Source organism: Falco biarmicus, chromosome Z (assembly GCF_023638135.1).
Source record: "Falco biarmicus isolate bFalBia1 chromosome Z, bFalBia1.pri, whole genome shotgun sequence".
In the NCBI taxonomy this organism is placed as follows: Eukaryota; Metazoa; Chordata; class Aves; order Falconiformes; family Falconidae; genus Falco; species Falco biarmicus.
Window position 1 is genome coordinate 51,807,842 of NC_079311.1, and position 288,358 is coordinate 52,096,199.

Below are 288,358 nucleotides of genomic sequence, written 5' to 3' on the forward strand. Positions count from 1 at the left end.
AAAGCCAACTATGTGGGGATGGGTTGGGAGTGCAAACAGACAAGGAATCAGTCATGCTCCTTAGGGTTTAGTTTTCAGGCAGGGGTATGGTCACTGTGCCCAGCTGGAGTGACCTAGATTCAAGCTGCCTCCCACCTCGGAGCTGTATTGCTAAGCCCTGACACCAAGTTTCATCCCTCACCCCCTCCTCTCTGATTTTACAAGATCGACATTGGTCCCCAGGTTTCCAGTCTCATACTGTAGCATGAGCCTCCTTGCCTGCTTGCACATCTTCTTTCTCATGACCTGATCCTGCAAAAGAACTTGCTGTTCTCCCTGCTGCAGAGACAATCATTGCTCCTTGCTTTTCTTCTCCTTCTAGAAACCTCTGTCATCTGCAATGCAGCCCGTTCTGCTGGAACCAGCTGCTCCTCACAAATGGATGAAGTGAAGATTTATTATCATCAGAACATGTGGAAATTAGAAAATGGACTAATGGAAACCATTAATGTCCTCCTCTCAACAATCAGATGAATGGTAGATCAATGCAGTATATTAATAGATTGGATAGTTTTTAAGGCGATATAAACATTAAGTCTCAGATATTAGATGGGAAGAAAGTAAGAAAGAAAGGACAGAACTTCATTATATCTATGAAAAATACAAAATATCATTTTTAATACATATTTCCTGTCCAGCATTTTGATATCTTTGAAGAGATAATATTGAAAACTGCTTTGCATCCTCCCATAATACCACCTAACTTTGATATGAAACAGTCTACCTCCTTACAAAGCAAACCTTATTGCAACCCTGTAACAATGAATAAATCTTATGTTTTGTATTCTACGGGTAAAACAATAATAATAATAGTCATAGTCTGCAGACAATAATTGTTACTTCTTTTAATATCAATGGCTCTTTTGTTTGCAGTATGTGCTTAACATTGTAAAAAGGAATGATTAAATATGATTGATACAACAGTTGCAGTACCCACACACATTCTACATAAACCTCAAAGGTAAACCTCAAAGAAGAGAAAAAAAGAACTCTAAAGGAAAATTACTGCAAAGTACTTTATGCTAACCTAGCATCATGCATAAAAATAAAATAATGTCTATTAGTGAATGATTCTTAAACTTGAGGGACTAATTAAGTCTTTAATGTGGTCACATGTTTTGGAAAATATTAGAAGACTTAGGATCCAAGAAACTGCTTCTCAAATAAAACTTTGTGAGGGTCAGTCCACCCACATCTTCAGGACTCAGTTTTAATCAAAATTCCTCAATAAATTCTCATTGAATTGCTTTGTGTCATTACCTGTGGGAGCATTTATGGATGCAGATGATGATTTGAACTACCACAAATCCCATAAATGAGAGGTCAGAAAGGTTAGATCATGGCAGTTCAGTGAAGAAATGAAAACAAACCATAAATTACCTCCAGCAGAAGGACAGCATGTTCAGCCAGACGTCACAGGTTTTGTTTTTCAATTGCTAACAGCCCTCTGACACCCTATCACAGTGCTTGGTTTTAACAGCTTGTAATAGGTCACTCCAATCAGGAGAGTTCAGGACTCACTTGTACATATTCAACATGCCAAGCTATAGCTGGGTAACTGAGGGAGTACTAATTCATTTTAATGGGTTGAATAAATCAAAAAGCATTGCTGATTTTTTTTAAGTTGTAACTAGTAAAGAAAAATGTGAATATTGCTGGTTCACTTAACTTAGAATGGGGTGTTGACAAAGAGTGGTTAAAATAGTTTTGTATGCTGGTGTTCTTAGTGCACACAGAAAAAAAACAAGGTAGTGAATTTTAGAAGTTGTTTCTTGTTATTGGGGAGTTTACAGAGAAATACAGTAGGGAAGGACCCTGTCTAAAAGATTCAATGTCACACATTATGATGGGTATGAATTTATTTCATAGTAAGGTTGGAAGCTATAAGTGCTTCCATTGCTGTTAAATTACACTTCAGCATAGCTAAGTGCGTCATTAAAATCATGTATTACTGACATGGGCAATATTTATTTAATTTAATTTTATGGCACATATTTCAAGCAGGACAAGAAGAAATACCATCTTACCTGCCCCATGGTCAGGAAGTTTATGAGCATTGTCAAACAGACTCAGAATCAAGAAACTGTACCCATTAACACCAAAACCACTGGCATTATGGGACTTTTTGTTTTAAGAGAGGGTAAGCAGAGGACAGAAAAGACATGGAGCTCTCTGTCCATAGAAAGGGTGGTGACATCAAGAATGGAGGGGAGAACTCAAAAAGTGCAACAGCGATCCTGGAATGTGTGAGTTCTGGTCTGTAGAGGAGCCTAATTCTGGTTCAAGCAGAACAAAAGCTTGAAAGAGGAATGAAAAAAATGAAGAATTAAAAAAGTATGTAGTGAAAAGCAGAGATGATGAAAGGTGTACTGAATGCCTCAAGAGGTTAAAATCCCGCCTTTCATCTCCATGTCCTTTGCTCAAATCCAGCTTGAGACAATTGTGACAAAAAAATATATATTGCCGTATGATGTTGGTCCAGCTGCCTCACCAACAACATGAGATGGTGGTTACTATCAAGTTGCTGTCAGATAGATGCCACTGCAGCCATCATTAAACAGTTGGTGCTTGCAGGCTGGCTGCCTTACAGAGGAATGAAAGACCTGAATGATTTGAGTAAAGAGAGAAAGATAACAGCTGAGAGTGGTTCCTCCAGTGGAGGTTGGGGTATAGTTGTTGAGCAGGGCTGCGATAACTTGCAGCACTGCCTGTGCTCGTAGCTGTTCCCTGAACAGAGGACTTCAGTTTCGAGGGCTGTCAAAATGCCAATTTTGGCAGTGGTTAAAAATAAAAAAAAAGGCAAAGTGGATCACTGAACATAATCACAAAGGAATGGGGAGCTGGACTTATTTTGGAAATTAAATGAGCACGGTGAGACCTAGCTAAGAAATGCTGCTGTGTGCAGCTTTGACGGCAAGGAGAAAATGGCGCTGAACTGCTAATGTGGCTGGAGGACATGCTGAACACTAGGATATGTGCCATAAGACAGATCTGTGACAATTACATGTGACCATAAGGCAGCACTGGCTTCTTGCTGTCAGACCCAGATGTCCAAATGTGTTTTGTGCATGTTTGTTGCCTTTTTAAAAAATGTAATAAATGGTTAATGTAAAAAAAAAAAAAAAAGAGCACAATTATCCATCCCTGACCTGAATTCTGTAAGCAAAAATAAGAGATGAAGGAATATTACTGAGGGGAATGAGATCCAGAAGGAAAAATTATGGACTAGTGCCAGTAACTCTCATATAAGAACCAGCTTAAAATCTGGAGGTTAAAAAGGACCAGCCTAACAGCAATTCAGTCGGAATTTGTTACACACATGTAAGTTTTGGGCTTAAGTTGACAAGAAAAGATGCGTTGACACAGGTTAGAGGAACTGAAATAACAGTGTTGGTTGTGTTCCATGTCTTTAGTTAGGCATGTGAGGACAAATCTGTAAAGGTATGCAGGTACCTGAGGAATCTGACAAGGGCATTAAACCTCTCCAAAACTCACAAAGGCCAAACCCATACAAATTAATTAGATGCTGACACCCACTTGCCTCTAATTTTGCTAAAGAGAGGTGCCTAGATATTTCCAAGGATCTGGGGCTATGTTTCTATCTGCATCTGTGGCTGCCTAAACATCTTGGAAAACCTGGTCTCCACCAGCTAACTTCTGTGTGCATTTATCAGCTTGCACCCCCAGATCCTACTCACATGTCTGGAACTAATTTGCCTTCTGCAAGTGAAGAACTTTTTCACATGACTGTTTGCTCCGTTTGCATAGTACTGGGGCTAAACTGCCTCTCCAAATCATCTCTTCATCTGCTTACCTCCTCTTCCCCTTATGCCTCTGCCCCGTGGGGACGCGGGAGGGAGCAGTGTGCAGTGTTGCAGTGCCTTGCCCACAGGAAAGGACATATGCTTTTTCTGCATACCAAGCTGTACCATGTTCTCAGGAGCAGCAGGGTGCTGCTGAAGAAAAACGCCTTGGGAAAAGGGGCAGGCAGGGTCCTGGCAGAGCTTGCCTGATACTGGGGCTGGCCCCCAGGCCCTTGCTGCTAGAGAGAGACAGAAGAGGTAAGTTTCTCCCGGCTTTTTCAGATTCTTCCATGGTAAAGGGCAATCTGAATCCTTGCACTGAACCCTTGAGCAGCTTTTCCCTAACATTATGAACTGGAGATCACAAAACAAGACACAGCAATGCAGGTCGCTTAATCCAGATGGCTAGCACAGTGCTCACCAGTCACAGCTTCATATGACTTAGTGCAAAGAATAGGGGGCTTTTATGTTATGAGAATAAAGGATTCTTTCAGCCATATTTCTATGATTTACACTATCAAAATACCAACAAAATGCCTCCTCTTGTTCCTTTGATGTATACTGTGTTTCTGAGGTTTACCGTGCTCATGCCAGAGAACCTCATCAAAAACAAAGAAAAGGCAGCCAAATTAAACTCATTATTAGCTCCACATTTTTTCTCATGTGTGTGTGTCTGTGTGTTTAGGTATGTATAAAGTGCATGCATACACCATGTGGATGTCTACGCATTTTCCATACAGTAGAAAGAACTGGAATTCTGTAATGCTACTGAGGTGCGTAAGTTATTTGCTTTCTAGATATCACCAGTTGTGTAAAAACCTGCCAGTTTGGAGAAGTCTGCGAACTCAGTCCTTCTGAAAAATACTGTAGACTAAGAATCATAGTTTTTTCATGCCAATGAAAAATCGCTTTTCATCAAGCGCTGGTGTAAGCTCCCTTTTTGCTCCTGCAAGATGAACAGCTTTGGGTAAATCGAATGACCCACTTACCCATAAGCTCCATCAGAAACTGCAAAAGGCCAGTCTACCACATCCTGAACACTTCATGTCACTCTCCTTGCTCTCTGAGTATCTTACACTTTCAAAGCTGATGCTAAGGCTTCTGGTGCTCCAGGTAAACCATCAAATATCTGTGCTTACCGCAGGAACCCAGATAAAAATGGTCATGGATTGCTTTGCTGCTCCTCCTGTTCTGCTGCCCTGGAGATATAACAGTTCCTGCAGATTCAGAAATTATTTGGTTCTAGCCTGTTTTAAACATAGCTTTTATGTTTGAGGAGAACGATGAAAAGAGGAAGAAGAAAGAAGATGGTTCAAAAACAGTTACAAAGACCTAGACAGTGACACAGTGCCTTAGGGAGTTGGAGACAAGCACCTTGTGGAGCTGGTTGCCCATTCTGATGTAAGTCAAGGCCACTTTTGTTTTCCTGTCACCCTGAAAGCCTCTGGAAAGTTGCTTCCATGTAACAATTTATCTTGCCTCGCTGAATACAGCTACAGCTTTCTTTTCCAGTTAGCCGCCTGCCACTGGGCAGACCCTGTAAAGTGCTGGCTGCTCACCCACTGAGGTAGGAGGGTATTTCTGCTTTGTTGTACTAGATCACTTGCTAGGCCAGGTGGCATGTGATGCTTGCAGATTGCAGAGCCTAGCACTGAGCAGGTAACAGTAAAAAAATAAGTCCTGTTTTCTTGCCCTACTCCTAGATCCTACACACCACTAGGCATTAAAAACACCATAAAACCAAGCAGTTCCCTATTGTAGCTGAGGCCCTTCGGTACAAAACCTGATGTTTTTAAAACTGTTATACATATCAGCTGTCATCAACAAAGGCTGAGAGGAAAGCAGGCACACTGTGATTTACAGTGAAATCGGCATTTCTTTCAATACCCGAAATAGATGTTGACTGAGATATCATCTGTCTCTTTCTTAGCTGCCAAAAATTATAATACATTGCTAACTACAGTATGGATGCAGACCGAGATTTATTAAGTTGAACAGAGCCATGCTATTCATTCACTATGTGGATCTGTGGACAGTTCTATTCCTCTAATTATGAATCTGCTCACCAGGAGGCAGCTGTTCGCATTGTCTCACCTGCAAGTCTCAAACCGTGTGGGCCTTTTTGGTGCATGCTGGGACAGTGCAGCTGGTACACAACAGATGGCATGAGGGAGTCCCTAGTCAGAGGATGCATATGTGCTCAGCCCCAGAGTCAAATCCGCGTTGTTTTAAACCAGGGAGTTGCCAGGCAGAGCCCATGAACGTGTCTGTAAGGTGCCAAGAGAAACTAGAGTAGAGCTACTGACTAAGTTTTCTATTTTTGCCGCAGCCTAAGGGATGCTGTAGCTTAATGGGCTGTGCTGGCTCATTAGAGCTTTGCTTTAATTTTTGTCTTGTTCATTGTAGCTAAAGGTATCAAAACAATTAAGCACCGAGGGACAGCACAGTGGGCAGCTCTTAGCTCTTGGCTATTTTACAATATCCAGGAGGGAACCTCAGGAGGAAGCTGAAGGGTGGTAATGAAATCTGGAACATACCATGCCTTGCTTGCAAAGAAGTGCCTAAATACAGGTATTTCATGCGCAAAGAGAACCAAAGCCATTAAAAATTTGAAATATACTTAAAAACAGAAACCCAGGTGACTGTATGTAACCGGGAAACAGGTACTAGTTTTAAGCAAACCTCGGCCTTGTTTAATAGAAGCACATCTGGACTTTAAAAGTCAGCACAGGTGTTCACATTGTAATTGCACAAATCTATCCTGCTGCCCCATGTCATGCCCTGGAAAAGTTTGAAGTCAGCTCTGAGATAGCTGTACTATTAATACAGCTGTTGCTAATTGATCACGTGTTGGTCATGAAGTACTGAATTTAGAGGTAGGGCATTGCCTCTGTTTTCTCTTGTGGCTCTTTGTCATATTTCATTTCAGAAAGATATTCTTATTAATTAGTGGTTTACAGTTTTATGGGTTCCTCTGACTTCATAAGATGGGCCAGGGTTTTATCCTAGCACAGCAATATCTGCCGTGATCATAATTTTATTCCAGGGCTTGGCAAAATTATACTCACTGATTTTTAGAGAAGTTTTGAAAATTCTCTGCCTGTGTTTTGATCATTTTAGGGGCTAAGCTGCAAAATATGACAGAAGGAGAAAAACATCTTTAAGAGCAAAATTTTTTTGTAGTAAGACAGCATGTTGGGAAATCATAGGCAGGAGGAGTTATGATTTATGTGTTGAAGATTATTAAACAGTCCTGAAAATTAATGAAGTATAAACACATTAAATAAGGTTCAGTGATGAGCAGTGAAGCTGATAATGGAACTAATCTAGCTTGGTTTAAGATGAAAACTATCTGAACCATTACTAGGTACCTGGGAAAGAAAAGTGTCCAGCTATTAGTATCGTTCGGACAAGAACAAAACAGGTATTAATGGGGAATACAGGAAACCAAATATCTGAAGGGTAGAAATGAAGGACTGGTGGCTGTTGTAGTCAGAAAGATACCTGCGTGCTGCCAAAGACTCTAACCTGAGATACTAGGATGATATTCGGGGGGGTGGGGGGTGGGGTGGGGGGGGGTGGGGATTAAAAAAACCGACAGTAGTGATGTATGGATTTTCTGTGGATCTTTTAGTAAGGTGACTGGAGAATGAGGAGTTTTAAATGATAATCTAAATGTCAGGATCTCAATGTTAGTTAGGACTTTGCAAATTTTAAGTGTTTATTTTCCTTTTGAGGTTTTGCTTGTTTCAGGGGTGGGTGTTTTTTTTTTTTTCTTTAACTTTCAGCTCCTGAGCTAGAGTTCTGATTACAGCATATTTCTCAAAGTATCCTGTGCAGGTGGCATACTTGGAATGGAGCCGATTTAATAACTGAAGGATTTAAGTCAGATTTAGTAGAGATAAAAATAAGGATAAATTAAGCTGGTTATGTTTCCTTCCTGCCTTTATCTGTGTGACACCTCACTACAGCTAAAATTATGGAGGAATGAGACATTTCAGACGAGAATAAAGCAGCCAAGAGATATAAACATCAGTGAGGAGGGAACTATTTTATTTTAAAAAGCCTGCTCTTTTCAAACCTGTCCTCCCTGCTGAGAAGGAAGGCAAGGTGAGGGAAAGGTTTCCCGCTGAATTTAGAGATAGCAGAATCAGCCTGGCATAGTAAAACAAAAATTCTTCTCAGAGGAGTGAAAGTCAGCATGAAACTAAGAGGGAGTATACAAAATCAGATGATGTTTGAAGATAATGAAATACATTTTACGGCTGGGAGAAGATAGGGGCAGGATGAGGAGTTCTGTTTACATGAGAAGTTTCATGCATCTGGGGAATGCCTGACAGGCACAGAGTACAAAAAAAGGACTGTTTTAGCCATGGAGACCTCATTGTGAGGCTTTGAAAGCATGGCAGAATTTTGAAAAGGACGGAAGCCTAAGTCAGAACCAAATTTAGGTTATCCAGCACAGTTATCATCCCAGTGACAAATGTGAGAACTAAGCAAGCACAAATACAATGGAAGGTATTTAAATTTGGATGGGTTTGAAAACAAATGCTTGATGAGGTTCATAAATGTCAAATGAACAGATGGAGCTGAGAATGAAACCAGCAGGGAGATAAGGCAGAGATTGCTGTGAGCAGGGGTGGAAGACAGGAAACTCCAGTCGGTGGGCTACGGGGTGAGAATGAGGAACCAGGGACTGCCAAGATAAGAGCTGAGACAAAGGCGGATATGGATGGTCCTCAGGCTGCAAGGAAAAGCAGAGGTCAGCACACTCAGTCATGGAAAGCAAGACCCCTGCTTGCAAATCCTGGAACCAGAGAGAGGGGTCGGGAGCAGGGCAGCCAAGGGAATGTGCTCAGAGCCAGGGTGCTCTGAGTTTCCCTACAGATCCATTTGGTGGCCTGCATGCAGGACCATACCCTGGCACTGCCACGTTTTGTCACCAGCTTGGGGAGGTCCATATGTCCCTAACCTGGAAGACAAGAGCACTCTTGCTGGGCTGTGCTTGGATCTAGGGCCTCATGCAGTACAGCAGTGTCATGGGCCCCAGAGCCATGTTGTGCCAGAGGCAGGAGAATAAACAAACCTACACATTATTTTCCTGATGAAGTGAAGTTCTTTTTTAAAAAAAGAAGTAGCAACTTTTTTCCTTTCATGTCATGTGCTCCCCATGTTCCTTATGCCCATTATGAGGGTCTCCTGAGATTCAGCTTAAACTTTACACTATCTACCATAAAAAAGTAGGCTAATGAGTACACGTGCAATGCAAGGAGCTACTGCTGTAGAGTCCTCCTAAGCAAATAAATCTTCACTGAGCTGCCTCATAATCCTAATGTGCAGCCTGCATTGACAATGCTCTCCAACAACTGTGCACAAGGGGAGTGTGCTGCAGGCCAGGAGGACTATAGGGGCTGGACATCTGTAATCTCCTTTCATGTAAATTGCGGCAGGTTTGGCTGAATGGCAGAGCTCAGAGGGCTGTGATCAGCAGCACAGTCTGGCCGGAGGCCTGTAGCCATGGTGCTCCCCAGGGGTCAGCACTGGGTCCAGTCCTGTTCAATTCATCCACCAGTGACCTGGATGAAGGGACAGACTGTCCCCTCAGCATGGTTGCTGATGACACAAAACTGGGAGGAGTGGCTGGCACACCAGTAGGCTGTGCTGCTGTTCAGCGAGACCTGGACAGGCTGGAGAGCTGGATGGAGAGGAACTTTATGTAACAAAGGCAAGTGTAGGGTCCTGCACCTGGGGAGCAGAACGACCCCCCGCACACCAGCACGGGCTGGGGCTGACCTGCTGGGAGGCAGCTCTGCGGGAAAGGGCCTGGGAGTCCTGGAGGACAGCAAGCTGCCCCTGAGCCAGCAGCGGGGCCTGGTGGCCAAGAAGGCCAGCGGGATCCTGGGGTGTGTTAGGAGTGTGTCCAAAGGTCAAGGGAGGTGATCATCCCCCCTACTCTGCCCTGGTGAGGCCTCACCTGGAGTGCTGGCTCCAGTTCTGGGCTCCCCAGTTCAAGGGAGACAGGGAACTGCTGGAGAGGGTTCAGTGGAGGGTTATGAAGGTGATGAGGGTACTGCAGCATCTTCCTTGTGAGGAAGGGCTGAGAGAGCTGGGCCTGTTTAGCCTGGAGAAGAGAAGGCTGGGGGATCTTACCAATGTCTACAAATATCTTAAGGGTGAGTGTCAAGAGGCCAGGGTCAGGCTCCTTTCAGTGGTGCCCAGTGACAGGACAAGAGGCAACAGGCACAAAATGCAACACAGGAGGTTCCAACCAAATATGAGGAATAACTTTTTTCCTTTGAGGGTGACAGCACTAGAACAGGCTGGCAAGAGAGGCTGTGGAGTCTCCTTCTGTGGAGACATTCAAGACCTGCCTGGACGTGACTGTGCAACCTGCCCTACATGAACCTGCTTTAGCAGGGGGTTGAACTAGATGATCTCCAGAGGTCCCTTCCAACCCTGACCATTCTGTCATTCTGTGACTGTGATTTAATGCGACATTCAGTGGCTCTCAAAACTAGTCTGCATGCAGTTTGGTATACGTTACCAAATATACGCTGACTCCTCTTACAGCATCTAACATTAGTTTTTTGCCCATGCATTTATTTATTTTGCAAACAGAAACATAAAATTTTCTAATGGTATTTCTTGGTAGGTTTGTTGATTTGTTTTTACAGTCTGACTGATCACAGCACAAAAAAAAAATGAAATGAGACTGCTGTTCCCAAGCCTCACCTTTAAAAGAGCCTTGTCAAATTTAAAATACTTACTCATCTTAATCTTAATTATTTTTACTTTATTCCTGTTTCCTGCCTTACCACCAAATTGTTTGAAAACAATGTGGATAAAGAATAAGATTATCCCTTTTTATTTTAGGTTGCTTCGCAAGTTAGAATATGCCGAACATAGACAGTTTTTTGCTGTCCTTGGGTACTATTTAGGAAAGTGTACTAGCTTCTCAGGTAGTTTGTGAACTGCAATGTTATGCTTACTGTGTTTTGGAGACCAGCCAAATGTAATCTGTATATAGTAAAAATTCTATGTACATCAAAACTCAATGGGTAAGAAATGTGATTTCACTTTGACTAATGCTTTCCTTTCATATAGTTATAATATTAAAGTATTGCACTCAAAACAACATATTTTCCTTTCTTTTTCCTTTATTTTTTTTTAACATGATATTGCAACTGTGACAAAGCGTCTCTATTTTCCATTCCACACACAAAGTAGGGGCAAACAGAAAATGCAAAATGTGCTTGATGACTCCAAACACTTTTGTCTTGACACTGACTAACTATGGCACAGGCATTTGTCTTTTAAGAAGTAATGTATTTACGCTTCTGTGCTGTTCTAGCATAATCACCTTACATAGTGAAGAAAAAAAAATGACTCTAAGTAAAAAAATATGTTCTATAAGAATAAATTTATTTTTTGCAGCCAGATAAAGGCTCCCCCAGATATCCTTGCATGAAGGTTGCTCCAGAGTTTTTATTTCACTACAAATGGTTTTAGTCCAATATTCCACCTTCTTTACACTCATTTAAAACTGAATCAGAATTCAAATAAGGATTAACCACCTACAGAGCCTGGCACGGCAATAGAAGTACTCACTAACCTTTTTCCTACATGTTATTAGCTGAGGGAATTTAGGTTAAAGAGTTTCATTAAGAAAATATATTTTTTAATTCTTGATTGCCTGTGGGCTTTTTCCTTTCTTCTCAGCAGCTGAAAGTTTCCACACATCATTGTGGCCCAGAGTAATCTTTATTCATTAAATATTTCAGATAGTGAATAACAGTCATCCTCACAAGCAAGTGGAGAAGTCACTCAGCAAGACAAATAAATTTTGATTTGCTGAATTGGACTCCAGTACTGGGAAAGAAAAAGGAGTAATTTCTTGTCTATCTGTCTCTCACCTTTAGTCATTCATTCAAAACAGTTAAAATTGGACAAAGGCAACAAATATTTACAGACATTTATGATGTTTGTCTTCATATTTAAAGATAGCATTTTTTTCCATTATTTTGAGCGGAATAGAGAAAAGATTAATTTCTGAGTTATCAAACATGGAATTTAATGGACTGAAATAACAGTGATTTCTATTCCAGTCTAATTTTCAGATGTTAACATGTTAATGGATGGCTAAATCTAGGATGCTCCAAGCAGCACTAATGCAACTACACAAAATTACTATTACTAAGTTTAAAAAGGCATATCCAATTGTCGATTTTAGCCAGGTTATTCAACTTTCATACCTGCATATCCGCACATACAACATTAGTAATGAGATTACAGAGGTAACTATCTATATGTATGTAAGTATTTTCAGTAGATTTTGGAGCTGTAGTTGCAAAGTATTATGACATTGCCTGAAAATGTTATGGTGAAAAGGATGGTCTGACAAACTGCTTTATTCAAGCTAATAGCAGAAGTCCCACTGGTTTTTAATAAAGCAAGAATTTTACCTTTGAGACAAGTGCAATGCATTTTTCCCTCAAACTGCAAGGAAACCGTGGTAGTACTCTATGTTACTAAACTGTTCACCTGAATCTAGTCATCCAGGGAGGTTAAGAAAGCACCAATGAGAGCATTGGCCTCCAGCATTGTGAATCAAGACCCCAACAATTGCTGTCTGCATGGATGTGCTAGCGCAGGTTGAGCAGTAACTCTGCAGTAGGACAAGATGAAGGTGATGGGATCATTAAAATGGGAGTTTGTCAGAGCTTTACTGTCCTGGTTTATTGTATTACCCATGCCTTTCAATAGAATTGTGTTGTCATACTATATAATTACTTACTTAGGTTTATTAGAGTGAACTTGTGAGTTTTAACCACAACTGAAATTAGGGGTTTGGCCAATTCACAAGAAGCTTCCTCCCCTTGCTGTAATAGAGCTGCATTTTTAAATCTTGTCTCTGCTCTATATTGTCTAGGTTTCTGCCTTCATTATTGTGCCTTTACAGCTAATTCCCAGGAAGGGTGTATATAATGTAGAGACAGAGGTCTTCAAACACCAGTACGAACTGTATGCACTGTGACTAGTTCCACTGAAATCATGCAGATAGGATGACACTAAGTTTTGGCAGGATTGGAGCTGTAAATTATACCAATGGGCATGCTGAAGAGGACATTCTGTTACTAGATCCTCTTTCCTACTTTTGTCTACTAGGCAGCATGGTACAAGAAAAAAAATTGTATCTCAGCTGGAAAACTAGTTTTAGAAAATAATTCTTTCAATAGATGACAGCCCATTTTATTAAGAAGACCTCATCTTTCAAGATAATTGTTTTCCTAGCTCTGAATTTCTTGTCTGAATACCTCATTTGCAAAAACATAATGTTCTCTCATTTAAAAAAAACCCAAAAATCCCATACCCCACCAAAACTAATTTCCTTAATTTTCTTTTGGCCAGACTGCTACATTTCTATAGAATTACATCCAGTCCAGAGAACAAACTATGCAGCAGGGTTTTTTCCCAGCCATTCACAGGTTTTATGTCCTAGAATAAAACTTTCTTTTGTGCAATGAGCCCGCTTGAGACCCTATCATACTTTACCTTCCACGTAATACTTCTTGGGTGAGTGATCAAATGGTAAAATGGTGTTCAGCAGCATTGTGATAATTCGCAAGTTGTCCTAGAGAGATCTTGCTCGCACCAGGAAGTCAAAGAAACGTCATCATTCATCCCCTGAGATATGAAAGCTTTATCTCCTGCTTCAAGAACAAGTGCTGCATCATTGTGACAGAGAAGGCCAACACTCTTCTCCAGTATCCATGGGCTTTTTACATATTTTTTGTTTTTAGCACTTTCAAACAATTCAGTGTTTGGTCATTGTGGATGTTCTGACTGAGATTACTGCAGGAAGCTACAAATTTTAAGCAAGTATCACCAAGTAACAAAAAAGACAGATCTCTAAATGTGAAATCTTTTCTGTGGTGGTGGGACACAGCTGCCCTTGTCACATTCAGCAGTGACCATGTGGTAAAACATGGAGGCTCTACATGCAAGAATGGCACCACCTCTGTTTAAACATGAATATTAAATACAGCACTGTTTCTTCTGCAAAGTTAGGTCAGTGTGAGGGTTACTTTCAGCAGTACTTCCCATCTGCACTGTTTGCTGGCCAGTGGCATGGGTATTGACTACCAGGTGTGGAGTCCCTTTCTGTTACCTACTCAAAGCTGAGTTAGACATGAGCAATCCTACAGTATGACTAGCAAGGCAGGTGAAAGTGGGTCATGAGCACTGCACCATGTGTGGGACCATGCTAGAAACCATTCAGACACACAGGCTCAAGACTGTGTGCTACTTGGTAAGCCCAGGTTTTCGGCCCTGCACTAACATGAGGAATTGAGAAGATGGATTGAGCTAGCTTTAACTTGCCTCGGTGCAATGTCTGTACACCTGAAAAAAGCTTAACAGGACAATTGGAACCTCACATTGCTAAAGTTACAAAGGTCCAACTACAGGCTGTCAGGTAAAGTTCAGGACAAGAATTACACACAGGAACAATCTGGGAAAAACTTTCTGGGAAAAACTTTCACAAAAAATCATATGATTGCAGGGATTTTATGAATGGCTAAAATAAGAAATTTGCTAGTCAGATGTTTTTCTATAAGTTATTTGCTTGTTTCTATTTAGTGTTAGAAAACTGGTCAGTCCCACACTTGCCTTCCAAGCTCATGTTGTATTATGCACCTGCAAACAGACTGCAAATGATCGGCTAGTTAGAGAGACAGATGGAGCACAAGGCTTTTTGTCTTTTTCCTTTTTTCTGGTTGTTTTCTGTTGTTGGTGTTTTTTTGGTTTTTTTGGTGGTTTTTTTTTTTGTGTTAAGAGAAAAGGTATCCAAATTAAGTCTTCAAATTACCGTGACCAACTCATGTACGCTATTTGCATGACTTGGTAACACTTTTGCACATTTCAGGAAATTCATTTGCCTTTTAAAGTTGAGGATGTAGTGTTCAAGTGAAGTGCCTACCCCTCAGCTCAGTAGGTGCTTGATGGGGCTGAACAGCTGCACTGGCTTGAAAAGAGATACTACTGTGCATTCCACATTATGGTCCTGTGAGCAAGAACTGACTGCTGCCAGCCAGCATGGCTCTCCACATTCACTGCTGGTAAGTATCCTCAAGTTGAGAAAGTGATGCTGCTGAGCATTTGCCTCTGACTTGCTTTCCCCCATGGTGATATGTCTTTATGGACAAACCTTCTGTTCTGTAGTTATCATCTTGGAGATAGGAGGAGTGTAAGGGGCGCTGTTATGGGTGATATAGTTGGAAGACAAAGTGCTGACCTCTGATGCTTCACCACTAGCTGGGTCCTTTTCTCTGGCTGCAATCCCTTCATGACACCCCTGGCTAGGCAGCGTTAAATACTTACTATTTAGTCCACACTGCAGCCTATTGAGAAAGAGAAGGACATTGTTCTGCAAGTGTTGACTCATAATGAGTGCCAAATACAACAGTGCTATCCACAAAAAAAATAACGCTATATTCAAGTGCACACCACGTATTTTTCCTGAAATAAAGCATTGTATTTTAACTAGGCAGGAGGCTTCTATCTGATGACCAATGTTGGCTTCTTGCTTTGCTGGCTGGCAGGTGTGGGTAGCCCTGTGGAAGCAGCATAATCAGCCCCTGTAGAGGAAAGAGTCATTCACACCACTCAGCAGCAATCTCTCCTGCCAATTAAGGAGACTTGTGGATGAAATCCAAGGGGAATTGCAACCTGTTTGCCTTGGCTGGGAGAATGAAGGCTCTGGTTTGTGCAGGTGGGGCTGCAGGCAGGGAGAAAAAGAAAGCTGTTTGCAAACAGCTCCCTTTTGGGAGACGCAGATGAACTGGAGGCTATTTTAAGATTAAAACAAAATTGGAATTCTGAAATGACAAGGCAAATTTTTTAACATTTCATCTCTTGCTAAGCTAGCAGGCACCTGAAGTACAATACAGTATTTTTAAAGGCTCGTTCCCCCATTAGGGTATGTAAAGTGAAACATCACTGAGAATTTGTGCACCGTTTATTCACTCTTGGTCACAAAGACATGGCTTTGAAATTCACATCATGCACAGTTTTGGCCAAATGCAACAACAAGGGGGACTGGCAAACAGTGAAATGGGTATCTTCTGTGGGAGTAGATGGAAGGAACAGACAGAAGCCCCAAAAGACTTAGGCTGCAGCAGCCTGCCCACTATACTTTCTGCTGTCAGACAGGGGCAAGTGAAGTGTCATTTAGCGATTTTAAGTGTATGCATGGGATATCAGCTGGAAAAGCTGCCAATACTTTGGCTGTCCGAACCTCAAGGGGGGCAAGATTTATTATGGATTTGAGGGTTTCAGAGGTAGTACCTTCAGTCCAGCTCTTATGCTGCTCAGTGGCAGAGGTGCTGTGGTTCTTCTTGGGTAACATCTGGGGCTGAGTTACAAACCACTAGATAGAGAAGGAAGACGACCCTGTCTAAAATCAGAAACCTTATCTCTCCTTCTCCTTTGCAGAGCTTGGATTAGTCAGAGCAGGGAGGCTATGTTGTAGTGCATATCTGTGATAGATCAATAATCATTAATATGTTATATTTTACGTAAATTTGAGGTTTGAGATGGTGAACTCACAGCAGCCTCACAAAAACAGGCATGAGCATGACCATTTTTGCATGAACTGAGTTTTTAGCTTTAAAACACTGTAGGTAAGGCTCAGTTGTCATGAGTCACTGGACCCACCCACGCCTTCCTTTATGCACAGCCTGACATCAAACTACCCTCTCTTATAGCTAGTAAAAATCAGTGGAAGAAAGTATGGTGAAATGGTCCTTAACCAACACCAAGATGTTCTGTTGCTCAGTACTAACATTTCTATGGGTCTATGAATGAAGAAGGAAAGGATATTTATTACCTGTTAGCAGTTCTGCAGAAGTAACACCAAGATAACATTTTAGGTCCTTCTCTAAACAGATCTATCTGATCATATTAAATTTTAAGGGAAGCTGAAGAAAACATCCTTCTTAGGAACTGTGGGGCACAGAATATCCATAGAACGCTCAAAATGAATTTGGCCAAATTGTTTTGCAGTTCTGTGTCTTCCAGAGGAACTTTGCATTTGCCATCCTTGCAAAAGGAGCTCCCCCTTCTAGCGATCTCCATCCATTTGGCTATTGCACTGTGATCTCAGAAATCCTTTACTTTTCATGGTGAGGCGTGGAAGGATAAAAATAAAATTTTAAAGAGTAAACCATACTTGTATATCTCTGTTGCCTCCAGGCATTGGCAAAATTAGGTCTTAAGTTGCATTTCTACAGTAGCATCTCTTGATAATACAGCTTGTATTTCTGCAGTTAAAAAACAGGATGTCCTGATGCAGGACCCCTAGAAGCTCTCCGGACTGCTCGAGGATGTGCCTGTACACAGGAATACTACATTGTGAACATGGCATGGAGTCAGTTCCTCAAAAATTCCTAACGCTGGTCTTTAAATGCTTTTCACTGTCCTCTTCCTCCACATCTCCATCCTCAAGTATGTGATGACTAGCAGGACTTTTTTTTTTTTTTTTTTTTTTTTTTGGCCATTGTTGTGCAATGCTAATTACAGGATTATCCTGACCACTCCAGGACATGTAGCCAGCTGGTCTCGCTTCTGAGTGCGGGTAATAAACACCATGCACATTTCCTGTTTCCTGATCTCACACTGAGCATATTTATATTTACATAGATTTGATGGTTGATTTCAACATTTATCACTGTTTCCCAGATCATTTCCGGCTTTCCTTCTCCCCAGAGCACACTCCTTCATGAATTGTATCAAAGTAAAGTACATTTCTGGGTGGTGAACATTTGTTTCCGGACAGGTAACACCCAGCAGAAGCAGATAACTCCAAAGAGTTGATGTTTCAGCATGCAGATATTTTTGCAGCACCTCTAAATCCCCCAACACAGCTCCTGTACATCCTACTAAAGCCGGCAAAAAAACAAACCAACCACTTTGCCAGCTGGTATGGATCAAACTTTTCCTCACTCTTCATTTTACTTTGAGCTATGTACCATACGGCAGTTGGTGGTGTGCCTAAATATAAAGGAAGAAAAGAGCTGAATCCAAACAGTGAAGTTACATCTAGATCCTCATCTTTGCCTATGCACTATTATTTCCAGTGCTTCATCCAATCTTATTTCCTGTCTAGCACATATGCGATGGCTTTTTGTTGCATATAGGATAATGCCTTTGGCATTAGCAGACACACAGAAGTTTTATTTTATTGAAAACTTTATTGTTATAAGCTCTGCATGTTATTTGCTGGGTTTTTTGTTGTCCTTGGTTGGGACAGGCTTTTTTAATAACTCTTCAAGCTTGAGATACTCATTTTTTACCTTGCCTTAACCAGATCCTTATATTTAAAATATAGTTGTTTTTTAAAATAACCCAGTGTTTCTGTTAAAAAATCTTGGTATTTGCAGAAGATGACATTTTGATGACAGTAAAAACTGAAGTTTTCTTTTTCCCCAGTAAACTGTTCTAGCATGGATGGGAGCCAGATCTGCACAAATCTACTCGTCTGCATTGACCTGTTCCTGGAGGCACAGCTCTTAGAAAGAACTCCTTCCTCATACCTTGCTTGCTTTTGTTTTGGACTCAGCTTAGATAGTCAACAGAGGTGACGTTTACAAATGTTTTTTATCTCTGAGAACTGAGAAAACACAATTTCATAAAGGTCACTGATGTAACTTTTATACAATACTGTATGTTGATTTCAATAATTTGAAATGCTTACCTCCATATGAAGGACTTTTTAGGCCATCAGTTTTCTCAAACCCTTACGTTAACTCTCAGCCAACCTCCTGCTCTTCCGAACAAAAGATCCTTTGTATTTATGTAACTCTTAACATTTCTGTCCAAAAATTACAAAAGTAGTATCCCCAAGTTTTAGTGGCAAGTTTTCAAGGAGTGATGTAGTGGGTTTACCTCATGGTGCTTATTAAATTTCATGAGTCATATGACTAAATGTCCTCACAAAATTAATTTAAAGTTTAAGGAACAGTCAGTTAAACCAACAGACATGGATCTAGAGCAAAGAAAAATTACCCTTGCTGGAGGGGGACCAGACTAGGGTATATTTAAGCGAACTGGACATGCACAAGTTCCTGGGACCTCATAGGATGCATCTGCGAGTGCTGAGAGTCACTGTGAAATCACTCTTTGTTATCTCTGAAAGGTCACGGTGATCAGGGGAGATCCCTGATGGCTGTAAGACAGCAAGTATCACTCCTGTCTTCAACAATGGCAAGAAAGAGGACCTTGGGAACTACAGGCTGGTCGGCCTCACCTCAACCCCTGGGAAGGCTGTGGAGTAAATAATTCTGAAAATGATTTCCTAACACATTGAGGACAAGAAGGGGATTGGAAGAAGTAAGTATAGATTTATAAGGGAAGATTATGTCTGACCATTCTCATAGTCTTCTGTAATGAGACAACTGGCTTGATGGATGAGGGGCAAGAAGTAGATGTTGTTTAGTTTGATTCAGCAAGACTTTTGCACTGTCTTCCATAACATTGTTACAGACAAGCTGATGAGGTATGGGCTAGGTAAGTGCACAGTGAGGTGGACTGAAAACTCTGAAAACAACTAGGCTCAAAGGGTTGCGAGCAGCAGCACAAAGTCCAGCTAGAGGCCAGTCACTACTGGTATACCCCAGGGATCAACACAGAGTCAAACACTTTAACACCTTCTTTCATGACCTGAATGATGTGAAAGAGTGCATCACCAGCAAATTTGCTGATGACATAAAACCAAGAGGAGTGGCTATTACATCAGCTGGCTGCGTGACCATTCAGAAGGACCTAGACACACTGGAGAAATGGGATGACAGGAACTCCATGAAATTCAACAAAGGAAAATGTAAAGGCTGTACACAATGAAGAATAACTCCGTGCACCACCACAAACTGGGGGCTGACTGGCCAGAAAGCAGCTTTGCAGAAGAAGCACAGGGAGGTCCTGGTGGACACCAAGCTGATCGCAGGCCAGATATGTGCTCTTCCCATGGAGAAGTCCAACAGTGCCTGGGACTGCATTAGGAGTGCTGCCAGCAGGTTGAGCTATGTGGGCCTTTCCCTCCACTCAGCACTGGTGAGGCCACACCTGGAATGTTGTGTTCAGCGCTGGCCTCTCCGGTACAGGAGAGACATGGAAGTACTGGAGAGTGGGTCCAGTAAAGGGTGAAGGTACTGAAGCATCTGCCATACATCTGGGACTGCTGAGACTATTTAGCCTGGGGAAGACTCAAGGGGATTTTATCTATGTGTATAATGCCTGATGGGACAACTGAAGAAGGTGGAGACAGACTCTTGTCTGTTGTGCTCAGTGACAGGATGAGAAGGAACGGGTACAAACTGAAATGCAGTAAATACTGTTTAACCATAAGATTTTTAAAATTTTATTTATTTATTTATTTTATTGCAAGGGGGGGAGAAACACTGGAGCAGAGCCCAGAGGGGCTGTGGAGACTCCACAAACCCAGACATAACCAAACCCAACCGGACATGTGCCTAAGCAAACTGCTCTAAGCAGAGGTGGGACTAGGCAATCTCTAGAGATGCTGGCCAGCCTCACCCACACTGTGATTCTGTGACTAAGACAACTAAATCCAATAAAAGAGAAATTTTCTTTATGTTTCTAATAAATAAAAGAGATGGAGCTTAAGGGGTATAGTAGCTGTTTGAAAATAAGATACACAAGAGATGGCATTCTTCTTCTATTTTGCAAGTTGTTCCTGGTCAGGTTAATTTCAGTGAGATAGGGGGCAGTGAGTAAATCAACTCAAAATGTTGACAGCTCCTTATTGCATTTGTGAAAAATGTTTCATTCCATGGAGAGCCTTACTTCTTATGGCTTTGAAGTTCTTCATTTGAGACCAAAAGATAAGATACTACATGCAAAACAGAAGAGATATTGTATATCTTCTTAGTGACTCTTCCCAAAATGTTCATTGAACATTTTAAAAAACTAGATTACATGATTCTGGTAGATTACAGCTGGGTTACTGCCAGCAAGTTACACACTCCAAGAAAGGTGAAAATCTTCCCAAACTACAGTGAAATTAATGCTGCCAAAACTGGGTTGAATACTTTCCAAAAGTATTTCCAAATAAAACTCCTCCATTACTCACTTTGGTGCCAATAAACAGGTCAACTTTAAACCTTGGAACTTTAAGTGCGGTGAAAGCCAAGAGCTCATTTGCTACATTTTCATGACAAGCAGGATTTTTCTCCTTTTCCGTTTGAGTTATTAGAGGACACTTTCTATATTAAGAAACAAGTTGCTTGTCCTGCTTTACTTATCAACCTTGTTGTGATCTTACATAGAACAGAACTAAGATTAATTCTTTTCATAATTAAATTGGTGAAAATAAAGGGTGATAATTTTGATCTATACCATGGAAACTGAGGAAATTATATCTTTTTCATTTGGAAATTTATTGTGAGTGCATAGCATCTAGCTATCCTTTTATGCATTTTTTCTTTTAATTTTTTTTTAATAAGTTGGTCTAATGATTAAATGTTTAGTAAATTAATTCATGATACTGCCTGTATCGAATCCAACTTGTCAGGCTCTTGTGTGTATAATTATGTAATTAGAACATCCTAGAGAGTAAATGCAACAATAAAATATAATAGTGTAAATACAAATGAAATAATTAGGAAAAAGTACCCAGTTATGCATGTAATTATTTTCCTTTTTAACATTCATTATAGTTTATAAATTTAGATCTTTCATGGGCCTTTGATCTCTAGCAGAACACTCTGTGCCAGATTTTGCTTTTGTGTTTGTTAGTCTAGTGACTGTTGCACAGCTACATCAGTGATATACTTGGACCCCTATGGGACCCCTTTGGGGATGTGGCGGGCAGTTGACTTTATACAGTCAAACGCATTCAGCCGTGACATTTCCAGGTATGCAACACAGCCACATTATACAATGTCATATATATTTGTATATGGTATCTATAGGTGTTTATGGTATCTGCTGCAGATCAACAGGCTTCTTATTGAGAGTTCTGTACACAGGGGTTGATTTTAACTTTCCACTTCAATCTGTGTTTACATATTGTTTTCAATAAGCAATCTCTAGAAAGGCATTTTAATGGTAAAAACTGTGAGATTTTGAAGACAAAAAAGAGGAAGGCAGAAGAGAGGAGACTGAACTGATTTGGCTCCACAAAGGGAATTGAAATGGAGAAAAGGCCTTCACAGAACAAAACAATTCTGTACAATCTCAAAACACTTTGGAGAAAAGGCTGATGGAAGACTGAGAAGAAAAATAATTCACCACAATTTAGGAGGGGAAAAACAAAGCAGAATCAGAAAAACAGATATTTGGAACAGTAGGAAAAGTAGGATGAAGGAGAATGTCCTTAATAAAACTAATTGTAAATACAAATTGAATAAAAATGTCAGAGAAATAGCTAAAGGAAAGACAAAGGAAAAAAACCTAGACAACCAAAATCAAGGATTAAGCTTTTTATAACATACATACATACAGCCTGCTATTGATTTACAAAATTACCACAGAGAAAAAGCTCTGTTCTTTGGATTCCAGCAGTGCAGTGAACCTGCTAGAGACATCTGAGATATGTATCTGAATTATGATCTTAAATACAGCAAGGTTTTTTAAAGTTTTCCTTCTAGCTACTATACTCTTACTATATGTTATGGATGAACTGGGATTTTAGATATACCACTACAAAAGGGAAAAAAACCCTGAAGTATCTCTGCTTCTTCCTGCCCCTTACCCCTAGAAAGTGCTGGTACAGCTTTTTGAAAGGCTAAGATGAAATCTTATAAGGCAGTTTACTGACTCACTTTAATTATGCCACAAAAGAAAACTCTCTGTGTCTTGGAGATGGAGGAAAAAAGGGTAAGGCGGCAAGAGTGCTGTGCTGCAGTGCTGTGCTGCAGTAGCATTTGGGGTCTCAGGCAGCGTCAGCAGAGGGTATCCCCCAAGAGCATCAACCCCCCCAACAACATCAACCCCCCTACATGGCGCCACCTGTGCACTGTGTTGCTGCTCCATCTCTGCACCCATGCCTGGTTTGGCACATTGCTGCTCTCCTTTCCGCTACCTAGGCTCTGACCCAGAAATCCCCATCCTGACAGCAGAAAGGGATCAATCCTTTCAGCTCCTGGGATAGCTCCCACCACTTGCCCTGTCCGAAACTCTTGTGGAAGCCTGCTCCTTGCAGCCCAGCTAGGCATTATCAAAAGGACAAGTTCCCAGTCTGTGGTAGGATGTCTGGTGCCAGGAACACTGTAAAGCATCTGGAGGGCAAAGGCACATGGCCGTAGGAGGAGGCAATGGGAGCAGGGTCAGGAGGAGGTGCACATGGGGCGGGCACGGTGTGGGAGATGTTAGCCATGAGAGAAGGGCCAGGGAGAGGAATTTTCTGTGCTCACAGTACCTTGCTCTAATAAGTGCAGTGCTGTCATTCGGCACAAATATTTTTGTATCTGTTTCTTGTGACAGTTTTCTGCTGCTTTTATATGCATGTTTTGATGGGATATACGACAGTGTTCTAGGGGCCTCATGGCCTTACTCATTTATTGCTACAACTAGCTAAGGATTTACAGGTAAACACAAAAACTTTTATTTTGGTTTGGTTTGGGTTTTTTTTTTCAATATCTTAAAAGTCTTCCCCAAATAATTGAACTTGCTATTTCAAAATATACCAGTGGACTGATTTACCCTTCACAGAAAGATTTTTCTAACTTTCCCTCCAATGATGCTGCCCCTGTTGGCGGTGTCTAAGTGGCTGCCTCTGACAACACTAACAGTGTTGTATGTAGCTTGTGCCCATGGAAGTGTGTGGGCAATGGAAGTAGCTTCTCAGATCTTTCTTTACCATCTTTACCATCCACTCTGCCTTGTGAATTTTTCTTCACAGCCCCAAGCCAAAAGAGGACAAAAATATGTGCTTGTTCCCTGCATTGCTCATGGAAAAATCTGAAGTGAAGCAATTAATTAAAAATAAAATTATTTTTATTATTAGTGCTCTCACAGACAGTTCTAACTATAGTATAGCTTTAATGGAAAGATCATTCAGCTATGCCGTAAATTTCCACATACAGACAAGCACTGAAAATGAGAAGCCAAGATATAAAAAGGATAGCTATCCCTGCAAACCCTTTGTGTTGCTCTAGCATCTGTCCTGGGCGTACCAGCCAGCAGAGATCTCTAGAGGCTGCTCATGGCTTCATCCGCCTGCGCATTGGCATCCATCATGCAGGAGATGCATCTAAATACTCCACCATCTGTGGGACAGCCATTTGCTCCCATGGTTCGTACATGAAAGTCCCACAGCTTTCCCATTTCTGGACCATATGCTGCTCTCATTTATATCCCATGGATTTGGAACGGAGGCATAATGTAAATGGGAAAACCTAGTTATCAGGATTTGCTGTTTAATTTATGCAAAACTGGGGCACTGTCATTCTGCAAATCATATGGTACACATTTTAGGAATCCATCATTTACATGAAGATGGGTGTGTCCTGAAAAGTAGTATGTGTATGAAGACACACATCTGAATCTCAGAATTCAGACCCAGATTTCTCTTGCCACCTCATCTCCAGGCTCTATGATATTTGCTTCTCACTTTCAGGTTAGATTGTTGCAGACACAATGAAAAAATGTGCATCTGGGCTAGGTTTCCAAATGCCTTCAATATTTAGTTGCATCTGCGGTTTTCAGTCAGCCATTCTCTATTTAAAAAAAAACCCTTTCTTCAAAATTCTATGAAGACTCTTCTGTCTTTTAAAAGTACATTTTTGCCCAATTAAACCTGTGACTAATCTGGTCCCTTGAAAGTTATATACTTTATTAATTCTTTTTGTAAATTAAAATATGAGTTGGCTATGCTATGGACATGAACTCTTTAATCTGTGTTTCAATTCTAATGATGTGGATTTTTTTATTTTATTTTTAATTTTTTAAGTTTGCCTTATGGGTCTGGCAAGCACCAGCAGTCAAACTCATCATATTGCTTCCATCAATGCACACTCATGCAAACCTATTACTTACATGACACGTACTTTCAGTATGTTTGATTCCAAGTATTTAGAAGTATTGTGAGCCTTTTGTTGATGCCAAGCTGTTGGGGCCATGGCAGTGTGGTCCTGAGAGCACCCAGCACCAAACAGTGTGAGAGCAAACTGAACTTTGACTAAGTTAACCTTGCTCATCCTTGTGTGAGCCGGTCTTTATTAGCTGGGCACCTGGTACTGTCCAGAAAAAGGAGTGGAGGAGGCTGGCTGAAAAGGCAGACTTCTCATTGCATTTGCTACTGATTTGCAAATGTGGCCATGGCAGTGTGGTCCTGAGAGCACCCAGCACCAAACAGTGTGAGAGCAAACTGAACTTTGACTAAGTTAACCTTGCTCATCCTTGTGTGAGCCGGTCTTTATTAGCTGGGCACCTGGTACTGTCCAGAAAAAGGAGTGGAGGAGGCTGGCTGAAAAGGCAGACTTCTCATTGCATTTGCTACTGATTTGCAAATGTGCTTTTATCAGATTATGTGTTTTTTTTCTGTTTCCCTGACTGAAAGCCAGGTGGATAATTCTCCAAACAGTTGTGGGCTAGGAGTTGGGTGCCTAAATGCTTTGTGGATTTGAACTTCAGTGCCTTCCTCCTGGCACCATGAGGGCTTTGCCTCTGCCAGAAGCCACTGTACCACTGAGGCAAACCATTGAAAAACCGCTGGTGGCACCAGAGGGCTTGTTTATTTCTGTTGCTGTGAAGAGCTTTATTTGGGCAGGTTGCTTTTCATGTCCCATTTGTGGGTGTCTCTCATAACTCTCACTGCTGAAGATCCCCTTCAGTAAAAGGAGGTTCAGCAGTCTTCCAAAGGTATTAAAAAAAGGAGTCAAGAGTGGCTGCTTTCCTTACGCCTGCCCAGTTCACCTTTACTTTTTGGAACACAACCATGCAATATAGAGAGCAGGGGAACATAACTACCCGCTTGAACTTAGTCTTTGAGTAAGCTAGCAGTGCTTCATATCTCATTAAGTTATGTCAAGCATTCATTACAAAGCTATAGGAATTTGAGCATCTTGCTCTCTCATGGCAGTGCAGAATTAGTATGTTGGCGCACAATTGGTACTTGCTGAGTCCTGGGAAGACAAAGCCAGGATGAAGGAGGGTTTAGCCAAGTTGCATATGTTGTTAAGTGACGCCACCATCTGGTGAGCTACCATTTTTCACGGCAGATTGTCATGAGACCCTCCACCAGCTGAGCAGTCATTCCAAAGGTTATGGTGTGAGCACAGCTCACCTGCGTTTGGACAGATGCCCCTCTAGGGACCAGGGTGAGGACAGTTTTTCAGGGTCAGTCAAGGTTGTGAAGGAAAGCAGGCACTTCAGCAATGAGCAGAGATGTGTGACAGTGAGATCCTAGCTGGGTATGCACTTTGTGATTTCCCTACTGGGGTGAATTTTGTGACCTACTGGTGAGGCCAAGACACCTAAGGGTTTTTAAAGCACCGAAAGCTCTTGCAGATGCAGTAAGCATGAAGATCTTATATGGTGAAGGCATGACAAAGTGAACACTCAGGCAGGAAATATTGGCAAAGTCTGAATGATTATGCAGCTTGGCAATTCAAGACAGGCACTCTCCTATCACTTTTTAAAATTATTTTTAAGTTTAAGTAAAATATAATAGCACTTCATTAAATACAACCCTCTCTCTCAGAAAGTCTGTACTTGCTATGTTTTATTATATAAAATTTATTTTCTGTCTGATGGTTACAAACCTTCATCTCTCTTTTCAACTTTTTTTACTGAGGGGACCAAGTATCCCTTGCATTTTGTCAAAGTATCAATGACTAATTTTAGATGTTTAGCTCTTCAGAGAGAAATATGTGTAAAGTTTTTCTCTCTTTCATAGTGACGAGCACTCCTCATGTAGTACCTATTGCTGTGTGACAGAGAGAAGTACTGGAGAAACAGGCGACAGGCTTTGCAGTGTTAAATATTACTTTCCATTTGCCTACAGGGGTCTGTTGATTTTAAAAGGCTAGTCCATCCCTTAATAAAGAATATCTATTCTTCTCCATCTTTGATCCTAACCACATTTCCCAGGCTGTATATTAACTACAGTCTCCCGAGTGCCTGATTTGATGTATCTGGTCAGAGAATTTAGTATCGCTGAAACATGTTCATCCCAAGCTCTGTAACCACCTTCCTGTACTGGATATTATGTACTTCATACATCTTAATGCCAGCTGTCTGGTAATAATCAGTAATCTGGGACTGATTATTGACTTTCAGGAGAACTGTGGAGATTGTAAATAATACAGTCTGTTAAGTTTGACAAAGAGATGTTAAACTTTCTACGATTCATGAAGCTAAGAAGGATTTTAGTCAAGAACAGACCTGTTCCTTATTACCTTGGCATCTTTAGAGAACAGCCTGCACACAAATGACAAATTATTAATGAAAGATTCCACCTCATTGTAGAAAACCCATATTTGTGCACAGCCAAGACTCAGATAACAGGAGTCAGAGGGAGGAGACAGGAGCCTGTGTCTTGGTGAAATTCCTCCATTTCAATCCACTCTGATCTGCATTCCACCTTGAGGGTTCTTATATGAGTTTCTAAAATCCTAAAGAAGTAGAGCCATTTGTGCATAATGACTTTGTTGTAACTTGATAGTAGTATGTCCAAGTTTCTTTAAAATGTGTCGTTTAATAGTCATTTTTTTCTTCTCTCTGCTTCTCCTTCTTAGTTTTCAGGTAAACACCTCAACCGATTTCATTCTGCATGATGGCCATGGACTTTGGGTTTTGGAGTGAGTTTTCTGTTCCTCTGTCAATAGTTAATGACATTGCTAACACATCAATCATCATGAAGAATCTAATTTTGTGTTCTGCTTTAGGGGTAAGAAGTATCATCACTATTGCAGGCTAAAATAAATAATCACAGCTTTGGCATATGAAAACTTAAAATAAGAAAGAACACCATCATCAGCTATTTTACTTTTTAATGTGATTAGAAATCTACCAATTCAACTTATTTGGTTCCACCAACTTAACCACCTATATAAGACACCATACACAAGCATATTTGTGGAACAAAAGATAGGTGTGTATACGAGTATAACAGGAATGTGAAATATGTATGTGGGGTTCAAACTAAAGAAAATTCTTTCTGCTTAGCTTGGATCTCATCATTTGCGTGAATAAAATTTCTTTGAAAATTCCTCCCTGAGACAAAACAGGACTTAATCAAGCCTCTTGTAGCATTTGTCGTTTTAACCTCCAGTTTGTAAACATTTTGCTATCTTCACATGTCAAAGTTGCAGGAGAGCAGATAGCTGTCAGAGCGGTTCAAATCCAGAGACAGAAGCCAGGCCTTTGTATTTCCAGTCTTGTGTCCTGTGGATCAATTTGTCATCTATGCAAGAACAGCTGAAGAATCGAGAAAAGCATATCCACTGTACATGGAGGAGCAGAGTGAGAAGCCTGTCACAGCCACACTTTAAGTGCAAGTGCTCTTCTCAACAGTCATCCCAAGGTGCCTCAAAACAAACATGAAAATGATACAGAAGTCCCACAGCAGGACAGTTAAAAACATATACATTAAAAATAACCAAACTGACACAAGAATGAGAAGTACATTACAACACTGCTCAATTAATATTCCTCAGTAGGGATGAAGGCTAGCACCAGCATGGAAATGAGATGCTGCACTACCCCTTTGGCTTTCTTGTCTTAGGGTCAGTCTACATGGGGGTTCACATCCTGACTCTGCCCCAGAGTGCTCTACCAGGGAGACCCAGGCACCCACCATGCTCCCCCCACCTCCCCACATCTCCTCTCCCTTATATCCAGGGCAAGGAAATGTCAGCATGCTCACAGGAACGTAACGAAGCAAGCAACATCCAGGTGCCTGGAAGTCTGCTTAGCTGTGACTCTCATTTCCTTGGGCTTATTTCAGAATCTCTGTGGAGGATGGTGAGGATAAGCATCTTGAATGTAATAGGAAAATGTCAGAGACATAAAAGTAAGCTGGAATTTGACATAGTGTGAGTTAGTATCTACTGTTTCTTATCAGTGACCAGTTTGCCTAGGTGGCATTTGAAGGCCTTGGAAAAGGATCATCTGTTTGTGGCAGCCAAAGCAGCTGACTGAGAAGGTACATCTCATTTTTGATTCTTTATTTTGATGGATGCTACTGATCTGTTTTGGCCTGAGGTAAGCAAAACAAAGGTGTGTTAAGGATTCAGTGTTCAGAGTATTGACACTTAATAATGTTTGCATCCAGGATCCAGGCTTTTTTAAACAGCACAGTCATGTATCATCAAATGTGTGTGCATCGTTTACCGAGGAAAAGACACTTGTGGTGTGTGGTATGTTGTTGTAGCTATTAGACTATCAGAACTGGTGGGGTGAGTATAATACATTGCCCCAAATACAGATTTGTAGTTATATTGGTGCTACTCATGGCGCTAGTTTTGCAGCTCTTTGGGATTCCTTCAGGATAGGGGTTAATCAGGATTTCAACCCAAGGAGCAAGATATTAGAAAGAGAATAAAAGGAGGTGAAACAGTATGACAGTACCGTAGGAAAATAAACCTTCCAGACCAGAGCTGATAAATGTGAGTTTGCTATGCCCCTGTGCAGAGGTATGAGGTAGCAATAGCTCTGCACTTGTTAAGGCTATTGTCATGCTATTCCTACCTCCTCTTTACTTTGAGGGTTAACCAATTCCAAGGTCTCTGCCTATTGACTACCTCAAGCTTTATTCAAACTTCATGTCCTTGAAATTCAAGAGAAACATTTTGTGATATAGACTTAATGGAACATCAGTTGCAGTCCTCTCAGCTCTGGACTTGTCCTGGAAAGGTCAGAGAAAACTACAGTTATCTTTCGTAAACTGTAGTTGTCCCTTTGGATGGATTCATAATCCCAGGTTCTGGTTGGAAGAAGCCAAATCCCAATACCTACTTCTGCAAGTGCTACGAATTCTTTAATGTATGAACAAGTGGTTTTGGAAAGAAAATGGAATATTAGAGCTCCTGTTCAGCAAGTAAAGAAGATGCCTAGAAAATACTTTTGACATTTTTAGCACTGAAAATCTCTTCAAGCTCTTGACACTATAAATGAATCCATTTAAAAAGTACAGACTCAAACATTTCAAAAACTGTCAGACTGTTTAACGATATATTAACTTTCATCACTATACTTTCATTTGTCTGCACCAGTCAATATGAAGAATATACTCCGCTGTAATGTAGTTTAGTTCCATGATTGTACTGACATCTACTGGCATAGTAATACTTTTAACTATTAGGTGTGATATATGAGGTAAAAAAATAACAAGCTTGTTAGTTGTGGTATAAGAAAACATCGCTCCCTGCAAGTACTTATTTTACTTTTCTTTTTGCATTAAAACAACCAACTATACTATTGTGCTCACATTTTGCTAATAATGGAATACATCTTCAGGAGTGGCATTTTCATCATAATGAAAAATACGATCACCAGGGTTGCAATTTGAGTATTTTGGCTGGTGTTTTTGTTGGTTGGTGTATCAACAAATTTTAGTTGGTTTTTTAGCACTCCCTAGTCATGCTTTGAAAGGGACTGGGGATGCTACAGGCTAAAGTGGTCCTAAAGAAAAGTCATTGCAATGACATACAAGAGATAGAAAAATTTAATGGTAGGCACAAGTTTTCCGAGTCAAAGTTTAAATATTATGTCAGAGCTGCTGTGTTATCACTCTGACAGCACAGACGCCCTGCAACACAGTCTTTGCATGAGAATAGAAAAGCACCCAATTCTCCTGCAATCGCCTCTGACTGAAGTTATTTTGACACTTCTTGGAGGAGTTTTTAATTTATAGCTGGCCAAGCATGTCATGAAATGGAATGCAATCCCATTAGAAATGAACAAGCTAAAAGGCTGATGGCCGGGAAACAGTACACGGGAATTATTGCTCATCATAAATCATGAGTTTAAAACACAAGAAGACACACAAACCATAACTTTTAAATGTAATAAAACTTCCAACAGAATGTGCCCTCAGCCATTTAACACAAGCAGGAGGTTATGTGAGCCTTTTTTCAAACATCAGTCTGTAACATTCTAATAGATAACTTTTAGATGTTTTTCCTCAAAACCTGAGGAAGAAAAAGTATGCTAAATACCACCTTTTAAATAATGTTTCATTGCTACATTTCAAGCCACATTTCATGGGAAGTCCAACATTGGGAACGTTATCTTGGTTGAGTTCCCTGGTTGCCGAGCAAGATTTTTATTGTGACTAGAGGAGGGGGACACAACGGGTACTACGCCAGTTCAGAAATGGAAAAAGACTAAGAAATGAGATCCCCTGAAATGTAATAAGGCATTTTTATGCCTTGTCATTCAAAGGATCTTTGAAATGGTTTGTGGAATAGCCCATTTAATTACAAAAGTTGCAGTGTATGTATAGCAGCTGTTGTTTGATTTCTGTCTATGCTCATCATTAAATCTATTAACAATATGAGCAAAACACCAACATAACACATTATAGGACTGTGCTACGTTGAATGGAGCAACCCTTGAAATGGTTGATTTACGTTTTACCTGTAGTCTGACAGCAACTACAGTTTTACACACTTCTTAGTGCTTAAACCACGCATCATGGTCTAACTTCAGGCGGCAACAAAGTACCACACAACTGCTCACTCCCTCCTCCCCGCACACCCCGTCTCCACCACCGGTGGGATGAGGAGGAGAATTGGAAAAAAAATTGTCGGTTCAGATAAGAACAAATTAATAACTGAAATAAAATACAATAACAACAATTGTAAAGTAAAGGAGAAAGAGAGTGGAATAAAACACAAGGGGAAAAAACCCCAAAACGGTGGTGCACAACACAATTGCTCACCACCTGTTGACTCATGCCCAGCCAGTCCCCAGGCAGCAATCAGCAGGCCCCAGCCAACATCCCCCCCCCCCCCGCCCCAAGTTTATATACTGAACATGACATTCTATAGTACGGAATATCCCTTTGGCTAGTTCAGGTCCGCTGTCCTGGCTCTGCTCCCTCCCAGCTTCTTGTGCACTTGCTCTCTGGCAGACCATGGGAAACTGAAAAGTCCATGACTTAGAGTAAGCACTACTTAGCAAAAACTGTAACATCCATGTGTTATCAACATTATTCTCATACTAAATCATTGTACCGGCTACTAAGAAGAAAATTAACTCTATCCCAGCTGAAACCAGGACACTGCAGTCAGACAGGAACTACATTTTTACACATTTCTTACATGTGATTATATTTTTTATCTCAGGTTTTGGACTTCATCAAAACAGTAAGATATTTCAAAGTTTTAGATGGAGGAGCAGTAGGCCTGACAAGTGATTAAACACTTAATTTGGGAAGGTGAAAATACTGACAGATGTCTTGATTACCTGTAACTTTGGATGATGAGGATATCTTATACATGTGAACATATATTCTTTGTAAATTAAACATCACAATTACATTAGATAAATTCTTTTATGCTTCAGTCATTATGAGGATACATGACCCACTACAGTTTGCTCAAACTGCTGATAATAAACCTCTTAAATGCTTTCCCTTTACTTACTGACATGTAGTTTTCTAGAACTACAACAAATCACAAGTAATCTGGCCCAATCTAACTATTTTGTCATGACATGATCTCAGTGTGGCATTAAAGCAAGACTTTAGGAATATTAACTAATTTATAATAAATGGTTATTACTTTTAAAATATTTAAGACTATTGAAAAGATATTTAAAAGACTAATTTATTGTTACTATAGATAGTAATAATATGACAAGCAGCTTTTAGTTGGAGCCCTATAACTAAGTATTGCACAAATATTAATTAAAAAGCATAGTTCTTTGGCAGTGTTAATTTATGAGAATTACATTATTTTTATATTTTTCAATACAAAATAGTACTTGAATATCATTTAAGAATTCCTAAGGCTGTGGTAATGGAAAATCTAAACTGACATGCAGGGCTGCAAATAATGGATTTATTTAAGATACTACAGAAGTGCTGCTGTAACTTAAAAACCTGAATATTTGACAATGATAATTTAGCACTCCTGAACAAGCTTAGAGCTTACCTTTTATCTTCCAGCTGTGAGAATAATGTGATAGAACTTGCTCTTTTAAAAAGAAGACAAAGGTGGGGATACTAGTAAGTTGTTACAGATGGTTTTAGAAAATATTTGTATGATTAGATATCATATTTAAATGCCTATATGACTAAATTTTCCATCATTTGCCGTACATATGGTAAAATTTTGCCACCAATGGTCAAATCTACAACTTTATGCCATTAGGCTAGACACCTACCTTTGAAGGACTGTTGCTAAACCCAACAAGGGTTCCAGCATAAACTTGTCAATTCACCGAAGCTGTAACCATGAAAGTGACTTCAGGCAAGCCAGCCTGACTTCCTCTGTAGTCAGGGGCACCACAGTTTAGATCTGTCAGAGCAGGTTCAGAGGGGGGCCACAAAATTGATCAGAGGGCTGGAACCTCTCCTGTGAAGACAGGCTGAGAGATTTGCAGTTTTTGAGCCTGGAGAATTCTCTTATTGCAGCCTTCTACTACTTAAAGTTGGGTTTATAAGAAAGATGTAGAGAGTCTTTTTACTGGGGCCTGTAGACAGGACAAGGGACAACTGTTCAAACTGAAAGAGGTTCAGTTTAGATTGGACGTAAGGAAGAAATTATTTATGATGAGGATGGTAAGACACTGGAACAAGTTGCCCAGGGAATTCGTGAATGCTCGCATCATTGGAAATATTCAAGGCCAGGTTGGATGGGGCTTTGAGCAACCTGGTCTAATGAAAGGTGTCCCTACCCATGGTAGGTGATATGGACTAGATGACCTTCAAAGTTCTCTTCCAAACAAAACCATTCCACAATTCTATGACTTTACCTAGTATACCTATTTTAATAGAATATACTTCCAGTTAGCTACTGCACTTCTTCCAGTAAGGCATCCAGGCACCCAGTAAGGCATTCAGGGACCCTCTTGACTGTTTCTAGAAAAGAGTATGAGAAAATTATGATCATATTTTTCTCTGTCTCATTGTTTTTAATGTCTTCATATTTAAGTCTCTAATAGGTTTTCTTCCATATTTTTTTCTTAAATTTTTATTGATCACATGTAAACTTCTGTCCTGTGGCAAGAAGCTCCACATGTTGCACAAAGAATCATTCCCTTCTGCTTTAATAAGTAACTTATAATTTAATCTGAGTTCTCTTAATACTTGCAGTGGAAAAGACAATGAACTTTTTTTTTGCATTTTCCCTTTTTCTCCCATTTTCTGCTCTACAGCGTCCCTCAATCAATGTTAGCTTTCTGTACCCAAGGACTGTAGCAGCTATTATGGTATCTGTTGGGCAAAAATGTTTGATGTTGCATCAGTCAACTAATAGGTACATCTTCAATTTAAATCATTTTCACTATAAACATTTTTTTTATTTTTGTAAAACAGTGATAGTATGTTAATTGTCTGCATGCACTGTGGATTGTTCATTACCTGTAGTGTATATTTGATAATCATGTGTGTCTACATGATGCAACCACAATGGTACCAGGAGCAGAATGGTTACATTAGCTCAGTGTCCACCTAGCTAAAACACCCTGTTGCCCAGAACTAATTAGCTGAGTCAAGGTCCTGTACTAATGTGGATCTAGTGTTTCTGGTACCTAAGCCATCTCTGAACACCTGAAACTGGGTTGCCTATCTGCACAGCAGTGCATCATGCCACACAGGCATATCTGAAGTGCTAGGTAGCAACAAGAAGCCAGCACTAGTCCCAGCAGCAGCTTGAACCACCCTAGGGACCATTTCTGCAGAGAAATTATGAGGGACCTGATGCCTTTCTTGCTTTATGAGCTTGTAACAGGTTCACCAAGTTGCAGTGACTGATACGCAATTACACTACATGCCTCTCTTCATCTGACACTTGTAAATATAGTCCTTAAATTTCTCTTAGTTTCTCTTGTGTGTTCAACTGATTTATTTACAATTTTGAAAAGAAATTAAGAAACCCTCTTTTGAGCCATCTGCCAAATTAATTTGAAGTATAAATCTCTTTTGTTGATTCTCTCCAAGCTTCTATGCTGAAAGTCTATCAGGTTTATGATTTCACTCATTGGAGAAATGCTTATTGAGTTTTAACAGATGTTCAAATTACTTAATTTCCCGGGTTTGCAATTCCCCCTGGTCTTAATGGCTGTCTTCAGTACCTCTAGGTTACAAGGCATTTATGTTCCCACAGAACATTTGATTTCTCAAATCTCCCATCAAGGTTGAGAAATCACTTATCCCCTGCCATGCTTGTAAGGAAAATACCCTTGTGAGCAATGCATGACTGTCACCGCTGTACTTGGTACACACTCCCCTCTCAGACTGCTGATGCTTATGGCTTAATGAAAGCTTGAAGCAGCTGAAAGTCGGAAGGCGAAACTGGTATATATTTTTTTTTCTCAAAACTGTTTATAACTGGGTGTAAACATACTGTTCCTGAATGAAGTTACAAAGGCAATTTAAGTCTTAGCACACTATTCAAAAGATAAATTTGCCTGGTTAAAGTATTTCAAACATTTCCTTTAAAATTCATATAAAAGGATTCAAATAAAGTTACTCCAAAGTTGAGAGCATTATACAGAGTAAAAGACCTGTTTGGATGCTTTCCTGAGACAAAAAGTAGAAGGTAATGAATCTGGAGCTGGATCTGAAGGAAACGTGCTTAGTCCAACTTGGTATACGCTTTTAAATACATTAGATGCTACTCCTTGCTATGCCTTTCAGGGCCTTGGTTGAAGTACTGAAATATGGGCAGAAAGCATTTGTTGTCTTAATAAAATGATGCTGGGCCAAAAGCTGCCTTAACAAAGAAGAACATAGACAAATCTCTCCCCCTCCTTAGACTGAGGCATCTCCTATCATGTGAAGTTTATGAATCATGAAGTTCTTGGGCCAGCTGATACCTGAAACAAAAGCCTGCTCCTTTTCATGCAGAATACAGATGTCCACATGTACACAGAGTAGTTTGGTGGGCAGATTCCCCACCTGGAGTGTAGCAGACACTGATTCAGTTTTCATTCCTCCCTTTGTTTGGACTGAGGGGTCTCTTGATCTACCATCACATTCCTGGATTGAGCTAAGTTAAAGACTTGTTTTTAAATGCCAATAATGCCATGTTTTAATTTATGAGGACTGTGAGATAGAACACTGTCTGTGTCAAATGCAGGGACTGTGCCCAGCTCAGCATACCATTCGCTAGAATAGTCTAGGTTATTTTTGCAAGAAATGTGAGTTTAAAACCCTTCCAACAGGGTTTTCAATTAATTTGTCTGAGTGTCAAATTATTCTTTAAAAATGGTGAAGAAGTAGGATGCCCTTTGGTCATTGTGGTACCGGTGCAGGAAAGTTTCTAACCGAGAAGTCTGGGTACAGACCTCAAAATCAGGTAGAAAAATGTCTGGTTTATGAATTCCAGCAGGGCTTACCTGAGAGTAGACCAAAAGCATATCAGGAAACAAAGATGGAGTCATCTGGGTAAATTCAATGTCACAAACATAATGCTGACAGATCTCAAGTTGTGTAGACCCAGACAGCAGACTTGGATGGGGCTGTGTTGCGTGTAATGACAGTGGTAGCTTATACATATCTGGAAAAAGGCTCTTTGATCTCTTCAGCTTGAGTAAATTCTCTAAGAACTATTTCTCTGTTTCTGAGGATAGTTTCAATATCCAGGTCCAACATTTATTTTGCTAAAAAGGAATGGGCAGTGGCAGTATTAGGAAAAGCATCTGAAGAAGACATCTGCAGTGCAGATGACCTTGCAAGCATAGATTTCTGAAGGCACCAGCAACGTTCCTGCAATGCAGTCCACATGAGTTGTCATTCATTAGGTTCCAGAAAAGGAGAACACACAGAGTAACCTGGGAGAGGGAAGGAGAAACACTGCTTGTAGCCCTATGAGTAGGATGATGGTTTCTGCGCTGTGGGGCAGGGGGCTGTATGCAAACTAGTGGTCTAAGTTTGGATACAGGTACTTCCAGCTAGTTTAGGCAAAGAGCAGTCCTAAAAACTACACAGATTTTCCTCCTGCCACCAGCTTCCCTCCTGTCTCTCTTGTCAAGTCTTCCCTATTGAAAAGCACTCAAGGAGGTGTAGAACCATGTCTCTTGCTGTCTGCAGCAGCTCCTTTCGGCTGTTAAAAGCAGCATTTTACAAACCAGATGTGCATTTTGGATCTTCTTAATGTTCAAGAATGTCTGTGTATGTTAAGGCAATACAAGGTTATAAGATATAATAAGCTTAATAATTTTATGTCGTTTACCTTTCATGTTTCAGAAGCTGCCTGGGCATTTAGAGTTCTGTTATTCAAAGCTCAAGTTCTCATTGATACAGACATGAGACAGAAAGCATAGGAGGGAAAGGGTGATTTTTCTTTAGTTGGGTTTAGTTTATTTTCTGAAATGATATTAGTATTCTTCATTTGTCCTGCATACAAATTAGATTCAGAGTTCAAATATTAACAGCAGCTTTAAAATTCATCACTTTGCAGTTGTTAAATCCATTTCCTCTTGGTTTGTCCCCTTGGCAACAAAAATTAAAAGGCAATCGTGTGATGAAAAAAATAACGCAGCTCATCTGAGCCTGTCTTTGCATAACACATTTTGAGATTCTGACTGGTTGTAGACTTGATGTTTGCTCAATCCAAAAAACTGGAGGAAGTTTATGAGTGCCTTGAGGTCCTGTCCTGTGCTCTGCACACTGCATGAAACCTTAAAAGGCTGGGGAAAAAATGGCGACTTTGTGAATGACAGTGGCGACACCAGCTAGCTAGAAACTAAACTGTTTTCTGCAAAGTTCTAAGTACAGATGGGCAACCATTTTACTCCTGAAAGTGAGGAGTTCATCTTACTACAGTTGCGTGGCTTTACATGGAATATCTGTTCCTATTCTTACAATGGAAGATTCTGGCACTTACTGAATAGCTAAGGGCATATTTCCACATTTAATATCAAGGTGTTTAAGAGCTTTTCATGGAAATATCACTGTGAGAAGGAACCCTTATCTAAAAGTGCACTGTAATAGAAAGAAAGGATTTACTGAATTAGCTTCCAGCTTTACCACAGCTTTTTTAAAGTTGGTGAGAGTGCAGTTGAACTAAATTTATAATCACTTCATTTGCTAAAGATGTTTTTGCTTAGTACTAAATTCCTATGAATGAAATTCCTAAGAATGAAGTAAAATGGACCTTTCAGTTATCATATACTTGCAGAACTGGGCTTATTCCAGAAACACCAACCTTTTAAGTATTTTAGTCAGTTCAAACCTTTTTCCTCATGGTGGTTTTCAGTTTTTCTTAGTACTTTCTTGGTGGTGTGTAGGAACAGTGAAGTCCTTTGCAGTGGCTGAGCACGTACAGTGGAAGGCAAGTCCATCAGCAATCAAAGCACATTGTAAAGATTTTTACATCAGTGAACCTGCCTGAGACCTTAAAAACTTGTCCAGTTACAGACATGCTCATTCAGAGCTGGGCCAACAGTCTGTAGCACAAAGCACCAGAAGCTTCCTCCTTTCATCCAGTTCACTGAATAGGAGGTATTCTCAATATGGGAAATGGTCCCCCTACTCGTCCTGTTTTTACAGGTGCTGATCTTGCTAGACAAATAGCATTGGTATAGGATAACAGGGATAATGGCTAATAAAGATTTTTTCCTGGGTAGCCTCTTCAAGAGATCAGAGCTATTCCTTCAGATATGTCACCTGCCATCCACAAATGACTGGGTGGATGCGAATGAGCAATACGTAGTTTTCAAGTTCCTAGGCAGAGGGACATGTACTTGGCATGTTTGGAATTTAGACTCAAAATCTCCATACTGACACCAACACCAACACTGTGTTGGTAATACCTAGTCTGTAATAATCAGATATTCAAATCAGCTATGTATTAATGGTATTAATTGCAGTTGATAATACCAGTAATATGCACAGCCTTAGTCCTAAACCAAAGCACAGCTACAACATAAGTAAGGTGCAAGAGGACACATGTACATTTGGGCCTCTTTTCTACACTTAAAATTGAGAGAGATCACACAGAGCCATGTGGAAACAGCCCTTTTGGAAGAGCATCTGTGGAAGGTCATAAAGGATGGCTGTTTGCAAGACCTCTGTCCACACAATGACTTGGCAAAGCGATCTGTAACTATTCATTGCCCTTTCAAACACACTACAGCTCTGAAGCTGGTCCTTGTCTGGGGCTGGGAGATAGCATTTTGATGGTCCAATAGGTAGGGAACTGTTTATCCGAAATGGGTAATATCATGACTGTTTTGGGGAACAAAAGGCTGCAAATGCAGAGCTGTATTTCCCCAAAGTTTTTAACTCTGAAACACACCGAAACCAGAAGCACCCCTCCAGTTTCACAGTTTGGATCAGAAGGAAAGAATTGAAGAATGATGTGTATTCTTAAATCTGCATCATACACTGTATAGGGCAGGATCTCAGACACACTGAGTAGCTAAACAGTGTATACAGAGGAAAATACGAGCTATTTGGACAGTGATAAACTGCAGAGCCATATGACAAGTTGATCTAGCAGTATGTCTGCTCTGCTTTACTTCAGTTTCACCAACTCATCTTCAAGAGGATTTGTTCTGAAACTAAATCAACCTGCCAGAGAAATATTTCCCTTCCCTCCTATAAATATGGCTCCCTCCCATCTAATGTACTGCAGTTTACCTGGCTTTAAAACTGGTTAATTACAAGGCATTTGTTCACATAAATTTATATCTCTGTTCTGATATTCTAACACTTAGGGAAGAGGTGATACCATTTTCAATACGTAATGTTAACATGATCAGCTGCATACAAACTCCTGACCTCGTCAGGTCAGTTCCTCCCATTCTGATTTTTTTAAAACTCAAGGAAATCTCATGGAGGACCTAACAATTTTTCTAACACAAAATCTATTAATGAGATATTGTCTCGCCTTTTCAACACTGGAACAACTGTTGCATTGACAAGTACCCCAGATCATATGTTGCTCTGGACTGTGTCCCTTGAGGCACTTCCGAAAAGTCAATTAGATCATCTGAGAGTGGGGGTCTATCAAATATGTGGCCACCTTTGGCAAAACACAACATTTGGGGAAAAAAAAAAAAAAAAAAGCCTTAATCTGACGAGACCAGACTCTCCTTGTAGATATTAAGTGTCTGTAAAATCTACAATAAGGTTAATAATCTTTGTCACTTATTTGGCTTCACATCTCTGCTATGGGCAAGGCCTGTGGTTTTAAACAATCCTGTTTGTGTGTAAATAAATGCCCTTTTAATTTGCTATAATTTCAAGTATTTTGTTTTGTAGTTACAAATAATTAACATACCTTTTATGATTTTTTTTAACCTTACGGGGCATACTTTCTCTTCTATGCACATGTGTAACCTCCAATAGCAATACTAACAGTTATGAAGTATGTCCCCAGGAGAGGCAATTTCCCTAAAAAGCTTTAAAATGTAAATCTATGCACCATTCTTGCCAACATGTATGCTCCAGTAAGTGAGATAATATTCTGTACTTGCCAGCATAATAATCCAAAAATTGAATAAATTCCAAGCACCAAAGTTAAGAGAAAGTTCCTAATTTAAACTCTGCATAACAACATGCATGGTGTTACCTCCAACTGCATAGGTACTTATTGCCATATGACTTTTGAAGCGTAACTTCTATGTTGAGGTGATGGAGAAGAGTGTTGTATTTAATTTGATTGTATGCTTTTGCATACATAGTATACATACACATAGTATAAATTCTGAAAAATGCAGTACAAAACTATTGTATTCTAAAGAGCTCCACGAAAAAGAAAGATAGCAATTCAGCCTTATTTGGATAGATAAGGACAGAATGCATAACCACATACTTAGCATATTTAGATTAGCAGCTATAGCAATTACGATCATAGTTACCTTTGATGTCAGATTGGTTTTCTACAGTTTAATTCCATTTATGCAACGGATTACTCTTGGTTTACACATCTGGGAATAACATTTGATCTACGTTCATTGCCATTTTCTAACAAGGCAGATTGTTATTAGTTGAGTTTAACCTAAAATTTGAGTAAATGCTCTGCTGAAAAGTGTAATATTGTGTCAGTGCATGCGTAAATACACATGAATATACATTTAAAAATGATGCTGTAATACTGAAGAGTAAGGCTATAAAAGCAGAAATGTATTAAATTTTCAATTAAGGTAGAGTTTATGAAAAGGGTTTACTGGTCTCTTTTTATGTTTTATTCTAGTTTAGAGATGGAAATGTTCAAGCATAAATATAAAATATATAAATATTTCTGAGTCCTTCCTCTCAGAATTCTTCTAGGTCCCTAAAATATATATCCTACCCATTCTGCAGTGGTGCATGCAACACCAACGCCCATACCAAAATATAATACCCAGAGTGATGAAACAATTTCTGTTATAAATACAACTTTTTTTTTTTTTTTTGGTTAGGAAATAAATTGACACATGCCGTAAATGTTGTCAAATGTGTTTCATAAGCAATATCCTTCTCACAGTGAAGTCAATGTTTGTGACTCAGAGCAGGATCAGACTCTCGCTCCCATTGCACTTGTGAGATCCTGTTCCCATTACTATTTTAAAAGACTGCATTCCCAACAGTGGTCTGATGAATGATTTAATAGACACGCAGCCTTGTTTTTGGTGCCCCTGTTATTTCTGTAGACTTTTTACTCTGAGTTTACTTCTTCATGTTTTCTAATAAATCTAAGCAGTACTTTATTATTAATTGGTGCTATTTTACCAGCAGTATGTAAATCAGGAAGACAGACATCTCATCCAATATTGATACTTACACCATGAGTATATTGTAAATTGGCTTGAGAAATTAAATATTACTGGAGATTAATACTGGAGAACATAAAATGTTGGGGTTTTTTTCACTTCCCCTTCATCTTCTCCTTAAGAATCCTTTCTGACAGAATATTATATCATGGCTTTTGTGGTCATAATGGTCTTTTGAAGAAAGTTTATGTTTTAAAAAAAGTGCTTGCAGTTCTTACTTAAAATCACATGGAGAAATGTATGTAGATATGTAATTTATTTTTTTAGTTTGTAAACATGTTTAGACTTGAAATACAGAGTAGATTGGCTTTCCTCAAATTTTAAGGACATTTTAAGGGCAGCGTCTCGCAAAATTATACAACATTGAAGGCCACACTACTCACACTAACAAAGCCATCACACAGCTTAAACATTATGTGTCACTGTGCATCACTTAACCCATCCTGGGGAATCCTTAATACTTTTGAGACCCTCTTTTTCTGGGAAGAGGATGGAGAAGTAACATGGTTTCCTCACTGTGGAATCAGTGAAATGATTATCTTTTTAATAACTACTTTATAACGTGTCTGGCAAAGAAATGAGTAAATACTAATTGCTTATGTCTTTCTAGTTATCTTTCTAAACCTGTTAGCAGGTATACCCCCAAGACCACTAAGGTACTCCAACCCCTAACAGTTTGCTTTGCTATTGCCTAGATCTGTGCCTGCATAGCTCTTCATCAGAGTCATCAGGTACCATATACGAGAGCTCATGCGATGCTAATTCCCCTTACAGATGTGCTGTATGTTTACTTTGTGGGTACAGCTGTGTTAGCATAATTATACGCATGCAAATATTTTCAATACAGGCAATGTCTAAGGTAGTGTCATGTCTTGAACTTCTGTAGGTATAATCTAGTTAATATATACATCAAGGGACTAGACAAAATCTGGATATAATTGAAAATGCATTTCTACTTAATAATAGCAGTTTGCATGTTAAAAAAGTATCTGAAAGGTACATCCCATATAAACACAAATTGCACTGGAAAGAACTATTACACAGTGATGTTTTTCTACATGAGGAGCAAAATACCATTTAGCCTAATTTTGACCGGCTTTTAGCTCCAAATGAACTTACTAGAGTCACCATACTTTATTTCAGTAGAGTGCCACAGTTAAAGCCAGAGCAATAGAGAAAAGAACAATAGCTGTCTGGTTTTGCACTTACCTAATATACTGTGGCTTATTTAGTGAACAAAGATACATGCCAACAGTACTTTATTTTTAAGATTTTGTTCTGGATTCAATAAAGGCTCATGTAACACAGAAAGCCGCTGGGACAGTTTATAGAGCATTGAATGTCCTAGCTATAGCAAACAAAGCCTCTAGATTTGATTTAAAAAAGCAGTATGTTCACCAGCATACACTGGATTGAACAACGTAGCCTGTGAATAAAATCTTGGAAATTATTTTTCCTAAGTTAAGAAGCAGAAGAATGATTGTTATACAGGGGTAATTACATGCGTATTTTAATATACAGCAGAGGAAAAAGGTAGCTAATCATTTGGAGTTCTTCAGTCTGCCAACTGTAATAAGCAAGAGATTGTTTGGAGGGCCAACTTTTTTCAGAAGTTAACCTTCCAAATAAAAAAAAATAAAATACAAAAAGATGTATTTCTTAAAAGTTACATGATGCATGTTCTTCTTGTGAAAGTGTGTGTACCAGGACTGCATTTATCGATCCTTTCAAACAAACAGGGCAGTATTCCATTCTATCTCCAAAACAGTAACTTTGTTTGTGGGACAAAACAACTACCCCAAACAACTACCACTTGAATAGGGTTCTAATCCATTTGGAGAAAGAACCAAACCAAGTCAGAAGGCAAGCAGAGGAAGCTCACATCGCTGGCGTGCCCAGCCGAACAGCCCGGAACATTTCCCCTGTGCGGGGTGTCACCTCAGGGCAGCTGCCCGAGCATCATCTACAACAGAGTTGTCCCCTGGCAAGGAGAAGGGGACACTGTGATCCTGCTGACGTTTGCTGGGTGAAGCAAAGTTAAAAAACAGCAAAATACTTCCACCTTCTGAAGAACTTTTTTTTTTATTATTTTTTATTTTTTATGGTCATTGCAAACACTCCGTGTTATAATCTCAAGATGTGCATACGTGAAAGGTACGCGGCATCTTTGCTTTTAGGTAAGAGACTTAACTACCTGGTGCTTAGGAGCAAAGCCCCGTTCATGTTCATCACCCCTACGCCCTCGGTCATCATTTTGCCTAACGTCACCGTGGGCTGTAGGTTTTCTTTTAAACATTTCCAGGCGTCTCCCACCCTCTTCCGCTGCAGTGCAGGCGCCCCTTGCCGGGGCAGGAGGGCCGGCGGCCGGCCGGCGGGGCAGCCCCGCCGCAGGAGGCACGGCACCCCCGGCAGAGGCGGCCCGCCGCTGCCGCCCTCACCTCACGGGCAAACCGCCTGCCTCGGAGGCCGGGGAGGCAAAGCCAGGGCGGCCCAGCTCCTCGGCGTCCTCCCCGGCGAGGCGTGCGCTCCGCCGCCCAGCCCCTCCGCCGCCGTGCCTGCAGCCGGGGAGAGAGAAACTTCGCTGGAAGAGCTGCGAGCCGCCGCGCCGCGGCGGGGAGGGCGCGGGCCGGGGAAGCCCCCAAACGTGCCCCCCCTCGACACCTCCGCCCCCCGCTGCCGGGATGCGGCTGCAGCCCCGCCCGCCCCAGCCAGCCCCGGGGGGCGCCGCTCCCGGAGACCCACCGCGGGGGGGTCCGCGCCCGGGCCGGGCCGGGGGGGCTGCGGGGCAGGATTAGGTTTCAGACCGCCGGGGCGTGCCTGAGCGCGCTTCCCCCGCGGCGCGACTCGGCGCCGTTACTTGGGGGCGAGAAGGACGAAGGCGGAGAGCGGGGCCGGGCAGGGAGACCCGCCGAGCTGCCGGGGTAAGCGGGGCGCTGGGCCGTGCCGGGCGGCGGAGCAGGGTGAGCCCGCCCGTCGTCTGCCGGGGGCGCGGGCAGGGCGGGGAGGGACCCACCGTGTCGCCGGAGTTGTGAGCGGCCTTTCGAAACGTATTTATCGCGCGAAGTTTTGTTTATTACTGTTCTGTTGATGCGCCGCGTTTTGCCGGGGCCGGGGGGAGAGCGGGTGGAGGAGAGAGTCCGGGGAGCCACGGGGGGGGCTGAGCTTGTTGCTGCCGCCCCCCGCCCCCCCCCCCCCCCCCCCCCCCGGGCCAGACTGCCGGCGAGCGGCGGGGAGCGGCGCTGGGGGCCGGGCCGCGGCTCCGGCCTGCGGCAGGCGGGCGGTCCGTGGAGGCCTGGCGGGGAGCCGTCCTCACGTAAACAAAAGCCGAGCTCCTCTCGGCTGCTGCGGGGAGCGCTGCTGTGCTCGCCCTCTCTCCACAGCTTTTCTCGTTGTAAACTCAGCGGGAGTGTGCCGTGCCCGGGGGGGGGTCGCCTCACCTGCTGCCGCCACTGAGCGGCCGCGGCCCGGGGAGGGGGTGTCCAGGGCGCGGCGGCCCTCGCCCAGCGCTTGGCGGTGGGCGGTGTTGAGGCTCGCAGGAAGCCGGAGCCGGCCCAGAGGCCCGGGCAAGACCGGCGGTTTCCTCCGCCGCGGGCGTGCTGGCTCCCGGCGGAGCGGCGGACCTCGGGCGCCGGTACCTGTTGCCGTGCCGGTGTTGGTGCTTCCCGCAGGTCCGGGCCCCGCTGTGGCTCTCCAGCATCCCCCCCGGGACCGCATGTAAACGTGACCGGTTTGGCGGAGTGGAAGTGGGGGGGCGAGGCGCAGTCCCGAGTTGTGTGCTTTGGTGGGTCTGGGTGCGAAAAGTAAGAGTCTGCTTTTTGGGATGGCTTGTTGTTTCTTGCGTGGTGTCATCCCCTGCTGCCCGTACCTCACTGCGTTACTGGAAGGAGCAATTGGAAGGAACAACGTTAAAGAAAAGCTCTCGCGAAGCCAACTGTTTGAACTCTGTGTACCACATTTAACAGATTAGATTTGCCATTTGGCTGAACAGGGTTACATTGTTTTGTTTTGGTTTTTTTTTCTTTTGTTTTTTTAAGCACTGCCTCATGCTTTTATCTTTTTCCTTCTTAACACATGGAGATGATTTTGTTAGTGTAAGCTGTTGAAGAGAAAACGTCCTTACTGGCTTTGGTGCCAGAAAGGGTAGCAGGAGTCTCTTGCCGGAGCAGAGCAGTGATTTACTGTAATCAAGCTGACAGGTCTGAATTCTGGTCTTGCAGGAGTCTGTTGTGTAATGCCTTGTTGTTTCCCTGTCGGCACTATGTTTTCCAAGGTAACAGGAGCGTGCTGGGAGGAAAATAAATTGGGAAAAGGGAAAGTGGTAAAATGTATTTTGTGGAAATGTTGTTTGATGCATCTATGTAAGTGAAAAGCAATGGAACATTAGAAGAAAAGAAGGCAGAATCAAAGTGTCTAATGGCACATCCACCTTAATGGCAACATTTTTTATAACAGAGAACATCACATTTTTTTTTCTTTTCAAAATCATTACTATTTTTAATATACATGCTTTTTATCTTTCTGTATCTTGTGAACAGTAACATGCATGTAACATTTACTGATTAGCTCTGGTGTTTCAAATGGCTTCCTTTGGCTTTCAGGAAGCTTTTCCATCAGGAACAGGATACATTCTCCCCTCTCTTCACACAAAAGTGCACTAGGAAAGTTAGATTGGTATCAGCACTAGTGAAAAAGACCTGCATGCTAATGCATGATCTTTATATTACATCTGGCTCTGTTCCCTCTGAAGACTTAACAGACAATGCCCATACAACTTCTCAGTCACACAGATTGCTGCAAATGGTTTTGCTTTAGTAGGTAACACTTTAATCAGTGCATTGAGAATGATTATAAAGACCTTCTGAATTGTGTGCTGCATGTTTCACGTAAGAAAATTTAAAATTCTGTGGAGTTATTCAGTAGATTTTCTAATTTGAGCATTCTTCTGAAGCAGTTTAAGCTAATGCAATGCCGTGCTGGCAGTATACTGTATCATCATTGGTAAGGACACCTCTGTTTCACTCATGGAATTCCCAACAAGCCAATATATAAATATGCCATTTTTGCCAAGACAGTACTGGGAATTTTTTTGCTTTCGAAGAAAGACCCCATCCTTGCATACGAGACCCTGCACGGTAGCTGTTACACGCTGTAATGCTCTCCTGCATTACTCTCCTGTTACTATCACAATATACAAGGAGAAGTTTGTGTTTTCAGTTTGTAAGGAAAATGGCGACTCTTCATTGAAGCTTACTGGCAGCTGTTCAGTGGGGCTCCTTAGTCATTCATTTATGTATGCTGTTCTCACCTCTGTGAAGATTCTAGTATAAGAGGTGCAACTGTTGTAGGAATTGTGCTTCATCAGGTTTTACTGAATTGAATGAATATCATTTTCAATATCAATTGATATCAATTATCAATTGCTTATGCTGAAAACAAAGAAGAAATATTAACCGTGCCTGGGTTTCGTACATGAATTCAGTATATGTAATGTTGCATATATTCTGCATATACTAAAAAGTTGCTTTTCAGTTTCTGAAGCTAATACTGTATTTCAAAAGTTAGAGGAAAGTGATTCCAATTAATCTCAATTTAAAATATTCAGTGATTTTATTTTATTTTTTTTTAAACAGATGATGTTAGTTTCCTTAACTGAAAAAAAACCCCCAAAACCAAAAAACCCCACCAGAAGAATTTCCTCTTCGGTGTTGTTGTTTTTGCAATACTCTTTACAAATTACTTTTGAATACCCTGTGTCACACATTTATCAGTATGTGAAAGCGTTAAGTATAATTTAGGCTCATTTCCCAGTTGCAATTATAACTTGCTCATCAGCTAACATGGGTCTTAGTCTCATATAGGGCTCCTTACAGTGTTACAGAAGATTATTAATTAAACACAGCAGATTGCTTGTTCATCGAAAAGCATTGTAAGTTTCCTTCATGTGTGGTGTGTACAGAAGCTTAGAAATAGTTGAATGTTCAAAATTCTGTTTTCGTAGTTGTTTCAAAATAGATAATCCTGTTCAGCTCTACCACAGTTCTTTCACATACAGAGCACTACTATAATCTTTTAACATCTTTTTGATGCATTCAGTATTCTTCTAAATTTCAGGCTAGTAACGTCACTTCTCAAACAAAACTGCTTATAGTCTTAATATAGGCTGTGCATTAGTTCCTGAACTGCCTTTTTATTTCTGTTTTGAGTGCTTCAGAACAATTTTCATTAGCATAGGTCTTAAATATAAATGTCAGGCATCTTGTGCTTGCCTGTTACATTCCAGGTAGTCAATGGAAATCTGCTTTGTTCCTTGTGAACAGTGCATGGTAATTTTGTTTGTATTAAGTCCTTGATTTGAATTAGTTCTCTCTTCTGTTAGCCAGAAGCATGCAGTCTGGGGTCTTTTGGCTGATGAAACCAAGTGGTTGATGTTAATTTGGCAAGCTCACGTCCTGTCAGTAAAACAGTAGGCTAGCCTCTTTTCCCCTTCTCTCTTCCTTTCCACTTGTTTTTGTTCATCCTCCTTTCCCTGTTGGTGTCTGCTCTCCTGCATTTACTTCCATGCCCTTTCCCACTATGTTTAAGCATGTGTGTTTCTTTCATTACAATAGTGAAGGCTATACCAGTCAGGCTACAGTTGTCAAGTCCTTGTAATATTGCTCATAATCCTGGAAAGTGCTGTATGCAACGGCAAAATTGCCTTTGTGACAGTAGAAGAATACATAGAAAAATGTGAGGTCTTTCAGTTCACCATGAATGGTTTCCGCTGCCTTTCTGTTGACAAGACCGCCCCCAAAGATGCTGGGGATCACCTTTATTTCCTTCCCGGGGATAGCAGCCAGCATGCAGGAGGTAACTGAGTGCAATGGAAGAGCTTCTGGAAATTGCAGGCAAAGCAGAAGGTTTAACAGTGATTAGTATCTTCCACTTCCTCTGCGGTTTGATGTCCATTCCCACGCCAGGCAGTGCTAGCACAACATGCCTGTCTGAGTGATGGACAGAAACTAGGGGAGGGAAATGATATGGGATAGAAATCAAGTACAAAAGGATATCTCTAACTCAGCCAAATCCAGGCCCAGGTGTTGAAATTTAGATTAGAAGATTTGAAATACTCTTTTTAGCAGCTATAGAATGCATGTTGTGATTACCATGCTGCTTAATTGAAATAATTTAATTTTAGTCTTGAGCAACTCCTAGCCAAAGTTTGAGCCTAGAGATCACTCTTAAGATAGGCATTTCCTCTGTATCCTCAGACCCCATCAAGTAATGCAGGAGCTACAGAGCAAAGCCCGTTACTGTGTTTTCTATCTTTGGCATTGCATATTTGCTAATCCAGTGCTATGAGCATTAGTTTCCAGGGTATTACCTGAAATGGCTTTGTGAAATAGTAGCTGGACTACCTGTTAGTCAATCAGAGTAAGTTTCCTTGTAGAAATTACATGATCAGATGTGAAAGAGTAGTCACTGGAAGTGGGTCATCTTTCCGTTTCCATGAATCTTTTGGCTGTTTAGCTAAATGGCTTGGATGGTGCAGGGGAAAGGAAGTGATCAACATAAATTTCATGTCTGATTTTTAAAATTCTGAGACCTGTGGATTTTAGTGTTTTAGGTGTGGGCACAAAGAAACCAGAGCTGCAGCACGGCAACTATTTTTTGGGAACTGACCTTATAGAAGAAGGGCAGGATAAAGTGGAGAAATGTGCATATACCATGTTTGTTTGTTAGCATAGGAAGTGTCACATTTCAGAAGTGCAAGTTTGGAAGGAATTGTATTTAACTTCTGTGCATGCTTAGTAGACGATGGCGTGTGTCTCACCATTTACCTGTCTAAAATGACTTGTTTTCTACTTTCCTGTTATAAAACAGGAGGAAAAAGAAAAGATGCCTTTTTTTTTTTTTTAGCCACATCTTTCACATACCTGTGCCTTTAAAAACTTTAAAGTTAATTTAACTTGCTATTCATTTAGTAGTGTTTCTTCAAGTTGCTAATAAAAATGACTAACACAGTTGGTCTATATTCTTATTACTGTGTGATTAATGAACTTCGACACTGAAATGCAAAAATAGTTAAATCTACTTTAGGCTAAGCTAGTAAGCTCTTTGTGGCGTGACCAGTATTTGTATGATGTATAGAAGGGCTTGTTCTGGCTTCAAACTGCTGTGATACAGGCTGCCTGGAGTTAGCAAAATGAGAGAATCAGAACTAAACTTCCCATTTGTGCATCTAGAAGTCTGTGATGAAATTATAAAAATAGTCACTATAGCAAATGATAGGCTTATGCCTTTCAACAAATAATCATTCATGCCTCCATACTTCTCCCCAGCACATTATTGTTAGAATACCTGGAAGCAAGCTGGTTTAAAGGCCAGGAGTTGCAGCTGTAGTGGTTGTTGATGGTTATGGGTATGTCTCTGTGGTGCGTTTTGGACAGATGTGTGCTTGCTTTGCCTGTACTTCAGCTATGTTAATGCGCCCCTGAGCTGGTGCTGACAGATCCCACTTGTTAGCATGGATGTGGCACAGCAGGAGTACAGTCACGTGGCTTTTCGCCATTTCAGAGTGCAGGCAGAGCGAACAGAGGTCATCTTGGACTGCAACATGTAGAAATGCTGGTGTGTCTCAGTGCCTTGCATCTGCATCAGAGGAAGTGTCCTGAAGGAAAACATCCTGACTGCAGTTTTGTTCTTGCTCCCACTTAGTGCTGCAGTTGATGAAAGCTTTAAGCTGATGAGCTGAGGAGGATTTTCCTGCTAATATAAATACAAAATAAGGAAAATTAATCTGAGAGTTAAAAATGGATTTGCTGACGTTAGGGTAGCTCTAGAGCAGTGTTCCTACCTCTGAAGCATGAGGTAAATAGAAAGTATATAATGAGTGTCTTAACAGAGCTAAGGAATTAGTTTCATTGCAAATTAGGTAGCATCATCATTTATAGAGTATGTTTAGGACTCGTGTCTGCTTTTAGAAAGCTTCCGTTACAAATCATCAGAGTTTGTACCTGTGTGATTGCATGAAGACAGTGGTGACCTTGTCCATTCTGTCACTTGTAAAACATGCCTTTCGCAGGACACCAAGAATGCGGCTTTAGGCAAGTTTAATCATAATGTAAAGCAATATTAAGCTGCTCCAAAAGATACGTACTTTTTACAGCTGCATCTGTTCTTGAGTTCTCAGGGAGCTAAAGCAGAAGAACAATAACCCTGTATTTTCCCTTATTAATTTCCTCAGAAGGTGGGTATTGAATGTACGGTGCTGTGTGCTTGTGTGTATAGTACTGTGATAAACAGGATCATGGCACTGAAATGACTGAAAAATACTCCACATCCTTTTTTTTTGCACAGTTTTCTGGTTGCATTGACAACACAGCCCCGAGAGTAGCTATAGAGGAAGAACTGGAACAGTGAAACAGGAAAGAACTGCTTTGGTTGGCATTGCCACTGAGAAAAACAATTTTGAACATCACTTAAATACCTCTATTTGTAAATAGGGGCTCTGGATAGAAGATGTGACAGTAGTTTGTTAATCTAGAAGGAAAAACTATAAGCTATTAAGGTTTGGAGAAGCCATCTTCCTTCATAATGTATAAATAATCTCATCCAGACTTTCCCCATGTAAAATAGACTTTTTTTTGTCTTGTTTTTGAAGAGTGTCAAAGTGAAAACACAAGATACTGAGTTTGGTTTTCAGACCTGGTAATAATGTGCTGGGATTTGCCATGCCAAGTGAGAAAACAAATTCATAAAGGCTTATTTTTATTTATTACTGAAACGTGTAATTTGGATCATGCAGTAAGGTTACTTTGACAAAGTCAGATTCAAAGGATTTGAATGTTTGTCCCTAAGTAGTATGTTGTACTAGAAAGAATGATTAGTGATTCTATACTGATGTATTGGCAAATTCAAATGCAATACTGTAAACTGATATGAAGCCCCAGGCATACTGAATCTAGAGAAGCCTTGGAGATGGAACATGAAACCATTCTAAACCCACTTGATGTGGGTTTTCTGCACAAACTGCAAATGATACGTGCTTGTCAAACTGTTTATCCTGGCTTCTGTTCCTTGTAAGTGAATCTATGTTAACAGCTGGTTGTTTTTTTTTTTTATTGCGAGGATTAATTAATGCTGGTCCTGCTTAGGTTCTATAACTAATGGTCTTGTTGAATTTTAGTTAGGCTCTCTTACCCAGAGATCTGTCAGCACCATTCCTTTCCCTATTTTTCAAGAAAAAAACCTTTTCCCTGAGTGTGTCAGGATCACTGCTCACCAGATTCAAGTCAGGATGCTGTACTGAAGTGCTTTCCTATTATCAAGAAAACAAAGGCACCGTTGTGAAAGATAAGATGATAAAATGCAGAGCTTAGTTCATACACCTGCAATGATATTTGAACTCCTCAGCTATCCATCTCTGTCAAACATACTCCGTCACTACAAATTCCTGAGAAATTGCAGACACACTGTTGAAAAAGAAAATAACCCCCAAAAAGTAACAAAAAGGAATAACAAAGCAATTTCAGAATTCCTTTTTCCCAGTGGACGATTTCCAGCCTGGAAACCCACGCTGGCAAAAGACCTGCCATCATCCAGATCTGATCAGTTCCAGTAGGCACCAATAGTGGAGGCTGTAGTGGGAGGGTCCTGCAGAGCTGTGTAGCATGAGGACTTGTGACTTACGTGACTTTTCTTTTTAAAAGGTGACTTTAAAAAATATGCTATGGCTCATGCACCTGAAATTGTTAACACAGAGCTTGAAAATGATCCCTCAGGGGATGTTTTTTATGATTCACTGGAAAGGAAAGCAATGAAACTGTGTAAAGTATCAGTAACAGCTATGATTCATAGCTTCTGATTAAAGCATTGCAGGAAGGCATGTTGTGCAACAGCATGCAGACAGCAGCTTTGATATGGAAATGAAAAAATATTACAAAGTATATTCCTAAAAAAAATTTCAGGCAGGTTTGAAGCTCCGAAGTGACTTAGGATATGGTCACTGTTGAGGTTACATTAATTATCCAAGGAGATGCAGTTTTTGTGGATTGTTATTTTGCAGGGCTGTTTCTTCTTGTTAGACGTCAAGCTTTTTTCTTCTTCAGAGCTTAGTGTTTCTATAAATGTGACCCTTTTCCCTTTCTGTTCTTTTTCAGAGAAATACTGTATTTCTTACCATTATTGGAATACAAGCTGAGAAGCAGAAAACATGTTGGAAACAATTGGTAATTTTTTTTTTTATTTGTATCACTATATTTTTGTGGCAAAATGAAGTGTGCATGATAGATTTAGGGCATTGGTACATACTGCTAAAGAGAGGTTCTGTAAGAAATACCTGCTGTGCTTAGAAATACATGATGTATTTGTGTTTTTGTATTTTGTATTTGCAAACAAAAGAGGCACCATCATTTGTTCAGCATACTTAATTTTGAGCCTGTTGTCTTGATTTCATTGTTTTAATCTTTACAAAAATTAAAAGAAGTTTGTATGAAAAAGACAAATGTTTTCTGTTATGGCTGGTTTTGTCACTACTTACTTAAGTAGTCTGTAGCCACAGGTCCTGTAACTGAATTTTAATGGAGGCTTTTTCACTTCTGTAACCTAGTTCTTGATGGACAAAAATGTAATTTTTGTTGGCTTCAGTTTTGTGCTCTGCCTCTGACTTCCTGATTGATTGTCATAGAAACATAGAATCATTTAGGTTGGAAAGGACCTTGGAGATCAAGTCCAACTTCTAACCTAGGGTTGCCAAGTCCACCACTAAACCATGTCACTAAGCGCTGCATCTATGCATTTTTTAAACATTTCCAGGGATGGTGATTCCATGACCTCCCTGGGCAGACTGTTCCAATGTTTGAAAGATGTGTTTGGGCTGGGGTTTTTGTCCAGAATGGAACCATTCAAGTCCTCTGTGGTTTGAACAGTAGAGAAGGATACATTTAAACCTGTTATCTGCTTGTATGAGGCTGTTTCTAAACTGCTACTGACTAGGAATGATTATTGCTACAGATACATATCGGGCCCTTCAGGCCATGGAGCGCTTACAGGCAAAACTTCGGGATCGAGGTGACATTGCAAATGAAGAGAAACTGAGCTTATTAAAATCAGTGCTGCAGAGTCCTCTCTTTAACCAAATTCTCAACCTTCAGACTTCTGTTCAACAACTGAGAGATCAGGTAGGAAAAACACCCTCCGAAGTGTAAGAGGAAAAATTGTCAAGAAGGTGCAAAAATGTGTGTGTCTTTGTATGTTGAATGGTGAAATCAAATAGCCTAAATTAAATGTCTCATACAAAGCTTCAGGGTGCTGGGGGGAACATACCCGTGGACTTTTCTGTGCTTTGTTAAGGGCCATAGTTTTTTATGTGGGTTTTACATATATGCATGTTGCTTGCAATGTGCATGGTAGGGGAATGGTGATACTGGGTGGGGAGTTAACATAAGGCTTTCTGTCTCTGTTCTTAAAAAGAAACACGTTTTGTATGAGGTCTTAGAATTGTTTTCCTAGGAGCCTTTTATTTCTCTCGTGTGTCTTACCCTATTACAATGAGAATATATGAGGGAAGCTGTGGAATGTTGATTTCAGAAGGACATGAAGATCTTTTTCTTTTTGGTATAGGAATAAAAGATCAAAGAGAAGCAAGAGCTCCTACCTCCTTTTTCCTTAGTCAGGACTTTATGTAGAAGTACTACTTTTCTGCATGTCTTCAGTGAGGAGGAGAAAAAGGGCAGCAAGTCTACTTTATTGACTTGATTATTTATTGCTATAATTTAATTTCTTTGTCAGCAGAGTAAGAACTTGAAGAATTTAAAAAGTAGTCCAGTAACTGAATTAGGACTAACATGTGTATCTGGTTTTGCAAATACTTGTTCCTGTGACTTCTGCAAGATGGGCGACTTTGTGGCTGGTATGCAGTAATGCTGAAGTGGGAAGATGCAGCCCTTGTACGCTGACCTTATGGTCACTGTGGAGCCACATCTCTGACTGGTGTGCAGTGGTCTCTTGACTGGTGTGCAGCTGGTGAGGAGTCCTCACAATTTTGATGCCACTTCAGTTGTGTGACAAAACAGTCTCACCCTTTATTACTTCTTGTGGATCATCTTGATGCCATTTTGCAGAGACAAGAAATAAGTTAGAATGGTGTCTACAGTGCTATACATGACCATGTTTTTCAGAGTTCGCATGTTTAGTGTTTAGAGATATGATGATAATAAAGTGATTTTAAAAAGTCTAGGAAGAAAAAAAGCTGTTCTGAGGGTTTGGTTGCTTTGCTGTTTGAAAAGAAGAATTTAGCAGTGACATCTAGAAATTATGTGAATGATGTAGTGATGACTTGGGGAACGTGTAATGTGAATGAGTGTGCCTGAAGCATGAATGGGAATTCAGTGAAAAGGCAAATTAAATTTTCACTTTGAGACATTAGCTGTGAGGTTAAAGGATGTCACCTAAAGGTTAAATACAGTCACATAAATTAGTAGTATTAAGAAGCTGATACTACAGGTGGGCAATTTCAGATGTGTATTTTTTAAAAAGCAAATAATTTTACTTTCTGCCCTAACCCTGCGGGTTTATCTGTGAGGTAACTTTAGTGATCTGTGCATGTTCATGATGCAAGCATCCCAGCAAAAGTAGGTCAGAAAGTGAGACCTACTTATGGGCCTGTAGGCCTTAATAAATTTGAGGGTAGGAAGTGTCTTGGGGCACTGTATCTGGAAGTGTCTTGGTTTAACCCCAGCTGGCAACGAAGCACCACACAGCCACTCGCTCACCACCTGCTCTCCCTCAGTGGAATGGGATAGGAAAATCAGTAAAAAGATAAAATCTGTGGGTTGAGATAAGTGCAGTTTAACAGGTAAAGCAAAAGCCGCACATGCAAGCGAAGCAAAATGAGGAATTCATTCACCACTTCCCATGGGCAGGCAGGTGTTCAGCCATCCCCAGGAAAGCCGGGCTCCATCATGTTTAATGGTTACTTGGGAAAACAAATGCCATCCTTCCAAATGTCCTCCCCCTCCTTCTTCCCCCAAGTTTATATACTGAGCATGATGTTCTATGGTATGGAATATCCCTCTGGCTAGTTTGGGTCAGCTGTCCTGGCTCTGCTCCCTCCCAGCTTTTTCTTGTGCACTTGCTCACTAGCAGAGTGTGGGAAACTGAAAAGTCCTTGATTTAGACCAAGCACTATGTAGCTACATATAAGACATCCGTGTGTTCAACATCATTCTCACAGTAAATCCAAACCATAGCACTGTACCAGCTACTAAGAAAAAAACCCCAAATACCTCTATCCCAGGAAAAACCAAGACAGGAAGGCACAGAAATGACAGGCAAGAGCCCTGTCTTCTATTTGTGCAGTGAGTCTGGAAAGTGAGCTGGCAAATCCTGTAAACATCTGTCATGTTTCCCTAGCAAAAAATAGGATGCAAATACACAGTTTTAGCAGACAGACATGCCTTGCATTCCATTGAAAGTTGCTACTATTTTTTACAGTCTAAAATAGTGGACTTCCTTTTCTTTTTTTCTCCCTGAGGATAACTGATCTTTTAAGCACCAAAAGAAGATTTGAGAAAGTGTGTGTTTCTCCGTGCATGGAGGTGTTTCATATTTGCTGTCCTATTTTATTAAAGCTTCTGCATGTTAATTGGAAATTGATCTACTTCATTGTTGACATGTGCTTCAGAAGAGCCTCTTGAGTTTGCATTTGTGTTATGTGCAGTGGTGTGGGCCGAGTGCTGTGTTGCTTCATCTGGGTGTTGGTGAGGCTAACTAAAGTCAGCAAAGCTGATGTTTTGGTGCTTATTTGTCGGTGCTTTAAAAGGTTTTTTTAATTAATTGAGCAAGCAGGTTTTGTTTGCAGTGCATATATGTCATTGTGAAGTGAGGAACCGGAGTGGGAAAAGTCTGGACACAGCAAAGGTATGATTTTTTGAGAATTACTGTCCTGACTTCACTAGTCACTTGAGTTGAGGAGCACTGAAGGAACCATTTTTTTTCCCCGGCCTTTTCAAGTGTTTATTGTCCTGATGAAGAGCAGTCTCCTTGTTAGAAGATAAAGGAGTGACAGAAAAGAAAAAACTGGGACATTGTGATGTTTTGAACTTTTCAGTAATATTTTATTTTCTTTATAAAATATTTTAAAGAAAATACCAGACCATGCTGGCAGTTCTCTCCAGCTTCTCTTCCTTTCCTTTGTCTCTCCTTGTCTACCTCTTCCTCTTCTCCTTCTCCCGTCTCCGCTCCAGTCAGGGCTCTGCCAGAAAAAAACACCCTTCCCTTGGCAGGGCTACATTCCTCAGATGTTTTTTTTGCTTGAGAGTTTGACCATATTTTTTCATTCTCAATGCAGTCAGTAGTGAGAAAGAGTTCCCTTGCGGTGCAGCATATACTGGGTTCTATGGGATAGCTGGGTGTGAGGGTGGAAGAGGATTTAGGGAAGAAGTGGAGAAACTGTCTTTTCATATTGCCTGTGGACACTTGCTTAACTCTGTGGCTTGCTGTACTAGAGGAGGCCTTTAAGTCCTATCCTGACCCCCCTTTCTGCAACAGTGCTGTTTGCTCTGTGCTTCGAAACAAAATGCTTATAAGAAATGCTAATGTGGGACCTGCTTCACCACCCTGAGGATGGAGACAACAGGGAGCAGCCAGCAGGGTGGTGCCGGAGCAGTGTGGATGCCAGTGCCAGTGCCTGTTCCTGGGGAGCCTGGGGCTTTTGCTGTGGGGGAGGCAGTGTGCCTGCGGGGATTGCTGGGCAGGGCAGGACACCTGCAACTCTGTCCTTGCTGCTGCCTCTCTGGAGGCCTCGCACAGCGGCTGGCTTGTGCTTCCTTGCTTCCAGTGCGATTGCTGTTGCAGCCAACATTTTTGTTACTTGGAGCACCTGCAGCAAGCTGAAGTGCTGCCCTGTGCTTCTGTGTGGTCTCCAAGGGCTGGGACTCAGTGGCTGGAGTGCAGAACCGCCAAAAGTGCAAAAGTTTGCTCTTGTCCAAGTTGAGATCTAGCAATGCGGATTATGTTACTTTAAGTTTTGATGCACCGCAGACATGGCTTGGGTAACTTTTTTTTGTTAAAAAAGTATTTTGAGGAACTGCATGTAGGCACTATTTGATTGCATTTAATGTCTGTCTGTGTGACTGTAACGTAAGTTTTATCATACTTGGTGACATTTGTGAGATTTTCTTTTTGTCTTATGCCAAAATATGACCACATTGCAGATGTTACATACAGTAAGGAGAAAGCCAACCAAGGAAAATTAGCATAAGCCAAATGATAAAAAAAGCAATATTCTTCCATATGGTACTTAAAAAATCAGAGTGCTATAAAGCTACTTCTTGAAGTATGGTGATTTTACTACTGCAAAGTAGTGCAGTCTGTATGTTACGAAAAATATTTAATGCAACCATAAGAGTATTGTCTTTCCAAGATTTTCACTTGTGGTTTATTGCTCCCCCTGGAATCACAGAGTGATCAGGTTGGAAGGGACCTCTTGGAGATCAGCTAGGTCAGCCCCCTACTAAAGGAGGTTCTCCTGGAGCAAGCTGCACAGAATCGCGTCCAGACAGGTTTTGAATGTCTTCATAGAAGGATACATCACAACCTTTGTGGGCAGCCAGTTCCAGTGCTCACCCTTAAGATATTTGTAGACATTGGTAAGATCCCCCAGCCTTCTCTTCTCCAGGCTAAACAGGCCCAGCTCTCTCAGCCCTTCCTCACAAGGAAGATGCTGCAGTACCCTCATCACCTTCATAACCCTCCACTGAACCCTCTCCAGCAGTTCCCTGTCTCCCTTGAACTGGGGAGCCCAGAACTGGAGCCAGCACTCCAGGTGAGGCCTCACCAGGGCAGAGTAGGGGGGATGATCACCTCCCTTGACCTTTGGACACACTCCTAACACACCCCAGGATCCCGCTGGCCTTCTTGGCCACCAGGCCCCGCTGCTGGCTCAGGGGCAGCTTGCTGTCCTTCAGGACTCCCAGGCCCTTTCCCGCAGAGCTGCCTCCCAGCCCGTGCTGGTATGCGGGGGGTCGTTCTGCTCCCCAGGTGCAGGACCCTACACTTGCCTTTGTTGAACTTTATTAATAAGTTCCACTGTGCCCAACTCTCCAGCCTGTCCAGGTCTTGCTGAACAGCAGCACAGCCTACTGGTGTACCAGCCACTCCTCCCAGTTTTGTGTCATCAGCAACCATGCTGAGGGGACAGTCTGTCCCTTCATCCAGGTCACTGGTGGATGAATTGAACAAGGCTATGACCCTGTACCTATCCCTGGGGAGCACTGCTAGCTACAGGCCTCAAGCTGGACTGTGCCACTGATCACAGCCCTCTGAGCTCTGCCATCCTGCCACTTCTCAGTCCATATCACTTCTCATCTAGTCCATGCTTCCTGAATTTACATGTGAGGATGTGTACGGGAGACAGTGTCAGAAGGTTTGCTGAAGTCAAGGCAGACAACATCCACAGCTCCCCCCTTGTCTATCCAGCTAGTCATTCCATCACAGAACTTACTCAGGCTGTTCAGACATGATTTCCCCTTGGTGAATCCATGTTGACTACTCCTGGTAACATTCTTTTCCTTCAAGTGCTTTGAGATGGCCTCCAGGATGAGCTGTTCCATCCCCTTTCCAGGGGTGGAGGTGAGGCTGACTGGCCTGTAGTTTCCTGGGTCCTCCTTCTCGTCCTTTTTGAAGACTGGAGTGACATTGGCTTTCCTCCTCAGGCACCTCTCCTGCCCTCCATGACCTTTCAAAGGTGATGGAGAGCGGCTTAGCAATAACATCTGCCAGCTTCCTCAGCACTTGGGGGTGCATCTCATCAGCACATATGGATTTGTGGGTGTCAGGTTTGCTTAAGTGATGGCTGATGTGATCCTTCTTGACCAAGGGAAAGTCATCCTTTCTCCAGACTTTTCTCTTACCTCCAGGGTCTGGGAAGTTGGAGGGCCAGCCTTGGTAGTGATGACTGAAGTGAAAAAGTCATGCAGTAACTCCACCTGCTCTGTGTCATTTGTCACCAGGGCACCCACCTCGTTCAACAGCAGGCCCACATTTTCCGTAGTCATCCTTTTCCTGCTGATGTACTTGAAGAAGCCCTTCTTGTCCTTAACCTTCCTTACCAGATTTAAATCCAAACGGACCTTAGCCTTCCTTGTTGCTTATACTGGACCTACACCTCTGTGCTTAGCAAGAATATACACCAGTTCTTCCCAACTTTTACATGCTATAAGCCTGTATTTGGGGGGGGACAGGGAAAAGTATGGTTGTCAGGTTTTTGCTTGTAATTTGTCTGTGGATTCTGAACTTCTACCTTTAGGGTAATTATAAATGTGATTATAAAACAGAGATGTTTTTAAGGGGTGTGTGTGTGCGCGTTTCCAGAGAGGAGACATTCTAAAATCCTATGCATACACGAAACTTCATTCTGTTAACAGTTTGACATTTTTTTTAAGGTTTCATTTTCTTCTTGAACTTTCACAAGTCAGCTGCCACTGTATATGAAGTAGGCTTACCGTGTCAAGCAGTTCCTCCACTGAAGGTGTTAGCTGTGTTTGTTTAAAAAAGGTGTGATGAAAATGAGGTGTTTCTATCAATTGGTGTTGAAGAGGTGGTGTTCGATACCGCATTGTGGCTGTGCTGTAACAACAGTTTTACTGAAGATTTGAGGTGAAGCTTTGTAAAGTTCTGGTTAAACTGGTGTGGATTGGAGGGTGATTTTTGTCTTTTACTGCATGTTTAGTATGCAGCACTTCTTTTCAGTGATATTTCAACCATCACACAAATAAAAACCATCCTGTGTCTTTAGAATGATGCAGTTAATAATTAGTTTTGGAAAATGTCTTAGAAAAACATAAAAATCTTCCATCTCCTGGTTTGGAGGGCAGAAGAAATGGGACAGGCCAGTCAATTCCTAAATGTTTGCAGTGGTGTCCCAGCTCATGCAAGCATGCAGAAAGCATGAAATGTCAGATTGAGAAGGTGGGCACTATATTGCTAGTTTGAACAGGATTCTGTCAATGAAAACAAACAATGCTAAACCAAAATAGGAGGTGTTACTGGTGCTGGTGCTACTTCTGTTTTAGCGTGGGGATGTATGAGTTTTCTACCAGAGAGAGAAACATAAATCCCTGAGGAGACTGTCATATCTTAATTGAAGAACTTAAAACTTGCCTAAAGAAGAAAGTGGTGATACTGGGCACATGTTCAGCTGCAAGTTAATTTGTCCATCGTGGCTAGCCTGCATTCACAAACAGTGAAATGAACTGCCTAAAGCAAGCCTCTGTTAAGCAGTACTAGCAGAACGTATACAGAACATAGTATGGGATGAACACAGAGCTCCTCTGCATACTGAAGGTTGTACTGTACGGGGTATTGAGTGGTGCAAGAAGTTTTTCAGATTCAGAGAAGGTATATAATTCAATTAATTATAAGGGCAATATGTCATACTCAGTAACCATTTATTTCTGATGTGTAGCTCCATTTTTTTCTTTGCTGTTTGTGCATACAAGAAAGTGTTTTATTGTATATTAGAGAAAAACAATATCATGATGAAAACACCATTTTTATCATTCATACTAATCTAAAAATATTGTATTTTAGGATTATTGTGGCTTGGTTGATCTACATTTTGTGCACTGAATGATTTTTCCAGTGTTGCAACTTGCTCCCTATGTGTTTTTGTGTAAAGGAGTGTTGTAGATACAGCAAAACATTGACTTTTTATCCAGAGGGAGATTTCACAGACTGGGATTGTCTCTGGGTTAGCAGTCTGCACACCATGTGGTAGCATGGAAAAAAATGTAAAGTGAAATTTGTGAAGGAAGATGGAAGGGAAATAGAGGGTGAGGTGGGCACAGCAACAGTTTCTCAGCTACAGTCAGTTTCTGTGCCTTAAAATTCTGTTTCTATCCTTTTTTGCCTACATGGCTTGTTCTTTGAAAAGCAGAAGGCTTTCTGGCTTTCTGTATGTAGCCTCAGATTTTGCTCTTAGCATTATTGTAGGATTTTCCTTCTTCTTTTCACGTTTTTGTCTTAGAAGATGACTGCACACTTCATTCGAAGTGGGGGAATTCACACACAGTTGAGTTTTACAGGGCGATCAGTAATACTGGTGACTCTTCCCCTTCTGCCATCCTGAAGATGAAACCTCAGGAAGCTCCTGCCACATTAAAAGGGTCCCATGACAGAGTAATGCTATGCTTAGAATGGTGCTAAATGAAATTGAAGGCATTTCAGGTTTTTCTCTAGGTTTAGTCTTGTTGACTGGAGTCATTACTGCTTTCAGCTGCTGCGGCGGCTTGCATACTTAGTTTGAGGTTACCACTCCAGAGGCTGCACTGAAGAGGTTGTGTGAGCTCTCACTAATCTATATGCAGAAAAAACAGTAGGTTTTGCTTATAGTACCCTGTTGCTTGTTTAGGGTAATCTTGCTGGCTTTGCCTGAGCAGGTGATGAATTCTCTAGTGACTCCTTTCAGCAAGTGAGCTCTGAGGATGGTAACCTTCAGCAGGAAGGGCAGTTTGGTGCTGTTTTCTACAATAAGCAGTGCAAATTAGAAGATGAATGTATACATGTTACTTAGGAACATTTGTGATACCAGACGCATATACTATGGCCTTTGAGTATGCATCAGAAGTAGTTTGGATTTATATCATTTAGGCTGCTTCATCTTGCTGTAGAAATGTAAGAATGTTTTAAAACAGAAACAATGCAAGACTGGCTAGGTACAGTAGTATTAGTTATTCTTGCAAATTACAGTTTGACCCATGACAATTTTTTGTGGAAAGGAATGTGACAGCAGGATGCGTAAGAAGATTTGAAGGTAGGAGAACAAGAAGTGAAGCACTTTAATTGACCAAGTTCAATGATATACTTTTATACATTGAAATGGATGACATTGGGAAGGTGGAAGTGAATTAACCTATTATATGGAGTCAAGCACATACGAAACACAGTATGACATAGACTTACTAGTTTCAAATCCATGCATATAATGTAAGGGGAAATCTTGTGTTCATGGAAAGGGCAGAATTTGATTATGTCTCTGGGTGTTGCTACATGTAATGAACTGTGAAACTAGGCTTATCTATGTGTGCCTTACAGGCTTGCTGAAATGACTGTATGTGATAAAGAAAGTGCATGTGTGCACATATTAGGCATTATGATTCGTCTGAAACATAACACAAGTGATACCTCATACATATGGACAACAGAGTGTAAACACTGTAAGATAGAAATCACCGAGTTCCAAACATCCTGGTTTTCCTCTTTCCAGTTTTTTATGGCAGACCAGGCTAGGTGCTGTTGAGGACTTTTCTTTCCAGTGCTGTCTTGTGGTATTTTTTGTGTAACTTAAGGGTCTTCCCAGCCATAGGTGTTCAAGAAATGACATTCATTCTCTTGTATTTTCCTAAAGCACGCGGATGAGAAGGAATTGTGTGATGGAGAACGGTACTGATATTGTAATGACTGGATGGTTGGGAGAATCATGTGATAAACCTAGTGGAAGTAGTGTGCTTAAACAGTTGAGACTGGTGCAGTAGACATTTTAGAATACATTGACAGTTTTGAAATTTTTGTTGATACTTGCAGTTTAAAAATAAGGCTTCAGTGAAGGGGAATCCCAGTCTTTTGTATTGTGGTGGGGAATGCTAGAAAATTTGTGCTGTAAAACTATAAGAAGTATTTGAGGCTGCGATATTGTGGTCCTAAATTGTGGTTAGTGTGCCAGGCAAGTATAAAACAGGTCAACGTAGGGTAAACCAGTGCCTGTTGACAGTCAACAGGCAAGTGGGACAACAGCCATATGAGGGCTTCTGCTGAATTCACCTGAGCTTTGTACCACCACCAGCCATTCGTTAGAATGGTTGGCAGACATCTGCTTGAAAATAATTTTTTTAGTATGGCTGGGCGAAGTGAAGAAGTCTCTTACTTTGTTTTCTCCTCTAAGAGAAGTATATTGTCAAGGTTGTCAGTGTAAGGGTAGGACACTGGTTTTTGGATCAGCCTGGTGATTGTAGACTTGTTCAGTAATTTTGTGTTTAATTCTAGCTCATGTAGAGAGTCGCATTGGCAGCTGTAGTGCATAGTAATGCAGAAACCCTGACAGGTGAGATTTGCTCCCTGTGTAGCTGGTGAGACTTCTTTCTTTTTTCCATCAAAATACACTTTGCTTTAAAACTACTAGTACAGTAGGGAAAGCTTAGTCGTATTTGTTTACGTCTACCATTCTGTTGGAGTACTTCAGGCTGCTATGCTGATATGAACAAAAAGAATTCTAGACAGATTATGGAAAATAATTTAGGTTATTCTCATCAGTTTCTTTAATGTTTGATAATTCACGACTTTACATGAGTTGTAAGTATTAAAAGATAATTTCCCTTCTAAAAATTATGTTTTTAAAATTGCAAATGGGGATTTCAGATATTTTTAACAAGCAATTGACCTGTTTTGGTGCTCTTGGATAGGGAAGAGATGCCATGTTAGAGTCTGACGAGTGGCTGGGGGAGTGGGAGGACAGCCCTCCCGTTGGGTCATGAGATTTGGAAAGGATCCCCCTGCTTTCTGAACTCCTTCTCAGAGAGGAGTCTAGTTGTGGCTAGATGCAATCCTAGTCTCAGATTTGGTCAGCGGTTTTGAGTCTAAAGGATTATGTGTACAGCCTCTTACTAGAGTTAACCTTTACTTGTCAGAGCCCAGTTTAAGGACTTTCACTGAAACAGTTTTGCAAAGTTGAAAAAATAGAAATTATTTAGAGATGATTTATTAGGGTGACAGATATAACAAGATTGGAATTGACATTGATAAATACACTTTCTGCAAAACTCAAGGGCTTTTGTTAGTGATATTGTCCCGGGTAACATCCAATGTAGTTGGAGCCGCAAGTCTTACCAAAGAGACGTCCCTTCCTGGGGAGAGAGAGATCCAGGCCCCTTGACCTGTCCTGTAGTTAAGAGTTCTCATTGTTGGAAAAAAAAAAAAAAAGATACTAAAATGCCAGATCTTATACTTGGGGCAAGGTGGGACTAAGTCAGTTACTGTGCGCTGATTGGCCCTTAACAAGGTGTCAGTTTGGGAAGGTCGTCTGGGTGCGATGGTTCAGCATGGAGCGGGAGGGTTCAGTACAGGTAGAGATTCACTGTCACAGATGTGCGAGGGTCTTCCTGGCCTTCACTGAAGCAGCACCAGGCTGTGAGGACCCCACTTCACCCTGGATATCACTCAGTTGCTTTGCTTGTTAGACTTTGTTCGTTATCTTGTTTTGCAAGAGAGACATGCTGCTCAAGCCAATTTCCTGACTCCATTTTAAGCTGAATACAGTGTTCATTGTTGTGTCAGGAGGGGTGGTGTGGGTGGCATGGGGCAGGGCACACCACCACAGGAGGTTTCTGCTCTGTCTATAAATCTATGTTGACATCAATCTTTTACAGGTAAATATTACACCTTCCATACATTCCACTGGTGAATTCCCCCAGCTTCTCCATCATGGGGTGAATTTGGGGTCCTTGCCCCATAATGAGTCGTATTTGTTGGCTCAGCAGAATGGCAGCTCAGCTAAAGTGCTAGAAGCATCAATGAGATCTGTTACACCTCAGATTAATGGGAAGTCCTCAAGTGATGACTTTGAGCAGCTGATCAGAAATATGTCCCAGGTAAGCATGTTGCCTCGTAACCATGAAATGTGGGTCCCTAATGATCTGGAAGATTGAAATGCTTGTATTTTTATTTAAAAGCAATTGGGTTATTAAGCAAACCGGAGCTCACTTGCTATATAAACTAAAAATAACCTTTTAATTTGAGCAACAGTCGGTAAGTGAGAAAACAGTTGGAAAAGTAGCCTTGACATTATCACTGCTGAGTTACTACTGTCCGTAGCTGGGCAGTGTGCCTCTTGCAGATCAGCATGCCATTATCTTTCCATGCTGCTATATCTGTGCATGAGGGAGATGCTTTGTCAGAGCATGCTCTTGTATGCATAACTAATGAAAGCTAGTTCTGTGACTTGCTTGGAAATAAGATGGAAAATTCCTTTTTGGCCTGGCTACTCATTGTTCTGTAGTCTTAGCTGCTTTCCCGTGGTAGGCAAAAATGGTGTACAAGTCCCTTCAGTGGCTGGAGCTGAGAATGGCCAGGCATATATTCTAGCATTTTTCTAATTAACCTGTAATAGAGCCAGGTAGAAGAAGTGTTCTGCTGTTCTGAAAAGCCTTTTGCACAGTCCTGTTTTCTGTCTTGCTGAAATCCATCCTCTTTTTCTAGTTCTGCTTGAGAGTTTGTCTGTGCCCTCTAAAATTTTATAGACACATATCGTAGTTCAGTCTCTGCTAAGTCTAAACTCTGTATATTTAGTTGTTGTTTCCTGATTTCCTCTCCTGGGCTGTAATAATCTTTATTTCTCAGACCTTTCGTAATTGTCACTTTCCTGTGTGATAGCAAGAAGTTTGAACTGAACAACTGTTCCAGTTGTTACAGCCTTGTCCAGCTGTAGCTGTCAAATTAGGAAATTATTCCCAAGTTGTTCACCACATTCGTTAATACTGCTTTTCAACATTTTAAACATTTGTACCCTTTTTTTCCTTCTACTGAACAGGGTCGGCTTGTTGAGACTATTGAGCTTGTTAAACCTATAAGTGGTGGTCTGGGCTTCAGTGTCGTGGGACTCAAGAGCGAAAACAGGGGTGAACTAGGAATATTTGTGCAAGAAATCCAGGAAGGAAGTGTGGCACATAGGTAAGATTGCTACTGGAATATTTTACTGTATCAAGTGCTAATATGGCACTGCAATTTGGTTGTGTTATTGCTGTTTTTGTGGTACAAGGGCACATTTCTCTGGCATTCTAAGCCATACATCGTAGTAGATTTAAAATTACTGATCACTACAGTTTATGTAATGTTGGAACAGGGCAGTGTATGATCTGTTCCGAATTTCTAGAAACTACAGATGTAGTTCCTCTGTGGTTTGTTTATAGTATCACCTTTCCAACAGGGAAAACGGGAAAGTTACTCTTCTCTGCCATGGGTTTTGAAGCTGAAATATAGATTTTGCCATCCTTGAATGCAGTGAAAAACAGTTTGGTGCAAAAACCCCAGTTGTAGCTAGCAGCGCTGTTTGTTAGGTAGGGTTCCATTGAGCAAGTGTGAAACCTAGCTTTTAAGTCAAGCAAGTCTTTAAGAGTTGTTGAACTCTTAAAGAGATACTTAGTTGATATTACCAGAAACTCAGCAGTGACAACAGCTTGCTCTAAGTATGCTTTAGACTTTAATTCTGATTCCAGAAATAGTGTTGAGAGAAATGGGTTTCTGCTGTAAGAACAGCCCAAGGGAGCAAATTAATGCAGTAGTGAATGGCAGCAGCACTGGTTCACTGCAGAATGGTGGAGTGTATCACTCTGTGTGGATTTGCTGATCAGCATCCCTGCCAGAGCTGGTTTGTGGTGCACTCTGTATGTTGTGTGGGATGTCTGAGTCATCTCACTGCTCTTTCTCACTGTGCTGTAGGGAGAAAATTTCTGATTATTTGTGGTCTGAACACTGTCCTTTAACAGAGGGCAGAGCGTGGCCTACAGAGTTAATTCAGTTATGAAAAGTGGCATGCTCTATTCATGACAATATTTTTTAACCTGCCTAGATTTCACTTTTCCACTTCTTTTTTCTTCCCCTTCAAGATGTGTTCACTTTTACTTTTCTTATTCCATGGAGTTGAGACATATCTTTACTGAATCAGGCAGGGCCTGATTCCCTGGCAAGAAGAGAAAAAATTAAACAACTATTACAGGGCTCATAAATCAGAAAAGCCCTGGCAGTAATGAGTCTTTGAGAGCACTCTGAAAAACAGTTCAAATTCAAAAGCACAGAAATTATGGGTTGAAGCTAAATAGCATTTTTCCTGAATACTGTTGGGTACCTTGGCTTCTACATTGTAGGTGCTTACAAAAGCTGGTGTAATAGGCATCCTTCGTTTTGTTACTGCCCTTTGATTTCAAAGCATTGCCACTTTGGGATGTTGAAGACAAGACTCCAGAGTTTTTGCTGGTTTGTTGCAGAAGCAATAGAAGTGGTAGAGGAGGCAGAGGGTAACTCATCTGTGTATGCTTTGTACATTTCCTTTGAAGTAGGTCTGAGGAAGGGCTTGGTGTGTAATTTAACAGTAATGCTTCCTTTGTCAGAAAGTGAAGAGTTACTTTTTAATTTGTTCAGGGCTTTCCCCCCCCTCATTTAACAGGGGTCCGTTTTATCATTTTCTTTCTGTTTCTGTCTCTGCCTTTGCTTCTTTTTTCTTCCCCAGCCCCACTCACCACCCCCGCCCCCCCGCCCCCTGGCCCCCCTTGGTTTTTTGCAAAACAAAATTTGTTTCCGTAACATCTTGATGAAAGTGTGTTCCACTCCATGGTTTGATGAATATTCAGAAGGAGCACACTGAACAAAGTGGAGCACTTGGTCTGTTAAGCAGGAGGCTCAAAGTCAAGGATAAACATAAGTTCCCAGGCTATGGCTGGGAGTGACTGAGATCTAATATGCTTAGTCTTGCATGGGGGTACAGGGAGAAGAAAGCTGGCTGGGGGGTAGTAGCCGGGGAGAGTGGCAGCGGGATTAGCTTCAAAGGAAACGATCACCAGGATGCCGCATCAGCTCCTTTCAGCAAAACTGCAGGGAGAGATTAAAAAGTGGGGGGAATAGAGACCAGGTTATTAAAAAAAACTGGAAAATTGTCAAAATACTGTAATTTCTGTGGCAACACTTCTTTGGTTTTTCTTTTTTCTTTATTTTGTCATCCACCTTCCCTGTTTACACATGCGTGACAGAGATGGAAAGCTGAAGGAAGCAGATCAAATCCTTGCTATTAACGGACAAGCCCTTGATCAGACAATTACACATCAACAGGCTATCAGCATCCTACAGAAAGCAAAAGATAATGTCCAGCTAGTTGTGGCCAGGGGCACTTTCCCTCAGCTCATCAGTCCTGTAGTTTCCCGGTCTCCATCTGCTGCTAGCACAGTTTCAGCCCATTCCAACCCGGTGAGTAAACCCCAAACATCTATGTGTTTAGTTCTGGGCATGTAAATGCTTAGTGCATCCAGTATTTTGAGACTTTTAATTGTAACTTGTATGTACATTTCCTTCACATTTCTTGAGGTTTTTCTTCTTTTTGTCTTTGTCATAGCTTTTCCCCATAAGAGTGGAAAATACTCAGATTTGCCTGGGGGGATCTTGATCTTGGACATATTCCTTCTTCCTGTCTGCCAAATTCTGTGTATACACCCATGCAAACTCATGAAGCTTTATGTTGAGGTTGCAGTAAACAGGATCTTTTTTCTCTTTGCCTTCTGCTTGGGCAAACAAAAGTGTTATAGATGTTGCTGTATGGTCTGCACCACCAGCTGGATGGGTGCTTCTCTGTTTGTTTCTCTGTCATCTGTCAGCAGTGGGGCTCAGTGGGGGAATTGCCAAATGCCTTGTGTAAGGACATACTTCAGGACACCCAGAAAACAGCTGTGCTACCTTTCATTTCTTTTGAAAGCTTTTGCAATCCATGTGTAGAGAACATAGCTCAGAAACATGGTAATACTAACTGCACTTTCCCTTCCTGGTGTCTTACTCATGTAAGGGCTTACCCTGGGATGAAGTGGCCTCTCTTTGGTTTCTGTGGGTTTTGCTATTTAGTTGCCTGTGGCTCTTCTTTAAGAGAGTCAATAATAGGGAGTATATAGAGCAATCAGTCTGGAAAAAGCAGCTATTCTAGTGTTTATTTTAATAATTAGTGTAAAACCTTTGGTGAAGAAATTTCAGAATTATTTTTTTCTTCTGTGTGCAGGAGTAAAGCTGATTGACCTAACTTTCCCTGTCAGCACATAGGAGAGGCTCACTCTCTTTCAGTATTCTTGTGACACACTTCTTTCTTTATGTGATTGCTTCCGTATTCTCTGAACAGCTTCCCTTGCTTGTAAGAATGTTCCTTTCAAACCTGCCATGGCTCCTTCCTGTTTTTATCCATGCCTTTCCCAGTCCTTGTGTTCCCTTTGCCTTCAGCTGCTGGGGGAAAGCAGCTTATCTGGAGCTGTCCTTTTTCCTTCAGGCTTTGCTTGATCATTGTTAGTTTATGTTAAGACTGCAGATTCCCAAACAGGTACTATAAGGCTTTGAATTTGCAGTACCTTAATTATTCCAAAATCAGGTCTTGTTTTCAGGATCCTACCTGATGGAGCACCAGCTGTAACTTTAAATTTTGGATGAGTTTATGATGTGGTTTGTTCTTCAGGAGAAACAATACCAGAAGCTTCCAGTCATCCCTTCACTACCACCCCACACAAACAAGCTAGCATTTGTCTTTTTCAGAGCAGTTTTACTCCTGTCAGAACATGAAGCCTGCCATCACAGCTACTTCATTCCAGCGCTGTTTACATCAGACAACCCAGATATCTTTGTTTGTTACACAGGGGACAATTCTGCTAATGGCTACCTCGCAATACCTGGTGCTGCTTTTGGCCTTAATCTCTGAACTGGGTTTATGCTTTCTCCTGTGCTTTGTTATAGTGGCTGATGTGAACATGCACTTACCTGAAGATTTCAATTTCCAGACCTGTGAGATTTCCTAGCAGTAGTATTTTTCTCACTGACTGCAAAGGGACATGGAGATGGACAGTCCTAGGTTGCTGCTTAAATTAATTCAGCAAGTGCTTGAAAGTTGTGACCCACTACCCAGCTCTGTTTTGTACCTGAGAAATCCAAACTGTCATGGAACGAGCGTTTTAGTGCTTAAATATTATGTAATCTTACCCTTAGTAGTAATTGTTAGAAAGGTCCCATATTTCCACCTTCTACCCACCTTCCCTTATTCAAACACATACCCAAGAAATAAAAGAGAATCTATTTTGCAAGTATGTCCTTATTTCAATCGTTTGCAAGCTCATATTTATTCCTTTTAGGTTCACTGGCAGCACGTGGAGACCATTGAGTTGGTGAACGATGGCTCAGGTCTGGGATTTGGGATAGTGGGAGGGAAGTCAACTGGAGTGATTGTTAAAACCATCCTCCCAGGAGGGGTGGCTGATCAGGTAAATTCAACCTACTCTTCTGTTTACCTTTCAGTAAGGTGTGAAGTTACTGTTTTATAATCATACTAAATATTTTCTCCTCACGAGTGTAAAAAAGAGAGAGCAAGTGGTGAAATTTATCCTCAGTAAAGGTGTGTTTAGTGCAGGGGACCTGTGCATTTGAATGTAAAAGCTGGATTAGGCTCTAAATCACATTTTCAAACCTATTACATGATACATGTTTGCTGTGGATGCATTTAGACTCCTAATTCTTTCATGAATATACTGGTTATAATCCACGGATGAGGGAACACACCAAACACTTATCTGCTGTGTCTGGACAGCTAAGAAGAGCATCTGCTTCTCTCTGCTGGGCTTACTGAAGCTTGGAGCAGGCATGTGGCTTCATGCCTCTGCTTCAGGACACAGGCTCTGCTCCTTCCGGAAGGGCTCATGCAAATTTAATTTTACAATCATGGCTCATTTCAAGCTTGTACATTGGACAAGTATCTGGGGCAGTGTTAATGATGGTTGGGGATTGAACAGGCACAGAGACTGGTCAGTCTCCTAAGCACAGAAGTGGTGGTCGCCAGATAACAGGGCTGCAGTAAGGGAGAAATGTGTTTTATTTTGAAGTCATATTTAATCCTGAGGACCAGTTTTTAAATACAAGTGCAAAACTGAAGATTATGGCGTCTTTTGGAAGTGTGTTTGGAAATGAAACCTGAAGTTCTGTAATTTACATGCACTTGTGAAATAGCAGTAGGTAGTAACCATAACTATATGCATTTTTTTTCTGTGTTTGGGTGACTGACTGATTCATAAAGGATGCCCTGGATATTTCTGTGGAAATTCCTAGTAAAATTAGTGTGCCATTCTCCATATTATCAAGATACTGACTTGGCACCCAAAAAAATACACCTGGTTCATATGTCTCAGAAGTGACTAAAGCTATGTGGTGTTTTCCTAATTGTATGTATGTGGGAGGAATGGCAGGATGTTAATAGATTTCTTTTTTCCTTATTATTCTTCCTCCAGCATGGGAGATTGTGTAGTGGTGACCACATCTTGAAAATCGGTGATACAGACCTTGCTGGAATGAGCAGTGAGCAGGTGGCACAAGTTCTGAGACAGTGTGGAAATCGAGTGAAACTGGTAATTGCAAGAGGTCCTATTGAGGAGCCACCTCTACCAGCAGTCCCTCCAGGGACGCCAGTACCCATCTCCATGCCAGGGAAGCAGGTAAGCAACAGTGCATACACTTAACTCATGGCAAACTTTTATTTCAGATTTTCTTTTAACTGCTTATTGAATGTCTTCCACACTTAAGTTCTCAAAAAGACAGGGTTTTCTTTCCCAGTAGTGTTGTTCTCAGCTGACAGTCTGGGAGAATGTAAATGTCAGGAGTCCCCAACGCAAGGAACTACATGCTTGAAGCATTTTGGGATCAAGGCGTAGGACTTCCATAAGTGTGATCCAAATATCATTTGGTTCTGGGTTGCTTGTGATTGTGCAGTAATACATTGAAAATAGCTGAAGCCGTGCAATCTTTTCTGCAGACAGAGCAAGCTGGCTCTGTAGCGTTTCTCTGTCCACCTGTCCTTTTCTTCTCCAGGAACATTTCTTATTTCCATATAATCACAGCTATCCATCAGACAGTTCCTCCCTGTGCCAACCAGCACACAGATGCTGTTTCTTTCCTACATCACCTGGCATTGCTCATTTGCTAGACATCTTCCAAAAAAAGTCAGCCAGCTGCTACCCTTATTCCCCTGCTGATGGTTGTACTCTCTGTACTGTTAACTTTTTTGCAGCTGTCAGCCACTTAAAAAATGCTGTAAATATTATCATATCCTGTCAGCTCAAAACCTCTACAGAATAGGTCACTTTCATGTTTGCAGCAAAGCCTGGTTTCATGGGAGCCAGGACCAGTAGTGTAACATACGCTTATGACCAGATACATTTAAATCTGTATAAGTGGAGGAAGTGAGTGAGAGAAGAAGGAGGAGCTTGGTTTTGAGCCTACAACTAGATATAATTTTTGGTTTACTCTTTCCTGTTGTTTTTTTCTAGACATTTTCATCCCAGTTGCAATTTATGTTTTGGATAGGTCACTTTGGAAGAAAAAAGCCCCAGCAATTTTTATGTGAATACCATAATTTTGCCTCTGTCCATTGTAGTTGTATCTGTGGAAAAAAACCCCCATATATTCATCCCTTCCTTTGCGGCTGTAAGGCAAAGAGAATTAATCTTAATGTGGAGTCTTCTGAGCATCTAAGAGGAGAGACAGACTGGTACTTTTGTCTCTACAGCACTCGGAGGCATGAAAACCCAGCTGTATTTTAGATAAAGGGATCAATATTTAGCCCAAATTATTGTTTCTGTGAAAAGGAGCAGTCTTCAAAGAGGAGCTGAATTTGGTAATTTCATCTGTGTATATTTCTTCAGTATTTGCCTTCCTGAGGTTATATGATGCAATGTTGAAGACTGTATCTGCAGCTGCAGGATGTGTAAGATTTCTAGTATGGAAGAAATAGCTCAAAGCCACCAAGTGGCAACATCTGACTTTTTTGCCACCTTCTTCTCCATTTCTGCCCTTTTTAATCCCTTGTTCCTGGTACATGTCTCCTGGCAGGAGGCAGGCTATTTTTAAACTGTTTCTGCCTGCACAAAGTCTTGTTCTTGGAGGGAGCACCCAGTTAATGATGCTGCAAACCTCATTAATTTGAGTCTGGAGTGAAGGTGATGATGGAGACAGCTTGGTTTGTTAATTTCTTCCTGGTGAATACAGGGTGCGTGAAGACTTCATGATGCTTTTAAAGCTATTAGTGAGAGGAGAATGGCTTTCTGAAATGGGCACTTCTCATCATGTCCCCTGTAGATGTCTATCCTGTAAAAATTTATGGGGTTGTAGAAATCGGATGAGGTTTTTAGTCGCATTACCTGTGGCCAAACTAATCCTGTATTATCAATTAGGGAGGTGGTTAAAACAGTAGAAATTTATTTCCCCTGTGTTTGAATATGGTTTTGGGTGGAGTTCTTCAGATAAAGAACTGTTCGGATTCTCTTTTGTCAAGTAGCATCATAGCTCTTCTGAAGTCTTTTTTTTTTTTTTATTTTGGCACATGCATATTCTTCTAGTCAAACTGGATGTAGTTAGTATCTGCCTGATTGCTGTATTGGCACTTTAAAAAATATTGGCTGCTATTTGTCATGCAGAAGAGACAGAATAAAAAATAGGAGTATAGTGGGATCTTGATAGATTTGTACCATATTTATGAATTCCCATTTTAATTATGTGCATAAAAACTGATGTCCATATAAATACAGTGAAATTGAAGCCTTATCCTGATACATATTGGCTATGGAATTGGCTAGTAATTTTCTGGTTTAGATAGCTGAAAGATAAAAAAATTTAAAATAACTTTTTTAAAGTTGAAATCAAGTTTCATAAGTTGATTTTTTCTTTTGACATGAAAGCAATACTGTTAAAGTGGGATTTTAATAGGTATTGTACTTTCATTAACAATAAATAAATGAATTTGTTACCCCAAAAATTCTTTGTTACTGAAATTCAGAGGGTTGTAGTAGTTATTAGCAGAGATTGTCATTATTTGACTAGCTGGAAATGTAATTGCTACATTCCACTCCAGAATTTTTATGTCTTTCAAAAACAAGAAATGTAATTGCCTCGCTAGTAATGGCTTTTATTATGCTTTAAAATTGGCATTCATAGGAAAAATAGCTGTAGTTATTGAACAGGAATTTAAACAAATATGACACAAAATATAATGTTGATCTTTTTTTCTTTTTAATAACACAGCAGTCTAAAGCTGGTTCTGAGGAGGTCCCAGAAGGGCAGCAAGCTACATATTGTTCAAGCATGGTTTGTGTAACTTAACTGTACAAGAGGTTCATTGTTCAATTTATACAAGTCTCACCAGTCATTTTAGTCATCAAATAATGTCTTTGTAGGTTAGAGGGTGATATCCCAGGGGTAGCAGTGTGGGGAGGGCATGACCTGCATTGCTCATGACCTGCATTGCTTTATATTGAGGAATGTTAACCTATGTTTAGTTTCTCTGCTGAGCACCAAGTAAGAGCAGAAGCAAAGCTGGTACTTTTGTTCCTACTTTTGTTCTTACATTTGTGTCTATAATTTTACATGTTAATGACATCACATAATGTGGTTGATCTTTAAAGGGAAAAAAGCTTCCTTTCTAATTATGCTTTTCTTATTAGGCAGATGCTTCTGTTGATAGCTGTGAAGATGGAGAGAAATTTAATGTTGAGCTTACTAAAAACAATCAGGGATTAGGAATAACTATTGCTGGTTACATTGGAGACAAAACGTCAGGTAATGATCAGTTCCTGCAGTTTACTGTACAATCTGTGGCGTACTATCATGCATGTGCATCAAAGACTTAATTTTATTTTTTAGTATAGTATCTCTAAAGTAATCCTTGAGCATCTAAAATCTTTTTAAGGTTTGTAAAGAAAAAATAATTTTTTTTCTTTTGTGAGAAGGACGTTCAGGTTAGGAGTAATCAGTTTTATTACAAAATCCTTCCTTCCCAGTAACATTTGTCATATTGTTTCAGGTCTGCAGAGGCACTGGTGTATCTCGACAGCTGTTAAAACCAATTTTATAGTGGATTATCTTCCCATCAAATGTATCCATTTAACAGAATTGGAACATTTATTATGGGAAAGTGGATTCTGTTAAGATTTCTGATACCAGTGTTAACAGGCCTGTGACTCTCAGACTTGATTTCATGCCAGTTCATGCTACTGTTTTCTTGATGTTATGTATACTATGCAAAATGTGCATGTGGGAACTGAGCTGTTAAAGTTGTTTCAAATTCCAGTGTGTTTTTCCTGAAATGGCTTTCTTTTAGTGAAATTCCCATCCTGTAGGTCATTTTTATATATATAAATATATATAAATATATATAAATATATATATATGACTTTTCCTTCTGATTCATAATTGGTAACTGTCTAAAATGGTTCCCTTCTGGGTTCTTTTTTTTTACTTTCTTTTGTGTCTTCTTTTTTTATGTTGGATGAAATACTTACAGCTGCAGTTAAAAGCTGGTTTAAATGCAGGTTGTAGTCCTGATTGCTTACAGTTTTCTGCACTTGGTTATCTAAGCTTGCATTTTCTTAGATAAATACAGAATTTGCCAGATTGGTGTACTCAGACTTAATTTTCTGTCCTGTTTTAAATCTGACCAAGAGTCAGAGATATGGTTTTTGTCAATGTTGGTTTCAACATTTAGATTATAATAAATTAGATTATTTCTTCTTCTGCAGCAACAATTGGGAATTTGGCATTGTAAGATTTTGAATGAAATCTGGTTCAATGCAAGCTGACATGAATCAGGCTCATCCTTTAGAAAAATAGTATATAGATGTTTTACTTAAAGCAAATAACTTTCTTGATGATTCTTTCCTTGTCTTACCTGCCCATTTCTTTCTTTTTCTTCCTTTGACTGGTGGCATTAGTTGGAGATTGTTGCATAAAGTTGTTTCTTAATAAATTGGTTAATACAATTTTCTGTTTTTTCATCCCAGAACCTTCTGGTATTTTTGTGAAAAGCATTACAAAAGGCAGTGCCGTTGAACATGATGGCAGAATCCATGTGGGAGATCAAATCATAGTTGTAAGTAAACACAGAAAGAAATGGTGATCACTTGTCTGCAAAACTCTACTTCTTTATGTTGTAAAGAAATACTCATATAGTACTGGTTTAAAATGTTTCAGATTGGTGTTGAAATGGTGACTCCTTTTTTTGACTGACTATTCGATCACATTATCTTTCTGATGATGCTGTCTGTGTGTAATTTGAGTTTCTTAAGAAAACCTATATTATATGTGTGTACCTTATCTGTAGGAGTTTTGAGACTGCTTAGTAAAGTTAGCGTTTTGAAGTTTGATTCAAATTCAGCAGCTGTTTTCAGAATGATTTTTAAAAGTATGTCATTAAAGTTTTAGATGCTCAGAGAAAGAATAAAATATTTTCATGCATAAAATGTTAGTTGTGTGGTGAAAATCAGTTCATGAATAATTTTGATCTGTTTTTGGATTTGTGGAAGGCAACACTGAGCAAACTATAGTCTGTGGTTTTTATAATGATTTAAATGCCGACTACAAATGGCTAAAATTGATTATTCCAAAGTTTGATTTCTTCTTCTACTGCAGATGCAGAAGGAGAAAAAGATTTCACTGACCTCAGACAAAAGGATAATAAACTCTTTAAAGATATGCTTTGGTTAAGTGTGGAGGAAAAATTAAATAACCTCATCTCATTACTTTCTATTTAGAAGAGCACTAGACTTGGAAAAAGTTCAAGAGAAGGGCAACAAAATGATTAAGGGTCCAGGGGGAGTAAATTTTCATGCAGGAGGAACTGAAATAATGGAGTGTGTGTGTTGTATAGGTAGACTGAAAAAGCTACAGGAGTCAAGGAATATAGTTTTGTTAGAAGTATTTCAGAAATTTCAAGGCACTGAGGGGTGAGACAGAGAAAGAATAGTGTAGTAGGAAGTCTGCAGGAAGTAGGAGAATAAAAAGTGGCATGTACTAGGGATAATGGGGTGAAATTGAGCAATGCCAAAGTCTTGAGTTTCAGAAAAAAACTCTTCGAGTTAAGGAGATAATGGAGTTGGTTCAAACAGAAGAGGCCAAAATCTTGTTCTTTAAAATGTTAAAATGGTGGACCAGAGGTAACATTGGGATGGCTGGGACAGCGTTTGATTGGGAAACTGGACTTCATGGTGTTCAGTAGTGGACTTCACTGTGCCTAAGGTTACTTGACCTCAGAATGGCTGCTCTCTGTAGTTCTTCCTACCACAATGAGTGGATGTCTCTATCCTCCCTTTGCCAGCTCTCCCAGCCATGCCTGTGTTGGTTCATTCACAACAGTATTTTCTCCTTGGAGGTACGGATGGCAGAAGGGGCTGAGCAGGAGGGCTGCACAACACGCCCCACACAGCACGTGCTGTGTCACCTACACTTGGCAGAGCAGATCTGCGTGGCCCAACTGTGGTGGACACCCAAAGCACTTCTCCCCACTTTGCCATACCAACCAACCAACCAATCAACCAACCAACCAACAAACAAACACACACACACACCCCTCCCCCCCCCAAGTACCACAGTACTTGTTACCTAGCTGTGGGGTACTCCAGTGAAAGTGCTTAATGTATCCGGTCTTACTAAGTCATCCAGGTTTGTGTTCTTGTCCCTCCACTTGCTTTGTGCTCAAGCTAACAGATGCTGAGAGCTTGCCATGTTATTTTGCACTGGACATTTTTATTTTTTTCTGGGTGGTGTTTTGTGGGCTGAAAGGCTGCTTAATGCTGCAGGTGGATGGAACAAATCTTCAGGGTTTTACTAATCAGCAAGCGGTTGATGTTTTGCGGCACACGGGACAAACAGTTCGGCTCACTTTGATCAGAAGAGGGGTTAAGCAGGAAAATCGTATTCAGCCCCAGGAGGACTTCAGTACTGCTGTTGAAAAGGACTTACTGTTCCAAACAATGGATAGTAGCACAGACAAAGGTATTTGAAACTGGGTTTGCTTTAAAGTTGGCTTGAAACATTTTGCTTCTCAATTGCAAACTGGAAATTAAATGGGCGAGATTCATTCTGGGTAGCTATTACTGATGGCAGTACATGAGGGAAGAATTTGGTCTACTATAGTTTGATTAATCTTTTAGACAGAGTGGTATTATTTGCTACATTTTCAAAGTGAATGTTGAAAGCTTTACACTGCATTGTGCTTCTGGCTGAATTGCTTCAAGACTTTGATCCTGCAAATCTTCAAATGGTAAGAATGCAGTGAATGTTTTATTCGTGCTCAAGGGTTAGAGCTGCATTCAAGAACAGGCAAAGAGACACCCTCCATAATAAGCAAAAGCAAGTCTCAGTTCCTTTCACTCTTGGTACGTCAGTATCATGAGCTTGAGGTATGAGAGGAGTGGCCTTTATCTAGAGATTCTTAATACAGAATGGTCAGAGTTAAAAGGGACCTCTGGAGATCCGTCTAGTCCAACCCCTATACTAAAGCAGGTTCACTTAGAACAGCTTGCGCAGAGTTGCACCCAGGCGTGTTGAATGTCTCCAGCGAAGGAGACTCCACAGCCTCTCTGGACAGCCTGTTCATGCGCTGTCACCCTCAAGGCAGAGTTGTTCTTCCTCATATTCAGAAGGATAACCTGATAGGGCATTATCTATTTATGTGTACAAAGTTCAGAAGCCAGTGGCCAGTATTAATTTGCTGCTGCTGAGATTAGTAAAGCTTAATCTTATACTGTGCACGTCTTGAAAATCAGTGTGTTTGAACAGAAGATCTGCACAGAGGCTGGATGCACAAATGGATTTTTGTCAGCTGCTTGTGCTGTAGGTTGATGTCAGCAGTACATCAAAACTCATAGACTGAGGCATAATCCCCACTTCGCACAAAATTTTGAAAGACCAGTAGTCTGTTATCTATGTGGCATCCTCTCATTCCCAGCTTGAGCAAAAATTACAGAGGGAACGTTCAGAAGGTGCTGTTTCTCCAGCCTAGAGGTGTTTGAGACAGCTAACCCCCAGCAACATGCCTAACAGAACTCTGTGGTAGGTGAGGCTTTCTACAAGTGAAACATTTGTCAGGTATGCAGGTTTCAAAGTTTGTGGACTTTGAAAATTTTTGGTTTTCTGTGTCAAGCTTTCTGAATTGCACAAAGGAAGGAAGAGGAAGAAAAAAAAATGTAATACAAGAGTGCTAAAGAATATTATATTTATATGTCTGCCAGTAACTTTTCTTTCAATCACAGAGGTGCAGCTACTAATAGTTGTACTCTTTTTTTTGTCTTGTTTCATTGAAAAATTCACTGGAGAAAGCAAAGGATTTACAGAAGACAAAATGTCTTAAAAATGTGGTGTTTCTTCTGGGCCCCTCATGCCAGATTCCGTTTGCCAAATACGGATCTTCTGAAGTCCAGTGCAAGAGATAGTCAGTGCTCTGAGACATGCTTGTGAGCTTGATAAATATTGCAACACATAACATAGCTGAAGAGGCTTCTTTATCTTTTTCCAGATAACAGTGAAACAGAACAGGGATCCCCATCACTGCCGTGCAGTGCCAGTGTGGTAAATACTGGAGAGGACATGAAACAACAGGAAACAGGTTATTAACTTGTAATTTTTTATTGTGTGAAAATGCACTTGGATGTGCTTACACGAAGATCAGGTGTTTTGCATGCCTTTCATCTCCTGTGTGCTGTGTGGCTGGAGTACAGCTAGAAAGTGAAAGTAATCATACATGTAAGCATGTACCCTTGAGTGCTGCGAAATCATTGACTACTGTATGTGTCTGAAGATAATTATGTGTCGAAGATGTCATACGAAGCAGTCTGCTACATGCTCAGCCCTCTTTTTATGGTTTTGTATTTCTACTCTTTTTAGTCTAGTTGTGTATTAGACTTTTTCCCTCAGGCTGGAGACAAGCCTGCCTTATCTTTCCAACTGCCTGCAGCTGTCCAGCTGCAGTTCCGGGACTTTTGCATCTTCTGATAAAATTCCTTTCCACAAATTCTTGAGTTTGCATTCATTTCAATCTCTGTTCTCTGATAATGTTTGAAATTCAGTCAGTTCTGGTGCACTGATGTGCTCTGACTTTTCCCATACTCTTCGTGGAAATTCCTACTTTCTAACGAGTATTTTCCTTTCTGTCTTGAGCTGTTAAGGCACTGTGCTGCATTTCCAAAGTCGTATGTGATGATATGTTTTCTACATTGAGCCATCACTTGTGTTTTCTAACATCTTCTTGCTTCCAGAGCTGGAGGGGAACTGAAAAGCATCACCTGTATGAGTTCTCTAATTTATCTTTTCATAACTCATGCTTTCCATTATTCTGGATAGCTGAAGAATTTTCTTTTTAACACCTTTCCTTCAGACAGTGTAGGGTCTCTGCTTTGGGGAAAGTATTGTCATATTTGAATGCCACACAACACCTGGCTTTATTTTTAGTAATGTTTCTGAGCAATTACTAGATTTAAAACAGTCTGAGGCTATTAGTCACTTCAGATTGTTACTAATATCAGTGGGAGTTGGGAACTTAATCTTGTGAAGATTCTGTTCTTCACCTGTGATAAGCATTCAGATCTGAAGAGTTTATTTTGATAATTACTGTATACAGACTACGGACCTTCTATATGTAGGGTCCTATTAAATCTACTGTGTTTGCTGGCTGTTGATTCTAAATACTGATTTTTATTGGTTCCTGCGCTGGAATCTAAACAGCGCTAATGAGGAAAAAATGAGTAGAACAGCATTTCTCTGTTTTTTCTGCCTGGAGATAAACTTTCAATCAATTTAAGAGTTGCTGCAGTTTGCTGCCTATCCCATCATAATATTTTTCACAGCATATTACTTTTCTACCTGCCTTCCCTTCCAATTCTGTTGCTACTCTTCGGCTATTAGAATTATTTCTTATTGTATGTGTGCATGTATGTAAACCCAACAACAACCAAAAAAAAAAAAAAAGAGCCAGGACTTGTGTTCTTTCACTGCCCTCTAGGGCCTACAGTTTCAAAAAAATCTTTTATAGTTGTGCTCATAGTTTTGAAAATACCAAACCTCCACATTTTGTTTGAAAACTTTCCTTGGACTCACTGTAAAATGCAGGGTCAGTTCAATAGGATCAGTATGTAGTATCATATATGTAAGTGTTATCAGCCATCCCCCTGAATCAGCCTGCTCAGCCAGCGTGCACTCTGGTTTAACAGATGCCCAGGGCATGCATGTAAATTTTTCATTTGCTTTGTGTGCATTATCTTGTAAAGTTGCATTATGTTCAGTTGACACTGAGGCTAGTTTAAGCACACCAGAATTTGTGACTGAACTTCCTGTCTTTCAAAATACACAGTTACTTTTATAAGTTTTGAATCTAATACTATTCTGCCAGTTTTAACTCTGGTGAACACAAGCCTGGTATCATGGTTTAACCCTGGCCAGCAGCTAAGCCCCACACAACCATTTGCTCACTCCCCCCTTGTGGGATGAGGAAGATCATTGGAAGAGTAAGAGTGAGAAGACTCCTGGGTTGAGAGAAAGACAGTTTAATAGGTAAAGCAAAAGCTGCAAATGCAGGCAAAGCAAGCAATTCGTTCACCACTTCCCTTGGGCAGGCAAGTGCTCAGTCATCTCCAGGAAAGCTGGGCTCCACCGCGCGTAACAGCTAATGGGAAGGCAAATGCCATCACTTTGAATGCCCCCCCTGCTTCCTCCTTCTTCCCCCCAGCTTTATATATTTATATACATACAGCATGACATTCTGTGTTAGGGAATATCCCTTTTGCTGGTTCAGGTCACCTGTCCTGGCTGTGTCCCCTCCCAATTTCTTGTGCCCCCCCAGCCCTCTCACTGGCAGGGCCCAAGAAACTGGAAGGTCCTTGACTTGGTATAAACACTGCTTAGCAACAACTAAAATACCGGTGTGTTAATCAACATAGTTCTCACACTACATCCAGAACAGTGTTGTGCCAGCTACTGAAAAGAAAAAATAACTCTATCCCAGCTGAAACCAGGACACGTGGTGAAACAAAGCATGCCATGTTTTCAGTTATATTTAGGAGAATTCTGGCATTTTGAGAATGTTTGTATAGTCTTGTGTGGTCCATATATTTCATTAGTTATAGGATCAGAGAGGATGTTCTACTTTTTGTCTCAGTAATCTCAGACGTAACTTTTAGGTTTCCAGCTAACCACTACAGAAGAAGCAGCTGTGAAGGCAAAGTGGCAAACGATTATGGGTTCGAATTATGAAATAGTGGTATGTAAACTTTGATTACTATTATTAAATGCCCTTTGATGTGTCCACCTATTATTTTGCTAACATACAGATAGAAATATGTTTGTATTGTGTTTGTTCCTTTATTTATAAAAATCGTATGTATGCTCCTTGAACTGTTGAGATTATTTTGTTTTGATTATAGATTTTGAATATAGGTATATTTACCTATATTGATTTTAGCAAAATAATCATGGTCTTAAGTTATGGGGCCTAGCTTCAAGAGGATAAATGTGTATTAGAGGAAAAAAAAAATATTTAAGGTGAACTTCAAAGCTCCCTTCATTAGCCAGAATTTGAAACATCCTACCCTTGCTGCATACTGAATGAATTGTTTCATGTAATGATCTCAGGTAAAGAATAGGACATTTACTGTAGGTACAGTTGAAAAGCAGTACCTGACTGTAGGACTTGATTTGAAATTTTTGTGCCAGAACTGTAGTGTCTGCAAAATTAGGTGTTATTAGATATATTTGTGTCATATACAGTTCCCACTTGTTTATGCTGATGTGGTATATGATAAAAATTTCACTTTTTACCTGGCTCTCTCTGTTACACATGACAGTATTTCTGGTTTCTCACTCCTGGAATAGTCACCTCATTGTATGTAAATTTAAATAAAGTAACAGTCATGGCTGTAAATATGTCAAAATTAACAATTTCTTAATCTTATTTTAGGTGGCTGTAGTTAACAAGTTTAGTGAAAGCAGTGGGTTAGGGATAAGCCTTGAAGCTACAGTGGGACATCATTTCATCAGATCTGTCTTGCCAGAGGGGCCAGTTGGACGAAGTGGCAAGCTGTTCAGTGGAGATGAGCTGCTGGAAGTAAGAAAAAATACTACTTTACCTAAAGTCTGCATTCAGTAAGATTTTTGAGCAGTGAGTTGCTTCTCACAGGTTATGACTTTTAGAATGTAGCATATGTAACTGCATACCAGCCATAACCAGAAGTGCTTGAGCAGTCTCTTCATACGTACATAGGCATATTTGTGTGAATGCATATGCTTACATGTGTTTCTCAGCTGATAGCTGATTTTTTAAACACAGTTCAAGGTCACTGAAAAAGAATACCTAGTAATAAGCATTAAGATTTAATTAAAATATTCCTACACAGTGAAGGGACTAAACATGTGTTTACTTTTCTAAATAATTTTCTTAGAATTACCATGTGAATTTGGTTCACATGAACGCAAGAAACATAAGGTGGCAGAGTATGTGGTGTTTGTAGGGTGCTGTTGTGCAATTTATGAGACTATTCATTCAGTTCAAAACTTACCTTGGTGCTGAATTGAGCACTGAATTGAGTAGAAATTAAGGGTTAACAGCATACATGAGCATGTTATTTTTGTTTTGTTTTGCTTTTTGAATTGGGTGATTACTCAGTTCGTGTTTTTTTAAAAAAATTTTGTTCATTATACTTATAAACAATGTCCGTACTTATAAACACCAGGTATTCTTTATTTTTTGAGGTGAATGAGATCTCTTTGCTTGGAGAAAACCACAAGGATGTGGTCAGTATCTTGAAAGAGCTGCCTATTAAGGTGATAATGGTGTGCTGTCGTCCAGTACCTCCCCCTGTCACTCACCCAGAAGTACTGGAGAGGCTAAGTCCGTCCGAGGTTCAGCTCACAGAAAAGGTATTTTCTTTAAAAAAAACACTGAGAAAATGATTGCTTCCTTGAGAAAAAACATACAAAGTTCTTGTACAAGATCAGAGATACATTTTCATATTTTAGGACTTGGAACTAAATGAATAGAAAAAAGCATGTTAGTTCATCAGCTGTACTTCTGGCCACCAGAAGATGTCAGTCCTGGTAGGTTGTAGCAGAATATTAGCAGAAATATTGTGGCATGCAGGTTAGTCCACCCAAGTATTTCCATTCATCAGGTGGACTGTGGGGCTATGGCAAACCGAGCTGTGTGTTCTTTAGAATCTGAGCATATTTAATCTGGATTTGAACTTTGTTTTCTGGGTTTGTGTTTTGCAGAACTACATGTGCATTCACTGGCAGACACGCTTCTGTCTTTTGTGAGTGCAAAGCTCTGGGCAGCCTGAGTAGTAAACATGTAGAAATGGCCTGCAGTACAGTATACAAAGCAATAGCATTTAAATGAAAAGAGACACAGTTAATTTGGAGTTCTGGGCAAGGCACCAGATTCAGTTTATAGTTGCTCAGCTTTTCTATGAAACCAAATGAAGAACATGTGTGCGTGTGTGTGTGTATGTATGTGTGTGTGTTTTCTTTTTTTAAATGTTCTGACTCCTGTCAGTGCTACTATGTTTAGATCGAGGCATATTTTTAGACATACTGTTTAATAATAGGTATTTCCTGTATATTTGAATACATATACTAAAGAAGTTTTCTGGAGTTTTTAGTTTGACAGATTCCATTTTCTAAGTATTTTCTCCAGTGAGTACTTTCTTTTATTTGAAGCATAGCTATATTGTTAAAACGATATGTGAATTCTGTTCTAGGTTTATCAGACTTGTTAACTCTGCTGAGTGCTTGCACTTTCTCTTAAGAGGCACATCACTTGGTTTTTATCTTGTTCTTCATGAATGGAGTTTTGTGTCTGCAAATTCAGAAACATGGACATTCTGTTGGTGAACATCCACTGTTTTTCTCAGGCTCACATAGAACTTGGATTCATTGGCTCCTCAGACACAGAGGGAACAGCTTTGGAAACAGCTGACGAGGGTCAGAGTACGGAAGAGGTGCAAAGCTCGTCTTTGGCAATGTGGGAAACAGAAGTACAGCACATTGAGCTGGAGAAGGGGAGTATGGGACTTGGATTTAGCATACTGGACTACCAGGTAACTTCTGCACTCCGATCTTGTGAGTAGAGGAGAAAATACATTTTATTGTTTGGATCTCACAATGTGGTCTAAATATGTATTTTAAGGGTAAACGTTAATGGAAACGAAGCAATACAGTAAAGCTACCAGTAAAACTACTGGTAGGCATCCCACTAGCTATGTTACTTATTCTTCTTCCTGTATTAATGTTATTATTAAGGTTATAATTAAGGTGATTAATTATACAAGTTCCAGCGATAATGATAATACTAGTCCAGAAAAATAGATAATCTGTAATAGTACTAGGATCTTCAGAAAGCTCATCTGCTAGTATGCCAGGGGCAATGAGTGATGTAGTCAGGATATTCAGGCATTTAGCCTTGTATTTTGCACCTGCAGTGAAGTGCTTAGGGCAAAATCCAATAAAGGACTCAGGTACTTAAAGCAGGTTTTACTAAAATCCAGAACTGTAATTCTGAGATCCATTGCTTAGCAGCTCTCTGTCCAGGATGTGCCTAAATGCCCCCAATTCGTTTTGTGTTTTGACTTCAAAATTCCTGGGTAACTTAAGCTGTGATTCTTGGTGTGTCCTGATGACACACAGCGCAGCGCCCTCTCTGCAGTTGGTCAGAATCCCAGAACAAGTTTTCTTCCTGTTCTCAGTTGTCACAGTGGATGATTTTTAATCTGACTTCAAGTAATTTGTCCCTGCAGACAGCTTAGGCTCTTGCCCATCTATTTGATGAGGCTGCAGCATCCTGTCTCCTCCAAGGTCACTGCTAGATCTTGTCCCTAAGAGTATATGCAGTTGCATCTGGAGGTCATTCCAGGTGGAAATTACGCCCGCAGTGCACTGCTTAGAATTAATCTATGCCTCAGTAGTATTTTGCATTTGCACACTGATAAAGGTGAAGAGCAGTGTAGTTTAGTAATTAATTGGAAGGGTAAAGCCATAGTCCAATGTCTGTTTTGTGAAACAGTGATTACTCTCTAGTGTGTTGCTCATGATGCTCTGCAGTGAGACACATCAGCCCAAAGAAAAGCATATTTTTACTTCAGGCTCTTCTGAAGCATTGGTACAAACTATTTGTTGCCTGTGAGGTTAGTTACTGGATTTTGATTGTGGGTGGTAATACTGAAGGGTTGCTGGAGGTACCTTAAATTATTTTGTATATTTTGCAAATGTGAGTTTGATTATATCCTACAGCTCTAGTCAGCTTTCTGAAATTTACATTTTAGTATAACATACGTGATTTGTCCTATGTTCTCTCCTTTGACATGTGGTTAAAACATTTCAGTTCGTCACTGAAGTTTCTGCTTTCATCTAAGACTGTGAACAATAAGTTTACAGTGAGATTTATCTTTGTATTTTGTTGTTTCCATCAAATTTTCCATTAATTTTCAATGAACAGTGACTAAAGTTAAGGACAGTTATGTTCCTACTAACATGTTCCTCATGTTTTATGCAGTGGCAGGCCTGTAAGAAAGTCTACATGATTTCTTACCTAGGGAAGACTATTACATACGATGAAAGAAGTGATTTTTGGAAAAAAAAAAAAAAAAAAATCTCATGCAGGGTCACCTAAAGTGGCAGTGTAAATATTGATTAAAATAGTGAGGGAGGTGTCAGTGTTCAGATTCAAGCACTATGCCCAGCAATACTAGTTACATTTCCAGTTGTGTTTTATTGCTCCACGGTATTCTTCTTACAGCGTTAACTGCCATGAAGTGTTAAGGGTCTTCTGGGTGCCCTACCCTCCTGAGCACCTCTCACACTAGCTTTGAGCAGTGTCCAATTCCTGTGGTTTTGGGTGCCACCTTGATGATGTGTGTGCTTTCAGATGTGCGTCTTGGCATGGAAACTTGTTACAATTGCATGCCAGTTTGTAGATGTTTGCTTTTCTCTTCCTTTTGCTGGTACATTACTACATTTATTGTTTTTTTTTCTGTGTATATTCAAGTGAATTGCCATGTGTTGGAAGTTTTGACATGTAATAGTGTTCCTTGTGAATGTAATTGTATAAGAATCATGCACCTGTGTGTATAAGAATGTGTGCACCTGTGGTGATTGTTATAATAGAATCATATGTTCCTGTTACTAGTTTTTGATGCTAGTGTTTTTATAAAAATCAGTGCATTGGGAGGATGGGGACTACAAACCAGTTGTCCTTGAAGTAAACACCACTTTGTTGTGTGTTGTTGATTAGTGCTGTTCTGGTGTGTTCCTGTCTCCCATAAAATGTCTTAATAGGGCATGCACAAAGATTTGCCTCTTAAAAAGTGCTTTCTCAGCTCACCAAGATCTGGTGCCATGAAGCATAAGAGAGTTACTGAAAATAAGCCCTTTGTTGCACTAGAATGCACATATTAACTTTGCCCCAGTCTGCACTGCCCAGCTGTATTCCCAAACCACTGGATGTAAGGGAAGATGAAGTCTGCAACACTGTCATTGCAGTAGGAAGTATTTGAATTTCTGGTGTGTATTTACACATTACGGTATGAACAGCACTCTGCAGTTTACCAGTATTTTGTGCTGGAGGTGTATCATGGGACATCACGTAGAAAGAAGTAACAATTTTCACATATAAGAATTAAAAACAGGTGGAATTCTAACATATGAACAGTATGGACAGAAGGGTAAGTTGCTGATGAGCGTTCATCTGGAGCAGAGCTCCAATAACCCAATTCTGTTGGCTTAGTAACAGCTCATGCATAAAAGTTAGTCTCTCAAGACATAAGGCAGCACACAACATAACCAATGTAAAAACTCACCTAAGACCTAAATTTTTAAGATGTTGCTTAATGATTTTTTTTTATTTGTTTAATTAGGATCCAGTTGATCCATCAAACACTGTAATTGTGATTCGCTCATTAGTTCCTGGGGGTGTGGCTGAGCAAGATGGCAGACTTCTTCCTGGAGATCGGCTTATGTTTGTCAACGATATCAACTTGGAAAATGGGAGCCTGGAGGAAGCAGTACAAGCACTGAAAGGAGCCCCACCAGGAACAGTTAAAATAGGAGTTGCCAAACCACTGCCTGTAAGGATTTGGGAATTTGATGGGTACTTTTCATGTCATTTAAGCTGGTACATGATGATCCTGACTTCTGCATACACTTGGTGTGCTTTGGGGTATAGTTGGGTGGCTCAAAACACCCAGAAGCTGTCTTTAACAGATTCCTGTATCTCCTTGCATGTAGGAGTGGCCTGTGTAGTGTATGACTGGTGTAGTGATCGCAGGACCTAGCATACCTGTCTCACAGCTGTTGAAACAGCGAAGCGTCTTGCAGCCAACACAGTCTTTCAGGGATGCAAGTTGCCAGGCATAATTTTATACACTTTGCAGTATTCTCTGGATGTGTGAGATGGTGACATTAAGTCAGTTTGATGTGGTTTGCCTGGAATTTACCTGTTCCTTTGCTTTGCAAGGTATAGTACATATGCAGTCTTCCTATTTAGACTGCACACTTCATGTTTAAACAGTGGTGAGTAGTCTTCAATTCATATACCTCAAACTGGTTGTTTTAATATAGCTATAAACAATTTCAGGCTTGATTTCAGAAGGTAGTGTGTAACAATTAGAAGAATGAGGTTGAAGGAGACCTAGGGTTACTAAGATAGTGTATCAGTAAGGATGCTAGTGGATTAGTGTCCCTGATGTGTTAAGTTTGGATTAGTAGAATGGCACCAGTTCATACATACAAAGAAGATACCTTTCACTATGTTTATAAGTGCAAGTGCAGTTTTTGGGGTTCATTTGTGCTTCTTATGAAATTATAATCTTGTAGTCTTTGTGGATGCAGATACTGAATTTTAATTCTTAGTAGAACTTTGTGGAGAGGGTGGGAGAGAATGGCTAATGCTTAAGTTACTAGAAACTTTTTTGCTCTCTGTAAGAGGGTACTTTTAAAACTTGCTCTGTTAAATTAGTTTTTTGTAGTGGGGACTCTGTGTTACACACTAAAATATCTTGCAAGTCAACCTTTTCATGCTTAAGAAGATGCCACTCTAAAAGAGAACATGCATGGGGGTTTTGTTTCTGTTCCCAGCAGTTTGTAAATATTCAGCAGTTGCACTGTAATATTTCACATATTATGCATGTCAATTAATTGAACATTGTGAATAATCACTGGTTTCTTTGCAGTACTGGATGAATGCACCTAGCATCAAATTGTGTTGGAAAAAGCTATTGGTTTATAGTCAGAATTAATCTTTTGTCCTCTTGAGACCGTTCCACCTAGTAGATATAATCCTAAAACACAGTGAGTGCAGTCTTCTGCCTACTAACAAGATTGCTGTGTGGCAGGCAAGGTTGTGAAGGCCTCTGCTGTTATGCTGTTCCCCTGGTGGCACTCTGATGGCAGTTTTAGTATATGTTTAATAAAGAGCAGAAATTGAAAATCAGTTTAGACTAAGCTGTGGGCTCTGTGGTATAGCTGGGTAGGCCTTTTTCATTACTTGTAGATGTAAATGACATGTGAAGCTGAATCAGTTCAGGTAAATAAATAAAAAAAAAAATTCTCTCTACCTACCCAACACTGTGACTATGATTGAAATGAACTCTTTGCTGCATTTGGAATTCATTTGCCTCTGTAAACCCCGCCCAACACATGGTCCATGCCCTGTGTCCTGGCCACTCATCCAACTCAGAGCTTCATTCTTTCTGCAGCTTTCACCAGAGGAGGGCTGTGTCTCTGCTAAGGAAGATTGCTTTTTCTACACTGCCCAGTCCCTTGAGGAGGAGGGGCCAGCTGATGCAGCCCTCTTCCATGCTGAGCTGGCTCTGGTTAGTGGCCCAATTTACCAAAGATTTCTTAAGTCTTTGCATTTTGTAATGAAAGGAGTTACTTTGTTGCTGTTCATACTGATTTTTTTTAGTGTTTACTGTCACTACATTACTTATCCACCATAGCTGGGATGGATCCCCACGTGGTAGAAACTGGGGTCTGGAGATTTTGGCTGTTTGCATGAACTGTGAATCTGGCCTATGATATGTTAGTTGCTGGAAAAGAAGGGAACTATTCTGAGATTTTCAAAAATGTATGACTACCCATTTCTGCTTGCATGTACAGAGTATCCCTTTGAAAATCTTACCTTGTGTAGAGAAAGGTTCATGTGTTTATTTTGTAAATAAATCTCTGCCTATATGTCATATCACTGATCTATCTTACAGTTTTTTGGGACTCTCTTTTTGCATGTAATCCAGCCTTACAAGGAATGCTGTCTGTCTTCAAAAGCTGCCAATGCTTCCTCCTAATAGTATTCTTTAGACTTCAGCATCAACCAGTGATTATGAGATTTGCAAGGTCAAAAGGTGTTCACTTGTATAAACGATGGGGCTTAGTGGAGCATTTAGTGCCTTACATAACCCAGAAGTTACCAATAAGAACTCAGATAAAAAAGACAAAGGAAATAATACTCTGGGAAAAAACCAAACAACCCACAACCAAAAAAAAAACCCCAAACCCCAGAATATACATGTATTCTGAGTGTGTCTTCTTGTGGTTATATGTACTGATCTGGGTCTGATACTGAAGTTATTTGGCCCTCATTTTCTGGGACATGAGTAGAGGAGCAGTTTTTACTGAATACCAGAATGTAATTCGTTAGAAAAAAGAATTAACCAAACCAAAACCCTGAAATAGATGATTTCAAGGCAAAAAGTCTCTGAATTACTGATTCCAGTATGTTTACTATTTTTCAAATGTTTGCAAATGACAAGCTGGTTTTGATAACTTTTAAACAAGACTGCCTGTATTTTCTTCTGCAGTTTGTTAACTTGGTATGGTAGTTAGATAATAGTATTTTCCTTATTCTGTTCATTGGGAAGAAGTATGAAGAAGCCAAGTTATATATTACAGATATCCATTAATTACAGATGTGTTGAAAAGATCAGATTAAAAATTTGACTTCTGTCTGTGATTCATATAAGAAAAATAAATTGTGAAAGAACAATGAAAATACATGACAGATAATAATACGGTTAAATTGTCAACTCTGTCAACTGTCTAATTAAATGTGCAAAATATGAAATTGAATGTGCAGTCTCCCGCTGAAGATGTGTTTGTAGAGGGCACTCATGAGATACTGTTTTTCATAGATAAATCTACATTCAGATTCTACAGGTCTGTCCCTGTTTTTCACAATCCTTTTCTTAGGGCGTAGGTTTAGTAACACTAGTCTGCATTTTCCAGAAGATGGACTGAGAGCAACTTACACCAAAGGAGCAGTTTGAATTAGCTGTGAAGTGTTTAGGGTTGAGATAATAAAAAAATAGATCCTTTTTACCCCAAAAAGGAATCATTATGTTGAATCACTGCAGATTGTTGCTATTGCTGTTGTGAATCTGACATAATGAATACATAGTACGATGAATCACAGAGGCTGAAAAGCAACAGTTAGGTTCCATCTCTGCAGATGGGTGCACTTGGCTGTTTCATAAAAGTTTATGTTGTGGTCGTGGCTCTGAACTTGCTGATCATTTTTGTTAGCATGCACTGCTTGCTTGAGCTGTGCCAGGGGAGATGAAATTATAATCAAAGTGTAGAATATGAAGCATCACAAATTAAGTCTTTTAGGTCTTAGTTTTATTCTAGTTTCTGAAAGTATATGAGTCTTGGGGAAAAAAAAAACCTATTTAATTGTTTTTTAAAAAAGGCAAAAAGTACTGCCCATGTCCATGTCTGGAACTCTTCAAAACTTTATTTCTTGTGTAAGACAGGAGAATTATCCGTATTAATCTTGTTGTCAAATGTTAAGTATTTTAGAAATTAGAAAAAATGTTATAATTTTTTCTTATAAATACATTGGAAAGCATTGCTGTTTCCAGAAGATTATTTTCTATATGCTTTTAAGAACAGCCAAACCTATGAAGCTGGGTGAACAAAACATTCCAGACAGGTGGCACTGAGTGAAGCTTATGTTTTTTTCAGTGCTGATTCTTGTAAAAGAAACTTAACAAGCAAAGAATAAAGCCCTACAAAAATCAAAATACTGACAGCAGGGAGTATAGCAGAGTTCTCCCAACACCTCATACTCCTGTTAAAAGCCTGCCTCAGCCCTGCAACTCATTCCAGTTGAGACTTTCACTTCAGCTACTTTTTTAAAACCTCTGGAGATGTAGTAACATTAATTGTAACTGGAAGCAGAAAATTTTCCTACTGTGCTGTGCAAATATAACTTCAATGTAAAGCATGGGGGGGGGGGGGGGGAAGAGGAAAGTGTCAGTCAGTATGTAGTGGCTGAGGTGCATGTGTTCGGGGCTTATGTGGTATGAAGGTAACAGATAGCCTGGCTGATTGAATTGCTTTTGTTGTTAGGTGGACTCCAGCGAGGCAGATCTAGTGGATGAGTCCACCTTTGAATCGCAGTATTCTCTAGAGAGTGACGTCTTCCAGGCTTCAATGATAGCTCTGCATGGCAGTGCCTGTAGCGGTGAGCTGAACTACAGCTTCTCTCTTCCGTTGTCAACTCCCAAGGTAAAAAGGAGGATGGTTTTATTGATGACAAACTTTGATTATAAGTGTGAAAAGGCTGTATTATTAAATATAAATGTTGTATGTCATCCTGGTTCAAATGTCACTATTTGTTACCAGATTGAAGTGCAGTTTTATTTAGGGTGGTGCTGGTGTCTTTCAGATACCTGTGTTGAAGAGAGAGGTAGCTAGAACATTGAAAGCTTGGATTTGTGTATTGTATAGCCAGATAAAGTATGATGAGATGTTTGCAGTATTAAAGCAGTGGTGAGCAGCCTGCTACAAAAAAAACTTAATTGTTGTTACTTCAGAGCATAGTAGGGAGTGGTAGCACAAAGTAACTGCATTATTCTAGAATATTTTAGGTATGAAAAGCAAGAGTAAGTTTTCATCCTAAGCTTTGCTTTTATGCTTCTTAGTATGTTTGCTAATTCATTTACTGTGTTCTTGCATAAAATGTTCATAATGATACTGTAATTAAAAGTAAATCTGTACATATCAAACCTCTTATTGCTAATAATTTCTATTTAAAGTCAGTAAATAAAGATAAGTTCTTTAAAGGTATTACAAAGAACAGTATTTTTTTCTTACTGGTCACATACCCATAATGACTTGATTGTGTGTATCAGACTTGGTGTCCTGTTTCTCTCCATTTTTTTTCATTCTCTTTTTTTCTTGGCAATGTATAGATTTATTTTGCTAATCCAGACTCTTCCAAGTAATTTCTCCTAGCAGTCATCTTTGAAAGCAACATTGTAGGGATTTTTTCCAGGGTTTGCAGTCTGTGATCTTGAATAGAGTAGCTGCTGCTTTTTCCTCCTCACCTGAGCTGCGGTAATTCCCTTTATCCCTTCTGGAATATGTTCAGCCTTATGAGGCACTGGTTGGAAAGCTAAATTCATCTTCTAATGGTTTCTTCTAATCCACAGAAGAGCACATCTCTGCTGTGCCAGTGGGACAGATTGCATTGTTTAACTCTGTAATTGTTAAACGGATTATGCATTTTGCATGCTGAAAAGTATTCTGTGAGATAGAGGCTGGATTTACATCATATATCACGTTGAGGTTCTAGAAAGTCTTATGTTATTTTCAGCATTGGCTTAAAGATGTCTTTGGTTTACATGTTTTTTTAAAGATTATGGTCCTGACTTTTCAGTGCTCCTCTCTGTGCACTGGTATGAAGTGATACTAAGTTTTCATCAAATAACACGTTATACTGTGCAGTTATGAGTGATTTCACGAAGTAAACATAGTGAAAAAATCTGTTCATAAAAGACTTCTGAAACAAGTGAAATGTAGTAGGATTATTCAATGCTATGAGGAGCTATTTCTGACTACAGGACAGTTGACAGTTTCTGAATGCCTTTGGTGTCACTTAAAACAGGTGATGAAAAAAAACACTTACAAATGATCTAAAGAGGCCACATGCTGCTGTAGTTACAAATTCCTGAAATCATATTTTTCTTGAAAAATTACAGCATTAGTCATATGCTGCAACTCTTAATATGTAATATGGCATATGGAATAAATATTCAGTATGATCTGGATCTTGTTTTCACTGATGCAGAAATGGATACAAAACATACTGTAAAAGTAGGTGTCCCAGCTGTCACTGAATCCTCATGAAAGAATTTAAGTAGGTTATAGTCCTGGTGTTCTGTTCTCCAAAAGGTGGTAAATTATTTCATTGCTTATATCACGCAGATTAGTTGTATTTAGGCTTTGCTCAATTATCTTCTCAGATGTTACTTAAGCCACTTATTTACAGATGAACCTTTTTTGATGATTATCTGGGGACGGAGCAAGCTTGTATGCACTAAGGCCCTTGATACAAAATGTTGCAAAATATCTCAAAATCCTGGGAAACATATTTTCCCCATTATTTGGAAAAAGAATAGAAGATTTAATAGGACCAGTGGATAACAGCAATGATAGCTAGGGGAAGATGTTCTTACGACTGCATTTGCTGCATTTCAGAGAAAAATCCCTAATACTGCTACAGAGCCTCTAAGTCCAACCTCTTAATTTATTGATATATCTTTATAATAGCAAAGACCTGCATGTTTTTAGAGTTACTTATTTTGAAAGCTCATATAGAGAATACTTGAAGGTGGATGGATTTATTGTTGGGTTTTTTTTTTGCGGGGGGAAGGTTGTGATTATTGAAATACATTAAAATATTGGAAATACAGGACCTTGGAATCTTGAAAGTCTAAATAAATTTTGTGGAGAGAACTTAATCCTAGTGCTGCAGCCGTAGTCGATACACTTGCAATAAATACTAACTGCTAAGGTTCTGTAACTGTATCATTGTATTTCATTGTTGTCATGCTTCAAAACTTCCATGCTCATTTTTTGCTGAGATTTGACCGAGTATTTACTTTTCCCTCTTTGCATGGAAGCAATACCTAAGTATGTTTTTACTTAGGAAGTGATACCTCAATGTGTTTCTAGTCAGTCAAATGGATGATAAGATTGCATGCTTATTGTGTGAGCTGCTTGAAATTGCTCGTTGCTTGCTAAGTGTTCTGAGAGTGAAGACCTTGGTCTTGTGAAGTTCTTCCACTTGAGAAAGACAATTGGATGCTTTAATTTTAGTAGTTTCCTGGAGTTATGTGTAGTTTGAGAATGTGTGAGTGGGCATTACTTTGCTGAAGTTAGTGAAGAGTTATTGATGAGTGCCAAATTAGAATTTGGCCTTCAGAAGTAGCTTATTTTCATTGATTTCTGGTATTTTAAAACAGAAGAAATAGTCTGAGGAATCAAGTAAATTTTACAGTAAAATGCCTGTAGGGATCTACGGAAGACACATATGTTACAGCAGATATGTTTAAATTCTGTGAGATTAGTTTCTGTTTAAGATTTTAGCATGAAACGTACTTTTCAGTTATACTTAAAATATTGTTGATTGTTCATTGTCTTCTGTGTTTTAACAGTCTGTTGGAGAGGAGTGTTCAAATGCTGCAGCTGATTACGATGTGTCTGACAAGAATCTGTACAACATGGATCTGAATCAGAGAGTGAGAGAACAAAAGTCCGTAGCGGGCAGTAGCCTGGAAACTGCAACTGGTTTTACCCAAAAGGATCTTCTGTCTCTGAGTGTTCCGGATATCAACCAAAATGAAAGTGAAAACACAGCAACATGGACTGGATCTCAGACAACAGCAGAAATTCCACTAAGTGCAAGCCTTGCCACTACCATGCAACTTGATCCCACTGGAAAAGTAAAATGTTTCTTTTTTTTTTTAATAATAATTTAAAAAACCTATGGAAAGGACATACTACACTGTAGAATCTCTTGCAGAAACTGACACTGGCCAGCAGCCATGTAGGGTTCTTTGATGGTAAATGTCTGTCAGATGTGGCAGCTCACATCAAAACTTAGGGATTTAGAACTCTACAAAACAGGAGGTAATTTCTGGCGTCAAGGTAGTAATTTCCGAGAGACTGGTGATACAGGGTTATATGAAAGTCTGTTTGTGCCTCACAGCAGTAGATACTGCTGGACCACAGTTTAGTCACTGGGCAGGCCAAGGGGCTTTTCATATCCCCTGTTAAACTCCACAGAGGCATGAGCGTAAGGAGGAGGTGCACAGCTGGTAGCTAGGCATAGGAAGCCCAGGGGGAGCAGTTTGAAAGTTGCATCCTGATGTTCACACAAACCTGCACGGTTTAGCTCACAAACTGGGCTGTGATGCCACAGTATGCAGACATTATATTCCTGTATATGACAGTCACTGTGTCATGTGTTTCTTTTTTCTTCTGTTCAGTGATTTATCCAGAAATTCTTAAAAGACCTCCAGTTTCTTAGAAGATTTATTACTTTGGCGCTGGCAGATTGTCAAACATCTGTGGTGAATGACTCTGAGAGCCCTTGAATTCATTGCATTAATGTTAAGAGTGTAACTGATGTCCCTAAATTAAAAGCATACTTTGTGATAGATTTGCTATGTTACCTGAAAGAAAACAGAAATCTTATGTATGTCGGTTTGATCTTTGATGGACTGACCTTTCCAATGTCTGTAAGGGAAGATGAGTTTAGGTCAGTATGTCCAATCTCTTCGTATTCTGATCTGATACTTTCCTGTGTGTTAGGATCAAATGCTTTTAATGGAGAAGAAATGCCCAGTATCTTTGGAGGGAAGTTCCACAACCCCAAATCCAGTCAAAAACATGTATGAGATGACCATCACTATTGCAAAAGGCAATTCAAGTCTAGGTAAGGTAGCTAATGTTTTTTGTAACCTATTCAAGAACGTGGCTTTCTGTTTTTCTCATATGTTTCCTGTTTTATTAGTAAAGACTAAATATTGACATTTTATTGGGGAAAGTATAACAGGATATTCGTTCTTTGCTGCTCTTCCTGTGTTTGGCTATAATGGCAGTGGGTCCATTTGCTGTCACAATGAACATAAAAGTGTCCAGTGTTACAGATTTTTTTTTTTGCATAAAGGAGTTTAGTCACTCTTAAACATTAACAGAACAATTTTAATACATCGTTTTTTAATGTCTATACATTTATACAGTATAGTAGGAAAACGAGATATAGCCAAGGAATGCTGTAGAAGAAGACTTCTTGAGTCAAAGATCTGCAGACTAGACTTTCAAATGTATGTAAACACAAAATGATCTTGCTTTCTGAGGATAGTCAAGAGTCTAAAGAAGCTACATACTTGTATTTGTATCTTAAGTGCCTCTATTTCTGAATATCAGGTCATTGACACATTTATTAGGTAGTATTTTTAGCTCAATGTTATTATCATTTTGTAGAGAATTTCAGAATTTTAAATGATTGTGATCTGCAGCTTTGTGAGCATACTGACTATAGATACATTTTCGAGCAAACAGGTGTAACAGATGGAAATGTTTTTCAGTGTCTTCTCCTGGTCTCTGGTGTGGCCCTGGGTAGTGTGAGGGGGAACATGGGGACAGCGTTCTTCCAGGCCAGTTCCCAAAGCCAGTACCAAGGAGGCTTTTTGGTGGAAGACAGTGGTGCTTCCCTCTCGTTTGTGGCCGGTGTGTTCATTTGCTTTGGTTTAGGTTCCTGGTGACATTCTTCCGGCCATCTGCACATCCTTGAAGACTTTCTGGTGCTGGTAGGGCAGGAGTTTGTGTGGGCACTGGCTGTTTGCAGTGGCTCTGCAAATGCTTTAACATGGATTGTCCACGAAACAGGCTGTTCATAAACAAGCACCACTCAGGACTCCCTTGCTTTGCAGAGGTAGGTGCGGCACAGTGATGCTGTATTTCAGTGGAATAATCTTCCACCTGGAATAAACTGCCCTCTGATGGCTGGATCTCAGTCAGCCCCAAATCACCTTCTCCTTTGTGATACAGCCAGTGTCCAAACTGGATCAGGAGCTGATCTGGTTTAGAATCTGCCTCCCCAAAATACAAAACTGTTGGCAAGGTTGGTGTGGGTATAAATTTTGAGTTTTGTTGGGTAACTACTGCCTTTATTGGCCTCATTGCCAGGGTGTAGAAAGTGCAGGTCACAGTGCAGTTCCAGGCATTCAGATTTTGTTAAAAAAAGTTTTGTTTGCAATAACCTCTTAACTCAGTTGAGCAGTTTTTTTCATGTGTGTCTATGAGTGTTTTGTTTTCATTGAACATACAAAGCAAATTTAGCTTAATACAGCATAATAATAAGCATAATGCAGCATAAAAATACAAACTGGGGGGCAGTGTGCACATTGGCAGCCATCACATGCATGAAAAGTAGGACTGGCCTCTCATGTATACATGATATGAATGTGAATAATGCTTTCTCCTGCCTTTTGACTGTAGTCTTCCAGTCTGTGTGTGCTCTGGCCTGGGAAGCTGGCTGGGCACAGTGACCAATTTACACACATGGCTGCACTGCTTTTAACTTCAATTTTTACAAAAGGAGCTAAATCGAGAGCTGTGAATGATGTTGAAAGCTGCAGCTGCATCAATTATTTCAGTTGAGAACTGGCACTTTTTTTTTCCTTTTAAATGGTGTCACCCATAGCTTGCAACAGCTCTTCGAAACCAACCATTTTTTAAAATCCAATTGATTTTTAAAAGGTAAGAGGACAGAGGACCCACATGCCAGAAGAGCTGAAATGCCATTGTCCTGTGTAATTCATTTGGCAACCTGACAGTGGCATTTGCATTTCTAACCTGAAACTGTAGCTGTCTGAAGTGTGACATCAGCCTTGCAGATCTGCTGTAATGAGGATGTCAGCATAGGTACTGGGGGTGATGTTTTTCTAGAGTGCTGTTACACTAACCTTAGCAATACTGTTGGTTGTTACTGGCTTAACCAAGCAGCAAAGTTAGGTTCAGAATTTCAAACCACATTTCATCTGTTTCCTTGGCAGTCTGATTTTGTATTATGGTGAGACCACTCTGTTGCAGCCTTGTGTTTACATTCAGATCTGACTGAGTAACCCATGTGTGCTCATCGTTCAAGAGGTGGTTGTTGGAAGGAGTGCATGAGTGTAAATGCTGGCACACCCACCCCAGCACACCACCTGTAAATGCCAACTGTGATACGCTCAACATTGTAATATTGCAACATCAACGATGCACAACACCACAGTCTTTCATCAGAATAATACATCATCATGAAGATGGGTTTTGCAGTTTTTCCAGAAGATGAACCTTGACTTCTGCATGCCAAAGTGGAGAGGTGCATGTATTCCTGTGTCTAAGACGTTTATTGGGCAGTTCCTTGCTAGTCAGGGCCACCTCCTCATACTTCAGACAACAATGGTGATCTCAACTACAAGTGGGTGTGAGGAGCCAACGCTACTGAGATTTTTATTTTCTGGAAGGAGTTCTAAAAAGCACAGATTAATACCTAGATTAGTGTCGTTCTTTAAATGGTTGCAGTATTATTTTTCTTTTCTCTGAGACAGATATGTAGGCGGGTGTTTGTATGGCTGGCTGAGTCTGGGTAGCCTGGGGCTTATAGCTGCCTTCTAAACTATTCAGCCAGCCTGTCTCCCAAGCTCTAAGGTCACAGAGTAAAGTGTTCAGTCTCTGTCTTCTGTAGCCATGTTTGTATGTAAATGGTTAGAATTTTTTCATGGTCAGTATCCTTGGTTGTTTTGCTTTATCTTCTTCATTCCACTTGTAGTCTGGACAATAAGGTCAGGGATTGCAGACACACAGCTGCACTTTAGTGCTTGCTAGCCCGATATTTCAGTGCAAAACCAGAAGAACACATAGTAGGGTAGCCACTGCCTCCTTCTCCCATATATACTCCTCTGTAAGGTGCTCTTACAGAGCTTCCTTGCAGCTTACAGAAGCTTACAGAAGGTGGCTTCATCTTGTCAGTAAAGGAGAGCTTCCATGTTAGTGACACAAAAGATTAAACAAAGTTTGGCAGTATTGGGATAGTGGAAGTCCAGTGGGTGAATTTTCAGGGTACTGGCCCTTCAGCTACCTTTCTGTTGCCTCAGTGAAGAACAGTTTTTCGTGAAACTGTCATCTGGGTTGATTTCATGAGCACCATCTGCCTTGAAAATAACAGTGACAACTCATGCATGTAAGAACAGCCACAAAGACATGTGAAGCCCAGCACCCCATGTAAGTCCCTGTGGGCTCCCCATGGGAGTGGAGGTGGAAGAGCATCTCTCTCTCTTTTTCCATTAGTGAAAAGAAAGTAGAGTTACGTGGTTTGTATCCACAGGTGGGATCATGGTGAAACTCAAGTAGAGGACTGAATCCATCAGTAGTGGCGCAGGCATTCACAGAAGCAGGATGCTCTTCTGGGTCTAAGTGATGGTCCACCTAGTAGAGCAGGAAGGCAGCTACTGTCTCAGTAGGATCCTATTCAGGCATTCTGTTGAAAATATGTGTGTGTGGGTTTATTTGCCCTGTGCTCCTAATTAACTGTTTGATCATTTCACTTCCTTTCCAAAGAGAACCATCTTAAACTAAACTGAAATGTGGTGTATAAACTCAGTGAACCATCCAGCAGAGTGTAAATCTGACTGATTTAGAGGCAATTTCATTTTTTTTTTATTTATTTTCTGCTTATAATTTTCTACAGTCTTTTTTTTTTTAGATTAAGCCTGGTATGTGAAATAACACAAGGTAAAGATAACTATGGTTGTGATGTGTAACTGCTGTCTCTTGTTTTCTGTTGGAAAGAAGGAAACGCAAGGGAGAATAAGAGCAGTGTTTGTAGACTTGCTGACATTGGCAGATTGGCTGGCTGGCATTTACCTTAACTGCCCCAGGTTACATTCCCTTTTCTTGGCACTCAGAGCTTGGCCTTGAAGACATTATTAACTGTTTCATGTGTTTTTCCCTATAGGGATGACAGTAAGTTCCAATAAAGATGGCTCAGGAATGATAGTCCGCAGTGTCATCCATGGAGGCTCAATAAGCCGTGATGGACGGATTGGTGTAGGGGACTGCATCCTGTCCATTAATGAAGAGTCAACCACTAACTTAACCAGTGCACAAGCCCGGGCTGTGCTGAGGAGGCATTCGCTCATTGGACCAGACATAAAGTAGGTAAAGCTAGGTGATGAATTGTGGTACGAATAGGCTAATAATAAACATTTGGTTATTTATGCAGGTATTCTAAATTAAAAAAAATGTTTGTTTTTACAACATGAATTTACCTTTTAAGTTACAGCTTCAGATGGATAATTCACCTTCAAATTACATCTTCATGGGTTTGAAAGATAAAATCGCTTGTGTAAGAGGCTTTGGATGTTCTTAGAAAAGTTGTTACTCTCATTAGTAATCATTATCATTACTGCCCTCCCTGTTTTTACTGAAGGAAGAGGATTAGCATTCATAGTATGACTCTTCTAAAGAAAGGAAGGATTTGCTCAAAGTGTTTGTGTTTCTCACATGTGGACTGACCTGGCCATTGCACAAGTGATTTCATTTGATGGACATCTTTGTAAAATGGATTTTGGTTTTGACTGCCAGACAAAGTATGATGCATGATGTTAATGCAGAAAAGTAATGCTTAAAACATTTTCGGTACATCTGTGACAAACAGCAGAAACAGTCTGTTTTGTGAAATCACAAGTTTTTATTAGTGCATATGAAGGAGCTGTTGTTTAGTGCATAAATATCTGCTTTTGGGAGTTACTACTTTAAACTTGCAGTAATTAATAGTTTTGGAAAATCTGCTTGCTTGATGAGAAAGTTTCTTCTCAAATTCACTCAGTTGACAGAATTTTAACTTTCCCTTAAAGTACAGTTCTTTCTAGTTGATGTGATTGTGGAGTTTACTTTGCCCATGTGCACCATCTGGAAATAAGGTTGTTCCGGAGCTTGTGGACAGTGCTCTAGACACACCAGTTCTGGGTTTACAGCTCCAAAAATCTGGTAACCGTTTTTCTCAAGCCCATGGTAACATGGATCGTGTCATATCTGCAAATGGGATTAATAGAGCTGTTGGTAATAGAAATCTCTACTTTTTTAAGAGGGTGGCCTTGAGAGGGATCAGTTCAGTCCCAGTGTGGTTGCAGGTAACTATGGTTTTTGTCAGTTCAGAATGGACTGCAGGGCATTCTGTTCTTGCCCAGAAGTATTCTATCTTTGAAGACACCCAGCATTTTGGTAATGGGTAGGCAGAGTATCTACACTGTGGGTGGTAGGTTTAATGGTCTGCCCCATAGCTGTCATGCATTTAGGATTATGATCTATGCAAGCTTGTTTAAATAATGGCATATGCTCATATAATGAATTGCATTATTGTCAATGCTATCATTAATATGAATGAGTCAGTTTGGTAAAATATGGTGATTATTATTGTAGGCTTTCAAACTGTATTATAATTCTGACTGCCACGACTGAAATCAGTTGGTATGTGAGCATGCATGTGTGTGTATGTCTGCTTAGATAGACAAATGCTACAGCACCATTTTTCGGTGAGGAGTCTTTTATTAGTGCTGTGTTTACATGATCAAACACAGATGTGTTCATTATTTGCACTTATCCTTTTAGAGCTGCTACATCTTACACTGTGTAACTCTAAGTTTTGGGTTTTAGTGTTAGGCTTTTGCAGATATGTCAAAAATACCAAAATCTTGTCTTAGACGTGATTATTCAGATTTTCCAGAGAAAAATGCATCCCTTTCTGAAAGGTCTCACAGAAAAGGGACAGTTGCTATTCATACTCTTACTTTTTTGTCTTTCATTTTGTATTTATGTTCTTCAGTGCATTCCCATAAGGGTTAAAGCAGAGCTGGCTTCTACATTTCAAAAAATGGAAAGACCAGATCCTTTGGTAGTTTCTTAAGGAGTCTTGCAAGAATAAGGACAGTATTTTTGGGCCTACATAGTTTTGATACAAAACTATTCAGCATAATTAATTTTTTCTGTGATTTTTACTTTCAGGAGCAGTACAGAATTATGGAAAAATACTGTGATACAAATATGTGGATAATGACCCAAGTCAGAAATTTGGAGATATGGAGCATTATCCCATGATAGTTTTTCCTGTTTGCTAAGAGGAATACACAGATATATAGATGTCATTTTAGAGCTAATGTGATACACCACCGTGCAGGATTTGCAATTTAAGCATTTCAAATAAGCAAGTTGAATTTCTTTGGTGTCTTCTTCAGGAGACAGGTGCATGCGCACTCAGGTGTGGCCATTTAGGTATCACTCCTTTTTATTCCTACAGGGCTACAAAGGTGTCTCTAATTTTTAGACTGACCTTTTTTTGTGTAGCAGCGTGAGCCCCAAAAGTGATTAAGTACAAGCATTTTAATTTCAAAGCTGTATTTCAGTGGCAAACAGTATTTGTTGAGAAAACATAAAGCTATTCTGACTTGCCACATGAAGGCTTTATTTTGTTTTATTTTATTAAAGGAAATTTTGTTTTGAATACTTCAAGAACCAGCAGTCTGAGTTTCAGGCTTAGGTATTTAATTTTTTTCCCCTTTGTGTGTGGAAAACCAGATGTGTGGCCTTACCAGAATGCATTCTGTTTCACTTCTCACTCCACCTTGCCAGGAGCTCTTACATTTCTGTAATAATAGCCAGGGTTTTGTGTTCAGCAGCAGCTGCTTGTAACATCTGTCAGGTAATTACAGAGCTGAATTATAATTCACCTGCCTAAAATGTGGGGATATTCCTTTTTCCATGCTTGTTAATAATAACTGAAATAGACAATCATAAAGAGCAGATGCTTTCTGGGAGAGGTGTAGATGAAGCGAAGGTGGAATGGAAAAAAAAAAAAGAAAAAAGCAGCTCACACTTTTAACTACATAAGTATGCCTGTCACATTCAGCATGAGACATTGACATTTGTTAACACCATTGTATAAAGATGCTGCATCATATGCTTCACATTCTAGATCTTCTCCAGCACCTGCTGATGATCAGGCCCTCTGTTATGTGTGAGTATTGGCGATTCAGAAATTCATTATGGCTCTATGTTGCAACTTGTCTGTAAAATCATTCCATGCTTTTATGACATCCATAGTAATGTCAGGGATATATCCAGATATAGGTACATATTCTGTGTGTGTGTGTGCGTGCACATGTGGCTTTGTGTATATATTTTTTTTTTAAAGAAAAAGGTCATGAGAGTGTGTGTGTGTATGGCTTTAAACTTGGAAGATCAGTGCATACTTCCTAAGACTGAAATGAAAACACCTGTATTCTAAAAATTATTGCTAATATTTTTAAATTTCATTTATGACGGCCGTCCCAGATGTGCTCAGAGCACGTGGGTGTGTGTGTACGGGGTTCACTACAAGAATTGGCATGAATACAATGTACTGATACCTGGATGTACTGATATCTGGATTAATCTCAGTGTCATATTTTCTGTGGCACTTACATTTTACTTCCTTCATGTATAAAAAGGCTTAAATTAGACCTTAAGTGTTAATGACAGTAATCTGTTCTTGAACGTTTTCCATACTTCATTATTTGGTTTGTTAGTGTTTCAAGGTTTTGTGTGGCTGTTCAGTCAAGCATGTGTTATGTTCCTCTGTACTGCATGCGGTGTTGTGTTTACAAGATATTTTCGTATGTACACCCTTTGGTGTTTCCATTGTCACTGCTTTCATTGCTAGTGCATATCTCTGCAGGGAGGAGGCTGATTGTAGCACTCAAGAAAGGAAACCAGAACACTTTCTCCTTCAAGCTGTACAGCTGTGAAAGAGGAATGACTAAAACCTGCATATTGCTGAATTTTAACTTCTCTTGCAGATAAGGAATGTAACACAGTCATAGAGCAGTCATTTACTTGTTTCCTGTTTTCTGTGTCTTTATCCCTATTTCCTGCAACTTGTTTCTCTTACTCTGTTCCCTGTGACTATATTAAGGCAGTTATCAGTCCCTTTTGCAGATCAACTCTTCAGGTGCCTGGGTAGGTTTTTGTTTCTACTTTACAGCGCAGGGGTCAATGGAGTTGACCAGAGGAGCCCACACATTTCTTGTTCTGGGCCCTTCATCATCCTAGTGACATGCTGAGCTGTTCAGAAGGATGCTGGATGTCTTCAGACCTCACTGTGACCTCTAAGAAGTGAGCTATGGTAGCAATCCAGCAAATGGTGTATAGTATAATGGTGTGGTGTCTGCCCATGAAGTACTAAGTAGGGAAAAAGGTTGGCATATATAAATCCAAAGTCTTTACTACAATCTGACCTTACTCTGTGGCACAGAACGCAGGAGCAGGATAGACAGTCACTTAGCAAAGAGGACTTCCTGTTTTTAGAAAAATAACATATTTAGAAAATAAATATTTCCTAAAACTCTAATTTACAGCAGAGCTACAATTTTAGTGTAAGTTTTCATTTCAATAATAATATGCAAAGGAGAGAGGAGAGGAGGACAGCCACATCAGTAATACAGCTTAGCTAGTAAGAGTAGCTAGGGGAACCTTTGCTGTTAACTGGACTTTGAAAATCATGAGCAAGAAACAAAGGTGAACTCTTACTCTGATGCATTCTGTCCATGTAATTTAGTTTTCTATGCTATTTTTTTTGCAAAATGCAAGTAAGTGTTCTGGTTTATATTTATGAAGTAGCTGAAGCATTGTTGAAGTTTAGTTGTAGATAGGAATGAGCAGTTAAAAATATACTGAATGTTCCTTTGAGTGCTTAAACTATAGTTAGGCACTAAAATAGAAATAATGTAATTTTCCAAAGAGCTAAAATGTAACAGTTCCCAGTGATAATATCTAAATTTGACTCCATGTGTGGAAATTAATTAAGTAATTTGGTTGCTCAATTTTAGATGCATTTTTAAAAATGGTGGAGGGAACCTCTTTTCTTCTCAGTTCCTGTGCTGTCACAGAAAGGGAAGCTTGCTTACCTAAGAGGGATTTTGGGACATGTTTGTAAGTAGCATCTGAGGCTGTTTTGAGAGAATTCTTGGAGCTGTACCTTTTGAATGCCCCATCACCATGTCAGTTATTAATTCGTATAATGAAAAACAAGGGTATCCCAGAAGTTGGAGTGCATATGGTTTGCCTCCCCCATAGCTGATCTCCAACATTGATGTTACACAGATGTATGAGGTAAGGACTACTACTGCTCTGGGCCTTGGGAAGCAGCGTAATTGTTTGCCATGTGCTGCTTGCACAAAAGGGCTGGACAGAGTTGAAAGATGTTGGACACTCTGCTCACACTTTACTGTCTACATCCAGGCTGAATCTGGGCATATATGTTTCCTTTTTAGAAGCCTGCCATTCTCATTTCCATACTTGGAACAATAGCTTCCAGCTGCATTTTAGCATGAAGGAGGTTGTCCAAGTGTTCTAGCCAGCAAAAAGATTGCTTGCAATTCTGGTTTCTTTACTGCAGCTGTCTTTCAAGGGAAAATACATTATTTCCTGCTTATTTTTATAGGGTGAAGATTGATGAATTTGACTGGGATGAAACTGTTGAATGTAACTGGATGAATGACACATTTTTGTTCATTGAAATGCAGCTTGCACATCTTTTAGGTTTTGTAGAGGCAAGGTATTCTTACAGGCTTACTGGGTGGTGCTTCTGCAGCAGCGTTTACCCCATGAGAATTCTGTGACCTTAGTGCTAACACTTTGCTATAGTTAAGTGCCTTTGGAGTTGGTGATGGAGAAAAGACTTTTTTTCAAAAAGCCTTTTCCTTCTTGATTCTCTCCATTTCACTGCAAGGGCTTCATGAAATAACTGCTGCATTTCTGCAAGACAGATAAGAGTCAGTGACCTTGTGCTGAGTCTTTGCTCCCTGGTGTGTGTTAAATCCTCAGCACTTCAAAATGAAAACACTCTGTATCGAGCACATAACACTTGTGTGTCTGAAAAAAGGCCAGAGCAGAAGAGGGAGGAGATTTAAGGAAGAGAACAAGTGTTGATAATATGGATGATATAGAAATTACCATAAAAACCATTACCAAAAAACACTGGAGAGTTCCTCCTTTTCAGCACTCTAGGCACCTCCGTAATGACAGTCTTCAGCCCTTTCCTAGATATGGTAGATGTGAGAGGAGGTGGGGAAAATGCTTGCTCACAGACGAAGAACACAAACAAAGATGATCCTTATGATAGTTCTAACAGAGTGTTTTGGACAGACGGCATTAGTCGTAGAAATGCATTTGCTCTGCCTTCTGCTGCTTGCTGTATTCAGCAGAAAATCAATGAGAGGGGGAACTGGTGGCAGTCAGGGAACAACAGACAGAAGAAGGCTCCAGTCAGGGAATGATGGACATGAGAGGGCTCCAAGTAAGTGAGAGGCTCAGAGCTGAAGGAGTCTCTCCTCAGCAGTTTACATCTCCTTGTGAAGTGGCCAAGATTTTTTTATTTTATTTTATCCTATCTAAGGGGGAAATGCATTCATATTTGTTTTAACTATGTGATGGATGGGAGGACAGCTAGTTTTCTGGTGTTCGTTTTCCATCAGCCTTATTTCTTGCAGACTTGGATTTGACAGCTAAGCTGCTTATGGAACAACTAAAGTTTTTTAAGAAGATAAAGCATTGTTAAAGAAGGGCCATTTAAGTAGCCCTGTTCAGGTCATGGTGTCCTTTTGCCTGTAGTGGGAAGTTTCTTACGAAATGTTCTTCATGCCTTTAACTTTTTTTACTTCTTTTTCCCCCTCCCCAGTCTACTGGACCATTTCTGCTTCTGACATTCAAATGTGATCAGGGTGCACCAGGGCTTCAGGAGTCTGCATGTAATTTCGCTGGTGAAACAGGACTGGCTGACCATCCTGAGCTGGCTGGAAGTGCATGAAGGGGTGGAAGAAGGAGTTGAGCAGGGGATTGCTCTCTGCCTCATAGGTGGTGTGCTGTAACACATTTGTATGTCTAGACCCATGCAGTACTTTTCACCAAAAGCACATAAAAATAAAACAGGATACAAAACCACCCAGGAAAGCTGAAAACCTCCTGCAAGCCAACTTCCAGAAGCATTTTCAGCCAGCATTTAGGATGGTAATGATGCTTCACACCTTGCAGATTCTTCAGTGTTTGTCTTTGCATGAGGAATCTCTGTTTTGACTGAAGCTCAGATATCTCTGTGGCACTTCTGTCACTGTTCAGGCACCATTTACTTAAAGTGGCGTGGCCAGCCCTCAGAAAATTACGTGCTGGCCAGCTACTTAATTTGCTAGAATTGCATATTTGTTGTAAAGTCACGAAGGATTCATGTAACTCCTTATTCCCAGCATACCAGCATTGTCCATTTGAAGTCAATGACTACGTGAAGTAATTTTGGGTGGCTTCCCCATATGCATTGCTCACACCCACCAAAGGCAGGACCAGCAGTCCTCATGCTACTTTAATCATGTTCCATTTTATTGCAGTATTACATATGTGCCAGCAGAAAATTTAGACGAGTACAGGGCCAGTTTGGGACAACAGACAGAGGGAGCTGTGCCACTTGAACTTTTTCCTTCACATACTGTCAGGTGAGTCAAAAGACACTGTTTTCTCACATAGGGTTCTTGGAAGTAACTTTTCCCATACACTTTGCACAGTTAAGGAAAATAAGTTTTATTTTCAAAGAGATGAAAAATTGATTAGTTTCTTCAGACTGGCAGCCATTACGATAAAAAGCTGTTCAGAATACAAATTTTGCTTTTGCTGGCAAATCTTTCTGGTATTTTGGCAGGGCTGTTTTATAGATGCTTGATCTACGCAAAAAGGAGACTGAATATTGCCTCATCCTAAACTTTTCTTAAATGCCATGCCATGTGATTTATGTATTGCCACAAGTACTCAGTGCCTCCAGCATGTTCTTCCCAGAGCATATACTAGAAAGAATGAATTATGCTGTCCTTTTCCTTGAGTTCCAAAAATGCATTACAGTTATAGGCCAGAATATTCAAAGTGACTAATAGTTTTTGTTTTCTTGAAATTACTCTCCAAAAGCAGTAACTATTTTTGAATGCTGCTGTTGTAATTTCTTCGATTTTGGAAACAATAAACTGTTACCTTCAGCTCTGATTTAGTTCTAGTTCCAAAACACAGAACCTTTATTCTGTGATTGTCGGTTGATAGCAACTTAATTGTGGAGACAGGTGAACAGGGAATCCCCAAGCACAGTATGTATTCTAACAGACATCTAAAAGAGAAGTTACTTACACGAACCCTGTGTACAAATTCTCATGCTGGCAGGGTGATCCAATACATGACATTTTGCAGTGAAAAGTAGTGATTATGTGCGTTCTTTAAAAATGAATTGCATGTTCCTGTTCATCAGCAGGGAACTCCCAGAGCTTCCAGAACGTGAAGAGGGGGAGGGAGAAGAAAGCGAACTTCAAAATGCAGCTTTCAGTAACTGGAACCAGCCCAGAAAGTAAGTGCAGATCTAGTTGCACAGTATAAAATCTCATCTGAAATTCAAAAACTTTGAAACCTGTAATATATTTTAAGAGAAATAAGAAAAGAACAGAAATGCAATATTATGCATTGCAGGAGTAATTCACTGTTGTTTTTAACTGCCATTGAGCTAAATCCCCACAATTTGGAAGTTTCTTTATTGCTTTAGTAATTTATCTTTATAGGCTGGCTTTCTGGGAGCTAATAAGAAGGGGTGAAGAGAAGGATTCAAAGTTTTGATTAGAATCCAAAATAAAGTGAAAAACTGGTAGATGCAATTACAGACTTGCTGAGCAGTTCAGCAGGTAACTCCCACCTAACAACAAAACTGTCCAAGGAGGAGTTATTTCTGGATATTTTTAAACCATTGTGCAAATCCAGTATCTTCAGTGTGCAGCACTGTCATAATCACAACAGATTTTCATTTATTCTGGTTCTTTTTTTTTGTCACAACAGGGTTGAACTCTGGAGAGAGCCTAGCAAGTCACTGGGGATCAGCATTGTTGGAGGACGAGGGATGGGGAGCCGCCTGAGTAATGGAGAAATGATGAGAGGGATCTTTATCAAGCACATCCTGGAAGACAGCCCAGCCGGCAAAAATGGAACACTGAAAACTGGAGATCGGATTGTGGAGGTACGAGCCGAGTACCTTTTGCTTGCAATACCATTAGCATCTTGGGAGCTACTTGAGATGGACATGTGGTCCTGGGCTGACAGCTGTGTAATTGCTGCAGCTGGTACCACTTGAGCCATACCAGAGTGTAGTACCATCTGCTGACGTTTGTGTGTAGACAGATTTAAGTTGAATATACAACCTGAAGTATAGATGACTATGTGAGCAGGAGTTTACAAAGCCAGCAGTTTTACCTGCCTGTTTTAAAGCCAGCATGTCTAGGAAAAAGCTTAAGTTTGGTGAAGCTAAAAGGTTTTACCTTTGCATTTTGGATAGTAACAAAAATGGCCAGTGGATAGCAAATCGTGCACATAAATGCCAGGCTTATTTCCCTTTTAAATCTTAATCAAATCACATCATTCTTGTGCATCTTGTGCAGGAATTAAGGGAGACAATTTTTTTTCCTACTAACATGATGAAAGCTAGATTTGATACAGAGGAGATCAAGAGCATTGTGCTCAGGTCTGAGCATAGGGTAGCCAGCGGTGTTGCAGGCAGTTTATGTAGATTTCTCTTCTGTTTTACCAATCCTGTGCTTATGCAGCTACTTCTGCTTTCTCACTTAAAGATATTGAAGAATGAATGTGCTAAAAGGAATATATCCTTCCTGTGATGATTATCAGTAAGTCAGGTATTACCCTGTCTCCAGTGTCAGGCCATTAGGAGCTGAACTCCTTTTCACCCTTAGCTGTCTGTCCATCAGTACAAACATAAAAAGCAGGATGGTGGACATGGCAATTCATCCCGTGGATCACACTATGCTTGCTTTACGTGATAATACTTAAACTGCAGTTTACTATCTGCTACGATAGCCATATAAAGGATCTTGAGGTAATGCCTTAATATAGGTGGCACTTCCTACAACAGTCTAGAAGTTTCCAGTGTATTACAAGTTGGGAGGTAGAATTTTGCTTGATGGCCCCAAAGTTAAAAAACGTTCATTATATCTGAATATGTGGATTTTTATGAATATGTAGCGGTTGTCTCTGATGATACTTGCAGGAATTGGAGTGGGTGAGTGAAATTAAGTAACCAATGTTGTGTTAATGGGACTGTTTCAGAATGGATTATTTGAGTTTCTCAAGTTGTGGCATATCTAAGCTTTTCTCTCTACTAGTGCATAGAGTATTTCAGACATGGGGAACTGGAGAGCCTTAGTGTTACTGTTCAGTTCCTCATAGGTTTAGAATCGTCTCAGATTGTGTTTGTGCTCTCTTTATTTACATTGATTGTTTAAATTTAAGATAGAGAATTAAAAAGGTAGGGGTAAACATATAATTTTTGTGCACGAATTGCCACTAACAAATAACATTTCTGCATTAGCTTCTAGCTTTTACTATGGTCACTGTGAGAATGTTTTACTGATGCTAACTTCACCATAACATGGTTCTTACTTCAATCACAAGACAAAGTTTTGCACTTCAGTACAGACCAAGGCATGAAGAAAAGCAACAAGGCAAAAATTTGTCCGTAGCCATCCTTTGTAAATACTTTCTCCTAGAAGAAAGATTTTCAGCTCTGACATAAAAATTTAATTTCTGGGGGAAGTGCCTAGTAGTTAATTTTTTTTTTTAATAGAGGAAAAAAAAAGAATTAAAAGAAAGGGAAAAAAGTTCACTGTACTGACATAATATCCCATAATGAAAGACCTTCCAACACCTAACAAGTTTCAGTTTGTAAATCTCATGAAGAGAAAGCATTTACAAGAAGCAGCGTTTGGCAAACATTGCCACTCTTTTCAGATTACTTTATCTCTCCTATTACCCTATATCTTCTATTACGTTGTCTGTGGGAAAATGTATAGAACCTGAACCAAGAATGCTGGAAAACCTGATTTTAAAACCATGGAGAATATTTATTTGATGTCCTTTTAGTGCTGTGGGAAATCTCAAAACTGTGTGTGAGGGACTTCAGGCCAAGTCAGTAGAAACCTTTCTGCCAGTAACAGAGGTTTGGGCTTAAGCTTTTGTCAAAGTTCCCTAACCAAAACCCAGAGCAGACTCATGATTCTTGTAGCTTCTTGCAATGTTAAGATGAGGCCTTCCAATTTCAGGTGGATGGAATTGACCTCAGAGATGCCAGCCACGAACAAGCTGTGGAAGCCATACGGAAGGCAGGCAATCCTGTAGTCTTTATGGTACAGAGCATTATAAGCAGACCAAGGGTAAGCATAAAGAATATGAAAAGACATGTAATACATAGTAATAGATGAAACAATTGTTCAAGGTGGTGGTGTTTGGGAATGGGATGCTTAATCCTGAAAGTTCCATCTCAGCTATTTTAGGAATAAAGATTTGATTTAAGTATTATTTCCATTTAGAGTGAAATCGATTTGGATTTGGAATTACCTTCCAGCACGCCGTCCTCAAACTGTTTTGAAAAGCCTCAAGAAAGATAATTTGTTGGGGGGCAGAGTAGGAGTCTAACTAAACCCAACTTTTAGAGATTGACGGCATGTCTGAGAAGCGCATGCAGAAATACAACACGTGTTAAAAAATTCATTGGACATTAATGAAAGGACCTAGAAGTACACGGAAGTTTTCAGTCACTAAGCTGCATGGACATTGCAGACAAAAGCTACTGAGGTTTAATGTTAGTTGCTTGCTAGAAACTAAACTTCCTCATTGTGTAGAGTCTGTGTAAGCTCCATGTTTATTTACTAGTTGTCTCATAACTCTTGTTCCCCAGCCAGAGTCTCTTTATAGCCCTTCTTCAGCTTCTGCTCCCTGTGGGCAGAAAACTACTAATCCATTTTATCATCAGTCATCTAAGGTAAAGTTGCATGAAAAAGCTCTGTCGAATGTTGGTTATTGACACTCAAGCTACTAAAGTAAGGCTTTTGCATTTGCTGTGATGTGAATGAAATTGCCACTGCTGAATGTTTAGACCAGTTTGGGACGGGAATGTGGCCATTACTTTATCACTACTTACTTTCATTTAGAATTATTTTTATTTGTAGTTCTGTGTTCTCTTTCTTTTCCAATTATTAAGCTTGTTGGTTATTTCTTGACTGTTTATTAACAAACCCTTGTTTCTCTGTAAGCAAAACATTGCAAATGCTCATCCTGTACACAAGCATTGTGTTGTGATCTTTGTAAATGGCATTATATTTACTGTTTTCATCTTTTGAAACTTGCATCTGTACTTTATAGTAAGATCTTATAAGGAAATTTCCTGCCTTCATTCATGTACAGTCACCCAGATACCTAGCTACCTGCACACAGTAGCTGTATATAATATGGTACCACTATGTATTTAGCGAGGCAGTCAGTTTCAAGTGACATGTTGCTAGCGAGTCAGTTTTCCTGTTCTCTGCCCCGCCTCCCCCCCCCCCCTATTTTTTTTAATTCTGGCTTCTGTGGTAGTTAAAGAGATCCTAAGTGTGCTCCAGAATAACCCAAATAATGCAAATAGGCTGTGATAAGCTAGTTGATAGTTGTGCTAGTAAGCAGTTATCCATCGAGTCTATGTTTCATGCTGATAATGCTCTGGGTATTTCTGAGTAAGAATTAATCTGTCACCATGGTTATGGTCCAAGGTAATTTGTAGGGTTACAGCATTGTGCAATATGAAATGCTAGCTAGTTTCTGATACCTTAGCATCCTGGGCTCATTAATAGAATACTGAACACAAGTTAGTGGAGCAGGGATGGGCAGAAGGTAAAATACTGTTATTTTAGGGTTTGGATTTGGGAAGAAAAAAACAGTAAAAAAACCCCCACCATTATTTTAGTATTTGCTTTTCATGTCCTAGACTCTGCAAAAAAGCATGCTAAACCTGACTGTTAAGGCAAACTCAAGTGCTCCGTATTTATCATGGTAGTCAGTCCATATTAATACTGTGTGGTTGCGTAGATTAGAATTTGAGCTGGCAGTAGTATTTCAGGTGCTGTGACATCATGACAAAACACAAAAGGACATATTTTGAATTATTGTGGCTGATCTTTTGTTTTCTCTTTTACTACGATTTCACAGTTTATATACAAAATGTGGCTGATACTTACTCTAGTTGCTTAGTTTCATCAAGATACAATTCAAAATTTTATGCAGATGACAGATGTAATGGTTAAAGTGTAATAGGATCATTACACTGGCAAATTAGTTTTCCCAAACTTCTCTTTATAAAAGACAAAATCAAATGTGAATCTCACGTGTAAACAGAAAATCTTGTACTGTAGGGAAATTGCCTGTTAACTCTGACTGACTTGCCAGTGAAGAAACCTTGTCCATGCGCAGCTCTGCGTTCTCGTTGCTGAAGATACTGTAGAACCAAGACATATGTTGTCTTACCAAATTGCATTACTTTTTGTTTTGCAAAATAGTATCTGAGAATAAATGTTTAGGGATGCTTTTTCTATTTTCAGGAGCATTTTAAAAAAAAAACAAAATGCTTAAAGAAAATTCTTAAACAGCAACATATATCTGTTAAATTACTGTCATATAAATGTATCAGTTGATGCTGCAAGCCTTTCACAGTCCTTTTCAATTACTATGCTGTTTATTTTCCAGAAGTGTTCAGCTTACAGCCCTAAGAAATTTAGGCGATTGCCAGATTGCCTAGTGTAGAAATTACTTTTAATAATACATTGAACAGTATTTCCAACAAACTATGCAAAATCAGAGCTCTTCCCTCTTTATTAAACAAGTTATGATCTCAAAATAGAATACAGTACAAAAACTGCAAAAGGAGCATGAATTACATCCTTTAATTTTGTCTAAACATGAAAACTCTTTTTGTGTTAAATAATGATAAGGATGTACCTTGTATTGTTTAAAGAGAAGACCAGAATAATTATTTTCATTAAACTATAAATTCAGAAAATTATGGATGCATGTACACACATAAAAAATGGTCTGTAGAAGTTATGTTCAGATACAAAGTCTGTTTAGAGATGCCTAATATTACTAAACGTTCTCTTTTGTGAAAATCATAGTGATTGTGTAACCACAAAAGATAAATTATGAGAACTAATCTGTGGTTTTAAAAATAAAACTAAACCTACTGCATTATTACAAAGAACTGTGTTTATTCGAATCCAGAAATCCACAATTTTATAATTAACTGATCTGTGAGAGTATCCCTTATGCTGAGATGCTGGGACAGAATTGTACAAGTACCACAGCAAGTAAATTTTCTGTTGTTCGTGCTTCTGAGTTCTGTGCTTTATGCCCTTTGTGGGCTAGAACAGTTATGAGGATCAGTGCTTTTCCTCTACTCTCTGCTAAATATAGCTGATACAAACACAGGGCAAATACAGTTCTGCTTACCTTAACATACCTGTAGCAAAGTGCAGGAAGTGAATCTTGTTTGGTTAGAACAAACAGCTAAATAACTATGTTCTGTTTCATGAGTCACAAAGGGTTCATTTTAAAATGGTTTTGCTTAGTTTCTATTATGTTTTCCTTTTAGAACCCTTCCCTGCCTTTCCCGCAGAACAGTCTTTTCTGTAGGCCAGCTGTCTTCAGCAGCACTAACCCGTTTGCCGATTCTTCTCAGTTCAACATTAGCAAGGTTGGATAATTCCACACTACTTTTGACTCACCAAACATCATATGTGTGCTTCTTTGCCATTAGTGTCTCTGCATTTAAATTCTTTTACACCAATTTGGGTAAAATATTGTGCTGATGAGAGTGGAAATTCTGTGTAGTGGATTAAAGACACAGACACTTAGGCATAAAGAAGAAGTTTTGAAGAAGTTAAAGAAGGCCAGCTCCATTAATCATAACCACTAAATCTGTCTAATCAGAGCTACCAAAGGAGAAAGTTCTCTATTACAAAATCAGTCCCTATGATATAAGTTACAATATCCACCTGACTGTAACTCTCTCATCAGCGTGAGGTGTTTTGCTGCTATACATACTTAATTTTCTTTTTATGTGATTAGAACTTTCCAGCTTTGATACATCTTTTTTTCATTTTGCATGGAAAAAAAAGCCCAACATTGGCAGCTTTTGTTTTATGATACTGAAAATGTTTTCCCTCTTGTTTCATGGAAATTTTTTTAATGCAACATGAACAGGATGGTGACATCTTTGGAAATACAAAAAAAGTTAGGTTCTTTTTTTTGTGGTTAGTGCTTACTGCATGTTATTAATATTGGGAACAGAGTTAACCTCTAACGCAATAATAAATAAAGACTTAATTCTTATGTGCATGCATTTCTGATTTAATAAAATTATTTCTAGGTGGTTTTACATCTTGAGAGTGATTGTGCCCTTTGTCTGTTTTTCCATGTTGTCAAATATATCGAATGTACAATGAACATCTATGATGTGATATACATGTGTGTTTTTGAAATCACTTTGTGTCTGTTACAGTTCTGAGGAAAGGTACTAGAAGTATATATGATGGCTTGTGTTTTCTGTATTTTCAAAAGTATTTCTGAAAAAGCATTGCACATCTTTGTAGAAAAAACCTAAAATTTTTGCAGTTTCTGCATAATTCCTTTTTTACCATTGAGATAAAAATAGCCTTTTGTCATCTCTCTGCTTCTGCTGAACTAAGGTTCATGTACAGTAAGAAACTGCTGAATCAGTGTCCTTAGTAACCCTTTAAATACTTTTGTCCATTTCTAAATGGAGTAAACACAAGTTGCTGCAGTTAGCAAAATGAATCTGTAATTGAAAATGAGTTACTCATTAATAATGCTCTGTATTGCCAAAGGTGCTGTAACATGTGGATTGCTGTTTTGTGTTACTGTAGGAGGTATCGAATCCAATTAGGGTTACCTTCCGTTGTTCCCCAACTAACCCTTTTGCTCCCACACCATTCAAGGTTTGTCGTGATTCCAGTGAGTGGGTCTTACTGTATGTGTGCTGTATGTTTGTACATGGCTTGTGATACGTTAAGGAGTACTGCTTCTTCTTCCACGTGTGCCTTCTCCAAATTTGCTGCCTTTTTTAGTATTTGCTTGGCTGTGTTCAGAGACACCCTGGTAGCCAAATGGGTTCATGCACTGTCTGATGCTTTGCATTTTAAATGAAATACTGTGCTGTGGCACACTGGAAGTATTTCATGAGTTAAAGCATTTTAGGTTTTTTGTGTGTGGCCCGATTCAGGGAGCAAAAGTCTTATGTGTGTGTAAACTGTGGGGGTCAGCTTCTGCTGCTGGCAGTGCATGCATGACAGGCCAAGTTCTGGAGGCAGGATATGGTCCCCTCTGGCCAGATGGCATTGTAGCACCCTTTTTACCCTTCTCGCAAAGGATCCTTGCTTTTACTTTCAAGATTTCCTTAAACATCAACCATGTTCAACTTTATGTAGGTGTGCACAGAGATACAGAAGGAAGCATTTTTTTGTCAATCAGATTATGGTGGCTGCAGTTCTAAGTGCTAATCTGTCCAGATGTAGTGATATACAGATCTTCTTGAGGTCCTTGACAGCATTTTTTTGTTCTTTTTTTTTTTTTGGCCATGTTTTTAAGTTTGTGCTGTTACTGGATGCTGTTATTTACCAAGAGTATCACTGAAGTGATACGTTAATTTTGGTTTTAAAACACAGTGACTGCTGTAAGATCTGCTGATCTGGTCTGCTCTCACACTGTATTTCCTCATTTATTCAGTGTATTACGTAGCTTTCTAGCTAAAACTCTAAGAAGCACTCTGAAAAATCAAGTGTTTCTAGAACTTCTCTCCCCTTTAGCCCTCTTTGAGGTAGATGTCTGTCACTGACTTTCTCCGTGGTGGATACATGAATTTTTAATCACAAAAAATCATTTTGAATGTTACTAAGTAGTGTTTCCACCCTGATCTTGATTGTGATGGGTAACAGTGTCTTTGCTAGAATTTTGCTGCTTCAGTTGAGGTTTATGTCTGCCCTGTAACTATTGGCATGTGTTAGAGTATAATTTGCATAAATTTTAAATAATTCCTACATGAGGGTTAGTGATGCAAGGTATCATCTCAGCAGGATGGTATTGTCTTAGATTTTAAGCACAGGTCAATATGACCGATACAAGATAGAAAAAATATGGTATTTATATGGATTTTTTATAAAAATTATTAGCTTGGGTGCCATATTAAAACTTCCCATGCTTTTGACATTTAATGACTTCTTAGTTAAGCTCCTAGAACAAGTTCCTGAAGGAAAGGAAGATCTTGTTCAAGCAGAAGCAGAATGAGGGAGCTGAAGTAGGGCATTTGCATTTTCTTTTAATCTTTGGTGTATACAAAGAATGAAGGTAACTCATAGCCTGAGGGATAGGACCTTCCTTAAACCTCAGTATGACTAAACTGGTAATATCCCAGTATTTTCAACACCTTCGATTTAAAGCAGATTGAAGTCTTCCCAGTTGTATATTGTTACCCATTTCACTGTTGCCTCTTATAAAGAAGTTGTCTCAGTGTTATTGGCCCCCAGAGACACTATCTGAGATACTGTGTTCAAACTTCTGCTAATGGCAGTAATGAAACCTGAAATGGTGAGAACAGGGCTGTGAAGCTAGGGCAACACCTGAAAATCTTGGTGTTGGAAAAATACTTGGTGTTCATCTAAAGTTGTTGTTGTTTACATCAACAGCTGATCTGCCAAGTATCAAATTCTCTTGGGCATGCATAAGCTTCAGAATGACGATTCTCAGATAAAAATTTCTTGCCTACATGTTTACTATGGGCAAGCCAAAATGACAGAAACTACATACACTTAGCCAAAACCCTGATCAGAACCTGTATTTCTTCGGGAAGCTCTTGAATGGAGGCTTGCCAGATTGTGGATTTGGGTGTTTAACCATTATATTGCAGTAGTCATGTGTTTATACTTTTAAATTTTTGCGACTATGAATAGACCACATACATCAAGAAGAAAAGTATTTGTCTCCTTGGTGATTTAATCTGCATCCTCCTTTATTTGATCTCCCCTGTGCAATGTATAGGAAACCAGTAAATGGGACTGAAAAAGTCCAGTTACTGTGGATTTCTTCAGTTACTATGTTTCATTTTGTTTTTAAATTGTCTTTTCAGTTAATACACCAGTTATTTTCTTTTTTATCTGGAGGCATTTTTGAAAGGACAAAGTTCTTTGTTTCTTTTCCTTTTCCTCCTCTTCGGCTCCCAAACCATATGATATGAAAAAATTGTATATGCAGTAGCTTTTAAAAATAAAATAAAGCGGAAGTCTTTTACAAATAAGGCATTTAAAAAAATTCACTTGAGTTTTCATAAGAAACTTTTACTGAAATGTAAAGTGGCACATAAAACTTTACTGAATTGGGCTTTTATTGTGAGGTCTGTTTGCTTCCAAATACGTTTTGGAGTGATGTTACCTCTTACCTTGCCTGGTGTTTGTTTCTATCTCTGATCTCTTACAGCCTTTCTGTGCTGTGTTATTAATTTAGAATTCCAGCTGCTTGGTATTTAAACTTCAAAGCCATAGTCATTGCTCTTTCAACATTTTTGTATACTAGTTTGCCCTGCACAGAGTCTGAATCTGCTTAGCCACTGCATTTTTCTTATTCTCCACAGGCATTTGGTCCATCCGATCCAGAGCCAGAAAAGACTTCACTTTGTAACTTGCCTCTGCCTCCTCCGTCAGCATTTTCAGGAATGAGCTGTGATGTTGCACAGTCATCTTCGAGCAGAGTCTCAGAGGATGTGGAGAAAGAGGATGAGTTCGGTTACAGCTGGAGTAAGTTTATCCTTTGCGATAATGTTTTAAATATTCAGTGTTGAAATAGCACCCTAGAAATGGGGAGGTCCAGTTTAAACTACTTCGTTCTCATGCGCTTTGATGTTTAGGTGTTAAGTGTTGCTGTCAGCTTTCAGTTGTGCTTGGTCAGATGCACATGGAGAAATATAAAACTAATTTATTCTTCTTAGTTGTTCATTGCACTCCAATCTCTGTTTTCCTCCATGGTCCAAATTCACTGTTTCATGCGTAGGACTGCTTGAAGAATTTCAGTGTACTCTAAGTAACTGATGGCAGTGACTGATGTGATACCTTCTGTTACCTGAAGGTGTTACTGGAGGGAAGATTATTGTTTTTATGTATGAAAGGTCTTTTTTTAAGAGAAGTTTTAGTGTTTTCAAAAGTTAGAAGGGAAACGAGGAAATAGGAATATTGTTATAAAACATCTAAGACTTAGCTTAAAGTGAGGTGCACGCTGTAAATTTTTTCATCCCTTTGGGATTCTTCTGTCAGATACTGCCCACAGGACACTGATCTTGACTCTGAGTGATATATGAAACTTTCTAATGTAAATCCAACCTCTGCTGCCTACACTTTTACATTTAGAAAAGATCATGCAGCGCTATGGAAATCTGCCAGGGGAGCTACACATGATTGAGCTGGAAAAAGGAAGGACAGGTCTGGGACTTAGTCTTGCTGGTAACAAAGACCGGTCCAGGATGAGTGTCTTTATAGTGGGAATTGATCCAAATGGAGCAGCTGGAAAAGATGGCAGGTTACAGATTGCAGATGAGTTACTAGAGGTGAGTTTTTGCAATTTATACTGAAACTCAAATACACTGACTTGAAATGCACTAAAGTATTACATTCTTGCAGCAATGTAGATGTTCTTCAGTGGACCTTGAAATACCCAAGTTATCCAACTTGACATCACTCTGCTACCAGATTTTCATTCTGGTGTATGCCAAATATTTGCAGCTGTGTGTGGCTTTTTTTCCTCGTTACAGTAGTACTAAGTAAAGGTGCGTGTGTATTTAGAAAGGATAAAATTGGAGATGACAGCAGTTGCTGGGTTATGGAGATGTATGGAAGGGCAGTGCATTGCAGACCATGGGAAATCAAATGAAGTCCTTTAGTCCGTGCGTCTGTGGGGTGCTCCAGGCTTTCTGTTTACTTCTTCTCTGCCTACTGGAAATGTGGTAATATCATTATATGTTTACGTTATGTAACATATAAAATGGAAATTAAATTGGGGAAACAGGAACAGATCTGGTTGTATTATGGACTTTTATCTCATGACACATTCAGACTGTTTTCTGTTGGCTTTGTGAGGGGACTCAGCCACTGAATGTGCAGCTAACATTCTCAGTGTTGATATGATTATAAGGTATATTTTTATATTAACCACAGTTCAGTTGATGATAGTTGCAGATGCATTCTCTGCTATAGCTTTTCCCATTCTTTCCAATAGCGGTCGGTAACGTTACCCCACAGAAATGCCTTGTGTAACTACAAAACTGTATGTGGAGGTGTTTGAGAATGTGCTAGGGAGATGGTACAGGGGGGGAATGGTGAGACTGAACAAAGCTTGGGGACCACACTGAAAGAGTAAATGATGTAGATTGGCAGCTGCAGACTAGGAGAGAAACGAAGGGATTTGTAGCACTGTGGACCTAGTCTCATGGTGGGACCTGTTATTTGCAGAGTCCAGTGTTACCTGCTAGATAGTTCTCTTGAATCAGTTTAAACATCTTTTTTTAAAACCTTGATGTTGCCGATGCTGAGTATCCTTAGAACACATTGAAACACATCTGTCTGAGTCTGCTCTCATGTGATTTCTTGCTTACTGTCCACACTGTAAACCTGCAAACTAATGCTAAGAGGTTGTCTCAGCCTCTTCTGAGAGGAGACATTTGAGCTTGCTCCTTATGTTGCCGAGTAGCTCTCCATCAGCTGTGGCAGACCATGCCCTGTCCCCCAGCTGATGGCCTGACAGTGGTCCTTCACAAGCCCATGGCAAACACTGGAAGCAGTGCTGCATCGGAATTGTCACCTCCACTATAAATGACAGGGTGCAGTATCCCGGTGACCATGCCTGGTGAACACAGTATATGGGAGCTGAGGGGTTGCTGCTAAGTTCAGCCCTCAGTTCAGCATTTTGTGTCTGTTGCTCACTGTTCACTGCTTTTGTGCTTCTCTGCTTCTATTAGTACTGCCTTGGTGTGTGTTGCATTATTTTCCCTTTGTGTAGGTCCAAGGTGTCCTTTTCCAATCATTTCCCCTTTCTTAGAGTGGACTTCTGCACTGTAGTTTTTATGTGAGTAGTTTATGACAAGAACAAATGCGAATGATAAACTGTGAGCAAACAGTGGCCGTAGTGGGCACATTCACACTGATACCTCCAATCATACCTGAATCATAGAAGCTTCAAGGGGTTTCAGTGAGTCTGCTCTGCCAAATTAATACAATGATTGTCAGGACAAATCTTCAGGTTGTAAATGCACCGGTGTTCAGACTCCTGTGTATAAAGTACCTTGCTCAGAACTGAAATCTGATAAATAATAGCAATCTCATTGCCGGATATAAGTGATTCATTTATTTGGTATGGTTGGAATTTCCCATGGCCCTGGTTTATCTCCACATCAGTTATGAGGTGATCAATGGCAAGTGGAAATAGATGACGTGCCAAGTCAACTGAGTATTACTCAGAGAATGACACTGAATGGCACTGTGACAATGTTAGTCTGAAATCAAACTATAAGGAATTTTTTACTGAAAGAAGGGAGTGAAAGCAGGACACGACATTTTCTATTAATTTAATACAATTGCTGCTTTAGCCAGTGATGTGGGATAATGGACCTTTTAAGGCTTAAAATTTAGTCTTAAGTATAAAGGAATAAAAATATTTTGAGAAATAATCGCTGTCTTCCTTTATGTAGATAAACGGGCAAATACTCTATGGAAGGACTCACCAGAATGCTTCCTCAATAATCAAATGTGCACCATCTAAAGTAAAAATAATCTTTGTCAGGTAAGTTCTGGGTATATGTTGGCTAAAAAAGTTTTTAATATGCACAAGTTTTGCACAGAGTATTTCTGTTTTATTTTTAATTTTGATAAGATTGATGTGCTTTTCAGCTCAGTTCTTGGTAGTTGTTAAATATGTCTTGAGTTTTCTATTTTGGTATTTGCATTGTGAGTGCCAGAAATAAAGTAAAAGAAACTACTAGACTTGTTCTAAGAAATGTGGTCCTGTATTATTACGTTCTTACTACATTCCTTCACTGAATCGATTGTAGAAATAAAGATGCAGTAAATCAGATGGCTGTTTGCCCTGCGAGGTCAGTAGAGTCTTCCCAGTGTACGTCAGGAACACTTCAACATCAAGAGGTAGAGTAACTGGGTTTTTTTCTCATTTGACTGAGATACTAAGATTGTTCTGGATAAAGGATTGCCCTGTCTGCTTAGCAAATACTACAAAAGAAGCCATTATCCAAGGAAAAAACAAATGGTTTAGTAAAGCTGCTAAATTTGGTACAGCTGCACTCAGTTCTGTTTTATGTGCATCTAAACTATGAAGTAAATCTAACATTTCTGTGAATAGGGTTATAGCAGTTTAAATTAATCCAGAAAATGATCAGGCCCACTTTAAATGTTTGTGCGCTACTTTAGTGTGATGCAAAATGTTGAATACAATTGCTCACATTTATGTTTTCATTTTCTGTTAGATTGATATCAGTGCTGCAAACTCCAGTGCTTGTTCTGACTTCAGTTCATGTAAAAACATTCAATATGTGGAACTCCCTAAGGTATGTGCTGAAGATTAAATTCACATCAGCCACATTTCTGTTCATTAGCTTATGGCAAACAAACTGTCTCTTTCTTACTGGAAGTCAGAATAGAGATTTCTAGAGGTCTTCTCTTCCTATTCGTGAATGGACCCCAGAGTTTTACTGATGTAATGACTGTCTTTGGCAACTTGATGAATCTCGACCTTAATATAAATTTGCCAGTTGCTTTGTGTCTCTGGAAGAAGTCAGCTCTTGTCCTATTCACAAAACTTTTGATAACCAGCTGCTGGTGGTGCCTCAGGTAAAATCATTGCCTTAGTTGTTCAAAGTGAATGCATTAGCAGAATATAAGCACCAAATCCCCCAAACAAAACACACATTTAGTGGAAATGGTACAGCTGGGAGAAAATGTCCAGGTTTTCTGTAACTATGAAGCTTCCAAGTGAGGGTGGAAAAATTGCTTCTGCTTACTGATATGGAGAAGACAGGTTGATTCAGTGGACATAAGGATAGAGGCTTGCAGACTCTTGTAAGTTTTTCTTCTTGGAAATAGCCTTCCATTATTAACTGGGAGAATACGTTACAGATGATATACAGATGGTTTAATTCTAGGTGAAAGCATTAGGGAAATTTCACTTTGCCACAAACATTTAGTGATTTCATGGAAATAGCATACATTTTTCCATCCTCTGTATTTTCCACTCCTGTGCATTTTTTTGCTGTAGTTTCAAATAATAAATTTAAGCTATGTCATTTTTTTTTTTTTTTTATTTACCTCAGTTTTGTAGTTTCCAAATATTTTGTGGTTTTTACTCCTATGTATGAATTTAACAACTGAATTGCAGTTGACATTATAAGTTTCAAATGGGTGGATTTAAGTTATGGAAGTGTTTCAAATTTGTCTTGGTAGCCAATATGCTGTTTGTAGGTTGGCAAAATCTATTTCAGAAATAGTTTAAAACAAAAATATTGATGCATTGTGAAAACCAAAACTTTTGTTTTGTCTGCAAGCTTTGCTAGAGTTTGGTGAATGTATTCTAGCATTTTGATAAACACAGTATTTAACCATCTGCATTTTTGTGTTTGCCTCAGGATCAAGGAGGCTTTGGAATTGCCATTAGTGAAGAAGACACAATTAATGGAGTAGTTATTAAGAGTTTAACAGATCATGGTGCAGCAGCAAAGGTGTGACAACATTAAAATCAAAATAGTGAATAAAAAATGTGTTTTGGGATAGCATCCCGAGCTGATATTTTTTACTCTTATTTTTTTCCAGGATGGACGAATCAAAGTTGGAGATCAGATCCTGGCAGTGGATGATGAAATTGTTGCAGGATATCCAGTAGAAAAGGTACTTCTGAAGGGTCAGGAATGTAGGAGGTGATTGTGTCTTGAACAAACTAGTGAGGTTTTTGTGGCTATACTCTGACTTGATTTTCAAAGCTGGCTATAGAACCAGAGATCTCCAGGCATTGAGATGCAGGTGTTGAGAATAAGCTAAAGCCTGAATGTAAAGCTTAGCTGCTATTTTATATTAATGCACTACATGAATCATCTGTATCTGTGCTACACATGTGATTTCTTTTCCCCTGTGGTTCAGATCTAATGACTGAGAGGTGATCAGTTGTGGGATAAAAGCCATGAACTATCGCTCAGTAATGACTCTTCGTAGCTTCTGCACTTGAAAAGTATTAGAACCAGTAAAATGAATATGTGTAAATTTACATAGGTGAGTTGTGTCAGTGGTAAATCAGGTCATGAACTGTGCTTTGACATGGGGATTGTCAATAATAACGGCCTCATTATATTCCAAGTCTGGTATTTCAACCCTTTGGAGAAACTGATCTCCATTCCTAAATAACAAGATTTAGTTCTACTAACTTCTAGCTCTGCAAACTCAGTTTGGATTCTGTAATGAATCAAGGAGGGCTTTTTTCTAGCACATTCCTTGGTACCAAGAAAAGTGATTCTTTGGGCATAAGAAGATTACTTTCTGTTTGTAAAGCACAATTAGGAGAGGATCCATCTTACTCTTTGATGCACTGCTATCTCTGAAGCAGTAAATGAGTAACAGAGTAAAGTGGGTAAGCTTTGAAAGAAGAAACAGAGAGATTGAAATCTCTGAAATCTCTGAAAGTAATTTCATTCTACTTAAATGTCAAGTCTTAGAAGGATTTGGTGTCTTTTCTGTGGAATGGAAATTAATTTTGAAGGTTTTTCAGTATTCCTTCAAACCAGATTTTGTGTTACACCTTAGTGTCCTTCTCTCCCTCCAATATATTGTTCAGATAGTATTTTCAGATTTTTCCTCCCAGCTGTTCATCTGATTAAGGAGCTAGGATGGCAGTAGCACATTTTGTTAAATCAGTAGATGTTTTGGTATTGACTTTGGTGGCATCAGAATTGGGCTCCACCCAAGCATTAAAAGACAATACTGGTTTTCCAATTTTTCTAATAATTGCTGTAAATGTAGTATTTTGTCCAGAGAAGCCATCAAAAGACTGCCACATTCTCATCTGCTATAGTTTGGTGAAGGTTGTGGAAGCTACTTGATTAACATCAGCCAGATCTAGCCTAAGGTTAATTCTATTGCTGTTTCTTATAAAAAACATGAATATTTGTCCTTGTTCATTACCAAGAAAACCTACAGAATTGTGACTTGTAGCTCCAGACTGGAGAACAGTTCTTTTGTTTTATTTTTATTTTACAATTAAACCGTCAGGTTACACTTTTCACCAGCTTTTCTCTTTGTCATTCAGTTTATTGGTCTGCTGAAGACATCCAAAACTATGGTGAGGCTTACAATCAACTCAGCAGAGACAGATAGTCTGACTGCAGCACCAGTCCCTTCCAGCGCTGCCCCAGCAGAGAGGAGGAATACGCAGCCATCAGCAACTTTCCCCTCTTCCAGCTCACCAGAACCAGAAGCAGTCAAAAGTAAGGTTCTCTTTCTGTGTCTGTCTTCACTGAGCTTGTGACTTTAAAATGAAGACCCAGCTTGTAAACAAGTTTTCTTTTTTTGTAGGAACTCAGCTGTCTTCTGAGTTCCATTTTCTAGTACTTTCAGATACAGATCCATCTAAATAAAGTAGTGAGGCTCACTACTCACACCAAAGACCTACCTCTTGCCTTCCCACTGGCCTGTTGTAGAGGTGGTAGGATGGAGGGATTTCCTTCTCCCTCCCAAAGGCTGTGCAGCAGGTGTCTCTGTCAAGGTGGTCTAGAATGAAGTGGGAGGCATTCTTTTAAATGAGAGAGAAAAATCATGTCATCTTTTCTAGAACAGGGGAATGGTTGAGACTGTCTTGCCATTTATAACTAGCCACATTTTGACTTTCCTCCTTCGGAGTGGAGAGTCAAGATGTAACTGATTGATGATAGTTATTGTTTAAGCAACACATTACTAAGAAGCTAACAATAACTTGAGTAATGTGCACATCACAGTTAATTTGCCTGTACATCACTGCAGGTATTACTGAGTCACATTTCTGTTGCTTATTACTAGCAATAGTGTTGATACACAATTATAAAGAAATTTTAAGACACACAGGAGACCTACTGGGTAATAATTCTGCCGTCTTCCCATCTGCACTTAGTTTTACGTTGTCCAAGTCTATTCCTTCCATCTCCACGCTGCCACAGCAAGTCTTAGGGATAAAGGCCTGATGGACATTTCAGCAGTGCTCCCTCCAGTATCCTGGGGATTTGTGATTGCAGCTTGGCTTCACTACCTTTCACAGGCATCCACAACTCAACTATTGAATCTCTCCCTCCTCTTGTTTCTCCACCTGATTCTGTAATTTATTCCCCTGCTTTCTTTTACCAAGCCCACCTTTTTTGATGCCTCTGCACCTTGTTTTCTCTGCACAGACTCCTTCCAAATAAGCAACCCATCCCTAACTATTTTTCCCTATTGGTCTGATTTCTACTACATCTCTGCCCAACTTTGGTGTTTCCAGTGGTGCTATGTAGGCAATTTTTGGCCCGATACTGATGCAGCTATCTAGATGAGATCAACATTGCATACCAAGACTCCTTTCCAGTTCTTCAGTTTATGTGTTTCATGTACATTTTATGCCTTCTGGACAGAATTATTATACTTAAGCCTTGAAGCCCCTGCTTAGCTTGAACTAAGTAAGCATGAGCAGTTGCTCACCATACACGCAAAGAATTTGCATAACAGAGCAATAGAGTAACCTGTTCTATACTCACATAGAAGCTTTACCCCTAAAAAGTCTTTTAACTGCCTTTCTGGTTCCCTTCAGAGACCAAGACTCTTGTTTTGAGACTTGTTGTCCACACTATACCTAAGTATTTGTCTAACATAAATCCATATTTCTGAATGGTGAAGTCTTCTGTTAGTTTCAGGGGAACTTTTTTTAATCAGTGCCCTTTTAAAGTGCCTGAGAAGGAATTATATGCCTATTTTTACCTTTTGGAAAGAATGTAATTTTGGTGTTTCTTTAAGGCACAAAGGACATCAGTAGTAGAAATAATCTGAAAATTCCAGATATTTCAATTGCTGAATCTTTCCTTTAGTTGCTACATAATATACCCTCCTCGTATGTGTAACTTTTTTTTCTGTGAAGGATACAGAACTGACTAAAATACTGAACTGAAGATCCATTTTTGACATACCAGAGATGCCAAATTTACAGATAAATTGCTACATAGGTATGCCATATATATCTGCACTATGATTTACACCACAAAGCTTACTGCTTCCAAAAGCTGTTTTGGTGTCCAGTTAAAAGTTGAACTGGTGTAAGGAAGCTTTTCTTGAGGGCCACTAAATACAATGAATTGTAGAAAACCTTTGATTTGACCATGGAGTGCTGGACTTGTGAAATATCACTATATTTGTTTCATACTTAATCTTCTTTCTTGTGGTACAAATCTGAGTCTGAGACAGAATATTTAGTTAGATGGATGTTGACCTGAACCATTGCAAAAATGCAAGGCTGGCATCTTGAATCCATGTATTTAATACATACTGTGCACTTTAGTTACCTGTGATCTGCATTCCATAGTTGCTGGTATAGATGTTTTAATTAAATTCTATCCTAAATAGAATCTGTTGTGTACAAAAGCTTCTTTGGCTATCCAGACTGTTATCCAGATACTCGATGGTGTCAGAACGGGACAACTGTAATTGAAATGACAGAATAGTACTTGTCTGAGGGGAAGGGAGAGTTGGCAGCATCATTCTCTGCAGGTCAGCTGTTCAGCTGTTGCTCTAGATCTGTCAGTGGACCCTCAAATTGCTGTTTTAAAGTCACTTCTCTAATATTGAGCCCTCTTACAGTAACCAGCATGTTTAATTGTTGTTTTAGACACAAGTAGATCTTCAACTCCAGCCACGTTAGCCTCTGACCCAGCTACTTGTCCCATCATTCCTGGATGTGAAACAACCATTGATATCTCCAAAGGGCGGACGGGTCTTGGTCTGAGCATTGTTGGAGGAGCAGACACTTTGCTGGTTGGTTGGAAAAATGCATATCACTCAAGTGAAATAATAATGAAATTAAAATGTGTAATAGAAGAGATTTTTTTTCTTCATTTGTTTCTGTTGCATTTATAGAAAGATACCAAAGATAAAGATACCAGCTCAGGAAAAAAATAAATAAATTAAAAAGCACTTTTAAGGTTGGAAGTATAAATGAACTTCTTAAACAGTTTAGTAATTTGTTTATCATACATCTGACTGTTTTGTTTATCACTGGTGAATTACAGTAGGAATTTTCAGTTCTTCTTGGTTAAAGTGAGGGGATGTTCTTTCAGCATGCAATTTATTTTTGTTTTATTTGTCCACAGGGAGCAATCATTATCCATGAAGTCTATGAAGAAGGAGCAGCATCAAAAGATGGGAGACTGTGGGCTGGGGATCAGATATTAGAGGTGTGGTTTCTTTGGTCACTTCTATTGTCATTTGCTAGCTAGGCATCTTCTGTTTGTCTGGTGGAAAGTCCTGCATACTTGATCATTTTGTATGCTTTCATTGCAGGTGAATGGGATTGACCTCAGGAATGCCACACATGATGAAGCGATAAATGTCCTCCGACAGACTCCACAGAAAGTTCGTCTGACTGTGTACAGAGATGAAGCCCAGTACAAAGAGGAAGACATGTACGATGTACTCAATATAGAGCTCCAAAAAAAGCCTGGCAAGGGGCTTGGGCTGAGTATTGTTGGGAAAAGGTATGAAAGTACCTGCAGAGTCAATGTCTGGGACTTGCTGGGAATGCTTATGTTTCTGTTGGGATCTGATGCTCAGATCCTGTGGGCTTGAACGCTTTTGTGCCTAAGCTAATTGTCCATTCCTAGAGAAACTAGCCAGACATTACCTCAGCAGAAAAATGAGATAATGTTTATTGTGTTCCCAAAAGCAAGCCATAAAAATGGCCCTCAAACAATACTGTAATGCAAAATCCATATCTGTATTTGCAGAAATGATACAGGGGTGTTTGTGTCAGACATCGTCAAAGGAGGAATAGCAGATACAGATGGGAGGTTGATGCAAGGAGACCAGATACTGACGGTGAATGGAGAAGATGTTCGAAATGCTAACCAGGAGGCTGTTGCAGCTTTGCTAAAGGTATTTGGAAAAGAGAAGGTGGAAAAAAGTGAAGAATTCAGTGAAACCTTTGATTTTATTCAGACTGAGTTCAGACTATTATTGACATGTCAGTGAGGATGAACTGTGTGTCCAAATTTAGGCTTCCTGAAGTCTGGAGCATTCAGATTTTGATAGTTTGCCTGATGAAGATGGGAGGTAGTGGTGGTGCAGAGTGTGGCGGATGTTTAAAGGGCAGTAGAAGACCATTACCTAGAACAACCTAAAACTTAACACTGTATTTTCTCCAACAAACTGTTAACTGTTTAACTATCTCACATTTTTAGAAAGATACACACAACTGACTTTAAATGATGGAGAATTCATCAGAGTAGTTGTGCCAGAAAAGTGATTACTTTTGTACTTGGTTGTGTTCTTTTTTCTGTGTATATCTAGCATCACCTTACATCCATTAAATACTATAATGCATTTTCCTGTGACCAAGGCATCTAGCATAAGAAATTACTTTATCATAAAGATAACAGAGGTAAACTCTCAGCTGCAGCTCTTGGAACCAGAATTTCTGGTCTCAATAAATTTTGTGCTTCTGATGTCCTCCCCTTATTTCCAAATCAGAATGAAGTCAGATATATGACATTTCCTGTGGTCTGGCAGGAAGTCCAGCTGGTCAGCCAGCTTGCCTATTTTCCATCCAGGGTTTGGAGACATTCTTGCTGCCTGGTAAGGATTCTATTGAGTCAGCATTTTCCAATGGAAAACTATTCCGCTGGAAAAAATTCAACAGCTACTACTCATAGCTGACTCTTGAATGCATAGATACATAATCATGCTTCTTTGCACTCAGGTTCAAAGGTATATTTTCCAGGTCTTGAACGGTTCCTTGAGGTGTGGCTTTTTTTTTTTTTTTTTTGTGTCTTTTGCTGGGGGTGGAGCATGGGAAGTAGGAATTAGAAAGTTGAGATCGGAGCACTTTCTCTGTATTTCAGAACGGGCCTGTAAGCAAGAAGAATGCCAGAACTGGATCTCTGACAGTAAACTTGTTAATACACTCTTCTGGGGTAACAGCACTTCTCCATTCTTACCTGATACTTTATTTTACCTAAGGACAGCACATTTCTTCTTCATATGCTGCACTTTTACATCTCCTCTAAATGAAAATGCCATTTTAGTAAAGTTTCTTTCATTTTGGCAAGCATTTGGAGTATCTTATCAATGGTTCTTAATTCCCACTTATCATTTGTATATTCATGTTTTAAATACTTAATCTCTTTCAGTAGTACTTGTAATTAATTTTCCTAGCCCTGAGAAATAAGGCTTTTAAAATACCTCAAGAGATATTAACAATTCTGTTTTGTTAACATAGTATAAATGGCATAAAGCACAATCAGTCACATGTAGGCAGTCAGCTATTTTAGTTCAGGTATTAGTTCTGTTTTCATTCATGAGAGTAAGATCTAGGAACGAGTTTTGTTGAACTGCCTGAAATGTATTTTGCTAGAAAATTATTTAAAATCTATGGATAATCCCTGTGTATTTTAAGTAGCATGAGACCACTAGAATGTGTTGTCAGGTTGAGAATTCTGCCTGTTCTTGCAGTGTTTCTTTTTAAATATCCCTAAAATGTGAAAAGCTGATAATTTTTTCCCATAGTTTGACTTACGGCTTTATCAAGTGGGAAATTTCAAGGAGAGAAAGCTATAATAAAGCTGAGTGTGAGCTGATTTATTTGTAAGTTTAGTTGGAAAGTATGACCTCCCATTTTGACACAAAACTTTCAAATCTTATTTGTGGGTCTGCATTTTATGTAAGGATGTGATGATTTTAAGTACATATATTACTTCCTCAGTTTTCCATTTTGGATAAGAGCTGTCCGTGTGGTTTAATATGAGTCAGTTCATAAAAGTAGCAGAGAATGGTTTTGCCTGAGCTTTGATCACATCTTTCCCAGAACATTGATAAGTGAATATTATTTAAAAATAAAAAGCAATTTATTAATAAATCTGTTTTAATGTCACCCCTAAGAGAATAGCAACAGGATGTGACGTATGGAAACCCTTTTTGAATGGATAAGTCCTGTTGTTGGTTTTCATGTATTGGTCTATTTCTTACTCTGATTTTCTGACAAATACGTGAATGCCACTTAAGAGTAATAACAGCTGAAGCATGATGCCACTTAAGAGTAATAACAGCTGAAGCATGATAAATAAAGGCAAAGTTGTGTAATACTGAGTTCTTTGGATACAGGAGTTCATGCTGACAACTTCCCAGAAGAAAGAAGGAAAAGCAAAATAGCAACAAAACTTTGAAATTTCTGTATTTGAATACATTGCAGAGAGATGGTCTTCTTTTGACACAACTTGTATTATTTTGGAAGTCTGGTTTTCTGCATGTTTTTGTGTTAATAACGTACCTGTTTGCAAAATCAGCCTGGTGTGTGGTCTTCTAAATATTTGATTGCAGGGTGATTTTTTTTTTTCTGAGACATGCATTTTATGCAGATGTGTAAATACTTAATAGTATAATTAAAAGTTTACAGAGTAGTGGAAAGATTTTCCAATATGCAAACAGTCTATATCAACCAGCTTCCTTTTAGGAGTCAGATGCTGAAAGGTCCCTTAAAATACAGATAGATATTTGGAAAACTTCCTACCCAGAATTTCTCTAGTTACATTGGTATGGATCCAGAGTAACAGGGCAATTTCAAGAGCGGGAGAGAGGACTAACCTCTCAATTAAATTAAATCTCTTAAAATTAACAGTTTAAATACCATGTTCTCAGTCATATCAGCAGAAATAATGATTAATACTTTGAGGTATTACAGTATCTTTTAGTGCTTATTGTAAAAATAATCAGTTTTACTATTACTTGAGAAATGCTATCTTGAAAATATATGTTGACATTACAACTGAGAAGCCAAAATTACTCTGTGAGGTGAAAGTTAATAGAATTAGTTGTCTTGAGTAATTTTCACACCTGTGTTGTAATACTGGTTAATTCAAGAAGCACCCTGCTCAGTATTTAATACCATGGTATACTTAGTTTGTGTGGCTTTGATGCTGTCATGAGCTCTGTCTGCTCAGTGCTCATTGCGGTGTTGTTCCCTTCTGTCCATATTTTTTTTCTTCTTCCACCATCTAATAAGTGACTTAAATATTGTTGTAGGCTTTAATGTTGTGGACAGAAGAGATATAAGTGACTGGTTCTTTAGTGTTCATTAGGTATGGTAAGACTAGAGGTCGGAAGAATAAAAGCTGGACCATTCCACTCTGAGAGGAGGACATCCCAGAGCAGCCAGGTGTGTAACTGTAAAACTGTTTAGTTTGAAATATACAATGGTTAAGTAATGAAAGCAAATAAAAAGAATTGGTTTTGTGATGGGAATAATTTTCCACATACCTGATCCAAGAATGAGAGAATAGTTTTTATCTATTTTGCAGCTTTTTGGTAACCACTTTATATGTTCACTTTAGCATATTGTATCTGTTGATGACATGATCCAGCCAAAAATGTAATCCAGAAATGGCTTTGCTGTGCTACCTAGTCTGTTTTTTATGGCTTCAGCCTGGCAAGCAGGTAGAGCTCTGATTTTCATCGATACCAGAAGAAGTTGTAGTTGACTTTAAACCTCTGTTACTTTTGGAGTGCTTGGCAGGCAGTGGAGTATTATTTCAGTAAACTTAGTGAATTTCTCCACTCCTTGCATACTTACCATAATCTTGGTCATCAGAAGCAGGAAACCTGCACCCTTTCCATCAGGCTTCTCTCAAGTTTATTTATATTACTGTTGGTCTAATGTTGGAGTGTTCCAAAACTGCATCAGTTTCTGTATTTCAGTGCATCCTTTGTGTGGGAGCAGCTCATACGTGGTATGTGGTATGCAGCAAAAATACGTGGAGGTTCACTCTGTTAAGTTTTAACTGGGCACAGAAAAAGTAAAATATGTCAGAATTTGCTGATTACAGTGAGTTACAGTTTTACTTATCAATTGGGTGCCTGAAGCTGCTCTCTAAACCCAGTCTAACACTATTTAGGTCAGTGAAGGAAGCGGCAGTCTCTCATCATTCAGTTTCCCGGTTTCTGGGTCCAGTGCACCTGAAGTCTTTGAAAGTGGTCTAAAGAAGAATACCAGTAAGATTTCTTTGGTGCTTTCGTATTTTATACATGTGAACTGGTAGCTGAGATCTTTCACTTTCTATAAAATGTTGTCATTATGTACTGTAGGTGTGAAAGTGATTCCTTAGTCATTAAAACGCTGCAGGGGTGGTTATTGTACAGTACGTCATATATCTTCAAATAGCTTTTTGTAAAAGAAACCAGCAGCTTGTTATACTAGCAGTTTAGATTTTGAGAATCTAAGCTGAGCCATAATTTTTTATTTAATCTAAATACACCTTCAGTCAAGCTGTCTCATTCAGGTACTGTGTAGTTAAAATAGATGTGAAAAAGCTGTGTCATGCTCAAATGTAGAACAAAGTTACTTCTGACCAAGGTATTAATAGCAAATAATAACTTTCTCTCTTGTATTTGAGTATGCTTAGCGGTCTTATTCCAAAAGTTATTTACATGGAGTGAATGAATGACTTTTCCACCCATTCTAGAAGTATTTCAATCCTATTAATTTAATGACAATCACTTTCAAAATCTGCTTAAAATGTATGTCTGTAATAAGCCAACAGAGAGAGTTATCATAGTGGTTTGGATAACTTTTAATGGAAAAGTTTCCTAAAAATGCTAGTTTAACTTTCTTTTTTCTAATTCATTCGACAGCAGCTTCTGAAATACAGGGACTGAGAACAGTTGAAATAAAAAAGGTAAGTTACACATGAAGTGCTATGTGTCAGGAAGAGGCTTTGTAGATGTTGTGAATAGGTGTGTTTACAGAAAGGAAGAAATTTGGCCCTGTTAATCATTGGCAATAATCAGTTAATTTGTCTGTCTTTTCAGGTCAAGACGGTATGATCATCACTGACTATTTTTATGTAAAATCAGTGTGATTTATGCTATCACATTTTGTGACCTGTTTTGAAAGCAAAAGGAGACAGGATTAGTGAGAGATAATGGGTCCTACTTTTACTGTTGTCAGACTCACTTAAATCCATACTCTGTTCTGGTGAACTCAGAGGAACTGTACCAGAGTTGCAAACCCATTGATGGGTATTTCATATTTTTAAGGGGTAGGCTTGTACATGCTGCTAGGTTTTCAACTGTGAAATTCATTTGACTTCCGTATTTATAGGAGGGCATGAGATGTGAGTCAACAGACTGCTGATTATCCAGAATACTTGGTTTTTTTGGTTGTTTTTTTTTTACTTTGCGTGGCATCTAGTTCACTTGATTGCATGGATAGGGTTTAGATATTCTTTGTTTACAGTAGAATCTGCAAATACCAGTTTACAATAGCAGTTTTTGCAGTTAGATAGTAGGGTGTTGTGCAGTAGTGAACAGCTAGTTTTTCTTCAAGAGTAGGACACTAGGGGGAGCATAAAGATTAATTCTGCTCTCTGGGAGGTTCATAATAGGAGATTGATACAAACAGTATTAAGGACAGGCAATCGCTTCACTCCAGTTTTCCTTGCCCAGACTTTCTGTGCTGATATTAAGGGTCTAACACTAAATTCTGTAAGTGTTTAATTATTGTTTAAGATAAAGCATACAACTAAGTCAGTGAACTGTCACTTACCACTGATAGGAAGAATCATATATACTGTGCTCTCTTCACTTTCCTGAAATGATGCAAAGTGTGTTGGCTTAAAAAATGACTTGAAACCTAGGAATTCTGATTTTTCTAAGACAGGGGCTTTAGTAGTTCTTTGATATAAGTCTACAGTTCTCTGTATGTGTTTTTCTTTCCAGAAAAGTCTAATCTTTTTTCATGACAATAACAGGGCCCTGCAGATTCACTAGGAGTGAGCATTGCTGGAGGTGTAGGAAGTCCTCTTGGAGATGTACCTATATTTATTGCCATGATGCATCCAAATGGAGTTGCAGCTCAGACTCAGAAACTGAGAGTAAGTTAATTGATAAGAAGGTCGTAAAGATTGCATGGTTAATGCACATTAATTACTCTAGGTAGGCAATTAATTAGCAGTTTAATGATACAGTCATAAGTGCTTCTGGCTGTGACAAGAATTTTTGCTGTTTGGATTGATGAAACTAACTCAGATTGGTAGCATGGTAAAAGGTAATTACGCAAAGATACTAACTTTGGGAAGGAAGTCATAAAGCAGTCTTGGATCACAGAGGTAGTCAGTTAGTTTGTGAAAGTTAAAAGCAGAGAGAGTGGTTAAGAATGATGGATTCTGTGTGAGCTCCACTGGTGAACATGGTGGTTATTCCTGCAACCGTGTCTGTGCAGTCTGTCTCTTATCTTATTTACCTGTCTTAGGATAGAGACAGTGCTTTTTAAGTTCTGAGTTACAGTGGGAGGTCTTACCTACACTTACATGTGTACTGTATCCAGTCTTTACCAAAGGTGGTTGAATTTGACTCGTGAGCCTTGGAAAATGAACAGTGTTATTTCAGGATTAATTCAAACATACAATCTCTGATGATAATTTACTGCTTCAGTCTGCCCTATCTTCAGGTGACATGCAAAATGCATTTCTCACATGCTGTGTCTTCTAGAGTATTAGGATCAATTCTGTAAAGCATCATTACTTTTTTTACACTGAATATACTAAACTTGCAGTTTAGTATATTAAATTTGCTGTGTAATTTGCAAATTGTGATGTAGAATTTTCTGCCTTTGTTATAGGGTCATTGTGTAGTTCAAAGATGATTTGCATTCATAGAATCATTCTATGATTGTATGGTTTTCTGTGTTTTCTTTCGCAGGTTGGAGACAGGATTGTTAGCATCTGTGGAACATCTACTGAGGGCATGACTCACTCCCAAGCTGTTAGTCTCCTAAAAAATGCTTCAGGCACTATTGAGTTGCAGGTAAAAAAATCTTCAGTGACATTGGGAATATTTTCTGAATACTATTTTGCCAGCTGCTACAATGAATTATTTTAGTGTCAGCATTCTCATTATACTGTTTAAAAACCCTATTCCTAGGTTGTAGCTGGAGGAGAAGTGACTGTCATAACTGGTCAGCAGCAGGATCCACCTACGTCCAATCTTTCCTTTGTGGGACTAACTTCAACTGGCATTTTTCAGGATGATTTAGGGTCAGTAACTGCAGAATATACAACCTCTGTAGCCTGTTATTTTAGGTGGAACTCAACCTAAAATACTTAAAAATTCTAGCAAATAATGTACAAATTGTTTGACTTAATCACGACTTACACATTTGGTATACATCAGACTTGGAGGCCATAGGTCCTTTTCTGCATTTTTCATGATGTGATTTTCTGTGCTGCTTTATTTTGGCCCTCTGTAGAATTATAATATCATTTCATTTCTTCTTTGTAAGTATAAGCCACCTTTGTTTCACTGTGCCTTTGTAGCTGGGGTTAATTGATAGACCCAACATGTCTTTTGTCAGAATTAGACAGCAAGGCCCTTTCCACAGAGGTACCTGTGTTTCCGTAACGTCCTTTCTAGCACTGGGCTATCAGGAGCATCAAACTTTTCTGGTGTACAAAGTATACTGCTGCTAGTATACTGCAAGGTACAACTGTGTAAGCAAGTTTTGCCTTAAACTGTGTCATGAATCCAAGACATTCTTCTAGGAACAGGGAAAGAAGGGGTGGGGTTCTCCAGCCACAGAGGTCTACTTTGAAAGATAGAGCTTCAAAATTTCTTACAGTCAAAGTATATGTGGGGAAATATACCTATAAATGAAGCAATTAAACCGTACAACGTAAACTATTGGGGCTAATTTTAGATTTCTTTTAGGAGGTGTGATGGGTTACAGGATTTTTACAGTAAATGTTTGTTGTGAAGATTTGATACTGGTATTGCATCTCTATTTTGCTAGAGCAATATTAAGCACTGTAAGTGGGACATAAGCACTGTTAGTGGGACACTGCAGCTGTAACTATGACCCGAGATGGGTGGAAGAGGTGTTTGAAGTAACTACCTTTAAGTAGTAAAGAGGGCATGAAACTGCTACAGTGTTTTACATAAACTCAAATAGCAAGTTCATTATAATAAAAGCATTGGTGTTATAGTGGAAAGGGAACGTGCTACTTAGCTTGAAAGGAAGAATGCTTTTTGTTGAATATTCTACATGTTAAATTGTAAGTTCAGAATCTCAATACCCTTTTTTCCTTTTTCTTAGACCTCCTCAGTACAAGACCATTACTCTGGATAGAGGACCAGATGGCCTAGGTTTTAGTATTGTGGGTGGTTATGGCAGTCCCCATGGAGACTTACCCATTTATGTGAAGACGGTGTTTGCAAAGGTAAGTGTTAATTTGTTCAGTCAGTCCATTAATGAGTTAGATCACAGCAGCCACTATCTCAAATCATGGCCTGAGTTTGAAACTGAAGGTTTGTTAACAGTTTCTCACAGCTTTTCTTCCTTAGTGCAAGGGCTGGTCAAAATGTGCTTGCAGCATTTGAAGGTTTTAGGTGTTGGGAAGATTCAGAATTTCCAAACGTGTATGACCCTGCCTATGGCACATTCTTCTTAAACTCTCGAAATGGGAATTGTGCACATACATAGAAAAACAGTCCCCTTGCCTTACATTCAGAGTGTATTTTCCTCAGGTAGTAGAAGGGACTGTTTTACTTACTGTGACTGAGGGCTTGAAAGGTAGACCAAGATAAAATAATTGAACTCAGTCTGGATGTTTGGAGAAGTTCAGGTACTGACCTGGATTTGATAGTTTGGGCTGTCCTAAGAAACAGCCCAGAGTCAGAGAAAAGTGGAATCAAGAATCATAAAGTTTTATGGTAAATCCAAGTACAAACCTGGGTTTTGATTGCTGAATTTCTTATACCAGTTGCTGAAAACTTCTTCAGATCTTGAAAATCTGACTTCTGTGATAGCAGAGTTAAAATATTACACTAGCTGGACGAACAGGGTTAAGAGAACGTAAAAGTCCTGTAGATCTGATTTCTACATGTTGTGAAATGTAGACAGAGCAGGGCATACTGCGACACTAGCAGACTACTAAAATTGACTGTATTTGAATCATTGAAAATTAAAAAATATAAGGGGTTTTGTGCACTGAACCAATCTTATTCAGACCATAAGAACAGTGGAGCAGGGAGAAGAAATGCGTGAGTCTGCAGTTACATGTTGTATCATTTCAGGGTGCAGCAGCAGAAGATGGACGCCTGAAGAGGGGGGATCAAATCATTGCTGTGAATGGGCAGAGTTTAGAAGGGGTGACCCATGAGGAAGCGGTGGCTATTCTGAAAAGGACAAAAGGAACAGTCACTTTGACTGTTTTGTCATGAACTGGGTGCCCAAAGGAGTAGGGTCAGTAAGACTATGTTATTTACATTCCGCATAGCAAAGAGAATGGAAGTGTTTGTATAGCCTTCTTGCGCTTCCAGCTTCACAGGATTGCGTTACACAACACTGAAGAAAAATAATGTTTGACCATATTTTTATATACAATAGAAGTATTTCTTTTACTGTCAAACCACTGGGATGGAGTTTTGTCAGCTATGGAAAGACATGGATATTTTTCCTATTAGTATTATAATGAATGCTTGTAAGCCACCAAAACGAAAAAGGAATGTTTGAATTCATAACCATGCCACAAAACTGGAATGTTTTGCTAAGAGACTTTGGATATTTGAAGTATGTTGGAAAAATGGTAAAGTCACCAAGTCAACAAGGGGCTGCCATGGGCAGCAGTAGTCAGAAAACAGAAATAAGGTTATTGAAGAAATAATAAAGTATTAACAAAATAAGGAATTTTGGGAAAAGAAGGTAAAGTGTGTAATTTGGAGGCAGATGATTAACGAACTCAGATGGTTTTTTGTATTATTTCACAATGGCCAAGTAGAAGGAGCTAGGTGGGCAACTTGGGTAGCATTTTTTGCTTGTCTGTTTGTGTGTTTGTATTTCCTAAGTCATGGTATATCCAAAAAGAGAAAACTGTGGTTTAGTTTGGCTTAGGTTTGAGGGTTTGGTTGGGGGTGGTTTTTTTGCGGCAAGGGGTGTGGGTGTGGGTGGGCGAGTGGGTGTGTGTGAATGGGTGTGTGTGTGTGTTTGTTTTGAAAGGAGAGGACTTGTGCTCAGGGCTTAGGGCAAAATCCGTTTGCTAGCGCAAACTACTCCTGGTGAATGAGAGAGCCCAGCAACTGCAGTATTAGAAGAACTAGACTTACGTAGTACTACTGTTTTGTAGCCTGTATGGGTGTGAAAGCAACCTTCCTGACATGACGTGTGTAAGCGAAGGCTGTCCTCCTCCCATGTGCAAGATTAACTACAGGCTCAGTGCAGACGTTTCTGTGAACTGCTTGCATCAGAGCTACAAACTGCTCAGGGCAGGTTTACTTAGCTGCAGACAGACACTTGTGGATACTGGTTAAGCCAAGGTGGAAGGTGATGTTACAGTGTTGCTGCCATTACCAGTAGCCGCAAAGGTAGAGTCCTTGTTGGACTGAGGAGGACTGAAACCAGGAGCTGAGGTGGGTGAAAGGATGAAAAAATGTCCCAGTGCAGTTGCATAGGAAGACAGCAGTTAAGGTCTTTCTGCATCAGCATTAAGGTATGCAGATATCTTAAGGGCTAGATGATGTGGCAAGAGGATGCAACCAGGCTCTTTTCAGTAGTGTGAAGCAACAAGCACAAACTGTAACACAGGAAGTTCCACCTGAATGAAAAACCTTTTTACTTTGAGAGTAACAGCACTGGAACAGGCTGCCCAGAGAGGCTGTGGGGTCTCCTTCTTTGGAGACATTCAAAACCCACCTGGATGTGACTGTGCAACCTGCTGTAGGTGAACCTGCTTTAGAAGGGGGTTGGACTAAGACTTCCATTCTGTGATTCTGTGATTAAGCAGAAGAGATTTGAGGGCCACAAGTATTGTTTTGGGGCTTTTAATTTTAATTTTAGAGGCACAAATAAAATACAGTGACTAGTAAGTACAATGCAACCATGGAGCTATTCTTTGGGCAGCAGTGTGGTCTGTAAATTTATCAACAACCTCAGTTTTATAAGTTGGGATCCTCACTAAAACTTTATCCAAAAAATGCACCCACTGAAACCCTCAGCTGATTGTAGCCTGCCTTTGCCTCTGCTTCTTCGAAGTGGCTCTTGGGAATCTGGCAGATAAAACACACCTTGCCTGTGATTCACCTTCCTGCAGGAAAACTTTACCAAGTCTTTTGAGGGAGAAAGATACCTAGCTAATTAGCATGCTAATTAGCAGCAAGACCCCTTGTGTTAGTTAGGAAAAACAATTGTAGCAAGAAGGCCACCATGTCAGTTGTCATTTAAGAGAAATTTGAACTGAAAATGCAGGCAATGGTCAGGCTGTTATTAGGAGAAGGTACAAAAGAATAACATTTTTTTTAGTGGGACACCAGAACAGTATTAGGAATGTCTATGAAATATTATTAACAAATTCATAGTTTCATCTAACTGAATTTACTAAAAAAACACACTGTGTTTGTCTTTTTAACTGTTCTAGAAGATAACAATGTGGCAGGCTAAGACAAAAGAAAACAGATGGTCATTACTAGATGCTGTTATTACTGAATTGCTCTTCTATACTTATTCCTTGGTTAGAGTGAGAAATGCCTCCATTATAGTTTGTAAAGTCACCTTAAATAGTATCTATATTTGTAACAGAAGTAGCATAGAGATATTTTGTTGCTGCTGTTGTGTCTAAATGGAGGATTTGGAATAAATTGCAAACTGTCATGATGAAGAAATAAAGTCACAGGTGTGTTTCTGGTTGCTTTACAATGGCATGCATGCATTGTTCATTCTGTTGTGAAAGATTAATTCAAAACAATTTGATATAAAAAAAAGGCATTACTCATTATGTGAACCTTAAAGCACCTGCTTAATACTGCTTTCTGGTCAGTCTATCTTTTTGATTTTCAGATAGGTAGGTAGTAACATTTTTTACTATTATTATTACATAAAAGGAGTATTTGACTTATGTACCATAAATTTTAGCTGTGTTCTTTGCTGAGAGTGCTATATTGGATTTTTTAAGTGCTTGCAGTTAGATGTCCAGTTTACCTATAGACAGACAAAAGTGAGAGGTGTTTGTCTTAGATGGGACCTTTAATTTGTCAGCACTTGTTAATGTTTTCTGGTATTTCATCCTTTGGCAGTTTATTAGTTTAGATTATACGTTGTTAAGTGTAGTTCAGTTTAGTTAGAGAGCAAGAGCACACTTTTGACTGAGCAAGGTAGGCATTATAGCTAAAAGGGAGTGAATGTTCTTAGTGAGTGTTTCTGTGGGGTGTGGGTTACCCTTTTGAGACTCTCAGCACTGGTCAGCAACAGTGTCACAGTTTGCTGTATTTTCATTACATTTTTTTATGCTGCTCACTGTTCATAGCCACAGAAGAGTGCACGATACCAGGACTAGGAAGACTGAGACCGCAGGGTACATTCTCAGGAGGCTTTATCAGGTTTCTACTACTGTACCAGATGGAGATAAGAGAGCCGGAGTTTCTTGTTGGGCATCTCACATGAGTGCTTAGGCTGAGGCATATTAAAGGTCTTTGCAGGCTTTCAAGAAGTACTTTCAAGTACCTTCTCATCATAGGAGTGCCATAGCCACGGCATCCAGCACTTCAGACTTTCACATTATTGGGGATTTTACAAAAAACAATGGGAGCAGCACCTTGGGAGTGAAGGAAATTAGTTATTCTCTGGTTTGGGAGATTTTTTGTCTAAAACTGTCAAAGACATATATACTTTGTTTTGGCTTGAAAAAAAAAAAATTCATTACTCAGTGCTAAATGTGAATATGTCTGTTGGGAGTAGAAAGGTCAGTGTTGCAGATGAGTTGCTTGAATATAATCCTAATGGTTAAAGCAGCAAATGTTCACTGAAATTCCTGTTTGTGACAGGAACCACTGAGCTCAGGTGATAATAAAGATTGTCATATGGGGAAAGCATTAACCTTTGTTACTGTCACTAAGACCAGAAAAAGGTTACAAGTGATAGTGTTCATATTTTTGTCTTGCTTTTTTAGTAAGTCCACACCAACTCTTTTTCCCAGATTTTATGTTTTCTCCCAAGTGTAAAGTGTCTGCAAAGAGCTAATAAGTTGTTACTCTTCTGATACTCTTGGAATAAAAAAAAAATTGCTCAGTTATTGTTTCAACTATGTCATTTTTCTTGGTTTTGCTGAATACATACGAATACAAGTAGCAAAGGAAAATGTCACTCTTAACATTAGAATTCTCTTGGGAAATCCAAGCAACTCCAAACCTAGTATCTGGGCCGGAGACTTTATGTTGGTAGTTGGATTTAAATGGGACAAGTGACACATTTAATGTAGTGATTTTTTGTTGTTTCATGGTGATCTTAAATGCTGGATAATACCAGCTGCATCTGCAGCTCCTGCTTTTTGCATGCACCTAGATGTTAACTGCTTGAATTCCTGTGTCCTGGAGAAGTTCCTCTCAAGAGAAGGCTTTCTCTTGCAAGTCATGCTTTAATGGAAAATAAGGTTTAGCAGCATTTTGACAGAGTAACTGCAGTTTTCTCTCTGTATGAGAAATTCTGAGGTTTAGGTCCCCTGCAGACAAAATCTATGATTCTGTTCCTGATGGACTTAGTCTCTGAGAGATGTGGTGGCTAGAAGCCCACCCCTGGGCATAGCAGGCTCCAGGGTCACTCCCTGATTGGATTAGTGCATGCTTGGCTCTCCTCAGTTCGCATACAGGTGAGTACCATAAATCTGACAAACTTGACTTGCAGTCCTAGAAGTCAAGGCTTTTTCGGTTCTTTGGTTGTGGGGCCTTTTTAAAATCTAGTCGTGAATGTCTTGGCTTTAATTTAAAGATTATGCAGAGGCCCTGCATTTGTTCTACGTTTAACTCCAGTTCTATTGTAACTTCCCTTTTTAAGCATATACATAAGGAGAAGTAATCCACTCAGATTTGTTGTTAATGTAGAATCAGAGGTTTTCTAATCAGATGTATGTGTTAATTACTTTACAAAAATGTTTGTGGATGCAAGTCTTCTGGCGAAGTTTTTACAACCCCTTTCACAACACTGAACAACAGCAGTGATTGCCTTTGCGTTAAATTACATGTCTAACAAAGTCTTTGCAAGAAGTATTAGTCTGTCCTGGCCAGGAAAGAAAATTGCTTGAGACAAGGTGGGAGCCTTCTGGACTGAGCTGACTTTCCCATTATACTAAGCACGCTCTGTTTTTGGTCTGTGCCTGACCTCCCTAGGTACAACTTGGCTTTTGTTTGTGTCAAATGGCAGCTGACCATCAGAATTCTGTGTATATAGTCTCCCTCTGGAAAAAGGCCTTTACTTTTCCTATTGCAGTCACTAGAGCTGGAAATAAAAATATAACTGTACCTTTGTCTTAAGTGCATATTTATGGATTATTAGCATTTGGTAGAAATAACTCATTTACAGTTTACTCTTTGCAATCATATGGTATCCTGTTCTTTCCACCCTCAGAAGTCAGAGACTCTTCAGACCGATTTATTTTGCCAGCTGCCAAACCATTCCTGTCTGCTCTACCCTTGCTCCCATTTCTTTAAATTTATGTGTGTGTTGGGGGAGGGTATTATGTGTGAGGGGAGGATGTCAAAGTTTTTGTGTTCTTGTGTGTGTATATATGCATATATATGTGTAGTTTGGGGAATAGTACTGTGTAAGTATACACTGTTAGCCTGTAGATACTTCCTTCCAGGCATGGTATTTTTTTTATGGAAGAAATTAAAACAAGCACTCTAATCCTTCTTTATCCATAGGTCTCAAAGGATTTTTAAAAAAGGGAGTGAATATTTGATGTATTTTAATGTCAGGAAAAACTGCAGCAGAGGGATTATCTGTTTCAACTCCGTTAAACTGTGATTATCATGATTCCTGATAAATCTTTTCCTAATGTGAGCATACATCTCTTTTATAAGCCTGATATGTTTAAGAATGAAGTACCTTCCAGTTTGTGTTTTCAGGGCAATGAAATCCTATTTGAAGTTGAGAAATGTTTGGGACTAGGATAATGATGCAGTCCTTGTGGGACTAAGAGTGCCTCATGAAATATGAATGCAATTCAGACTTCCTTACTGTTCAGAGCTTTTTGTTTAGGCCCATGTCAAAGATCTCACATTCATAGGACTGCTTCTTTTATATATAGGAACTGTACTCAGTTTTACCCAGCTGATAGAACACATGCACCTGTATGTATTATTGACACTCAGACTTGAGCTTAAACCTGTTAACAAAGCTAGCAAACCTCTTTCACCAAGCCTAGAAGCAGCAACCTGGAATTAAATTGGTTTCTCTCTCAATGTCAAGGAGAAGATGAACAAAAAAAAATAATATTGGGTGACAGGCGGCAAGGAGACAGAGGCATTTGCCCGTTTGCTCTTCTCTGTAGTGAAAGCTGGCTGGAACTGCCCTAGTGTGAATTTCCGGTTCAAAAGTGAATGGGAACAGGAGAGGTGAAGTCCTCACCCATTTAGGTACAAATAGGCCACCACCAACAAAGGTAACACTGCCTGCATGGGTGTTGCTTTGGTTTTTCAAGACCAAGAAAAATGTTTATGCAGTCAGCTGCTGGGTTCAGCTTGGGCACTTAGACTGGAAGCTTGGGGTGCTGAAGCTGTGTGGGAGACTCTATTTGTCTTTAGTACCCAGCCACACACACACACACCTTGAAGTCAGACTAGCTATGGAAAAGGGACCTAGGTTTGTCCATAGATGCAGACTGTTTTGTAGCTGCATTTCTATGCATTGATCATTTTCAGTACTAGCCACTAGATAGCACTAGAGAATCAAGGTAAATCTCAAACAGCATGGGTTGCAAAGATTTGAACAAACTCGAGCACTCCAAAACTAACAAGCAATGAAGTCCATCATTGATGTTCAGCTCTGATCAGCGACCTAATGGAAATTGTTCGATCAGGAGAAAGTTAGTTTAAATTCTGGTTTACTTTAAATGTCTTCAATGATGTATTCCCAAGCAAAAAAAAAAAACAACCCACCACCACTCATAGAAGTAGCATGAACAGGTTACTCTGCTCCAGCCCTCTTTCTATTACTATATTATTTCTAAAAAAAATATTTGATCTTTATTGAAGGCCACAAGCTACAACAAACTGTGCATTAAACCCAAAATTTTTCATACTGGGCATCACAAAATAAACACTTAAAAACTGAAGTAAAAATACACGTCTAAAAAATTCCTTATGGATATATGCTTTCCAAAATTATGCCTCCAAAAACATATCCTCAACAGAACTCATTTGCAGAGAGAGTAAAAAGTCATCTGTGCCTGTCACTTCCTGGAAGTTTACTCTATCCCTTGCAAAATGACTTGGCATTTTTAGCTTTCCAAGAAGAGTTTAAGGTAGTGAAGAAATCATTACTGACCATCTCTGTGAGAAGCCAAGAACTCATGTTTTTAATCTCAATTGTGAAAAGCAATATGGGTACAACTTGCTTACTGATAGCCTTTCAAGAAGCACCATATGAATTTTTTTCTGAGGGATTGGAAAACACAAAAAGGTTTTGGGAGAAAGGCATGGGTTACTGCTGCTTGTGCCGTGCATTGCATTTTCATAGGTTTTGCACTCTTCTTGCAAACCATACATGTAATGCACATATGTACTTTTGATCTGCACTTTCATGAATAGTTTTTCTGGCAGTCCTGAGAAATATACACAGGTGTGCATGGTGCTGTGTAAGGTAAGAAACTTGGTGATCTCTGAAAACTGTGTTCCTGTGTTTTGTTCCATACTCTCTAGGTAATGACAAATTCTTCTCTTATTCATTAACATAGTTTCTATGCCCAACTTACTTTGATAACATGTCTCAAGAGTTTTGGCAGGGATGTAAAATTGGAAATTAGAAGGTCTTGAAATCCTGGAGTAATGTCACCTAAATTCTTTTCTTTAAGGACAGATTAATAATCAGCTCAGAGCATCTGGATCTTGTGGCTTGCATCTTAAAGTACATTGAACAGACTTGTATCAAAATTTGCAGCTGTACTGGCCTTTATTTCCTATAGGCATGCTTCAGCTTAGGTACAGGGACTTCAAGGACTGCAGGCTTGGCTGTCATGGATAGAAGTTCACGGGAACTCCCAGTGGACTGGGCTGATGTGTATGTGAGCTCTCGGCCAGTAAGCTGTCTCTTGCTGAAGTGACAGCCTGTTATCAAGAGATGCATGGGCTGTCTTTGAGGCTTGCTTCCACTTAACAGTACATCCAGAATATCATCACCTACCACTTTCTATAGCAATTCACCTTTTCCTGTCAGTATGTGAGAGGTGTATGTTTAAACAAGGTAAAAGATTTTAACAGCACTGAAGGTTGATCATCTGTTTCTCCACAATTTAAATGAAGATTTTTGCAGCCCTCCTTTTCCCTCCCACTCCAGTCCCTCGGCTGCAGCTTGGGGGGCTGAACTTGCCTGGTGGCTAGAGTCAATTATGCGAACATAGAGCTGAGTAAGGTTTGTCAATCGAACTTCCAGCCTGCTTCAGGCATTCTTCACTAGTCAACAGCTATTTGCAGTTGGCAGGTCAGCAAAGCACTTGCCTACAAGACTGGAAGGTGAACTAGCGTTATAGTGCAGCTAAAGCAAGCTTAGTGACTGACATTGCATGACAAATCCTTCCAGCCCCTTTTTGGCCTTATTATTTATTGCACATGTGAAACTATACTAAGCATGTCCATAGTACTGCTATACTTCATTCTCAAATGCAGATTTTGCAATTTGTTCTGTGATTTGTTTTGCTCCAAGTGCTAGTGGCAGGGAAGCTGTTTTTCTAAGTGCTCTGTAAACAAGTTCCAGCAAAACTGATCTTTATCAGATCCCATTGAAAAGGCTACAGGTACTGAATAGAGAAACAGGCCAGTTAAATTTTAATCTTGGTTACATAAAAGATTGTTCTTAAAGTAGCATATACGGACATTGTTCTCACACTCATTAACTTGCAGCTGAAAAGTGAAAAGATCAAGAGACATGTCAAACCTCTGTGTGTATGTGTTTGTACATATGTATATATACAACTTTTAGGGTAGAATCATGGAAACCTTTCTGCACCATTTTGGCTTTGCCATGTTTTGGTTTTCCTCATGGGGACGGGGGGATGGTGCCTTGCAGACTAAGAGTCATGTAATTTAATAGGTCTTTTGGGTGAAGGGTCCTTGTTTTGGGGACGTGCTGTCAACACACTGAGGATCTTGTTCATGCAAGTTTAGAGCAGTAGTGAGGTTGTGCCCAGAAGCCCGCATGTGGCCTGAGCTGAGAGGATTCCTAAGTAAGGGCAAAGGGATGCAACATATACTCAGGCAAAGGACAGCATGCATTTAGCTTATTACAGGTGGTAATATTTAGTTGAGTTGCCCATGCACAATTCGAGGTAGTTGTTTTTAAAAGTATGTGCTGTTGGATGCTATTCTTTGTGAAGGACTTGGAGTTACTGCAGGAGAAGCAATTAAAGACACATGTGCCTAGACAAACCAAGCTACCACTCTTGAGAGCTGTAGGGTTGCACCAGTGCAGCCTAAGAAAAATGAGAAGACAGTCTGGTGCTTTAGTTCCTTTTTTACTTTCTTCTTTTTTTTTTATTTTTTAATTTTCTGATAGTATTTCTTATCTGTAGTGAAACGTGAAGCAAGAATTTTCCCAAGTAAATAACCTCTGATCTTTAATATTAAAGTATTTAAAAGTTTCTCTTCTAATTAACTGTTTTAAAAGGACATGGAGTTTTTGTAAGAAATTAAGACTAGTTTTCTCTGTGTTGTAAAGTCACACTTCAGGTTGTATTAAGGTCTAAGAACAAGTAAGTTCTATAGTGTGCCAAACTTAGAGGTCATTTACATACCTGTGATGCCTATTAATCTACATCAGAGACCTTTCATATTTACACCTCTGTGCCTCAGATGGTAAAATGGCCCAGGGCATTTGGTTCCCCCTTTGGTTTCACATGCTGTTCCATTAGTGTTGGGCATGACTTCACTTACATGCAAGACTGCTTCTTAAATCAGCATGAAGAATTTTTTTGGTGATTGACTTTTTGCCATGGGAATTAACTGTTAATCAAAATCCCAGGAACAGTGCTGTAGCAAAAAGTTCAGTCAAGTGATTTGCAATGGCCAGCTGCTGGGTGAAGTGGTAAGGCCAGGTGAGAATGATACACGCACAGGCATCAGAAGCAACACAATACAAAAGAACCTCAAGAGCTGGAGGGCCAAATTTATTTTCCTTAACCTATTTGCTGCAAGTCTTTGGAAAGTCACACATCCTCCTTGTTAATTGCATTCAGTCCCCAAAGACAGCTAAGGCTGTTACTTGGGGCTCTGTCTTCAATGCAGTAGCATGTCAGAATGACGGGCAACACAGTCTTCATCTGTGGAGAAGGATCAGAGCAGGGAAAGAGTGTCAGAAATAGGGAGATGGCCTACCATTTTGTCACAGCAGCTGTGCCTTTTATTAAAGCTGGAGCTATGCTCAAGACCCAGCCCAGGAAAGCCAGTCACACAATAAAACCGTATGGTTTGTTGACCAAAAACAGTTGTTAAACCTACACTTCACATATTTGAGCAGTGATGATTAAAACAAACTTCCTCTCCACTGTGCATGTGGTCTGAAACTTGCTTGCATCAAAATTGTGAGGGTAATTGTTCGCTTGTGTACACTTCCCAGCATTATTTAATTAGGAAAATGTGCTTGACAGGAGGGAGGTGGAAGCTGGAAAAGAAAGAATTGTTGTCAACAACCCATGTGGTTCCCAAGAAAGCTGAGTGAAAGTGTGTGAAAGACAGGTGGTAAAACACTGCATAAGTGGTGGCATGTGTGGTTGCTGACAGCCCAGTAAGTGAGGAAGAGCAAAGGTATCTTGACTGAAAACTCCAGGAGTCACACACTATGCTATCATGTCTCAGGAAAGGCACAAGCAGGCTGGGGATTGCCTTTCCTGGTGCTTTATAGTCACTTTTCTAGTGCTTACAGGGCACCTGAGTAAGGTGTCGCTCAAAAAGGTCAAGAAATTTCCTACCTAGGTATTCCTGCTGACAACAGGTAGGCTGGGAGAATTATGCTTTATCACTTAAGAGTCAGTGGGGAGATCTGCAAAACAATGTCCTCTCTGTTTTATAACAGCAAGCTTTGTCTTCCATATGTCTTACAGACACTCCAGAGATTCAGATTTGTGTATTCTGGTCCCTAAAGCCCAGTTAAGATTAAGCAGGGACACCACCAAAATAAAACAACAGGAGGTGTCTTTTGCAAATTGCTGTCACCCTGAAAAACTGTCTTCAGGTTACTCTGTGGCATTCAGACAAGAGATGAGGCAAGCTGAAAGCAAGCAGCAGTCAGTCTGAAAGAAGGCTAATGTTTCAAGCCAGAATAATTTCTAGAGAGAAGCAGTATATGTATGCTTTATTGTCGGGCTCCTAAACTAGGTGATGTGGGGAAATAAATCTGAATTTCAGCTGGAAAATCTTCCTTCTCCATCTGTGTAATTATTGTCTCCCTCCTTGCTTTTTCCAGACCTGTAATTACTACTTTAGCAGATAGAACCTGTAACTGGAGTTAAGGCAACTACGCTAAGCAGCTGTCTTTACATTAGTGGTTAAATCAAGCAGGGCAGATCTGAACTAGATTAGTAAAGCATAAACTTACCTGGTAGACAAATCAACTAGAAGTAACATACCCCTTACTGTCTTCTCAGTGAAAGTTCCCAGCGGTCATGCTGCAAACATCCCCTGGAACTACTTTTATGGAAAAATTACTGACAAACTATCCAAATGCTTTATGGAATGATCAGGCTGGTGGGTGGCATCAGGACTCCCTGGCTTTCAGGAGGCCAAAGCAAGTGCCCATTTTGAACCCAAATGTACATTTTTTAAGCCAAAATGTAGTTTTGATATGAATCCATTTACACCAATTAGAGGTGTAAATTCATGAACTTTATGGAGAAACTTGTTCAAATACCTCAATAGAATATAAAGGAAATCCTTACTAAATACTTGTATTTATCTGGGACAAATAGGATTTAAAACTGCCAGAAAAGTCTTACAGAAGTTAGAAGTCTTACAGAAAAGGTAAGGACTGTCTGCTGTTCCAGGCAACGTGATGGTATTGAGGAATTTATTTCAGTTTTGATAGAAGCTTCAGCTATCATCCTGAGGAAGTCATACAGTTAAAATACAGGCACAGCTACCAGTTGAGTTTATTCCGATGGCTTGACTTTGCTGGGATTTATGTGCCACAATGCTGTCCAGCTGTGACTTGATTATTCTAGGAGATTTGGGAAGGCACTCCCAACAGGAGATGCAAGTAAACGGGAGACCACGTTTACAAGGTACACATTTCCAAAAAAATGAATTTCTTAGGGTTGAAATGTTGCTTCTGAAGAGATATCCATCATACTTATTTTTCAGTGTAGTTATTCTCAATTTAATGTGTTCTTGTGGCACAGTTTCAGCTTTAGTCTCCTCCAAAAGGTGTCCAGTTTGGGTGATTCACTACATGAAGTGAGTTAGTATGGTCAGTATCATACTTCAGCAGTAAACTCCTGATCCAGACTGAAGTGCTAATGCAGGAAAACCCAGACAAAAATACATACACTTGCAATAAAGTTTTGGCAATACACAGTAGTTTTTAGCACTCAAAATTGTTGATAGTTTTGGAAACCATTTTAACCAACAGATTTGTTATTACGATGTCTGTGCCTTGATAAAGAGAGATGGTGTTCACCTGAGGTCTGAGTAACTTGTTTCACATGAAGCACATAATGAGTGTGTTTGCCTGTAAGAGGCTGTGTGCGAATAGGGAGGAACTGAGCTGTGGCTTATGTAAAGCTTGTGCATTTTTAGATAGAACAGCATTTGAGTGATGAGATTGAAGTATGTGCTTTAGTCCTCAACACAGATGTTTCCATGTTTTATGGATATTAAAAAAAAAAAAAGTATTTTTTTCTTTGCACGTGTTTTAGGGAGGAAATATTAGGTGGTATTTAGGAAACGCCACTGAAATAAACATCTCTACAACATGTAGAGTCTCTCTCCAAGTTACTACTTGGCCACTGCAATTTGATAAACCAGTCCTCAACTTAATGTATTAAGCCACTATGTTGAATCATAAAGAGCACCTGGGACATGGCATTCCTGGCTTTTTGCCAAAGATTAATCACCCTCTCTTTGAACTGGACCTAGGACCTATACTTATTACCAATTACACTGAATCTATCAAGAATTCTAACTTATTTAAAGGCCTGTGCAGGGAATGAGGTTCACTACAAGATTGTAATGTAGAGCTGCTGAGGTGTGCTTGCCTGTCTTTTATATCCAGGAAAGCTGCAATGCTAAAGAGAGGAGCAATGGGGAAATCAGCGAAGCATGAATTTTATTTAGAGCTGCGTGGGTTGAAATAATACTGTGTGCTTTAGCCAGAATGTCAGAGATGGTGAAGGAATGAGCAAGAGGGTTCAGACAGATTAAGTGGGCAGCACTGTTTTGCCCACAGTGGGTAGAGGTAGTGCAGATGTCAATGCTGCCAAAGTCTGAAACTGCGTTTCCCTGAGAGGGACCAGTGCCATGCCACTCTTGGGTGAGAGGACTTTCCAAGCGCTGTGCTCCAGCCTGGCCTTGCCATGCACTGGGTTTCGCATCCTGCTCAGACAATGGGCTTTGTGCTCTGATGCAGGGCAGCGTTTCACAGATGGTAGCTGCAGATACACGGGACAAGGGCCAGTGGGCTGTGCTAGGTTAACACAAATTGTGGCTTTCCTACCCTTCCCTTAGTTTCTGTGCTTTTCAACAGCTGCTGATCATGGCAGCAAGAGTTTTTCAAGGGCTGTTGGCTCTGTGTGTCACTTTGCCCTCATTAGCTGTAAAGGTATTACTGAGACACTGCTGGAACCGTTTAGGGAAGATCTAGTGAAGTGGAACAATCTTCATTAGATTGCTGCCTCTGAGATCAGTACCTTCTGATGTTGCATCTTATGCTTCATTTGTTTAATGGAGACATCGTAGGAAGAGGGTATATTTTCTATTTTCCTCTCTACTGTTTCTCTGTGAGTAGTCACAAAACCACAGGTTAATCCTTGTGTTTTCACTTCAGTATTTCTAAGGTAGTAAGATGCAAATCCTGAATTAGGTTTTTGACTCAGAGGTGTGAGGGATATATAAATATATGTATAGTTATATATAAATATATATACTATGTAATAGTGTATAGTTGTGGCAGGTTGACCCTGGCTGGACACCAGGTGCCCACCAAAGCTGCTCTATCAGTCCCCTCCTCAGCTGGACAGGGGAGAGAAAATACAACGAAATGCGTGTGGGTTGGGATAAGGACAGGGACACCACTCAGCAATTACCATCACGGGCAAAACAGACTCGACTTGGGGAAATTAATTTCATTTATTACCAATCAAATCAGAGTAGTGTAATGAGAAATAAAATCCAAACTTAAAAGCAGCTTCCCCCCACCCCTCCCTTCTTCCCAGGCTTAACTTCGTTCCCAGCCCCTCTACCTCCTCCCCACCAGCAGCACAAGGCAGGCAGGGAAGGGGGTTACAGTCAGTTCATCACACGCTGTCTCTGCCACTTCTTCTTCCTCCTCAGGGGAGGCTCCTCACACTCTTGCCCTGCTCCAGCATGGGGTCCTTCCCATGGGAGACAGTTCTCCATGAACTTCTCTAACAGGAGTCCTTCCCACAGGCTCCAGCGTGGGTCCCTTCCACAGGGCGCGGCCCTTCAGGCACAGACTGCTCCAGTGTGGGTCCCTCGTGGGTCACCAAGTCCTGCCAGCCACCTGCTCCAGCATGGGCTCCTCTACCCGTGGATCCACAGGTCCTGCCAGGAGCTTGGTCCAGCATGGGCTTCCCATGGGGTCGCAGCCTCCTTCAGGCACCCACCTGCTCTGGTGTGGGGTCCTTCACGGGCTGCACGTGGAGATCTGCTGCACCATGGACCTCCATGGGCTGCAGGGGCACAGCCTGTCTCACCATGGTCTTCACCATGGGCTGCAGGGGCACCTCTGCTCTGGCACCTGGAGCACCCCCTGCCCCTCTCCTGCACTGACCTGGGTGTCTGCAGTTGTTGCTGTCACATAGTCTCACTCCCCTCTTCCGCCTCCATTTGTTGTGCAGGTTTTTTTCCTCTTCTTAAATGGATTATCCCAGAGGCGCTACCACGGTCACTGGTGGGCTCAGCTTTGGCCAGTGTCGGGTCCGTCTTGGAGCCAGCTGGCATTGACTCCATTGGACATGGGGGAAGCTTCTAGCAGCTTCTCACAGAAGCCACCCCTGTACACCCACCTCACCAAATGCTTCCCACACAAACCGAATACAATAATGTTTATTTATAATACATATAATATCCAGTGTATATTTAGTGTACAGGTGGTATATATATGTACTATATTTACAGTATAGTATACTGCTGTGTAAATATAGTATATAATAGTATATACACTACATGTATATATAAAAGCATGTATAGTACATATATTATTTTATATGTGTGTGGGGGTTTTTAAATTGTATTTATCCTCGTGGATGCTGTTGGGTGCAATATACAGAAACATGGAGCCATATAAAGCAAATTGCAATGTCTCATTGTCTCTTGAGCACAAAATGGCTGTTAGCTCTCACAGTGCTTTAAAGTCAGATGGTCCTCACACACTTAATTGTCACAAACCTCCAAATAATTTCTCCTAATTCCAAGCCCCTCAAAGTGTTTGCTTTCAGGAGCTCTCTTAATGTTCACTGCCATACATACATATTTGCATGTTATTAAAGCTTTTCTCCTTTTTGTCTTATTACATCATTACTGTTTACTGCATGCAAGAGTTCCATTTTAACACACTGTGAAAACTCAAAAGTTATAATGATAATTTCAAACATATTCTATATACTTCTTCCTTTAGGGGAATGAAGAGGAACAGATAACGGCCTCCACTTGCCAGGGAAAATGTGTGGACCACTTGGTTCTGTTCAAAAGGCATTACACCTTGGATCGGAGAAACAGGACTGGTCTAACCCATCAGCTGATGCACATTTGCCATCAGCAGTGTTGTTTTTTGGTGTCACCAGAGATCCCATCCTGTGGTGCTCTGCGTCGCAGGGCACAACAGGTCAAAGGCAGGTCACATGGCAGTGGTGCTGACTACGCAGGGCTGGATCAAGTGCACTAGGACAGATGAGAAGCAGCATGCACTGTCACGGGCTTGCCACCTGACAGGGCAGCTCCTTCAGAGAGGCAATGGAAGCAGAGGCATGGGACACAGAAAGGCACCATGCAGTGACTGCTGGCATTCTGAAAATAAGCAGTGATCTGTGAGTAAAGTTAAAAAGAAGGTGCTGATGTTGGTTATGGTGATCTGAGGTCCCAGGCCCCACTCCCCTTGTCCCCTCAAAAAACAACAGTGACCACAAAACACATCTCGTGGACAAGGGAGAACTTGCCACTTGTCACACTTGATGTGCAGGAAGATGTCGACAGAAGCAGATCCTTTCCACATGGCTCCACATTCTCCAGTGGAGAATACAGATAATAAAATTAGTTCAGCCAAAGAGACCAAAGAAACAGCAAAACTATTTTAGCTCTAGAAACTAGTAGAGTATATTGTTTTCCTGAGAGATTTTTTGTGTGTATATATAAATACATATTTTGTGTGTGTGTGTTTATATACATGTGTAAAAGGATGTTTTAAAGGAGGAATTTTATTCAAAATGGCACTTTCTTAACTTAGAAGAGCTCTGACTCACAGGAGCCTAAATACTTACTTATCTGTACGTGCACTGAGATTACCAAATGTCTCTGTGCAAAAATATGGGAAAAATCAGGTAGGCTGCTTACAGGTCAATTAGCCACCTACACTAGTTAACCAAATTGCTTTCTTAGATCTTACCCCTCACCTCACCCACCCTTCAGCCCGTTTAGTTTATGAACCTCAGTCCTTTCAGGATCCAAAATCTTGAATAATTTTGTCTGGGCAGACATGCAATACTTTTCATTCAGGAACACGTTGCTTCCCAGCACTGTAAGGAAAAGGGCTGACCCTAAGCTGTTTACCAACAGCACTACTGGAGTACTTATCAGGGGACAGCTCACAGCTGCCTTAAAGACAAAGGATATCATGTCCTGCTCTACACAAAGTACTGAAATTTTCTTTGGGCTGGCGCCTTATATAGTGTGATACTGCTTGTGTTGCTTACTAATTGCATCACTAATGTTAAGGAGAGAATTACTAAGCTATATAAATTGCTTAGCAAATCTAAAATACATAAGCTACTGTAAGATGTTCAGTGTAGGAATGGGATGCAGTTCTTCCCCCTTAATAGTAAATTAATAGTAAATAGGACTGGAAAGGACTGTAATACGAGAAGCAATGTGATTCAATAAAGCATTCAAGTGGGAAAACATAAAACTTTGTTACAATATACTGGATCTGATGAAGATTTGACAAGGGAAGCTGTATTTGGTCTTGAGAATATCATCACAAGAAAAGTGCCAAAATACTCAAGGAATCTTGAAGCACAGTTTAAAAATTGATGGTCATATCTAGGGTTCCCAAAAACTTTGGGTCAGCTCCTGACAAACTGAGATGGGATTTGGTTTTGATATGGCTGGCATAGAAAATGAATCACAGATATAGGCTAAAAAATCCATTGTAAATGTTCTTAAGCTTGAATCCTGTGACCTTATGCTTCAAGTAAGTACACAAATGTGAGTGGTGGTAGGAGCTCTAATCTTTCTATTTCTTTGGGAATTTTCCATATGTTGTGCTTTACCAGTGTGGCCAGGCTGTTAGCCTAAGAGGCCGTTGCAATTTGTCAGGACCTCAAGGTTGGGAGGGAGGTGGTGGGAAATGACTGTCAGGACAGCATTCGAAACGTGTCATCCAAACATTTCTCTTTGTCAGCTTGCAGCCTTAGGCTTAAAATGGAATTATCCATGTAGCTTCCAGAGATGCCCCAAACCTGTCAGAGGCCTTCTGAAAGACAGAACCCCTGCCCTTGTTCTAGGTCCTTCAGCTCTGGAATATACGAAAGCACTTACTACTCTGCACACACTTGATTGGGAATTCCCAGGCTGAGCAGAATAAATCCTGACTGCTCTCAGCCTGATTGCGATACTCTGGCTGGGTTTAGGAGAGGCAGCATTTCAGCTGGGAAGCCCGCTGCTTAGTGTCAGAACTGCAGAATCTCGGCAAGAGGAAAATAAAACCTCTTCAGCTGAGACACTCCAAAGAAATAGGAAGTTGTGCCAGAATTTTTCCCATATCCACCCTGAAGATGTAACATACAGAGCCAGGTAAATAGCAGTCCTCAGATAAGTTGCATTTACAATTGCCATGTGATGGTGACTTGGCTATGGTTGCTGAGAACAGTAATGATCTATTTAATATAGTATCTGTGATGGGTTAATAATTGAAACTCACAGCTGCTGTTGCAAGGACACATTGTTCAGCCCTTTATTCATATCTGGATCTTTGACTGCTACCTGGATCCTAATCAGTTTGATTAACTGTGCCCTGGTATCTCTTCAGTTAAAAAGGACAGTAATTACACATGCCAGGAAACAGAGGAAAGTCAAGACAGTGGAACAGACTGGGATAGGCCCATGGTACTTTGTTTCAACTAAAGAACAAAAAGTAGCTCTTTCAAGTTGGTTCCTGAAATAAAGAAGGATGCAGTTTGTTTGTTCAAGGTGGAATTACGGATATGCCTGTTGCAGAGAAATAGAATAACCAATGGGATTGTATAACGAATTCCCCTGTTAGTCTCTGCATGAAGGAATCTTAATTTGTGCTAAAATAATAGGTAATTTGTGTCCAGCACTGTAGAGGTGATGAGGTTTTTTCTATCCAAGAAGTTATTTCATGCAGGAGGGAATCTTACAGACCATGTATAATAATATCTTGATCTCTGCCCTTGTTTGTTGGAGGTTATATAACTTTCCACAGATAATTATTTTGCTGCATTGATGAAAACTATTGAGCTGTTATTTAATGCTTAGCTACTGCACTGTGCTTTTGAAAAGGAGGTCATAGAAGGATTTGCTCTGTCTCTCTCCCACACTCATGAAACTGAGTATAACTTTTTGTCTTGAGTCTGTTCTCCTTTTCTCAACTGAAGGTCTCAGTGCTTTGGCAATTTCTAGCTTAAGTCCAAACTAAAGAAGTTTCTTTCCTCTGAATCATGGAAAAATGTACCTATCTGCTAAAAATCAGTGATAAAAAGGTACAGGTGGAACTGAGCTGCTTAAACACAACTATTCAGTGTCATTTAAGGTGCTTTATCTGAGACATCTCCACTGGGGCAGAAGAGACAATCCAACCCAAGAAAATCAATTTTCTGGGTTTATTTTGTCCAAGGCTTTGCTGTGCCTCCCACTGAAGAATCTGAAAGTCTTGTGAAGAGGAAACTATTGATGCTTCCTACTCATTTCCTTAGAGGCAGAAATCATCCTGAAATTTACCTTGTGAATGCATCTGTTTCTAACTACATTTCAGAGCAGCATCACTGGCAGGGAAAGGAAACCATGCCTGTCATTTCACAGGCAGTCTGCACATGCACTCAGTCTGATGGTTTTGGTGTGTAGGATTTGAATGTTTGTTTATGCAAGTCTTGTTAGTTAATACTAAAACAGCACAGGGATCAATAGCCAAAAGATAGCAGCTCCCACCTAGGATCGTACTAAATGGGGGGCCCATTATCTACATGATACTGATTTTAGATTGTTGTCTATGCCCAGCCTGCTTTCCTTGTACAGATTTAGGGATGGAGCAATTTTGAATTCAATTGATTTCCCATTAATTTCAAGGTTAATAAGATGCCTAAATAAACCCATGAGATTGTGGAAATTTATCTCCAATTCATGGAAGCACTTTAGCTTCGCTGAACTCTATTCACACATTTAGGTTTACACAGGTATGCCTTGCTGAGTTCATTGCTCTTAAATCTTAACTTTAGCAGGTAACTGATTTTCTTCTCTTCTCTTGGCTTATTTAAGTAGGTCTCTTGTGAGTCTTTTTACAGAATAGAACATTAAATGCATGAAAAGGGACAGTGTAAGCAATAAAATAATAAGAAAAGAAGATTAGGAATCAGGAAGTTGAGAGAGTCAAATGAGTCAGCAGAAAAAAACTACAGCCACTCCTACCTGTAATCATTTTGACTGTGTATTGTTCCTGCAGATCCGAACTCTCTAAAACAGACAGCTCATTGAACTTATAATGCAGTCTTGGTTGCCAGGTAAAGTAAATAATAACATTGTGTTATGCAAAAAACTTTTGCCTTTTGTCTGGGGCGTACATTTTACAGTTCCTAAAACCTGAATTCAAGCCCTGGGGTCACTCTTCTGTCTAAGTAAGAGCAGTGTGCAGTCTGGCCTGGTTTCTGTCAATTCATATTCACTCACCAAGGGATTCTCTGGTTACTCCCAAGTCTGACTTCCCCTGAGCTAGTGAAGAAAATTCCGGATAGGATTTCTGGAAGCAAACATCTGGGTATGCATCTACTGACACTCACAAGAAAAGTGTGCCGTGTTCTGGGGATAGGTGCCTATTCCAGAGGAGGACTGATCCCTGGCTCACAGTAACCCTTGCTGCTGAGGTGGGATCCCTAGTAGATGAGGGTCTAGCTCTGATCCCACCTAGTTGCACAACCCTGTCTCAGAGAAGTAAGAGCACTAAGAGGGTGCAAGGATGAGCAGAGAAAATATCTACTGAGAGATAAGGTTGGTAACATTACAGACAGAGAGAGGGTGGTTGGAACAGGATCATCAGCTGTGCGAGGATGCCAGAGGGAAAGCACCTACATGAGAACTGTAAGGTCTAAAGAAAGAAAGCAGAGAGGGTCACTCTAAGGACTGCTTGGTGTGACTAAGTCATCAGTGTAAAACCTGTGGATGGAGCTGGTGGAAGAGGCAGCTCAGCAGCACTGAGGATCAAGTCTAGGGAGCTCCAGGCACTGGCTCTTTTCCCCTACCCATGTCACTAATGCTTGCCTCACCAGCAAAGGATGTTTGAGTGCCTTATCAGGGTGGCAAGAAGACCTGAATCCTACCTCTCTTGTGTGTGTCAACTGAGAAACAGCTGTTTCATATTTTTTAGTTGTGGTTTGTCTTGCCTGAAGGGTCTTTTCATAGGGCTATGAAGGCCCAACCAGAGTCACCCAGAAGAACGTTGTTATAAAAGGTAAATATCAACTTGAATAAAGATTTCATTTTTTTTAAGGAATTGCTACTTATTTGCAAAATTTTGCCAGACTTGAATACACTGAATGTCTGAACTGTGTGACTGCTGAAAACACATTGCTTGAAGCAAGCTCGTAATACATGAGTTCAGGGTGGAAACAACAGTAGACATATTGGGTCAGCAAAAATATGTTAGGAGTTGTTATCTCTGACCATGTTAATAGGCAGATTTCTGTAACGAGTCAGGTGGCAATAACTGCCATTTTTACTTAAAAATTGTTCTATGGAAATAGGCTGCCCCCTCTTTTTCTCTACCCCCAGCCCCTCCCCGCCCCCCTGTCCCCCTTCTTTTTCTCTCTTTTGGTTATTTAATTCTTCAGATTTATCTTCTTCTTGTTAGTACCTTACCAGTTATTATCAAAGTCTTCCCGGCTTCATGTATTAAAAGCAGCTGGTGCGACTCTGGCAGTCCCTCATGGTATTTTTGAAACCTGGTGATTTGCGGCTATAAAAAACATTTTTTTCCCTTTGGTACTGCTTGATTTTTTTCCATCACTTAATTTGTAACTGTTCTCTAATGATGCATTTATGTTACCTGTGACAAACATATTATGTTCATACAGACTCATGAGTTCAGACTGTTGCACCAAGAAAGGTTTCACGTTTGGATTTAACAGGTAGGAACTCATGGATTAATTCTGGTACATGCTTCGCAGAATTCAACATGACATATTCAAAATGCTGTATGTTTAACCTTTTTCATTCTTACAGGCTGAGGTAGAAGAAAACAAGAGCTGTTGGTCTTGGGTTTGGATTCTGGACGTTAAAGAACAACTTAGTGAGATGACTCTTAATGTGGAACCATAGTCTGTTCATGTAAATGTTCAGCTCCAGATCTTTCAATCTAACTTGAGCAGCCTGCCCATTCTGAGAAGCGGTTTCCCGCTGCTGTGTGAAAACAAAGTGTCGATTAACATGATGTATTGCCAAACACAGTTTCAATGACGGCCGTAACTCAGATCATTTTGAATTCAGTGGCACACTTACGCTCTCAAAACACGACCTGTGTTACTAGTATAAGACAGATGGGAGCACTCAGAAAATTCCACACACACCCAGGCCTTTGCATATTAACTTTTATTTCCCAGGGAACAGGGAGGTATTCAGCATTAAAGCACTCCTGATATTCTTGAAAGTGATTTCTACTAGGTAATTATTTCACTGACATTGCTTTTCTTCGAGACTTGTGGCATTGTCCTACAGCATGTGTTATGCAGTGTTTGTTCATACTGTTGTGGTAGGTTAATTGCTGTAGTGATTGTTCATTTTAGTGTAGGTTGCGTGGATTTTTCAAGCAATCAGTGTGGTTTCCCTATTGTATTTGTATTATTTGGCTCCTTGCATGGTCCATTTAAAAAATTCTATTACATTAACTGCCTTTTTTCTTTCCTGTCCACAGCACAGATCACTTTCAGAATTAATAGTAAATTCTCCCCAACATTCAATTCAATGTCAAACTGCCACTCAGCTCCACCAGGTATTTTTTGAATAACGAAAATCACATAAAATGTTGATTTATGCCTATTTCATGTGCATAAACAAACACAAATATCTATATATGCCTGTCTACACCTATGTATTTGCCTCTCTTTGAACTAATTACTCATGTTGTATTTCATTATTAAAGAAACAAATGACATCTGAGGGACATGACATGGATCTTTTTCTTCTGTTTAGGATTGGGATTTTTTTTCAGGAAAAAGGGCTCTCATTTGACTTTGAATTTTCTGGTAGCTTGTATCTATCAAGAAATCACATTTTCCTTCTTTGGTTCAGTCACATATCACAGGTTAGAACAAGAAAAGTTTTTTCTCTTCTAGTGAATTGGGCCAACAAAGTTATTGCTGGAATCTACCAGTCTGTAGGTATTCAGAACTTGATGGAAGTACTTTTTCCATGGTTTGTCAAATGGTTTGATCACCTGTGTAGCACGGTGATACCGGCATGTGAATGTGCACATGCAATACAAGGACAGTACTGTTCTTCTAGGAAATTAATTTATTTCCTGCAGGTACTACACTTGATGGATTTTAGAAAGGAAGATTTGTTAAGTAAGTGTCAAACCAAAAAAAAAAAACCTAACCCAAACCAAAATAAAAGTCATCTTTCACATGAAACAAGCACTTTTTAAAGAATCAAGCATGTTACTAGTGGCTGTTGTACGTTACTTTAAGGCTACCACATAAATTATATTTGACAAATTAATTACGGAGAGCTATACACACCAATTTGTATCAGTGGTATGAAATATTCATTTCATTGTAGCTTCTGTTTAACTGAACATAGTATTTCCTTCTCAAAGCTACTTTAGGGTCTTCCTTGTGTCTAGGTGTATGAATAATGCTCCATTTTCTTGGTTTACAATTAATTGAGGCAAACAGCTTTTCTTGTCTCCTACTAAACGAGTGCAAATGATCCCCATTGAAAGCATCAGTTAAACTGTCAGAAAATTCAAGGGACATTGATTCGTTATTGTATATCAGTTACCTTCCATGCTGAGGTTACAGACAGAACACCATTGATCTGTTTAGTTAAAATGAAGTTGCAATGCATGATGCATTCCTGTTCATTTGATTTTTTTAATTTGTCTGGAATATTTTTAGCTGACCTCTATGCATTCCACTGTCACTTTTTAGAAATTTCCTAAAATATATAAATGGCAGTGACCAAGTTTGAATTAAAATACCTGTAATAGAAAAGCAGGTAGAATATATTACAACATAGGCATAAACAAATAAATCTTCTTAAATTACTGTAGCTGTATTGACTAGTCCATGCGCCCCAGTATGTCCCAGGAATACCTCTTTTTTAAAAAAAAAAAAAAAAAAAAAAATGATCTATATTCCTATAAGGAATGTTAAAAAACTGGACCTGTAAATATACTAGCAAATTAGAAAAAATGTCAATTTATTGTAAATCCATAGCAGAAAGCTTTCACTGCAGATTACAGCCAGGATGGATTTGAGCTGTGCCTCTTTCACCCTTCCTACTTGCTGGACATTTCACTTATACTCCTTATGGCTGAGCAGGTGCAGTAAGATACCTGCATACTGAAGTAAGTCTTCCCCTCTGCCCCCTCCCCACTGTGCACCCCACCCCCCACCCCCAAAACAAAAAGATAACCCAATGAAAATATTTGGCTGGACAAAGTTTGAAGTTTGTGATGAAACAAATTAACTCAATCTGTTTTCTGGGCTGGGCTGTTGAGAAGATGATGCTCGAGACTCTAGGTTTGGGGAGCTTTCTCCTGATTAGGTCGAATATGGCAAAGACTCAGTCCAGAACATGCAGTATGTATGTGGGGCTTTGCACTGTGGTAGAAAAATGTGCCATCCATGCTTGGACTATCTCTCAACACATTGCATTTTGCAGTACAGTTTTGGGTGTCTGTGTGTTGCCCCCAGCATTTGGGAGCCAGACTCAAAGCTTGAGGCACAAGAAGAATGTAGTCCGAACTACTTTCTGTGCTGGCCTTGCCTGCATCCTGTTGATGTGTGTTATTAGTGTGGGGCCACTGAATGATTTGAAACCCAGCTAGCTGATGAGATCTCGTTTGTTATCCTTCCTCTTTCACACAGGACAATTTGAGTAAATGAGATATCAGAGTTCAGGAGTCAGAAGAGATCTCAGGAAAGTGAGTTCTGTTTCTTCCCAGTGCTGATGCAAAACATGCTTTTTTCTTTGCCCTTCCCTGCTGTTTGGCTTGCTGCTAGTCTCGTGCTTGAAGTATGTGTTTGTATTCCCCTCATTAGGCACAGCCTAAGAGGTGTCTTTTCTGGCCTTTCCCGTTCCTTGGAAAAATGTCCAAATATCACATACTGCAGTGCTGTCTTTCTGTTCCTGCAGCGGCCCTGGAAAACCGATAGCAGAAAACACTGCACATGCTTAATTTTGCATTTTACTGATAACAAGCAGGTGATGTTAATTCTGGTAAGCTGCAAATGTTTGCCCTTCCTACTGTGAGAATCATTCCTTATGGAAACTGAGAAAAACTCGAACCTTCTTGCCTTGAGCTGGAATTGTATTTACCCAAAAGTATTTGAAAACATTTTTCTCCTCAGTTACTAAGTCATGGCCTGACTCATGATTACTGAGCAAAATTGCTGAAGAATTACCAGACTGGACTATGATAAAAATCATGGCACGGCTGGTCATCTCAGGTGGTATTCCAAGCAAATATTCTTCTCCAGTATTGGATGTAGCAATAAGATGATGTTGCTATCAGTGACAGTGCTCTGCAATTTATCACTACCTCCTGGTGGCAGGGATTAGATGCTGGCCGGACAACTCCTGCAAGCCTCTCCAGAGTTTAGGAGATGCTGGCAAATGCTAACTTTTGGTAAATAAAAAAACGATTAAGGTAAGAAATAGCAGGTACCTTGTGTTTGGCCTGTACCTGATGATGTTACCCTCCAAAACTTTGAAAATTTCTGACAGAATGCTGTGTAGCTGTGTTCATCTTGTATATTCATGCTTAATAACTTGGGTAGGCTAAAGTGCATTTAAAAGTAGAGAGAAAAGAATATTAAACAACTTCATTCTGAGGGAAGAAAAACAGTTCTGGGTTCTCCCTGTTCCTACAAGTGTAGTACAAAATGAAGCTTTCTTCATTGTGAAGAGACAGCCAAGCTGTTGCATAAAGTTAACCAGCAGTGACCGTGGTGTACTTTTTTATTAGGACTTGTAAAAATTGTACCTACACATAGGCTCAGTTGACCAGTGATGGGGTTTTTGTGCCCTAACTGTTCAGTATGAATTCAGTATGTATTTGATTTGAGAAGGGTGCCAAATACATGTGAGATGGCAAAGGTGGGTTGTTAAACAGCAGGCGTGGAACATCCTACCAGCACTACCTAATATGGAGTGGCATTTTGTTTTTTCTATTTTGTTTCTTATTTTACTGCCAGCTGTCTAGCTATTGCTTCCTTAGTGTGTTTGTCTGGGCAAATCCAGACTGGAGTTGCCATGGTATTGTCATGTAAGGACTTAATCCAGTACATCTTGTGTGTGGAGTAATGCTCATTTGTATTAATGGTCCTGCTGGCAACACTGGTATTAGTCACGTGAACAAATCTTAAAAGAACAGATCCAGCCTTATTCTGGTAAAACTGGTGATGTAGCTAAAATCTCGCTGGGAGACCAGATTTCCCACCTAATGTCAACTATGAGGTGGTGGGAGGAGGGAGAAATGGTGTGAGCAACCTGTCACTGTCTGGCAGTTCTCAAAACTGGTTATGACCTTCATTCCTCTGCCATCCTGAAGAGAAATATTCTGTTCTTAGACCATTTTACTGGAAGGGGTTCAATAAATGTCAGTAGTTATAAGTGACAAGTCTATGATAAAAGCAGTAATGTGATACTGGATCATCTCTGAGGAAGTCCCTTTCTCTGTCCCTCTGGCATCCATCTACCTGGTCTGGATGTGATGTATTCATCCAAAGCAAATTAATACTTTCTCCTTTGTTAAAATTGAGAGGATTGGAGGCCTTGCTTGTCCAGATTACTACTACTTATTTGGAAGATTTGCTCTGTTTGCTAATATGTGGGGTCACAGACTGGTAAAGTACATGCATGAAAGCAGCCCTCCACTGCAGAACATACTTGGCTCATTCTTGTCAGTGAGCCAGCCCGTGTGTGAACTCGCCACACAGATGGTGGCTCATGGGGAGGCACTCCCCAGAGTCTCCCAGAAGAGCAGGGACACAGCTTCCACACTTATCACAAGGACATCAGTCTCTCTTCAGGCATCTGGCTTTCTGTAGCCCAGCCTCCTGAGACAATGACACAGTCCCTTCAGCATCTGTTTTAAAGCAAAAAAAGCCTTTGTGTAGGAGCTTACAAAAGAATGCAGAAATTTTTGAGCCAAGAGCTGAGATCACCATGTGTATTCAAAACAACAACAGAAAATGGCCATCTCTAGGGGCAATGGTGACTCAAGTGGCGTAGTGGGAATCAGCTGGAACCACCTTTTGGCTGCAAATGTGCAGCAGCCTCTAGATGTCTTAATGCTTGGGTTCTAATCTATGAATAAAGATTTTAGGCAGCTACTAATTGGTAACACACACAGAAATAAAGTAGCCAGGCTGTGAAAGTCCACCTTGCTTTGAGAGAGTATCTGCCAGAACTTTTACTGTGCTCTGGACTTGACTGTCAGTGAAAACACAATTTCTTAACCCCTTGTATTCTTTGAGTTTTAAGGAATGAGCTGTTCTATTTGGTTAGTTCCTGCTTATACATACTAATGCTCATCTGTTCTCCTTTCTTTAATTTAAGCTACTATTGGTGTTTCTGAGAATTTGTTTGGGAGAACAATAGAATCCTTTGGTACACTGGATTCATAAGAAAACTTTGAAAAATCAAAAGTCATGACATCATGTATCACAAGGAAGATAAAAGGCAAAAAAGGGCAGTAGGTAGAGAAACAAATACACTGGTCGGTGGTCATGATGTTGCCATTATACACATGGTAGTCTCCTACAAATGTGCAAGTGAAATAAGAACACACATTTCCAAGTCAGTAAGACTTTTTTTCTTTCTTTCCTCTTTCAGAAGTTCTTGCTAAGAAAGGGACATCCAGAGGCAAAAAGATTGTTGGTTTCAAAATATTTCCATAAGGAGTAAAAAAGATTTGTTTCTTACTACCTATAACCAAAGGGATGTATTGAACAGATGATGGGCTTAGGCTTAAGTCACTGGGCTAACTCTCAGAAACACTTCTGAGATCTGAGTTCTTAGGCTTCCTGTGTATTCTTGGATACACAGTTGCTGAATTTCATCCCACTTTTAGTTTTCATGTTAAACTGAAAGATGAGGATTGCTGCTACACTTCAGCACTGTGGAAAGAGAGCTATAAATATTTATGGGTATCAAGCATACATGTTTATCTTGGTGTCTCCTGTGTTCCTCTGCTCCCGAGCTCTGCTTTGCATGACATGACAGCCATGACATGACAGCCTTGGCCTTGCAAATGGAGTTAGGTCCTTTTACAATCTGGGCATACCAAATCACTGAGAATATTGAGAATAGCCTTGCAAAAAGCCTTCATAGATCAGATACTGTGATCTCAGAGATTCTCTGAGACAATCCTGTAAGTGGCTTGTCATCGTGGAAGTGGCCATAGTCATGATCTGTCTCAGTCTTCTTCCAAAATGGGTTGAAGAGACTGTTATGCTGCACTTCCCTGAATCAGTACATCTCCTGCAACCTTCAGTTGGCAAGGTGCAACTGTGCATGTCCTTGTTAGCTGGAAAAGGGCTCTGCTTGAGTAGTTTCATCTCCCTTCTGTATGATTCATATATACAGGTTGAAAAATCTCATTGGGTGTACTCTATGAGGGAGAGATCCATCATTTTCATTCTTGCTTTCAAGAATGCAGGATGTCACCAATGGTAAACACTGTAATGGGAAGTTTATATCCACATGGAGTGCAGCAGTACAGACTCTCCCACTCCCAGTGCTCTTCACAAAATACAGAAAAGGAGCACCCACTGGTTTTTTGGTGTTTGCCAGGAGATACTAGTGCCAGCAAGTGACTTCAGTGGAAAAAAGCACTGGAAGATGTGTGCAACATATCTGTTAACACAACATGCCAGACCCTTTTGATTCAACATGTGCTAGCCTAAGCATGAGAAAATCAACAATTTTAATGTGAGGAGAGAAAAGGGCAAATAAGCCGACAGATTTTTACACTAAAAGCAGATGTTGGGAATAATCTGCAAATCAAAGGGGGCAATTTTTCTCAAGCAGAAAATAACTCATTGGAAGGCAGCATTGTCTGTGATACGTTCACACAACTTTGGACACAGAAATTTTTTATTCCTTTAAGCTGTACAGACCAAGTAAGGACAATAAAAGACAAGTGTTTGTGTCATCTTCTTAATTTAGAGTGTGTAGTGAAGGGGCATGTTTATGTGTGAAATACACACATGGGACCCTGCAAGGCTGCCTGCATGTTAGAGCAGATGCAGGATTTAAATGGAAAACTCATTAATTTTTTCAAGACGGCTGTTTTGGAAAATGGTCACAATAGCTTAACAATGCTTAAAAATGGACTGAATGGACCTTTTACTGCTCTGAGCTATTCCATTCCACAGTGTCTTTCTCTTCTGCCTTTTTATTCACATGGAGTACAAGCTCATGAAAGTACTTGGATCTTGCTGATCCAAGGCTATTTAAGTATCATTATATCAAAAAAATCCATTGGATACTAATCTGAAAATATTCTTAAGGGATATATATACACATACCTTTCTATATATCTGTAGATAGGCAGACAGACCATGTGTATCAGACAATGCAGTCTGCTGAGTCATTTAAATACAGCTTAAATGCTTGTGAGTCAGGGGTAGATCCAAAAGTAAATCCATGGAAGTGAATACAGAAAATCCAGATTTTTCGTGGGATAACACAAATGCAAGAAATTTTCATGCCAACTATATTGCAACAGCAGTTATTTGTAAATTTATTTGATCTTAATGAACCTTTTGACTAATTCTGACTTGATAATTTTAAACAAAACCTGAAAAAAGCCAGTGAAGGTTAGCAAGAGGCACTGCAGGAAGATTTAGCAGCTCTTGTTAGCATAAATATGTCTTCGTGAAAAAAGGAAGCATTTTTCAGAACAGGTTGTGCTCAGGAAAACAGACTGTTGAGATATGGAAAAGAGAAGGATATATGGATTGGACTGAAAAGTAAATCTTAAGAGCAGTGGTACACAGGATGGGTAAACAAATACGATCAAGGTAAATGTTTGGTTGGAATTCCTCATATGACCTTGCTTGTTTCGTTTTTCTTTTAATTTCATGTTGGTTTTTGAAGTCCACTTTAGACTTTTTCAGATATACTACAGAAAGCTGACATATATTCCACAAAATGATCTGATGTTACCCAAACTCATACCTTCACTTGTAAACATTCACAAGAAACACTTCTTTTGGAAGTATAGTGCTTAATATTGTGCTTTTATGGCAGCCTTTACTAATTGTGCATCAGGTTAGTTGTTTCTGTAACCAAAGTTATCAAGGGAGTGGAACTGAAATGAATAATGGAGAGCAAAACATGGGAGGGATGTTTAAGTAACATGAAATGAAAGGAAAACCAGCTAATTTTTAAAAAAAATCTTTCAGTGAAGTTAGAGGTGCTCCATTAAAACCAGATTTGCTACTTCATTAGAATCAGGTCAGGTCCTAATCAGTTTGCCTATAGAGTCCAATTAATCTCTAACATCATCTATGAAAGAAACGCAATGCAGTTGTGTATGCTAGGGACTGTCAGCAATTTAATCAACTCTAACTATTTCCTTTTCTCTTATACAAAGAAAAATTACAGTGCATCTGATGTGTAAAGGAAAGGTGTGTTTTGAGTTTTGGGTTGTTGTATACTTTTATGTAAAACTTAGAATAGAGGAGGTTTTCAGTCTTGAAAAACTGTTTAGACCCCCAGCTCTGGCATTCCTATTCTACTAAGCACTGAAGCAAATGCTTTAAAACAGCAATAGTCTGTTGAATTTATAGGACGTTGGGATGGCTACTTTTAAGTCTTTGCTGAATAGGACTTTTAATTAGATCAGTGTTGAGGACAGTTTGTTTCCATCATAAATATGATGAGCACACTTGGGCTCCACGGGACAAAAGCTCTCTTACGTCTTTTGATCATAGTGTGGCAAATGATGCTTTGGGGAAGACACATGCATGGGTCAAGTGAGAATGCAAATGGATGAAGTGGTTGAAATGCACTACATCTTCCCACAAGTGAAAGAATGGGAAGGTGACTGAGTGGAGTGAGGGCCCCACAAAATGGCCAGCAGAAAAACTACTGGCACAGGCTGGCTGTTGATGTGCATTCCTCCAACAAGCTGCATGACGGGGTGTGGGTGGATGTTTTTTCTCCATGCTGCGTGTTCTGCCACCAGATCAATGGCATGCCCACCACAAGGAGGTTTTTGAGGTTTTGTTTTTGTTTTTTTCTTTTTCTCTGAAGCTGATGTGAACACCATTCAGTACTCCATCCTGCTCATTTCAACGGATCTGCTTGGCACCATAACCTGCTCTGAGCTGAGAAACCAACACCATAGAATTTTTCCTATTTGCTTTTATAGATCCTTTCTATCACTCCATGATTTTTTCAAGATGTCTGATAGATAAAAGTATGCTTCTAGGGTTGCCTGGCCTGAGTTCTAAAAATATTTGGAAAGGATTACAAGACGCTAAACAGTCTCCATTACTTAGAACATCCTAAGGATTTTCTTGAGGTTTATGAGGTTTTAAAGTTTTTAAATTTTATATTTTGCTAGTGCCTTTCTGCCTAGAAACATACAGTTCAGTGACTGCAATAGTAGGAAGATCTGTTGCCTCACTTTTTAAAAAAATACCAATTGACCATGAAACATTAGAACAGCAATATTACAGAGTGATACAGAATGAGCAACTTTCAGGTTTTTATTATGTAATTTCAGAAAAGTTCACATATACCGACTTCCTCAATACTATTGCATTTTATATAGGGTTTTTTGCACATTAATTGCACAAAATATACTGTTGTGTGCATTTTTCTTCTCAAAGACTAATAATAGAAGCAGCTTCTTACACTTTTGAAAAGTTAAATAGCACATGTGGGAATACAAAGATCTGTGAAAGACTGAAGTGTATTAATTAGCTGCATAGGAGTACCTTGTTAGCATAAGTCCAAAAATTTTTGTGTTCACTGCCTCAGAGATGAAGGTTTAACAAACAAAACCTGCTTGTCCAGCATATTCTCACTATCTTTAATTTTATACTTTCCTCTAGTTTTGTTTTTTAAGCCAGATTGATTTACATATCTTTTTCTGTTTAAAACAATTTTTCTGTAAATTTAAGTCAGGTGTAACTGAAACCTAGTTGTTCTTAATAGTTTTATAGTGACATCTGTACCAGAGTAAGGCAAGCATGCCAGGACAAACCTAAAAGTGCAGAAATAAATATAAACTGAAAATAAACTCAAATGGAAATAGTCTGCTTGCAGTAAAATGACAGAATTTAACTTCAGTGTGGCTTTACTGGGCAAAATGATAACAGATCACCTGACTAGTTTTTAAAAATCCATCATAGCCAGGTACTGCACGTTCTTTGGTGATCAGTTGGGTAGCAAAGCATACAAGCAAAAGCTGGCTAAACACTGTCTTCTCCATTAGATAGATCTATTTCAAACTAGGCAAAATGACATCATTGGTAATGAAATTGTTCAAACAGAAGAACAGGAAAAATTGTTTTCCCAGAGATATTTACACCAGATGAACTATTTTGACTGCAAGGCAACTACTGCAGGACTCCATCTCATCTTCCTTTTTCTCATTATGGCATGCCAAAATCCAAACTAATTCTTGATTGTGCACAGATTTCATTGGCCTAGCTACTTGCAGCTGTTGATTGTGACTGTAAGGCTCTGAGGATGCTGGCTACAGCAATGTGTTGGTTGTGTGGCCACTGAGCAGTGGCTCCTCAGGCTTCCATCTCACTCAGAGCACCCCAGTGATAAGACAGCTACCAAATAACCTCCTGTGTACTTTTGACAGACATCTCAATCTGAAAATGTTTCTTAGTGCCTCATTTTTGTTTGTCTTGTCACTACAGCAACAGGGAATTATATTTTTACAGTTCTATTATGTACTGTCTTTTCTCACTGATGGCCTTGTGTCCTGATGACCTTGAGCTTGTAAATTTTTGGTTGCAGACTAGCATAATAGAACATAGAGACCTGTTTCATTGAAAATAATGGAATATTTTTCTGGCATTAAAAAAAATATTATTTGGTTTAAAAAAAAAAAGAAAAAAGCATATCTGTATGGGAGAGAAAGGCAGAATAGAAAAATGTACTTAGAGTTGCATCTTAGGTCAGCTGTCGTCATCTCAGACACAACATTTGTAGAGGCATTTCTTGCCAGGAATTAAAAAAATATCAGGTTTTAAAATATTTTTAAGCAGATCAAATGGCTAGTCTTCAAATTATCCCTTTTCTAAAATATCAGTTAGCAGATTGGGCTTGCAGGTATGATATTTTACTATTAACAAGTTAAAAAGTTCCTCACTAGGTAGTGTCCTGTGTGCTAGGTGGGAGAGTTGTGTTGATATTACCGTCACAGGTTTATAAACTCTCTGTTACCGCAAATCTATGGCAAAAGAGAATCCTGTTATGCTACAAGCCTGCTCTGTATAAAAGCCCAGATGACAGAAAAACAAAAACCCCTCCAGCTACTCTAGTAAGCACATTTGTTTACACATAAAAATACAAACAAGCTACTGAAATACGTTGAAAGAAGAATGGACATTTAAGTGCTAGTCTGCAGACTGTAGGATCAGAGCAAAAGGAAAATTGGATAGATGAACTAAACTAAATTAACAACTTCAAAGCTTTCTGCAGGATTCAATTAAAAACTTTGTATGTGAAATACACACTTAAAATCAATACAAATTTCATGCTGCAAGGATAAAAGTGCTATGGGGGCATCTAATTTCTTCTGGCCTTTCCCAAAAATGCTCTGCTGTGTGGGCGAGGAGCTATGAGAGAAAAGAACATGTGCTCCAGCTGGAAGTGAGGGGGCTGCATAAAGAGCAAGGCTGTTTTACTACTGGTATTTCAGTTGCATTATTGTAAGAAGCACAATGCAGCTTTGCACATGGAGACATGTTGACAAGCCCAGAAATTACCACACATAAATCTGAATCAGGTTCTTTTCTAATACAGAACAGTAGTCTCTTATTTTCTTCCTTTATGTATGCATGCACATTGTATGATGATGGAGATGATACAGCCAGGAATTTAACGTCAGTTTTTAGTATATCAGCACAGCAGCACTGAAACGTACCTGTAATTTCATACAAAACCCATGGAAATAAGCAAAACTGGAAGGTTTGGCCTGTATATTAGAAACAATTTCACTGCTGTTAAGCATAGAGTGCATGCCACACATTAGCTAGTTTACTCTATTATTTAATTCCTGTAACAGAGCCAAGCCACTAAAAACATACTGCTGGCCTTGCAAATTAAAAAGAAGCAATTCAAGTGACAAGCTGCTGATGCAGTGCTGCTGTGGGAAGACATGATCTCGGTGTTTTAATATATCTGTAATTCAAGTTTTGTTAACAGGCCAGCTGCAAAGTTATTGTCAATGTGTTATGATTAAATCTGGAGCTACTGTTAGCTCTGTATTTCACACTTCATTGTAGCAGCGCTTCCACAAGTAGAAAACTAGAGTAAGACTGAATGTTGTATTCAGTCTTGTGACTTTATGGTCATTTTTTACATATTTTAATAAAAATGTTAGGTACAAACCTTTCATGGTAATTTCGGCTTCGTGAACTACTTACAAATGAAAAAGCTAATGTTCTTAGGTGTTAACAGCAGGTCTGTAGCGTGGTCTCTAGAGTACAAGCTGTCCTTTTCCAGCAAACCTCTTGACTCGGATAAAGAGTGGCACATCCCGTGCTGAGCTTACCTTTGGGTTCAGAACATAACATGCTGTAGGGACCGTACTGTAACATCCCCATGGGAATACCTTCCCAGCCTGCAGAGGAGTAGAGGGCAAAACCCAGCTTCACAGTTTGTAGTGGGTTAATGCCATACACAAGACAGCCTGGTACTCTGCAAGGGGAAAACGTAGGAATGCTGTGGCGGAATGGAGTGAACCCACAGCGGCTTCTGCCTTTTAGGTTAAAGACGTTTCTCCAGGGAAAGTTTGCCAGGGTTCAGTTCCCACTGGTGAATATGGGCAATCTGTATGAAAAGGGTTGAAGATCTTCCTATGCATGAGACTGATTTCCATGTCAAATGAAGCCAGAATTATTAGCATGTGGTTAATAGCTCTTCTTCTTTTTATAAATACTAATGTTGATTTACTGGGAGAAGCAGAATGGCAGAAAAGCATTATTTCCCCCTGTTTTTCCCATAGATTACCCCTGAGTAAAGCCTGGTATTTAATAAATACGCAATGTATTTTCCAGCCTGATTAGACTGTGCAGTGAAGTAAGAGCTTTGCAATGTTTTTGAATGTTATTTCCTTATAACCTTCATCTCCCTTTGTGAGTGCATCAGGGACTTCTTTTAAAAAATAATAGAAGTTTGAAAATAATGATCATTCACAGCCATGTGGTAGAACCTTTGAATGAAGAGGAATTTGAGAAGAGTTGGGGCCGGTATTTGGTATAGGTTGCAGGAGCAGTAGGAAATGTCAAGACACCCAAAGGCATGGTTTAAAGCACCCCACCCCCAACCCCTCCCACACCCACACCCTAAATAGTAAAAATCTTATGTAATATAAAATTGTATCTATCTTCTGCCACTGACAATTGGGCTCAGGAGCTAGACCCAGGATGAATGGATGGATCATCCTGTTACAGCTGTTAGTGGACGGTCTTTTTCTGTATGATGAACTACAGAACTGGGGCTTATGAAGTACACTCAGCTTTTTGGCAAAATGAAATAGGAACTTTGAGACTTCATTCCTAGTGTTTCCATCTTACAGCTGTTTTGGGCTGACAGCCAAGATAGTGACAGCACTTATACATTGTGTAGCTTGTTCTGTGAAGTACTAAGTTGCATCCTTTCTCTCTTTTTTTAATATCTCATGATCTCTGAGCAAGGCACATAACATCTCTTAAACATATGTCTTTGGCAAAGAAGAGAAATACACAGTGTCTCTCCTCATTGACTAAGAAACATTGAGGCAAAGTGAATAATTCATTCCCCACTGACTGCAAGTGAAGATAAACACCTGTACATCACACACACCCAAACCACCAAACCACCCTGATGGAAACCTCCCTTCTTCTGTGACTTGAGCAGGATTGTTACCAGGAGGACGGCAGCAACAGAATATGGTGAAATATACTCCAACAACCTTTCTGCTTCCTAGCCTTCCTTTTACATCTATGTCATAACAAAAGGCAGGAAACACAGGGATTTTCTTTGCATTGGTTGCCATTAGAGAAATAACCTTATTTTCCCTGAAGTGGCTAGGCTATCTGCTTGACCTGCCAGGATGTTGCAGAGATTTCTAATGGTAGCTGTCTCCCTACAAATGGTGCGCGAACCTACCAGATGAAGAAAGTGTTCTGTAAAGATGGTAAAATTATTTTAAGCTATTGACTATGCTATGTTACTAAACACCTGTGTGATCTGTGGGCCTGCAGATGACAGCACTCATTATTGGCAGCAACATCAGCAGGTTGAGGGGGAACTGGAGTCCTGAGTTTAGCCCAGGGTATGAAATGCAGTCTCTTGTTTGAGATGCTTCTGCCACTGGCACCTTCTGCTTGTCTTCATCCTCTTTGACTGCTAATGCTTTCCACATCTGTTCAGATGCTTGCTCTCTCCCAGCTTTTTTGCTCCTCTGAACTTTTTTAAAGCTGCTGTTTCTGCCTCTTCTTTGATCCCTGTATGTTACTGGGGAACACAGTAACAACACAGATAATTTTAACCAGTGATTTGATGCAGATGAACTGATTAGAGGGTCCACTTTCAGCTGTCAGAGCTGGCCTGGGTATTTACTGAAGTTTCAAGCATTCTGTCCTCTAACCTAGAAAACAGTGGTGTTCTTCCTGTTTTAAACGTTACCAGACAAAGACACCCATATTTTATTAATGTATGAGAAAGTGTCCATCATGTGTGAGGATTTTTCATTTTCAGTTCTTCCAGATGTTAGAACAGGACTGACCTGAATAAAGGTGTTTTGTTAACAGTAGGGGTATTTCTTGCTCTGTCATCAGCATTGTGTTACTATACCACTGTTTTGGAGGGATATTTCCCTTTGGAGTAGGAACTGTCAAACTACTTCAAAAAGGAAAGGAAAATTGCAACTGCTGGCTGAGAAATTGTACAGAAGTTATGCTTTGGATGTAGTATAGATTGGCAAAGCAGAACCAGGTTTACCTAAGAAGGGCTTTATGCTGTCAGTAGTCAGAAAAACATTAGTATTACTACTTTAAACTCCATTTAAAGCTGGTTTGTGTATTTCCAAATTACAAAGGAATTTTCAAGGGCCATGAAAATATGAATTTTGGTCTTGCCAATTAAAAATCAGTACATATTCTTCAAAGATGGCACATCAGCATCTTCCTGGAAAAGGAGGGAGAAAGGCTGGGGGAGGCTAAAAAGTGACATGGGACCCCATGGAGCCTTTCACAAGGTTCTGAGGACTGGGAAAAGTCAGTAAGAATTTTGTGGGTTGTGGGGTGGGAAGTGTTTAGGAGCTCTCCTGGGAAAGGAAAAGGGATGTGTGGTGGCAGGTTGACCCTGGCTGGACACCAGGTGCCCGCCAAAGCTGCTCTGTCAGTCCCCTCCTCAGCTGGACAGGGGAGAGAAAATACAACGAAATGCGCGTGGGTTGGGATAAGGACAGGGACACCACTCAGCAATTACCATCACGGGCAAAACAGACTCGACTTGGGGAAATTAATTTCATTTATTACCAATCAAATCAGAGTAGTGTAATGAGAAATAAAATCCAAACTTAAAAGCAGCTTCCCCCCACCCCTCCCTTCTTCCCAGGCTTAACTTCGTTCCCAGCCCCTCTACCTCCTCCCCACCAGCAGCACAAGGCAGGCAGGGAAGGGGGTTACAGTCAGTTCATCACACACTGTCTCTGCCACTTCTTCTTCCTCCTCAGGGGAGGCTCCTCACACTCTTGCCCTGCTCCAGCATGGGGTCCTTCCCATGGGAGACAGTTCTCCATGAACTTCTCTAACAGGAGTCCTTCCCACAGGCTCCAGCGTGAGTCCCTTCCACAGGGCGCGGCCCTTCAGGCACAGACTGCTCCAGTGTGGGTCCCTCGTGGGTCACCAAGTCCTGCCAGCCACCTGCTCCAGCATGGGCTCCTCTACCCATGGATCCACAGGTCCTGCCAGGAGCTTGGTCCAGCATGGGCTTCCCATGGGGTCGCAGCCTCCTTCAGGCACCCACCTGCTCTGGTGTGGGGTCCTTCACGGGCTGCACGTGGAGATCTGCTGCACCATGGACCTCCATGGGCTGCAGGGGCACAGCCTGTCTCACCATGGTCTTCACCATGGGCTGCAGGGGCACCTCTGCTCTGGCACCTGGAGCACCCCCTGCCCCTCTCCTGCACTGACCTGGGTGTCTGCAGTTGTTGCTCTCACATAGTCTCACTCCCCTCTTCCGCCTCCATTTGTTGTGCGGGTTTTTTTCCTCTTCTTAAATGGATTATCCCAGAGGCGCTACCACGGTCACTGGTGGGCTCAGCTTTGGCCAGTGTCGGGTCCGTCTTGGAGCCAGCTGGCATTGACTCCATTGGACATGGGGGAAGCTTCTAGCAGCTTCTCACAGAAGCCACCCCTGTAGCCCCCCCACTACCAAAACCTTGCCACACAAATTGAATATGAGGTGGCAGCTCCTTCTTTCTTTCACCACCCCCAGTAAGACCTATTTGGCTTTCTGGTGAGTGGGGAGGGAAGGGGGAGTCTGCTCCTGCTACAGGGGAGTCAGGAAAAGAGACCGGGCCTAGGCAGGATTGTTGAGCTGCCCCCACCTCTAGATGTGCTGCTCCTGCCAATGGTGGAAAGACAGAGTTCTGACACTGGAAGAGCTCTCTGTCTCCCACCCCTTGCCAGTATCCACTGCAGACAGTCAAGCTGGGTCAGGGAGGCTGAGATCAACCACTCTGGGCAGCAGGGGTTTCTCCACTGATAGGTCTCTCTTTCTGTCCCCAGTGCTTACCTCTGCTCCGAGACAGCCAACAGCAGCGACCAATGCCAGCTCTCTTCTCTGACTAATTGACACAAAGACTAATTATCCACCTTTTTAAAAAGCGTAGCTTTCCCTGACCAGCCCTTGGGTTTTTTCTTGGTCAAGATGACTCCTACTATGGAACAGTAAGGTATGTAGGGGGATGTTTAACTTCAGATACAGTCCTGCGGCTGAACCTGCTGGCAAAAGGAGGGCAGTATGTGACATGTTCAGAAGCACCTGCTCTGCTGACCGTGACTTCCCAAGAAGCTACTTAGGTTTGCGTTTGATCTGAAATGCATTGTACAATGCTGGTGAAGACTGAAAAAGCTGTAACATGCTTTTCAGAAGTGGATGGTGCTTTTTCTCAACTACTCTTACCCTGTAACAACTAACTCCTCCTATCAGTGATGCCAGATGAATCCCCTGAGCACATCCCCTCCAAGTACAGGAAAACTAACACAGTTTCACTCCACTATTGCCTCAACAGCAAATTGATCATGGCTTTTACCTTATATGACCTTACTCCTATAAATTTCGACTGTATGACCTTCTCTGCACTAGAAATGAGCTACCCGGTGTTGTTTTTGAGCTCAAATCCCAGAGAGGATATTTAGTTAATAATAGGTGATCTGTGCAGCAGCATATGGGCAGGTCATTAAAAGGGGTTCCCATTATCTAATTAGGACTAGTTCTCTGTTTGCCTTTCCGCACAGTGAATTAAGGCTTGGCTTGCAGCTCTGCTTCTGATCTCCCTTAGGAGCTTCAGTTCCCAAAACGACTACCCCTTCCCAAATAGCCTTGAACCTTGTCTGGCTGCCTGAAGAGCAGTTTCCCCTCTGTGGATCCTCCAGGGTACCCTGCTGGATGACTATTCATCCACAGACAAGCCCGCTGGCTGCAGAGGCAGGGAGGGAGGGAGGACATGGCACATAGCTGCCCCCAGGAGCATGAAAAGCTACCCCATGGTGTTGATACACACTGTATCAAGATGCACTTGCTTTCTACAACACATTATCTGAAGTGTTTCTTCCTGGTGGTCTTGGTGGTGTTGTCCTGGACAAATATGCTTCAGAAATTTCTCGTGCCACTGGTAAACAGTGTTTGGATTTTATTTAGCACAAATAATTCAGTCTTCCACTAGCAGAGAAAGAAAATATGGTACCAAGGTGAAAATATTGGTACCATACAATGTTAAACATGGACTTACAGCAAATTAAATCTAGAATTATGCTCATAAAGGATTCAGACCTAAAATTAAAAGCTCTTTCTAACATCCATGCTTTTTTACTTGCTTTTTGAAAAGCCTGTTTTACGCTTTTCATTTTTCATAACCTTAAATTTACTACATTTTTTTTAAGTACCTGTTATACAGCACTGTAGTCTTTTAATTTAAAAATTGGAAATACTGGATTTATGTCTTTATCTGACAAAATGGAATAGGACCAAAGCTACAGTTACTAAAGCCTAATCATTCAAGAGAATAAAGTTTATACTACAGGACTACCATAAGTAAAACTCTCATGTCTTAGTCATGGAAAATTTATATCAAGTTTTCCTTACAGTTGGACTGCAAATCTCATCTAGAAGAATGAGGAACAAAGACCTCTTAAGCTCTGAAATACTTTCTTGAATATCCTGCTAATGTTTTTTAAGGAGTTACAAGATAAAAATTCTCCCAATATTTCTTTTTTCTAAACACCAAATTAAAATAATATCATCTGTCTTATAAATGATGAATTGATATTCCTCCCAGCTTTTGAAGAAAATATAAAAGGCTGTATAAAATTCTTGGCAATTTCTCACAGTTAAAGCATCGATTTGCTCTCCATTTTTCAATACATAGGTGCTTTTTTCAGTGCCATATATAATGTGCATGATTTGTTAAATCTAAGGGTAGTGTTTTGTATTTTTTGAACAATTAAGAAACAGATTATTGCAAGTTCCTCAAATTTATCTACACTGCCACAAGTAAGAAGTCATTTCACTCCACAAGCTCATAATCGATGCAGGTGTCTCTCAGTGGTGGGAGACAGCAGCATGTAGTACAGAGAACATCATCATGTGGGTTTGTGTGAACAAAATTTATACATTCATTGTCAGGTATTAAATTTGGTAACGGTTCTCTCTGCCTGTATTTAAGCAACCACAGACAAGCAAGTCTTTTGAGTTTGGTGCTCATATCCAGGGATCATACCATGATGGTCTTCCAGGAGGAGAATTACGTGGAACAATGATGAAAACATTCTCTAATAAATCAGTTGCACCTGGGGTTTGGAGGCTTCAGTAGAGTACCTTGCTCTTGTTTCTCAATGCATTTGATAGCCAGTAGCTCCCTGACCTAAACGCTGCCAAAAGGCTTGTTTTAATGTTCTTACAGAGAGTTGAATGGTGATCTGTGTAATTATTAGGTTTTTCAGCTCGCCAACCACCGTCTTTCTCATCTCACGTTTCAATGAGGTGTGTGGGTTTTTTGTTTTGCTTACGCTGAAGCCAGTACTGCCTTAACTGCTACAGGGCAGCTGAAATCTGTGCTGGGTATGGCTGGGATGAGGTGAACCTTCTGCACAACAGACCGTATGTATGGTGCTATGGTTTAGAACTATGATTTAAACGATGTTGATAACACACCAGTGTTTTGGCTGTAGGTGACCAGTGTTTGCACAACACTGAGGCTTTATCTTTCTCCCACTCTGTCCCATCAGCAAGTAGGCTGGGGTTGTGCAAGAAATTGGGAGAGGGCACAGCCAGAAGAACTGACCCAAACTGACCAAAGGTATAACTCATATCATATGATGCCTTGCTTAGCAAGAAAAACTGGTGGAAACAGGAGGAAGGCAGAACTTTGATGGTTATGGCACTTGTCTTCCCAAGTAATCACTACACTTGATGAAGCCCTGCTTTCTAGGAAGCAGCTAAACATCTGCCTGCCACCAGGAAGTAGTAAAGTAATTCCTTATTTTGCTTTGCTTCCACACATAGCTTTTTCTTCATCTGTTTAACTGTCTTTATCTTGATTCATGAGTCTTCTTGCATTCTTTATATGAGCTACTGTGTTTGTGCTTGGCCATTGACCAGGGGGAGCCCACAATAAAACCATACATGTATATTTTTCAGAATTAGTGGCAGGGACAAAGATTTTTCTGTATGAATCTGCTTGGTGGCTTACTGCTCCAAAGGAAAAGCATGCTGTTCTCAATCCTAGTTGTTGATGATTGCCTAGTGATTAGATTTTTAACACTAGACAAGGAGTAAGGAAAAATCCAACAACATCACCATATTCTGGTGAAGTGAAAGTCCAGTAACTTAGTTTTCTACCTAAAAACTGGGTTATAAAAGAACAGCATGTGTAGTTTCTACACATAATGGTTTCTGAATAGCAACTTGTGGTTCAGAACTTGCTTCCAATCACGTTTTCTTAATGCAGATGATGGGTACCTGTTCCTTTCCCCTACAGAGCACTATATTTCTATGAGGAGGTTCCTAGGCTATGAATGATACACTGTCATTGTTAGCCTATAGTCTAAATATGGCACACAGTTAAGTGAATCAGGGATAGAAGAGCTCAGAATACAGCATGTGAATGGCAAGCTGGTTAGCTTTTGGGATATCCTGGCCCAGGGGCTGCCAGAGGTCTGTGTTCTCTGGCGTCTTAATTCGGCTGATAGTCTCCAGTAAACTGCTCATGTATTGCTGGCTTCTATTTTATCTCCTAAGTCATACTGAAACGATGCTGTAAAAGCACTAGCTGTCTTCAGAATTACTTTTCTGTTACTGTTAGGTTACTGTTTCAATTGTAGGTTAAATTTGTGTTTCAGACGTCATTTCTAGACAGAAAAAAAAAAAAATATCTTTTGAATATGTTTCGGGGTGAATAAGCAAAAGCCTTCCTCATTGAAAAAACTTGTTTCTGACTCATTTTGTAATAGCATTGTAGTGTGCTATGCTATGTAAATACGTTGTAAAAACATACCAAGGATTCATGCTTAAACTAGTTCAGTAGATGTGTGAATCCTGAAAACATGTTCTGCTACAGTCTGTGAACAAGTTGGTACAGCTTTACTCAAAACACATTGCAACTTCCTCATTACTGTCTCAGTTCCTCAAAGCAGTAGCTTCTGGGAGGTTGAAGGGCACTGGCAATGAAGACGAACACATAGAACAGCCATAGACCACCTAAACAGTGCCAGGTTACCTGTGCATGCACGGACTCTTACAGGTTTAGGCAGAATGCCTTTGCCAATTGATGCAGGCAATCCTGAATCAATCTTCTGTTCCCCATTCAAAGAATCTGTGAGGCGTTACCCACTTTCTCTAAAAGAGAAGAAATGCCAGGCATGCTTCTAGAACAGGGCATACCTGAGACAACCCCAGAGACTCCACAACAAAATTTGGAAGGGCAGACGTGTGAGAATTTTGCTTTAAAAAGCCTACTTTGGAAGCAGTGGCTTTGAGTTAGATGATAAGGGAAGTGCTGCGTATGTATCCTGGAGCTATTTAGTTTGAATACCTATGTATTTCAAAACTGAAACAATATAGCTCATTGGGACGGTAGTATTTAGATTGAACTAACTTGAACTGACTTGTATATGCTTTTAATGCATTATTTCCATGTCTAGAATCCTAAGATGTCAGGTGACTTACTAAACTATAAAGCCAGATATTTCTTCTGGGTTTGTGGTGGGTGGGATAATTAGACTCGGAGATCAAACAAAGAGACGGATATTTAAATATAAACTTTTCATATACTGTCTTGTGTCAATGGGTGTCTCCACTAATGGTCTTATATCTTTTTCATTTCACACACAGCAGAATTAATATTTTTTTAAAGTTAATCAAGCTACCATTATAATTTAGGCAGAGTTAAGGTGGTATGCATATTCCTTTAGCTAGCATATGATGAAAGATCACTACATACTGGAGGTAATCCAACAAGGCATTAAATACACAAGCAGTTCTACTTGTTTCAGTAGGGTTATGTGCCTAAAGAGAGAAGCTGATGTGAATGTAATCACTGGCCTAGGTTTACTGTTATCGCATACCTGAGACTGCAGGAAATGCAGAATGTGTATTTTCAGCTTGACAATTTTCATCTTCCAGTGTTTACAATGAAGTGGAACATTCTTAATATAACTAGGATGGGATAAAGCATATGAGCAAAGAGAACACCAAGTTTGCCAGGGATTTATATTTTTTTCTTTTCTATCTCTATTTTCTCTATTCATTCTCAAGTGTGAACATCTTTTGGTTCACTTACTCTGAAGACATTGAAAAACCTTGCACTGAACTACAAACAGTGACTAATACAACAACTTGAAAATGTAGTTTGTTCAGATTTATTCCAAATCCATTCATCATCCTACTTTATGGAATAGAAATTCTATGTCTTCCTCTTCTTAAGCACAGGAGATAAATGAGATTGTACCAGTCAGCATATGGGTCAATGAAGTAAGCAGTATTTTTCAAGATTTTTTACTGCATACATTTAGTCTTTGAAAAAAAAGGATCAAAAAGGAACATTGTGTGGACCGCTCCAGAGTGAGTAATGAAATGGGGAAAAACAGGGCAAAGAATATTTTCGCATTCCAAATTTTTCTGCTTCATAGTAACAGGAATCTTGTAATGTAGTAACGGTCAGACTAATGCTGAATTTAGATTTCTGCCACAAAGGTCCCATGCAACATTATCATGACACGGTTCTGACACTGGAAACCTGAAAATAAGTATTTATTGCTGTAAATCAAATTGGCACTTAAATGAATCAAAATCTTATTTCAGCTTACTTTGCTTTTACACATATTAGAAAGTGAGTTTTAAATGAATTTTTATAGCAAAGCTGGCTAAGAAAATTACAAGAGCATGAATTAAACTGGCCTTAGGTATCATTTTTAACTTATGAAAGACAGAAGTCCTCAGTTGTGAAAAATATGAAATATATTTAATTGTGTCACTGAGAATTAGTAACTAGCCCCTTTAAAAAATTATTTTCTTTTGTTTGTGTGCTAGCTGTGAAACACCAAAGTTTAAAACTAACCTGTGTCTCTGGATTCTGCAAGTTAACTGTGGAAAGTAGGTTAAAGAACCATCTGTAGGACAGGCAGTAAACTAAGTTCACAATCCATCTCCAGGAAGAGACCTGTGCAAGGAGTAACCGCACTTCTTTTTTTCAAACTAGCTAGAGCATTCATTCATTTTAGTTCCTCTTTCCTCTAGGAAAACAGCTGAACACCAGCCACCCTATGGTAAACTGTCATGAGAAATACCCTGAATTTCAAATAGCTTAAGGCTGGGAAACATGGTAAGTCTTTAAACTATCAAAAGTACCTCAGGTGTTTAACTAATAATTGCTATTTAAATGCTCACCAGCTTTTACAAAATTACTTCAGCTACAATAATATTTTTTAACCTCAATACAGCAATAACATTCCTACCACATACTTGATGGTTTTTTATTTCTTATGTTGAAATGAGACATTCCTTCTTAGAAAAGTATCTTGCTGTTCTTGAACACTATGCTAAAGTAAAAAATGAAACAAAAGAAAGCAAAAAATCACAAGTAACTTCTAAGATATTTCAGCACTAGATTTGTTGTCTGCTGGCAGGATTGGCAGCAGGAGACTAAAGGAAGATCCAGATCAGTGTGATTATATGTCTGGCTGGGGAGAAACAAAAATAGAAGACGACACTACCATGAGGTAGGTTGGCAGCTTTTATGGATGTGTTCTTTGTTCAAGGTACTTATACCTATTAATGTCACTAACAATATTTGGTGATATGGATTGATGGATTTAGTGATACCATGGAGAAAATCTTGGTTTAAAACCCCAAAAGCCAGATGGAACTGCATTAAGCTGTTTTCCAAGAGACTTAGTTGCAATTAAGGCTGGTAGCCTTAGATATGGCTATTGCTGAAGAAATAATAGGCCCATATTTTATACATAAATCCCTTATATATTCCCTTCTTGCAAGGGTAGGGAAAGAGCAGAAGACAGTAAACCCTGAACTTATTGTCTTCTCTTGAAATATTCTCTAAGCAGATTAATTGCTTTCCCTAACCTTTTTTTCTGAGCTGAAATAAAATTTCTAGGTTAAAAAGGTTATTACTTCTGAGTTTGAGTTGATCTTATAATAGCACAGAAAAAACATAACACATGCTTTTACATAGCAGTTATGGTGATGAATTGAATTATTTGGGGAGGAACATATTTTGCCATTAGGAGCAAGCTTCAAGATATTAGGCTTTACTCCAAATTGGATGCAAACCCAAGGCATTGACAGGTATAACCATTTAAGAAGTCAGCTCTTCCACATCCTTTATTTATATTATTGAAAGCCTTTACATGGGATTTTGCCAGTCAGATCCCACCTAGTGAAGGATCTGGGGACACAGCCGGAATTCAGAGGCCTAACAAATCTGTTTGGCCAGGTAGACTTCAGCCTCAGTTACATTTGTGTGAATTTGTATTAACTGCACTGATATAGGATGTAGTTTAAATTCACATTAGTATAACCCACAGAAGAACCTGGGTCCAAATGCCCAATGTGAATAAACGAAGTGATTGCATTTTAATAGAGAAGGCTTTGTCCCATGTTACCATAAGCAATCAGTAAATATTGTATTGTCTTACATCAGTTGCTTGTCCCTTTTTTGGGGTGATTATTGTCAGTATAGGAGTTACTATAATTGTTTAAATATCTCTAACGTCCATAGAACTTCCAGTGACTGTACCTCTTACTGCAGAGGGGAATTTAAAATCTGTTGCTGGCTATGAGGAGAGAGAAAATCTTAAAGTTTGGGAATGTTCTGAATTTTCATGAGACCTATCTGAGGCCCAGAACAAGAAAAGCTTTAGAGTTCTAATTCCATTCCGCTCTAGAGGCTGAAATCATGTCATGATGACATCAGTAATACATCAGTAATCATGTAAGTCAGTCCTCTTTACAACTGTGGGGACACAGGCAGAACCACAGGTATATAAACGTTTTGGACACTACTGACCCTTAGGTCTGTGAGCAGGTGTCTCAGTGTGGTTTACTTCTCTATAAAGCAAACATGACACATATTGCTTACAAGGAAAATCAAGTCGTGTGCAAAATCTAAGGGGCTGAAACCCATTTCTTGTTAGTGGCTGTACTGACAGAGAATGGCTACTTAGTCTGCAATCCTCAACTGCTCGTGAATGTGCTCCTCCTTTTGTTTTCATTAAGATTAATTAAAATTTGGCTGTCTCAGGCTAAATCTTCCTTTGGGCTCAGCTGATGGGTTTTCTTCCTTCTTTCCAGAGAACTGCAAGCCCAGAAGTCTTCTGTCTCTAGATGGTAAGTTGAATTCTGCATGTGAATACATTTCTTCTGTTTTTATTTTGTAATTTAAGTTTGTGCTTTACACTATATTCAATTTTTAATTAGCTTTACAAGTTATAAACTACATTTCTCCTTTCCCTTATCAGGGTCCACTAGACTAAGCCATGGCTGTCCATCTCCCACTTGTTACCCAAGTTCAGATTTGCAAAACTCAGTTCTCAGCAGAACAAACCAATAGCAAACTATCTGTATATAAGGCCAAGCAAGGCTCAGGATTATTTTTTTGAAATCAGCATTTATATACCAAAGTAGCTGTCTGTGAACAGTTTTTGAAGATACTGTAATTGCAGCAAAAGAAAAAATTTGTCTGAAAAAGTTGCTGTGACATTTTCTGATCTTTCCAACAGAGAAAAATACAGTTGTCTTCCTATATTTACTCTTGGACATCCTGAGTCTGTTAAGACAACTTATACAAAATCAACTTTAGACTCCTCCTTTATGCTGGAAGGTTTGATAGCTAGGTCCTTATATTCCTGCATGTGCAATCCTGCACGTGCAATCCTTTTCATGCCATCACCAGTATGATAATGTCTTGTGTGGCGCCTAAGCAACAGGCTCAGTTCTGTTTTTACTGGATGACTGTGCTATGATGCACATAGTGAAACTATCTTTGACATACACTGAACCAGGGAAAGCGTATTTGGAGCCTTTTCATCTGACTGATTGTATTGATCTATGAACAGTGGACTTTTGGATTCTAGGAAAGCATCAGATGGGTGAATTCATAAAATGAAAAATTATTTGTGATGTTTAATACTTTATTTTGTCTCTCCCTAGAAAACACTGTGTGTTTGATATTTTAAGTCCATTTTTCTCTCCCTCTTCTCTGGCACATCTTAAGTTTTTTTAAGGTGAGGTGGTGAGGAAAGGACTGTTATCTGCTTAAGCATCACTAAACAAAGGAGTTCGTGCTGATGCAATCAGTGCCTGATTTTACTAGAATAAAAAAAAAAGCATGAGTTTTACTCACTTTGGGCCAGCAGTTTATTCCACATGTGTTCTTCAGAGTCATCTTTCAGAATAAGCTTTATTTTCTACAGTTACAATGAACTTGAGCAAAAATTATGTGACCAAACAGTTTCTGTCTAGAAAAGCATGAATTCCTCGTCTCCTTACCCTTTCCAGCCATCCTCCCTCCATTGCCATACCATGTCTTCAAGAAGTAAATTAATGCTGGTTAATAGCCACTCATAACTAAAATAACGAAAGTAGAATAGCATCATGACCCTTTTGTGCAGGACTGAACGTATGGGTCTTCACTCCATACATAGCCTTTGGAAGGCATGTATTTAATCAGTTTTCCACAGATAGTACTCTTCTGTCTCCACCACATCATCGACGTTTGAAGGAGGGAGGGGGGGGATATTTTCTCTATCATCTACTGCTCTGTTATTTTAAGAGGTATCTAGTGTAACAATTAGAAAGTCAATGACTCAGATTCATTTAGTCTTAAAACTGCTGAGGAGGATGTTCAGAGAAAGCCTCTCACACCTACCAGACTCTATGCCTGTTCTTCAAAACGAACGCCCTCAATATGTGTTTTATATAAAGGTATTCTGTTGATAGATAAACAATGGGTAAATAGACAGAGAGACAGACTGAGAGACAGGTATGGCATCTGTCTAATACTACAAATGCCATACATACATAAGTATATGTGTGTGCATGTATGTAGGTATTTATCTTCAGATATCTAGGTATCCAGAAATACAGTCATTGAAAAATAAATAGATACATAGATAATGACATAAATAGATAGGGCCAAGACATAAATCAGGTCAGCTAGCTCATTTTTCCTCACAAACTCAGAAGAAACATTCACTAATGTAGATTTTCACATAGTCTTGCAAACTGTTAGAGAAGCACGGAGAATTTTAACCTTCCCATTTGACAAAAGGAGCCTATGATGTTAAGGGTGATGAAGTCCAGCATATGCTTTGCCCCTAGGTTGCTCTATCAACTCACAGTTGATATCCTGAAAATCAAATACCATTAATATTAGCAGTCTAGTGGTAGATCAGGCTTAAAGTAGAGACAGTTAGGCAAGAGTGTAGCCATATGGCCTGACAAATACAGACAATGATTGATTTTAGGTTTAATGGCAATTATGTACTCTGCAATGAAGAAGTGTTTTACATAGTTTCAGGTCAGAGCATCAATAAATACTGCAAAGCCTCCTGTCTTCTAAAAAGCTAACCTTTTTTGAGCTATGTAGATGAGCCTTGCTGGATTTCAAGGTCTCCCAACACACAGCCCTGAAAGAAAAGGAGAATGATAATTAAGATTTAGTATAAATTTTACTGCAGAGGCATTCAGTCACTCTGCAGGCCTTAAGAAAGGTTTTACATTTTGAAGGCCAGGAGAACTATCAAGAACTATACTCCAGTGACTTTTATATTTTTATGCAGTGTAATTTGAGGAACAAAATGAAGTGTCTTGTTCTCTGTTTGTTCTTGTGCATTTTTCTGTGTGATAGCTTTGGTGCATGTTGTCCTTGGTAATACAGTGCTGGCACATCAAGCTTCTGAAGGGAAAGAAGGCAGTCAACCGGTTGTTCTGGAGGGAGGATGATGATTACACCCTGATAATTACACAAATGATTCAGAGGCCTAAAGTAATGAGAACCTGAGGGCTGATGCTAAGAAAGTGTGTGGGGGAAACCCTCAAGCAAAGCTTATGTTTCATGACATCCACGCCCACCGATCATGTAAACTGAATATCTCTCTTAGCCTGGTGGAGCGACCCTTCCACTTTGTCAATCTGGACTAGCTGCAAAGAATGCCACAGGACAGTTTTATCTTTAGGGCCAAAAAGAAGGTGGATCTCAATCTAGAGACTGTTGGTGAACTCCTTCAATGGAAGTGATCTAGTTCTCAAGTGATATACCTCAGTAAACTACAGGGAAGAAAATCAAACACTGCCTGACCATTACTTCTGTGGGGTTTGATAATTCTGTTGTTTCTTGTTTTCCATCTCAGTCAATGGGTTATAGTAAGAGTTATGAGGAAGATGGTTAAGAGGCCCATCAATCAATTTCTCACAAACTTTGGAAAGTTACATATTAGGAATTTTCCGACCTTGATTCCTAAAAGTGTTTTCTGGGTTATGACAATGGAAATGAAAGAATTACTGGGATGTCTGTCCATCTGACAGGAGTGTCAGGATAGGACTTAGTACCTCCCCAGGGCACCCATTAATTCTGGCATCATCATACTTATTCTAAGCAGAAAATACATGAAGATGAAAAGGAACATCATCAAATTTTCCTGAAAGATAATTCAAATTACTCATATAGTATTCTAGATAACAATTCATGAGTCACTGAAGTTATTCTAGACATCAGTAAATAGAAGTATATTCATTGTAGGAAAGTGGTTAATGGGAGGGAATACTTCTTGGATAAATAATTTTATATTCCTCCCACAGCCCCTTTATGTAGGTTTACTTTTTGAAGTAAATCTTCGTAAAAAAATCTTAAAATGCATATGAGTGAAGACGATGGACCAGTTGTGACAGAGGGTTGTTGACAAGTGAGTTGGTAGGACGGAGGAGGGGATATTCAAGTGAGATTACAGATTTGGCTGATTATCAGAAAAATATTGTTTCTCTGAAATGTCAGTTGTTACAGTTGGCTTGTTGTATATCCTCTGAGTTTTCTTTTCCAGCAGCTTGGTCTGTACTATATTAGCTGTCAATACCAAAGGAAAAGTCAGCTAAGAGGGTCATTTATATTACAAGATTTCTTGCAGGAGGCAGTGACCTCCTGTCTGCTAATTTCATAGTCAGCATTTGTTTTGTAAAGCAGTTCCAATGGCAAAAGTGCTCAACAGTAAACATCAAGAAGCAGCTTACCAAAAGTATGTACTCCTAAATAAATCAAAATATTGGGAATCACTGTTATGTGGTCCCCTAGTCCTGTTAGCATTTCTGTGTGTGTTCAAGGCTGATGTTGTCGGCCAGGCATCTCAATACTCAAGAAACTTAATCTGAAGACAGCAGCATCATGTCTTCCACCATGACTATGGCTTTCTAATATTTCAAATGTATGGCTTTTTCAGGCCACCATGAAAAGGTGCTCATGACATTTAGTATATTTAAATATTGTTTTTTCAGCACTTGTGTGTAAACTAATGTATCCAAGTCTTGATCTGTGGGTAACTGTTCTAATTTTTTTTTCATTAAGGCTTTTTCATATGTTTTGGTGTTAGAAGATACTGACTTAAAATATTGAACTTTTCCATGACACAGGGAGTTCTGTCAGTGAAGTATAGCTTTCAGGACATTGTCCATAGTTAACATTTCACTTGCATAAGCCCAGATAAACAAACCATTGTCCTTTCTACTGAGTCACCCAAAAGGCCTGCTTTCTGCATATGTCATGAATAACAGCTACTTACAATTTACATTCATTGTTTTGCTTCTTGTATTCCAAAGTCCATATGTAAGACTTTTTGTCTTGACACATTTTCCTTGTCTGCAGCTGAAATCTCCTCAGGGTATTTATTTACTTTCTCCTTTTAATTTTCTGGAAAATGTGTTTGCTAATCTAAAAATGTTTTAGCTGCCAATTGTCACTGGTCTTTATAAATAAAATCTTATAAAAATGTAATAGTTTTCAAAAAATTTCCACTACATCATGCTGCAAGTGTTTACATCTTCTATATACTAACAGAAAAACAGGGTTGCTCACTCAGTCTGTTCTCTGTCTGTAATACATTTTTATAAATGAACTGGAGCTGTTCAGCCTTATGTTCGGAATAGTATATTAAACCTTTGCCTTTCATGGGATCTTTGCCACTTCACTTTATTTCTTGACACCAAACAATCATTCTTCTTATGGAAATCAGATCTTAACAGGGCAGAACTGGGCAAAACTTATTTCACACTTATCCAGACTTCAGAGGAAATGAATTTCAGCTCCTATGTTTAGATGATTTTAACTGCTGAAAAACTGGAAGCTGAATGTTACCTAAGCTATCATAGATTACTTTAAGGACAGATGCATCAGAAGGAGAAACTGTCAGACATGGACCTTCTGATAAAGCACAGCTTCTATGTGTTGAGACCTACGTCTCAAAGCTGATCTGCCAAGGCACTGTAGACCTGTGTTTGTTGCTGCTCTGGAGCGTTTCCAGGATCACAAGATACTCTCAGCCATAATAAAACTTGAGATCTTGTTGTTGTTTGGAGATAATCACTGAGATTAGCACCTCCTGTGGCTCGTTTGTCTCAGGCTGGGGTGACTAGGATCCTGAATATGATGTTTGCCAATGACTAAAGTGGGAATCTATACAGGTAGAGAAGTTCCTTTATCACAGCTAAAGGTGGGTGAGATCAACTCTACCCCTAGCACAAAGTGTTGGATCTAAGAAATCCAAGCTGTTAATGTCTAGGCCCTATAAAACTGAGCCACAGGTAAATGGGATGCCACTGAGGAGAACTCAATAATAGTCCCCAGGGTTTGAGTTGTACATTATTAGTGCTCTTAAGACCTATATTAATATATGGTTATGTTGCCATATAGTCAGTGCTAAGCTTAGGGGAAAACTGTATGGTATTAAGGCAGAGGAAAGACAGACTGGACAGTAAGAAGCAAGTGCTAAAAGAGAAAACAGCACGCATCTTCCCTGAATACCTCAGTGCCTGCTCCTTCATTTATGTTTGCTGTTAGGTACAAACTGAATCTGGAAGACAGAGTGACAACAGAAAAAGTACCATAGCTCAACCTGCAGCCTGCACTTAGCTTTGTGAAAAACACACTTTGCTGTAATTTGACAGAAAACTGGGTTTAACAGTCCTAAAAGATTGATCAGCATCTCCCATGATTCTGAGGCTTTACGTGTTGCCAGTTTAGCTTTATGAAAGATGAGATTTGGTGCTGAAATGGATGCAGGCCCTGGTATTTCGGTCAACACAGGGGTTTGTTTGGCTGTAGATATGCAGATTCAAAACCTCGATTATTTTCAATAATAAATGATGGTCTGGTGATGAGCCCATTGTGGGTATCCAAAGGAAAACCTCTTCTTCGTCCCTTCCACTAGGTAAGCATGGAGTTAATGAAATGGTGAGATAATTTTGGACAGTGTTTGTGCCTTAGGTGGGACTGCTTGTCATAAACCACCCCGTGACTGTGGCCTTCACCGTCTAATACAAAATCCAAGATCTTGTTTTTATGGGTGCTAGAAGAAACGTTGATCGTAAAGGCCGAAGGCAGGTTGTAATGTTGATTTCAGGGAATCTGTTTGACCCCACATTTTTTCTTTGGAAAGGTCATCTGACTCTTGTTACATTTACAACTGTTGACATCAATCAGCCTTTGACTTGCTCAGAAAGGTCACTTAAATGGACCACATGAAGAGGCACCTCTGCAGCTGTGGTGCTGGCTTGCAAGCACAGGTGTGGTGCCAGTCACGGCATCAGGGACTGTGCTGAAAAGCTTTTCATAGCAGCTGTCCTCTCTGCAGAGGGCTGAGCACTGTTCCCACACTGCAAGGAGCTGTAAGTCAGACTTACAAGACAACAGGGCTGCCTACTTTCACTGGCTAGTCTTAATGAATTTTGTCATCAGCAAATATCAACTCTTGCCACTAGCTAGGGTGCTGAGCTGTAAATATCAGAGACCTACTTAAAAGGAAAACTAATAAGTTACTTGCTTGTAACTTGGAAGCTGGAGCCAGATCCAGAGAACCAATTAAGCTTAAATTTCCTAGGGAATCTGAGGATGTGTCCAAGGCAGGATGTCTCAGGGATGTATCCAAGCCACTGACAGCAATGTTACTCTGCCTCAGCACAGCTGATACCTGTTAAAGCTACTATAGGAGCCCTGCACTGAACAGCACAGTTCCCAGCAGAAGTACATCAGAAAGATTGAGCATGTTGCTCAGTTTCACATTGCAAATTTCATGCTTCAGCTAGAAAAGCTCATGGGCATGTTCACATGAAAAGACCATCCCAAAATAGCAGTGAGACAGACAAGACAAAGTAGATTACAGAATGTGTTCAGGCTCTAATATGAATAGCGTTTTCTCCTTTACAGCTTTAACTCCTTACATGTCATATATCAAAACAGATATATAAGTAAAAACAAATAAGTATTTGGGGCGTGTGTGTGTGTGTGTGTGTCTATACTGTAAAAAAGGAAAGTGACTTCAAATGAACCTGTTCCTTCTGCCATTCTGGAGAAAATACATTTCCAAAAATGTAAAGAACATAGTAGAGTCCATGACATTTTTTAGAAGCGTATTGATGAACTAAACATATAAAATAATTTGAAAAAGCAAGATATCAACATGTTATATATATCCTTTTCATCTAAGGAAATAGGATTTCATTGCACTGTAGAACGCTTGCTCTAGGAAAAGTTGATCACACAGAGTATAGCTCAATCTTTCTAACTCCAGGGTTGGACACACAACACATGGCCAAAATGTAGTTATTTCTTGCAAAGCTAAGAAATTCAGCAAGCACATTAAAAAGGGAGCAAAAGAGTGTCTTTTTTGGTGAGTCATCCAAACATATGACTTCAGGCTATGCTAAACAACATTATAAAAAATGCCTACAATTATCATAGATCCAGGTAAACTGCTAGATCACACAGCCCTTCCCTCTTTCCTGCCAAATTTATAACATTTCCTTATTTATATTTACAGATTTGTTACTCTTACCAATATTCAAATCTCATGTTCAGCAGGTTTCCCCTTTGCATTTAGAACTGGTTTCTTTAAATATAAGATTGTTGTAGTATCATAAATTAAAATGAAATTTCAAATATCTAGTCAAGTAGTAGCTTAAATGGTCCCATGGATGCTCTTCATTGTTTCATATATAAAAGACATGAAAATTTTCAGCACCAAGCTGAAATGTTTTAACTCTTCTCTAAAGAATTGCTGCTGATCTGTGTTGCCATACTGCAGGATTATGGGACATTTTTCCTACAAAGCTGATTTATAAAGTACTATACAACAAATAACAGAGGGAGAGAACCACAAATTCAGCTAGAATGGAAAGGAAAGCACTTTAATAATCATGACTTTTAACAACTTGCTAATCATATCTAGAAAAAGTAAACCATTCAGGAGAGATTGCTTTAGGAAATATTCACCCTTGGCCATTCTTTACAAAGCAGCAGATTGCTAACAGAAAAAGGACTAAAGGTTAGACAACACCACCCTATGGTGTTCCATCTTCCAGCCTGGTCAGAAACCCAGACCCACACTGAAGTCAAACTAAGACAGGCTTCTGGGTGAGCATCAACAGAGTAAACAAAGACTTCCTCCGCTTCCATAAGCAAATTAATTTTGGTATCAGCTGCCACTTCAGCCATAATCTTGAAAGCCATAGAGATAAGGTAAGTGGAAGGAAGAACAAAAGGAATGTAATAGAAAATACAAGTATTCATACCTCGGGGTGTGTACCATTGAATCATCAATCACTGAAAAGATACTTTAAAATACACTTATTGCTCTGACGGTCAGAGTTCAGTTTTCAAATGAACCAACAATTCAAATCTTTAACAAATCAACAGCATCGATTTCTGTGTTAAATCCCTTTAAACTTCTTCCAACATTGGCTTTAGAGGAAATCCAACCTAAGTGTTCATCTCCATGCTGGTTCCTACTCCAGCCTTCCTAAGGAATGTAGTGGGCTTCTGAGAGGAAAGGTGGCAAGAGGATACAGCCCCAGTGTACGTGTATATGCATATATACAACCATATGTAATGAATACATAATATATTATGTACATCTACATATCTATCTGTCTGTCTATCCATCTATCTATCTATAATGTCCTTTAAGAAAAAGGCAAAGAGGAATATGGCTGTTCCAAATTAAATAAACTCTGAAGGAAGATATAGCTCATCATCTTCTTTTTCTAAGCAGTTCATTCTATGCTGAGCTCCATATTTCTAAAGGAACAGAGATACTATTAATCAGGATATTCCACAACAGATCACCTTCAGATGGTAAATGAACTGTTGGGGGAAAAAAAGAAAGGAATATAAACTACCATTGCTTAAATGTTTATTGATCATGCACAAGCTTTCCACTTTGCCTAGAAGAGGTCCAATAAATAGAGCTCCCAGACAGCTGAAAACCACTGATAAATGCTAACATTAGCTTTCCTATTTCACCAGACTGCAATCTATATAAATGTGGTCTCATTTATAGAAAGCATGTTTGCGTCAGTACTGCCAGGAGTTCTAGCATGAATAACACTGCAGAAGACAGAAATACAGAAACATGAGGAATAGAATAACTGTTCTGCATGTACAGAACTCTTACTCCTATATGCACTTCCGCAAAATCTGCATACCTTGGCACTAAATGTGAAAACTGTAAGCTAGAAAGCATCTGTGACTCTGAGGATCCTAAAACCAGAAATCCTTATAAAGGGTTAAATGATAAAACTGCAAAACTGCACTGCAAATAGACACACACTGCATTTTCTTACTATACTTAGCAGACCAATATAACTAACATACACCTCTATTACGCATACCTAAAGCAGATTAAATCAAAGCAATTGATTTTGTTTTTTCTCTTTCTCCAACATGATCAGCATAGCTATTATGCACAGTTAAACATGATCATAAATTTCTCAATGAACAGCAATGTTAATTACCGTTTTGGATGCTTCCTTGTTAAAGAGATGATAGCAGATGGCAACAGAGTGAGGAGGAGCAGTGGAAAAACTTAACTGAAAGCAAAGGTGGACAGTTCTGTATGTAAGTATCATACAGAGGTGAATAATAAAAAGAACACAAAAGTAGTTACATATCAAAATCTACAGCTTAGACTTTAACTGCCAGAAAATGTAGGTAACTTTTCCCTCCATACAGCCTTTGCTCCTTCCTCTGCATCTCTTTCTGGTGAAATCTGGTCCTTAAAGACAATTACCTTCTGTGTAGTTATGGTTAAGAGAATGAAGAAAAAGATTAAAGATTTTAATCTATAGTATTCTGTCCCCAAACTACATAAAAACTCCCTTATATTCAGGACATTTTCTCTGACCAAATTTCTTTGACCAAATTGCATTTTACATAGCTTTAATGTTCTTCCCTTACACTCTACTGGGTTTTGGCTGTCAAGGATAACTATCAATGATAATTTTACTTTTGTCCTGCTAATTCTATGCTCTGTCTCTGTATAATTGTATGTGACAGTAATAAACTGACGTGTCCCAAAATTGCAATAGTTGTGACCTTGCATTTGTATGGACAGAACAAAACCTCATTTAGTTTGCAGTATTAATCTCTGTAGTCTTACTAGGAAATGCATCAGCCTTTCATACATGCTGGGGAAAAAAAAAAGAAAAGAAAAAAAAAGAGTAAGATTGAACAGTAATTAGGTTATTATGGGCAGAATTTAAAGATATGCCTTTATTCTGACTGTCTGGGATTCTAAAACAAAAACATATCTATGTCTTCCATGTGTTTGCATTTAAGAAGAGAGGAAATACAAGGCTGCATGTGTGTTACCCAAAAAATAAAGCTGGTTAAATAAGAATATACCCAGTTTCAAACTCTTCCGTTCTTGCTTCCAGTTGATAGTCATAAGAAATGGTACTAGAAAAAGATTTTTTTTATTATTTTTGAGAATGAAATGCTTTTATCTTGGAATTAATAAGATTTTCCTAGCTTTCATGTATTTGATTACTTATTTTTTTCTTCTTGGATGTCAGAAATGTTTTCAAGGTCATTATGTGTTTGGCTGGAAACTCTATTAGTAGAACTTCTAAAATGTAATTAAAAGCATTTTTCAATTAAGTCAGGGCCTCAGTCAAAACAAACAGAAACAATGAAGCTGGTGATTCAAGTATCTAATCACAGAAAGTGTATTTCTGCAGTGAGAAAGGAAGATGATTTCATTAGCTACCTTTGTTAAATGTAAACGACTGAGAAAGCAAAACAAAACTATTTTTAATAGACTCCCTGGGTAAAATTAAACTTTGGTCCATTTAATAATGACAGCTGTAAATACCAGTATAAGAAATTAGTAAAAGCAATTACTCAAGTCCACTTAAAGCCCTAAATCTCTGTTAATTTTAATATAAAACAGGTGTTGCTCATGTAGCAAATATGTCCACTAAGATGCCCAGCTAGTTGCATCTTTCATCATATTTTTCAAGGGACTGGTAATTATCCAAAAGTCTGAATGTTTTCAGACCCATCAGATCCTCCTCATCCCTCTCCTAACCCCATCTACAAGACACCTACACACAGATACAAAGGGTAGGTTAATCTTACATTGTTACAGTCTTTTCAGTGTGCCAAAAGCTAAAATGATTTATGTATCAGCAGTTTGTGGGCAAGTTAATAAGGCAGTGCCTTGCTATCAAAAGTTACTGAAGCTTCTTTAAGCAGAACAAATATTTTCCCCAGGTTTGATATTGCCTGCCATTTCCCCCAGTGTCATGTAGGTACCCTGGGGACTGTCGCCAACTGAGGAAAACTGCAGGCACTTCACAGCTGCACTGCATAAGGTATGCTGGTTTTGTGCAATATGGTGTAGTCATCTACTGAAGAAGAAAATCTTTGAGAGAAAAAGGAATGCATTCTGTCAGGCTGAAGAGCTGCCCTACGCTATCGCAATTTGCTGGCTAAAAGGATGGCAATGCAAAAAACACAGTTCTGAAGTCTTCATAATGTATTGGCATAAGTTTGTCTTCCACCTGTGTACTGCAGATATGCATTTGCATGCATAGCATAATTTCAGCTCCCCTATTTATGAAAGTCAAGCAAACTATTAACTCTGTCCAATCCTTCTCCCTTACAGTACTTAATAAAAGATACCTTCAAAGAAAATCTGTTATTTTGGTTATATATTCCACTCAGCTGTTTGTTCAGCTTTACGTCCTTTCTGCTGTGTTTATAGCTTCAGTAATGCACACTGAACTGGAAAGCACCGTCAAAATGCAGAACACATGAAAGGTCAAATATATCGTAGGAGGCTATCAGTGTTTGCAGACTCATTGTCATGGATAACTCTGTAATGAGGCAAGATGTTAAGAGGTGCTATCTGTTATGAACCTGCCAATAAATAAGCTCTAAATTATTCTTTAAAAAAAGAACAAATATTTACAATTTTACATAAATACTCAAACAAGCTTTTTTGCATATGCAGAAATCTCAGCAGATGAAGGAATTGAATACAATAGCTTGTTCTATCCCCAAATAAATACATGAAACCAGTATCTATTATCATTTGCTAACTGGGTGGTGCTTGATTTCATAAGTGGTGGTTATAGCCTGTAAATATTTTGTAAATATCTCTATGTCATAATCTCCTTATGTTCATTCTTCACAATAAAATCAGAGGTAGTTTAATAGGATCATGTATTAAGACTGTTTTTTTTTTAGTGCTACAGTTCCTTGTATTAGAACAGGATAGCTTAGATTCCTCACCTTGGGTTAGTGTACTTGGAATTCGTGGTTCTGTGGATGAGAAAGGACTCTAGACAAATGGAAAATTTTTCACAGAAAAGTTTTTAAAATCACAGAAATCTTTTATTCACTAGAATCTGTAGACCTTTATCCAAAACTAGTGTTTCTTTCTACAAGGAGAATGCATAATACAAATTGGAGAGAAACTTCTGTGTTGAGCAGCATTGAAATTAATTGCATTTGTGAGCAAAAAATCAAGATTTCTTCAAAGATGTTTATAGCGGAGAAACTTTAGAGTTTACTCAAACCTTTTCTCTACCAAGACGTTTGTTTCTATGTTTGTCCTTTCACTACTGGCTCACATGGAGGCAAAGCATGTCATCCACATCAGTGTTCTTTCAGCACAGTAATTGCTGTGTCCTAGATTCTGGTTCTGCTACTTTCAATTAATGCCCCAGTTGGGTTATTTTGTTGTTTGGTTGTTGTATACTTTTTTGTTTGTTTGTTGGGTTTTTTTGGTTTTTTTTGTTTTGTTTTGTTTTGTTTTGTTCTGTTTTGTTTTGTTGGTTTTGTTTTGGTTTTAAGAATGTTAGAAGAAAACCTCTTTCATAACAGATGTAATACTTTGTCTTTTGCCTTTAGTTTTCCTGCTGTGATGTTCGAATATTCTAATCACCTCGAAGTGGAAACAGGACTCAGGCATATCATCATTTTCATCCCTTTTAAGTCACTTTTATCATGACCTTGGTGATTAGTTTTGTGCCACTGAACAGTAAACGCTATGCAGGTGAATTGTATATTAGCTATCATTTTAACCATAATTAGAAGTTCACTTAATGGTGTTTGCATTCCTTAAGCCCAGAATAGACAAGTACATAGGAAGTAAAAGTTAGTAAAAACATTTATGCATGTGAATATTAAAAAAAGAGTGTTTATTAATGGATATTACTTGTGGAAATTAGGAAGATTCACAAAGCTGTACAAAGCAGCTGTACAGAGTGTGAGGTCACAATGCATGAGACTTACACAATATGTTTATCAGAGGATTAGATGCTTCCCACACGTCTTCACCTTAGTCTTTGGAGTTCACTCTAAAGTCTTTCACTCACCATCTGTCAGGCAGAAGAAAATTATTATTGTGCCCTTTACTGCAGCATAGAGAGCCAGGCCATCCATAGCAGCTGCCTGACTTATGTTGCTAGTGCCTCTCCTGCTTCATGCTCTCCACATCTGAGTAAACCACCCTGTTTGCCACAACATCATGGTCTCTTATCAGCTATCTGAAGGCATGGCATTTCAGCTCCTTCTTCCTTTTTTCTTAAATCAAAAGGTATTTTATTGTTTCATGATTCCCAGACAACTCTTTCAGCTCTGCTTACAGCTCAGTGCAATAACAAAATAACCCACTGTGTGCAACCACAGACTAAGCTAATTTTTTTAGACAGATGACCTTGAGTGACACAAATGAAAGTTTCCTTAGCTTAGTCCTTTATTTCCTTCTAATGCTCTCCCCTTTCTCAGAAAATGGAGACATTCCCTTCTACAGATTTAGTTTAGCTTCTGAGCTATCTTGAAAGTCTGCCTTTCTGTTCCAGATTTTCAATAATTAGGGAAAGAAACTGGAGACCTCTGGCAAATGCTAGATTATAAAAAAGATCATAAATTTCAGGCTTCTTTCAAAGTCACAATGATGGAGAAACCAACTATGTCACATACACATCATTTGCAGACTGCAAAAACTCCTTTCTGTGTGGAAAATTTCAGATTTTCCTTTCATGTAAACTGAGGAATCTGAAACGTAATCTGCTCAGGAGACATAGATGTGCCAAAGCACTGGAAAAGAAAAGGGGAAAAAGTGAAAAGTGAAAAGTTAGGAACCTTTCATGGTCTGATTTATTTCACATACCTCTCTACTGCTTTGACAGCTGTTTTGAGAAACCTGGCATCAAAATAGTTCTGTTTTCCTTCTATCTGCAAATCTCTTTGACAAACCAGTCAGACAGACACTGTAAAACTCAGGATGGATAAGCTTCTTCAGCAGTGGTATTTCTGGTATTTCAGTGTTTATACAGGGAGAAGTTTCAGTCCATGTGACTCAATGGAAAAGAGTATCAAGGCTGTGTGCTTTTCAGACTTCCAGTTTCCTGCAGTGAACTGCATTAGGTATCTAAAAGGAGAGTATGAGGAAAGAAACAACACATTTATCCTAATGACACAAGTTTTTTTCCTGTTACATTGTCAAGCCATGAGGCTGGTGCACCTCCAAACAGATAAACACAACAGTGCTTTGAAGGAGTCCTTAAAGACACGTTTGGTGAAGTTTTACCTTCCTAACACTTGCTCAGTCCTTTTCCAGTATTATTTGCATTACTGAATGTTTTGTGGAATGGCTTGTGCCTGTGGGGCTCAAAGTAGTATCTAAGTGGACAATGGCTTTTTTTCAAGTGTGCAGACCAAGCTTCATGAAGGTATTCAGGATTAAGTTGATCTTAATGTGGTCCTCAATTTCACTGAAATCTCTTAGAAATACATACCAAGTTGCTTCTCTAACTCTGTCTGGGGGCCTGTAGCAATCTTCCAATACCTAAATTCATTTTAAACAGGTAAATAAATCTACTTGTCTAAAAACTACCTTCCTTTCTTTCATATTGTTAAAGATACCAATCATGTTTTGATGTACTAATGAGCCAGCAGTAATCCACCTGGATTCTGTGTAATGACACCAGCATCTTCCAAGAGAGCCTCCCAGTACGAGAATCCTGTAATCTTTCCCACTTGAAATGCCACTTTGCTCTTGAAATCAGCGTGGCCAGCCCTGAAGAAATCCAGAGAAACAGAAAAGGTTGAAAAACTTTAATATTAATACTAAACAATTTTCCTGGAAGTTAAAGATTCAGTTTGAACCATAATATGGAAACTAAAACCTTGTGAATTTTACATACAGATCTACCCTTATATGTATGATAATGAGTTCTGAAAGAATTAGTGTTTTGATAGGACCTTATATGATTTTTTTCGTGATTATATATTATTTGATTTTGAAGGGAATATTTCAGTTGTTATTGTCTAGAGGCTTCTCTGGTGGGCTGATACAGGACATTAGCAGTGGCAACAGCAAGAGCACCTGGAAGTTCACAGGTTACTAAGGAAACAAATGGAATTCTGGAGTATTTTAAAGCTAGATGTTCTGCTGGAGTTTACAGATAAAGGGTAGTCTGCATTCCACAAGTACTGTATTTATTAAAAGAGACAAAACACAGTACTCATGTAAGGTCATAATGATTCTTGGCAGGACTAGAAAGCAGTAAAACTTTGAAACATACCTAGTGTTTTATAGCATTAGTAGTTAGGGCAGTCATCAATTTGCAGATGCTTTGGTCAGTTTGTTTTCTTCTAGCTCTCCTCCTACCTATTCCTTTCAGAATCATGATTACATTCTTCCTTCCCAATTCTAGTTCGAGTAAATGTTATAATATCTAAACCAGCAGGTGAGGGCTGTTACAGGCAGGTTCAAGGTGTGCCACACTTCTAAATGAATAAGCTGTTGATCAACAATTTCAAAAATTTACTTAATCTGATACTCATTAATCAGTAGTGACTGTCCAGGTAAGAGAAAACCTGGAAAGCACTGTCCCAAGTTCTGCTGCCTCAGAGCTGCAGTGACTTATTACTTGACATCCTGTAGAAAATGCAGCTGACTGGTAACAGGGTCTCCTGTGCTAAAAGCAGAGACTGTCATTAGGAAAAACAGCAAAATCATCCTCATGCATACTATTGCCATTTTGGATGGAATAAAAAATGGAAGTGACATTTGACAAATACCAAACTTCACTGGTTACAAAAGTGAAAATCAGATAGGAATAAAACTTGCTGCTTACAAGTCTGAATTCACATAAATTAGAAAATAGACATCTTTTGCAGGAAAAACCAGCCCAGCAATATTTCCTGGAAACTGAAATTACATTTACAAGAAGGATCCCTGTCCTAAACCAGGGCATTTTATCACAGCCAAAATATAGTCTGTGATTTCTTTCTAAAAAAGAGATCGTTTGACTCAGATACATTGCTACAGGTCAAGGTATTCATACTAATTCCATAGAGGAGAATTGTGAAGCCATATCTTTATACTACCATATTTCTACATGTTACTTATTTATTTTCTGAGTCTAGTGACCCAGGGCTCATGATCTGAGAAACTGCAGGCAGCAAAAACTGATAAGAAAAAGGGTTGTGTAAAAGCTTGGTGAACAGGAAAGCAACTCTGTCTTGCCTTGAGATGGCTGAATGACTCTTACTCACCTTTAAAGTCTTTCATCATGTTATTACATGATTGTCTTATGAAATGTGTTCTGTACAGATATGCGTAGGAAGCAGAAGAGACCTGTGGCTGTCAGCTAGAAAATCTTACTAATCTTGTAATTTTCTGTATTTCAAGATTTTGACTTGAGGATCTGCCATGACTAGAATTTCTAACATTGTAAAAATCTTTGAGTAAGTAGCAAGATATTATGCTTTAGTTGTTGTGCTTATACAATAGACCTATCCTTGTGCTGCATTAGATGCCTATATATTATTTGCCATTTCACAGGGCTGGACAAATAAACAGAATTTTACAGATGGTAGATAGGTGACACATGGGGATTCAAATATTCAGCCTTCCTGAGTTTTTTGAGTTTTAGGAATAAATTGTGAAATGTAAAATATAATAAAGATGCATTCTGTGTGCTCTAAAACCAAGGGTCGGTGATAAGAGCAAACCCATTCCTGTTTGAAAGTTCTATAGGAAAGAATATTATTTAGGTTCAGTATTGCTCTTAGTTCACAAGGATTTTGTGTTACAGTTCATTGACCTACTCCATCTATTTTTAATTAAAAGTACTTGCTACCCTAGGCTTAGGCTAATCCCTCAGAATTATAAACACAAACAGCTATATAAACCAGAAGAGAGAAAATAGTTACTGTCAGCTACTCATGGAGAACAAATCCGGGCTCTTTAGGTTACTGTGCGTAAGTTTCGGAAGTGAAGATTAACACACAGGTGGGCATCCAAGATTGTGTTTCAACCTGTAATGAAGTAACTTTGAAGCATGAAGGTTTGTAGTTTCTCTCTCATCTTGATTTAAATAGCTACAGCAAACTGACACAAGGGAGTGAGAGGAGGTGAGAGCCAGTAGAGGAAGGAGGAAGGAATAAAAAGAGGAGAGAGGGAAGGACACTCACCTAGTGTTCTGTCTTTGGTATTCCTTCCATTAAACATTCCTAAGCATTCTTCCTCGGGGTACAAACAGACCTGTTTCTGTTCAGAGCCGCTGTAGTTTGCATGGAGGCAGGTGAACACACAGTAACCATTCTGGTAGTGTTCCATGAATTTTTAGATAAAATTTATTTCAGATATATTCTGCTTCTTATACATAAAACCAAAAAACATTATGTAAAACAACTATCAAGTCTAAATTGCCTTTAGTACATAGATGCTGTAAACTGAAATATGTTTAGATGTCATCAGACTCTAACATGGATCAAAAGCAGTCCTTTTAACCAGAGTTATGCCAATTCACACCATCATGATAGCTACGTTAAAAAGCCTTAGTGGCTCAGATATACAGTAGGGATGATAGAACAACAGGGTACAAGAAAAAAAGTAAAGCAAGGAGCAGGTAATAAGGTTAGATACCATATATTAAATATTTTAATTTCCCCAATTGCATGCCAACAGCTAAGATTTATATGACTATTCTCTGCTAATGAAAACCACAATATTCTAAAATATCCCTGTCTTGTTTACAAGTGACTAGATACTCTCACTGAAGTTAAGTGGACCAATTAGGGGATGGAGTTTGTTATATTCAGGCCACTGGGTCACATTGTGTACAGTTTGAAAAAACTAAATATTGTTTCTAGGAAAGATTCAGAATAAATTTATCTATAATTTTCTTAAAGTTCCATCAGGGAAGTCTTCCATTTTGTCAGAAAATTAAGAGCTTGTCTTCTAAAATTAATGTATGGCTCTGTCTTTACTGCAAAGTGCACAGCATTCAGGATACTTGCAGGATGTCCTTTCTTTTTCCTTATTTTGGGATGGGGAAAGATAAGATATGTAGCTTAGTCTAAGGTTGACTTTAAAATCCTTATGTCACCTAGGTATGTACTGTGAGAAAAATAACATAAACTGAACACTGGTCTGAGTGTAGTGTTGACCTCATCTAGATGTCTACAGTACTTTACCCCCAGGGATTCTTATGGTGACAGAGTTAACATACACAGATAATTTCAATGTCAAAAGACCTAAATTAATACAATTAAATGATAACAGGATCATGTATTAAGATGAGGCTTTGTTCTTAGTTTTGAGCTAGCATAAAATGGAACCACCATGCATATTTGTAAAGACCATCTAAAAACTATACCTGTTGCTGCCAATAGAACAGGCGCCCTCAAACTTTTTAACCAGGGGCCCGGCGCACGGATGCAGTGGCAGGCAGCCATCTGTGCCTGCTTGGTTTCCCCCCCCCCCCAACCCCTGGTGTGTGTGTGTTCTGTAAATACTGGGGGCCGGATTGAGGACCCTGGGGGGCTGTATCGGGCCTGCAGGCCGTAGTTTGAGGACCCCTGCAATAGAATGTAGAACAGGGAAGAAACTGTTCATGAGAGTATGACCACTTCCTTCCTTCTCTTCTAGAGCTATTTTTGAAGAAAACATTGTAGACAGATGTGGAGAGAAAGACAAAGTAAATGTGTCATCGAATTAAGAGAAACAGAGGAAAAGATGAACCTTGAAACAAGAATTAAAACCTTTATGTCTGTTCCTTGGTCTAAAGCAACCTTGCTTAAAATCTTGACTTTCATAACACTCAAACCCCCGGCTATGACCTTGGAATGCAATGCACCTGATTTGTTTAGCTCCTTCACCAGTTACTAAGATGCCAGGTTTTCATAATTATACTTTAATAATTTGAGGAAAGGTCTTCCTAATACTCTCTGATATACAGTTGCGATAGCAGCTTCATGAGACCATTGTTATCTGCTAGTCCTTCCTTTCTGCTCTCTATGTTCTTCTTGTTTGTAGGTAAAGATCTGTTCTACTGACTTGAATAGTTGTGCCTTCAACTGCATGTGTCAAAGCAATTTACAAGGAACCATTCATTAATAAGGAACAAATTAATAGGGAATTAGGTATTATAGTTTATTATTTTTTAACATCCTTAGCACTGATTTGGGATACTAAGCCAACACCAAGCACACCTGAAGTCACAGTCAAATAGAAATACAGTATTAATTCACTATATATGTTATTAATGCCTTAATTTTCTACCATATAATTAAATTATCTATGGACTTAAAAGCAACACATTTTAACAGCAGTTCAATAATTCTCACCTGTTTGGAACACTTTATTGTCTTCTAGTCCAAACCATTACAAAAAGAGAATCATGTAATATAAAGACACAAAAAAAAAGGACCAGGAACGCAATTAGATAATAAGTAATTTATAAAGAAAGAGATATAATGAAATTTTTAATATGCCTTGGCTATGGAATATTGTCTTTCAGAACATTTTTATTTATCTTATAATTGAGTAATTTGGAAAGACCACCTGGAAACAGATATAAAAAATTCTATGTAAAATGGATTTATCGAGACGACTTCTCTAAATGAGCTGTATTTGTACATAATGTCCATGAAGCAGTAGCTGAAGACATCTATTGCAGAGTAGCATTTTAGTCTTCCTTAGTCAGCCTAAGACTGTTCAAAAGGTTAAGACATAACAAGAAGCTAGCTATTTCTGGGGAAAAGAATAGCAGTTTGGGAAGGACACAAGTCTTGGGATAGAGCATTGCTGTTACTAAAGAAATCACATTTTAAAAAGTGCAGAGCAGCTTTTCTACAATTTCACCTCTATTATCTCCACTTTGAGGAATACAAGCTTGAATGACTTGAGAGACAACTTAAGGTTGTCTCCAGTTCAAGAAAGTAGAGCCCATGGGAAGTCTTAGTATGTGTAATAATTTCATATAGCTTGACCAGTCTCATCTTCTGAAATGATGATATGCCTATTAGGTAACACACAAGAAGCAAAGCTCCCAGTGTCTATCTCAAACCTTCAGTATTAGCTTGTGAACATCAGAAACAGCACTCTGCATGGCAAAAGTGTTTAGGAGTTGTTGCCTGTGTCATTCTGTCTCCTGAGTTACCCCACACAAAAAGTAAAGAAATCTCAGACACAGGCAGTGGAACAGGCTGAGCTCTGAGCTACAATCTGAAACCTTCCCAGTCCACACAGGAGAAATCAAGTTCTGAGCAACTGCATAACACTGGTAGTTTTGCACTAAAACCATCACTTTGTTTGAATTATAGCATATCTTTAGAAAAAGCAGCTTGCATTGGTTTAATAGTTTTCGGCGGCAAGGAAACCACTCCACTGTTGATACAGCGTTTTGGTTTTAGCTTTCATCTCCACCAGCTTCCTTCTCTTGATCTCTCTATGTGTTTTTCTGCTAAAATCCATAAATGTCTCCTACATAGATACTTAAAAAACAAGATTCAAAACCAAATCCTAGCCTCCTGTTGGATTATTTGACAGTTTGATACCTTAAATCTTCCACAGTAGAAGGGTCTTAAAGCTTACCCTATACAGTCCAGTTTTCAGAATTCAGACCATCTCATTAGGCCTTTTCCAATTTTGTATATTACTTTTAAATAGGTCTGTCAGGAACAGTAATAGACTCATTAATGCTATAAAGGGAAGCGCATTTTTCTCCTCCTCCTAATATTCTCCTACTGCTTTGCTCTCACAGCATATTTGAGACTTGTTTCTTGAGCTTCTTAAATCAAAGAACAACTTTTTTAAAAAAAGGTGGATCTTTTAAGAAAGCATGTTATCCTTGGATAAACACTTCCCATTTACCTTTTTGACTGAGTTTTTCCATTCAATAGAGACTATACTGACTGTATGGTATGTTCTTGAAATCAGAATATGTGAATTGAGCCAGAAATGTTCTTGGTCTGACTCTCTGTACAGTGAAGATGTCACCCTACCCTGCAGCACTGTTTTAAGTATCAAAAAATAAGGTCTGAAGTCTGTAAAGGACCCCAGCATTTTCAGTCTACAGCACTTTCCTCTCAAGCAGGCTATAAGGATTTCTGCAACTCCAGATTCACGTGAGTCATGGAAGGAAGATGTGATATCATTCATATCAGAGCTTTACTGAGTACACAGGGGTTGCTCCCTTCAGGTGGAAATGAAAACTGTCCAGACAGGCCTCACACTGCTATTCAGACAAATGGGAAACCCAAAACACTGCGTGCAAGTAAACATATGTGGTGTAACCGTTCCTTCACCTTCACCTTTTCTCTCTGCATGCTAAGGGAGACACAGAGGTTGAGAGCACAAGGCACTGGGCCTGAGATGTTACACGCCACACTACCATAGCTGAAACACCACAGAAAACAGTTTGCATTTCCCTTTCCTCTGAAAATGAAAGCTGAACAAAACAAACCCCATCTTGCCTCACGGGTGGGAAGGGTGGGTGACAGAATATGACAGCAGTTGTGCTTGCACTGTGGTGCTGCATGGGACTGGTAATATCTTCCTTCCTCTGCTATTAGACAAAAGCTTCTCACCAAACGCGCTAGTAGCTTGCATCCTCACTGCACTCCTAGAACAACACTGAAACAAGCACAGGTGTTTTTCTGAGGCCAAGAAGGGAAAAGCAATGAGGAAATATGTGTGGAAATGTAGAAAAAGTGCTTCTTGAGTTTTACATCAGAGTGGTTTACACATTGAAGTTCTGGAGATGGAACTACTTGTCCAAGATCTGAAAAAAAAAAAAAAAAATGTTAAACACAGAGCTGGTTACACAAGCATTCAAGCTTCAGGACCTTCCTTAGGAACTCTCAGGAGGACTGTAAATCACTCAGATATAATTCCATGGGAAAAAAGCCCATTGCTCTGGGATGTTTGAAAAAAAGCATCTAACACATTTTTACAAAAGAATCATTATGTTTAGATTCTATAGTAAACACTTCAAAATGTATGACATGCAGTACAGCATGCAAACCATATCTCAAGAACAGTGAAGAGCTCAGGCTCAGTAAAATCACATTGAGTGATATAGCTTGGGTTTAGAGAAAAATAGGTATGAATCTTTCACTGGAGAATGCCTGAACCAATGTCTACATCTCTTAAGGCTTTCTGTATGGTGATTGAACTTCTCCTACTCTGCCTCATTTAAGAATCAAATGCACTGAAGTATGTTTTAACGTTACTTATAATTAGGTCTAGTCAAACATTTTCTCTTGAAGAGTTCTGTCGGAAAACACTAATATTTTGAATGTAAAACTTTTGAACCTAAAAATACCCCCATCTTTTCATTTTGTGAATTCTTGCTGAGCAAACAGGAAGAATTAATTTCCCTGTTTTCTGGAGCAGACTACAGAGTCACCTTGTTCCCAGCTGTGTGCCACAGTGGCAGTCTGAACCCAGTGAGTTCAGCAAAGGAGCCAAGCAAGATTCCAGGGACCTGTTGTGACATTTCTCTCTCCATAAGGTTTTGCAGGATTGGTGGATTTTGAAAAACTCTGCTTCAAGACTCTTTTGGGAATGGAATTCCTAGAGTATTTCTTGAAAAAAGAGGACATGTGAGATGATAGGGTAAAATAGTATACAGCAATTAGCTGCCTCATATAGGAGAACTCAGACTTTTTCACTAAACACGAAGGTGTGGAATACCTTCAACAATATGTGTGTAGTGTGCATGTATTAATAACACACTAATACCTCACTGCCTATGAGTTAGGTCTTTCAAGGAAAGGAGTCTTCACTTTCCTGAAGTTGTTTTTGACATGTTATAAGTTTCTGGAAATATCCATGGCACCTTGGTATTCCAAGGTAAAATTCCATGGTAGCAGTTAAGAAAAGGTTTCAGAGCCACAGTTTTTAGAGGTACCACTTTAAGTTTCCAAGACTTTAATTTTTTATTATTATTATTTTTCCCTAAAAGAAAAAAAAAAAAAACCAAAAAAGAAATCAACCCCCCTTATCCAATAAATCTACATTTCAAAAATGTAACTTTAAAGTTACATTTTCTTTTTATTTCCTGATGAAAACCTTTTGGTATGTTTTTTTTCTGATTAAGTAAGCCTCTAAAACATTTGGGGCACATTTCTCTATTCTATTTGTAATAAGAGTGTCAAATAAAATATTATTTCCCCTTCAGATCATAGACACCCACCTCATCAATGGTTCTCCATTAACAAGAAAGTGAAATCCAGACTTCTACTTAATAAAACTGACGCCTTCCCACATTCCAAGTAAAGCCATATCAACCATTTCTCATTCCTTAAGAAATAACAAGTTTTTCTACAGTTATTATTAATCTACAAAGTCTTTGCAAGTACTGTTATTAAACTCCTTTTGATGCTTGCTCAGAATAGCTCAGTGGTGACTTTGTATTGCCCCAGCCTCTTTTTTTCGACAACACAGTGATTACAGCGTAAGTACTTTGAAGCAAGCCTTGGAATTAACGTTCCTATGGTCAAATTAAACCTTTTTGTAACGTTACTGCTCCTTCTACATATGAATGCATAGTTCTTACCCCACTGGGGGGAAACCTCTATAATAGTAATTGAAGCTTCTTCATTCTTGCATTTTCCAGGATATCTTTTTCAACTGTTTCATTATTTTGTTTTAATGAAATCATATCATCCACTCTCTACAATGATTTAAATTCCTATGAGAGTTACTTAGGACAAGGATTCCCTGTTCATTAATATGATGTAGTGGTTAGGGTCCAGGCATGGCAAACCTAGATTTCCTGTTAGTCATAGCTTCAGTCTTTTCTGCCCTAGTCCTGCATTTCCATTAGGACAGTAAGAACGACAAGTTAATTAAATTTGAAATTATGAGGTTCTCGTATGCAAAAATAATACGTACATATAAATTCTTAGGGTAGAGTGCATTGACACAGTTACACCTGTAAGTACCAAAGTCAGCTTACAACTGAATTCTTCTTTTTCCATCTGCCACAGAAAAGGCGTTGGGCAAGAAAAAGACACCTGAAAGCACATATTCAGACTTTGCTAGGGGTTATAGTAAAAATGTCAATAAAAAAATTATGCTTTATGTGACAAAATAGCCGGTAACAGAGAGGGTGGTGGACACAGAAGAGATCCACCTTAAATTTTGTCTCATTTAACTTACTCATTAATGAACTAAAATCCATATGAAATGGAATGTAAATGAGATCTACATATTATAAGGTTTGCTGTGGTAAAAGAATACTAAAACCAGAGGAGAAATGAGAAAGCTTAGAAACTTGGGCAGGAAATGAGAAAATGAAGTCCAATCTGGAAAATATGCAGGCTATTGCATCAAGGGGAAAATTAACCTGAAACACAGATATTTAGCAGCAGAGGGATTCAGCCAAAATCCTTCAGGGTGACACCGGATAGCAAATTATAAGGGAGCTTGCAAAGGAGCACAGCAACAAAAAATGCCAGTGTAAATTTAGGCTGTACGTGTACAGGCACAATACTGTGGAGCAGGGAGAAGATAGCTGCAGTCTGCATAGTATAAAGGAGACCACACCACAGATACCGCTTATGGTTACAAGCACCTATGTGCCAAAAAATTTCAGTAAGCTGGAGTGAGTTCAGAGAAAGCAACAGAAATAAACATGTAGTTGTAGGGTTTAATTTATGAAAGCTTAAATGAAATAAATACCTTGGTTTGGCTAAACAGTTACTAGGAGAGGATATGATTACATTCTTCAAACACTTCAGGACTCTTATCATCAAAGAAGAAGATTAATAGGATGCACAGAAGATCTGGCTCTACATTTACTTTCATAATGTCCATATGCTTGAAAAAACCTTCTGTGTTGTCTTCCAGACGACCTCTTTCATGTTACTTCAAATCCCCCTCAAAAATGAATGTGTTTATAAAGGTCAAACTGAAAAAGAAAAAAAAAAAAAAAAAAGCTTTAGGTCAAATTAAACATTTTATCCAGCTTGAAATATTATTTTACGTCCTTTTCAGCTTGGTTTAAGAGAAGACACTAGGACAAATGTTAGCGATTTCATGGAAGAATGCCCTTAGAACCAAGTGAGGAGGTATTCTCTATGAGTCCTTCAATTTCTATTGAATATGTGGTTCCATTTTGTACAAAATACATACATACTTATTGACAGCATGACCAAAACAGTTGTGTCAGTTCCCATGGGATTGGTTTAACCTATAAACCATGTCACTCAACAGGGAAGTATCTAAAGGCAAAGGACTTGAAATCAGGGGTAGAATGGATCTGAAACAGGATTTTCACATCTGAATGTCAGGCTGCATAATGGGCTTCAAGAAGAAAAACTCTGTTGGAAGAATTTCCTTCTAATTTATTCTGAAGATGGGGTTTTGGTCCCCTTTCTAAGGCTGGCTTGGAAACTTGAAACAGTGCATTCACAGAAAGTAAAAATGAACTTCCTTGAGATCTCCCACATAATTTTCCTTTCAGTTTGAACTAAATCATTAACTGAATTAGGGATGGATTATAAATTGCTTTAATAGGAATTTTTGGCATTTCTCAGCAAAGACAACTATAAAACAAGTCAGGAAACAAAAATAGGTCTCTACCATAGAACTCGTTTAGGCTATACATCCTGTGCAGACCTGTTTATCCAACACATATCCACAGCTTAACTGATTTATAAAGTCCAAGTCAATTTTGAATTTGATGGAGTGAAATCATTAATGGAGCTGTTCAGTCATGTACATGGTTAACCGATTAATATGAAGTTAATGGGCATTCTGAATTTGGCTTCCACACTGGGGACTTAGAGCTGGTAAAATTAATCTTTCTTAGTGAAAAGACCTTCAATCTGGGTATGAGTCATGCAACTAGCCAGAGTTAAATACGTAGCCATTCATATCAGTAGGACTTCTAATGAACACAATTGAGCCAAAGTTTTCAATCTAACTGGGAAAAATTCTGGCCTGCTTTACAGAATTCAAGGACTTCACTATGCATACCCTATTTGTTCACTTGCTACACATACCCAGACACAGAGAATTTAAGTTGTTACTACCTTTCTCCTAAGATGCTGGCAATACTTTCTGCTAAGTAGAAAGTGTAACTGTGATGAGCATGTAGTTTCACATTGCTGCTTAGTGCTTTGGGAAGCTGGACCACTTCCTTGCATAAGTAAATGTGGATTTATTTGCTGAGTTTTAGACAATCCAGTTTTAAGCTGTTGACCTTTATTATAGAACAACTATTCAAGTCAAAGGTAAATTCCCACTGAATTCAATAGAAGTAGTTAAACTGTATCTCATAATATTGGCAGGAACATCAATATTCACCTATTTCTGTCGACAGAGGAAGTCAATCAACCATATAAGAGATCCACACTGAAAAATAATTGACTGTAGCTCTATGCTCTTTTGAAAGCACTGGGCTACATACTTTCTGTAAGGAAAACATAAATATGAATGTCACACAGAGAAATATTTCCAAAAAGCAGTACAAAAATGTCAAGGACACTGCTATGACAGAATTTTTTGGAAGACGGTATGATAGCTCTAGTTTTTGCTAAAAGATAGTTCTTTTTTGGCTAAGCAAATTGTGTTTTGTCTATCTATGCTGATAATGTTTATGATTTAGTCCTACACATCTATGACATGCTGGCCCAAAATACTTCTGTGTTCTTTCACAATGATCTAGAAGCCTTTTCCATGTAATCAGCATGGAATCTCCCAGAGACAATTTACTACATAGCTTTTCAGAGTGAAGTGAGTATAAATTGATATTTTTGTCCTAATACCATCACATACATTTCAGCTCTTGTCAAACTGGATCAACCCTTTGTAAACATTTAGACAATTCTGAAAGAATTTGTGCCACCCATACTTTTTGCCACAAATATATTATCATATTTTGATGAGAACAACAGTCTCTATACTGCTTCTCCCTCTCAGAGAAAACAATCATCAGATCAGATCAGGTAACAATTCCAAATTTTTTTCCTAGGCTCTGGTGCCTAAACAGAAAAAAGCTTCAAAAGCTCGAACACTTGCATGTACTTATAAGCTTATGTCCTGGGGAAGCAGTGTACTGTAATTATTCTTTTTTCAACAGCTATTGATTCCTTCCACATTGGTCAATACTTATTTAATTCCAGAGGTTTCTTGGTTGTTGCACTCTATTTGGTATAAGCCATTAAATGTGATCCAGCTGACCATTTGTCTGAATGTCCTTGAGCTTCACAGTGAATCAAATAAGCATTCCCTAAACAATCTTGTATTTCCACTGAAAACAAAATAGATGCAGATTCTGGTAAGACTGAATCACCTTTTTAATTAAAATGTGAGTTATATTAAAGAGATGAGGCTATAATTACTGGAACTTTCCTTGCAAAATAGTTTTCCAATTAAAATAAAACAACTAATGCATAATAGAAATAGATTTGATCTCTAAAATTAAGGTTTGGGTCTCCTTTCTCTTTTGTAAGAAGACTGGCAGCTACAAGGCTACCAGCACCTTCTGAATTTACACTACGTAGGTGCTCATGCTCTCAGATTAAGGTTTGATTTCCTCTACAAGGTATATGATTTTTAGCAGTTACAACACACATATGCAAGAGAAAGACAGCATAACAGATGGAAACAATAAGTTACACTGGCCGCACTGTGGGGGCCCAAGGTTTGGTGTATTGTGTGCCATTTACTGTCACACAGAAGTCATTCTATAAAAGTCCTTGGGACATTTGGATAAATAAATCTGAGCAAATGTGTAGTTGTTGACAGAAAGAGGGTTAGTCCTCAAGCATCTTTGAAGGATGTAGTTCACACTAAGATCTTACTCTCATATTTTAGTTTGAAATGCCAGCTATTTCTATACATTTCTGCTTCCTCATCCCTAGAACTAGCAAGTTTACCTGTCTTCTGTTTATGGGGTCTGTGACAAAACATCAAGATAGCTGGGACACATTTAACTTTTCCTTCTCATTTTAAAGAGGAAAAAGGAAACTCCTTTTGTTAATCTATACCCAGCTCCAGAGGCACTGTATGAAAAGTCCAGTAACAGCTCTGAACTTCTCGATCACAAGACACATACAGTCCTCCACAGTGATACTGCTTCTGCTGCGTATCCCTAACTAGTATACATTCTGCTGCATTTCTCTCCCTTGTCTGTGATAGTTTCATGACTTCATAGGCTCTTTAGGTCTTTCTCCTTTGGCTCCTTAGGAGACAACAAAAAACAAAAAAAAGAATAGGGTTTTTTTGCTTGTTTCTTGTAGATAGAGAACAGCAGTAAAAGCAGAATTAAAACAAACAAACAAACAAACAAAAAAACCAAACAAACAAAAAGGCTTTTGTCAAAAGCCTGATCTAAGTCACTACCAGCTGACAACTAATGCAATGAGGACATCAGTAGAAGTATGGTAGAGACTTAGCAACAGCATCCATACAGAGCAGTATGAGAATAGAAATTGTATTCTATTTGAGAATACAAATAGATTTATCCTTCCTTCTCCTGCTCTCACTTTTCTGGATTTTAATAACACATGTAATGTCTTCAGGCACAACAGCGTGTGTTAGCACAGAATTCACATGAGTACATACCAGCAATGTGTAGCACTGCTCTTCACTGAAAGAACTGAGAAGAGCAGTCTTTACTCAATATGATGAAAGAGCTTCCCTTATCCTTAAAAAAAAAAAAAAAAAGAAAGCCATTGATAGTTCATTTTTTCATTGGCTAATTAGAAGATGTCTGGCAAGTTGACAAAGAAATTATAAATTTTAAACAGCTTAAAGAGGTGCCAAGACATAAAGTAGTACTGATTTATCTGTGGCTGAGGGATTACTATTTTCCCTACTCCTGACCTGATGCAAATTTTCCATTTTTTTTAGAAAGACTCGCTGAAAAATTGGCCTAGATTAGTACACCCCTTAAAACAAGTATTGGCTTTTAAAAAAGAAAACAAACTCATATTCTGACTTATTTTTGACTACACCCTGGTATGGTCACAATTTTATCAGAGAATTGTTATTTACCAGAGAATATTGCTAGATGATGATCTCTGTAAAGACTAAGAAGGAAGCACATGAAAGTTGAACTATCTTCCAGTCATACGGTGATTACAGAGGCATTTCAGAGGCAGTGAAAACAATGAGCTGGGATACCAAGTGAAGACCATTTGGCAAAGCTTCATTTGGAAAGATTCAGTGTCTGCACAGTCAGCTCTGTGCAGGCTGAAAGGATAACCAGGACAATTTAGTTCCAGATCCAGCCAGGCATTTAAGGACATGAATAGTCCCATTGAACTCAATGAGATTACTCACTTACTTGAAGTTAACCACATACTTAAGTATCTTTCTGAAATGGACGCCTACGCTTGCAGAACGGTAGTAGCAAACTGGTTTGCCGGAGACTGGCTAAGAATCAGCTTTGTAATGTTTGAAAAGTCTCTCAGAGCTTTCCCATGAAAAGGTATGTTCCCCCACCGCACTGAACTGCCAGGATAGCTAGGGGCTAGTAGGTAAAACAATTAAAATAGTCCTTTGCCTTGTTCTTTTAAGAAGATTATGCAGGAGCATAAAGCAACCTTTTCCACTTTGCCCTGTGTGTCAAGATTGCCAATTGTTTTCTGGACTTGATTTTGTCATATTTGAATCTTAATGAGTGAGCTTATTACTGTAGCAAATCGTACTCCTGGGAAGCACTTCTAAAATTAAATTAAAGAACAAGTGCTGATTGATTTGCAAGATTTGCAAAATGTTATTCATGTTGGCTGTTTTTCAAAAAGGCTAAAATAACCTAACAGCATTATTCTAGGAGTTTGAAAGAAAGTTCCCTATCACTGTCAATGATCAGCCTCTCAGCTGAAAGGAATTGAAGCTGAAAGGGAAGATGGTACTATTTATTCTTATTTAACCTCAATTAGAGCAACAAAAGAGAGAAATCAATGTCCATGCTTCAGCATTATGAAAACAAAAAGCTCCAAAAAAATACAGAAGTCATCCATTTAAAATAATTTTAAACACCAGAAGGACAATGAGCCTGTACACAGAACAGAAACCTGCTTAATTTCCAAAATGAGGCTAAGAAATGACTATGACTTGTTAATCTGAAAAAAAACCCCACCATTCTATACATAAAGGATAAAATACTTGGAAAACATGAAAGTTTATACAGTACATCATGTTTTTCTCTTAGAGGATGAAAGTCATAAGCCACGTTAGAGAATAAGATACCTACAGCAGAGAACAGTATTTTGTCAATAGGAAAAGGTAGTCCTTGGTAAAGTTATGTGGTTTCAGGTACTCTGGACTTTATTCCAAACTGTACTTTGAGCTCCCCTCGTTATCAGGGAAAAGTGACAAACCTTTGTACCATATTGTTCCATATCAAAAACACAGATAATTCTTCATTTTTAAAAATAATTTCTTCATGGCAAAGCCTTGTCTTCCTTACCTGCTACTGTGATGCTTTGGCACAATAAAGCCCTATTTTGTATACAAACTGCTGAAACACAAAAATATAGACTATTGCTGAATTAAGAAATTACCAAACCTATAAACTTTGTGCCATCACCACTACTTTTTCATTAATAAAACTCTTTTTACTGAACTGGTTAACACAAATCAGCAGCTGGCAAGGCCTGCAGTGCAGTTCTGAGATAGGAAGATGGGTTGCGTAGTGGCCAGTTCTCTCTCTGCCAGGATTCCTTCCCTGAGTGTTGAGAGATACAGGTTAAGGTTTCTTCCAGGCTTTTCCCATGGTGAAAAAGAAAAGTGGTTCGGGATAAGAGGTAGATAAGGCAAACAAGCTGTAGCATTTCAAGGGGTTCATTAAATTATCCCCTATATGTGTAGAAAGAGCCAGTGAAAAGGAATGATGGCTTGTGGTTGCCCCGCGAGTGTACATAGCCATGAGATCTGCAATGGTGGAAAGGAGATGGAATGGACAAATGAGATGCAACACTTTTTCTGGTTCCTGTCTTTCCTGGTGGATTCTGCTTTGTGCTCTTGGTTCTCAACCACCATCTGGAACCCACACACCATCAGCATCTTTTGTCACTTGCTGTGTTATAATTTTTTACCTCCTCTCTCTCTCCAACTCCTAATCTTTCTTGCTAAACAGTTCTCTTCAATATCATACATATGCCAACAGCCTCTGATGTTTAGCATCACATAATCTGGCACTGATGGAAAGGTGTTTTCCTTTTCCAGGCCTGTTGTGAGAAATCCCAGCAAACCAAGCTGTAAGTTTACATCTGAGAACATGGCTTCTGTCCAAAACATGTTATGTTTGTCAAAAGTGTCTGAAGCCCTTTATTATCACGCACTGGTGAAATGATTTGCCTGAAGGGGAAACAGAGCATTAATAAACTGAATGAATTGCACATTGTTCATAATAGACTGTAATGATACAGTCTTCTGTGTACTGTACATTCCAGATACCACCCCAGGTCCTATCTGATTAATGAATATTCATCTGTATAAAAGCATAAAAATCAACTGGGGATTGGTAGCACAAATCAGCCATTCCTAGGTTGCCTCACTGAAAGCATTTCCCAGGCAAGATCGTATAGTCTTAAACCATGAAAATATGTCACATTTACATTGTCAATGGCTCAACAGCCTGATGACATAGCAAAACTGGCAATTCAGGCTTTAAATGTTTCTGCCATAACATCAAGATTAACATCTACATAGAAATGTGAAGTAAACTAAAATTGTTCTTTTTATTGCCCTAATTGATTGCCATACTAAAAAAGCTGAGGACTTGGATGTTGCCTTGTAAGTCCTATACGATTTTTTAACTCCTTGAGAAAAAACCAGTAAATTTCTGTCTTTCTAAATGATTCTTACATCTTTATGAAATAACAAGAGCTTAACAGTCTTGCTGGAATTTTGTTGGCCCAAATGAGAATGGCAAAAGAGCTCTAGATTTTATTATATTATGGATTTATCATACTTTGGAAAAGAGAGATACAAAATTCAAATTCACATTGTGCAAAAACGTAAGGAAACCTTGATACAATGACTTCTCCAGTAAATTGCTTCAAGCTGAGTTTCTTGTATGCTTATTTAAAGGTAGGGAAATGTCAGCATTGTAACAGAAAGTCCAACTCCAGTTATGGTGTTAACAGTTTAGTATTACTCAGTGAATGCCTTACTGGCTCTGACAGCCAAGCACTTGAAAATACAGATAGAAAAAGAGAAGGTATTTGATTTCCTAACCTATAGACTGTAGGAATGTAAGGTTTTTACCTTACCATTCAGGAAGGAAAAAAAACAACCAAAAAAACAACAACAAAAGAATCAAAAAAACCCCCAACACAAGCTCCATAACCCACCGTCACCAAACATTTACCCAGTAGGAAGTCTCCATAAATACTGTATCAAATTCCCTGTCCTTTGTAAGGTTCACCTCCACAAATCCATTCAGATTTTAATTGGCTTTCAGGACCATTGCTAATGAATACTTCACCAGGATCAGCAGCTTACTCTGTTTATTCAAATTGTTCTCTCCATATTCACTCCTCTATTTGTGTGTCCCAGTTTACCAAGAAACTACACTCCCTGGAGAGCTTACGTTCTCCCTCCCCCTCACAAAACAAAAAACAACCCCCCAAAACCTTTCAGCAAATCCAAGGGTATAATCCGAATTTGAAATAATTTCATAGGAAAAAGTATCAGTATTTTCATAACATTTTTGGTGGTATCTTTCTCTTTTACTTATGCTTCCACATAGTCATCAATAAATCACAACTTTCCTGTTACAACCTGAAACTCATCCTTCACCTTTCTTCAGTTGCAAAGTAATTTAAGCTACAGGATAAGTGGAATGATAAGGCTGAAATCCCTAGGCTTACATTATTTTTTAAAATAGAATTATTACGTAAAGGCCTTTCTCAGCTCTACCTTTCCTGATGACGGTGGTCTGAAGAAGCAATCTGCTCTATGGAAAGTTTAAAACAAGTTGGTAGCTTCCTGTACAGCACTATGATTCATTTTGGAAATCTCTATGCTGATAACAGCATGTTGAATAGCAAGAAGTGACCCAGCAATGACTTTGGGTGGCTTCACGGGCTGAAGCAAATATTTACATTACTTCAGGCAATGGGGAGGTGGGTGGCACAGTGAAAGCCATATTTGTCCTACGGATTATGTCACTGCTCCTAACACAGCCTCTCTGTGCAAAAACCCGAGGAGCATTTTAACTACCCTTCTCCTCCCCCATCATCAAAACATTTTTAGGATTACTTGACTGTGCAAATTGTGTGAGACAGTCAGTTGTCAGGGAACAAAGGGCACTGTATTCCTGTGGGAAAGAGACGGTCTTCTGAGCAATAAAAATTCTCAGAGATGCACAAAAGGTAAATAGGTTCTCCCTAATTCGACCATTTGTGATAACAACTGAGCAGTTGATAGCTTTGCCTGAATAATTTGATTCCAAAATATAAAACTATTGGGAGAGTCCTCTCATGTTCAGAGGAAAAGCCTGCCTTTTAGAAAAACAAATGGTACCAACCATGAGTAAGATAAAGTTCTTAGAAAATGGATAAGGGGAAAATAAATACCAAATATTCCTGTGAAACATTTTTTTAAATTATTATTCATGTACTACTTTAAGACAACTATAGCATTCTATCTTCAAACATGTGAGCAGTCCCCTGGAAATCAGTCTTAGGGCTAGAGTGAGCAATCTAGGAAGCCAGGCTACCAAATGCTAGGTTCATTAATTTTTTTTCCTTGGTTTAACAAACACTTTTAGGCAGAGTTGAGAAAATGGTTTATGATGGAAAATGCAGAGGAGGCATTCAGATTTGTTTTCTATGTGTACAGCATTTAGGCTGCCTCCTGCAAGGTTGGTCATAGGGTCAGATCTGTCTTTAACCTATTGAGATCCACTATCATTTGGATGCACACAGGACTGGGTGCGTTAGTAACTATTCTGTCATTGTCTCTCTTCCTTCCCTTCCTAAAGAAATGTTTATTGTTTTGTTGGCTTTTTGTTGCTTTGCTTTTGGTTTTGGTTTGGTTTTGGTTGTGTGTTTTGGGGTTTTTTTTTTTTTTGTGTCCCCTGCTCAAAAAAAAAAAAAAAGGAAGCACAATCACTTTATTACAAATACTACATTATGTTTTATTTCTTAATTCTGATTTGCCTAGTAAGTCATGCACTATTGTTTAGACAAGCGGTAAGATGATGGGAACATTTCTGAGAGAAAAACTTGAACAAAGGATTAACCAAGCCATTTTCTACAAATACTCTCACATATAGCATTCGTTGTTCTCCTGTTATGTTGGTTCTTAGAATTTAATTTGGAATGCAAATAAAAATTATATTGAGCATAAACAATAAGATTTTATTTAAAATGAAATTGGCCAACAATAAACAGTTAGTTTACAATTAATATTTCTAAAGTTTAAAATCTATTTTTTAAATCAGTATTTGGGTGCATTCTTTTAAGGGACTACTATTTGCTCTTACAACAACTTTGAACAGTTGTGACTAAACCTCACGTAATGCCATCTGAAGAAAAATAAATTGCTTTTTATTTTCAAGTGGTATAAAATGCTGAAGAGAAACACAGCCTACTGCTACGACACGTACCTACCTGAAGAGAGTTTCAATTTTATTGTGTAGATAGTTTTCCTTTGAGTTCATTATTCATAACCAAAATTTATGCTGTTCTAATAATATTTTCCTTCACAAAATCAAAGCAGTATCCTTTCCAAATGAAAAAGGTTTCAGCATTCTCACAGGTTTCCAGAAGGTGACTGATACAGTGATCATATGAAAGGGTTTGAATTTATCATAATGTTATAGTTGTGGGCTACAAAATTTTGGGCACAGCAATGCTGACAAGTTTGCACTGAGAGTAAGTGTGTTCTACAGTCCACAGGTAAAAGCATGATTTCAGCTCTGGGCTTAATCTGCTGCTTTCTTTCCGTGTGGATGTCAATATAAAAACAAGGTAAAAAAAATATAATTGAGCAGAAATACCAACACGGTTTCTACAGCCAATTTTTTTTGAGGGGAAAAAAAAACCCAAAGATAAATTATGTTACCAAGCTTTATTCCCAGGCATTTGTGTCATGTAGTCACCTAACAGTAACTAAAAGATCTGTTCAAACATGTTTCTTTTGGTACTGAGCCAACAAAACCAGGAAAGACTATAGGGAACAGTCAGCCCTGAAGACCAGACAAGTTTGCTGGAAAAGCACACTTTTAGAAAGGCTTCATGAAGATCGTTTATCTTATTTGTGGTATGCCATAGCATAGAAAATTCAATGAGGAAAAAAAAAATTGTTTTATTTTCACTCTGGATATACTTAATAGATAAATTTAATCTCTGACCAATGGAAAGGTCGAGTTCAGGTAGCATTTATCTCTAATTTATGTGAGAGAGAAGCTTCTATTTGATTTAGGACAGGATGCTATAGTAAATTCATAGCTATTCTGAGAATGACAAAATTGCTGTAACAGAGCACATTTAAAGTGAAACAAAGCCTCCTTTGCTGCAAGGTCATGGATGCTTTCTACTGATCTCATGCTTATTATGTATGTATTAATTCTCTATATCAAAGACACATCTTTTAGGCTTGGTTCCAGAAGTGTTGGCAACGTGAACACTAGCGCAGGGTTTTTAGACAGTTTAGTAACTGCTTAAGATTACTAAGTAACTACCCCCCCGCCATCCCCCCTCCCAAGTTTCCAATGGATTATATACCATGGCATGAGATGTAGCTACAAGGTGTAACCAGACATTATTTCAGACTGCACTTCACCCACCTTGATTAACCAGTTCTTTTTTTCCAACGGGAAATGCAACGAAAGGCTTTTGAAACATCAAACTTTCAAACATTTTGACAGCACTTTCAGCGTTTTACCATTCTCTTCAAAAGACAGGACTCATTTTAACAAGATACACCACATTTCTGCATTTTTTAATCATCCTGTTTCAATTTGCAGGATAATGGTAGTGCACCTTCAAAGGCGATGCCTGTTCTGTCTTCAGCATCCCAGTACAATGTTTCTGGCCTGCTGATGGATCCACAAGCTCCTGCTTGGTTCTCCATCCTCTCACAGCATTTGTGGAGACACAGCCATGCTACCTTGAGATCAGTACTACAGCCAGCAGATGGCAGAGAGATTTCAAAGAATTTTCATTTATCTTTTGAAAATGCAACAAAACTTCACAGCTAGGCTGTCTTGGTCAAATATTTAAAGCACAATGGTTTTCAGATTTGCAAGTTTGAATGTTATTTTTGTTTCTTCTCCTTCAACAGTTTGTCAACAAAAGCACATCCATTTACTAGCTGGTTCCTATTATTAGCAGGTAACAGTTATTTTAAAACAGAAAGCGTATAAAATCTATCATTTTGACTGCCCCTTATTTTCTTGGAGTTACACAGCTTACATAGTGGAATGTCTTTCAAAAACAAAACTTTAGCAGTACGGAAATAAGAACAAACTGGGTATTGCTTATTGTCTGTGATTTCACAAATTGTCTTGAAATTGGAAGCAAACTACGTGACAGAAGAGCCAAGATGATAGAAAATGACAGAGAATAAATGAATTCTATTTGCTATTTTTCCACTTTTTTTTTTAATATGCTGCTTTTATCCATTTGAAAGAGACATAGCTTTTTAAAGTGATTTCAGATACCCTGCCCTATACTGCTGAGTTATTTTTTTTTAGTTCTGTAAATCAGAAAAAAAATATTGCAAGGACACTCAAGGGAAAAAAGAACCCAGCTCTACAAAATGCTAGAAGAGGGCATCCAGATCCCTTTTGACATGACAAAACCTTTGCAAGACCAAGGCGAAACAAGTCAAGAGGTGTGTGGAAGAAATATGTAAACCCTTTAAAAGCAAAATTAATTACACAACAGGTACCCTTTTTTTTTAAGGAATATTGAACATCTTGCATTGCCTAAATAGTAAAGTTTCATTTGAGAGTTATTGGATTCATTTAGGAAATAATAAAATTTCATGGTCTGTCTAAAGTAGGAAGTCAAGAGTAGATTATTATCTTTTTGCTATGAAGTCCTATTAATACAGTAAGGGAATGTAAGTAAAGCCTAAATCTTTGAAGTTTTTATGCTTCAATAATAAAAACCAAGGTGTTTATGTTCCTGGATATGAGAAACATGCACCTGGAAATTCTTGTTTCCTTCTAAGAGTCTCCTGGAATCTCTCTTTTGTCATTTGTACTCTTTCTGTACATCCAGTCAGCAGACATATAGGAATAAAAGCTTCTAATCACATAGTTTTTATTTCACCACTTCTTGTAGTAGGTTTTTTTTTCTGCCAGCTTTGATTCCCAGTTAAATGAACTTTTTAATCACAACATGATACATCTATCCCTGGTGTAATTACTCTTTATCCAGTATTACAGTGGTGAGTAGGTGGGTGACAGCTACAGCCAGTATTTTCCTTGAAGTAATTTCAGCATAACTCTAGTGGCTATTGCAGAAGGTATGTTAATATTTTTTGAATTTCCTTCATAGCAGAAAAATTTTATCTGTGTCTTGGTCTACTGCCCAAAATCTCAGTTGGAGAAGAAAAGGCTGCATATATTGCACATTCATTACATTCAGAGGGAGTACACATCCTGATGTTTAACTTTCATGCCAAGCAATAAAGGTAGAAACACTTTAAAGAGTCAGAGTTTTATACCAGGGAGCTAGTTCTGTTCCCTAGATTCAAATAATTTAAAGTAATAAAACCTATTTTGAATTCACAGTTGATATTCTATTTAATGTCACACCAAGAAATTATTTTTTACAAGATTTTTTTTCCTTTTTTTTTTTTTTCTCCAAAATATGTCCAGCAGTAATAAGCTAGGGAAGGATTGAAAAAACCTGAAAATGTTAAGTGAGCATTTGAAGGCTTGCCTCTGTTTTCCTTCAAGCTATCTGCAATATCCTGGTTGATCTCAGAAGTTGGAAATGAGAAGCCTCATTCTTGATAACCACATATTTCTTCACTCTATCTCAATAAATCATGATGTTTGATGCAAAATATACATACCCTGTCTTTTAATTCTGGGGGACAGAGACATCTACTGTATTGAGAAGTAATGGAGCTAACCACAAAGCACAAACTGCCACTTCAAATTTCTTGAGTTTTTACCCTTTCTCCACATTCGATGTTGATCAAGGCTGGACAAGAAAGATTCATGGAGACATGTTTTGAATGAGCAGAATCTTATTGGACTATTACTTTCTCTCAAAATGAACCAGACCAACATATGTTGACTGCTGCATATACTAGCTTTAATCCTTCAGAATGCATAAAATGTATTTTGAATAGGGAGCCTGTATTATACTTGGCAAACACTAGTTTCTTCAGTGAGGGAATTTCACGATTTACTGGCAGTAGGTATACAGACAGGGCAAGACAGGACACTTTTAGATGATGTATCAGTATCAACACCTCTTTCATTATCTGGAAACTGGAAATACACATCCATTAATCTGTTAAAGTGTACAGTTCCATTCTATTTCTTTTATTTTTATTCTTATTTCTTCTTTACTGGAGAAGGTTAAAAACCTTGTTTATTTGTTATTTTATTATTATGGCTCAAAGCCGAGACTTCTCACAGAGCAGTTTCTTCCTGTTTTTCTTCTCACATGCTTCCAATATGATCGACTAGCCATACCTCTTAACCCTACCAGTAGGCATAAAAAGGTTAAAGGAGACTCTTATTTGTAAAACAGGAAACAAAAACACAGCAGGGCAACACTCTCTTTTAGTAATATTTGGTAAAAGCAAAATCAACTTGTTAAGGTTGGGGCTTCTAGCTTGTTGCCTCTTGTAAAAAGTTTCACCAGTGCTGTCCACATCCCACAACATTTCAAGGTAAAAATTTTCAAAAATTCAAATTGTGTTTTTAAAGTAACTCCACTGAGGACTTTCGGATCAGAACCCAAACTATTAGAATTGGGTATTTTTATTGTGGGATATGCCCTTCATTTTTTTAAGGGATACAGACTATGCCTATAAAATAGTAGGTTCAATGAAAATGAAAGGTTTAAAGCACAAAACATGAAATATACTCATAGGCAGAGCTTCTAGCACTGGAATGCATCACTGCAAGACACCAATGAAGCACAGAATTTAAAATCATAATTAGACAATAAGGATGAGAACATTCAAGATGAAAGAAACCCCAGAGAAAAGTTTAGGATATTTTATATTCCAAGTGAAGACAGCCTAACAGAATCAAATATCATTGCTTACAAAAGGAAAATTATATTGTAGAGGTATTTTCAACATTCAGATTTAAGGCTCAATAAGAAGTGTCTTTGGAAAGGCCAGACCTGGTAGTCAAGAAAATTTACCACAACATATGTGTATCAGAAGATACTTTATTGCCAAGAAGAACAAAACTGTTGCTGTCATGCCCGGATGTCTCATTTTAAAGACATAGCTTTTCCTTCACCACTTTTAAAGACCTGTAAATACAGCACTATAAAAAACTAAAACAAACAGAAGAAAAATTACAAAAATAAATTAGAAAAAGAAAAGCTGAGAAAGAGGAAAGCCCAACCGACAAAGGAGAAAATGTATTTGAAGCAACAGAAAAGCTATGAAGTGGAATGAAAGTATCATGTTATGTCTTCCTTCCAAATGAAGTTGGGGTGGGGGTGGAGTTTGCATATGAAATAAAATAGCAGCAAAGAAAAAGGGTAAGTACAAAAGGGTAAGTACAAGTGCATTTGTGTCCCTCTGGAACTTTATTAACCAAAACAGTAGTACTCATCTGAATCAATTTTGGGATGCCTATGCAGAGGCTGTGAGTCCTCCATAATAGAAGAATCACTGAACTTCTCCATATCTGAAGGGGTTTGGTGACCAGGGACATCATCCACTAAGGTGTCCAAATAACTCCCCACTGATATTCCATCCAGTCCATCACTACAGTCTTGTAAACTGTTACAGCTGTCATGAAGGGACGTCTCCTGACTTTCCAGCAAGCTGCACAGGCTGCCACTCAAGCTGCTACCTCTGCTGGCAATGGCTTTCTCTTCAATCATCCACTTGATTGATTCAATACTTTCATTGATGATCAGTAGCTGGCGCATAAGCTTCACATCAGTGGCTCGGAGATTAACCTACAAGGCAAAAGTGAATAAAAATATTACTAATTTTCTTCAAAATGGAACTCCAAATAGCAAGCTGAAGGAAAAGAATGGGTTAAAAAAAAACCACACAAAAAAATCCATCTTTCACAGCTAGGACAAATCATAGAATGATTTGGGTCGGAAGGCATCTTAGGGAACATTTAATTCCAATCCCCCTGCCATGGAGAGGGGCACCCTCCACTAGACCAGGCTGCTCAAAGCCTCATCCAGCCTGGCTTTGAACACTGCCAGGGATGGGGCATCCACAGCTTCTCCAGGCAACCTGTTCCAGCGTCCTGCCACCCTCACAGTAAATTATTTCTTCCTAGTATCTAACCTTGAATCTGCTCTCTGTCAGGTCAAAGCTATTACCCTGTGTCTTATCACTAACATGCCCTTGTAAACTGCCCCTCTCAAGGTACTGGAAGTCTGCTATAAGGTCTCCCCAGAGCCTTCTCTTCTCCAGGCTAAAGGACCCCAGCTCTTTCAGCCTGTCTTCATAGGAGAGGTGCTCCAGACCGCTGATCATCTTTGGGGCCCTCCTCTGGACCATCTCCAACAGGCCCATGTCCTTCTTATGTTGGGGACTCCAGAGCTGAATGCACTAGTCCAAGTGGGGTCTCATGAGAGCAGAGGGGGAGAACCACCTCCCTCAACCTGCGGGCCATGCTTCTTTGGATGCAGCCCAGGATGCAGTTGACTTTATGGGCTGCAAGTGCACATTGCTGGGCCATGTCAAGGTTCTCGGCCACCAACAGCCCAAAGCCTTTCTCCTCAGGGAATTTCCACAAGATTACACAAAGGTGAGGCCTAAGAGTTTTATTTGTTGCTTCTTTCTTCTCATCTGAAACATCACAAGCGTTGACAAAAAAAGAAAACAAAAAAAATATCTGTGTGACCTCCTATTCATCACATGAAAGAGGTTAAAAATGGTGAAGAGGCAGTCTGACGAACTGAAGATGATTCTAGGTTTGACCACAATAACAAGTGTGGAGAGCCAGAAGCTGCTTACACCCATAATGTGAGAAGATAACACTAGTTTGTGACCTAATCTACTCTGCAGCCCCTTCTAATAGCACCTCAGCACTACTAAATGTTTGACATCACAACAGACACACCTTCAGTCTCATCACTTCCACAGTAAGACCTCCACCTCTATGAACTTTTGCCATACTGCCAACATAGGGCATGCACGCTTAAAACCACTGGGAAAAAGATGCCAGTTGTTTCAGATTAACTCATAGGGATACCATGTGTAGCATGTAATTTGTGTCATATTTTATCACATGTTCTTATACCCTTCAATTGTACTTATCAAGCATAATATGTGCAGAGATGTCACTGATTTAATACATGCATTTAGAAAATACTTGCCCTTATACATAATTTGAGTGTACCTCTCTACAAAATGTGTGCCATAACATCTGATGTATGTGTATTCATTACATGCTTTTCCAAAGGACACTAACATCTTAACTTTCAGCTTATTAATTTGAAAAAAACAATACAGTATATAAAAAATTTCAATGTCTTCACTCAATTGAGAAATAAGGAAGAAGTAAGATCTGTTCTGCCAGACAATAGATGTTTTATACTATTCTCCTTGTCCACAACCATTATTCAGAAATACAGCATCTGTATTGTTCAGCCACAATGGACTGGAACGGAATCGGTATTGTCAGGAAGCAAAGACTGTGTCTTGTTTTGCCAGAAGTACAATATGGACACAGTTCTTTCCATACTCAAATGCTGTCTTCTCAATATCTGAAGTTACACTGACCTGGTACCATTGTTGAAGAAGTTATTTTAATGTGGTTTTATTCTGTTATATACTGCAAGGGATTGTACTAGTTCTGGCTGGGAAGCTTCACAGCAGCCAGTATGGGGCTGTGTTCTGTATCTGTGACTGAAACAGCGTTAACAGCATACCGGCATTTGAGCAGCTGCCGAACAGTGATCGCATAGCCTCAAGGCCTTTCTGTTTTTCACTTTGCACCCCCAATGATAGGCCGGGGCTAAGAAAGACGTTTGGATAGGACAGAGCTGGGACAGTTGACCAGAACTAACCAATTCCCTGCCTATATGCCCATTATATATGTTGTGCTCAGCAATAAAACCCATGGGTTTCACCTTTCCAACATAGCCATTGCTTGGGGACTGGCTAGGCATTGGTATACTGGTAGGAGACTGTAAGTGACTGACTTTGTATCACTTTTTTTTAATTTTAATTTCTTTCCTTCACTTATTAAACTACCTTTATTACAACCCGTGAGTTTTTCTTGCTTTTGTTCTTCCTGTTCTCTCTCGCATCTCACCAGAGGGGGAGAGAGAAGTGAGCGAGCAGCTGGTGGGTGCTTAGTTACCAGCCAGTCAAACCAACACAAACATACTTCAAGGATAGCTAGTAACAAACTGCCTATGTAACTCTCATATGCATTCCCAGCCTCCCTCCCCAGTCCCAGAATGACTCCTGAATTATCCTCAATCCACTATCACAGGATGTAACATAGCTAACCTGGCACTGTGCAAAATAGCTTTACCATTCACAGTTTTAACAATACTGCCCATCTATCATTGTTTCAGACGTGAGGTTTTGAAAACAGATTGACCATTTCACAGCCCTCCTGCTCAAGCCAGTTCTGCTACTCCTACCCATAAATCACGATAAACCATTTGCTCAACAACTGGGCTGTCATGAAAGCAGTAAATTACCCGACTTCTCAAATACAACTACAGACCTCAGCAACTTTCTGAATATAAGCCAGCTTGGAGACAGCAAATTTCCCAACAGGCCAATGAAGGAAATGTTTAACAGAGCTAGCACCAATATGCCTCTAATCAAACAGTCCCTTTTAAGTAGATGTCTCACATATTTCAGTTCACAGGAATAATTTTTTGCTCCAAATACATATATAGCTTCAGCGTTTCTGCAGAATAGCCTTTACTGGCAGTGTTTCTTTGCATTCTTGCGTACTTGAGTCCTCCTCCACCCAGCTACCATATTGTCCCAAATCTCCCATATCAACAGCGTGCTCCTCCTAAAGCAAACATTAAAAAGTAGCCCACTGTCATCTTTCTTTAATATGCTTTACTTAATCATCTGTTTGATAATACAAAAATGTCACTACATTTCTTGCCTCTTACCTGCTTTAGCACAGATACAATCACATTAGCTCATACTGACTTATGTAGCTGCAACCCTAATGTAGCCATTAGAGTACACAAGGCAGTTCCAAGATGGTTCAGCTAAAGGGATTAAACACAGTAAAACCTCATCATGTCTCATAGCTCCATTCCTTATGCACTGTTACAGATGCACTTCAGAAATATTCTAAGAGTTTATCATGGTTAATACAGGTATTTCAGAACAGTTTCTACAGCTGCTCTTTGAGTTAAAGGTAGAGCACAGCACCACCACAGGGAAAGTGCATGTCAGTATGTATCAGTCCTCAGCACAAGCTTGTGGTGTACACAGAAATTCTGACAAGACAGCAAGAAAGGAATTCTGGTTACAGGCTAGCTTCTGTATCTTTTTGCTTAGCTTATATAACCACAATAGTGCAGATCACCAGGAAATGTTTAACATTGAACAGCTAGTCATGGCAAAGAACAGTAATTAAATTGAAGTGACAGCATCTTTCAAGTAATGCAGTCTGCTATCATACATAGGTGGACAGAACAGATCAGCATTCAAACACAACCAGACCTTCAGTCTAGAAAGGATAACTGGCCTAAGCCACCTGCCTGTGCCTCCCTCCCTCTCATACTAGTTGTTCTAACAAGGTACTTTTTCCTTGCACAGCTAGCCTTGCTTATGGTCTTCCCTAAGATGATGTGCAACACTGTCATACCTTATACAAGAGACGTTATATATATACACAAACATATGGACGTCTGTGCACATACATATATACACATAAATATACAAGTATTCATATTATTTTTACACATACAGTGTTTTTAAGAAAGGATTTGGGTAGATTATTGGTTTTAGAATAAAACTCTTCATGACCAGGGCTGTTAACAAAGACAATTATCACTTCCTGGCAGTCTCCCAAAATAGTGCATGAGCTGTCCCTAGCCTGATCACTTTCCTTTTGGATCAAAATTGCACTTGCGCTCACACTACAGGCAGAACAGACTTGTTTTTCTGCTGCATGTCCTGCAGATATAGCTTCCAGTCACCTCCAAAGATAGCGGGTCCCCTTCCCCCCGCCCCCCACCCCCAATGACTAAGCTAAAAATTCTGTTCAATATATCCTTTTAATCTTTCAAAACTGCACCTCCAGTCCCTCTCTGCAGACTACTTCCTTCTAGATTCCTGGGGGGTCACATGCTGCTGCTTCTTTTAACTACAGGAAGTCTGCAGGGATATTAATGGTAACCATAAAATGTGGTCTGAGGAAAAGACACTCCTAAATTTATTTTAAAGGTACTAGTTTCATTTTTTCCTCAACACCTTTATGTTGTGTGCTGTAAAGAGCCCATAATGAGTTTGAATAACAAGGTATTTCCTTCAAGACAAATCTTTTTGGCAGAGCACAGAGAAATAAGTCACTGTAAGACATAAAAAACCCCTTAGAAGTTAATGGATTCAGGGAGCTATTTATGTCACTCAGCTCAGAAGTTCTGCTCTGCCTATGATCTCAGGCAGGATTCAAACACTGATCTAGGGTTGGCTACTATGTAATCTGTGTTTTTAAGGCAGTATAATTTTGGACAGATATTTCACAATAAATGGATGTTGGATGGAAACAGCAGCAAAATATGGCACCCTACTGAAACCTGTTCAGAGGTTCAGTGTGTGAGCAGAAGAGAATTAGCAAGTGAAGAGGTTAGATGAAACTGGAGCAGATTCCATCTGTTGTTAAACACTGCTACACCAGTCTGTATCACTGATTTTACAAACAGAATTTCAAACCAGTAGAATCTTTCCATGGCAAACAGGTGTGCATGACAACTACAATTTAGAAGTATTGATGCTACTGCTGTTTTCCTTTTTCTAGGGTGTGTCAGAGACAGCTTTCCACTTTCACATTCAATTTCTTCTATTTCCCATATCATTCAGGATGAACAGCTCTGTGGCTACCCAGCTATGCCTACCTCCCTTTTCTTTTTTTTTTAAAGGCAGGTTACCTCACTTTTCCATGGAATTTGAGGTGTTAGATTTTTAATATTTTTGTAACAATGTCCAAATAATAATTCATTTTGAATTCTGAGTATCCCTTTTGTCACAGAAGCTAATCTTATTCCACTTTCGTCATTACAGAGTAACAATTTTTAGAGTAACTAAGAAAATTAATTCCCAAGGAGAAAGGTGTGAGTGTGAAAAATAAAATAAACATTGATTCGCAACGTTTAATTATTTGAGTCTTACAAAGATACAGATTTAGTAAGCAGATACAAAAGTGTATAAAACTCGTCAATTAAACCTCATCAACCAATTATGGGAGAGATATATATAACAAGCTAAAAAGACCATAAGCAATCAATTTAAAGTACAAAATTCAGAATATGTGAATGCAAGATTATTTAATTGGAGTGACTGAGCTAACTCACACACTTACACACACAGAAGCTTTGTTTATTAAGCAACCACCTTAAAGTATGAGGTATGCCACCTGAAGGCTAGCAAGTTCAGAATGATACTACAATTGCTTCTCAACACCAGTGAGCTAACAAAATGCTTTTTTTCTGCATTTAACATGCGTAAAATAAAAATATAAATGACAGATAAGGGACAAATTTTTGCTCCATGAACACACAGGTTGATGAATATGCTGTGCATAAATGCCATCCTACTTAATTAGTAAATATGCATGCGCAGGACTTTAAAACCCTTGCCTACTTCAAAATTTTCCCACTGATGCAGGAAGTTTGCATTGGTTTCTTCATATAATTAAGCCACTTTGGGCGATGGCATTTCAGGATCCAGATGACAGCAGAATGCCTAGACTGACTTCTGAATTTGAACACTATCTTCAGTATCAACTGTCAAAAAGCCAGGAAGCTTTTAGGTGACACAGTGTAAGAACACGGGGTTACTATCTGTAGCTGGAAGGGATCATCTATGCACGGGTGGAACTATAAGTGCTTGTGTGAATGTTCTACATCCACTCTACCGCAAAGTCAACTTGCTTGGAATAACGGAGGCACTACAATAATTTGAACTAACCTAATCAACCTGACACTGTGTGAGCTCTCTCATGTCTTCATATGCATAAGCAATGGATGTGGTAACCAAAGTCTGGCACAGATCGAACCAACAGTGAATCAGCGTAGGTGCTCCATTGTTCATCATTATGCCATGTATGTCCGACTGATTTACCTCACCACTATTTTAGGTAAACTACATTTCAGTCAACAGTAATACATGTAGATCAACAGCTTTTTGTGCATCTAGTTTCTTGCAGCACAGCTTTGTGTTATAATTTATTGCTGGAACGTTTTCCCATTTCTTTCCTCATGTTTTTTAGGCTTGTGGTAATCTTCAGACAATGAGGCAGCACATACAAACCCTACATATACAAAAGGTAAATTGACCCACTGTTGATTTGTCATTGCAGTTTGCTGACCTAGTTTATTTCTGCAAACTGCGCAAGTTACACCAACCCTTCTCAGCCATACTTCCATCATGAGTCACAATAAAAACCTTGTGGCAGGCTACAGAGGCAGTCCTGATCACTTAATTCATGCCTTCTTCTGCAAAACTGGTTATTTATACTCTTGTTTCTCTTGAAGACTCCAAAATTGTTAAAACCCTCATAGTAGATTCTTAGGCAGCATTTGTTATTATCACTGAAGTCCCAGTTGTTCACAAAGTGAACGGTCATTAAGTCTTCAGTTTCTAACAGCACCCTTGACCTTGCTGGCTTAAGAAGCTCTAGCCTGGTCATGACCTTATTTCAACCTGATGCAGTTCCAGCGCGATCCTGAACCAAATGCTTATGACAAATACCTCTACAGTTCCTTCCATAAAATTTGGCAGCAACATAACAGCTTTGTGAGCAGTTCTTTTTAACTAGGAAAGACAAAGACAGACAGTGTGATTTGGCATCAGCCAGAAGAGGATTCCCCTTCTGTAAACAGAGCGTACCAAACACCCATCACCTAAAGCAAGGAAGCGGGCAGTTCAGATCTGAGCCACCACCAGAATAATCAGGAGGCAGAGCAACTTCATGAAGGAGCAAGTTAACTCGGTAAGCAGTGAGTGTAAAAAATTAACAGGTTTCAAAGACATTTATTTGTGCTACTATGGTTATCATCTGGTATAGGAAATCCCAATATTGCTGATTTACATTCGTCTTACAACACTCTTGTGTTATAATACCAATATATTTTGATATGTTCATTTTATACATACTAATCTCCTTCTGACTTCACAGGAAAATACATAACAAGTTATGCAACTGTTTAATTACATTATCTCTGTAACAAAAAAAGTGGATCTAAAGGCATCTTTCTACCTCCCTGAAATGTGCATGAGCCTTTTCTGTGGAGCATCTGTGGGCAGCTTGTCATTTTCATTAACACCCAGTAAAATCTCAATGATTTGGATGAATCATCATCATGGTTTAACACCAGCTGGCAAGTAAGTACCATGCAGTCACTTGTTTGCTCCCTGCCACTCTAGCAGGATGGAGAGGAAAATTAGGAAAAAGGTGAAACTTGTTGGTTGATCCAGGAACAACTTAATAATAAAAATAAAATAAAAGTAATAATAACAACAATTGTAATAAAAAAGGGTGGGGGGAGAGGAATAAAACCCAAAAGGAAAAGAACCCACCCAAGTGATGCACAATACAATTGCTGACCACCTGCTGACCGATGCCCAGCCAGTCTCCAGGCAGTGCCTGGCAGGCCCCGGCCACCCCCGCCCAGTTCATATACTGAGCATGCCACCCCATGGTATGGAATACCCCTTTGGCTGGTTCAGGTCAGCTGTCCTGGCTTGTCCCCTCCCAGTTTGCTGTGCCCCTCCAGCCCTCTCGCTGGCAGGGCCTGAGAAATGGAAGGTCCTTGACCTAGTATGAACATCACCCAGCAACAACCAAACCCATCAGCATGTTATTGACATTGTTCTCATACCAAATCAAAAACACAGCACTGCACCAGCAACCAAGAATAAAAAAATAACTCTATCCCAGCTGAAATGAGGACAATCATTTACTCAGTAGGCTACAATTTCTATTTTTTTTTTTTATATATTTATACTATTGAAGGTATCCTCTATGCTTAAGTAGAACACAAAATTCTCAGCACAAGAATCTTTTTCTTGGATGTTTGTTTTAGATTTTTGGCCATCTTTTTATTTTACGGTGAAAAAGAAGAAACAGTTCAAATACCTACTAAGTAAGTATGACTATGATTATCGGAAAGAAACATGCCATAATCAGAGAGCAAGTAATAGGACCACCCCCACCCCACCCCGCCATTAGTTAGTTAAGTCCCTATTTCATCAACTCCTCCCCAAATGAAAAAAAAAAAAACAAACCCTAAATCAGCTCTTTAAATACAGAAACACATCAGAATTCAGAGGGAGAAATATCCAGCCTCAGAAGGATGAATGAATATGAAAGGAAGGTCCTAAATATTTTAAAGCTTAGTTCAATGAACATTAAAAGGAGCAGCAAGGAAACGTAGGATTTTCCAAAGAGCAAAAAGCCTCTAATGCTATTGGAAGTTTTTACTGAACATTTCCAAATATCTCCTACTGCTGTCATAAAAGCAGCATCTGACCTTAGAAATGGACCTGCTGTGACAGAGGTGAAAATGCTTAGAAAAATCCATACTATGGACCCACATATGTTGACAGACGAGATAATAACAGCACAAATGTTCAGGTCAATACACAGTGGTAATAATCAGCTGTGGGTGTCAAAGTGTCATGGCAGACTGACAATCACAGCATCACTGTAGTGGTGTTCTAGACACCACACCACACAGGACTATATACATCTTCCACACCAACATGATATGGCACTGGGTCTCAACAGCGTAAATTTTATTTATTTTTTTTTTACCATTGGATTTAACTCTCTGCCTCATTTATGCTTGACTTGACCAAAACATGATCTTACAAATAGAGCGCAAAAGCTGGATAAAGTATCTGTTAATTTCTGAATTAGGTTTGGTTAATGAGCACTCCAGACCTGCTAATCCCTTTAAAATTCCTTAATATCAGTACTGGCACTGTGTAGGTATGCTCAAAAGCATAGAACTAAAATACAAGTGAAAGAATATAATGGGTTTTGCTTACAGGTATATTCAAAGTTTGAAAATGTTGCTTTTACCAAGACAGTGATCCTCACTTCATTATCATTTTTAAAAGGAAGGGAAAAAAATAATCAAGAAAAAACTTGCAACTTGTTTTAAGTCAGAACTGAGACGCGACATTATTGAACATAAAACACTGGAGACAAATCTGAACTTTCATAATACCACTGCAGAGACACATAAGATTAAAAAAGTGTAACATCTTTGTCTGAATCTCCCCAGAATTCAAAATTAGATTATTTTTGTAATAATTCTGTGGCCCTGGAAATTAAGTAGGTCCTGTTAAAAGTGTATTATTAACCTAATAACCAAATCTTTACTAAGAGGAAAATCCCACTGTATTTACTGAAGGTTTATATGAATAAGAATAAAAAGGAAATTCAAGACAGCCTTGTAATTTTAAGTGATCAAATGTCCTCTTAGAACTGCTTTAATAGAGTTAGAAAGTGATGTGCTGATCACTGGATTTTTCTTCCCCTATGAAAAAGTTATGATCACCATGTTTCAGCACTAAATCTTTTCACTTATTGAATAAAAATGAGTCAACATCTTATCAAATAAGGTTTGGGTTTTGTTTTTTTTTTTCCCTAATTTTAATCTGTGCTCTATTTGAAGTTGCATGTCTTTCAGATTCAGTCTTATTTTTTCTTTTAAATCAAAAACTTCAACCAAATTTCCCATTGTAATCACCATCCTGCTAAAATACATTTTGTACATCGGCTTTGTGCCCATCTGAATGTGGCAGCAAATTTGAGATCTTTCAGATAAAAGAAAGCAAAGTTGAGTATTTTGAATCTTTTCACCAAAAATACCCTTCCAAACTTCCAATAATCTATGAATAGTTAACTACTTTAGTTCTTTCTCACTCGCTAAGACTGTATCAAACAGCTAGCTGCCAACCTGCACCCAGGATCTCCAGGTTAAAAAGATAGAAGTAAACAAGAGGCTAGAACCATTTTTAGCAAGCTGAAACACAGAATTTGGTCAAAACAGTTAGCCAGGAAGGCTGCTGCAGGCTATCCTAGCTGCAGCTTTTGAGCCCTTTTGGCTCAAAAAGCCCAGTGACCCTTTAGCTCTCACAGAACACACTGCAGTAACGCGTTCTCAAGGCCACAAGGCAAGATTACCCAGATCATAAAGCGAAAGGATATATTATAAATTAAATAAACAGAAATCCTACGCTTGTCGCTAAGGTCACCTCATAAGAAGGTAGCAGCAGTAATCAGTGTTGAACTATAAACCTCAGAACAAACCCAGGCGCTCTAGGTACCAGCCTTTCCATACTATTTGATCCCTCCTCTAACCAGTAAACATCATTCACACCATATGGCGTAGCTTCTCCTACACCACTCTAGTTCATATCACATTGCTCTTTTTATACCTAAACCTGCTCTTGGTAAAGATTTCTACATAGCTGACTACTGGGGCAATATGGCTTGATCCTAGTCCAGCAAAGAATATTAATCATAGCCATCAGTGCAGTTACCAGAGGTATGAGTAGAGGGGAAGGAATCAGGGTCATTGGTTACATTTCCCATTTCTCCTTCCACTGAGGAAATGCTACCTACTAAGCTAGTTGTAAAGCAGAAATAAGGTGCAAGACTTGCACCAGATAGCTAGGAAAAGACAAATGCCGCCTTTGCCAATAATCAAGAGTGACCTGGGAAGTGAAAGTAGATGACAAGGGACACAATAGAGTTGAACTAGAGAAATACAGCTGTATTCAAAAAGGGCTGTTAAGGCTCTTCTGAAGTAATTTCACCATTAAATTTCAACAGACTACAAATTAATAAAAATTAAGGAGAGAAATGACAAAATCTTACATATCATATGGTGGTTTGGGCTGCGTTTCTTTTTTCCTCTGAAATGGGAGGACTGCTGCTCTGCACATAATTAGCTATATGCATTGATGGTCATTGTGAGCTACCTCATGTGCCTATGGGGAAACCAACTGTGCCTCCACTCTATTCCTCCAGTCACAGCAGCCACTGCTGGGTGCTAATGCAGGAGTACATAAATTCCATAGGCATGCAAAGTTTAAGAAAATTACTATTGCTTTGGCATGCTAGTAGTATTGCTCTTCTCTTGCAAAGAGGTTTTCCCTTCTATTGTTTCAGGATTTAGTTTTCCACAAACCCTGTAATGCTAGAAATCTGTCACAGGCCACCACTTGAGGCTAAAATATTTCAGGGTATGGCACAATTGTCCCATGATATATGGATAGTCCATTAATGGTTACAGTGGCTGAAGTGGCCATGTGAAGGCAAAATGTGTTTGTAGTCACAGATCAGGAGAAGTCTTCTAAAATTATCACTTGGACTTCATGATTGCTTCTCTCTATAGTTTTAAGATGACTAGAACAATAGTCTAAAGTCAGAGTTTACCATGACTCCTTGAATGACTTCTCAATGTTGTCATGTTTTAGCATGGATGCATCCAAATTCTGTTAGAAAACCTTCTGCCCATGGAAAGGATTCTTCAGTATTCAACTGCATTAAAACATGACACTACCACTGTTTTATCATGTACTTTGTTCAAAACACACATCATTTGTTTTTGCCCAAAAAGGAAAGCTGTATAGGTCTGGTTGCTGATATAGACCAATTCAGGCTTATGATATAGCTGGAACAGGCCTTCTCCAGCCACCCTTCCAAACTTCACTGGTTTTCTAAAGAGATGGCAAACCAATGCACAACCCACTTCTGCTGGCACAGAAATGCTTCACTGTTTCCTCCTTGCTATCAGGACTGTTTCCTAGTAATTTAGGATTATTGGAAAGGTCAAGGTCAGAATCTGAAGCTCCGTAAGTTTTTTTTTAAAAATACTGTTTACTGAAAAATGTATAAGAGGGTTGTGCCCAATGTTTGCTATGTTTCATAAGCACATATAAGAGTTACAAAAAGCAGTGCAACCCTTTCAAATAAAACACTTCTTTAAGCCAGTGGAAACTGTAGTAAGACAAAAAAGCCTCGCTTAGATAAATGCAAAGCAACAGAGCTATTCTACCTTTGTTTCTACCCCAAGGTAAAAATGTGGGAGCTTGGAAACACTCAGCACATTTCTTACATTATAATTCCTGAATGTGTGCTTCTTTCTGTATGGAGACAGGTAAGTTTCATGGCCAAAGCAGCAATGCAATAAAATTACTCTCCTTCTGGAAGCATTTTAGTCATGAATGCAGCTAGTATCTAACAACAGTGAACACAAATACAAATTAAGCCATTAAACTGTTTATAAAAATCTGAAACTCCCAGTAGTTAAAGAGGAATTTAGCACTGCTTTGCAGACACTAAATGCTTTTGCTTCACCTGGTACTGTACCCAGCAGGGTCATACAGTATTAAGAGAAGTTTATTTTAGAGCACAGCAAATGAAACATTCAGATAACTTCTCCTAGTAGCTTAGCTAGTGTGTGTTTCCTGTTAAAGTAACAAATGTGCCATACCATTCCCTTAATAAAACACAAAAATTAAGAAATGTCAGGTTGGTAGGGAGGAAAGAGAAGGATTAGGTTGCTGACAGCAGGGCAGCATAACTGTGCCAGTATTGCTGCTCTTTGTGTTTAGGGAAGCTCTGGGAAAGGTTGCATATTCTGTCAAAACAGAGTAGCTAGCTTTAACACTTGATGTATATATACTCTTTACTGTCCTCTCCTTATTTTCTCTTATGGCAGGAGGCAAAACTTTGGAGCAACTTTGAGAGGGGAATCCTCAAACACATTTTATTCCACACAGTCATCCGCAGGTAGGCAGAGGAACTCACTGCTGGAACACAGCACAGGTTATTTTTGAAATAAATGACCATCCAAATATGCTTCTAGATTTGAAAAAAAACCTTGAGCTGTGTTGTTTATACTTTTCAAAACTGCTCAAAGTGGCTTACAGGCTCTCTGGATGCATTTTGGTCACTTAAGTTTGGTTACCCTCCAGACTAGGGTTCTTTCCAGTTGGTTAATCATGAACACTCCCCTGACATAGTCTGGCATCTCTTGAAGCTTGCAAACTGCTCGGAGACATTGAATGAACAGCTTTTGAGAAGTCATTGAAGAGAACGCCTCAGGATGTACCTACCAAGCCCACCAGTTGCTTTGGACACAACCCAGCTCTCACTAGAGACAAAGACATGGAAAGACATCCATTGACACCTAAGCTCTAAATGGCTGATGACAAAAAGAAAGCATGTTAAAAGCTGTGAAAAACAAAGAAGATTATTTCAGTAAGTCAGTTAAAAATCTGTCTTTAAACCACATCCTCCAATACTGGTTACTTTAAAGAACAGTCTAGACCCATTGCACACACCAGTCTTAGTGATGTTTTAATTTGACATAAGCCACTACATAGTTGTGAATTCAACAACTATTGAAATCAGTATCCTAATCAGACACCTATCCGCTACAGGCAAACAAAGAGCAATACCATGCTGATTACAACACAACAGTTTCAATGGATGCATACAAGAATATTCTCTCTGTCATTCTAGGTTTTACTCCTAACACAGCTACAGTTTGCTAAAGACTCAAAATAAGAGCATACTTGGCTCTAGGGGTACCAAGGCCATTTGTACACTCACATGGCTCAGCATCATGGTACAGGGTAAAATCAAGCTCAGAAAGCAACTTAATCCTGGGGCAAGGTGTACTTCCTTCATAACCAGCTTTACTATAGCCAGTGCAGGTACAGAAGGTTTCCCAGCTAGATCTGGTTTGTAGCCATTTAGCTGATAAAGGAAATACCCCAAATGTGCAGGAATGTTTTATCTTCTACATTAAAGAAACATCATTACTTTAATTATTAATCTCCTCCCTGGCTGTTATTGCAGCCATATATTTCAGAACAAGTATTTCAACTTCTTCCTCAAACTCTGCAGCAGTCACTCCTACCTAGTTCTCTCTCCAATTCTTCTCCAGTCCTCGAGAATGTATTCTGTCTGCCACAAAAAAAAGCTAAAGAGATCAAGATTCAGAGGTGTAAAATTTTTAGTATTACAATTCCCTTTTGCAACTAATTGAAGTTATCCAATGACAAGGATGTTATTTCAAAACTGCTTGAAAACAACTGCAGTATGTACAAGGATGCAAGGGAGAACAGCTAGAGCGACCAAATACCTCCACACTAACAAGGAAAAAAGGTAAATGAAAACCTTACAGAGTTTGGTGGGTTGTGGGTTTTTTTGCTGGTGGTTCCCCCCAAGCATTTAGTAAACTAATAGGCCAAAACTGGATAACCTTGCTTTTCAGAGTTGCTATGCTGATGGACACCCTCACATTTCAGTTCAAATTCAAGTTTCTCCTGTTTCCTCCTTTAGTTGATTTTAACGTTTGCAACTAACAGCTTGTACAGCATTGTAAACAACGTAACAGCTTTCTGAGAAGCCTGCAAAAAGCCATTTTTGTTGAAACTATTCTAGAGCAGTATTTGGTCAAGCTACTTCTGAGTCATCACAACTTCTAAAGTCATCACTTTCCTTTATCCCTCCAGCACAGAAGGTCTGCATTCACAAAAGCCATGCTAAGGTTTCAAGTATTGCCTATTCCCTGTGTTTCACTAACAATTTAAAAATACTGACAGAGAAGATTACAGACTGTGTAGGGGACATATCTTCTTTATTGGAGGTGGCCTCAGCACTGCTACTTCCAAAATACAGACACTGACACACCCATGCCATCTTAGGGTCCATTGTCCTACTGGATACTAGCTCTCATTCCACACCAGCAAGGATAACTGCATGGTTGAAGCCAAAATTCAACACCGAGAACAACTGGTGTGAAGGCAAAAAGAAATCCACCACGGGTAAATGCTTGTAACTAGCAGCCTCACTTACGACAGCGAGGGCTGGAAAACCAAGGCTGCAAGTCTGCCTTTATAACAAGTTTCCCCTTTTACTATGAGATTGACCATATTTTTTCTGTTCAGAGCTCTTCCACCTATACAAACAATAATCTGTGAACCATCTTTTGGAACTGCTTACGTGCAAGATGCCCAAGTTCTATGGTTATAAATGTAGGCGAAAATCCAAGACAGAAATTGTACTCAATTTTATGAGATTCCAATTGCTTTCCATCAGTTCAGATCCTCTATCTTTTTACTTCTGTAAGTTCGTCCTCATTTGCTCCAGATACCAGCATCCAGCCCCTCTTCCAGGCCATGGACAAGTAGGAAATCAACATGTCTACTGTGGAAGGTTTCCTAGGTTTTGAGCTTGAAGGCAGAGAACAGACAAATGATCTTGTAACCTTTAAAAAATGAATTAAAACATAGTCTTTTAACTGTTTACTGTTAGGGGGAAAAAGTATCAAGGACTAGAAATGCACTTATGGGCCATCACCTCTGTTAAGTATATTTAGTTGGTATTGTGCATTTCAAGTTTTTCTTGCTTACACAGAAAAGGTACTTTTCAATTATTGTTAGCCGTAAGTATCCACAGAAAAAAAAAAGTACCCACACAAAATTATGATGGTCAAAGGGCTGGAGAACCTGCCTTATGAGGAAAGACTGAAGGAGTTAGGTCCTCTTTCCCTGGAGAAGGGAAGTCTTGTGCGTGGACCTCATCACAGTACTTTAAGGGCAGCTACAAGGAGGATGGAGGCTCTCCCTTCAGAAGGAGCTACGTGGAAAAGACAAGGCAGAAGTTACACCTAGAGAGGTTTCATTTTGATATAACTGTGATGCATTCAGTGAGGACAACCAACCACTACGACAACCTTCCCAGGGATTTGGTGGAGTCCCCATTGCTGGAGGTCATCAAGATGTGACTGGACAGGGTGCTCCATAATCTCACCCAGACTCTCTTTTGCATGAAAAATTGAACCAGATGACCTTTTCCAGTCCAGACTATTAAAATCATGCTGTTCTGATTTAATCAGAAAATTTGTCATCTATTTGCTAAAAGCTATTGTAAGTCACTTAAACTGCAGAGCTCTGTGCAGAAAGGGTTTAGTTTTCATGTCTTTTCATTACACATTATCAACAAACAGACTTTAAAAGGCAACTTCAGAGACAAAATACTTCCTCTAGCCTTGAAACAAAGTAATCAGGAAAGAAATATCATGAAACAGTAAGACATATTCTTTGAAATGAGAGCTGGCAAAAGTCTACCTGTACATGATACTGAAAAGTTGAAGACAAAATTCTAATATTTGGTTTGGAGTTTTATAAAGCAGGCATTCTTTATTTTCAGTGCCAGATGCATGGGGGGATAAGTTCTGTCCAACATGCATACTAACTCTGCTCCCTGTTTATCTTTCTATGGCTGATCTATACATATTAATAACATTTCTGAGAAACTATTAGCATATTCATTACAGTTCCATTAACTACTTATTGTATCTACACTCTTACTACATGTGTGTGGCCCAATGGGTTGGGGGTCCTCTGGTGGTAATTTGGGACATCTTCATCCTTTCTTCATCCTCTTTTCCATCTTCCTCTTGTTCTTTTCATGACCTTCTCTTCTTCTGGCTCTGTTTCAGCACTTTTGGCTCATGTCTTGGTTTCAGACCCATTCTTATCTACTTAGTAGCTAAACTATACAGTGCAGCGTTCTAGTAGTAGCTGAACTATATAATACAATGTTGTTCAGCTTGGCCATGTCATCGGTACACAGTTGCAACACTTATAGTTAAGCACACTGGTAAAATTCCTCCAGTATCACACATGGCAGTCTAACTGGAAGCCTTGAGTGAAGTATCTCTGATTGTTGTGATAACTCATGCATGGGACAGAAGCACCTGGTATCTCGCACTGATGCTCTTAGATAAGGTATCAGCAATGTTCCACAGACTCTTGGTGAAGTAGCTAGAAACGTAAGCACATACTCATCAGTACTTCCTGGGGATGTAAGCACTTCAACAGCTGCTGTAGCTGAATCAGAACAGCTGGAAGGTCTAAGAGCAACATGGAGATGGTTCCACAATTCAAATCCTTTTGCCAGGCACCATGTGAGATCTGCCAGTCAAAAGATATGTTTAAAATTGCATTAATTTAAATAAACTTGCTCACCTTCTCCCAAAGATACTCTGAAAAAGTGGAAAACTTGGTAAAGTTCCAGTACTATAATTAGGTTACAACTTTTTCTTGCTAGATTGGATCATTTTCCCTAAGGATCTATCTACAAATCACTTTTAACACAATTATCCCAATATCACTGCCCAATCATACATAAAACTTACAAACTCCTCTGCCACATCAAGCAAATATGAGGGTACAAAGGAGAGAGCTCATTAGCAAGACCCAAGATTACCAGCTTTTTCAGTGCACTTCAAGAGGACTTGGAGAAATGGATATATTTCCATTTCTGTATGCCTTCTTTCTACTTCCAAGAAAAGCCTCACTTCAGGGATTCACTGAATCACTAACCAAGGTTAATCAAACTCTACTACACAGGCTTGAGGCTTAGCCGCTAGTAATTCTATATTTATGATTTTATCTTCAATCAAGTTTTTAAGCAAAAATTCCCATTAATCTAATAGAAAACCAGCACCTGATACAAACCTTTGCAACTGCTGACTAGACATACTGAACCAGATCTTGGCTTCAATTAAGTCAGTTGGTGTTATCACACAAAACAGTGGAAGTAGCAGCCTGTACCTACAGCATGTGTTAAAGAGATGTTTCAAGTCACAGCTGTTGACTTTTTAAAAAGGCTCTTTAAAGAATCTAATCAAGGCAGACCCCCCACACTGTGGATCTAACAAATCTAAGCAAATTTAAGTTGTTCAAGCTCTTAAAAGCTGGTAGAATAGAGTCAAAGCAGCTCTGCCCTCCAACCTGCACCTTCATTTCCATGCTAAGACTATATTAAAAAAAAATACGTAAGAATGAGAAAAGGACTGGCATTGTAATGATCATATTTATCTAATTTCAATCAATAAAAAATACTTTTAGTTCTTTGGTCTTTACTTTTGTCAGGGCTCCATATTAATCAGCCTTTTACAAATACACTAACACAGAAGTAGAAGAACAAAGGGGGAGAAAACTCAACTAATGAGAAAGCATAGGAACATGCCTCTATCCCAAATAAGCTTAAGCTTAAGTCTGACACACTCAGCTTCTTGGGAATAGGGCTGTTTCCATTTCTTTATCCCTTCACCCTAAGAACTGCTGCGCTGAGAATACCCAGTTCAGCCTTCAGACTCATTAACAGTATCTGATCCTCAACAGTGCTTACTGGAAGGAATCTCAGCTAAAAGTCCCAGCAATGCAATCTACCTCTCACCTCCAAGACACAGTTTACCTTTTCTGCCCAAAATATTTTTATGCAAAGCATGCTACTTTTTTTGCTGCATGTAATGCAGACTATACTCTGGCTTTCAAGGAAACAAAGAGTTGATTTGGGAAACTTGAATGAAAAGAAGAAAAAACACACTTTCTTTAGTTACTCTTTGAGTATCCCCAGAACTTTTGAAGGAGAAATGAGGATTTTTAAGCAGTATCATTTTGGGCTGCAGAATGAACCTCACTGATAATTTACTGCAGTGCGTAGCTGTTGAAGTCATGTGTATTGAATGGTGACCTTAGAAGCATGACACAACACAAACAGGACTGCAGCTATAAAGGATTATTAATGCCCCAGTGGAAGATTCAATGTAAAAAAAACCACAGGAGGAAAAAGTTTAATATTAAAATTACGACAAATTTAATACTGAATCAAGGGCACATTGGCTAGCAGGAGGCACTCCTCACGTCCTAGGCTGACCAGAACACAGCGTTTTGACCCACACGGGCAGTTACACCTTGCTTCTCCTGTTATTTGATGGTCTTATGCCTTAAAGGTTTTCAGAATCCAACAGAGTCTCCACCACAGCCTTGGTGGGGCAAACTGAAGGTAAAGGAGGGGAAGGAGGCCTGGCAGGTCCATATTTCAAGAAAGGTACTCCATGGTGCTTTGTGTGATCCAGTGACTACCAGCAAAAATAAAGCTTGAGGGCAAAAGAAGCATACAGTGGGAGCAGCAAAAGGATCTGAAGCAAGGTGCAAGCCTCAAGGCCTTTAGTTAGCAGATGTATTGTTGCTACACACACCCCTCCCTGATCTGTAAGGTGCTTCAACTTACAATAAAAAACAGCATTTCAAATCAAATATTGACACATTTATATGCTTATCTCTTAACATTCCCCTGCAGCAGATGACACAGGAGAGGTGATCACTTCCACCATTTCATTCACGCTTTTCCAGCCCAAGGTCATGGCAACTTGATGAGAGGGAGCTCCCAAAGCTTCCACCATATCTCTCTTCTGAAGAAGTATCCAGTCCAACAGCTACCACTACTTTGTTCTGAAGCAAGACAAGCACTAGTTTCTCACATATCAGACAGATGGAAGAACAGAAGATCATTTTATTTGGAAGGACAAAGTGTGCATTGGCAGGAAAGGAGATGGCCCACTAGTTTTAGATGAATGAAACTTTCCACCTACTTCCACTCCTGTACATCTGAATTTACTCTGGGCACTGGAAGGATTAAATGCAGCCTGAGATAAGGCTTGGTGTCTACTCCCGAGCATTACAAACAGGTTAAGGTAAGCTTTCCTTGTTCTTTACTGTCAGGGGCCAATCAACAGGATGTCAGGGAACACAGTGGTATTTTATAGTAGCTATGAGCCAGAAAATAATGAGAGAACATAGCAAACAGTAAAATACCTCCTTAGCAGAGTACTGTGCCGTAGTTTAACTCCAGCGAGCAGCTAAGCACCTCTCCGTCATTTGCTCACTCCACCCTGATGGGATGGGGGAAGAGAATCAGAAGGGTAAAAGTAAGAAAACTCATGGGTTAAGATAAAGATAATTTAATAGGGAAAGCAAAAGCTGTGCATGCAAGCAAAGCAAAACGAGGAATTCATTCACCACTTCCCATGGGCAGGCAGGTGCTCAGCCATCTCCAGGAAAGCCGGGCTCCATTTTGGGAAGACAAAACACCGTCCCTCTGAACATCCCCTCCATTCCTTCTTCTTCCTACAGCTTTATATACTGAGTATGACATTATATAATATGGAATATTCCTTTGGTCAGCTGGGGTCAGCTGTCCCAGCTGTGTCCCCTCTCAGCTCCTTGTGCCCCTCAGCATCCTTGCTGGCAGAGTGGGGTGAGAAACCAAAAAGGCCTGGGTGCTGTGTAAGCCCTGCTCAGCAATAATGAAAAAATCCCTGTATTATCAATGCTGTTTTCAGGCCAAATCAAAAATATAGCCCCATACAACCTGCTATGAAGAAAATTAACCCCACCCCAACCAGCACACACAGTCAAGAGCTTTGGGATCAGCATGATTTAAACACAATGATAATGCAAAATATACTAAGGCAGTATCTTTGTTTATCAGATTTAGTTGAAATTTGTCAGCACAGACACAGTCATTGTGACTAACAATAGCTGTGGGAAAGGACAGAAGTTGAGGTGCACAACTGCACAATTTGTATAAAGCAGTTAAAAAAACCCACAACAAAACACAACAGAAAATAGCCACATCTGTCCAAAATATCTTCATTAACAAGAACAAGAACACAAGAAGATAATGAAACAGCACTGCTCGGCATCAGAGATCAAGATGTCAGCGCAGTAGTCCATATCAAGTTTTTATATGTGACCAAGAGAGGAAAGCACGAATAACCTAGTTTTGTAAATGCTTACAAAAAAGTTTGCTTGCTTGCTTCAGACTTCAGACAAAAAAAAAAAGCACAGATGTGACTACCTGAAGTTCAGTGAGTGGGCTGCAGAAGCTGCCATCATAGCACAACTAGAAAAAGAAAGCTTGATGGATGACACTTGACTTTCTAAACTTCTAATCTTTCCATTTTTTGCAAGTTTACTACTGCAGCAGCTATAAACTACTTTGCTACATGTTCAAGGCCTCTTAGGCCTTGCAGCAAAGCCAAAGAAGAATATGTTAAAAAGTGGTGTAAAATAATAAGCTAGATAGAAGTTTTGGTTCTGTTTTAGGAATGATGTGCAGTTAAAAAAAAAAGTGAAACATAGAAGGAAACTACGATTTTTACCCAATATTGTTCTTAAATTGATCAGATCTGTAAAATGTCACAAAGCAAGCTGCAGAGGGGAAAGCAACAGATTAATAACCTTCAGAAAGTTTAAGGATAGAGGAAAATCCTTACGTTGCTAAAGAGAGTAGAGGAAAACCCCAGGAAGACTTCCATGCTCTGGACTACTGAAGACAGCTGAAAACATGAAAGATATAGTGTAGCCATGCTTCACCTTTTACAAACAGTCATTATATTGGTGGTTTAAAGGCCTGGACAAGAGACTAGAAATCAAACAGGGGAAAAGTGTGTAACAGAATTCCCCTTACTTGGCATGAGCAATGAGTTCAGCTGTGAAAGTCAGTTATTTAAGTGACAAAGAATAGGAGAGGTCAAGGATGTTGGAACTAAAACCTTCACATTGAGGGCAGGGAGGAAAAAAAGAAACTAAGTGGCAGGAGGAAGAAGAGGCAGATAGAAGATTGTAACATGAAACTTGCAAGTGTCAAGTAGGTGAAGAGACCAATTAGAAAGGAAAAGGTGATGAGGGCAAGTCACTCATTTTTTGCCCCCCTTAATAGGCCTGTCATGACATGTCTAGACAGCCACGCCACGTACTCTGGCTACCTTATTTATTTCCTTTGCAGTCTGCCATCCCTAACAGTTTTTTACCTGCAGGTCACTCTACAATGCTTGTGCAAGCTTAACACTGAAAAATAAATATGAGATATGCTGACAATGTGGATCAGTGTTAAAACTGAAATTCACAGCGATCATTGTGATTTTTAGTTTGATTTGTGAGGATCTCTTAAACCATATGAAGCCACAGAACAGCAAGCATGATTTGTAAGTTACATCTCAAGATTAACATCATCATCTTGGCTATCCCCTCAGAATATCCATTCTTGATTTCTCTCCCCCCCAACATGCTTATTTTTTTAGGCACTCTTACAAACCCACCCACCTTTTGCTTATCTCTCTATCTGTGTATATATGTATCTATCTATATGTATGTAAGGCTGCACAGGGACTGATGGTATGGCATTTACTTGTTCAAATAGGATGAGATTGCTTTGTTTGCTGTAAATGGCTAGGCTCCAAGATAGTTGCATACAGTCATCTCAACAGATTGCCAACAAAATCCTCATCCCAACAAGATCAAATTCCATACTGCTTTCAAATAATTTTAGTGGCAAGAGCTATGGAAAGAACTGCTACCAAAGAAAGTCTTCTGGGACCTCACATAACAACGACACTCTAATAAAAAGTGGAAGCCAACTACGCCTGCACATGTGAAATACTCTGCATCATCAGAATCTTGTCTGCTGAGTGTTCACTAGTTGCTTGCTCACTTGCTTGCAAAAAGTTTGTTTGCCTTAAAAAAATGATGCCAGTTTTACAGCACCATCAAAAAAAAAAAGTTAATACTGAGATGGTGTCACACCAAGTAGGACAAGCACCTGCATTAAGACAGCAGGCACATCATCAGTTCCGAATTAAATACAGCACTGTCCCATCACAGACCACCGGCAAAAAAAACAACCCCTCTCAGCCAAATTACCAGTAGTTGTTTGCTCAAGAATCACTGTGCATCTTCTGCAGCCTGTTTGGAGTTAAGGAAGTCTCTGAAGACCAACGTCCAGAAATTGAGTCACTGAATAGCAGGCCAAATTTTCAGCCCAAAAGATCCAGCACCTCGTTAGGCATTACTCATCAGCAGGAAACAGGTGCGATGCAGAAAAGCCATTTACAACGGGGGGGCCGCGCGTTATTTTCTGCACTGACGCCCCCGCTGCCAGCGCCTCTGACGACCCGACGCGGCGCACCGCACCGCGCCAAACCCCGCCGCCGAGGGGCCCTCGGCCACTCACCATCTCCTGCCGCAGGAGGTGAAGTTTCGTCTCCAGCCGGGCCAGGGCGGCGGCGCGGCGGCTGCCGGGTGCTGCGGCGGCGGGGCGTCCCGGCAGCTCCTCCCCGCGCAGCGGCCGCGCCAGGCTCTCGGGCACTTTGCGCCCCAGCTTTTGCTCGACGTCGCGGAGGTCTGGTGGGACGCCGGGCTCCATGGCTTGACCCGGAGGGGCCCGCGGCAGCGGCGCCAGCACTACCTGCGGCCGCCCGGCCGCCGCGAGGGCGCGGAGGCGCGGTAATCCGCGGTGGCGCCGGGGCTGGCGGCCGAGCCTCGCAGGTGACCCGCCGCACACATGTGGATTTCCTGGGCCAGCCCGACCCTCCCCCCGCCGCCCTGCTCTGCCGCGGCCCCGCTGTGCCACCGGGCGCAGAGACAAAAGCAGGAGGGCTGAGGCGACGGAGAACCCCCCCGCGTAAGCCAAGGGGTGCGGGGGGCGCCCCGCCGGCGGCTGCCTGGCGGCCGCCTGCCCTGCCCGCCCGCCCTGCCGGCCCGCTCGCACCGGGACCCGAGTCATCGCGCGTCTCGGCCAGCTGCAACTTTAAAGCCCGCTGGCAGGTGGAAGCGGCGCGGCGCGGCCCTCCTACCGTAATGCCTGGAGGAGAGGCGCCACGGGCGGCGGCGGCGGGGCGCCCTCGCACGACGGGGAATGCCCTCCCCGCCCGGCAGCTGCCGGGCCGCGCTCGGGAACGGCCTGTGCCTTCAGGGGAAAAGGGACAGGGCAGGAAGGGAGGGAAGAGGACAGAGGAGAGTAACAGGAAGGGCGAGGAAAGGAGAAGAGAAGGGAAAGAGAAAATAAAATAAGGCAGTCACCAGAGCTCTGTGACCCTAGATGCTTTCTAACATAAAATAATGTTTTATGCGACAGGAATATACGTGCAGCAGTTATTCCCACTCCTCAAAGAGGTGTTATTCCAGGCAAGCTAACTCAGCCCCCACCCCACCTCATTATTTTTGCTATTTTTGTACCCACTTCCTCCTCTCTAAAAAGCAGAGCTTGCTAGCTGAGCCCACCACTGTAGCTCTGCTGGCAAGGCATGTGCCGGCTGTGCAGATAGCGCTGGGAGCGCCCGGTTGCTCCATGGACCGGGGTGTTGCTGCATACACCTGTCATGGTGCTGAAAAACCTTTTAGGCATGAAACTTGGGGTATGAATAGCCCCATCCATGGAGCTGCAGTTGACACATGTCAGCGGGGGTTGAGAGAGTGAGGCCAGCCCCTCCATGAGGGTGCCAGGCCCTTTGTAGCCATGAGAATCACAAAAAGTGGTGTGGTGAGCTTGGGCAAACAAAATATCGTTGCAGCAACCCGGGTGTTCTCTATGAAATAATTTCATCAGCACTTTAAAATATAAGAGTTATTCATCGAGAACTTTGCAAGGGTTTAGCACAGTCAAGCAAAAGCCCACAGACATATAATAATCTTATAGGTGCCTTGATGTTAGACCAGGACCCTTATTGCATCAATATAATCAGACCATCTGGAAATCCTTTGCTTAAGACACATGCAAAGACACTTATGTCTCTTGTATTTGCCAGGATTGTTTAGTTCAGGTATCAAAAAGCCATCAGAAAAGAAAGCCAAAAGCAGTCACACATGCAAAATCAGAATCCTCCTTACTGCCAGCACCCCCAAATATGTCCTATAGTTCTATTTTAATCTATGAATATTTGGAGAACAGCTTTTATATAACCTCAAATTAATATTGATTTCCTCTATTTTGTAAATTAACAAGTGTCATGCTGAAGTTCTTCCCATGTGAACTATGAACATCTTTTTAAGTAAAAATTTATATTACTATTGCTAAAATACTGAACTATAAAAGGAGGGTTCTTTGCTGTACAAGAAGTACCTTATAAAAAGGATCATGTTTCAACTGTATTTGAATTTTTCTTGAAGACACTTTTTAAAAACAACATGTGAAAGACTAATTTTTTTAAAGATTTCAGGTTACCTGAGTTATCAGGCTTTTTAAAATGAAAATGTAAGGAGAAATAATCCAAATTTTTATGCTAGTTTAAGTGTTCTTATTGATAAAAAGATTTCCTGAACCCTACTGTAAATAATCTGAAAATAATGAAAATAAATTCTTTCTGTTGTTCCATACGAGCAACATTCAGAAAGTAAACTATATAATATAGCATGTGTGTTCATTAGTTTATGCTTTGCTACCCGATGGACTGATTCTCACCTCACACAGGCTCTGCATCAGTATAACACCATGTAAGTCAATGGGTTTACTCTTGAATTACAAAGATATAAAGATACGCCTGTTAAAGGCACCCTTTTAAATCTTCAGGGTTATCAGATTTGGTAGACTAATCTGTATTTCAAGGAAATAGTTCTCTCTGTAGGTAAACACAAACATGTACATCAAATAGTATCTAAACTGCATTCTCATCCTGTGTCAGATCTTCTATCTTCATTCTAAAATCATAGAATATCTCAAGTTGGAAGGGACCCATACGGATCATTGAGTGCAATTCTCTGCTTCTCACTGGACTACCTGAAACTAAACCATATGACTAAGAGCATTGTCCAGATGCTCCTTGAACTCTGACAGGCTTGGCGCTGTTACCACTTCGGGGGGAGTCTATCCAGATCTCTCTGTAAGGCCTCTTTACCCTCAAGGCAGTCCACAGCTCATCCTAGTTTAGTATCATCAGCAAACTTACTTCATGTACATTTGATTCCTGTGTCCCCATCATTTGTAAAAACATTAAAGAACACTGGCCCTAAAACTGAGCCCTGGGGAACCCCAGTGGTGGCCACCAACTGGCCACCAGTCTGATGTAGCCTGAAACTGTAACTCTTTAAGCCCAACCTGTCAGCCATTTGTTCACCCAACATATTATGGGATTGCCTGGTTGTATGCTGAACATTTTGTCCAAAAGGATATCGTGAGAGACAGTATCAAAAGCTTTGCTAAAATAAAAAAAACCCAACCACATCCATTGCCTTCCTTTGGCCAACTAGATAGGTGATCTTGTCATAAAAGGAAATTGAGTTAGTAACGCAGAACTTTCCCCTTACGAACTCATGCAGGCTATGACCAATGACTGCAGTCTCTGAAGTGTTTCTCAGTAACTCACTTAATAACATTCCCCATAATTTTAACAGGCACTGAAGTGAGACTGACATGGCTGTAGCTATCAGTCTTCCTTCTTACCCTTCTTGAAAACTGGGACAATATTTACCATTCTTCCAGTGGACTGAGACCTCTCCAGACTCCCAAGACTGTTGAAAAATAATGGAGTGGAGTCCTGCAAAGACATCACACGGTTCTTTCAGCACACTGGGATGAATCCCATCGGGCTCAATAGATCTATGCACATTCAGCTGGAGCAGCAAGTCTTGTAGTTCAGAGTCAGCTGAGAGTTTATCATTACCCTATTCATGGTCTTCCAACACAGGGCTCTGGGGGGCCCGTGGCCCATCATTAGTGTTAAAGACAGAGGCAAAAAAGGCATTAAACATCTCTGCTCTATATACATCTCCATTTGTGAGGTGACTGACCCCATCAAGTAAAAGGCCAATGTTATCTCTGGTCCTCCTTCTGCTCTGAACATGTTTTAAAAAGTCGTTTTTCTTGTCCTTCACAGTGCTGGCCAGCTTGAACACTAATCGAGCTTTGGCCACATTAATATTCTCCCTACAGTGGAAAACAGTATCTCTGTAGTCCACCCTTGCTGCCCTGTTCTCTTCTGCCCTGTGCTGCCCACTCTTTGGATGAGGTTCAGAGCTTTTTTAATCTTTTAAATTGAATCTCTAAATAAGGCCATTTATATCAGACTTTGCTAGCATTTTTTTTTTAAGTTCAGATAGACATATTCAGTGATTTTAATGACTTGTTAAATCCTCCTATAAACAACTTCATCCTTTCTGTAGTAGAAGTCTTAATAGTTCAGTCCAGCAAGTGTGAATGCTTGCATAGACAAGAAATGAGGCTGTTCAGGCTCTTGCTAGATAGGTTCTCTGTTGTCACACAATCTCATCTGCATCTTCTACTGGGTGTAAGAGTCAAGGAATAAGTTTCTTCATGTGACTACTGAGCACTGCCTTAGACTTACCTTAGGTCAAACCATGATTTTACATAAGAAATTGGAGAGTGGATGTTATGGTAAACATTTTTAACATAAACTGGTGATCCTGAAATGATTCCATTGTGTAGTTTTCCTTGACACCTTAAATCTATGAGGTCTGGAACGTGGTACTGTCTTTGTCCAGAAGGGTGAAAATGCTGTAAACAAAACCATAGTGCCGCCACACAACACACCTGCATTTTCCAAAGATCCACTGTCACCGTGATTTTATGAACCCTGGGCATGTAGGTTAAACAGGTAACTGCTTTCCAGACTGTAAGGTAGGATCCATGTTTTAATGGCATTTTTTTGCAGATTTAGGTTTTGAATGATTGCTGAATCTAATCACATGGGAAATCAGAGGAAAAAACTAATTAAACAGGACAACAATGGGCAGCTTGAGAAGGAAGAAGTTTGTTTTCAGTTTATATTTTCTTTTGCTTTCCATAAAAGGTGGTGCTTGTTGAGGAGTGCTAGAACTCAAAATGGAAAGGAACAGCAAAGCAAAAGCAAATTTGTTTATAGGGATGTTATACTTAGGGGATGAGACACAGCAGCTCAGTTATTTTTATAATTGGTTTTAATAATAATGTATCTATTTATAGTACATTTATTTTCATTTTCTGTTACATAAAGTCTTTAAGATGTCTGAGAGGTCAGAAACAGCTGTAATATGATCCTCAATGTGGGAACTTTCCTGAAGCCAGATCCAAAGGAGGCACATATAGTCAAGCCCTCCCTCAGCTAGAGCGCAGTCCAAGATGAATTTGACTTAATGATGTTGGAAATATTAGCCCAGTCCAGAGACTGCTCAACATTTCGACATAACTGGGTGGGCAATCAGACTGATCTTGACCTTTGGCCAACATAAAATGCTTAGCCGTAGTGAGCCAAGTGCTCAGATACTGTATCATACTAGTTTCCCTTTATAAAAATTATACTGGAAGAATGTCTTGGAAAGTAGCCAGCATGTACCTAGGTCCATACAAGTTTTCTACTTCCTTAACCTGTTGACAGTGTCAGACAGATTCCTACAGTACAGCAGAAAGTTTGGTTGATATTTAACCTGGAGTTACGTCATAACAGACTGTAGATGAGTAAGGGTTGGTTTAAAAAAAAAAAAAATACGCCTGGAAGACAGCCAGTTTTGTGGGGGTTATGTTTTGTACTGTAATAAAATAGACTTTTTTAATGAGGAGACTATTTCCAGTAAAAAAGTATATTTCTTAAGTGTTGGACAAAGACAATACCACATATAATGAGGAGAAAATATTCTTTACATTGCTTATGCCAAGGAACTGGGGCCTCTGATGAATAAACTGTAAGAGATGAAGTTTTAGTAGTCTGGGTCCTGACGGAATCCCACAGTCTCACTGAAGTAAATAAACCTTACATAAATAACTGCTCTAAGTAGTCCTTCCCTTGAAAGTACAGGCTACAGAAGTGGGGCCTTCATCTTGTCTTCAAAGGCTGCAGGAGCATTAAAAGAGTTCCATGTACATGACAGCGAAGGGTGTGGTAGACAGGAGTCCTGCCTTTCCTGCTTGCAACTAGTTACCTCACTAATGCCAATACTTTGTCAGCAGCTTCTAGGAAGCAATCACTATTTGTTTATTCAAACCAACACCCAGAGGAGGGTGAGGCAGTTTGAGATGGATGTTCATTGGTCATGCTTTGGTGTCACATTGAGTGACTCCTGCTTGGGCAGGATAATGCTGAACTTCTTAAGCAGGTCCCTTAGGAATGAAGATACTCTAGAGCTGAAGAACTACTGCAGACGAATAGTCAAGTAGACTAACAGAAGCCATTAATAATCATCATCAAGGTGAATATTACTCAAATCCACTAGGAAAAAATAATATCCTGGTACAAGCTTACAGACCAGAAGTTTGAGTCATACCAGTCAAAGTAAAAACTTTCATCTGGGGCAATGCAGTATGTAGGTAGTTCACCCCAAAACAGACTTTCCCCAAATTTAAGACTGTATGTTGCTGTAAGAAAAAGAACTGTGAAAGCTGAAAATGGCTACCAAGGGCACCTTGCACTGACAAACTGTTACTTCAGCAGCAGCAGGAATACTGCTGCAATGCATTGTCCTGTGCCCAAAGGCCTGTGAACGATGGAATGTGAACATGGTGGTGGAGAAAGGAGCAGGGCTTTTTATTTCTGTCAGTTTTGACACATTGTCTCAGCAATGCCTTCTAAAAGTGATTAATTCCCTTTTCCAAGCTCCTTGCCTTGTGCTGGGAAAAGAGAGCAGAAAAAGGAACACAGGCATAGCATTTAGGAACACAGATTACTATTTTCTTGGCTTTGTTTAAAGGGAGGAGATGAGAGTGCTGCCCTTGCTGTTACACAGGCTTGTACAAGAACCCAAGTGAATCAACCGAAGGCGTACAGAGAAGGACCAGTTTTTCAATGTGCTCACAGCAGGTTGTACTAATGCACCCTACTGACTTCAGAGGCATTAGTCATTGCACGTAGAGAACCCAGAAGCATATCCAAAGCATTATTATTCTTTCTTTGCTGCTTTGCCTATGTACGTACATGATTCCATTAGCTATTGCTGCCACTGTGTAAAGATTGTAGATCTTTATACAACCCAGCCTTTACTTTAAAAATACATGGAACAATGAACTGCACCTATAGGTCAAGTTTAATATAAAAGCCTTAAATGTTGTGGTAAGCATCTGTCTTAGAGTGGTGACTACACTGATTTATGTAATGTAAGGCTGTAAGCCACACTGTGAATTGAGTGTAGAATTCTGGTCAACACCCAAGAGCATGCAGCCATCTCAGCAACCTCCAAATCCAGTGGTTTAAGCTTTTTCCCCAATTGCAAACTTTGTAATACTTTCCTGCAAAAGATATGTTGCTGTACAATAGCTTTAAATCTACCGACGGTAGTTTTAACACTCTGTTTAGCAAAACAAGCCTAACAAAGAAACAGTCCACAGATCTCCAAAGGTTTGGGAGCCACTGACTGAAAAACTACTTTGACGAACTCTGTTCCCGCTGCACCAACAAAAAAGTCCTTTAGCTCCTGTGAAATTCATAATGTGTATCAGTTTTAAAAATAAAATAAACAAGAGAACTGCAGTCCATGAAGAGTCTAGACTGAAGCCTTTTTTACTGAGACAAAAAATTTCCAGCCACCCAGTTTCCCCTAGAGTTGTGCCAAAACCCTCACATCATTGTGGCCCAAGCATTGGGTTACATTGCATCCACAGCAGAAAGCAAACTAAACTTCTAGAAGCAGCCAGATCTGACACATAAGGAAGCAGCAGAATATCAGCATCCTGAATTGTGCTCATCGTTCGACACATTACAGGAGGAAATGTGAGAGTTGCTTAGGGGAATGTCTAAATCTTTTGATTGTCTTCCCTTCCGATATCACAGATGTATCACAATGCAAACTTGAGTGTGGGGATTACTTTTAATGTGAAATTGAAAGTTATTATTTTATTGCAACACCATTTCCAGACACCATTACTTTGCTGAAGCCATTTTAATTTTTACTGCTGACAGAATTGGACATACACACAAGCACCAGTATTTTTATTCTTTTAAAAATCCCAGCCTGTGCGGAGATTTGAGAAAACAGCATCCAGCATCCGCAGTGAAAAGATCAGGTGGAAGACCAGAAAGTTTAAATCACAAAACAGAATAAATAAAAATGCTGTAGCCTTTCTAGAAAGCTTTGCCCTTGGCACCCAGGAAGCATCATTGCAATCCTACCCCAAAAGACTGCTGAACACAAACTGTTGATGTGTGCAAGAGTATTTTTGGCAGTTGGGTGGGATACACTTGATGCTTTCATGAAGGTATGTGAGGTTTATGTGAGGAAAGACCTTGTGTTCTGGGCCTCACGAAGGTGGTTGTGCTTTCAGTAGCGTGGAAATTCCTTCCCTTTGTGGACAGAGACAGACAAATTAAGTTACGTTTTGGAAGCAAAGCACCAGAAACGGAAGTAATGAGAACTTCTATAACAATAATAAGATACATTATTCTATATCCAGATAAGCAGGAATTATCAGAATAAGGCTCCTTTGAAACCCTTCTTTCTTATGGAAGATTTGCTTATGTCCTTAGGTTTTACTATGCAATTTGTAAAATTTCTACTGAAAGGCCAAGTTTAAGTCACTGTACAGATAGGGGCATGATATATACAGACCTGAAGTGATTCTTCTGAAGGCCTCAGAACACTGAAGTACGGTCTCCTGAATGCTAATTCAGTTATTATTTGACTGTTTGTCAAATATACTCAGTATATAAAGCTGTAGGAAGAAGAAGGAATGGAGGGGATGTTCAGAGGGACGGTGTTTTGCCTTCCCAAGTAACCATTACGTGTGATGGAGCCCGGCTTTCCTGGAGATGGCTGAACATCTGCCTGCCCATGGGAAGTGGTGAATGAATTCCTCGTTTTGCTTTGCTTGCATGCACAGCTTTTGCTTTCCCTATTAAATTATCTTTATCTTAACCCATGAGTTTTCTTACTTTTACCCTTCTGATTCTTTCCTCCATCCCACCAGGGTGGAGTGAGCAAGTGGCTGTGTGAGGCTTAGCTGGGGTTAAACCATGACAGGCAGTCACTAGGCAGCATGAGTATTCAGTTAAGATTTCGCCCTACTACCTCTTTCCTTGTTAACAAAATCATCTCTTTCTGCAACACTCCAGTAGTGGTCCCAGAAATTAAGCACTCAGAAGTTTGGGAGGTGTTGCAAGAATACATATAACTGTGCAGCTGAACTGAAACTGTCTTGCTGCATACTCTTAATATTACCTTTAATTATATGATCACAGCCTTTATTTTCACCCACATCTTACTTCTTCCCATTCAGTTGCTCCCATACTCAGCATCATTTCTCTAATCCACATCTTTTAGTTCCTGCTGTCTTCTCAGCTTTCTCATTTCAGTCTTAGCTCTTCTTCCTGTTACTCCTGACCTTGCTGCTGAATGTCTAATTTCCCTTCTGCTAATCAGATCCCAGTCCAAGTTCAACGGTACCCCATTTCTCCTTCTTTATCTTCTTCCACTTACAGCCCAGCCAGCTGTTGTATTCTTTATTATACTTCCCAACCATTAAGAACCATGACTTAACACCAGAAATCTGTCCATTTTCCATCTCTTTGCTTAAACACAGCTCCTTTCTAGATCATTTGCCAGTGCTCGTTTTCTCCAGAACCTTGTTCACTTTTCATCTATTAACACTTTCCCCTCTCATCTTCCACCTAACTGCTTCCCTTTCACTCTGACTCTCCCACTCCTTAATCTACACACGACTTCCAGGTTTGGGGATTTGTTTCTTCCCACCCCCCATCCCCCGCATTTGCAGCATACAGTTTGTGTTCCTTTCCCTTACTTCCTGGAGGTCAGCATGTTGGGCTCAGTAAAAATGAAGAAGAGAGCAGTTTTCTGCTTTCAGATCTGGCATCTGACTCCAAATTTGGACTTGCCAAAAGCAGTCAGGGTCTGTCCTAGTCAGTGAGCGACTTAATGCTGTATGTGCCTTCTCACTGTATTTCATAGTAAGAGGATAGAGCAAAGCCCCTCTGCTCATTAAGGAAGCATGTTAAATGAGGGAGCATAAATCATTGAGGGGTTTAGCGGTTCAGGGTGGAGAAAGCCAGCTGGGGATAGGTAAGATACCCTTTTCAACAACAGTCAGGTCTACAAGCTTTGTGGGTATATTATACACATTTTACTTGGAAAGCAAAGAGGTGCTAGAAAAGAAGCAACACTTTCTTAAAGGAAAAAGTAATGCACATATCCAAATGTTTTAAAAAAAAAAAGGTCTTGTCACTTTGTTTCTTTTTTTTTTTCCCTAGTCCTTCCACCATCTTCTTCTGCCTGGTAAAATGCTGCATTGTTTCTTACACGTCTTGTCTTGAGTTTTCTGTCTATCTTTTCTATCTCTTCCCTATTAAACAAAGAGAAAAGAACCTCAAATCTGCCTTTATCTTACTTCAGTAGCTGTCCAAGCTACATAAACTTGTCCAAGGTTCCTGCAGGTAGATTGTGCTCAGCAGGCCAAAAGGGCATGCCAGTGCCGTGACTGACTCTCCATGGCCAGCCCTGAAGACCAATTATATTACCCCTTGCAGCTTGCCTCCTCTTTTAGTAATTCAATATTATTCCATGTTTCAGCCTCACTATTGGGAATGTCCAGGCATCTGCTGATCCAATAGTGCTGTGAAACAGTTTGTAATAGATTTACAGAAATAAAAACCATTCTGTAGCTTTAGGAATTGTGGTCTGAACCTGGAAAGAATTATGAATAAAAGACTGTAGTTATGCCTCTGGGATATAGTGGATTATTGAGAAGTTGAATCAACTAGTCTTCTTAAAAAACAGCCATATTTACCAAATATATGAATCTGCATATTAATTTGCAGATACTTGTCCAAGATGGACAGAGGTAAAGAAAGGCTTATTTTAAGAAAGGGCTATCATTATTGATAGGCACAGAATTGGACTGCAGGCAATGTGAAGCTACTCAGGGCTTCAAGAATTGCTAAAAGGAGTTCACATGCTCAGTAAACTACTGCTGGGAGCCCAGCCATTCCAATATAGCTGAGAAATGCCAAAGGAGTTCAGTAGTGTTAGGTTCATGCAGAGGCCAGTTAGGTCTGACTTACAGGGTAAGCTATAGAAACCACACCCTGGTTTCCACCTGAGAGACCTAAATGGAATAATCTTTTGATATTACATTGAAATGAAGCCTGCTTACTTGGAAATGGTAGCAAAATAGTTAAATCCTGCCTGGAGCACAAGATGAAAAGAGAAGGTATGGGAAGCGAAAGCATTAATGCAAAGAGCCAAATAATAACACATAGAGTTGCGCCACTCTAACCAATAAACAAAGAGCAGTGTAGGACTCCCTTTATTAGGCTGATTCATAAGAAACACATGGCTTGCAAAACTGTTCAAATTTCTTTTTGTTCAGCTTGGCTGGGCAGAGAAAACTGTGGCTTTGTAAGCCAGTTGTGATGTACTTTCTGGCACCATAAAGACATTCAGGATCCTGTATCCCATTCAACAGAGTAATGTAAAGGTGCACATTTTCAGTTCCAGCAAAAGCACAGGGAATAAAGTGCCCATTGGTATTTTCTTTGTTCCGGCAGCACAGATATAACGTATTCCATACATTTGTCATGTTAAGAAGTGGAAGACAAGATTGTTCTTCTTAGTGATATATTTATCACCAGTGCTACGCTTATTTCTAGACTTCAAAATAAAAAGATCCAGGTTAGCTATATTCCTAGCAGGAGATGCTGGTCACGTACTCAAGGCAAAAATAACTCAAAGAAAAAGAATCACAGCTGTAAAGGACAAAACTACATCACCAGAACTTACACTGTCTCAACAGGAGGTAAGGCATATTATTCCTAGCCCCCCTCAACTGAGTCTTTAGGGAGAGTAGTCTTCAGTTCTTTTTATATGATTGAACTATTGAGTCCAAGCAGTAGAAGTCTTAGCACAGAAAAAAACACGGGGATGTAACTTGACACTGAGACACTCATTAAGACTGTCTGATTACTTTTAGGATTGTTTCCCATCATGCAAAGATCCATGTAAATTCTTCTGCAATCCACAATTTAGGTATTGTGCCCTTACTTCTCCTTACTTCTCCCCCTACCCCAGGAAACTGCTCATCATTTGCAACAGTACTTCCTTCTGCCACTCAGCCCTTTCTTCCAGAGTGCCTCCATGCAGTGTGGTTCAATAGATCTCTACATTTGTTGTTGATCTTTCATCCTCAGAACCTTTAATTGCTCTTGTGGTGCCATGGCTCCTAGATAACAGCTGAGAAGTTTGAAAGTTTGTTCTGTTTCATGTTTAATTTCACAAAAAAGAATTTGTGTATTCTTGGCTGTCAGTAAAAAACTGTTTTGCAGGTCAAACTTCCAACAGAAACATTCCTGTGTCCACCCACTGTGGGAAGGCTGTGGGGCAGATGGTGGAAGGAAGACTCAAAAGAGACAGAATGCTTTTGACAGCACCTGAAGTTGTACAGCTTCTAAAGGTGTGGTTACTTTCCAGCCTGTCTCCAAAAATGTCTACTGAAAAGTTATTTTAAATTCAAGTACAAAGGATTTCCCCCCCTTACATTAGAAATACAAATGAATGAAGTTGTTTCATTTTTTTGAGACACTATATTGGATTCTTTTTTTGGTTAAATCCTCTGGATTCTGATATTATACAAGTTTGCTTCGTTAAATAGACTTGTATTGGTAAGTTATAATAGTTTCTTGGTTTTACAGGATTTCATAATGTGTATTAACTGGTGGCATGCTGCTAGGACAAAACTTCACGTCTCAGAAATTTCAAGATGCCAGCAGAAGGGTTTTGTCTTCTGAAGTAGGACAGCGGTACTCTTTGTTGGGAGCATATTACTAGCTCTTCTACCATTTCTGAGTTTTGCAAATAAATAAGGTCTCCTGGAGGGAGAGATGATAGCAACCCAAACCCAGATCTGGCACGAATCTTCTGTGCTCTCCTAGCAAAGATACCAGACTCATTATTCAAAGCACAAGGCTTCTCATCCTCACCAGACAGGCAGTGGAAGAGCATTTGAGGTCAGGAAATGCATGCAAAGGAGGTCATGATTGCTGTCCCAATTTTTATCTTGCTGTTGGAAGATTAATTTTTGACATTTTTATTAAATACAGTCCTTGGGCAACCTCTTTCCTTTTTTCCTTTGCATGACACTTGATATCAGCTAGTCTTTGCTTATTAGATAAAGGGAGCTACTGTCTCGACAGTAGCATCTATACAGACAGGCTCAAGACCAGACACAAACATGGTAAGGTCTGTGTTTAGCCTTGCGCTGATAAAAATTGTAGTCTCACAAGATAAATCTCAGTGAAAGTGGTGCTGAAGGCTGATCCTATTTATTATGGGAAGTGAACAGTGTTATCAAAGCTGCCAGGTATCAAGAGACATTTTGTATGGACAACTTCAATATCTTTGAAAGGAATAAAATGAGAACCCATTCAATTATTGCCAGGAAGGACTCCTCACCCTCTCCCAAGACAATTATTTTAAGTGCTGGAAGGAGAGGAAATAGCTCATTAATGTAAGTGGCTTGAATTGCTTTCCATCCCCCCCAGATCTCCTGGGAAAATATTTAACATGGAACAAACACAGTGGAATCAAGTCTTCCTGTTGTCAGCCTTTAACAGTAACCTCACTTACATATACGGGCAAGGATCAAAGGGTAAAAAAATTCCTAGGCTGATTTATTTCCTGTCTAGATAGGTAAAGCACATGAAAACTCTAGCACGTTCCTGACCTAATTACATGCAATTTTCAGCTGATTTTCAGCTGATACCATTGCTAGGTATAAACAAATTAATGGCATACACCAGTGTCCATTAAGGTCAACCAAAATATTCTTCCCTGTCAGTGATGCCCTTTGGTTTCATGTGGAGATCTATGCCAACTGCAGTAAGTATGCAGCACACCTCCAACCTCATTTCATCCTCAGCACAGCGGCTCTGTGCCACCATCCAACCAGCAAGTTCAACCAGGACAGTCTAACCACAATGACCTGTATTCAGACAGCCCTTGATGACCTTAGCCAACTACCCTTCCCCATCACCTTTACTAACCACAGACCTACTCCTGAAAACTCTTCTCTTCAAAAAAGTAATTCTTACTGCTTGACTTCCCTGACAGCATGAATATTAATCCCAATACTATCATTGCTTTAACCCATCAACTTTCTATAAATTGAGGTAAGACCTGGAGGAAGCCTTCCAAACCAGTTATAATACTGTACACAATTAATCAAGTCGGAGTAAAGTCTCTAGTTACAGCACTGGCTGCAGATGTACAGCTCAGGTAAGTAATCCTAATTTCTTGCAGTCCCCTACCAGTGTCCGCCCCCATACCCTGAGCAGCTCTAACCCTGCTAGACTTGGCCTATCAGCAGTAATCTGAAATTACATATACATGTACAGTGGTATCGTTGCTACTGCTTTACCTCAGCTGGTGGTGCACAGCCTAGACCTAGAATTACGTAGTTAACACAAGCCACTGTGAGTGTTAAATTTATGTGGGCAGCCCCTACGATGCCTAACTTTCTAAATCCAGCTGATCCCCTCCTACTGGAGGTTAATCCATAACTTGCCTTATTTAAGCAAGTAAGAAGATTAATAGCCCCTGATGGTAGCAGCTATGCTACCTGGAAGGGACTGTAGCCTAAATCACCTCTCCTGGTGTCCTGATCCTGATCAAACTCTGCCTGCCTTGGGAGAAGAGCCAGATTGCAGCCTAATGAGGTGACTAAGCCTAAAGATCAGGTGATCACATTTAGGTTTGATTTCAGACTAAGGTTAATTGCAGCCAGCTGATTGTTACCACCACAGATACAAATTTTGCCAGGTGGCTCTGGGTGGGTCTGTGAGGTCTCAAATGCAGTCATATATCTCAAGCCTACTTTTCTTGTCTTTGCAGACCTTAAGTGTGGTTCTTGGAGGATCTCCTGGCACTAACCTTTCCCATAGCTGATCTGCTCTTTTATGCTTATTTCTCTGCTAACCTGTATCTAACAAGGTGATGTCTGAAAGCACTGATTTTAGATAGAAGAACACTATGGCTAGTCATAGCTGGAGAATGTGTCAGCCCAAATGCTGATCTTAGAATGGATTTAAGAATGTAAATTATCTTTCTGCTTTGTATGGAAGTTAATCTGTGCCTCATAAAAAGAGGTCCAGAAGCATGGTCTATGCCAGTGAATAGCCTGGGGTAGAGCGATTTGGAGGTTCCACAGACTGACCTCATGTGTTGTTTAGACATACAGAAAGTCTTTTGACTTAAGACAGTAACGGCATTTTTCTTATACAATGATAAAGTCATTAAAAAACCTGAATCTTTAGGGAAGCATTTTGTCACTTAAAAATACATGGTGCTGTCAAGTAAATAGTCATGCAAGCATTTGGCTTTTGAGGCCACAAAATGTTATTCTGAAGCTGTTTTAGTTTTAAAGTACAGTCTTGGGTTCAATAAACCCCTTTCACTGAAGCAAGCAGAAGTCCAGAAATAAATGCAATACCTCACTGACTAGCTCTACAATGCCACAGACAGCCTTTTGGACCTGCATTCCTGTGGGGGAAGCAAAGCTGCAGTCAAAATGCAGTTGTGATCTCACCCTCTCCCTGGTGTCTTAGTCTCATTCCCCAGGTGCCAGAGTCATGTCTGGTACCTGCATGCACCACCTATGATGTACCCAGCTCTCGGGGGCTATCAGCAGTTCGTCCCCTAGGCAGCGCCGAGCGCAGATTCAGCAGCACCAGTGTCTGGTGGTAGGTGATAAAAATTTCCCTCTTCCAGACTGCCCCTACCTGGGAAAGCAACACAATGAGAGCTACTGGGCCCCATGCGCTCCTCTGCAGTGGGAAACGCCATGCAGGCCAGTTAAGAAAGAAGCTCTGCCTGGACGTGGCTGACCGCAGGAGCTGGAGTCGATCGGCATGTGAAAAGCCCGGAGGGAAACACGCGGTGGAAGGAGCTGAGGCACAAGGGCACAGGCCCCACCGGGCACATGGGGACAGGCCGACCGGCGCCGCGGGACAGGGGCGCGGCCCCGGCGGGTACCGCCGCAGCCGCGCGGGAACGGCGCCATCTGGCGGTCGCCGGTGACAGGGCACCGGCCCGGCCGCGGGCCCGGGACCCCGCGCCCTCCGCAGCCGTCCGTCCCGCAGAGCCGCTGGGCGGCCGGGGGTGCCGACCCCGACCCTGAAGGCGGCCCCGGGAACAGGAGCGGCGCTGAGTGCTGCCTCCAGCTCCTGGGGGGTGGGGGGGGGGAAGGGCTCCCAGCGCTGCGCTGCTTTCCTCCTGGGATTTTAGAAGTGGCTGCCGCCTGCAGGAAGGGGCGATGGGAAGGGCTACTTCAGCTTGGATTTGGAGAAAGTTATTAGGAAGCATAGCACATTGTTTTTTGCACAAAACACATGAAAGTCAAGCAACAAACAAGATCGTTTGCTATGCTGACAAGAAGACTGTGCTAGAGTGATACATTACAAGCTCCTTGAACAAAAAACCCATGCAGGAGGGAAACTACAGCTGTTTAAAAACGCAAATATTTCCAGGGTGGCACACTCATTACTTCTTTTTTAAACATCTTCCCAGAACTTGATTAAAGCAAGCAAAACTCATTTAAGTTTTAGATCTCATTTTCCTTTATGGCCTCCCATTCCTCAATCTTTCTTATTTTTATTTTTTTTAATTCCTTTTTTCATTTGTCAGCAAAGCAATCAATTATCCTACTTTGCATGGAAATTTTAAAGGTAAAATTTTGGAAGAAAATATTTTTCTGGAAGGCAATGTTTCCCCTCAAATCAGTGAAGTTCATCTACAGGCAGAGTGCCTGCTTTCAGGAAGGCATGGTGCCAGCCATCATGAGCCCTTTGAAAACACTGATAAGGCGTTATGCACAGAGATAACTTGCCCCTGAATGAACCAGCAATATTTACTGTCTTCCTCGGGCCCCCTGCTTATGGTGCTCTCCTAACCTGTCCAGCTCTCCAATACTGGCATTACCACTGCCTCTTCACAAGTGTCAGGGCCTGTGAAGTCTTGGCCTGCAAGCCGGTGGCAAATTTGAAAAGCAAACTCTCCCTTTTCCTTGGTCTAACCCATTAGCCTTGGTGCTGCCGGGCTGCATCTGAAGAAGGGCTGAGAGAGGAGGCAGAACAGGAGGGCTCTTTTCACAGTAAAGGAGGGTGGCCACTGGAACAGGCTGCCTAGAGAGGCTGTGGAGTCTCCTTCTCTGGAGATACTCAAAACCCACCTGCGCATGACTGTGCAATGTGCTCTAGGAGAACCTGCTTTAGCAGAGGGGTTGAAATAGATGATCTCCAGAGGTCCCCTCCAACCCCAACCATTCTGTTACTCTGTGAACCTCTGGACACCAGCCAGTCAGCCCTGGGGAGCTCCTACAGCCTTTCATGACTCAAGCCAACACCAGAGCTGAGGCTCCTCCTTTGCAGGATGTAAAACAGAACCCTGAAGATGACAGAGGATGTAACCCTGATGTGTCAGGCTTCACAGCATTTGTGTCAGGTTTCCATTGCTGGTTGATTACCAAGAAGAGCATTTGAACTTTGCTTTCCATGTCATTATCCTTCATGGTCCTTCGTTTTACCTTATCTCATCTTCCATAGCTAAGAGGCAGACTTTATTTTTCCTGCCAGTCTACTAACATCTGAAGGGTAAGAGCCGTAATTAACATTTATGGCTATTTGCCCTTAGATAAGAAATAGTTTTGAGGTAATTTTGTGTGGAAACCACACTTGCTGTCTGTGAAGACGCTGAAATGTGGAGTACTTCCCTCTCTGACCCCGTCTCCACTCCTAGAAAAGATATTTTAAAGAGCCCAGAAAAGGTAGTTATAACAAGCCCCAGACTGATGACAGAACATGTGGCAAAGTAATTCAGAAAAGGAAATGCCATCAGTGAAATACTGTTTCAGCCTCTTTTCTTTAGGTCATGGCCTAATTTTATTTAGCCTGTTTCCAAATTATTGTTAATTAATAATACCATACAGTTCTTCAAGAATGGGTGAATAAGTCTCTTACGTGGTGAGACCACGATCTCTTTTGTTCACCCTTGCCACAGAGAATGCCACCGGGGACAGGTGCAGTGGTAGAAGCTGCATGGTGGCTTGTAGGGAGCCTGCAGGAACAGGACTGCTCCAGGCTGCTGCCAGCACTTCCACCTAAACCAAACAGAGGTAAAAATCCAGGCCAGGTGCTGCTGTCGAGGGATGGTGTCCAGCTGAAAAAATCTTATCTGGACACTTTTATGCCAGCTTGATTTTTATCAGCATCACTTTTCTGAATTCTTATTCACTTGAAGAAGCAATGCTATTTTTGCAAGCCATGCTGCTGCAGTTGCTGATTTGTCTTCCAAGAGTGCCAGAAGAAAAACATGAGCAGTGCCAAAAGGACAAATTCAGATCAGAAATTTCTAATATCAAATAGTATCAGTGTCCAGTAGGCCCTCATTTTCTTCTTGCTTGTAGATACAGGGACAAAAAAACCCCACAATATGACAATCACTTCTGTGCCTCTTAAAACCCAAACCAAACCTTCCCCAATGGACAGCATTTACTTACTGTTGTGAACCAATAATGGCAGATACTAGACAGTTAGGCACGGACTGTTTCTATTAAGGATTTGTTTTTAAAGATTTTTAAAAACATTTTTAAAACTGAGCCTTCAACAATTTAAATAGTGTCCCAGATTAAAAGGGGCTGGACTCCTGTTGGAATGGCAAGATGAGGGAGACAAATTAAAATAACTTTTTAGAAAATTGTGTATAGAACTTGAAGGAACTTCTTTAGTTAAGTAGAGAAGTTTTCTAGTTCTATTTCTTCTGAGAAAGCAGCCAGAACTGTTTGGTCCAGGCCTCTCTGTGGCAAGGAGCAAGCGCTGCTGGCAGCGGAGGCGCCTCCTGCAAACCCTGCTTGGCTGTGGGCAAAAGGGAAGATTTGCACTATGAGCAATATTAAAGCCATGGTACCAGGAAGAACACTGTTCCTAAGGAGATTCAAACCACAAGATTCACCTTATTTTAAACATAAGACTTTTGCGTTATGCTCATATTGAATGCAATTGCTTGGTAGGTATTAGCAAGGTGACATTTCCCCCCAATATAAATCAATAAATAAGGGGTACAGATGATCACTGTCATCCAAAGTCAGTTGAAACTATCTTCACTTTTGATTCATGCATGAAATAGTAATTCAATCACTTGATACTATTTAAATTTATTTCTTTCTTTGTCTATAACTATGCTGCTCATACTGAGAATCATTCCTATATATGTTTTGTAGAAGGTGTTGAAAAGAGACAAAATTCCACTTGGAGGCTTTAGGTGGAATGATATTGTTTGGAGCTAGTTTTTTTGTCGTGTATTATCTGGTAGTCTAGAGAGAAATACTGTTTTTCCTGCAAACTTCAAGCTTACTAGCCTGAGACCATTTCAGCTACAACACAACACAACTTTCCGCTTCTAAACAAATATTTTCTCCCCCTCATCTCTTCTCCTTTGAGATTTTTCCTTTAGAAAAATTTTCCTCAGCACACGGCCTTTTATCTATATCGGTAGTTTTCTCTCAACCTTTCTGCACTGAAGCAAAATAAAACTGAACACCTGTAGTAAACAGACAGGTTTTGTGGACAGCTTAAAATCCTTTAGGCAGTCATCCTGTCACCAGTTCAGCCTCAAATTAAGGATGTTTAATTTGGCACATTACTTCTGTCTTCCTTTGCAGATTCCTTTGCTTCAAGCAAATGATCATGGGTCGCTGTTGTACTGAACAAGGGCACTGACTTCAGCAAAATACTGGTCCTATTCCTTGAAGCATTCTTATTAGTTATAAAATCCAAATCCATCCTTGGCTGATTGCCAGAGGTCTTAAAGTCATTTTCTATGTACATTCAAACCTCACTTACTGTAAAATTACTGTTTAGATCCCCTCCTTTGCCCTGAGCGTCTGAGGGGTGAAGGGGGAAAAGAGATGCACATGATTGGAATTGGCAGTGGCTTGGAATCCTCTGAGCATTAAGTGTGGGACTGGCATGATGACAAAAAAAAAAAAAAAAAGCACACTATGCTCTCTGTTTAAAAATCTACACAGAAATCAGTCCAAGGTTTATTTTAGTTAGAATTGTGCCATTTTCCTTTCCCATAAAACAGCACCTGAACAACGCATCTGCTCAAGCCAGCATTTCCATTCAAAATTGGAGGCTAAATGAGATTTAAATTTAAAATTCAGTTTTGAGAGAGGAGATCTATATATTTTGCTTCAAATTAAGATTTTGAAAATATATGTCTCATTTTTCATCAGGTTTGCTTGCAAAGTTATTCTTTTGGTAGTCAAATGTTTAGCTGGGAGGCATTTTTTGGACAATAAAAATATTAAGATGACTAACTGAACACATTTCAGCAAGCAATATATCTTGATTTGGGTGTCATTCTATTTCTATGTCAACATAAAGCCATTGTTAACAAGTGTTGCTTAGCCTTTCCATACACAGGAGAGCTGAAAATTCTGGGGTTAAAAATGTTTCTCTAAGTTGAAAAAATAGTTCAGCTGTGTGTCCAAAGCAGATGTTAATGTAAGTTATGATTTTACTAACCACCAGTAAGAGGAAGTTAACTGGACAGCTTAATCACCCACCGGTTTCCACTAAATTCTTAAATCTGCCTTTGAAAATCTTTACTTTCTTGTAGTAATACCAGTTTGTAAGGGAAATTTTTCCCCAGGTGCTGCCTTTGTTGTAAAAAGCCAATTTAGAGAATCTTTTAAACTTCCAGGGTATATGCTACATTTCTTGAACAAACTATGCTACATCATATGACCAACTGCCTTTGCTTTTTTTCACACTAATATGACATCGGTGGCATAAGGTTTGCAATGTTTTTTTATTCCTTACTGGAAAATTTTGCATGTGGGAATAGAAATTCATGTTACTGGAATGCAGTGGAAGAGCGGAGATACTATTACTGTGCTGTTTCACTTCCTTTCTTCAAACTATTCTGCAGGTTCACAAACTATTCTGCAGGTTATTCTTATCCCTTTGTATGTTCTCTGTCAGTATGGTCCTAGGGGTGATGACTGTCCACACAGTGGTTTTGTGCATCAACATCTCTCTTGAAAGAACTAAATAAAGGTGATTCCGTCTTTGTAATTCTGCTAGTAAAGGGCTACAGGGACTAGCCTACAGGGACTAGCCTATAGCCCTTGCACTTCTTTCAATACTGTATCGTCATCCGTCCTCTAGTTAACCTTCTCAGTCTGCAGATCCTATTCCAATTCCCAACTTAAGTGCTTAAGCATATGGAACTTTATGAAAGGTTTCAATGTCAATGTAATTCCTATATAAAATCTTTGAGTTATCAAAGAAAGCTATTAAGCTGGTGAGCATGGTCTAACTTTGATAAACCTCTGCCATATTTGATTCCAGTTGTTTTTTCATGATTTGTTTTGGAGACTGTCATGCTATTGAGTCTAAATTAATAAGCTTGTAGTTGTTGCACAGAACATCTTTACTTTCTCCTTCCCATAAAATATTGCTGCTCTCAATTGCACAGTACTTTGACTGACCTAATAAAATCATTCAAACACCTTACAGATGGAGTTACAGTTTTGTATGTAATTTTAGGTTCGTGGATGGAAATTACTTGCTGTCTTGAATGCAGATATATTGTTTAGTTTCTGTCTTGTAAGGCAATATCTGTCTTTAATTCCACAAGCCTTTAACTCTTTCTGTAGAAGATCAGCATAGTTCATCTTACTGAAAACAGGGGTCGACTATCACTGACATAGAAAAATGTATCTGGTTCCTGCTGATCTTGACTTTATGTTTATTGCATTTTCATTTATATGGTCAAAGAATCTTTTGAATATTTCCTTTCCAAGGTCAAATGCAGCTTTGGCGTTTTTATTTTTTAAATTTCCTGATCTTAGTTCCTTTTCTCTCTTGCATATTCTCAACATCTATTCATTTAGTATTGTCTGGAGAGAATCTGATTTACTGTTTCATTTTTGAATTCACTAGTCACTGTCTATTAGATACTTTTAGAGAACTAAGAAGGCAAATAAACATAAAAAATCAATTACATCCCCAGCTGTAGGGGACACATAAGAAGCCTAAAACCCTTTATCTTTTCTTTTTTTCTTCCTTTTTTTTTTTTCTTTTTCTTCTTTACTATTTTTTCTTTTTTTTGGTGATACAGTCACTGCAGTATAAGTCAAAACAATAACAATATGACATTTTATTTTATTAGGCCAATAACTATTTGTGGAAAAAAGGTCTATGACCAATTACATCCATGGATTTTTGGTTCCGTTAGTATCATTATCGATATTTATTCAGCAATCCAAATTTTTCGTAAATTACACAGTTCTAATTTGTGTGAGAGTTTCTGTCTGACAACACTGTAGAGATCTCTGCTCATATCCAAATCTGAGGTTCCTTTCAGCTTTTTCTTAGTGATGCCAACCCTTTGCTACCTGTGTCACTGTTCCTTTTGACGTGGTCATCAGTTCAACATGAACTTATGTCTAGTTTCTTATGATTTCCAGATATCCTTTACAGCTGCCTTATACAACCCTTATATGAATAAACCTTTGTAAGAAGAACAGGAAGAAAAACCCATGGGGAGAAGTGACATCACACACTTCATAACTGCTGTACCTAGGATGTCTCATTAAGTATTTTTTCCAGCTTTTCACTTCTTTGCACCTCGGGACTTCTGCTACCTGTTCTTGCCTCCATGTAAGAAGTAAAAAGTCTATAGTCACAATTTTCTGGTGTTTATTTATTTTTCTTGATTTTCTTATATGCTGGCCATTTCACATTTCAAACCTAAACCAGTGTTTCCCCATCAGATTAGCTCAGGGACAAACATCAAGCAGCTTCAATGAATGGCAGGAACTTTTTCTCCACACCCCAACATATTTCATAGAACTGCAAATAGTGACCAAAGAAAGGAAGATTTGTGAGACTCTTACCAAGAATGGGTCACACACAGTTCTCCACATTCCTTCTCCCTCTAATTCCTGTGCTTACTGTTCCTTTTATTTTTAAGTCTGTTATAAAATTCTACCTTGCTTCGTTCATTTATGTGTGGCAGCTGTAACTAGCAGGTAGGTCTCCTCATTCTCTGACCCACAGGACTTGATGGCCTGCTCAAAACCTGAGCGTATGCTTTTGCTTTGAAGATTGAATGGCTTTAATGGCTAAGGTCCTCTTCACAAGATCTGATTTTGCTATGCCATTTTCCTTCTCCTATCAAGGTTCTGTGTACTTCTTTTTATCCACTGAAGTAAAAACACTTTAAAAAGGAAGCTCTATTATCTTAATTTTATAAATGAGTCAAATGAGTCACAGAGGTAAAAATATGCTAGCTAAGAACATTCAGCAGGTCAGTAACAGAGCTAAGAATAAAACCCAGGTCTCTTGACCTCAATCCAAAGTACATTGGATCACCCTGCTTTAATCCATTGAAATCACTGAAGTGGATGACTTGTTAAGTTGCTACTTAGTACAAGCAAGAATGGCAGAAACAGGCATTTAAGTTGAAATTCTAGCTGGTGCTTGTGTACCTGAAATATGGTTTGGCTAGACTGTAAGTAAAACCAAAAGCAGAACACAAAAGACATTTGCCTAATTTACTTGGTGCCTTGTGTGCCACAGGTGAAAGTTTTCTTCCTAAGTATCAGTTATGTGTATAAATTTTTGGTGTTGTCCATGTACCATGCTTGATAAGATGGTTAGGATGATAACCCATCTCCCCCTCACTTAGCCAAGAGTACTTGTCTTTCTATTTACATCATTCTCAATGTATAAATTACAAATTTCCTTGTAAGGGAGTAAGTGTGCTTTGAGCACACCTGGTACTCACTGAAACCACTGAGGTTAACGCAGCATGTAGAAAACATGGTCCTTGTTTTTGCCTAATAATTTCAAGGAGAGCTACCACAGACTGAAGGAGCTCAGTCCATCTGTTGAAGATGGTGTCAGGCAGAAAGAGAGACAAGAAACAGCTTGACTATATAGTCTGTCAATTAGAGGGTTGAATACGTGGTGTCAGATCCAGTAGTCTGAACCCAGGAACATCTCTGTGTGTCAGCTAATGACAGCTGAGTTAGATTTGATTTGACTTACTGGTACCCAGTTATGATGTGACAGAGGGGGTGAGGCTTGAAGCCAGATTCCTCAAGCCCTACCTCAGTCTGTAAAGGCAGATGTCATTTTGTTGCTCTTCAACAGGTTCACATTGAATAAACAAACACAACAGCAGTTGCATACGGTTGTTCCTCCAAGTCTATTCTACACCCTGATGCCTCGGGTCTTCTCTCAAAGTACAAGAGATGTAGGCTTAAATTCCCACAGGAGAGAATTGAAGCAAGGTTTCTTATTGCTTGGGAGAATGCCCTACCATGGGGATAGTGAGAGAAAGGGAGTGAGAGAGTAAAAAATGAAAATAAAACCAAAATTAAAACTGCTGCCAGCTGGCCTGTCACATGGATGTCTCCTTCAGGCAGCTGTGTTTGAATGTACAGCTAGAAGTGTCCAAATACCGTAGTGGCTGCATAGTGGTGGATCTCTTTTCACAGAACCACTTAAAAGCAGCAGTAAGATCAAAACTATGTTCTGTGAATAAATTTGGATATGAAATACACTGTTCCCCTCAGAATTCCGTTGTAGCTCCCTGTCTGGTGTGCTGACTGTGTTGAAACACATTTCCACTCACCTAGCCAAGGTGTCTACTTGTGTTTTGGATTCTGCTTCTGTTCCATTCTAAACTTGACCTTTTCATAAAAGTACCTCATAAAAGAACTCTGGGTATAAAGGCTAGGTGAAATCAGAAGCTGGCTGTTGACAAGTTAACTAAATTTTACCAGATTTTATGAAGAAGGCTTGCAGGGGAGCCCTGAAGAGTTAGCAGAGTTCTGTTAAAATCAACACAGAATTAGCATTGCAAAATTAACTTATAAATGCATAATTATTAATTGTTAATTTAATTATTTTAAATTTTAATTTAATTTAATTAATAATTAATAATTAAAAATATTAATGCATAAGTGTGATGAAACAGGAGGAGCTAGAAGCAAACATATCAAGACAGCTGACAGTTTATGCTCTTTATTTTAAAGCAGGTGAATGACCACCATTTATAAAATACATCAAAATAAACGGCTTCAGTCAGATGCAAGAAAGTGCCATCTCTTCAAACAACAGACTGGCTTGGTGTCGGTATGCCATCATAGTCATCTGAGTAGTGCTGATACTGGTCAGTAAGAAGAGGCTGATGCAACTCATCCTTATTTTTCTTGACACGTACAATACATGTAGCAGCAGCGAAGATAATTGCAACAAGAACCAGTGCAGTCACTATTGCAATAGTTATAATCTCTGTGACACGAAGAGCTCGACCTACAGGAAGGAAAGCAACAGGCAAAACTACATGTCAAGTACATGGATCATCATCAGAGGAACAGAACAAAGCTCAGTATCTGTCATTATTGAATATGTCATGAAGTAGAAATATTTCAATTTTGATCGATAATATGTGTTCCAAAATGTAAGAAAATTTCAGTCTCTCTTGTAACACTCTGAAGACAGTCCTGGCCCTTCCTTCTGCTACCTGGTTTGTGAGGGATTTGCAGTCTCTGTAGTGATTTAATGAAGGCGTATGGTACAGGAATAAGGACCTTCTGCAAGGTTTAGATCCAAATGAGTACTTCTCCCAAAATTGAAGTGAATAGTGAGAGCTTCATGTAGGAACAATCTATAATCAGTAGCTGTTTAGCTGTGCTAAATCCCAAACACAACTGATTTGGAAAGCCAAGAAAGAAAAGAAAAGAGAAACAGACCTTTACAAAGGCATCAAGTATTGTTTGTGAAATTTGAACCAACTTTTTTGTACGATGCATAAACTTAAAGGAAGAAAGGCATGATGGAAAAAAAAGAGGGAGTATCTAGGTTAGACAGTTTACCTGGCCACTCGACTTCGTAGCTGTATCCCAGATTTTCCGGTGCAGTAACAAACATTTCATTATTGGTAACGGGGGGCCAGAAAGGCACCATATTGTACTGTCTGTTATGTCCAATAGGGGCATTCTCCAGTGGATATGTTGAGATATCTAAAGTTAAAAGTCAGATCACAGTTCTTAAATAAAAATCAAAACAATTTGCACTACTTCATTTTTGTTTTCCAAGAACTACTCTGGGTTTTGAGTACCTATTTTTTTTTCCTAACCTAAATTTATCCAGAAGGATTGGTTTTGCAGTGTGACAGGTAGAGAATGAAGGACTCTGCTCTGTCCAAAATCAAGACCACTAACGCACTTTTTTTAACAGAGACCACCAGTAAATTGTAAAACTTTCTGTCTGTCTCATGCTTCTCATTTCTTCTCACAAGGAAAAGAACAAATATATATATGGAGGACTTGGAAAACCTTTTTGCTATAGTCTGGCTTTGTCTGATTGAAACAGTGATGAAGAGCACTCTCATGCAGTTCAAGAGGGCAGCTGATATGAACTCTGGTGAAGTTTTTTTCAATGTTATGGTAAATCAGGAGGAAGTCAGCTGAAGGAAAAAAAAAAAAAAAAGGAAGAAAAAATTCATCTTGGTAAGCTGATGCAAAAGCTTGTGATAGGACATGTAAGTACCACAAGGGGATACAATTTATCTAGTTGACATGATAGTTGATATGGGAAAAATACATGAGGTAGGTTGTGGAAGCTGCACAAAGAAGTCTCAGTTGCACATCAGCAGCTATCTTCTGTAGAAGAAGAGGGGCTGGATTGTCCTAAGAGGAATACAGTCACTGTTTTGTGCAGACCAATGCACAGACACTAGGATTACACAGATTTCTACCCCCAGTTCACTGATGCCAATATCCTCTTTCTTTATTTCTTTATTCTTCCTTCTTTCCTTCTGTAAAGTTCTTTCCTTCTGTACTTTCTTCCTCCCTCTCCTTCAATTACTCCCGTATTCTCTTTCTTTCCTCTTTTTGGAGTTAAAGAAGCAAGGGCAGCAACACTGACCATCCTTTGAAAGGATATGGAAATGGTTATGGAATGCTGGTAGTAAAAAAGGTGGTCAAAATGAATCACGAAGGTGTGCATGGCATCTGATCTTTGACAAGAAGAAACATAGGTATTTACTCTGCACAGCAACAGAACTTCCGTGAAATATTTAGACCTTCTGTGGTTACACTGTTTTTGCTTTATGGAGACAATGTATTTCCACATTTCCTTTTCTTGAATTGTGTCTGGTATCTCTGGCCAAGTCCCTTCACAGACAGCGATGTGAAAATGGATGTCAATGAGGTGATGAAGGGAGCTTGCCTGTTATTATACTACCTTTGTTAACGATACTGTTAAAATACTAGTCCTTTTTTCTAAGCTTAGGGGCATCTTGCTGTCCCACAACAAGCAGCTGAGTTCCTGTGACTACAAAGACTGACAGCCACCCATCCTGCCTCTGTCCATGAACACATTACCTGCAGAATACCTTCTCAGCCACTCATCAAAAACAGCATCAGTAAATGTGTGCAGGAGGACAAAAATGGGATCATTTGGTGATAAATGAGTTTGCCCTCCAGTCCCATTCAAAAACAGATGAGCCAAGTTGTGAAGACTTCGAACTGCTGGGTCGTATTTCCCTGAAGGATCACTGTACCCTGAATATGCAAACAAAGAAGAACACAAAATATCCCAGTGAAGATTTTGTTTGGAAACCGCAGTCCCAGCTGGATACTTTTTTCTCTGAAAGGCTGTCACGTTGCGTTGCCTTGCTTAACATAACGAAGTAGCTAATTCTTTATCTACTGTCATTTGAGAAATGTCGTTAGCATGCATAATTTTGAGATTAAAATTGTCTTTACAAAAGAATGCTGAGAATGTAGAATATGGGGTGGCTGAGATCTAATGCAAAAAATGGCCAAAATAAACACATCATAGGATGGAAATGAAGGTATATATTTGCGACCTACATGTTTCAGCATAACTGAAATGATTGCATGTGTTTCCTATGGCTGACTTAAGTGTGTATATGTTGCCATCTATCTTAATGAGCCAACTTTTATGTTTCAATACATCATTTAGAAGCTTACTGCCAACACACCTCAGGAAGTTTCATGTGCTGTTTTTTCAGTGAAGATACCCTATGCAACTCTGTTAGTGCGGAACACCTCATAACTCTCATGTCAATGTCAGGATCTGAAGCATCACGAAAACCTCTCTTGTTTTCAAGCTTTGGCCAAACTTTGCAGAGAAGAGTCTGTGCAGTTCATTGGCTAAAGCCTTGTTTATGTACCTAGATATTGATAGCCCATTTGTCAAATGTGGTAAGTATCTAAAACCTTCATATATACTTAAAAGGTTGGTGTAGATTCCTGTTTTGTTCTCCAAGAGAAAGAAAATGGAGCAGATCCTTCCCATCATAGGTGTTACCCCTCTTCAAAAGAGCCAGAGGATCTATGGGAGGTCTGGCAAGGATATGAACTGTGACTTGGTAATCTTTTCTCATGAATCCTAGTCCTTCCTGTTAAAAACTCTGGATTATAAAGCACAGAAGCAGTTGTCAGGATAATGGCTGAACAGCATGAATCAAATCTTTAGGCTGATTTCTGTGCTAGTGTATGTGTGTTCAGATACCAGTGACAGAAAATTTTATTTTATATGTGTAGAGGTTAAAGAACAAGTCATACGGCTCAGAGAGAAGAACTAACATGTAGCAGTACATCCTGTATCCAGACATCAGTTACTACTTCAGTACCATTTCATTAAACACTACCAAGGCTTGCAACAATTTGTATTACTTGCTTTTGTTGGTTTTAATTCATATACAAAAGTAACAGTGATCATCACTTGTTTGCCTCATTTAAGGATGCAGATGAATCAATAAGCAGGCAAAGGCTGTCTCTTTTCAGCAATGGCAACCTATTACTTGCAAGGAACTGATCTCAGCTAGTTTTTACTTAGTGACAGACTTTTGAGGCTTTTAAACATTGAAAGAATTGACATAAGCTATAAAGTAATTTATTTCCACTTAATACTAAACTAATACTTTATGCTAAGAACAATGTGTTCTTAGTGTCCAATAGACTGTCTCCAAAGTCATACTTCCAATACGAAAAGTGGCAAGCTGGCTCCCTTGACTTATTTGGAGTTGTCTGAGTTCCTTTTATTTGCCATAGTTACCTTCTACTGTGTTACGGAAACTGTCTGTTGAATTGGAATAGAAAGGAGGAGTGTCGAATACACCAACTTCCAAACACTGAGCAACATCCTCAGGCTCTGGGAGACGCTGTACCATAGGCCGTGCAACGTTTCCAGCAGGATTTCTTCGGATGGGACCACCCTCAGTGCCTAGGAGTGGAGAGAAGAGAGAAAACAATAATGCTGCAAAACAGTAGGCAAGAGTCTGCATCTTTCTAATGGCAGCCATGGGGGAAAACCTCAAACCCTCACAAATGACACTTAAACTGAGCGAATGGGTCAGTTCCTTATGTCAGACAAAGACATGAATCTTCATGGGGTCCTGTGTGTCAGATCCTTTGCACCAGGATTTTAAAAAAACATCTAGAAAACTGTTACTGAAATTTGTGATTCTGTAAATGCTCTGGGAAAATTTTCTATAGCTTTTAAATGTGATTTCTTGGTGATAACTAGGACAAAGGTTTTGAGGATATCCTGATAGAGTAGCTGGGGAAAAGACTATAGTTGATTATGTTGGTGAATAAACCCCAGTATTGTGGGTTTTCCCTGTTTCCTCCCCTATTTCCTTGAAGATGCTGAGTTGTGGCTTGAAGGTGATGACCATACAAGAATCTCGCTGGTATTTTTTATCTCTTGTAGCTGAGGTAGATGTGCTTGGATTCAATATTCTTCACATTCAAAACATGTTCCACATAGTTAACATGGGGATTTGTTAGATGTTTTAGGAGCAGAATGCTGTAAAGGTGGTAAGTGGAGTAGTCAGAAGAAAACTTTAGCTTCAGTTAAGAAATGCAACTGCTAGATTTAATTATTTATGGTATAGGAGATGAATAGATACTGCATAAGAAAGAAGTCAAAACATTTAGCTTTTCCTGTACTACAGGCTCCTGATCAAATTTTGAGCTGCTTGGTGCCTCAGTGCAAGACAGATGATGAGCATGTACTATCTCAGAACACTGATGAAACTCAGAACAAGAGTATTCAAATATCACTTTAAGACTTTTGGGCTTGGAAAAGCCATTCCAATGTAAAGTATTTTATGTATTTATTATTAAAAGGATTTTCTTTCCAGATATCTGTCAGCAGTCATACTTACTGTTACAGATAGTTCCCAATGTTTCATAGTCTTCTATATTTTCACACAACACTCGCCACTGAGAGAAGATTGAGTTCTGGCTGATAAGAGAAACATCAAAATTGCTTCTAGCTCCCATCAAGTCATCCGAGCAGATATCACAGGTGTTTTGTCCTGTTGCAAAGTTCCAGTATGGCAGCCCAAATGTGGGGTCCTGCAGCATGTTCTAAACCACATAAATATGGTGTTACTACATGTGTGACCCAGAAAGCTATAATATGTACTGCTAGAAGGATTTTAAAATACGGTTAAACACATCTTAGTAAGAGTTAGAGTCATGACTTATGGAGGATAGGAAATCTATGGAAAATCCATGAAATCAATGTAAAAGCTTTTGGTAGTTTTTAACACTGATGCCTTTTTTCAACAAAACAGATAATTGGACTATTGAATTGAGTCATAGATCTCCCTCATTAAATAAGACAGTGTTTCTTCCATGAAACTATATCATGAATACTAATACACATTACTTAATACTGATATCCCATTTTTCCAAATATTTTTAATGGCCTGTCAACAGCAGCAGTGTTTATAGCACACAAAGTAACTAAGCCAACTGTGGAATGACTGAGCAGATGGAAAAGTTCTGGAGTGTGTCCTGACTTTCAATATTTATATAACAGGATGTGTTGGCCAGCCAAATTAGCTTAACTAATGATTACATTTACTGACATAAATAGGAATATGTACTAAATCACCAAAAGCTAGAACTCCTCAGGGCTTCCACATAATGAAATGCCACTGATGTCAAATGTGTTTTTGAAGGGAGATCGTGCCTTAGCCTGATACAGAGCCACTGACGCTAGTAGAAACACTTGAAATGATTTCAAAGACAGTTTAATCCTGACCTTGAAAACTTAATTCTCTCTTCTTTAAGAAGGATGATGGTCCATAAAAGAATGTATTTCTTTTATGGATAGGTCCACACAAGGAAAGGGAAACAAAAGAATCACTGATTTGTGGAACGGAGTATAACGAAAAACCAATTTCTTTAACCAGTTACACTAATTATGCAAATAAAATGTGATTCTGAATCCCCAAGCAATCTCTGTAATACTTTAGAATTTCTGCTGCTTTGATTAGTCTAACTTAATCAAGAATCGTGGCCTTGATATTAAAAATAACGCTGACAATAACTTTTGTTGGTCTAATAAAATGCCTTCTATGGATATATCAAGAATTTATATCTATTTTTACAGGAGATTTTTATGTAGCTTTTATGTTTTCCATTGCTCCGAAGGAATGCACCTCTTTAACAATGACAGTCTAAATTTCTAAAGTCAAAATGTACTTTATGGATTGCAGTATACATAATGAGTTACTGAAATTCAAGCAGAATTATTTCTATGTGTAGAAAGAGCTGCTATAATTTTGCTTGTTGGAATATGGGGATAATCTCTTTAACTGTACAAAACACAGCATGAACACAAGGCTCAGCATTAATGTGAACTTTACCTGCATGTCTCTTTCAAGCTGCAGTAGATGGTACCTATGCCATGTGACAAAAGCTGGTCCCTCATGAGAGAAATCAACTCCTCCAAAACTCTGCTGCCCCGGACCAAGGAAAGTCTTCCTGACAGAATAATAGTGAGACCACACAAAGTAGTTATAAATGGAGATATTTTCAAATTGTGGTGTGTTGCCATCTGGTCCAAATATTTCCTCACGTCTTCGTGTGGCAATAACAATGTCAGGATGGATCGTCACCTTGGCTTCGTGTAAGGCATTCACAAAACGCCTCCTTTCTTCTGCGCTCAGATCCAAAAGATTCCTCCTGACTGTCAGGATATAGAAGCAGCAAGTTACCAAAGTAATAGACACTCAAGTCTGATATCACAGGATTTATCTATTTTGCTCCTATTAATCCCAGGTAAGTCCCTTCTTCCTCAAGCATTCATCCATTTTTTATTGGGGCAATTCATAGAGTATTGAGTGTAAATTGAAAATGTTATTTATTATCAGAATCATTGTTATCAGAATATCATTGTTAATGAGAACAGGCCAGAGCGTCAGGGGGTGCAATCTGGCTTAGCAGATCCAATTCATCAGTTATACTTCCTACTTTCTAGTTTGCTTCTTGGAGCTCAAAGGATGAATAAAAACCTAAGATCTTTCCTACAGCTCTCAAAAAGTAGTTTTTAAGGAATCTTATTGTTAAACTTTTGAATTGGTAACTCATCCTTTGTTAACCCTTGCTGGAACAAACTCATGTTCATGGAGTGTTTCCTGTCAGTTAAAAATAATGTCAGTGCTGATTTCTGTTTCTGTAAGAGGCACTGCACATTTGTGCTAGAGACCTGTTGTTTCACATGTCAACAGAACCCATCACTCATTTGGGAGGATTATGGATTTTACTGGATTTCAAAACCACCTTTAAACCTTCACTAGTAAAGACTGAAATCTTTTTCATTCAGATGGTTTTGACTTGACAAGGATCAGTCTCCAAGCTTGCTTGTCTTTAAATTTACCTACAATATTCAACATTTTTCCAGTCCCATAAGGATTTCATATCTGTTTAAAAGAACATTAGACATCTCTTTACTGATATTCTGGACTAAACTGAAACTGGAGAACTCTCAGAAAGGTCCATCAATCCCTGTGCTGATTCATCCGAATAGCTCATTGTCATGGATTAAGACTTCTAAAGACATCAAAAACAACTAGGTAAGTAAAAAATTACAAGGCCGGGTACATAGTTTAGAAATTAATTATGGGATTTTGAATTAAAAGAGCTTCTGTCACACTTGAAGTAGTCAGATATACTAGAAGGTATTAAATGTGATATCTAGGTATGTATTATTCCCAGACATACTCACAAACACACATACGTGTCTATATACATTGGTTTACTCTTAAATAATTCCAAAGAATACAGTTTTTTCAGCCTGGATGTTCTATTGCTTAATGGGCTTGGTCCTAATCCTGCAATGACTACAGGTTTTGCTTCTGCCTTTTATTGGGTAGCAAATGCAGGTGCTTCGTACGCAGACTAAACAAGTTATCTATAGCTGCCTTAATAACCTCTATGATGACATACATTTGCTAAATAAATATAAGAGGCATTTTGTATTTTAAAGAAAAGAAATACGCTAAGTACATTTATAAGCAAGCACTGCAAAGAGGCAATTTTTATGTTATATTTCTGATGCTCTTACCTATATTGATTCGTTGGCTACAGGTAGGTCCACTCCAGCCAGGGCGACATGACCCACAATTGTAACCAGAAAAGTTACCATTACAGCGGCAGGTTTGGTTGAAGAAGCGTATGGGCCATTGCTCACGGTCATCCCGCCCATCATGGATGTACTGTGGGCCGTGGGGCCGCGAATCGACAGTCACCTGTACGCACCGACCCCTCCCTGTAGACACGCCACACCGGTCGGTGCCTGGCCCAAACACCGGGAAATAGTCTGGGCAACACATGCCACTCCTCAGGGATTCGACGGTAGCGCACTGGCGAGGGAACTGAGCTCCAGCTTGCCCAAGAATGCTAAGAAGCGGTGGCAGGGAAAGCAGCAGTAGCACAGGGAACTGCATGATGGTGGATCCGGCAGAGCCAGCTCCTTCCAAGAGCTGGCTGTCCACACACGCTGACTTCTTCTCTCCTGCAATGGGACACCCAGCTCCCTCTGGAGGGTGGGTGGGGTGGGGATGGGGATGACGGGAGCAGGGGGGAAAGAGAAAGGGTAATTAAAAAAAGTGATACAAACCACCAGGCTACCCCTTCCACCCCAGAACATTCCTCCAAACCCTGCACTTCAATATTCTAACTGGAAAAAACAAACTCTGACTACAGACACTAATGTTCTTCTCTCATTATCTGCACAAAAGACAATAACACCCCGGAGCTATATTTGATCATTGACTTCCCAAATGTTCATTTGCATTGTACATCTGCCAGCCAGATTTATTTCACTACCACAAAATGCTAAAACCTGTCTGAGGCACGAGTTTTTTTGAACCCTTTTTCCCAACCCTCCCTCCCCTTCCCCGTTCTTGCCCTTCTTTTCTGCACTTAACTAGTGTAACTTGTTCTCTACTCAGCAGTTCCCGTCTGTGTTCCCTTGCTATTGTCTAACGGCAGCTCTACCAGAAAGTGAAGCTACAACGCTTCATGCATTGTACCTGTTCTTTCTTTCTGGCACCTCTCCTCTGCTGAGATCCTGTTCTATCTCTGCACGTCCTATGGCTGTGTCTAACCCGAAATAAGCGCTGCTAATTTCTCTCCTTGTTCAGTCTGCCTACTAATCCTTCTCCTACCAACACAGTATGGCTTGGCCTCACCCTCCTTCTTCTATTAATCCCCTTTCTACTTCAGTGCATTTCCCTGGACTTTAAGTACTTGAACAGCACATGATTTCTTTCATGCTTATCTCCTTGTGATTTTCCAAGTTTTAGCAAAGGTCAGAGACAAATACTTGAATTCAAAACAGAACAACTGTGAACGTTTTTGGTTGTTGGTTTTTTTTTTTTTTTTTTCCTTTTTTCTTTTAATTACTTGCAAAGAAAGGCTCACTTGAAAACAGACAAAGAACACTGGGGAAATTCACATTCAACAGACATTAAAAAAAATAATTCTTCAAATAGCATTTCCAAGATCAGGCCAAAGTAAGTGATAAAGATACATTATTTAGAAAATAAAACACTCCAATCTTAAATGTACAGCTTTAAGTTTAACTATTTTTTTGATAATCAAATAGTAAGACAATTATCATATTGAAGTATGAAATGAAATGCTAAATTCTGAGAAGGTGCTATGAAAGGTAATGAAATAAAGAAACAGAAAAAAAATATCTGAAATTAACAAAATGCTTCTCTATTCTTTGCAAGGACAACCTCCGTGGAGCAATACTGGCCTTATTCAAGCTTTTGCTCTCTTTCTTATCTATCAATAAGGGTGGCTTTCAAGGGATGAAGATATTTTGTCAAGAAGCATCTGAACTGACACCAACAAAGCACATCAACAAGTTTTCTGGAAAAAGGTTCAGCCACAGTGTAACTCACATTGGGCAGAAAATGGATAATCTACTCCTGCTTCTCTATATGCAAGTCAAAATGTGAGAGTGCACACAATTCTGACAGGCCAATGTAATAGGTTATTTTGTGCATTTATTCTTACTAGCCTGCCATGAACCACAGCAGTGAACATTGCCATCTGGGTCTTGTGTAACCAACCATGCTATAGCTTGCTTCAGTGTGGCATGAAGGCTTTTAGCACATTTCTCCATATCTTTCATTCATTCTCCATTTGTGGATAGGAATGTTTGATAATCCTTAAATAAAACTCTTCCCTTTTCTGGTTTTCATTTTACTCTCCATTTGAGCCTGTTTTCTCTTCTTTAGTAGCCCGTTCTGTACCCTGCTTCTTTCCAAGCTCAAACCTTTTCTCTTTGAACATGTCTTTTGGAACATGCAACCCAAATTCACTATTATTGCATCAGAACATAAACCAGAGCTAGTAAAAAGATTCTTGACATTTTATCTGAAAAGAACTCTCAGATCAAAGAAGCAGCATACAGATTTTAGCTATGAACATCAGCAAAGACAGCAAATTCATAACAAACTTAGAAGGGAAAAATCCAGCTCCTTAGACAAAACCCCAGTTAAGAAGAGCAAACAGATATACTGACTGTGGTTGCCTGCCATCATAAAACTTCCCCTTATAATGATGAACATGATGCACACCTTTTGTAAGCCTTCTGCATAGCCATCACCTATGAATTTTGTTCAGCAAGCTACTAGAGCTGTGCAGCTGAGGATCATTTCCCTTCTTTGCACCTAGATGTTCCCCTGGGTCTCCTGCTGGAAATCTCGCTGAACAGTTTGGCGGTATGCAAGCCCTTTTATAGTATTTATTTTTATATTCTTGCCCTTAAAGACTCCTGCTCCCCTACTGTGCCTGGAAAGATTTGACTTTGGAGATTATCCAAATGCACAACATCTGTTTCTGTGTCTTTGTTCAGAAAGAGCTTGTCTACATAAGCAAGATAATGCGGAAAATGTCAGTGTGTGAACCTCTAGCTCACTAATTGCCTGTGTGGACTATAAGTCCTGCAAAAAGAGTTAGTTAATATGCTAGACATTTGTGTATAGTTTGCATAGTTTTCCTTGTGTAAACAGTTCTTGATGCTGAGACCAGGTCTGTATGCAGCCACACGAGGTTTAGCTGTGGCCTATAGTCTAACCTACTGGAGGATGTTACGAAAATGTAGCCAGTTCTGCTTGCGCTTGAGTGATAATGAAAGCTGATGTGCTGGTTCTGTCTCACCTCATGCTATTAGCTACAGAGTCAACCATCAGTTCTTTGGGAGCTACCTTAGATATTTACTCAGTGCCCAAGATTTACAAATTCTTTAAACTATTATGTACTTTGAGAGCTAGTGTAGTTAACTAAGATTTTTATTGCCCAATCTCAAGACACATGGACTCCTAGAAAAACTAGATTTTGCTGACTTCACCTAAGTTGCATGGGAAGAAGTTTAGCGTTATTACTGTTATTTGTGTAGTACTTCTGGTGTGATGACACCACACTACTAGTGTTTGTGAATGGAATATTGGAGTGGTCAAGTGGGTGAATTTAGCAGTGGACAAATGAGCATCTGAAATGAAGATACAACTGTGGTAATCCTCACCATCACAGTCTTAGGGTGAAGGTTTCCAAACCTTCCGAGGGTTTAGAAATCAACAGCTTCATCTTCAACTGGTGTAAACTGATTGACGATTTGCATCACCTGTGGATCTTGGCTAAGTCTTAAATGCCTTAGCTTCTTTTTGTAAGTTTTTAGTGTTGTTTGTTTTGTTTTCTTCTTGTAAGTACCATCATTAGTCAATATTTTCACAAAATAAAGCAGCTCCTCAGTTTAGAGCCAACTTTGAATTGTTTTGATTTTTTTTTTCCTTCCCAGTAGAACAAAATAATGCTGCTTTTATGAAAAAAGCAGAGCTAAATATCACTTATATGAAGCGGTGCCTTTGAAGATGAGTCAGAACTGACCTTCTGCTTCTTAAACACCTTAGTACAACACAAATGTTCAGAAAATTTGGGTTCACACATGAATCCAAATGCTGTATGGGATCTTTCCTTCTGAAAAATGAGTTACCAGAGGACACTTAATACTCATCTGTGTCTAGATGTGAAAATGTGAAAATATAATTTTCTAGAATGAAAATGTATATATTATATACCAAAATTCAAGGAAAGTTATTTTTAATTTATTAGATTCTAAAAATGTTAAAATGAGTATGAGAAGCCACTGTCAACTTTTCATTTAAACTGGGAAATATACTTTCACATATTTTTATATAAAATGATATTTCTATGCACTGCATATGGTATACAGTTCTAGTGTTTTATAGAGAGATTGTTGTTATTATTAACACAGATGACTCACTTTTGCTTTGCTTTATACCTACACATAAATAAAATAAGGTTTATTGAAAGTGCAGGCAAGTTGTAAGGAGAAGAGTACTGGAAAAAAGATAGTTTTGTCAATCATTTTATAAAGTAAACTTGCATTTTTCATGGAAAGGAATTACCTGAGATGGTAGGTATGCTAGAATTTGTTCACGGATCATACAGCACTCCCAGACCTTTACCTCAACTTGAAAATGTCAGTATTTCTTGAGATAACTGGTGATGTACATATTGGAAAATATGAAATTACTTTTTTCTTTTTTTCTGACTAAATGAGGCTTTCACATTCAAAGTTAAAGAAACAAGGTCATTTTAACCATTCCTCCTCCTCTCCCCTCCAACAAAGGAAAGAGTTCAATTGAAGTTACAGAACTTCTCCTAAGGACTTTAGAGGGCAAAAATGGAAGACCAGCTCCTCCAGTAAAGCTGGCAGAACCTCTGAAATGTTTGTGAAAAATCTGAGTGGGATTCCATGTTCCACTAACACCCTAAGTGCATACACTCCCTATGGGGGTCTCGATGGGATGAGTTAAGAGCCTCAGCAATGTTCATTAAGGTGCTGATTAGCACAAACTGAAGGACTTCTCTATCACTGACGAGAAGCCAGAAGCCAGGGGAAGGGCTTTTCAGCAGAAGCTGTTCCTGCTACCCTGTCTGAGCCGTGTTGCAGCTGCTCAG

The 288,358-nt window shown here is 39.6% G+C and overlaps 3 protein-coding genes and 1 long non-coding RNA gene across 23 annotated transcripts; 2 read left to right on the forward strand and 2 right to left on the reverse strand.

Moving 5' to 3' along the window:
• Positions 1–44,091: 44,091 nt before the first annotated feature.
• Positions 44,092–143,478, forward strand: MPDZ (multiple PDZ domain crumbs cell polarity complex component). 20 transcript variants are annotated; one of them, XM_056324531.1, is made up of 50 exons: positions 44,092–44,656; positions 52,877–52,945; positions 53,730–53,896; positions 65,138–65,359; positions 66,298–66,437; positions 68,510–68,723; positions 70,631–70,759; positions 71,777–71,980; positions 74,981–75,095; positions 76,316–76,404; positions 78,110–78,305; positions 79,828–79,917; positions 82,484–82,563; positions 83,260–83,406; positions 84,051–84,218; positions 85,211–85,396; positions 88,208–88,417; positions 90,047–90,163; positions 92,697–92,855; positions 95,789–96,076; positions 96,948–97,071; positions 101,143–101,341; positions 104,158–104,199; positions 108,599–108,703; positions 109,498–109,593; positions 110,073–110,250; positions 112,343–112,453; positions 112,978–113,061; positions 115,699–115,800; positions 116,993–117,064; positions 119,749–119,911; positions 120,518–120,714; positions 122,851–122,942; positions 123,211–123,301; positions 123,640–123,720; positions 124,795–124,887; positions 124,979–125,053; positions 126,462–126,639; positions 129,036–129,181; positions 129,517–129,600; positions 129,707–129,900; positions 130,150–130,297; positions 133,485–133,571; positions 134,308–134,404; positions 135,044–135,087; positions 136,162–136,284; positions 137,111–137,215; positions 137,333–137,445; positions 138,501–138,624; positions 139,481–143,478. In XM_056324531.1, the coding sequence occupies exons 2-50, from the start codon at positions 52,930–52,932 to the stop codon at positions 139,625–139,627; spliced, it is 6,432 nt and encodes a 2,143-aa protein (XP_056180506.1). In that variant the 5' UTR covers positions 44,092–44,656; positions 52,877–52,929; the 3' UTR covers positions 139,628–143,478. The 20 variants fall into 20 exon arrangements, with proteins under 20 accessions (XP_056180506.1, XP_056180508.1, XP_056180512.1 ...); XM_056324533.1 differs by having other exon boundaries at positions 135,047–135,087; XM_056324537.1 differs by having other exon boundaries at positions 129,707–129,828.
• Positions 143,479–184,475: 40,997 nt separating this feature from the next.
• Positions 184,476–226,268, forward strand: LOC130143025 (uncharacterized). Its single transcript, XR_008819610.1, has 4 exons — positions 184,476–184,571; positions 184,876–184,968; positions 186,557–186,592; positions 222,995–226,268. It is a non-coding gene; the product is annotated as an uncharacterized LOC130143025 (long non-coding RNA).
• A 109-nt stretch (positions 226,269–226,377) lies between these two features.
• On the reverse strand, positions 226,378–250,821 carry LURAP1L (leucine rich adaptor protein 1 like). The gene is made up of 2 exons (XM_056325563.1): positions 250,262–250,821; positions 226,378–227,144 (listed from the first exon to the last, which is right to left on the reverse strand). Exons 1-2 carry the CDS (start codon positions 250,811–250,813, stop codon positions 226,770–226,772), a joined length of 927 nt encoding a protein of 308 aa, XP_056181538.1. The 5' UTR covers positions 250,814–250,821; the 3' UTR covers positions 226,378–226,769.
• Positions 250,822–275,032: 24,211 nt separating this feature from the next.
• Positions 275,033–284,556, reverse strand: TYRP1 (tyrosinase related protein 1). The gene is made up of 8 exons (XM_056324817.1): positions 284,392–284,556; positions 283,422–283,895; positions 281,722–282,044; positions 280,228–280,432; positions 279,114–279,281; positions 277,412–277,591; positions 275,900–276,046; positions 275,033–275,336 (listed from the first exon to the last, which is right to left on the reverse strand). Exons 2-8 carry the CDS (start codon positions 283,801–283,803, stop codon positions 275,131–275,133), a joined length of 1,611 nt encoding a protein of 536 aa, XP_056180792.1. The 5' UTR covers positions 283,804–283,895; positions 284,392–284,556; the 3' UTR covers positions 275,033–275,130.
• Positions 284,557–288,358: the final 3,802 nt, after the last annotated feature.

Excerpts from the sequence above, each read along its gene's own strand:
- MPDZ (XM_056324531.1), top strand. Across the intron at positions 78,306-79,827 it reads GGATAGTAGCACAGACAAAG|ATAACAGTGAAACAGAACAG; the intron begins GTATTTGAAACT and ends ATCTTTTTCCAG. Across the intron at positions 110,251-112,342 it reads CTGGAGATCGGATTGTGGAG|GTGGATGGAATTGACCTCAG; the intron begins GTACGAGCCGAG and ends TTCCAATTTCAG.
- LURAP1L (XM_056325563.1), bottom strand. The coding sequence starts at position 250,813 with ATGACTCGGGTCCCGGTGCGAGCGGGCCGGCAGGGCGGGCGGGCAGGG. Across the intron at positions 227,145-250,261 it reads ACCTCCTGCGGCAGGAGATG|GTTAATCTCCGAGCCACTGA; the intron begins GTGAGTGGCCGA and ends TTTGCCTTGTAG.
- TYRP1 (XM_056324817.1), bottom strand. The coding sequence starts at position 283,803 with ATGCAGTTCCCTGTGCTACTGCTGCTTTCCCTGCCACCGCTTCTTAGC. Across the intron at positions 282,045-283,421 it reads TAGCCAACGAATCAATATAG|TCAGGAGGAATCTTTTGGAT; the intron begins GTAAGAGCATCA and ends ATATCCTGACAG. Across the intron at positions 277,592-279,113 it reads TTTCCGTAACACAGTAGAAG|GGTACAGTGATCCTTCAGGG; the intron begins GTAACTATGGCA and ends TTGCATATTCAG.